General features: G+C 42.0%; 4 protein-coding genes across 21 annotated transcripts; 2 read left to right on the plus strand and 2 right to left on the minus strand.

The window, feature by feature from the left end:
- Positions 1–1,479: 1,479 nt before the first annotated feature.
- On the minus strand, positions 1,480–126,192 carry LOC138634831 (voltage-gated potassium channel KCNC1-like). Of its 13 annotated transcripts, none has more exons than XM_069721999.1 (7): positions 125,515–126,192; positions 63,940–64,071; positions 51,847–52,708; positions 47,468–47,680; positions 46,596–46,658; positions 26,795–26,847; positions 17,012–17,193 (listed from the first exon to the last, which is right to left on the minus strand). In XM_069721999.1, the coding sequence occupies exons 1-6, from the start codon at positions 126,055–126,057 to the stop codon at positions 26,801–26,803; spliced, it is 1,860 nt and encodes a 619-aa protein (XP_069578100.1). In that variant the 5' UTR covers positions 126,058–126,192; the 3' UTR covers positions 17,012–17,193; positions 26,795–26,800. The 13 variants fall into 13 exon arrangements, with proteins under 13 accessions (XP_069578107.1, XP_069578100.1, XP_069578097.1 ...); XM_069721996.1 differs by lacking the exon at positions 26,795–26,847 and adding an exon at positions 41,842–41,970; XM_069722000.1 differs by lacking the exon at positions 17,012–17,193 and adding an exon at positions 20,674–20,707.
- Positions 126,193–196,805: 70,613 nt separating this feature from the next.
- aoc2 (amine oxidase copper containing 2) lies at positions 196,806–239,484 on the plus strand. 2 transcript variants are annotated; one of them, XR_011312034.1, is made up of 6 exons: positions 196,806–198,394; positions 199,679–199,797; positions 201,210–201,376; positions 209,169–209,301; positions 209,397–211,339; positions 239,472–239,484. XR_011312034.1 is itself a non-coding variant. In XM_069721992.1 (5 exons), exons 1-5 carry the CDS (start codon positions 196,822–196,824, stop codon positions 209,685–209,687), a joined length of 2,283 nt encoding a protein of 760 aa, XP_069578093.1. In that variant the 5' UTR covers positions 196,806–196,821; the 3' UTR covers positions 209,688–211,812. The 2 variants fall into 2 exon arrangements, 1 of the variants encoding a protein (XP_069578093.1); XM_069721992.1 differs by lacking the exon at positions 239,472–239,484 and having other exon boundaries at positions 209,397–211,812.
- On the plus strand, positions 214,396–249,233 carry LOC138634833 (TANK-binding kinase 1-binding protein 1-like). Of its 5 annotated transcripts, none has more exons than XR_011312035.1 (13): positions 214,396–214,495; positions 226,565–226,805; positions 226,935–227,066; positions 233,584–233,688; positions 233,807–233,957; positions 235,408–235,601; positions 236,164–236,231; positions 236,332–236,438; positions 237,092–237,282; positions 237,415–237,696; positions 240,471–240,551; positions 240,756–240,867; positions 246,399–246,486. XR_011312035.1 is itself a non-coding variant. In XM_069722007.1 (13 exons), exons 2-13 carry the CDS (start codon positions 226,575–226,577, stop codon positions 246,525–246,527), a joined length of 1,899 nt encoding a protein of 632 aa, XP_069578108.1. In that variant the 5' UTR covers positions 214,396–214,495; positions 226,565–226,574; the 3' UTR covers positions 246,528–249,233. The 5 variants fall into 5 exon arrangements, 4 of the variants coding, with proteins under 4 accessions (XP_069578108.1, XP_069578110.1, XP_069578109.1 ...); XM_069722007.1 differs by having other exon boundaries at positions 240,640–240,867; positions 246,399–249,233; XM_069722009.1 differs by having other exon boundaries at positions 235,408–235,571; positions 240,640–240,867; positions 246,399–249,233.
- Positions 249,234–256,500: 7,267 nt separating this feature from the next.
- On the minus strand, positions 256,501–282,165 carry LOC138634828 (oxysterol-binding protein-related protein 7-like). Its single transcript, XM_069721989.1, has 23 exons — positions 282,118–282,165; positions 274,749–274,944; positions 274,458–274,601; positions 273,503–273,556; positions 273,274–273,387; positions 272,901–273,068; positions 272,184–272,325; positions 271,432–271,550; positions 271,103–271,192; positions 270,823–270,979; positions 270,379–270,512; positions 266,363–266,455; positions 265,526–265,706; positions 265,163–265,237; positions 263,398–263,612; positions 263,158–263,295; positions 263,011–263,074; positions 262,839–262,917; positions 261,027–261,171; positions 260,729–260,879; positions 260,331–260,457; positions 260,096–260,218; positions 256,501–257,636 (listed from the first exon to the last, which is right to left on the minus strand). The coding sequence occupies exons 2-23, from the start codon at positions 274,896–274,898 to the stop codon at positions 257,528–257,530; spliced, it is 2,772 nt and encodes a 923-aa protein (XP_069578090.1). The 5' UTR covers positions 274,899–274,944; positions 282,118–282,165; the 3' UTR covers positions 256,501–257,527.
- Positions 282,166–288,358: the final 6,193 nt, after the last annotated feature.

Genomic DNA, 288,358 nt, shown 5'->3' on the forward strand with positions numbered 1-288,358 from the left:
TGGTGAATGAGATCAACACCAGTGGACGAAGTCAGCGATGACCTCCCTGTACTCCAGATCGTTCCCTTCTGATACCCGTCCAACGATGGCTGTATCAGAGAACTTCTGGATGTGGCAAAAGTCAGTGTTGTACCTGAAGTCTGAGGTGTACAGGGAGAACAGGAAGAGGGAGGTGTTCAGGGAGAACAGGAAGATGGAGGAACAGTAAGGGGGAGGTGTTCAGGGAGAACAGGAAGAGTGAGGTGTTCAGGGAGAACAGGAAGATGGAGGAACAGTAAGGGGGAGGTGTTCAGGGAGAACAGAAAGATGGAGGAACAGGAAGGGGGGGGGTGTTCAGGGAGAACAGAAAGGGGGAGGTGTACAGGGAGAACAGGAAGGGTGAGGTGCCCTTCAGGGCCCCCGTGCTGCAGACCACCACATCAGACACACAGTCGTGAAGTCTGTTGGTGAGGTAGTTAATGGTCCATGCAGTCAGGCGGCCATCCACTCCAGGTCCCTCCACCTCCTTCCAGCTTCCCGCCCAGAAGTGATGGCTTAATGGTGTTGAACGCGCTGGAGAAGTCAGAGAACATGACCCTCACCGTGTTGCCAGTGTTCTCCAGGTGAGAGATGGATCGGTACAGCAGGTAGATCACCGTGTCCTCCATACCAACACTGCTCTGGAGACGAACTGCAGGGGGTTGGTGTTGGCTAATTAGTTAATGAGGAGGCTTTAAGAACCAGCTGACCCTATCCCATCCCCCTAATTTCTCTTTCCAACAATGGAGAATAGACCTTAGAGTGGTTCATGTTCAGTATTTGTGATTAGTGTTTATGGAATTGAATTGAGAGATAGTAGAAAAGTCTGTTCAGTAACTTTGGGGAATAATTGTATACTGTCAATATTAGGATAGAGAGGCCCTTTTGTGGAAAATAATTTTTCTGATGTTTATAATTTAGGAATTAGGTCTGAGCCTTGTCCTTGTATTTTTCCAGGTAGGTTTTGGATAGGATTAGTGTTGTTGTTGTTGCTTTTTGCACATTGCTCAACACTGAAATTGTGGAAAATAAACTGCTAACATGAGAACTTTGATTGCTGTTCAGCGGATCTTTTCTGGGAATGGGAATAGTGGGGACTCTACTCATGTTGTGTTCAGGTTTTCCTTCGATCAGGGACACAAAAGATGACTTTTCTTCAGCTTGCATCCATCCTACACCATATTCTCCATGTTCCTGTCAGCTCTACAATGTGCTCACTACATAAATATGAGCATTGCTTTCATTGCTGATTTTTGTGATTTTCAGGACACATTACTGAACTCTTGGGCTTACTTTCTCAACACTGCGTTCAGCCAGTCTGTTGCACCCTTCAATTAATTTTTGTGTGTGTCCAGTATCGGGTGCTGTAATTAAGGGATATTAGTCTTTAGTCTAAACTATGGAATGAGTATGTGTGTATGAAAAATAAGCAAACTATTAAAAAGGCACAGGACAATAACATAACATTTTTACAAGATTTTAATGTTTTTATTACGTTTTTGACTTTTTTTCTCTCCAAACTGAAATTGCTTTTTTTTTTCAGTAGTTTTCGATTTTTTTTTTTTTTTAAGCACTATTCATCTGATTTTTATTTCCTATCAGTAAAGGAGGAGTTACTTAGGTAAATCAGCATTCACATTCAAACCTTCATATGTTTTAACAGCAGAACTGGGATTTTTTTTAAGTCTCTTTTTCACAAATGCTGTTGAATTATTACAGTTTCACCTTTTTTGTTCTTTTACATGTTTCAAAAATAGAAAAAGTAAATAACAAACATTCCATTGACATATAATTTATACAGGTCTTGATTGTTTTTTCCCCATTTCTAAACGTTTCTCTCTCTAGTGTAGTGATAATAAAATCAGATCCAGCATCAGTCTCTATCAAAACCCAATAATTAAGGGAAGCCTCTCGTCGTTTTGCTTGTCTACCTTTTTTTCTCTACCTTCTTACCATGGCTGTAAACCAGCTATTTATATCCAAGGTGAGACCATGAGATAATAAACTTTTCAAACAGTCATTTGAACCCCGCAAAAGAAGTCAAGTAAAAATGAGTACAGGATGAGAAGAAACCAGTCAAACCAGTGAAAATAACTTACAAACAGGCAAGTAAAGTAGAGAAGCAAAAGAAAAATGTTTTCTGTGACATAAGCATTCAGGATTCTGTGAAAGATAAGCTAAGAATATGTTTGGTTCTGAAATGATAACATGGAAAAACAACCAATTACTCTGGTTGATTACCCAAACAAACATCAAAGTTTTTAGCAAACCATAGCAGTACTCGTGAAACTGAGCCTTGCTTTGTGTCTAGACAGGACTGCTACTCTTTGAGAAAAGTCCACTCTTGAACTATAGTATGAAAAGAAACAAAAAAGTTGTCAAGTTCCACAGTTCTTGTCTAACTTGACAGAAAAGATGAAGGGAAGATTGCATTTGGTCGACAGGAGAGGCTTCCCTTCATGAGGTCATTCACAATAAAGTTAAAGTCATCATTATTTTAAGTTTTCAACCCATGCATTTTGGATTCATCTTGACAAAATAGGGTACAAAACACAAGAACAAGGGATGCAAAAAGAAACTCTTCCTCAGAGTAACTGAAGGAGAAGGTGGGGGGGATAGGTGAGAAAGAGAGGTTGCTGCAGGAAATGCAGACTTGAGTTCAGGAGCCTAACATGCAAGCTACAAACTGACACAAAACATTGTCGAGGCTGAGCAAGTTCATTCATTCACCAAAATAATCTTATGACAAAATACACTTACACAGTGGATTTTTGACCGTATCCAAGTCAGTGATGTCACACTAGTTGCTCCTCTTTTGCTGTTAAAGGAAAACACCCACTGACTTCCTGAATTGCCTTTATACAGACTTCCAAGTAGCATTAAAGAACTGCGGGGATGTGACAGTGGGCAGTCCAGGCTGCTTCACTGCATCATGTCTTAATTTGTTTGCTCATTGTTTGGGTTTGAAGTAGATATAGCTGTATTGGGTAGCTCAGCTGTCTCACAGGGTTGTGGATTTGGTCAGTCTGCACAGCATGCTTCCTCTCTTACATATGTCATTTATACAAACACACATTCTTATACACATGCTTATGCACACATAACCGAAACCCTAGAAAAAGAGCTTGTACAATTATTGTTCTGCTCACCCCGCACCCTGCACTGAAGTGGAGTAACAAAGGTTTCTGTTTATTTCTAGAACTGTGCAGCCATCATGAGTCTTTTGAAGTAACATGTGTGATGAAATTGGATGGAGAGGAGCAAAATGATGTAAAACTTAGGATGATCCAAAGGTCATCTTTGCAGGATACTAGAGGATTGAATATGTTACTTCATTGTGAAGAATTTATGTTTATAAATGATTTTGTAATTTGTTTTGGACTTGCACATTTTTTGGTACAAAATGAACATTTGCAGCCTCTGGACACAGCAATATGGCCTCCTCTCCAGACTTATGTAATTGTACACTTGTTGCATGCATTTGTTTCATGAGGAGTCCCTCATTAAGGGGACAGCAAAGACCCAAAATAGTTTCTGGTTAGACCATTAGGTTTTCTGTTACAGTAGCCTACACACCAAAATGTTTAAGAATGACAGAGCAAAATAATTGCAAATGGGCACATCCAATTTACACTAAAAAAAAAAAAAAAAAAAAAAAAAAAAAAATCACATTACTTGTCAAGGGTATTCTGATGCCTTAGAAGAGATCACGAATGACAAAGAACTGTAGCTTCAGCAGTTTTGGAGTTTGGCCTGTTTTAGTGATTATAAGTCTGGATATCTGGATATCAAAAAACTCTCTTTGACAAATCTCAACTTTTTGGATGTCCAGTAGGCTACACTGAAACAACAGGGTTCCCGTTCAATACTGCATTGCATTTGAGATGTTCAGTTGTTGTGGTAAAATCCTTTACCTGCATGAACTACAGCTAACAATAAACACAAGAACTTCATGGGTTATACAAATTTTGGCAATATTCTTACAGATGTTGATAGAGAGTATATTCTAAATTCTATATCATTTTAATGGTCAAATGTTTACATCCACAGAGAGGGGTGAGGCCATTGTAGTATGCATTGTATGCATTCATTATGCAATAAATCATTGTGTTTGCCTCCCTAACCCTAACCCAATAAACCCCACAAGACACAAAATCAATTGATTCCAACAGCACAATGATAAGCCTGTCTCCCAATTTGGTGTGTTCATCAGCTCTCTTTGTGTTTATAGCATGCTTGTGTACAAATGCATGGATGCATTGTTATAATCTTCACAATGACAGTTCATTGTAACATGCATTGCATGTTTGAAAATATTATCTATCATAATTGAAAATGCCTATATAAAGGCATATATGCCTATATATATACACAACAAAATTAATGACACTGACAGAAGTAGTGTTTACCTTGGAATAGCTACAATACAGTTCATGATAGACTGTTACTATTTTTGACATTTCTGAAGCTGCACTATATACCTTCAGGAGGTGATATGAAATATCCAAAACCGATACCTCCTATACATTACTGCTTAAAAATGTCCACACTCTTGCATAGTGTGGAAAGACAACTGCATTTTAAACAGAAAAATCTACCTCCAGACTTCAAGTAAAGTTGTACAGATTCAGGTGTACTTATTGAAAGGATCAGAATGTTCATTTAAATTAGCATTTGAACTTTCTTAAAAATACATCCTGCAACACTATTATATCTTGCAATTCCACTTCCTTTAAAACATTCCTGAGATAGGCCCTGTTTTCAATTTGATTTCTGTCTCCCTGCCATTTGTTAAGACTCCCCCCAGAATTATACAGAAAAAAAAATCACAGAAAGAAACAGCAAAAAACACATGGTAAAACTTCCCGCTGTAGAGCAAGACCCTGTAAACTAATTTTGTGGATGCCAAATAATAAATGTAGTGCAAATCAAACTTAATATGTTGCCAGTAGGGGGATGTATTCTGTGTTTTAGCCTTGGCCCTTTAAGTTATTGGATTCAGTTGTCATGGCTGCATACACTGTAAATGCTACACTACTATTACTACACTATAATGTACATTAATCTTCAAATACGAGTGCAGTGTTTGCAAAGAAATAAGATGGACATTTCAGTTGTCTGCTGGACCTTGCCTGAATCCAAATCTCCAAACTTGGGTTCAGCCAAGGTCTGGTAGCTTGGCTGAAGTTAACCATCATGTTGTCTTTGGATGCCTAGAACTATCCAAATCCAAAATTCACCAAGTGCACAAAGGGTGTCAAGCACACTCTCAGAGTCCTCAATAATGCAAAGAAAATCAAATCTATGGAATTGAGTTGGATTAGAATTGATATCAAGAGAAAGAGTGTCGGTCTAAACTTTATCAGACCTACATGTGATGGGCTGTGGCTCCAATAGCAGAACAGATTGCCCACCATTCCTAACATTAGTGGTTCAAACTGCCAAAATTGTCCTTGGGAAAGACATTGAACCCAAAGTTGCTCCCGATGGCGGGCAAGCACTTCACATGGCAGCTCTGCTGTAATTAGTGTGTAAATGTGTGTTTGAGGCGGTGACTGGGAGGAAAACTGTAAACACGCTTTGAAACTACTAAGGTCTTAAAGCAAGACACCATTTACCATTCTCACAACAACTTAAAAAAAAAGAAGAAGTAATGGCTTGCTAGAGACAGCTTATTTAGCTCAATAGCCCTTATTTAAAAGCATGAAGGAGAGTTTGGCAAAAACTGTGTCAACGGGCGTACAGACCTGTCTCCAAATACTAGCTGTGCAATTTTTGTCTCTTGGGTCCAAATGTTTGTTTGTTTTTTCTTTCATTTGTCAGAATTTTGACCTTTTTCTTGTAAGGTTTTAGGCCACCCAAACTGCTTTTACCAACTTTAAAGACATTCATCTATTTGTATATTTCCCCTTGTTTATGTAGTTTATCTAAATCTGTCCACAGATTGTGTGAAAAAACATTTCCCCGCAGCCCTCCTGTTGCTTCTGCTTATCCACGTTATTTGGGCACAGCCAAGATGGCTGACTGTCACCCTGGGGGAACCACCACCACATCACACACGTTGTTTGGCGATATAGTATATTATTGTATAAACCAAGGGCTTTACAGTCAGGTCACTTATATAGTAGTTACTTGATTTTTTAGCACAGCAAATCATTTATTGTTCTGACAACAAGTTTGGCAAATAAAAATGGCATCAATTGACATGCCATCATGAATATGGCTTCGCTGCTAACTAGGCCAGGCATTTGGTAATAAGTAGTTTTTCTAACATTTTCCAAGGACATGAAATATAATACAATCACTTGAGGGTCTATGTTGTGCCAAATGGACTCATTAATTTAAGATGGTATTATAAGGGAATACGATTTTAATTTGGTGATGACTTATTGCCAAATTGAATTCAGTAAATTAACCTTTAAACTAAGCTACACTGTTATGCATCATGAAAAACAACATGAAGATGTGATTTCCCTTTTTCTGAGCCATTTTGAAAATAAAAGTAAAATTAAGAAGAAATGACTCATTAGTAAGAAATATTACAGGAACTGTCATTCAATATTGGATTCTTTGATCCTCCGACAGAGTCAAAGGATAGATTTGGTGAAGCTACACCATGAAAAAGCCTCTTGACCAAGCATTTGCAGATGAAATCCTTCAATTTCTGTCTAAATCTCGTGAGTAGCATATTTTTTTCCTTTATGTTTTTTGAGCTAGCGTTGTTTTTTTCTTTTTACCCAATTTTCTTAGCTAACACTGAGAACACTGAGGTCATGTCGGTATTTCACAAGAAATCAGGCTTTGAGAAATTTGCAGAATTTTTTGTGGTCTTCAAATTTTCTTAGGTGGTTAGCTAGCACATTTTGGTATTTTTAAAACCCTGGCTAGAAATCTGTTTGTTCACACGAGGGACATTTACAGCATGATATGAATTTAACTCTAACCTCATAAGAAATTAATTGACCCTTACCCAAACCCCATACACGATGAATTAATTATTGCCCCAACTCTGACAAAAAAATAATTAAAGAAATGATCAAAAAAGTTAATCGTTGCTCGGGGAAAGAAATAGACATAAATCTGAGCTAGCTGTACAACATTCCTGGATGATGAGGCTTCCCTTTTCCGGATGAAATAAAAATACAGAATCCCTCTGTGAGTAAAAAAATACATTGTACCTTCTTTTGTCTTGATCTTGACCCCAGACCCCAGATGACCTTATTATCCATGGTGTGGTGATGCCTTGGCTATCAGGGTCAAGAAGAAAGTTCAGAAGAAAGGGTCCATAGACATTTTCAATTCAAACATCCAGAATGAGTGACATCTTGAAGTGGACAGCACAGTTGAGTTAAACATCATTTTGATAGTCCTGGGTCCAGATAGTGATACAGACACATACAGCTGCCAAGGGAGGGAATTACATATAAGGGTTATTGGAAGGGTTTCAAGAGGAAGAGGAAAGAGAAGAAAAGGAGAAAAAGACTAGCAGCCACATAAGAAGTTTAAGTAGTAGTAGCAGTAGACAAATTTGTAGTAGCAGAATAAATACTTGCGGAAGCTGTGAGATTTTAGAGAGTTCAGTAGGGAGGGGTAGGTTCTCCTAAGATTTTTTGAAGAAAACAAATGAGGATAGGTGCTGAAACCCTTTTTTTCTGGATTATATGCATTTTATCAATACAAATAAATGGAGAAAAACTTTTTCAAACAATCCTACATTTTTTACTGTTGCATATTAACATTTTGTTAAATGTTTACATTTAAATTCTCAATTTCTAGCCCTGTAATTCATGGGGAGATCAGAGTGGCTTGCAGAAGTCATGCAGAATATTCATGCTGATAAACAATGGCATAAAAATGCATTTCCAATTTGCAATCAGTCTATTTTTTTTTCATCCCTTGAATAGTTTCTCAAGCATGTTCCTTCTCTAGTACTGAATACCTGCTTCCTTTAAAAAGCCTCTGTCTTCTCCTACATCCCCAGAGGTATAGAGTGTATGGTCTGCAGAATCCCTTTCCCTCCATCTTTCTCTCAAAGGAGAAGTTTCTCCTCATTCATCATGCCTTCACAGAGAGTAGTATGCTGCTGGAAATGCTCTTTTGTACATAATAGCAGCCACTTGGGGGTTTAAAAAGTACCTTGAAGGATGATGATGGATTTGCATTGTCATTGCTGGGTGAAACAAATCGAAATCTAAGAAATATATGCCTCTCCCCCTTGCATGGACTCCTTCCCTTCTGTCTGTCCCACTTTTTTTTATTTTTTATATCAATCCATTATGTCTTTATTCTGGTTTAAATTGATTTTATTCATGCGATGCAGATTTGCCGAAGAGGAGGAGTAGTAGCAATGCTGAGATGCAGGGAAGGGGTGGGGGTGGTGAAGCAATATACCGTAAAGACTTAAGAGGGAAAGATAGAGTGAAAAAGAGAGAAAGAGGGTCAGTCACAGCTTCGTCTTTAGTGACACCTGCTTTATTCCAGCAGATGTTATTGCCAGTTTTGTGTCTTTGAGAGTGTTTGTTCATCCTAACAGGTGCATCCATCCTCTTGTCTGACTTTGGGTGAAATTCCATCTCAGGGTGGATTAAAGCTGGCTCTTATACATCTGTGGAGATCTCAGTATTTAAAATGATCAGCTGAACATGAAGTCCCAAGATGTTCAGTCAACACTTTCCTGGAAGATTTGGATGATTAAATAGACAGGATCATATACGTGTGATATGGCTGGCGTTTTCTGATATGTATGAGTCGATTTTAGCCTGCTGTTCCAAGTCCTGTAGCTCTGTAGAGATTAGCAGGTCAGCCCAGCAGCAACACTTGATCAGACACTATTGGAGCAGTTAGACATCACGATGGAACATCCGCCACCTTGCATAGTGCTTTGCATGTCGAAATATTTGAACATTCACTGGAAACAGCAGTAGATACAGCTTTTTGAAATTAGAGTAGCCACATGAAAAATGATCACACACTGTTGTTGAAAATAGAGGACATCTTTTTCACATGGTTTCCAGATCCAAGTCTGTCAAAACAGGTGGAAACATTTGGTCTCCCATGTTAAATGGCTTACATGTGATCACAAGCATTTTCTTCATCGGGTTGAATATGATTGAAATGTTCACGTCGGAGAGTCAGTGACACTTTGTTCTTTTTCTCTTTCCCTCTATTTCCCTCACAATTTCCACAGTGAAATCCCATTGCAGGAGATGGAGGAACAGCAGTTTAGAGTTTAGAGTTTTCCTCTTCTTGTAGAGAAAGTGATGGGTGGATTAGAAACTAAGCACTGAAAGACAAAAAGAAATGAAAGTTTAGTGATTTGAACTGAATAAGTAACGACTATTGATCTCTGACACCAGACAATGGCATCAAGTGTAAACGCCTCCTGAAGGGTGTATGAAAAGTTTACAATCCATAAATAGATCATTATAATTTAAGAGCTAAAACTAGAAAAGATGATAAAGGATTTATGTATTGGGATTGGGATTTTACATGGATTGATCAATAAACAAATCTAGTGAAGATCAAACTAGAAGTCCACTATGCGCACGCTGTCAATCAGTGAAATGATGCTGGTGGGTAAAATAATGTTTGCTTTCATTGGTATGGCATGTTATATTCCTGGCACTGGCATCACTAGCTGTTCCTAAATTAAAATTTAGTCCTATTGTAAGTCTTTAATGAGTCTTTACAAAGTTCAGTGCTCAATTACAACCTGTAACTGCTGTGTAACTAACTGTACCAATTTACAAAGCCAATGTTAGCATGCTAATATGTGGCCTATCCATTGTGAAAAGACTAACTTGGATTACTGTCAACATGTTTGACCGGCCACTTGATGAATGCTGATTAGTAACTATGTCAATTTAAAATTGTTAAATGTTATCCTAATGAGAAGTTTCCATAATCTGACATTCCCATCAATGAAACAATATTAACACTATTAACTTTAAAATACATATATGTAGACCAAAATAAAATAAATACCTCAAAAAAGAGCCATATTTTGCAGCTCTTACATTTTTTGAATTAAGTTTTTTTGGAAGTAGTCATTTGTAATGCCACACTGACTTCCTGTCTTATTTGACTGAAAGGCACTATAGTGGGTTTCCAGTAAAGTCATTATAAACTAAGACACTTGTTAGGTTTTAATGATGCAACCTATTTGGTAAACCTATAATTTAAAACATAGTTTCTATGAACTTTAGAAATACTTATTCTCTGCATGTTACTTGAGGATTTCACCAGAGGGCACACCAGAGAACTAAGCATACAATTAGAATAATTACATGATTTGCATGGTGTAAACAAGAATATTGCAACATTTAAGTAGGTTCCAAATAATTATGAGATCTGTGACAATTATTTTACCCACCATCACACTGCTCAAAATGACATGCTATCTTTCTGAAATCTAGTGTAGACCACATCACATGTGGGCCTGTTTGCCAAAAGCATCAATACGGGCTACAAGCATTTTTTTTGTTGGTATACATCTTACATTTTGGCCTTACATGCAATTGAGGACAAAATATTTTTGAGAAGTTTTACAAATTCTGTTTACTTTTTTTTCTGGAGCTTTTAACCACTTGTCGTGGTCATAGTCCTCATCAACAGGTGGAGCTGTCCATAAAGACATTTCTGCCACGTCAATAGGGAGGAGTGGTGATAAATAATTAATGCATTACATATATTTACCAAAGTGCTGTATATAAAGAGAAATTTGCTTTTGCCTAATAATAAACTGATTTCCAAAAGTGTTGTCCACAGTACTCAGATTTAAAAATAAATGTTTCCCTTTAACAAATATTTTGAGGCATTTTTACTTTAAAATTAGCTTTTCATGGAACCTCATGAGTTTTATAAAACTGAAGAGGTAAGATTTTAAGAGGTCATATTGTCTTTTTTAGTACATTACATTTTGTAGCTTCACTAGGTTAAGATTTTACATAAACTGTGTAGGACAAGTTCAGAAATTACACATTTACCCTCTTAAAACTGTAGATTTTAAATCATTATTAAGGTAAAAAAAACAATGTCAAAAAAAGAATACATATATGTATATTCTTTTTTGACATATATATATATATATATATATATATGTGTGTGTGTGCGTGTGTGTGTGTGTGTGTGTGTGTGTGTGTCAGTCAAGGACTGTTTATCTTATATCTTGTAAGTATTTTTTTAAATTGTTGGATTGCTATTTTTTTACTATCTAAAACATCTCATGATATCGTCTAACCACAGAAAGGTCATTCCCATGACAAATGAGCAAACTCACATCTGCTGATGAGGAAGGTGATGTGGTTGACAGGTCCAGAAAAAGCTAACAACTGGAACTGCACTATTGTGCTTAATCATTAATTGGCTGTAGCCAAGGGTGAAAGTACTCGTCAGAAGGCACATGACCCCTGCACTTTTCAAATCCTATATTTATTACCTTCTATTTTAGCTTCAGTTACGTTTTCACTCATTAGGATATCACTAAACCATATCCTGTCATTATTCAACCACACAAAATCCAGTTAAGAAAAGAACAGAGTTGACCAAACTGCATCTGAGCAGCTTTTGGTTATTACTGTGCCCTTGCAATAAGCTTTGGAAACAGCAGCTGCACTACCTTCTTGGTCCAAGTCGTTGGGGTTGTACAATGGTTGTAAAGAAGATTAAACATGTTAATTGCAGTTTACTGTAACATGCCATAACTGATGGTCAGTGAGTCAAATTATTCAGTAAAGATACATAGTAACATGTATCAAATATTTGATTGGTTGAATGCTTTGTAAGGCAGCAATTTATTTGGCTTTTGGGGTAAACTTGAAAAAGTCAAGCACAACTTACGATATATTTCATATACTCCATTATGCCCAGTAACAAGGACAAACTTACACCCTCGTCTGTAGCATTTATTTGTGTGTTCATCACACGAAATATAAAATACAATGCAATAACTGCAATCACTGGCAAAATTAATGCCCATAATGTTGACAGTTGGTTGCCTACTGCTATAACATCATAACATTAAATCCCAAAAATGCTGCTGGCAAAGAGGTGGAATGAATTCCTGTAATGTTATAAATAAGATTTATAGTGTTAGCCATTATAGAAAGCCTTCTGTCTTTACTACAGTTGCACAATCTGTCAAACAAAATTCTCTTAAATTGAAGGAAGAATGTAAAAGCTGAAAGACTTCTACAATGGCAGACTGAGAGTTCCTTAATAAATTTGTAGTTTCCAGTTATACTTAATATGAAATAGTGAAACACAAAGGCAAAGGAATGGATAGAAGTAACACAGCACTAAAGCCCAAAGAAACAACAACAAAAAATAACTACAAAGCTTGCCTAACCGAGCCAACATGCAAATACATGGAGAACACCAAGCTTGAATGTGATACACAAAAAAAGGTTTCCTGCTTGTAACCCATACATACAGGATACACATCTGCAGGAGTCCTTGGGAGGCTGTTAAGTCGTCTGATAAAACAAATAGTTGAATAGGAATTACACTGATGAGACACAGCGATCAAAAACTTGGTGAAATCAAAAAGATTTCAGTTTTCAGAGGACTGCAGCCACCAAGGACTGGGCTGCAATCTAGACCAGGAGCTTAGAAGATCTAAATTTGTGTGTCCTCCAAATATACAGACCAGACCTTGGCCAAATAAACAAAATGTTTAGCTTTTGCTTCATCCCACTTTAATATCAAACAGGCAGGGTTTACTGCATCAGATTAGGTCATTTTTAAAAATTATTTTCTGGGTTTTCTGCAGTTTGTGTTTGCTCAAATGACAAGCTACAATTGACCTGCACCTGTGGGGGACAGAACAGACATTGGCTGGTAGGCAGTTTGACCAAGGTGTGGTGAACACAAAGCTACAGAAAAAAAAAGGTAGGGAAACAATGCAGCACACAACACGAAAACACACAGAACATAAAACAAAATGTAACACTGACACATAACCACACACTGGAAGTGACGAAATACAACGCAAGAAGCGAACAATGCGCAGGAACAGTGAGATACACATTCTTACATGTAGAAGCGATTTTTGCTTCTTTCTTTCTTTCTTTCCTCCATCATCATCACCACATTTTCTTGTCTTGCCCAAACTATTCCTTCTCCATCTCCTCCCTCTGATGCTGCTTGGCAGACAATCCACTCAGAACACATCATTTCACGGCACATTTGTTCCATCCCTCCCCATCTACAACATCACTCCAGTCTTTTTCATTCATTTTAATGTCTGTTCCTGTCTTTGTCCTTGGTGCAGTCCACTGTTCGGCCAATCTTTATTTTTCAGGTGTGAATGTGCTCCAATTTTTCCTCTATTTCTTTTTGGTTTTGCTGAGAAGCTCCTGGGCAGGGCAACGGATGGTGTCTCACAGAGTAGATACAGTTATTGGGAAATGGCAGAAAGACGAGGGGATAACACAAGGAGAAGACAGGAAGCACAGTTTGACAATAAAAGCAAAACTGCATTTTTGAGGGAGGAGCCATAAGACAGAGCTCATGGCATTCACAGGAACAGAGAAAAGTGGAAAGCTCATATTTTTTCTAGGTTCTCTGTTTGTACATCTTTGAGGAAACATGGGTGAACAGGAATAAAATAGCACATAAGGAGACATTGATAAAGAGATACCTGAGTTGTGAATACATTGAAAGGAGAGAAACGTGGGCAACAAGAGGCAGATACTACAGAACATTGAGTAAGAACCAGTTATAATTCGCATTCAAATCCTCAAACTTTGACTTTTGAATGTTGCCTCTGCAGTGCAGTTTCTCTGTGGGAATTCAATGCAACTTCTATGAAGATCTCAAAGCATTTGATATGATCATATAGCATCCAACTGGTCTAAGACTCATTTCTAAGGGAAAATATTTGAATTCCAATCCTCTGCACATTGCAACATATTACATATAACTTGCCCTTAACAGATGTACATCTCCATCCATTTAAAAATGTCATTTTGGCCAACTTCGAGAAATATGTATGTTTCTGTGCTCCTTACATGCCTCAATCATGAATTAGAACCTTCCTGACCCAAAAGTCTCTTCGTTCAATGGTCTGTCACATGTTTTTGGATGATTTGATTAATGGCTGAAAAAAACATTGATAGCCCATTATCAAGCTAAACATTGGACTACATAGCACATTTCACATTGGACACTAGCACTAGATATAAATAAAAATGTGCTAATTCATAAGATTGCAAAGGCTGGTGTAATATCTTTTCCTGCCATATAGAAAACATATTTTCTATAAATTCAATACAGATTCATCACAAGTGAAAATGAGTTGAAACGGAAACCCAATGTCTGCTGAAACCAACCATTGCTATCATGAATGAGGAGATCTAGAGTGGCAGGGTATGTGACTAATTGACATACGTATGTGGGGTTTACGTTTTGTTTTAATGGAAGTATTTCATGTTTACGATAGGACTGGCTTCAAGGATGAAACCATTTTTCACACCCAGTCTGACTGGAAAACATTCCTTAACCAGAAAAAAAAGCAAGTGTTTTGTACCCTTAAAAAAAGAAAATAATGTGTCAGAAAATGGATTGTTGTGTCATTTTTAGGTTCACCTGATATTTTGGCCAATATAGCTTGCCTAATGACTGTTCGTATATAAAGCTGGATTCAATAAAATTACAACTAAATGAACAAGGAAACTTGGCGTGGTATAAAGGTACTGTAAAGGGGCTCAGCTCAGTTTCGCCTGTCATCTAGCGGGTTCATTCCCATCCTTTGTTTTGAGGTTGAATTGAATCGTTGGATTCTTGCATTGCAGAGGCATACATCTTTTTAAAGTAAGTGCAGTTCAAATGCAAGTGTAGAGAACAGGACAGGACATGTGGAAATGACACATGACAAAGATAGATAATGAAAAAGCAGACTAAAGAAAATGATGGACAAGGACATTTTGGTAAGGAGGTATCTTGGGAAAAGAAGGGTCTTTCCTCTCTCTTGCAGAAGAGGAGTCAAGACAATGATGGAAGAAGCTGGATTTTCTTTCATTTCTTAACATTAATTCACAGTTACTGCTTCTTTTTGCATATATCTGATAAGCACTAGGCTCTCAGAATAGTTCTCTGTGAAATAAAAAGCAAATACAAGAGGAAATGTAATCTTAATCTACGATTGTTAATGTTACTCATAAATCTCAATAGATTGATAAGAAAGCAGCAATACTAGACCTACTAGAAACATAACCTCTCCTTATCCTGCAAAAATAAACTTTCCCACCCTCCCCCAAACCCTTTACAGTACCTAACTTGGTCTTTTTTTTTTCTTTTTTTTTTTTGACCAATAGTATAGCATTTTGGCATGCATAATGTCAGCTCATCCCACCTCTTCTTGCATTCAGAGAGGTTAGGAAGATTTTTTTGTCCTGCATGCTTTTGTTAGTGCATATGCATGTGTATAAACACATACATCCATACACACTTATACAGTCGTCTAAATGTTCTACACACATTCATGTAAGCTTGAGAGTAAATCTTATTAAACCTCCCCACATTATTAGTTGTATCAGTATCCTTATTGCTTGTGATGGAAACCCATGCAGATTCTTTTACAACAGAAACTTTACATATGTACATTGATAAGACAAAAGCAACATGTCAGCAGTGGCCTCTGAGAAAGTGACAAACACACTCACAAGTGGACGTAGGGAAGGGAGAAGAGGATAAGGAGAAGATGAAATGATGAGAAGCGTGACACATTCACTTGTGTGTCTGCATGATGTAAAGTGAGTGTATAGTCACGAATCAAATCCTTAAATTCCAGTTGATTAAAACCTCCAAATTATTCACACAAATTTCTGAGCAAAATTGAAAATTGATGCCCTGCTTCAACTCCAGGCTCAACAGAAAAATTCTGCCTTGCCTCAAACCAGGGTCACATTGTTAAAAGAATAGCTTAACATTTAAAAAAAAAAAACCTCTTCTCTTCTTTGTACAGAGCAGGATGAGAACTTGATGAGAATTTCTTGCCTGTGAAGTACAGAGCTAGAGCCAGGGGGTGATAACTTCCGTTATGTTAGCACCCCCCCCCCCCATCTCTTGCCTCTGCAAGAGAGTCTTACAATCATATTTACTATTAGATTGCTCATTTTTATGTTGATTAGGGGTTAGTGTAGTATTCCTGCACTTTGGAAAGACCCACCACAGCTTTACCCCCTCCTCTGTTTTCTAGCTCTAGCTCCAAACCTCACACTCAGACATGAAAGTGATGTCTAAATTTCAGGAAGGAAGTGAATAAGCATTTTCCTAAAAATGCTAATTTATATATATATATATATATATATATATATATATATATAGTCATCTTCTCAATCAGAGTTCTCACCTTCCAACACTCCCAGTTGAATGTAAAATTCAAATAAACAAAGGAGATGCCTGATTTATTTCCTATTTTTTGATGAGATTTATAACCCTTTCTCTGGACTTTTACGCAGATCTAAAATGACAAAAAGGAGTGTTTGTTCAGATTTGAATGATTTCTCTTGAGTCAATCTCTCACAAATCAAAAGGAATGTCTTCCAACTTGTTGAAAGCTCTGTTTCTGCTGGGAGAGAAACAAGGTGAGAGCAAAAGTTGAGGACAATGTTTAAACAGATATAAAACCTAAAGACATGTAATTACCATCTACTACAATAAATGTGTGCCACTGTAACTCTAATATCAAATACATTTCTGCAAATAAATCAAGTTTAAATTTTTTTTTAACATTTAACTTCAAATAAGACCAATAAATCCAAAAGTACATTCTTTGACAGAAAGATGAACACAACGATTAATGAGAAGTGTCGAAACTTAACTTAAATAATTGTTGTCTTTTCTTTCTTCCAGAAGCAAAAGTAAAGGAAGTCTTCTCCCAAATTGACATTTGTGCATCTCAGTACAGAGGTAGATGCAGGTGTAGGCATACACACGCATACACAAGCATCCACGTGCATACATGTGTGCATACATGTGTGACATGCAGTCATGTGTGACTGTAGGCCTAAAATCTCAACACACAGATCCAATTCTTGCTGTGCCTTTTATCTACATTGCACATTTCTATGTTCATCCCTCTTGTTGCATTCTCTTTCTTCTTCCCATGTGGCGTTTGATGTCTGCTCTTCTACCATGGACTGTCGCTCCAATAGCCATTCACCGTGCCTCCAACTGAGAAGCCACATCCGAAAACAAAGAAGAAATGGACAGACAGAAGAGGGAGAACCGGGGAGGGGGAGGGGGTGTGTGTAAAGGAGTGGCAAAAACAGGGAAAGAAAGAGAAGCCAAAAAGGGAGAAAACTAAAAAATATTGCCACTGGCTGCTGAGTCACTCTGGAGTTTAGTGCAAGTACTATTGTTGTTGGTGGCGGTGAAGGTGGGATGAACTAAGACCTGAGAAAAAAAACAAAGCTTCTCACCCTCAGGCTGAACTGCAATATCTAAAAACTTTGCAGATATAGAAAAAGTAAATTCCCCTGTCAAGTTACTTTGGAAATAGACTTATTTGATTTATTTCTGCCAACATGTCTGTGTGGTATGTACAGAGCTGTAGTCAGGATGTATCTACCTTAGCTTAGCCTAGATCTAGTAGCATGGGGTAAACAGCTAGCCCGTCTCTGTTCAAAATGAACTCCTACTAACTAAAACTGTTTGAACTTTTTATTTGTTCAATACATAATAACAATGTTTAACAGTGTTAAATAAAAAAAAAAAACACTTTCTGATTTCAAAGTGAGTTATGTGTTGCAACTACATAAGTGTGGATCAACAACAGTTCACCCACCAGCCCAGTGTAATGCTTTTGGGTAATGAGTAGATTGCTAAACATGGTCAGTTTTCCATGCCCAGTGCACTGGTATAATGGTAGATGGTAGCCAAATTGGTAAACTCACTGTGACAACAACAAAAAATCTAGAAAAAGTGCAGTCACTACATCTGGCTGTTGTAAACCATCTAAAACCACAAATTGTACTTCATCTTCACATATCAGTTAGTCTACAGATTGCAAAAAACAGGATAAATCAAGTAAATTAGTCCGTTTTACTGACTTATTTTGGACGGACGCAGGTTCACTGTTTCCCCTTGCTTCCAGACTTTACACTAAACTAGGCCAATCACAGTCTGATTTCAGCTATGTACTGAATACAAAGACGAGACAGTGGTATTATTCTTATCATCTTACTCTTAAGAGTAATACCAAATAAGCTTCCTTCATATTGGTACTTTAAACCTTAGTTAGTGTCTTTATGAAAGAGACCACCAATTTCTTTTGGCTTTGCAGATCAGCCTTTTGCTGAGAGCCCAGGTGAGAGGACAGCAGGTGACGGGGAATGAAGTGGTAAAGATCTGACCCTACTTGCACAGCTTCCACGACAATGTCTACACTGGAGACCCTGGTGGGGATATTCATCATGTAAGTTGGATATTTGCTATCACCTACTTTTTTCAGTTTATCAATATAAACTAAATAACTGAAATGTGTTTCATGCAGTGGCTCTGTATTGACAGTGATTCCCACCCGTTTTGCTTGTGATACCTTTAAAAAGAAGCCATAAAAATTGTCATATCAGGGTGGTTTTGATTCCAGTATTTTATTAAAGCAGAGTCTTGAAATGTCACTATTTTTAGGCCCATAAAAATGTATGACTAAAGGATTCAGTGTTCACCACAAACATTTTCTTCATAGCAAAAATGAAGAAGGTTATGTTCTCACCTTTACCCCCTGTCTCCAATAACAGCAAGGTATGTGAGACACATAAAATGAAAGCCTGCCCCTAATTAAGGGTCAAAGTCACTAAAAGTTTGTTTCCATCCACCTGTCTTTATGCATATGTTCAATATCCACATGAAAAAATGTAGAAAAGTGCTGAAAAAAAGTCTGAATATTGCCAAGAAATTGTATGTGAATAAATATTTAGACTGTAATCTTCATTACAATAATTGAAGAAATAAGATGATAGATTTTGTTTTGTTTGGGGATTGTAACAGTAGTATATGGAAACGCATTAAAGCACATTTTCTCTTGCGTTTTTATTTTTCATTTTGTAAAATGTTCTCTACATCTGGAAGAAAAGTTGTCTTGGGGTGAGGTTATTACTAGCTTTACTGTACAATAGTGGTTTACAGAGTTAAGTCAGTATAATTACAATTCCACAGTGGAAGTGAACATTCAATGTGCTATGGGACATTATCCATATTGCGAGGGATTTTGAATTCATAGCTAATAGCATCATCATAGTGGTGAGATAAAACAGAAAGATCAAGGGGTAGTTAGAACTAAAAGTATGCATTTGATATTAACCTGATTCACATGACGGCCTGGTGCTATCTACAGTTGAGAGGAAAATATAAAAGGGAGCTTTTTACTTCTTTGACTGTTTTACTTGGGGGGGAAAAGCAGAAGTATGTTTAACCTAAATAATCATCTAACTGCACACTTCTCAATGCTTATCCACTGTCCACTGAATAAGAAATAATGTTTCAATAAGTCCCCCTGCAGAGGGAAGGAGGAATTAGAAGAAAAAAGAGGGATGGTTGCTGTTGCTTTTTTAGGGCTTGTTTTGGAGGTGATGTGAAATCCTATGGAACTATCCTCTCCCCTCTCTCCCTGAAATAAAGGGTTGCACAGAAAACAAACTATGTGCCTGTAACAAAGAACTGAACATTTACTGCCTATATGCCTTCTTTTTTTTTTTTTTTTCTTTTTTTAAGGTACAGAAGTGCTACAGTTTAAGGGACTTGTGTACAAACTGTTTTTTTGTGGGTTTTTTTTTTTAATCTACTTGTGTACGTTCTTATTCTGGAGATTCTCAAGTAAAAACATTCATGCTGCAGTAAGATGTTAGTGTCTATGTATGTGTGAATGTGTGCTTTCAGAGGCTTCATATTAGAAAAAGTCTCTTATTGACAGCTACTCCTAAATATCAGCATTAAAATATTGAAGTGCAAGTGCAATTGAAGTACAGGCAAGAAGTAGCACAGGGAAAGCTCGAGATAAACTATCTATCATATTATTCTAAACTAACCTAGACTCTATCCCTGTTAGTAAGGCAGGTGTGTTAGTGTGTGTTCATGTATTTTAAGTGTGTGTTTATGTGTTTTAAAATTTGCACAAGCATCTATCGCAGCATAATTGGTAGGGTTCAGCTAATCTGTGGTTCTAAAATTGTTATTTTGGCCCCCTAGTGGCTCCAATAACTGCAATTCATTGTTGTTTCTATCAAGAGGAAAACATGAGAGATGAATGAGGAATGAAAGAGTAGTTGGAATGAATTGGCACTCCGTCAGTGTTGATGCTTTTTTTTCTTTCGTATGTTCTCCGGAAAAAAAAAGAAAAGAAAAGAATATTTTATTGTTTCTGTTATTCAAGTTTTGTTGTCCTCTGCAGGCTAACGTGGGAGAAGTTTGTCTTGAGGTCTTTCTGCCAAAAAGCCTTTCAAACACAAATCCCACCCCTTTTCTCTTCTCCTAACCCTAACCCTTTCTGTTAGAAAGCTCTGAAGGCAAACTTCTCCCAAAACCTGAGGTCTATGTTACAAGATGGAGGGGATCGGTGAGTGGCATCGTCTGAGGCCAGGTGGCTCAAAGGGCTCAAAGGTGGAGTTGGTAATAGGGGTGAGGCGCAGCGGGGCGCCCGTTATCCCGGAGATGTTATTGAGACTGCGCGACTTCTCATAACCTGTGGCTACATGAAAATGACATGCACAGGTCAAAGGGCAAGGGTTAGAGGTTATGAAAGGTCATTCACAGCAGTCAGAGCAGATGAGCATTTTCATGATATGACAAATAATTGAAATGGAAAGCCATATGTTCATGACAGAAAATATTGTCATGATATATTCATTGATGTTAAGTTATGACAGCATTGCACATCAGATTTAGCAAATTTAAAACATTTGTTACAGTTACAAGCATTTGTAAATGAAACAAAGTTGAAAAAAGGTAAATAATTTAAAACAAAACCAGCCCAAACCAGGTAAAATATTACAGACCAAAGGAGGAAATTGGAAATAGACAAACAGACAAATGGACAGAAGGACAAACAGATGGACAGACAGACAGAGATAGACAGAGACAGGACAAAAGTATGGGTTACGAAAATCAGCTATCAGTTGCCAAAATAGCTTTTAGACACCAAGAAGTGGTGCTCTCCAGCACCAACATGAACAGTGTAGCGGAGGGAGGGTGCACTAGTCCAGTGGACGGACAAAAAAGCCCTTTGATCTGAAGACATCGCAGAAGATACTTGTCCATCCACTGCACTCCCAGCTCTGAGATTCCCAAAAGCACAAGTAGTGCCACACTATTCAGGAACAGACTTGGTGGTTTCATAGATTTTGGAAAACTCAGAGCAACTACAGTGGGTAAATCATCTGGAACTGAGCACAGTTAGAATTACACACAATCCTCTATTATCATGGAAAGACATTTGAATTTCAGATGCCAGGTGTTTTAGCCAGTCCATTGGTAGGAACAACAGGCTGCTATTAACAGGAAAATAGTGAGAAAGAAAGAAAGACAGACAGATTGACTAAAAACAATACTCTCTCCAAGGTCAGGGTCAAGTATGTGTCTCTTCTTTCAAGGGACCAAATTAAAACATTTTTAGAGCCAAAAGCCATGGTAGCAGCTCTGTGAGGCTGTATTTAAATACTAACATTGGCATGCTAATATACTACAAATAACAAGGCTAACATGCAGATGTTTAGCAGATATATTGTTCACACTGTTTACCACTTTATGTTAGCATTAGCATGCTAAAATTAGCAAATTAGATCTAAGACAAAGTACAGCTCATGCTAATAGTATTTTTTGTGGTCTTAAGTAGCAAGAAGTGGCAGTGACCTTCAAATGGATTTTTTTTCTTCAAAAAAGTGGCTGAACGTTGAGCATTCCGGTCCAACATAAATTTGTTTTGTTTTCACAACAACTTTCATAAAAGTGTCTATGAGGGACATTTCACAATCCCTTTTCAGAAAAAGTTGGGATGCTATGTAGACTGTAAATTCAGCTCAGAAATTCAATTTTTTTTAATGAAAAATATATACTCATTTTGAGTTTGATGCCACCAACATCTAAAAAACAGTTGGTACAGGGGTATGTTTACCACTGTGCTGCATCAAGTCTTCTTTTGACAACCCTCTGGGAACTGAGGGGACCAGTTGCTAGAGTTTTAAAAGAAAAATGTTCTCCCATTTGTGCCTGATATAGGATTTCAGCTGGTCAACAGTCTGGGTTTCCTTTGTCGTAATTTCTGTTTCATAATGCACCAAATCTTTTAAATGATTGACAGGTCTGGACTGCAGGAGGCCAGTTCACCACCCGGACTCCTCTACTATGGAGCCATGCAGTTGTAGCCCGTGTAGAATGTGGTTTGGCATTGTTTTGTTGAAATAAGCAAAGCTTTCCCTGAGACGCTGTCTGCATGGCACTATATGTTGTTCCAAAAACTGAATATATCATTCAGCATTACTAGTGCCTTCCAAGAAGTGCAAGCTACCCATACCATGTGCACTAATTTACCCCATACCATCAAGGATGCTGGCCTTTGCACAGTGCACTGATAACAAGCTGAATGGTCCCTCTCCTCTTCTTTACAACACCTCAGCCTGTGGCTGTGGCTCATGACCTGGACTGTTTCTTTCTATCTATCCATCCATCCACCCATCCATGTAAGTATCTGTCTGTCTGTTTGTCTGTTTATCTATCTTAAATGAGCTCAGGCCGAGAGAAGGCAGCAGCATTTCTTTATTATGTTTACATTTGGATTCTTCTTTTCATGGTAGAGTTTTAACCTGCATTTGTCGATGTGGTTTGTTTTTAATGCAGTACCATCTGGGAGATAACGGCCATCCAATATTGGTTTACAGTCTTGTCCCTTGTGTACAGAAATTTTATGATATTATTTACTATGATAAAATCCCCAAATTCTTTGCAATTTTACATTAAGGAACATTATTCTTAATTTTTGCACTATTTGCCCACGCTGTCTTTTACAAAGTGGTGAACCTCTCCCCATCTTCCCTGTTAAGAGACTCTGCCTCTCTGGTATGCTCTTTTTATACTGAATCATGTTACTGATCTGTTGCTATTCAACCTGTTTCTTTAAGCTTTACATAACTTTTCCAGTTTTATGTTGCCCCCGTCCAAAATTTTTTGAAATGTGTTGCTGGCATAAAATAAAAAACTGAGCACATTTTTTTTTCATAAAACAATAACATTTCTCAGTTTCATAATTTGATTTGTTGTCTTAGTTCTATTTTCAATTAAATCTGGGTTTACCTGATTTTCTATTCATGGCATTCTGTTTTAATTTTCAAATTTTACAGAGTGTCCCAACAGTCCCAAAATTTGTACTAAATTACCACATACAGTACAATATTGCCATAACATATCTGTGAAGACCTAAAATATAAATATATAAAGCCAACAGGTTTACTGATCTTAGAGACAACTAAGTAAACTGAAATTACTGCCTTCCGTTCCGCCACATGCCTCTGGTTGTACATTTACAGAGATATAAAGTCACCAGTGAATGCAACTCATAAGTAGTTAGTCACTCAGTCCAGATATCAATGCTGGATTTCCTGAAAAAACACCAGCATTGAGATATTTTTGATTATCAGACAGATTTACGATTTAATGCTTGTATAGAACAAAATAAAGACTCAACAATGACACAGGGTTCAGCGCTGGTTATGATACTTTTCGCATCATACATGCTTACAGTAGGCGATATTATGAGGAAACACTGCATTCATTTTTCCATTATTATACACATGACACTTAGTTATATCCATCTATGAAACTGGACAAAATTAATCAGTTAGTGAAACTTCAAGAATGTCTTAAATTCAAACAAAACTAAAGTTAATATATTTGGCCCTAATAGCTTGGCCTCCAAAACCACTGAGGAATCCTGTGGGTTGCCCGCTTACAGTGGTATTTTGGTTGAAATTCTATGTAGTGTATATATTGTGTGTGTAGATTATATTTTATGGACAATCTCACAAACTGGGTAAGGTCTGACAAAACTTATGGATTTGTGCGTGACAATTGTTCTTACTAAAGTTTGAGGGCCATGCCCATTTTCTTGTGAGACGCAACAAAATGGCAGGGTTCATGTAAGATTAATGTAACACAGCTACATTTTAACATCATCCCTTTACGAAGGATTTTGCTATTCCATTTAAAATGCTTCTCCATATTATTTTTCAGTCGGTCTAGTTAAATTATTAACACTTCTAGCAATTTTTATTTCCTCATCGACTCATCTAGACTTTAAAAGTGAAAGCCCCTTTGGATAATCTTGATTTTTTTTAAATATGTTAAACCCCTGTGCAATGTTTTGGCACCTAGTAAACCATCAAAGACATGGACCTGGTACTAAACTGGCCTCCTTGTTTGGTATTTTATCATCATCTGCACTTAATCTTCTATTAGCCTCTTTGATTGTCTAATTCAGTACAAACAGCTCTCGTCTTTTTTCTTTAACTGAAACATGGGTTTAGAGACCCTTATGCTGGTCTGGAATCTGATGGTTCACCTTGACAAGACTCCACACTGATGGGTAACTCACTCAGTGGAGGGTTGTGTCTCTCTGTTAGAAAAAAAACCTGGTGTTTGACAAGGTGGTCATTAGGGAGAAACTATGCACACCTGATATTGAACTCATGTTTAACACCAACACCACTAAATTGACTTGTTGCCTTCCCTACTATAGATGATTAGCTGGAAGAGCATACTTAGGTGGGACCAAGACCACCTGAAACCCTAAATATTTACATAAATAGATATTCCTTTGAATCATTCAATAATGCATAGGCTCCACATAATTACACAAATCAGAAATGCCCCCATCACTACTCCATTGCTGCTCTGGTGCAGGTGCTTGGGCCTTTCTCCTATTTTGCCCCTACGCCCTGATGAGTAGATGACTAGAAAACGGTCAGTCATGCTATTATTTAAACTAGTGGAGCATATATATGATGTTCAATTTTGGTGAAACTGCAGAATAAATACTACAAAATAATAATGAACAGTACTCTTTAGGGTTTCTCTCTACACAGGCAGGATGGCCAGTCCCCAGCTCCCTTCTGCTTCCTCAATCACCCTCTGCAAACTGTTACGTTGAAAATATACTCCAAAATGTGTTCCTAACTCAATACTGAATCAAACATCAACACGTGGATAAATATTAATTTGGCTTAAAATGCTCTGTGCTACTCTTGTATGAGTTAATACCGCTGCACTATATAAAGTACTGAAACCTTGGGTTTTTATTACAGAACTCACTTACAAAATATCAATCATGTTTAGTCATCCTGTGTCTTCGGGACTGTTACAGTTGTACAGACTAGGAATGAAAATGTCTTTGTTGACTTAGACAAACTCACAGAATGTGTCATCATACTGGGTACTACCTTTTTTGAGAATGTAGTCATCAACCCCCTAAATACATTATTAGTTTATATATATATATTTATATAGTTGTTGAAAATAGTCAGTAGATTATACAAAATAGTCAGTAGATTATTACAAAATGAAAATAATCCAAAATGCAATGGAAGTCACACATTAATTAATTAGAAATATTAATCAGGGATAAACAGGGATAATTTCCTGCATTGAAAACCTTTAATTTTCACATTTTAAGTACTTCAGTATTGTACAGTGTGGTATTAAAATCAGGATTTGATATTTCCTTCACTATTGTACTGATTGCATTGGACTACAGGAATTGATGCGATACATTTTGGTGGGTAAGAAAATCTTATATAAACAAACGATGAGGGACCACACTATGACTTCTTGCATTGTGGGTTGCCATTGGTAAAACCATGGCAAAGACTGGACCAACCATGTGAAGCGGCAAATAAATGCAACAGCCCTTATGACTACAGGAGCCTGCAGGTCTTCAGGACAAGGGTGACATCCCAGCTAGAAATGATGCAATGATTTAAGGATGTTTTTAGTGGGACGTTTTTTAGTTCCCAGAATTTACTGCTTAAAGTCAGATAACGTTCAACTACAACATTGCATAATATATTGAGAATCTTTTTAAAACAAAAACAAAAATCGATCTGGGACCTCTTCATGTCTGGAAATGTATAACACACTATCTGTGGCCAAGCACAAGGGAGTTCAGAGCTGGGATGGCACTCATCTACACTTTTTTTGGACTCTCATTAATCAAGTGTGTAAATAAATATTTCCGCCCAAGACATCAGATGGTCTGTTGAGGCCTCTACATGTAGAGTGGGCCACCTTTACTACTTCCATCACAGTAATACTCAGATATAATCTAAGTGTTGGTTATCTCAGGAGGAAAGTGGACATGAGGGTTAATATGAATCTTCTTGGTTTTGGATGCATCAGTTTAGCATAACATCCAGTCTCTGCCAAAAGAACAGTTGCTTTATTTACATATTGTGTGCTCGTAATTGGGCAACTGGCCACTATTCAAGCTATAATCCCCTTTATTAAAGTAGGCTAATTGTTTGATGCGTGTTCCTAATCATAACTAAGGCCTGCATGCCTGTAAATATTAAACTATGCTAGCTTCACTGTGTCTTGGCCATGGCTGAGTGAAAATGTGAATAATAGCAAAGGTTCCTCTTATTCTCTACACAACTTGTGAGATTATGTATTACCGTTCTATCTTCTAAAAATTTCTGACTGGTTACCTTCAAAGGAAGCCAGATGCTGAGTGTTTGCTCAGTACAGCTGCATATTGTTTAGCGGTGCTGTGATGGCGACTTGTTGTACATACCTTCATTTAGACTTTAGTAACACAACGCAGGGGGAGAGACTGAAAAGGGTAGCCTGAGGATGGAATTGATACACCAGTGTTAGAATTGGATGGGGAGACATTAGCAAGGAGGGTAAAGAAAGGGAAAAGAGGAAGGAATATTGGATGATAGGAATAGGAGATAGGCGAAGGGAGAATGGGGGAAAGTGATTGGGATGTGCTTATTGTTGCGTTGACACCACACGCAGCTTGTGAAACTAGCTGTTTGTTTTTCCATGTCTGCATAGGAAGACCAACAAGTAATACAAATACTGGGACTGGGACTGAATCTGTATTAATCTTAAAATGTTTGGTAGATGTTTAGTTTGGTATGGGACTTCAGTTGGGCACACCTTCTGAAAATTGCAGAGCAACTGCAAGAAATGTATCCACACCATAGACGGTATATAAAAGTGAATGTAGCTATAAAAAATGTATGCAAAATTAGTCCAATGCAGAAATGTCTAAAACTGCAATGCCAGCGAGGGCCGTTAGGGGTTGGTACCAACAGGGCTTCGGCTTCACTGACTCCCATTCCACTTCTTCCATAATTGCAAAGCCTTTTTTAAATTTATTTTCACAAGTCATTATGGTGTCATAGTCACTCCTTATTTGTTTGATCTGCTTGATTTGATTGTTCATTACTTTAGAAATAAAAAAACTCAGATTGCGCCATAAAGTATAGCTGACATTTTTACCATATATCTCTGTTATTCATTTTTACTGCAACAGATCAGGAACTCAAAAGCTGCATATTATTAACAAGACAACATAAAGGCCAATTAGGCACTGAAATGTTTTCATTTTTAGAAAATAAGTAAAATAAAAAAGTGATGTATGTATTTCTTTTGTTTCCTCTTCTGTACCAAAGGATCAAACTTCTCGATAAGTTCAAATGAAGGAATTATATAATTTAACAAATTTAAAGAGAGAGAGAGGGAGATAAGCCGAATTAAAGTTGTGAAAACATCTTGAATAAGTTTACAATGTCAGCACTGGAATTTGAGTAATTGCCCTTGAATGTGCAAACTGAATTTTGGAGGAGTCCGTATAGCCGCTAATGATATATAAACTTCTCACATTTGTGGTGCCCTTTAGAAGAAAAATAGCCTCCAAACATGTGTTCCAAGTCTGGTTACATTTGGTTAAGCCATTTTTGATTTCAGAGCATTTATGGAAAATTTAACTTAAAGAAAAAATATTTAAAACTTTTTTGAATGGTGTTGCCTAAAACTGATTGACATATCGATCATAACCCTGTTTCTCTTTATTTGGTGTGATTTCTGTACAAGTGCCTTTCTGCTATGTTGTTGCAGATATTGTATTTTAGCTTATTATTACCATTTTTCCAGGTTTTTTGATGCTTAACTTGTCCTGCACTGTCTGTCGTAGAAACCTCATTGAGCAATATCCACAATTTCTTTACCAAAACATAAGCTTGCACTCTCCCACTGACCACAATACAATCTCAGACCAAAGGAAAGAATAAATGAGCCTATTTTGTAATTTGTTGCAGTTTAAATATTTTTGACACTATGGAAATAAAAACTGCACAGGTCTCTACACCAAAGGCATGCATATTAACATATTGTCTGTTTGTGGCTGTAAAATTCAGCTGTTCTACTTTACAAACCTTTTCACCCTAGCCCTTATAAGTCTCAAAGGTTTCACTTCCATGTACTTTTTAACCTGTAATATGTCAGTCATTTCTGAATGGTGGATTACTATTAAGGTGGTAGGCCCTATTTCCTCCCATTTTAATGGTTCATAAGTTCAAGCCTTCAGTTGTTTAAGGTTTCAACACATCTGATTTGAATCCTTATGAGCCTGAGGCGATTTTCAGGGTTATTTCACGACCTTCACTTTTAAGCTCATAACTTGCTGATTATGGGGGCTAGCCATTCATGCTAAATCTTGTTTTTTTCAGGTAAGTCTAGGCTATGCAAATCTTTCGTCATTTGATCTGATTATACTTAGAGATTTTTCATATTAGCCTTTATATCAAGGGAAAAAAATTATTACAAAATTGTTATATTTTTACATAGATCTTACCATAAAATATTGTCAGTAGAGACATCTTTTTATAATTGTATAGAGGAGATTGTCTGGAATCGGGCAATATCTGAACCATGTGTTTCAGGACACTGTATACCTTAGCAATTAAAATAAAAACAAGCTTAGTGCCTGACAGAAAATAAATGTTCTGAATTATGTGGGAATTGTTGAATTGTTCTTGGGTTTCTCTGTATAATGCTGTAAATTTCTGCTGTAAGGACTTTAATGTGTTAAGTGCCATGAAATAACCTGTGTTGTGATTTGGCGCTACATAAATAAAATCAAATTGAATTGAATTGAATGCCAGAGGAGTATCACTAAAAAGGGTAAGTTCTGCTGTTTATTTTGATATATGGTATGTTGGGAAGTGATCGGACTTTGGATATTAATCAATCAAGCATAGCGGGTGTGGAGGTGCACACAGCGCTTCATGCAGCATGTGTAATAACAATTAAATTTGTACTGACATTGTTGGAAAGCTCAAGCCGTGCAGCTCCATAGAATATCTCATTCATCCATTTTTGATAAATACTTGCTGTGCAATTAAACAGAGAAAAAGGGATGGGAATTTGGAAGCAATTTATGTCCAACGCAATTGCCGTTTTCGAACTAAACAGCTCTAAGGACTTTCTTGAGAAAAAACTAACAGCCAGAGAGTTTCCCCCAGAACTAGATAGGTTTTAAGCTTTTGCAGTTTGCATTCGCACCGCCAATAGGAACTCTGAAATGACGTAGCATGGGTGTAGTGTATATAGCGTATAATATGCGTATATAATAAAGGTTTCATTGCAATACTTCCAAAGAGGATGAGAGCCTCAATGTATGAAATCTTAAGCCACTGTCCACAAAATTTCGGGGGCAATTATTTGCTTGTTTGTAAATGAAAAAGAATACGACTTTTACAGTGTGTTTCTTTATTTATTACTATTATTATATGAAGGTAACACATTACTAACACAAGTAAGTGGTTTTAGTGTATCTTTATTTAAATTTGTATTATTTTTTTTAAGTGTTTCTAAGATTGTAAGCAGTGTTCAGGCTGTGTGTGTCAGTCTTTGGGCAAATTGATCCTGGATGTCCACGAATCAGAACCACATCTGAGATCAGATGTGGGGCAGTTGAACAAGTTCTCTGTGCATGTATGGAGGTACTGCTGCAGAAGATCACACCTGCGAGCTGTCGGTTCTATTTACATTATTGGTTTTGTGCCGTTGTCCTAATACAACATATAATTGAACAAGCAATTGCATTACATGCATCTTCTTTGTACTTAATTTTATTTTTTTTAATTTTTTAAATTTTTTATTAATTTATATTTGAATTTGAATTGCTGATCTTGAATACTTAAAACATTTGAGTAGCTCGACTTGAATAATTGCTTTAAAAATGTTAATTTGAATATCAGTATAGCAATATCATTTGAAATTTAATTTTTGGTTTGAAGCTGAATTTCAATAAACTTGAAATTGAATATTCAAGTCCAATTTTTGAATACATTTTTTTAAGTTAATTAATTCAAATTGAAATATAACTGATTCAAATTTAAATATAACTGATTCAAATGCAGTTTCTACTGACATATTCCTGCCCACATTTTACATCCAGTAGTTATGCTGCGCTATTAAACATGGCAAAGCTTTTGCTTTTCAATTCCCGAATCTCTGCTTCAGAACTATTGAAGTGTTTCTTCCTCTTGTATGATACATGTAAGTGAGCATAGCTGGGCCAGCAATGGGTGAGTTTCCCTGTGACAGAGCCTCAGAGCTTTATGTTTTTCTTTTTTAAATGCAAACCTCTCCACTGAGGCTAATACACTTTGAAGTGCCCTGTCTGAGTGGTGAGTCAAAGAGACATTAAATATGAATAAATATGTGTATATGAATATGTCCTAAGGTTTTTCAGTCACAAGTCACTTTATCTAAGATGATTCAGTTATCTATTGGTATTAATTCTGACCACCAATGTACTGCCAGGTAAAACAAAACTTCTTACTCCGCTGCTGAAACAAATTCTCACTGCATGTTCTCAAAATTAACAACTAACTTTAATGTAATAGCAGTTAATGTAATAGCAGTGTGAACACAGCAAAGCACAGCAGAACGACATTTCCAAAAATACCAATACTGACTGAGGAGAATTTGTCTAATTTTCAATTTAAAGTATAATTTGAGTTTTGTCTGTGATCTGTGATGGTTGTGATTGATTTTTAAGATTCCTGCAGGGAATGGGAAAACAGGGATATGAGAAAATGGAGGGTGATAGTAGAAAGGAAGATAGTAAATGAAAAAGGGGAGGGCAGGGAGGGATTGGGGAAGGAAAAGGCTTGGGGGTAAGGAAGTGTACCCTGAAGGGAATAACTAGGGCAAATATTATTTCAACAACAATCTGGATGCCATAAAAAAGTACCAACATGTGTTTCTGGCAAAATACTAATTATCTTGCAACTATTTGGACATAATTCCAAAAGATTTTATGTTAAACTTACATTGTTGAGATATAATATTTGCTTCAAATACAGACAGAACATGCAATATGACATCACCAACATAATTAGCTACAGGTTCAAAGGAACATTCATACATACATATCATATGTATGTATGGTAAAATAAAATATATAGTATTATGTATATGCTCTGTCATATGAATGCAAAGATACATATTAAAGATAACTATAAAATCACAGATGAATAGACAAACCATGAATAACATTACAATAACAAGTAACAAGCAATGCAAAGAAAAATCCACATGCAAACTTAGTGTGTGGACTTCACTGAATGAAAAATAGCGCAAAGTCATGACATTTATAAGATGTGGGGGTGAAGCACAGAAATTAATACAACTATAGAAATATTAAACTAAATAGAAACTAACCATTTATCTACCCATTTAATTACAAACCAAAATGGATGACTTATCAATTAAAGATTAAAAAAGATGTCCTGCTTGCCTTTCAATTTCTACCATCATCTTATCAGTAGCTAAATCAGTCACTGGCCTCGACATAGTCACAAGTTTACTGATTTACTGTTAAATTTGGGTGTTTCAAACATAAATATGAGGAATTGTACAGTCTACATTACTATTGTAGAGCAGGTGGAAGGTTAGTGTCATATACAGTACTAGAGCAAGAGTGATGTATAGTGATTTACTTTATTAAAATTGTTAGTCAAGATATTCCTCAGATTTCTCTGGTTACTTTTGACTAAGCTATATTCCTATTTTCTTTTATAATTGACATAATTGATAAGTTTGCTTTGATATGTTTACGCTCAATTTCCTTGATCAACATGATTCTCCTAAAATCTTGTGGCTCAATTCTTGCAGCAAAGCATAGGAAATCAAACAATGTTAATACAATCCAATTGACCACAGGGGATTCTGACCACCAATTATGGAGAAATACTAACCTAGAGGCAATTGATCATTGGTTAGAGGAAAGGGAAAGCGAAAGAAACAAAGATGGTATGCCTGGCTGGGCCCACCCACCTTTTGGCTAAATCTGTTCTTATCAAAATGACTTAATGTGTGGTTTGCATTCCTTATATCTTTCTCTCGGCCCATTTCAAGATCATTTTCATTTCATATTGTTGCAAAACAAATGGGGGCGGAGGATATCATTTTGGTACTGATTGGAATGAACAATTTGTCGAATAATAATTTTCAGCAATAAAAAGTCTTTGGAGCTTAAATCATGTGTGATGTGTGCTACAATTGGCTTGTTGCTATGAATGGCGTTGCCAATTGAAATCTGCAGACCGTGTACCAAACTCCACAACAGATTTGCCATCTACCGACACTGTAAGCAGCTCAGGGCCTTTGCCTGGAGAATATGAGCCAGCAGAGGTGTCAAGGACTCCACCACCAGATCTGTCTGCAATCAATGAACTGGAGATTCAACTGAGAATGACAAGTTTTCCTGGAACTGTCATATCAGAACAATCACATTGCTTCTCTACAAGTTGCTACAATTACTTTTTGTGGATTGAAAATAGATCAATGGATGCTGTCTTTTGGAAGTGCTGTAGACATTTTCCTGGGTCGTACAGAATATTCATTTGTCAGAGATAGATTTGAAGATTGGAAGCACCTCAGACAGAATAATTATAAACATGAAGACAGTAAGCCGCATGCTCTTGCACTTGGTAAACTGCCGGCATATAGAGAAAGCCATGTGCCGAATACCCGTGAGACTGTGCTAAACCAAATGCACGAAGATGCTAGTAACATTACATTTGTGGAGAAAAACCATTAACATGTAAATGTAGCATGAGATATTTTCATGAGGAAAATAAAGTGCCAAACAAGACTTTCCTCTCAGAGGGCACAGAGCAACAGAGGATGCTCCGAATACAGGAAACCTTTTTGGAAATATTCAATTTAATTTCAAAGTATGACCCCAAAATTTAAAACAGGCTCTATCAGGTTCCAGGCAATGCTACACTGATGAGCCCCAACATTCAGAATGAGCTAATGGACAATGCAGCTTCATTATTACTATGAAAAATCAAGGAAGAATTATGCGAGTCTACACATTTTGCCATATTAGCAGATGAGTACAAAGACCAATTCAAACATCAACCAAAAGCTTCCTGTCTCAGCTTCATTTTTGACAATGCTGCCCTTCTGAAAAATAATAAAAGAGGAGGCCATCCCCTTGGTACAATTCACAAACACGGTAGACATCGGAAAAATGGGAAAAGAAGTGGCGTTCCACTAATTTAGAAAATATGTTGTATTTCAATTGGCCTGAAAGGATAGCCTAACAACATGTGAGAAAGTCAGAGGGGGGCGCCTCAGTTTTTGCTCATATGGGAATTGGTGAATTATTGGATTCTTCTTTGTATCATGTTCGTAAGAACTTCTGTCGTAACAACTTTATGTTAAATACCCTGAAATAACTTGTGTTGTGATTTGATGCTATATAAATAAAACTGAAGTGAAATGAGAACCATAACTTCAGGGTTGTGTCTCGTTGACATTCATTTTGGAAATCGGAGCAAGGCAAACTGGCCTCATTAGAAAAGCGTATGTCTTGACAAATTACTTTTTCTTTTTTATGTAAATCATGAAGTTGTTATAATGCCACAAAACCTCATCAGTTTTGATGTGATGGATTTGTTAGCCATACTTTCTCACTGTTTCCAGAGCAAGTTAGTTTCTCTTAATTAAGACCATCTTGACAGTCACTGAAATGCAGCCTGTTGTATCAGTATGAATCAATAATGCAATCAAACAGAGCTTTGATGAAAAATGCTTTACAGCAGCAATTGCAGGGCGGTAAGGAGAAACTGAGACAGTGAGAAGAAATGATAGATAGATAGATAGATAGATAGATAGATAGATAGATAGATAGATAGATAGATAGATAGATAGATAGATAGATAGATAGATAGATAGATAGATAGATAGATAGATAGATAGATAGATAGATAGATAGATAGATAGATAGATAGATAGATAGATAGATAGATCGATGACAAAGAGCGTTAAAGATCCTTTCAATTGTTTGACCTCCGGTGACTTGTGACCTTAAGCCAGAATCATCAAACAGTCATAATATTGCTTTTCATAAAATAAAACAATGACCAACCTACAAATCACAGGAACCTCTCTGGCAGGGTGTAGAAAAGGTGAATGAGATTTGCATCAACAGAGATTTTTATTACAGTACTATAATTTTTCACTTTTATCTCTTTCTTAACCAGAAGCAGTAGCTTGCACCCATGCCCGTTTGCTAGCTTATGCTAAGGAAAAGGAGGCAAAGAAATAGGCAAAAGAATAAACAAAATAAAATTTAAAAAAAGAAGTTAAAAGGAGCATCACAATGTGATTAAAAATGTATTTACATCTTCTAGCCCCTGGCAACCACCTCAGATCTGATAGTATTAGATTATAGTGAGACTGGTGACATTAACCTCTGTAATTAATCTCCAACGAGTACAGAACAGTCTGTAATAATGTCAGCAAGAGAGAGGCAAGGGAGGAAAGAGGAATGTACGGGGATTGTAAGAGAATTCTGGTGGCACTTTAAAAGCAAAAGCCTGGTGAAGCCTGGTGATCATTTTGAAATGTGTGTGACTGTGAATTATTCATGTGTGTAGAAACTAAACAAAGAACAAATGTAAGAAGGTAATTTAAGTAAAGATAAATAAAGCGCTTAAAATAAAACACATTTTTCCACAGGGATAGCTCGCAATTATTTTTCAAGTGGATTTAAAGCTTTTAGAGTGTGGAAAATAGAAAGCTAAAAGGCCATCACAGCACAGCAAACAGTGGCACTACTGTGAGACAACACAGCCCTTTGAAGTTGAGTCTAATGCTGACCTGAATGTGCATGTGTGTGTCTTTTTAGAATTCAAGTTATGTCTGTCTCTTTGTCTCCCTACTTGATCATCTATCTGTAGATTGGTAGATCTTTTATATTCTGAAATAAAAACATTAGCTGCCTTGTTAGCTAACGTAGACCTTCGAAGTACTACAGTAGTCAGTGTTCCAGCCCAACTTGAGAGAGTCAGAATGACTCAACTACAAAAGATACTGTTTCCATTAGAAGAGCAATGGAGACTTTCAAAAAAACCTTTTTGTAAATGAAATGTGTAAAATTATCTCCAAGGGGATCAAATCAGCTGTAGAAACAAAACATTTTTCTCTGTGGGCTGTGCTGTAAAGACTGACCAGAGCTCAGTTCCAGATGTTCTAACCAACCATTCAGCAGCCAGCTCTCACTGGCCAGGCATGGCAGAAGCCGACCAGTGCACAGCAGCCACTCTCACTCTGGCATTCGGCCAAAACAAAGATGTTTAAGTGAACTCACATCCCTTCTTTTATTATCCTTCTGTTTTTTTACATGTACATTTCCTGTCCAAAACTCACTCAGCCCTTCCTAACAAAATCTTCAGTTTGGTATCAATTTCCAATTATGTTATATTTGATTACTTTTAACAATGTAGAATCTGCAAACCAAATCATTTGTATCATAAACCTTTGTCAACATAAATCAGGAAAAATTGTCATTGAGCATTTGGTTGTGGCACCCTTCCTCCTATCTGTAAGTACCAGAGTGAGAAGAGACTGGGTGAGAGGAGGAGAAAGAGGAGGAGGAGGAGGAGCAGGAGGAGGGAAAGACAGCTACACACAAAATACAGACACACACAGAAAAGGACGGACATACGGACAGAAAAAAACAGAACAAATAGAGAAACAGAAAGACAAACAGACAGATGGATAGTGTAACACAGACAACAACTGGCAACGTACAAATGCATGACCTGACACAACCTGGGGAAGGAGACAGTAACACAACAACAACAACAACAACAACAACAACAACAACAACAACAACAGAATAGAACAGCAACAGCACACATCAGACATGAACCGCACTGTGAACCTTAACCTTAAGACCAACCCGAACCTGTTCTCCCTGGTACAACTTAGTGTAGGTGTACAGGGAAGATGTATCTCTTTCACACAAACACAATTAGGCCAGTAAAAAGTATGTAGAGGCATGCATTTGGTCTCAGTCATGCTCCCAGACTCATGCAGTGTGTTCACTTAGGGTGTTTTCACACTTAGACAAACTCAGAGCGATTTTGTCAGCATTTTTTGTGCCTATGTGAACACTCCAAATAAACTCCTTCGAACTCTTAATCACATTGAACTCTGTTCGCTTTTCAGTCCATGTTGAAATTCACATAACCTGTATATTGTGAACACAAAGTGCTAGAGATTCACTTCCCTTTTTGTCATCGTATTTTATCCCTCTAAGCTTGCATAGAAAGATCACATGCATTTGCACAGTGATGCTCGAAAAGCAAACACGGAACTATGGCTGCTGGTGGCAAGACGAGTGGATAACGTTAAAACCACTGACAGGTGTAATACAACAGCCCAGTTATAAACCCTCAATGTATTTGGTTTATAAAGTTCAGTTTTTATTCAGTCTGATTGAGAGGGGTTGAGTTATTTTAATACTCCTTTTGAAGACTTTAATTAGTACGACGGAACAGTTGTGGACTTTACTGACAGGTAATCCTGATATTTTGTCAATCGAATACGGGACAAAACCTCTCAGTATATCAGTATAACCCAGTGCAGTTCAACAGCAACACAACATCTCAAATATGATGAATTCAATACATCAACACGTTGTATCATACTTTATGTTTCACCTGTCAGTGTTTTTATGTTATCCCAGCTGGAAATGATGCAATGTTGTAGTAATGTTTTTAGCATTGTTTTACCAGAATATTTTTTCTAAAGTTAGAATAATATTATCTAAAAACATTTCTACACATATGTATTAGCACAAAATATTTTTGTATTGTTTTTAACTACTGAAAACATTATATGAATTAGGGCATAACATTACCTATGTTCTGACATTGTTATGACAAATGTTTTCGGAATGTTTACACAAAACATTTTCAGAATGTTCTTAAACAACATTGTTGAAGATTTTGGGAACAACAACAAAAATGCTGATAACATAACGAGGACATAATATTCTTAGAATGTTTTTAGAGCGATGGCTGATCAGTGTGGTGTGAACATAAAGGCGACTGAGGCCCATCGGAGCAGAAGTGAGTGCTCTTTCACATGACCTCACAATGTAAGTTCACAACATTTAAAGTAAAAAGAACTGAATCCATTTTCTGTTGGTCCACTTTCTGGTTCACTTTAAGGTGACTGAGTTTGACCATATGTGGAAACACCCTTAGTTAAGTGGTTCTAGAATTGTGTGTGCGTAAAACTGCTGATTCTGTCCTCCTACATTAGATCAGCCGACACTGTTCCTACAGTATGTTAGGTGCGTATATTAAATATGATATCTAGCTATGGCATTATAATTGTGTCATAAGCCTGTGTATGGGATGGAATATTTTTTGCAAGTTTATAAGTTACATTTTTGTGGAGATATTATTGAGCAAACAACCATTTAATAAAAAAACAAAAACATGTCCCTTCTGTGAAACTTGATTAATTAACAATTATCAATAGTCTCTCATAAGTCTGCTCGCACACTTGTTCAAGCTCATGAAGTATTTTGAATGCCACAAATGCAGCCGATCATAGAATTACAGTCCACAATCAAATCAGTTCCACTAATATCAGGATATAAGGATTTGATTATGTGGAAGGCATGGTGGAAATTATAATGCAAAATTCTGGTTGTAGAAGCTTGATGATGACAGCCCGGGCTATTAAGTAAAGTGCTGCTAGTAAACTATGCTGAGCTGTTTTGTTCTGGTTTTGGTCCACAAAAACTAAACATATTTTTGTCTAGTTATTCTCAGTGACATTTAGTCAAATGTTTATATTTTGCTGTTGGTCCTGCTTAACTATAATTAGCATTAGCCTTGCCAGAATAACCTGTTCTCTCCATTGAAGAGCAGAAACTCCTTCAGAATAAAATTCGGAAAGGATAGAGATACTTATAATTATAGCAGCAATGATGTAGAGTTGTTTTTGTAATAGGCATGGATTTTTGATGCTTTATTAACTTTTCTTTTTTGAACCAAGCTGGATTAGTGTCATTTGTCCAACTGTACAATAATCAGTGAGAGGTAATAGTTGAAGAAATGTAGGACTCCAAATCCACAGTGTTATTTAAGTTTTTGGATGAAAGATAGTTTTATTTATGATTTTAGGTTTTTCCAGTAAAAGTTATCGAATAGTAATAATGTTGCCTGACAACTAGCCTCTCTTCTTATGCTGAACCCAAACAATGTTTTAGTGGTTAAGAGATATTTCTTTGGGGAACAAAACAGGACAATTAGAAGCAGTACCATCCACCCGAAAAATATCCAAACGAAAACAAAAACAAAATCAACATTACATCCACATCACCTGATAATGTAAAATTAGCTTACCTTTTTAAAAATGTCTGTATGTTTGTAGTTTATCTTAGCTGCTTTGCTGTTGCTTCTTGTCTAATTCTCATTTTATTTTGTGGATGAGTTTAGTTTATACATTTATTCGTCCATTTTAAACGCTTCTGGTATGAATTCCCAAAAATGTAAGACATTTCGTTACAGTACTTATTTTAGAATATTATTTTTTAAATTTTTAAATTTTGTTTTCAGTTTGTTTTTATAATAAAACAAATAGGTTGTCAATTAATATTCTTCATGTTTTTTTGTTGTTGTTGTTTTTTTTTTTACAAAATATACACTACCACTTATACCCAGTAGCTAACCAGTGCATACTTCTGCAAATCAGTCATACCTCTCGAAGCTTCTTTCTGTGTCATACTGTAAAAATGACTCCCTCCTGGCATTTTGTTCTTAGGATCATTTTAGTTAAGAATATGTTTTGTTCCTGAGGGTAAAAAAAAGGTTCTCTAACCTAATCACCCCAAAAACTGCTTACCAGCTGTTAGCATTCTTGTCAACTTAGTTGCCCATTGGACATTAAGTTCACTCAGTTTACTCAAAACATGAACAGTATTTTTTTTACTATTTACTGCCGTCTCATAACTGTCAGCAAACCATCTGTTAATACTCTGACACAGGTTAAATTCAAATGTATCTAGCCAATAAGGTGCGAAAGCTTTTTCTCCATCTGCTTAAACATCGACAGTGAAAAGTTTGCATTGGTAACCAAAAGGAAATTGGTCAACTACACAAAGTTGCTGTTCATCAAAATTAGACTCGTCACAAAAAATAAGTGCAGATTTTTACCTCAACCCCCAAGTGACATTACTTGCCGCAATTGCAATAGACTGAATCACTTTCAGGGCAAAACGTTGCCATTTCAAATTCTATGACCAGGCACACCACAGCCAAACATAGGCAGGTCATATGGATTTGGTCAGATGCATTGTCAAAAGTAAAACCTTTTCTACAAAACGCAACTTGTGTGCTTGCAAAAAATGCTGAGGCACAAAATACAACTCCATATACATTATATGTGTAAGAATATTCAAGTAATTTGTACTGTGTGCCGTCATTGTTGAGTAGGCTGTTAAATTATGAACAGGATGTAGCAAGTGAGCTAAAACAAGGTTGATGAACACAGCTGATAAAAAATAAACAGTAAAAATATGGGCAAGAGACAGTGAAGCAGATGTAAATGTTATCATGCACATCATGTAAGTTATCGTTGTAGTTTCTTGACAAAACAGAATGAATTACTGTTATTAACAAAATGAAATGCACAGTAAATGCAAGCCTTTTGTAGTACATGGACAAAAGGCCTGCACATACACCATGAATACCCACCCGCCTCCCCGCCCTCACACACACAGACACACACCGCCCAGTAAAACCAGTAACAAGCAAATTGCATGCACCTCAGTGTGTGTGTGTGTGTGTGTGTGTGTGTGTGTGTGTGTGTGTGTGTGTGTGTGTGTGTGTGTGTGTGTGTGTGTGTGTGTGTGTGTGTAAATTGAATTTTGTGTGTTAGTGTACCGAACTTGAAAAGGGTAAGAGCTCCAAACTTTTGTTATCTGCACTGTTCTCTAATGTTCTCCACTTAACTGTCATCTGAATATTCTGTGTATGTGCTGTTTGCGCTTTTCCCTTCCGTCAAATTCAACTTTTGTTCTTGTCTACCTATTTGGCAGTCGTCTGATAACTACAAATTGTCATACTGAATTTAGTAAAAATGATTTAATCCATAAAGCCATGATGTAATGTAATATACTTTGGTCTAGACCTATGTAATTTGTTGTACTATAATCTAATCTGGTCTAATCCCACCTAATTACTCTTAATTTAATCTAATCAAGTCTTTTTCAATGTATTCTAGGATCATTCATAAATTTGAGTCTAGTCAAATTCAATCTAATCTAATCTACTCTATTTAAGTATACTGTAATATCATTGCTTCTAATTTACTCTAACGTAATTGTGTTTGATAAAATCTAATGTATTTTAGTACAATGTATCTAGTTTATTCTAGTGCAGTAGTCTATTCTAATTTACTGTAGCTCATTCTAATCTAATTATTTATCAATTTTGAATCTAATAAAGTCCCATGAAGTCTAATGTAATCCAAGAAAAATTAAATCCATGGTTTAATTTAAATTCACCTAATTTAGTAAATTCAAATCTATGCTTTCTGACCAAATTATATATCTAATCCAGTTTGGTTTACCTATTCTATTCTATTCTATTCTATTCTATTCTATTCTATTCTATTCTATTCTATTCTATTCTATTCTATTCTATTCTATTCAACTCTATTCTATTCTATTCTATTCTACTGCAGTTTAGTTTGAACTCAACTTTCAATATTTTAGTGCCGTTGTTCTAGCCTAGCCAATTGTAGCCTATTTTAATATTTTTCAAATTTATTCTGAACTATCATGTATTGTTATCAAATCTAACATAATATACAGACCTGTGATCTGATCTAGTTTCATCTAGCCTAGCCTAATATGATCTAGTTTAATTTAAACTTGTCAAATCTATTCTATTCAAAGATGTGCTTACTTTTAACTCCACATTTGCGTGCACATGATGGTTGCCTTATGTATCCTGTGTCCATCCATCTCCTCCAGGTTTTATCTGGAACTTTACCAAGAACAGGCGGTTTTGATACTGTGTCTTTAAGGTGTACTAATGTCAAGTACCATCTCTCTTTCTGGCTTATCACAGGTTTTTTTGGGGGGTCTAGTAGCTTGCTAGCTGTGCAACGAAATGATTGCTCTGTTTTTTGGGGGGTTTTTTTCAGATAAAAGGTTGGTCGTTGGGTTGTGTTGAGGGTAGACATGCTCACTAACATCAGAAACTCATGAACGTCTATGCGCATTTCTCTGTGGACTATTTTGATACTTTCACAGTATTTATGCAGCATCTAGACCTGCTTTACAATCAAAAAAATGTGAGAAATATTTGAATTCAAACAATATTTGAAGTTAAATTCATTCTAATCCAATCTTTTGTTTACACAGACAGTTACCCAATCCAGTAAAGTTGAGGTTGTATTATTGATTGTACTTTGTGGGCTGTGTAAAAGTATTACCTCTGTGTTTTTATGGTTTGATCCAGGAGGAGATGGAATGAACACAGAGGTCCTGCTGTAGCAGAGGCCCCTCCACCGTAAACCACTCCTTCCCCAGGGAGGTTGTCACACTGCTGGACTCTGAGCACTCTGCGTTTGTGTGTGTGTGTGTGTGTGTGTGTGTGTGTGTGTGTGTGTGTGTGTGTGTGTGTGTGTGTGTGTGTGTGTGTGTGTGTGTGTGTGTGTGTGTGTGTGTGTGTGTGTTTAGGGTGTGTTTGTGTGTGTGAATCAGGGAAAAGAGGATGAAGGTGAAAGGTTAAGGGATGGATTTGAAAATGGAGTTATTTTAGTATTGGCAGGTCATGGTGGCAATAGGCAAGACGGCAACAAGAAAATTGAGAGCAAAATGAATGGATGAAAAAGGAAAAAACACAAGAGGAGACAGATGGACACCGGGGCAATGAGCATTGAATGGTAAAGGACAAGAGAGGGAGGTGAAGCAGTAGGGGAAGAGGACAAAGTCAAAATGGAAGATTAGTGGAGAGGAATGAAAACGATGAGAAATGATGAAAAGATGAGAGGAGTTAAGGAGTGCAGGTAGGAAAGAAAGAGGAAAAAGAACAAAAAATGTATGAGTGGTGAATTAAGCAAAATTAACTATACAGTGAGATAGGGTGACAGAGTGAGGAAAAGACAGCAGAGCAACAAAGAAATGATGTGATGACCAAATGACACATCTGATCCATCTGTTCGGACAGATCAGATTAAAGAAACTGCAAATTTACACATGAAAAGTTTCATTTCAAGACAAGATAACCAGACTGTTTTTTTTTTTTAGATATTTATGACATTACAATTCTGTGTGACGGAATATTTTTCTTACTGTCAACAAATCCCATAAAGGACAGAAAACAACAATAAACTGCAAAGGCTTCATGCTGGTTAAAAAAAATGGCATGGTCTTTCATTAAAATCAGCACACGCATTGCAGTTAACTCCCTCATACACCATCTTGCTGACATCTTGCTGAAATTAGAGCACCAAATATGGATTAATCCACCACCAAAAATAGTCCCCCAAAAAAACCACCATTTACTGCAGTTTGAGAAAAGTCTTAAAAAGTAGTGTCCCCCTGTTTTAGAAAAAAAAAAATGCTGTTGACTGTTGCAAGTCAAAAGGAAGCTTGCATTGATGAAGAAATCAGGGTCTGGGTTAACAGTTATCTGTGCAAAAACATGAAAAAAAAGGTTGTACTTGTGTCTTTCCCAAGTTTTCTTTGATTCCATAAGGCCATGTTTTAACGTCTGGAATTATGGTATGCGTGGCATAATTTAAATGAATGGAGTTATGTCGTAACATAAAGTGTTAATGTACTTGTTGAAGAAATCAAGGTGTAAAATATGACTCACTAATGGTCCAGAAAAAGAGTTAGGTTTACACAGTGACTGCTGGGAAGAGGACAAAAGACGCTAACATTATCTGAGTGCTCAAGTTCGGTTCTTTCCTATTGAAAACAGGAAAAGAATGAAGGTAAGGTTTGTTGCATATAGAATAAATAGTTAATTTATTATCACATTTACAGAGTAGCCTATTTAGCAGGAAAACAGCTGTTTCAACATCAGGACTTTGAAAATGAAACTGAGAAATAGATTGTATTATTGAAGGTGCTGCCCCTAGTGTAATATAGCTATTTATTGTGACGAATATATTTCAATACAGACTTCATAACCATATACCGTAACCACATTATTTATTTAGCTGCATTTATTTGTGTCAGTCTGAATGAAAGGGAATCCCGGGGTTGGAAAATTGCGGGGACTTCCCGTAGTTTGAACAGTGACACGCTTGAAGTAAAGCGAACGGGCCGGCCCGATCAGCAGCAGTGATTAACAACAGTCTCTCTGTACCTGGATGTTTCCTGCCACTGACCGGGCTCTGTGAGGGAAGTCTGTCTCACCAGCAGCACCTTTGTCCTCTTCTTCAGACCACCTCATTATATCCTGTGTTGGGACGAATTTATGGATGTTTAGCAACTTTGTGGTGCCACCTCACACCTCACAGTCATCGCACAAACATCACACACTCCTTACGGGACTGTTTTATTCTCATTAATGTCAACACTCTGTTCAGAGGAGCGCCATACTGCGCATATGCCTACGGCAGGCGGAAAGAAAAGTAGTTCCTGCAGGTTTTAAGATTAATTCTGGTTATTATATAGTTTCTTTTCGTTGATAGTAAAATACACATTTACTCCAAATTACTAACTCAAATATTGATATTTTAATAAGAAAATCAATACTAGAAGAGAAACATTTGGAATCGGAAGTATCAATATTTTCATACCGATCTGCACACAACTACTCGAAATGAACATTGATAATAAGGTGCAAGCATTCATGTTCAAGCCTTTTTTTTTCTTTTTTAAGCCTTGGCCACAGTGCTTGCACTCGCCAGACGAGTAACCGGCATTTGAGAATCCCAAAGGAGCCGATACAGAATGCCTGACTCTATTACTTGCAGGCGAAAGAAACTGGGTCATCGTGTCTTCACGAAAAATGAAGGATAGTCCCTTTTTTACCCACAGTCGACTTTGCTGTTTCCCAGGCCAGCTGCCGTTCAAATTGCCACCAAGCGACATAACAGCCGAGCACTGAAGAGGAACTGCAAATGCCTGAAATAGACTTTCACACACATTGCACCAAAGTGATCTCAAGAGACCTTTTTTGTCGAGGCAAAGACAGGTTATTGGTTGTTTTTATTAGGTTTCATGGTCAAATGAACTGGTTGTATGACAGCACAGACTAGAGGGCTGTTGGATTGTGTTTGTTACAGTGTCAAAGTTCAGCGATTGCTCAAAGTTCGGCTTGTTTATGTGATTCTCCGCCACTGCATTAAAGCCAGTGGTGCCAAATGAATGCTTGTATATATTGCTTGCATATAGTTGTTGTCGACTGTAGATTAGATGTGTTTATTTATTTAAAGTATTGATTCACGATAAATATTTCCACTATGACCAAATATTTGTTGAGAGTAGTATTCATTCTGAATTTGTTAACTAAAAATAACGTTGATCATTAATCAATATTGCAAATGTTAATACATTCTGTTAACGTCAAGCAGTCAATGTTTGATTTATTGTAATAACAGCTGGATTGCACACCTTCAGTGTTATTAAGTGTGTCAATGCCTCTTAGATATTGGTGATTATGAGTGAACATGCTTCTTGAGACTGAAATGACACTTTAGTTGTTGGTTCAGATTTCCAGGGTGGTACCCCATTAATATTAATCAGTATTATTATTTGTATAACTATACTAATTGAGTGAGTGACTCTGTAACAGTTTTCCACACTGAAGAAGAAATTCTATCACTGCGTTTCAATCAACCCGGATGGCAGCCATGCTGCCACTCACATTTTTGCTTACAGGTAGCCAGTGAGCCATTAGCCTGCAAAAAGCTAAAACACTAGTGGTGCTTTAAACTGTGAAGACCACCTAAATGGCAAGTCCCTGTTTATAGCCTTAATGTTGGAAGGCTAGCAAGTGTTTCCAGTCCATTTACAGTGTCAGTCAGTCATTTAAGAGTCAGTCAGCCCATAAAGTGTTTGGAAATTAAAAAATTTCCCCTCGGGGATTAATAAAGTATATACCTACCTACCTACCTACCTACCTTAACTCAGTTTGATCTGCAGGAGTTTCTGAAGGCTTCTCTTACATATTTTGCTGCCACGTAAGAACTAAATCTAGGATGATGAAAATGAGTACATTGAGTCTTCCTACATCTTTACTACAGAAATTGAGTGGGGAGATGATCTTTCAAACAGCCAAGAATTACAACTGTCATGGATTATCAAAAAGACAATAAAAAAAAAATGCTAATCAGTAGGGAACAGATTCAAGCACTTCAAGAGCCTGGCAGGAAAGTACAATGTATATTTAACAAACTAATTAAATGTGGGTTTCAAACATCACTGAATTTCCTGTTTCACTTATATGAAATAAAAAGCTTCAACTCTTCAACTCTTTCGTCAATCAGAAAATGCTATGTTAACTTCTTGTACTGGTTTGTTCTGTGACATGACACATGACATATTATCTCCCTCCATCCCTGTGGTCATAATAGCATCTTCACAACATGTAATGCTCATGATAATAAATTACATAAAGATGGATGAAGTGTCACCACTGGCTTCAACTGTAATCCCCTCCATTTTTAAATACAGTTTATGCTCATGACAGGCAAAATTCACAACACACTGCCACTAGTTTCCATGTCAGGTAAAGATACAGCCATAACGCCATTTGAATAGCTGATGCTAGTCTACTTTTGTTTTTCATGGGATTTGTTGACAATAAAAGAAATAAAACCGCACAAATTTTGTATGTATCCTCATACCTCTCTGTCTCAAAAATTACAGTTGACATTATAATGCCCAAAAAGGACAGTGTTTTGAAATGAATCAGTTTAGCTTTGTGAGGACAGTTTACCACAGGGATATCCAACCTTTTTTCCTCTGAGAGCTATTTTGACAAATGAAAGTATTCAAGAGCTACTCATGTAGCTCTCAGACACTGTAACACTTATTCTCATAGCTGAGCTTTACCAAACCAGCTGAATAAGGTTCTTTTAAGTGAAAAGTAACAAATTGATACTCAACACACACAAACTGAAACAGTAGCTCACGAGCTACAGGTTGGAGACCCCTGGTTTAACACAAAGAACTGTATCAGCTGTGATGAACACAGTGTGAAGTATTCACAGAAGACCAGTGTTACCCTTCAAGTAGTGTTGCCGAGTGACTGTTGATCCCCCGCAGTGCAGAATCTGAATATTGCATTCTTTGACAACAATTAACACACATAAAAAACTGCTATGAATACTTTTGTGTTTCAGCACAGTAAATCCAGTCACTTCAACATCAATGCAGACGGTAATGCTGCAGCAGCCTCTGCAGTACAGATGGAGGATAAATGCATGAAGGAGACATCTTCTAGTACAGCTACGTAGTTTGAAGGTATGAATGACCAGAAACATTGGATTAAATATCAATACCATTGAGCGCATATGGATAAATTGTAGGTTTTACACAATTAAGCCTGTTATGGTGAACAGTGTCAGGGGATTGAGACTAATGTTGCTAAGCTGTCATTAAAATGATAGATGGGAGTGAGGAGGGGATGTCATTTGTTGTGTTCGTGTAAGTAATTTAGTCCTCTTTAGTTTTATTTCAAAATATAACCATATGTTACATACTTTTACTGTTCTCAGTGTGGTGTGTGTGTGTGTGTGTGTGTGTGTGTGTGTGTGTGTGTGTGTGGGGTGCTTTTGTGCCCATATATGTTAGTCATTCATTATGTGCAATGGGGTAGAGACAAAACCATGAACACCTTCAAAATGCATGCACATTGTTAGGTGTTTCTTTTAGTTTGTCCACCTCTTTTGTGTATGTATGTAAATGGCAATGTGTGTGCTTGGAACACGTTACATGTATGTTGATGTTATGTTACACTACACACAGGGTCAGTACATATTAATCAAAACCATGCATCGAGCAACAGCCCACTGGTATCACTCAAGTACTCCATTTTCCTAAATCCTCCTCTTCCTTCCACTGTAAACCGCTGCTTTCCCTCCTCTATCCTCTTACCTTTCCGAACGTTCCCGTCCGTTGTGCGTTGGAACTCCCCTGCACTCAGCAGGAAACAGGCCCGGTCATGTGGGTAGCGCTCTCGGCTGGCGGTGGAACCGTGACCCCCAGTGGCTGGGCTCCGCTCATCTCCAAGAACCTGGTCAATGGTGGGGCAGTCCTCGTTGGCCAGAGCTGCTGCATTGGCCGCTGCATCACCATTCTGCTTGGAGTCTGGGATAGGGCATACAAACAGGGTAGGTGTGTGTCGCAGCAGTGGAGAAAAGAAATGAAAGACACAATTATTAAGAGTGATTATTCAGAGTGAGGACAGCAAAGAAGGAGGGAAATGTAAAATAGTGCAGGGGAAAAAGATAGGAAAGATAATAAAGGGAAAAGAAAACAGAAAACAAAAAGAATGGGACAGGGATGAATGCAAAGATACAAGAAGAAGACAGGAAGGAAGTTAAGAAAGAGTGATGGGCAGGTCCTTCAACTTTCCTCCCACACTAGTAGATTCATGTTTATTGGAGCGAAACAAGAACTACCCGATGCTTCTTTCAAATGAGGTAACTAAAGTTATACTGTTACTACAGTCTTACTATAACCTCATCTGACTCTCTGTTTTAGCGCTGTGTGGGGATTTAATGGTTCTCTCAGACGGCGGTCAGCTGGAGTCGAGTCGCGGGCATTTACTCTCGCATTCAAAATTAAAAACTGTGTGACCAAATCTTGACTCGGTATACCACTGCAGACAGTTAGTCTGTGATGGTGTAAGGGCCTGACCAGCGGGAAAGAACTTACGAGTCAGCTTCCTTGTGTTTGAGTCAGCTTTTCCAGTTGGTTGGACAAAAATATACTACCACACTTTGTCCCCCATTTGGAGTTCACGTTGGGATGCTTTTTGGTCGTAGGCTTTGCGACTCTCAGCTGCTTTTGTCCAGGAGTTTCTGGGCAAAAGAGAAAGTAGTTTTGAGATGTTGGCTGAGATCGGTCATATACTGGTGTGTTGTATATGCCGTCACGATGCTAGCTTTGCGTGGTTGATAGAGGAGGTGGAGAGGGAGAATCATTTGTCTCCCTGTCATCATTTCAAAAGGTGAGAAACCCGTGGCTCCGTGTGAGGTTGCTCTGATGGCCATCAAGACGAGGGGTAGTTTGACATCCCGGTCTCGATGGTTGGTTGCAATGTACTTTTTCAGCATACTTGAGCTGAAGCACGAGGGTAGTAGCTGATGTGGAATTTTGCTTTCACTCCCAGTATTTTCCACAGGTGTTGGATGGCATCAGCTGTGTAATGTGTTCCTCGGTCTGAATTGACACGAGTGGGGAGACCGAACCTTGAAAAGATGTGGTTCATCAGCAGGTATGTGATCATTTCGGCGGTCTCATTGGGGACTGGTAAGCATTCCAACCATTTAGTGAACGCACAAGTCGACTGTGAGGAAGTATTTGCTTCCTCTGGCTGACTTAGTGAGGGGTCCAACCCAGTCGATTTGGAGGTCTGACCAAGGGAAGGAGATTCCTCTTTGTTGTAAAGGAGCTCTATGTAGTGGATTTGCTGGTTGGAATTGACAGTATACCAGGCACCCTTTAATGTAGTCTGCCACATCTTTGCGCATATGTGGCCGTAGGCTACTTGTTTAAATTCCGGTTATGTTGCTTTAGTTCCTCTGTAGCCTGCGCATGAAAAGGTCCTTATGTTTGACTGTTTTTCAGCTCGACGTCGTGAAACCATTTCTTTTCCAAGAATCCAGATGACAAGTGAAGCTGAGGTGTGCGTAGTTGGAGTCTGTGCAGATAACAAGTGTTGTGATGTTTTATGCTATTGCTAGCTGCAGCTTGATCAAGATGGCATCGATTTCAGCATATTGTGAAGACTGAGGGTCAAGGGTAAACTTCTTGGGCCGATATGACATATCGTCCACCCACACAACTCCAGCGCCTGCACAGACGTTGGTTTTATGGTGGTTTACAGTTACCCACATACGCTGTGATTGTGCCTTCGCAGGCGTTTTGATCAAAGTATTGGTGGTGTGAAGATTCAAGTGGGGGGCAATACAAATGAATACTATTTATTAGTTAATCTCATTTAAATCTCTTCGTAAATGATTTGATAACCGATTATCCAATTGATTAATTTTGTCTTAGAAACCTGGTTTCAGCAGGAAGACTTTGGCAGTCTTAATGAAGCAACTCCTTCTTGTCATATTAATCATCACATTCCTCAAGTTTCTGGAGGAGTAAGAATATCAGCAATTCATTATCAATCGAAGGTACAAATCAAAAGCTCATCAATCAACCCAAGACCTAAACTTAGTTGTAATGCATTTAAATTATTAATTGTGGTGTCTCGCACCCAAAGTGGAATACACACAAAAAAATATATGTTTGGTTGTTTATCGCCCACCTGCCCCTTACTCAGAGTTTCCAACCAAAGTGATTACAGCGGGTGACTTTAACAGTCATGTTAATGTGGACAATGACAGCCTCAGTTCTGTCTTCATTTTATTATTAGACTCTGGCTTTTCTCAAAATGTCAATAAACACACTCACTGTTATAATCACACCCTCGATCTTGTTCTGACATATGGCATAGCAACTAATTTAATAGAATATCCTCAAAACCCTCTTTAGTCTGACATGTTTTAATTATGTTTGAATTTAAAAAGTTGGAATACACAGCATGTGGGGAAAACCTCTATTTTTGTAGATGTCTGTCTGATACTGATGTGGAAAATTTGATGTAGCGATTACATTTTTATCTACTTTAATGCCATCTGCCAATACAGTGGAAGGCAGCTACCTCAACTTTACTCCCACACAAGTGGATCAGCTCATTGGCAACGCTGCAGCCTCTTTGCGAATGACATTCGACAATGTTGCCCCTCCGAAAAAGAGAGTAACGAACCAGAGGAGGTCATTCCCTCGGTACAGTTCGCAAGTTTGTAAACTTCGTTACTAATATAAATGTCACAATGAGGGAAACAATTCAGTATACTATTCCTACCACTTTTACTAATGTGTCGTTAAGCCGAGGGGCCTTAGAAACGCCCGTGAGACGAGATTTATATTTAGACCACTTCTCTCCCTTTGATTTCTATGAGCTAACTTCAATAACTACTTCAACTGAATCATCAACCTGTCTCTTAGACCCCATCCCAACAAGACTGCTCAAGGATGTTTTTCCCCTAATTTGCATTTCCATATTAGATCAGATCAATTTAGGGCGGCACGGTGGTGCAGTGGTTAGCATTGTCGCCTCACAGCAAAAAGGTTCCGGGTTCAAATATGGTCCTGGGCCTTTCTGTGCGGAGTTTGCATGTTCTCCCTGTGCTTGCGTGGGTTCTCTCCGGGTTCTCCGGCTTCCTCCCATCATCCAAAAACATGCACCTCAGGTCAGGTTACCTGGCGCCGCGCTAGTGGCAGCCTGCTGCAGCATCTCCCCCCTGAGAGCCCCCCTGCTGTAGTGAAGAAATTTCCCCTCGGGGATTAATAAAGTGTATAAAATAAAAAATAAAAAAAAATGTATATTCGTCAAAAGTCTATGTATCACAGGCTTCTATTTTGTAGAACGAAATAAACTTTAACAGTTATATATAATTACATTTGTTAGGGTCACTTCAATGATTAACTTTAGTATTTGGACTTGTGTACTATAAGTAGTAAACAATGAGAGATATCTGATAGAAAAACAACCATGTCAAAAATCAAACCTTCAACCCCATACATACAAATACACAAACATGACCTTTACTGCTCCCCCACAACCACATTCTGATACTCCAATTTAAAGTCCTGTTTAGTGACTGTCACAAAGAAATTCAAAAAGGTTTGTTTTCAACTTGTATTTTCAAGGATGATGGTTAAAAATGAGAAACATTAGAAACATTAATCTGAGGCCATATTTAATTTGAACTGAATTAGGGTTTAAACATTTAGCCAATCAACTGATAAGTAGTTGGAACTATCTTGATGAGCAATTATTCCTTTAAATGACCGAGCCAATTCTGTTTACAGCTTCTCAAATGTTGAGTATTTGCTGCTTTTCTCTGTTTTATCATCATTAGTCAGTTTTCACTATTTTTATAACAAATTATCCACTTAATACAAAAAGAAGCAATAGACATATACTTGAGGTTATCAAAGATAACATTGAGATGAAAGATTTGAACAGATTTGGTTTGGTCCCATGAGTAAATGATTTTCTCATCTGCTATGTTGTTAAAAAATAGTTTGATTTAGCTTCAGAATTTTCCTATTCATAATGCTTGTGTAAGTCATTACTTTTGTGTTCATAAAAAATTTTTTTCACTCACATTCACATATGTCACAAGTTTTTAAGAACTTTTGAAATGTTTTAACATCCATGCCAGATCTCATTTTGTTTAGTCACTCACCTGCCCTGTTGATCTCAATGATCTCCTCCTGTGCCAGTGGGCAGTCCCCGGTACCCATCATGCTGCCAGATCCGACCATGCCTGGCCCAAGCACATTGCCCATCAGCCTGTGCGGGGAAGCTGTTGCCATGGCCAGGGCATCTGGCTTGCAGTAGTTGGGGCTGCCCGGCTGCGGCGCTCTTGGGATGTGCTTATTCCTCTTCTTGGGGAGCTTTTGCTTGGCCATGGCAAGGGAGTAGTACATGCCGAAGTTGTTGACAATTACGGGCACAGGCATGGCGATGGTCAGCACGCCTGCCAAGGCGCAGAGGGCTCCCACCAACATCCCTGACCAAGTCTCTGGGTACATATCCCCATATCCCAGTGTGGTCATGGTCACCACAGCCCACCAAAAACCAATGGGGATGTTTTTGAAGTTGGTGTGGGCGGCAGCCGTTGGATCATCTGGGTCGGCACCGATGCGTTCAGCGTAGTAGATCATGGTAGCAAAGATGAGGACACCCAGTGCCAGGAAAATGATGAGCAGCAGGAACTCATTGGTGCTTGCCCGCAAGGTGTGGCCTAGGACCCGTAAACCCACAAAATGGCGAGTCAGCTTGAATATACGCAGGATGCGGACGAAACGCACAACACGAAGGAAGCTCAGCACGTCTTTGGCGGTTTTGGAGGACAGGCCACTCAGCGCCACCTCCAGATAAAAGGGCACAATGGCCACAAAGTCTATGATGTTAAGGGCGCTCCGGAAGAACTCTGCCTTGTCAGGACAGAAGATGACACGCAGAATCACCTCAATAGTGAACCAGATGACACAGACGCCCTCCACATATGTCAGCCAGCCATCTGTGACCACCTCATACACTATCTGCAAAGTGAGAGAAAAAAAAAAGGATTGATTGGTTTTATCAAAGCCATACTTATGTACTTATACTTTTATTACAAGGTACAGGTCCACAATATCATGATCCACCAGGACCATATTGTTCCATCATGACACTGGTATATGCAGTTCCCCTCGGATTTATTCAATGCAGTTTTTTTTATGCAGTTCCTCCTTAATCATGCATCTGGGTGAAGAGTTCAGTATAATTACATAGCTCATATAAGTATGATACTAACATCTATCTAAACCCCTTCCAACCAAGATAATCCTCAGCAACCTTTGAATGGAACTAAATAATAATAGCAGCTGTAACAATTCTGTTTATGGCCAGAAATTGTAGCCCTAGAATCCTTATGACAAAAGGTAACTCAGACCTTGTTCCCATGGCCTTCAATGTAGGGTTTATAGTTTAAAAGATTCACCCTGGACAGTTTTACTGACTGGGTAAATGCTTAGCTAGACACCTTAACCCCCTACTCATTTATATACTCTGGATGACATTGGCCTTCAGCACCACTGTGAGGAAATGTGTCGTAATCTTTGATGAGGATTTGTCCTTTAACTCACAAACAAAGCAAGTCTCTCTCTATGCTTTCTTTCATGTTCTCTCTTTTTAATTATTCATTGATAAAATCAGAAATATCCTGTGTGATGCAGAAAAGCTTATCCCTGCCTTTGTTACTTCCAGGCTTTACTATTGCAATTCTTTGTTCAAAAATGCTACACTGAAAGTACTGAGAGGATGTAGCAAGAGTGACCTTATTTTTCATATTTTAGCTTCTCTTTATTGGCTTTCAAAATCAAGAATAAAATTTAAAATTGTACACCTAAATCATAAAGCTCTTCATGGTAAAGCTCTGTCTTATCTGAGAGAGCTTATGGAACCGCATCTTTCTACCAGAGTGCATTCTCCAGGATTCTGGCCTGCTTGTGGTTCTGAGAGTCTCCAAAAGTAGAATGGATGGCAGAGCCTTCAGCTTTCAGGCCCCTTCTGTGGAACCATCTCCCTGTTTTAGTTCATGCAGACACTTTCTCTACTTATAAGGTTTGGCTCAAAACTTTCCTATTTGACAAAGCTCAAAGGTAGGGATGGCTCAGGTTACTCTGCACCATCCCTTAGTTATGCATTTATTGGCCTCCCATGATGCACTGAGCTCATCTCCAGTCCTATCTCTTTCATCCTATTTGCATTTTTATGGCACCATTACATCTCATTATCTTCATGCCTTTTCTCTCCCACGGTTTTGTTTATGTTTGTTGTTTCTTCATGCAGTTCCCCTCGCTTATGTAGTTCTGTGTTTTATTTTGCAGATATACCTGGCCCTGATTATATTCAGCATTTTGTTTATCACACACTAAGAATCAAGGTATCTTGGCCCCTTCAACTTCAGAATTTGTTTATCTGTCAACGTCACGGCCCTTTATTGGCCACATAATGGGCCTGTTGTGTTCTTGGGGTTTAACTGGAGGATCACACTAAATATCCTCATGCCGTGCCCCTTGGTCTGCAGTCTGCAGCCAGACCCTTCTTCACCCTTTCACTGCTCTGCTGCACCCCAGTGGAGGACAATCTTTCTTTAGGTGGGGGTACCCTGAGGAAATTCATTAATTTTTTTTTTCCATTTAAGAAGAAATGTTTTGCTCAGTTTATAGTTTAAGCAATTCAAAATAAGCTTTAAGTTTTGTTCTGAAAACGCCTGTAAACCAGGAAATAATGCTCGAAAATTGCCGGCAATTAAATATTTGTGGCTGGATTTGTATGATCACAACAAAGGTGGACTGTATTGCAATATACGTCATGAACATTTAACTTTTTATTCAGTGAAAGTCAGGAAATTTGACTTGGGAACCTGAAATACATGATATAGACATACTAAATATTGAAACTGAGAAATGTTTCTGTTTTATGAAAAATATTTGCTTATTTTGAATTTGATTCCAGCAACACGTTTCAAAAAAGTTCAGACATGATGTGTTGCATCACCTCTTCTTTTTAAAACACTGTACATTTTTGGGGACTGCGGAGACCAGTTGGTGGACTTTGAAGTGAAGTGAAACATTGTCCCATTCCTGCCTGAAATAGGATTTCAGCTGCTCAATAGTTCAGAGTCTCTTTTGTCCTTTTTTTTTGTTTCATGATGAGGCAAATTTTGTAAATGGGTGACAGGTCGGTGACAGTTTAGCACCCAGGCTCTTATACTATAGAGCTATTATTACGCAATTATAACATGTGCAGAATGTAGTTTGGCATTGTTTTGTTGTAATGAGAAAGGCCTCCCCTGAAAAATATGTCTGGGTAGCAGCATCGGCTGCTCCAAACCTGTATATATGGTTCAGCGTGAATGTTGTCTTCCAGATGTGCAAGCTACCCATGCCATGTGCACTAATGCATCCCTATAACATAATATATATAACATATATATATAATATATAATCCCTATATCCCTATAAGAAATTTCCCCTCGGGGATTAATAAAGTGTATAAAATCAACAAAAAAAAAAAATCAAAAAATCTATACTGTCATGGATGCTGGCTTTTGAAATGTGTGTTGATAAAAAAGCTGGGTGGTCCCTCTCCTCTTTAGCCCAGTAGTCTGTCTCCCCTTTAGCCTGAAGGATGCAGCATCCATGATTTCCAAAAATAATTTCAAATTTGTATTTGTCAGACCGCAGGACAGTTTTCCACATCGCCTCAGTCTGACTTAAATTTGCCCAGGCCAAGAGAAAGTGGTGGCACTTCAACAAAGTTTGAACCAGCATTTGTGGATGTAGCGATTAGGGATGAGCACCCGCACAGAATTATCTGCATCTGTATCTGTTAAACCAACTAAATTATCTGTATCTATATCCGTACTCTGATGGGGCGGGACTTAGTCTGGAAGTGGGCGGTGGTTGGGCTGGAAGTGGGTTGGAAGTAACCAGAAGTTGTTCATTTTAAGCCTGAGATTCACATCAAACAGTCCACATCGAAATATGCATTCAGACGTGCACTACATTCTCACTGAAAGCAGTCAGCTCCGTGAAGATATCTTAACGAGGTAGGAGCGAGTTATTGGGGAAAAAAGTAAAACAAACCGGCAGAAGCAGAGTCATGAGCTGTAACTTGCGACTCATCTGGGAAGAGCAAAGTTCTCCGAGTAAGATATTATACTCAAGATATTTTATACAAACCTGACTGAAACGAGCCAATGGCAGAAATTAACCAGGAGAGTCGCGAGTGGTTGTTTATTTCTGTAGACGCTGGACACTGACAGAGTGTCTCAGCACACATGCAACAGTAAGTGTGTATCTGGCCTTGGTGTGTGCACACAGCTCTAGTGTCTGTTAGAAGCCTTCATCAGCACGGATATTGACACAATCACTCAGTTGATACTCGTACTCATCAAAAGTTCATTACCCATACCGGATACTCATTTTTGCCAAGTACGCATCTCGGGAAGTGTTTCTTAGTCCAAACAATGATTTCCACTTCAGAATTGTATCTATTTTTAATGCAGTGCCGCCTGAGTGCCCAAAGATCACAGGTATTGGTTTTTGGTCTTCTCCCTTGCGTACAGAGATATTTCCAGATTTGCCAAATTTGTTTTATGATATTATGTACCATAGATAGTAAAATCTCTGCTGAGAGGCTCTCTGCAATGCTCTTTTTATACCCAATAATGTGAGATGCATTCTGTTTTTATTTATATGTTTACACAGTGTCCTCACTTTTTGGGAAATGGGATTGTATCAATACCGTACTATATATTTTACTAGTTTTTAATCACATCATGTAAATAGGTTATATTACTGTAACACCTGAATTTCTTCTCAGGGAATCAATAAAGTACTTGTCTTGTCAATAAAGTTGTATTTTTTTATTTTTTTTTATTTCAGTATTTCTAAGTGAATGAGCTGTATTCTGACCTGGAGTAGGGAAAAAGTTAAAATAATGGGGAATTAAAAAAAAAAAAAAACTATTTCTACAAACGTCCTGCACATTTATTTCACATTAAATTATATAGGTACATCTCCCCAACTATTAACCAAGGAATTTAAACCAAACCTATGCTTTACAATATAAGTTTTTAAAATTCCTTCGACAATGAATGAGTTGAGATTTTAGCCCAAACTCTCAAGATTCTAAGTTACTGGAGAGAAAACTTAAATTTCAACTCCACATAGACGATCAGCCCTGTAATATAAATACAACACATTGAAATATGTTGACGCGTACGGTTCTTACCTTACTCAGATAATTGATTGTTTTATACCGACGCAAAGCCGAGCTGCAAGCTACAGATCATGTGAAGCAGTTCATCCAGTTCTGAGATCTGCAAGCAGAACTTCAAGCCCATGAGGTGAAAGCAGTAGCTGGACAACCAGCAAACTATTTCTGCCAGCCCAGAGACCCGTGAAAGTAGCCAAACAGCCTAACGTGGTGTGGTCACTAACCTTATCACCATATAAAGTTACCTAGCAACTTCACTAGCCCGCTTGGTGGATATGGGTGCCAACCAATGTCCGTGAACAGCGCTACGTTCTCAGTCTATCCACAGTTGTGCCACCTTGTCTTTTGGCAGGACAATGATCCCACCCCAAAGGGAGGCACGGTATGTCTAAGCCTTTCACCATGCAAGTGGCCTGAGCCGCCCTCTTACTTCCTTTCGAACTGACTCTGTCCCCACCGCGATGGACAGTGAAGACTCGGAAGATTCGGATAGGGTAGGTCCTCCTTGAGTACATAGGCTGCACACACAGCATCTCAAGATCTTTGCCAAAGACATTGAACATTTCGAACTGAGCAATCGAGACTCAAATATTGACAACGCGATTCAGGAAGTCGATCGCTGCTTGCTCGATCGCCTTGGCACGCGAGATGCCTAAGATGTTGTGGAAGACCACGGCGAGGAGTGTGGTGTTTTCATGAAAACACTCCCAGCTGGAATCAGAGACCACAACTCAACCTTTGCCAGGCTTTGCAGAAGGACTACTCCCCATAAATAGGCCCAGCCAACCTTACTCCACCAGTATTCATGAACATCTTATACCATTTCTAGTTCTTTATAAATGACCAAAATCCAGTTTATTTGAGAATGAGTCTCTTTTGGATCCTTGGCGTTCTCCTTAACAAGTTGCCCGACCTATTGACGTGGTCCAACCAAGTCAGCCGACTGGTACTATTCTTCAAGTTATTTTAGTACGTGTTGCGGCCTCTACACTTAGCGAGTCTACGTACGCCTAGATAAATGGAACATGTAACGCAAACACATCCGTTTTTCCCCACAATTGACTGAGGGAAGGCTGAGTGGAGTCCCAACCCACAACACAGTTGAACATGCCAAGCAAACAACTGTCCATGTCCTCAAACAATTAGAAAAGTGTCATCTCCTGGCTCAACCTGGTCTGCAGGATCCTTTTCAGCAACTCAACTGTCTGCCTTACAGGTGAGCTAGCTCCCTACCTAGGGCGTTGCTACAAGGCTTGTTCCTGCATTGCACTTTTTTAGCTTGCTAACTAGATGCATTTCCAGATGACCATTCAGCTCAGCTAACAGAAAGTTGTTTAGCTTAGCTAACTGCTCGCCTGTTTAAGCCGAACGCTTCTGCAAGTAAACCCACGCTGCCCTACAAGCAGTGCTGCTTCTCAGCTTCCCAGCTTGAAGGAATTTACTGTGCGAAAGGACTTGCCATATGGGCATTTAACACGGTGTCGATGCTGCATGCTTAAAAAAGTGGAGAAGCTACAGGAGCTGTATGAGGCGCTCAAAAATAAAGAGAACCCCGCCAGGTTAGCGGATGATGGCAGGTTCATACGTTCACAATGTTCAGGTGTCTTTGTGAATAAAGGGCACTTTTTGCCCCGTTACAGAGCCCCAAACAATGAAAAAGAGTGCGGAGAAATCTCAGCTAACATGTCAGGCACAGGGGGCTCAGGGCCATGGCTGTCCAACAGGGGGAGCTCATGCCCCACAGATGGCAATACTCGCTGCACAGGCACTATTGAGGCACATATGCACAGTGTTGCAGAGGGTATATGAAATTTACTTCACGGACACAGGCTTCAATTCAAGAGATTCCACAATGACGGCATCACAATGTCTGCAGTGCACTCAGATCTCGCTCCACTGCTAAGAGAGGAAATCCACACTCTCTTAAAAAATGAGGCAATAGGAGTTGTTCACACACGAAGTCCACAGCAGATTTTACAGCCGTTATTTTCGTAATTTGAAAGAGGGACAGAGGCTTCCCTCTCATTTTGGATCTCAGTGTTTAACGTGGACTTAAGAAAATTCATGTTCGGAATTCTTATTTTACGCCAAGTGATGCAATCAGCGCAGTCAGGGGACTGTTTCAAGCACAGGTAATTTGAAAGATGTATATTTTCACATCTTGATGATACCAAAACAGAGATGGCGTATGAATATCAAGTTCTGCCATTCAGCTTGTATCTTGCCCCTCAGGTGTTTCCCAAATGCCCCTCAGGTGTCAAGGCATCCGGACCCTGGGTTACCTGGACAATCTGTTGATTGGCTCATCACATGGCTCATCACACCAGCGCCCATCCAGCCCTGTTGAGGTCACATTTACAGTCTCTAGGATTTGTCACAAACCGAGAAAAGTCAGCCCACTCCCAGCCAGAATATCTGTTTCCTCCAGTTGGAGCAGCATTCCATGAGATATTGTGTGCGGTTATCCCCTCGGAGGATTTTTGCCTTCAATCAGTGCCTGTCACTATTCCGGCTGAATAACATAGTCTCTCTCCGTCAGTGCCAGTGCCTACAAGGTTTTATAGCCTCTATGATACCAGCAGTTCCCCTGGGTCTGCTGATGATGAGACAGTTACAGCGTCGGTTTCACCTCAAACAAAAGCTCTCCCGGCAGGTAGTGAGGCCAACGTGTGTCTCTGCATCCTGTCTCTGCGCTCTGCTTCCTTGGAGAGACGCACTCCAGCACATCACCAAGAGAGCGTACTGGTCACAACAGATGCGTCAAAGCGAGGCTTCGGCAGACTTTGCAAGACCATATACGTTTGGCAGGAGAGACAAAAAACAGTGCCATATCAACCTGCTTGAGCTGTATTTAGTCTTTATTGATATTAGTATTAGTTGAGGCAATGAGAATATTATTGGTTACTTTTACTATTGCTGTTTCCGTGCTATTATGATCTCTAAATCCTGTCTGAAAATCTTCACATTGTGAGAACTTTTTTCAAAGATTTTAGAAATAAAGGGGAGATTGGGTATAGCTCTATGGTTGGCTTAAAAGAAATTGGATCAAGAGCAGGCTTTTTAAACAGAGGTTTAATTATAGAAACCGTAAAAGCCTCTGGTACGGCTAATAAAGATTGCTCAAATCTAATATAAAAGTGTTAATTAAAGGTAAAACATCCTTGAACAGCCTGGTTGGGTGTAGTCTTTGTTGAAGCTAACTAAGGGAGCTTAATATAAGAGACGTAGTCTAATCAGGTCTTACAGACATTTCCAACCTCTCTGTACTTGACGATACATCCATGACAGATGGTGCTTGGATTTGATAAATTGTTACCCTAATGGTAACAATTTTATTTGTAAAAAGTGCATAAAGTCCACACTACTGTGAGCCAAAGACATACAAGGCTCAACCGAGCGATGACTCTGTCAGCCTGGCTACTGTGACAAAAAGAAGCCTCTGGTTGTTCTTATTTTCCTCAATTAATCATGAATAATATACAGTTCTGTTATAATGGAGGTGTTTTTTGTGGCGAGGTGAAATTCCTCTAAATTGGTGGAATGCCACTTTCTGTCTAGCTTTTGTGATTTCTGCTTTAAACAGCACATTTGCGAATTGTACTAAGGAGCTTGCCCCCTCTGTTTCATTTCTTTGTTTATCTGAGAAGCAATATTGTTGAGTGTCGTATGTAGTGAGCACAATGAACAAGCCATTCCACTTGTGTGGGACTAAAGTTGAGGCAGCTGCCCTCCATTGTATTGGAACAAGGCATTTAAGTAAATGATATCGGAAACACTTAAATTTGGTGACAGTATTATCAGAAAGACATCTACAGCATTTACAGAGATCTTTGCTTATGAAGAATTGTTACATTAACAAGGCCAGTTAGGGAACACAATGCAGAAGGAAAGGCAGAGTCTAAAGTCCAGGCAAGATACGAAGCACACAAGATATTGGCAAGAAATAGAACTCTTGGAAACTCAGGCTTAGCTTTGAGCAATGAGAACTTGTGATCCATGAACTTTTTGTGGCATTCTGGGAGTAGATACACTGACTGGGATGATTGGCAGAATGGCAACAGATGAGCAGATTGGGGAACTGAGAGCAAGTGAGGTGGGTGATTGAGGCCAATGTGTAAGTGCAAAACCACTGGGTGCCACAAGAGATTGACTCCAACAAGCCTCAGACTAAAAGACTCCTATAGAACTTCTCATGAAATACAACATCAATAAAAAAAATGTCAACAAGTTATTATGGTGTTGTTAGCTGAAGTCCCTCCTTATTTGTTTTCTGGTGACCCATCTGAAAAGAATGCCATCATTCATTAAAAAATTAGGCCTCAAAAAGCCCTGTTTTCCATTATAGGTGTCCGAGGCGTAGTGTCCTCAGATTTTCAATCAGATTGAGTCAGAAACACCGCTCACTACAAATAGAGATTTAGATGAGAGACATTAAAATAAAATACAAAATACATTTTTATTTTAATACATCTGGGCCTTTCTGTTTGGAGTCTGCATGTTCTCCTTGTGTTTCTGTAAACATTGAGAAGCAGCGTTCAGTTTTTCTGCTCCACATATCTGGAACAAACTCCCAGAAAGCTGCAGGTCTGCTGAGACTCTGAGCTGCTTCAAATCAAGATTGAAGACAAGATTCAAGGATGTTGATCAATTTCCTGCATTTTACTACTGTATTTTATTTCTTAAACGGCACTGCAACTTTTTTCTATTTTTAGCTTGTTTAATGTTTCAATGACTGTTTTTAATGTTTCAATCAATGTTCTTAATTGTCTTTAAATTTTCCTTTTTCTTTTGCCCTATGTTTTGATATTTTTAATGGTTTTATGTGAAGCACTTTGAATTGCCTTGTTGTTGAAATGTGCTATACAAATAAACATGCCTTGCCTTGCCTTGCCTTGTGCCTGCGTGGGTTCTCTCGGTTCTCCAGCTTCCTCCCACCATCCAGAAACATGAACCTCAGGTTAACTGGTGGTTCTACAAATGTCCCTGAGATGTGAATGAGAGCGTGAATGGTCTTTGTTTCCATCTGTCTCTATGTCCTGTGATGGACTGGTGATCTGTCCAGGTGAACCCTGCCTTTGCCCAAAGTGAGCAAGGATAGCCCCTCCCTCCCCCGTGACCCTGTTCAGAATATAGCGGGTATAGATGATGGATGCATGGATGAAAAAATACATTAAATTGTCTTGTTTTATTTTGTTTAAGTAGAAGCATAGGTTCTTAGCAATAACTCGTGTTATTGCCATTTTCTAGATATGAGACTGAACCACCCTAAGAGGGTTAGATAACATCAGACCAGGTTTTTCCTAATTAGTTTTCCAATAGTCAAAGAAGTCCACATTGTTTGCTGGACACCACCTCGACAGCCAGTGGCTAAATGACAACACGTGGCTCAACATGTCATCACTGGTCAGATTATGCCGGGATCATAAGAAAACTACGAACTAAAACAATATTTTAAAGTTCAAAGTTACAAACCGATTTCACATACATTTATGCAACTGTGTGTGTGTGTGTGTGTGTGTGTGTGTGTGTGTGTGTGTGTGTGTGTGTGTGTGTGTGTGTGTGTGTATCTCGCAGGTCCTCCGGTGGGTGGAGCTGAGATTGGGAATAACTGGCCAGTGTTCCACCAGCTATTTAATCCCGCCAAACAGATGCCAAAGTGTGCTGGTCACTCGTACACCACGACACGGCCTTTCTGTTCCGTTGCTTCCTTTTGCTATTTTTGCAACTGCAACATGTGCTACACTTTGGCCCTAACATTCATGCACCGACATGCACAACTGATCTTGACTGCCACACCTCATCTTTAAATCTAATTTGTAAATGTATCTAATATACCCAAGTTGTTTGAAGCAAATCCTTGTGTGCATCTCCCACCTTTCTTGCGGCCTACTAGGCATTCGTAATGTGATGACCACCAACATTAATACCAATTTGAATTTATTTATGTTTATATGTAGCCAGCACCTCTACCTTTGTATTGTTTTCCGCTCTGGCTACTGGGGCCATATTAACTGATGCAGCTAATGGGTTGTTTTCCACAGTGTGGAGCAGCGATTCCAATTCATTAAGCCCCGCCTCCAATGCTGCAAAAGGACTACATTAATTGCAGATAATATTATCACTAAAAGAGGCCAGAACTAAACATGGCATGGTGAGCAGGAGAAAAAGTGGGCAAGACAGAAGCTATTGCTAACTGCTAAACCAGGGAACCTGAAAGAGCATAGTAAGTTTAAGGTGAGGTAGAACTTTCGAAACACAGGTGCTTGACTTGAGCAAATGTGTGATAATTTGAAAGGAGACACTGTATAGAGAGATTTTGTGTCGGTGAGGAAAGAAAGACGAGTTAATAAAGCTAGGATTAATCCATCAATAGCAGCAAATCCCTGTGACTTTACAGGGAATGTCACAATATGCTTACCGCATTGGCAAACTCAGTCAGTCCACCAGTAAGGAACAGAGATGAACCCCATTGTGGAATGCCCAAGTCAAGGTCCTGATCTTAATCCAATAGAAATTTTGTGGAAGGACGTGAAGCAGGCAGATCATGTGAGGACACCCACTATATCTCAGAGTTGCAGCTTTTCTATATGTAAGGATGGCTAACATTCTTCTGAGCCGGAAGGTACCGGAAATGTTTATTTGCAGTTATTGGTGCACAAGGCAGTCACACCGGTTAAAATACTTTTGCACATATTCATTATTGAATCATTTACCTTAATAAATAAGCGACCAAGTATCTGACAATGTTTTAGGTCATGCTTATACTGAAATATAGAAAATTTGAAAGGGTTCAAAACGTTTCTTACATCACTGTTTAAGACCTCTGCAAGTTTGGTAGCAAAAGCTCATTATAATATTATTATTATTATTATTATAAACATTCTGGATGGCATTAAAATCACTCATCGGGGCTAGTCATATTAAGATCATCTCACCTCCCTGAGTGAAATACATCTTGTTTGAATAGGGTTAAAAGAAACATGTTACTAGAACTTCACTGTACCTCCTCATGCGTCACATTGCCGATGGTGACATTCTCTGTTTTGTTGTAGATGGTGTTGAAGGCTTCATGGGTCTCCAGGCAGAAGGTAGAGATGGAAAGGAGGATAAAGAAGAGTGAGGAAAGTGCCACATACTGCAGAGAGAGAAACAGAGATGTGGAAGAGAAAGGTGTTACAGTTTGTGCCTCATACATTATATTCACTTCTTTTTAGTTATTTAGCACAACAGAAAATTGACACACCTGCACAACCACATTTTCCTGGCTTTGTCATCAGTGTTTTGGTTTTCAATTGATTTCAGGTGCAGAAGTACAGGTTTGAGCCACTGCAGTATGTGGAATGCAGTGGTCATGCCACAACGCTGCCGAAAGGGGGAGCCAAATACATACTAAGGAGAGTGTAGGAATGCTGTTAAATTCAGTGCAAATATTCTGACTGCTGCAATCCCATTGCTAAAGACACAGTCAGAGCGATAGAGGGAGGGAGAGAGGGATGGATAATGAATGGAGAGTGTACAATCAGGTACATGGGGTACTCACATCTGTGTATGTGTATTTGGGGGAGGGGGTGTATGATAGGTATTGCTAATGTTGTGGCAACTTGAATTTGTTAATAAAGTCATGTTTAGGGAACTTTTCTTCCTTATGGATACAACAAGCAAGTCTCCATAATGGACATAATTACATTTTAAGTTGAAGACATGTTTTATGGTTTGGATAAAATTAGCTTTAGGTTAAGGTTAGGGTTTGGCAAATAGCAGTTATGGTTTCAGTTGTATTAGTGTGTGTGTGTGTGTGTGTGTGTGTGTGTGTGTGTGTGTGTGTGTGTGTGTGTGTGTGTGTGTGTGTGTGTGTGTGTGTGTCAGGTCAGTGACGAAGACAGACAGATGAAGTCGTCTAATCCACAGGGAGCGCATCAAGTCCCACAGCTTATTATCATGGTCTAATTTAACGCTGCTATCTGGAGCTGCCCTGGATACACACACACACACACACACACACACACACACACACACACACACACACACACACACACACACACACACACACACACACACACACACACACACACACACACAATTAGTGGTGCTGGTACAGTCATGGATTAATTTGTTGGTACCCTTGACAGCTCATTCCTTCTAAAAAGGAATGACATTAAAAGCAATCTTCTCATGTATACCAGCAGGCCTTTGGTATGTCATACAGTAAATCAAAGTGAGTGTGAAAAAAATATAGAGTATTGCTTCTTCTACAAAGACTATTCTAAAAATAACCTCAACAGATGTGTTAGCACACTCAGGAAAGAAATTGAAATAATTGTGCTATAGTGATATTTCAAACTGTTTTATTTAATTAGAAACACACATGTCCTGATGTTTGGTATAATTGTGTGCACCACACGCAATCACAGAAAGCAAAGCAGAGAGTGGTATAAGAAAGAAAACTTGAATCAAGCATGTTAAAGGTAAAGACCATCTTCGAGTAGCTTCATGTTCCTACTACAGCTGCTAATATTATCAAAAAGTTGAAGGTCCATGGGACTGTGGTCAAACTGTGTGAATGCAGTGGCAAGAGGAAAATCTAGCCCAGATTGAACAAAAGTATGGTGCATGATAGACAAATAAACTATGGAAAACTTCCCGGTAGAGTAGGGGTAAGAGCTGAAATTTTTTCAAAGAATGCAATTACAATTGCTGAGCTTAATGCCCTTCAAAACAAATTAAAAATACTGCTTGAAGAAAGTAACAGGGCATATCTTACTGCCCCTTAAATGTGTCAACATAACAAAACCTGACAAACACAAACATATTAATTTCCTGTTTTATATTGGTATCATATTCCCCCTCATCTCAGAGTCTTTTGCTGTGTTCCAAATGACATTCTTGTGTACAAACACTCACTATTTTGAGTGCATCTGTGCGTTCACACTGTCAAGTACAGAAACATGAAGTACCAGGATGATGCACCCAAAACGGTCCAAAAAAGAAGTGTGAAACTCTGGACACTTATCACCCTAACCGGTTGCCACATAAGGCATTAGTAGGTTTATTGTGTGGATAAAAGAGAGAGCACCCCCTACAGGATGGGTTTAGTAGTATTAGTGGTTTAAGTCCCATAGCGTGTGCAAGTGCATGTGCATGAGCGCACACAGAGGTGGAGACAGCTCATTTCTAAGGTGTAACCACAGTTCCTACGTTCGCAAGTCAATAATGCATATTTCTATTGCTTTGATTTCATAAAGTCATCATGAGAATCGTGCTAGGTCCAGGATTTAGGCCTACATGTAGCCTAAAACAGCGCTACAATAGCCAACATGTTGCCTCTCAAGGTCAGCGTTAGGAGGGCTCTTCAGTCTCAGTCATTCTTTGGATTTCCTTTTTGTGTGCCACTGTTCACTTGTCAGTTCAGGAAATCTTTGTTTTAATTAGAAGTTGACCTTTTCTTTTCGGTTTACCAGTATTGTCCCATGGTACTTATCCCTGCGAAAATATGTATCCACGGCCACTGGAGCACGCCTGCATTTTGTAAAGGGGGAGCTAATTACAGCAAGGAACAATACAATATTCAAGAACACTTGCAGGTTAATCAAAGCCTTTATTTTTGATAGATGAGCCGTGCTCCCCCCACAAAACAGTCTGTAAAATGTATCGTTCAGCGGCTTTGGGTCTGAAACCTTTTTGAACTAAAAGGAAATCACATTTTACTTTTGAATCATGTGACTGAAAAATTATATGTAAATATAAAATATATATATATATATGTGTAGCCAGGTGAATTAGGGGCAGGAAAGTTTTTGGTATTGTCCTTGATAGATGTGATCTACGTACAGGGTTAGTGACGGTGACAGCTGCTTCGTTTATTTTGGTCGTACTGTCACTTTAAGAACAGTGAAGCGTGAGATACACCAGAGCATGGAGCTCAGGTGAGATGTAGAGATACAGAGCCAACTGGGAATTAGAGGCTGCTGAGGACCGAGCATTAGCATTTAGCATCCAGACTGCGCTGAAGGGAAAGACTCGAACGACGGGTCAGCGTAAGTAGCGGGAGAAGTCGCTAATAAATACTGAATCACCTTGTAATTGAGTTTGTTAACTGTTTTGAGACCTTGTGTTAAGTTGTATGCGTCTGCCCTGTTTAGAAGGGAGACAGAAGCTGCCTGAGTTCCAGGTGTGTTGGTCCGAGCACGCAGGCCGCACTGGTATACGAATGAGTTCATTATTTTCTTTGAAAATGTTTGTGTTCCTGTAGAAGTTTATGTTATCTACATATCTCAGAGAGTTGAACAGCATGAGACAGATGCAGAGGTTCTTTGTTCCTGCTTGACAGGAGGAAGCCACTACTGTTGTTTTCTAGGTAGCGTTCTAATATAGTGTTGTTTCCAGTGGTCATTCCTGTTATATTGTAATCATAATTGAGTGAAAAGCAATTGTTTCATTTTGCTGTCACAGACATTGTTCTGTACTTTCAAAATTAAAAAATGTATTTTGGTGTCTGATCTCATCCTATTAACCAGGCCACATATATATAAATTAGAATTGAATCTCGATCTTTGGTCACAGTAACATTATAATACATTTTAATTTACAAATTTATTTTTCAGAAAATGCTTGGGTTCACAATTCACGTTTTTATTTGCCTTTATAGTTAGATCAAGATAGAAATAAAAATGAACAAAACACTGCCAAATTTTTCATAGAAAGTGGGATGTAACCTAGTGTAATGTCAGCCCAAATGGAGACATTGCAAACATTTGTTGTAATTTCAAAACCATTGAAAACTATTGGTCTCACAGAGAAGCAACCTGTATCATCTGACAGGGTATACCAACATGCTTAGTTTTTATATTAGCAGGCAACTTCAACCAAGCAAATACTCCCAAAATGCCATCAACATGTACAGTGCAGCATAAGGGGAAAAACACACTTGACCATGTGTACAGCAACATAAACAGCACGTCTCCCTCACGTGGGCCAATCTGCCCACCTCTCTCTGTTTTTAACCCCAGCTAATGGACCTCTTGTCGACATGGTCAAACGAGCAGCTGTACAAGTACAATAATGGCCTGAGGGAGCCTCAGAGCAGCTACAGAATTGTTTTAGCTGCACAAATTGGGATTCATTTGTGAATGAGGACAACAACACTACTGTATGCTGTTCTACTTAAAAAGCTGTATAGACAATGTCACCACCTCAAAACACATGTGTTTAACCCAACAATAAACAAAAACGTATTTTTCACGAGCAAGGACTACCACCTCAATAAAGTGTGAATAGTGTTTATTCATTATCATCTGGTAAATGGCGATGGAGCTTGATTGAGAATCCACTGCTGCTCTCAGGCCTCACAGGTCCCCCTGGTACCTATGAGAATGACAGGAGGGGGTGGGTGGGGCACGGAAAATGAGAGCAGACAGATGGGTGTGTTGGGCAGGTATTTATAGTGTTTATTGATTACGATATGGTAAAAAGCGATTGAGCTGGGTTTGGGGAAGAGCTTGATTGAGAATCCACTGTGGCTCTCGGGCCTTGCAGAATCCCCCAAAAACCTTCCTAGAGAGAAATGACTGAGTGTTGCGCATGTCTTGGAGGTAGTGATGGGTATAGAGTAGCTTCAGAGCCCATCAGACCATTACCTTGATAATGTGATCTGGGAATCCTCTGCCTGGACCGGATGTGGCTGCCTCAATGTGGAAGAAGTGGCCGGTAAAAGAAGTTGGGAAAAGATTGTGACCTGATCAAAGTGGAAGCAGGATCAAGTTGAGGCGTTGGCGGATTTCAAGGCAATCTAAGCGTGGTGGTATTTTTGGAACTGCAGGTTATGCTTTGTTGCTCATAAGGGTTTAGGTGTGAATATATTTGAAATTGAATATGGTAACTGGATTGCCGATTTGGTATGTTTTGCTTGTTTGAGTGAGGCAAGGCAGTCCTTTGAAATGAGATAAAGATTGGATAAGCAGAGGGGGTAATGTGGAACAAATTGATTGACTACGCAGCACTTCGCAGGAAATGGAAGAAAGCAGTAAAATCGCTGGTTCCAGGGTGCATGCCAAGCATTTGGGCAAGTAATTTGAGCCAAGGATGATGATGTAGCGGGAGAAGAGATCAGAGGACACACTCAGCTCAGGTATTTCTTCTTTCTTTTTTTTCTTTTTTTTTTCTTTTGTTTTTTGACAGGAGACCTGACTGGACTGTGAAACGAGGACCATGGCTTGAACACGGTGTGGAGGTGAACAGCTGTTCCCAGAGACTCCACTTTCTTCGAGTGCTCACGTGAGTGGGTAGAGAAGGAAGGATGGGGTCCTACTTTTGTACCGGTGGCTTCTACAGGTGGATGACCTTCCTCGAGTGGAATCTCAGATGTAGGATGGCGGACTTTTAGCCGGTATGCTCCCGAAGGCGATTGGCCTGATCTATTGACGTGGTGTTTGGTGAAAGCGGAGTTTGTGGGTTGGCTGGACGATGTTATGGGCATCAGCCTGCCGAAGACGATGTCATTGGATGGTTTGAGGCAGAGCTTCATAATGGAACCAATTTTTGAGAAAAGATGAACAAGTGATGTGGAATTCTGTGGGTCTGAATGGAAAACAAGAGCAGACAGATGTGCAGGATAGGCAGGTGGGGTAATGTTTAAGGTGTGGTCCTGCTCCTGAAGTACAGATAAAAGTATCTCCAACAAAAGACTGCAACATGGCTCTCGGGTCTGGCAACAAAGAACTGTGCAGCCAGGTCCAACCCTGAAGACAGGTATCAGAGATGCCAAAGCAGCGTTCAAACAAAGAATTGAGTCACTTGACCAAATCCGGTCCACGCTGTACAGGGGCAAGAACCTCACCAACTGTAAAGACAACTCAAACCAGCACTTGCAGAGAATCAAAATAACTTATTTGTCTCCCATGAGGTAAAAGAGAAAAGAGACTGTTGTGCCCACTACTCCAGCTCCGGCATCCAACAGCCACTCATCATACCAACTGTTATGGACCTTGGGACACTCCGTTATGTCAACATTTGGAAACCAGAGGGTTCAGGTGGCGTTACAGGTCACTGTCCCCACATGCTTTTATATTCTCAGTAATAGTTCCTGTCCCAAAGCAGTCAGCCATAGCCTCAATGCAGGCTAGTTGCACTAACACCAATAATCACAATGTTCCTGCAGAAGCTGGTCCTTAAATACACAAATTTGCTCTCCCACCCACCCTTGACCACACCAGTACACTTACAAAGAAAACAGATCAAGAAAAGATGCCTTTACTAATGCCCTGCACACTGCACTGCATCGCTAAGAACAATAGGAAAAATATGCACAGCTTTTGTTTGTAGACTAGATCGCTGCATTTTACACCACCATCCCCCGCAGAATGGCCTCCAAGCTGTCTGACTTAGGCTTCGATCACAACATCTGCCTTTGGTTGATGAGCTGTAACAGAGTGCCACATTCAGTATGGACGGCCCCCACCAATCCTCAACTCTGCTGCAAAGCTGTGTGATGAGCCCCCTCCTCTACTGCCTGTATACCTATGACTGCTTACCAACCCACAACAAAATAATCAAATTTGCATATGACACCACAGTGGAGGGATTGATCACCAAAGGAGATGAGTCAGCTTACAGGGAGGAGGTAGAGAGGGTAACGCACTGGTGCTTATAAAACAACTTTGCGCTCCACTCCTAAAAAACAAAGCATCTCATAATTGACTTTAGGAAGAAATAAGGTGACCACTGACCCCGTTTCTATTTGGCTACATCAATCCGGACATATGAGACCTGGCCATGATCGGAGCACAAGTGGCCAGCATAAGTTCATGTGGAAACACACTCAGGAAGTATTGAGCTCTGATCTGCTCAGGCCACTTCCAAATGTGGCCAGGTCGCATATGTCCGGTTTGAAATAGCCAAATGGCAACAGCCTCTCTGTCTATTCTACATAAATGTAGAAAGAGTAGATAGAGTCTCTAATATCAGTTCCCTCGGCAGCCACATCTCTGAGGATCTATTGTGGTCAATCAATGTCAACTCTATGGTCTCTGGCACAACAGCAGCTGTACTTCCAAAGGACACTGACGAAAGTCAACCTAAGACAACATCTGCTTGTGATCTTTTGACGCTGCTTTATTGAGTGTTCTGGCACATGGGCTCCTTGTGGGATGGCTGACAAGAAGGGTCTGCAGAGGGCCATCATCAAAGCCTAGAAGATCACCAACACACATCTGCCTACCCCGGGTAGACATCTACAGCATTATGACGGTTGCATATTGTAGCAATGAGTGTGTGTGATTGTATGACGTTTTGCACCTCATACTTTGCTGACTTTTGTTTATATCTATTTTTTATACATTACATTACATTTCATTTAGCTGACGCTTTTATCCAAAGTGACTTACAATAAGTGCATTTCAACCATGAGGGCACAAAACCCAGAACAACGTTTATACAGTCATTTTTGTTTGTTTCATGGGAGATATGTTCAGATGTTGTATGTATGAAATTCCTTTGTATGCCAACAAAACCGTTTCCAAAATAGTTGGGACACTGTGTAAAATATAAACAGATGTGATGAAAGCACATCAAATGTTGAAACTGAGAAATTCCATTGTTTTACAAAAAATATATGCTCGCTTTGAAAATGATTCTAGCAACACGTTTCAGAAAGTTGGGGCAAAGGCATGTTGAATAATCATCGACTGTCCAAAAAGGTAAAAATGATGATATTGATAGTAATACAAATAGCATATGAAGATTGTGTCGCGGATGGCATGTTGGTACATATTGCTTTGTATTGTTTTGTTAGTAACCTCAGTGTTCTGCTACAGGTCTCGGAGCTCTTTCACTAGAGAAGATGTCATGAGCGGCATTTATTTATTTAACTTTTTTATCCCATCTGTGGAATTACTGGACATTTTGGTCAATAATGCGTTGACCTTTGTCCATGCAGTGAAACGCTGGAGAAGGGGACTTGGGGCCTCTGCAGGCAAGGACTATGCACTCTGTTACTGGCAATGTTTCTCACTGACGTTTGTTCATTGTGCAACAAACATGAACTTCAGTTACTGGTGAGGTAGAAGAGGCCTTTCTTCATCCTGTTTCTTGCTTCAAAAACTTGGCTGTGTGGCTCAATAACAGACTACAGACTGCAGCTGGCATGACTCCAGCTGTTCAGAGCAGATTGCGACACAGAGCTCTCCAAAAAAGTAAAGGGTGAAGGTATCTGTTTTCATACCAACAGTGGCTGGTGTCAAATGTAACAGTGATTCTGCAGAGTGGTTCTCCTGCTCTGCAAACTTTCATTTCAATTGTAAACCCTTCTACTCTCCCAGTGAGCTGACTTTATTAATTCTGGTCAGTCTTCACATTCCGTCGCAGGCCAACTTGCAAGAGACAGCGCATGCTCACTGACCAGATACTGTGTGTGGAGCGAAATAACCCAGACGATGTCCCCCTTGCTGCATTTGGACACTCTGACCATGTCATGGTCCACCTGGTTCCTGCACTCAGGCAGAACTTAAAACGTTTTAAGCATGTTATGAAGGCATCTAAGACCACTGGAGATCTTTGTGCTTGTACTGTGCTGACTGGAAGGTTTTTAGGACTGCTATCAACAGTATAAATAAATACACCAAGGCTGTGACCTCATACATCAGCTTCTGTGAGGACTGCTGTGTATGATCGCACACCAGGGTGAAGGATGTGTCCTGTTCTTCTCCCTGTACACAAACAGTTACACCTCAAATCAAGCTCAGGTGGGAGATTGATCATCTGTTGTCCTCACGTGGCCAAAACAACTTTGAGATGTTGGTTCTAAAGAATGTGGAGATGGTTGTGGACTTTACACAGCACCACCAGCCCTCATCACCACATCACCTACTGATCCCTGTGCACCATCATCACCCAGGACCTCCAGTGGAAGCAGAACATCAGCTCATTCACAGAAAAGGCATAGCAGGAGCTGAAGAAGTTCAAGCTGCCCAAGGCAACGATGGTGCACTTCTATGCTGCCGTAACTGACTTCATGCTCACCTCCTGCATCACCATCTGATACGCTGCTGCCACTGCCAAGGACAAGGGCAGACTGTGGAGCATCATTTGCTTTGCTGAGAGGGTGATTGGCTGCAATCTGTTCCTCCAGGAGAGGCAAGCAGGATAGGTCATGGTCAAACCCTCCCACCCCAAACATAACGTTTTTCACTCTCTGCTGGCAAGAGGCTGAGATCTTGATAAGAAAAAAAAAAAAAAAGCTCATGCCAGTTGCTTCCTAACTGCAGCTGGCCTAATCAACAAGGTCAGGGAACCCCAGTGACATAAACCCTGCCCCACTCAAAGGGCCCTATTTTCATTCCTGGTGCAACGCAGGCCCGGCGTCTTTCATTCTCGGACCGAGGCAAACCTGGCTGCAACCAGATGGGTGGAACGGAGCAATAGAGGGTGTGTTGTTGAAGATGTGTTGGTGCAGTGCTATTTTGGTGGGATCTGACTTAATCCAATTGGAAACCCAGCGATACAACGTCCAGCCCCACGATAGCCAAAAGCTGACTTTACCTCAGGCCTGTCAATCAAACAGACACGCCCCCAAAAACACAGCTTTTTGAAGTTTATTTTCTAATTAATGAGGGATTATTTTCAGAAGGACAGCCAGAAAACTGGCTGGAGTGACTTTAGCTCACAAAATCAAGATAACTAGTGGAGAAATTTTATTGACTGATAATTTTATGAGACTAGTTGAATGGGAGTCTATGGAATCAGTGGTATCACAGCTTAACACATTTCCACATCGGCCTCATTTTTTAGAGCTGGAAGCTATGTCCACTTTAGATGTACAGTCTATGGTCATGACGCAGCAGCCAATCTTGGCCATCAAAAATAAACTTCATCTCTGACTACCTCTTCTCCATCATGTCTCAGCTATTTTTTCCTCTAGTTCTGTCGCTCTTTTTATACCTTTCTGTTTCTTTTGTGTTCTCCATTTTGCCATATTTTGGTATCCTTAGATCTCTTCTTGCTAATCTTTTTTGGGTTTTTTTTGTTGCTCAAGTCTTTGTTTCTTTCTTTGTGCATGTCACCAGCTTCACAAGGCAGCTATTTTCAGAAAAAAGTTGTATAACACCAAAGACAAAGTTAGCAATTAGCTGGTGAGCATAAGCAGCTAAAAATATACTGTTTGGAAGAGAATAGTGTAAATGGAAAACTGTTTACAAATACAGGGGTCTATTAGGAAATAATGTATCTGAGGTATGTGTTTCAGTAGCCTATATGAGGTGGGTAAGACAGCTAAAGAAACAGCAATTTATATTCTCAGGAGTTGGGAGAGATCACCATAAAGCAGATCTCTCCATGATCTCTTTTTTTTTCTGCTGAGGTAGTTAGGGAGGTGGTGTGGGTGGTGTGGGAGGGTGGTGATACTCTGCGCACATCATGGCGCTGCGTATTGTTCACATGCAACACAACTTTTTGAACCACCCTCTTAACACTGTATGCGTGCACACCTGCAAGCAATGGTCCCTTTATAAGTAACAGTCCATCTGGAAATGTGCGCTCATAGATCCGCCTCACATCCCACCCTCTACCAGCCCACATCAGAAAGCATCTTATGATGCCTCACAAACGACCCGGTTCTTTATGGTGAATCGTGGCAACAATTGAGATGAAAACCAGGAAAAGGAATATGTAAGGCAGAAATCAAACTGCTTGTGGGTGAAGTGGAGGATAGAGAGCACATAACTGTTTGTGACTCCAGCAGAGGTCACAAATAAAAGAAAATGCAGTGATAGCAAAATGTTGCTGCTGCAGTGAATGCAGTGAGTTCATCACAGAGCAATGCCTTGAAGCGATCGCTGGAAACTCAGATGGGCTCTATACTCAGGGAAACAAGTGTGTGTGTGTGTGACAGTCACCACAGTGTCTCCTGTGTGCTGCACTGTTTGCCTGATGGCAGACTCATGTTCATTGTAGTGGTTATGGGGGTTTTCCCTGCAATTATAACACTTAATGAGCAGCGCCAAATTGTTTTTTCACAGCGCCTAAGCTGAATGAACACAAAAAAAAAAAAAGAATTTATGCGATGCAGGCCCCCGAAGTATAGAGGGTGACTGTGACGGTGAGGGTGATGAGCGGACAGCAGAGTGGGAAGCAGCTGTGTGAATGATGCAGTGCAGTTTTAGCGGTTTGTCAGTGAAAAAGATGCTGCAACTCCTTAAGGCTAAGTTCCTGTGTCCATCTAACCACTTGCTGATCAAATTAAAGGGAAGTTAGCAAAAAAGTATTTGCCTGATCAGGCTCTATTAAGGTAGACCTGCTGGCTGAGGCTGAGACTGCAACCCTCCCCTCCCGCAGGCTGATACTGGCTGATGGTCTGTGGTCTTCAGCCTTTCAAACTTTACTCAATACATTTGATGTAATGACTATTAGTCATTCATATTCAATTCAATTCATATTCTTTTTTTTAAAAAATTTTTTTTTACAATTTTTGTTTAGATATTGAGGTTATAGCGACTTTGTCATTGGAAACATTACTGTTGCTGCTGTAGAAACACTATTTTGTCATTTATATATAAGTAACTTTCTGAATGTATTATTTTCCAAAAAATGACAATTTAACAAAATCATTTATTTAGTAATTAAGATGACGAGAAAGGAGAACAAAGGAATGGAGACAAAGAACCGGACTGAGAAGAGTGTGGATAACATAAAAATATAACTTGAACAATACCTGTCCCTCATTTGTTGTGATACAGATTGACTACAGGAGGATGAGAAAATTCCAATTTAAATCTCCTCACAATTAGCCTTGCTTTACCAATGTCTTTTGATTATTATTTTTTGGCACAAAATATATTTTTTTCAATAAATATTGTCACGATAAGAGTCTGCATAGTTTTTAGTCAAATTTCCTCCATCCACCGCCAGCAACCACAGCACCTGGGCAGGGAGGAATATAGGGACAAGCCTGACTTAGTATACTAAGAGATATATACATAGTATTTTCCAATTAGAAAAAAATAAGTTTTGCAGTGTCATACAATTCTTTGCATTTTCTTTTTAGAGCTGTCATGGAAAATTCCAATATAGTAGATGTCTGATATTGTTGTGGTAAAGCAATTCCATTATTATCTACATCAATGCCATATGCCAATACGGTGGAAGGCAGCAACCTAAACTTTACTACCACACAAGTGGATTATCTTTTTCATAACGTTGCAGCCTATCTGTGTACGACACTCAACAACGTTGCCCCTCTGAAAAAGACAACAATGAACCAGAGTAGGCCATCCCATTGGTCCAATTTGCAAATGTGCTTTTTAAAGGAGACAACACCATTGGTAGTGCTGTTCAACTAAATTAGAAGAATGTCCCTTGGCATGGTGGGATAGTTTAATAACATAAGAAACCTTGTAATGCCAGAACTGCATATTATTCATCATTAATGGAGGAACACAAGAACAACCCCAGGTTTCTCTTCAGCACTTCAGCCAGGCTGACAAAGAGCCACAGCTCTGTTGAGTCCTCTATTCCTTCAGCTCTCAGCAGTAATGACTTCATGAAGTTCTTGCAAATAAAATTGTCACTATTAAGGAAGATAATTGGGCATACCCTTCAAACCACTGTCATGTCTTAGAAATGTCTGAGACCTGATTTGTATTTGAGATCTCGGAGCTAACTGAAATAATGACTTCATCTAAATCAACCCATCTCTTAGACCTCATCCCCATAAGACGGCTCAAGGATGTTTTTCCCCTAATTAGCACTTTCATATTAGATCAGATCAATTAATCTCTTTCAACAATGTACCACAGGCTTTTAAAGTTGTTGTAAATAAACCATTACTTAAAAAGCCTACTCTTGATCCAGCTGTTTTAGCTGTCTATTGAATGATATCTAACCTGACTTTTGTTTTTCCAAAATCCTTGAAGAAGTAATTGCAAATCATGTGACCATATTCGGAGGATTGGTCTGTTTTAAGATTGTAGTACATCCTAGGACAGAGATAGCACTGGTGAAAGTTAAAATTATTTTTTGATAGCCTCAGACAATATACTTGTCTCTATACCTACCTTAGACCTCAGTGCTGCATTTGATACGATGGATCACATGATTTTATTATAGAGATTAGAGCATTTTATTAGGATCAAAGGAACTGCATTAGGTTGATTCAAATTATATGTATCAAATATATTTCAGTATGTTCATATCAACAATGACTCTTCCAGGCTAACAGAAGTTGATGATGGAGAGCCACAAGGTTCAGTGGAGATCCAATACTTTTTACCCAATGCATGCTTCCCTCAGGCAAAATTGTAAGAAAACACTGCATAAACTTCCATTGCTATGCGGATGACACCCTGCTTTATCTTCCTATGAAATCAGATGAGACAGTTTGTGAAACTTCAAGAATGTCTTGACATAAAGGACTGGATGACCTACGATTTTTTTTACTTCTAAACTTGGACAAAACTGAAGTTATTGTATTTGACCCGAGACACCTCAGAAATTATTTCTCCAATCACCAAGTTACTCTGAATGACATTGCCTTGGCCTTCAGGACCGCTGTGAGGACCCTTAGCGTTATCTCTGATGGGGATATGTCCTTTAACTCACACAAAGCAACTCTCAAAGACTGCTTTCTTTCCTCTATGTAATATTAATAAAATCAGCAACATGCTGCCTCAGCAAAAAATTGCTATTTTAGCTCCTCTTCATTGGCTTTTGGTCAAATCAAGAATATAATTTAAAAAAAAAATTCTGCTGACTTGCAAAGTTCTTCATGGCAAATCCTTATTTTATCTGAGAGAGTTTATAAAACCATATCATCCTAATGGAGTGCTTCACTCTCAGAAAGCTGGCCTGCTAGTGGTTCCCAGAGTTTCCAAAAGTAGAATGGGAGGCGGATCCTTCAGGTTTTCTGGCTCCTCTCATGTGGAACCAACTCCCTGTTTTCGTCCATGAGGCAGACAGCCTTTCTATTTTCAAGGTTAAGCCCAAAACATTACTTTTGGATAAAAATATATAGTAAGGGTACGCTCAGGTTACCCGGAATTATTCATTAGTTAAGCTGTTATCGGCATAGGCTGCTGGGGGACCTCCCATGATGCACTGAGCTCCTCCCCTCTCTCACTTTTACTTCTTGTGCATTTATATGGCACCAATACATCTCATTAACTTCATGCCTTCTCTCTCCCATAGTTTGGTTTATTGTTGTCTCTCTGCAGTTTTCTGTTGCTCGTGTAGCTTGGTGCTTTTCTTGGCAAGTGTCCCATAATTAAAACTTTCCTTATTTATCTTACACTGGCCCTTCATGCAGCTTTTGTCTGAAAGAGGAATTCAAGCCCTGTTTTGATCTGCCAGAATCAAAGCTGGAAGCTGGCTCCTGAGGATACAAAAAAGTAGTCTGCTTTCAATTTCACAAAATGTTGACTTTGAAAATACATCCTGACATGTTTGAGCCGATATTCGGTCAAGATTTGCGAATGAAAAATGCCAGCAACCCACTGAACCACCTTAGGAACCACCTTAGGAACAACCTTAGCAACAATAGACATAGAACAGACAGCTGTTTGTTGGTGTGTGCGGCTGCTGTGGCTTAGATGGTAGAGTGGGTTTCCCACCAATCATAAGATTTCCGGTTCCTCCTGCTCACGTCACAGTGACCTTGGCCAAGATACTGAACCCGTAGGCGTGTGAAAGTGTATATGGATGGGTGAATGGGAAACAGTGTAAAGCGCTTTGAGACCGCTAAGGGGATAAAGCACTATAGAATTCAGACCGTTTCCCATTTCCATACATAACAGAATTCTGAAGTACATAACAGCACAGTAGAAATCACAAAAAACACATGTCCACTTTAATTTGGGGGATCTGGATCTTTTAGTGGATCACCTAATACATTACAAGAAATACAAATAAATCTCATTTATTATTTTTACCCTAAGTGGACTCACTCAGAACACAGTTTCTGCTTTAAAAGGTGACTGCAGCTTTAAGGCTTTACAAACTGATATGGATAAATGACATCACATTTTCTCTACTCTAGCGAATGGAATGTCCTCTCTGACGCTGCAGAAAAGACACAAATACACAGAACACAGTGTCCCTTGCAAAGGTGACTTCGCCACAAATAGCTCGGTTAAAGATTTGCATAGTGTTTACTCCCCATGAGGAGGAGGGTACAGCAATATGTTGGCTGCAATCCCTTTGTGCGCACGCACGCACAAGAGTGTCAGTGGTCTGGCTGTGTTAATGTGTGTAAATGTAAGCGAGTTCAAGAAGATAGAAGGACATCACGATTGAGAGACATGTAGTCTTGTAACTGTTCTGAAGGCTGCAGTGCTTTACATCTCAAGCTGGGACGTCTCAGCTCGCCTCACTCGATGGGTTCCTTCTCTTCCCCTCTTGCTCCACTTCTTTTTCCCTTTTTAAACTCTTTCATCTCTATCTCTTTATCTTATCATCTGTCTGTCTGCATCTTCTTTGCAGCTCATGTTTTCCCATCCCACAGCCTGTCTAATTTTTGCTGTTGACAGACGGCAACATGTAGGAGGTGTCAAACATCAGCACAAAGGATCACAAAGTCTTGACAATGTTTTCATGACATTAAAGGTGCTTTGAGATCAGTAGTGGTCTTTTTAGGACATACCAGTTTCAGCATGATTTGAGCAACTGTAATGCTCTTTATTTTTTAATTCATCATAACTACAGCCCCTCAGTCAGCAACACTAGGACTGTCAGGAAAAGAACGTCCATGAGACCAAATAAGCAAAAGATAGTTATTGCTGGCATCAAATTCAAAATAAGCACATACTTTTCGTAAAACAATTACATGTCTCAGTTTCAACATTTGGTACGTTGTCTTTGGTCTACTTTCAATTAAATATGGGTTTACATTGATTTTAAAATTGACGCTTTTTGTTTTTATTGATATTTTGCACAGTGTTCTAACTTTTTTGGAAATGGGGTTCTATCTCTGTCTGTCTGTCTGCCTGCCTGCCTGCCTGTCTGCCTGCCTGTCTGTCTGTCTGTCTGTTTAACCTACAGGAGGACAGAAATGAAAATGTTTTCTGTTTCTTGACAAACAACAGCTGGGCACATTGTTGTCTCTATGAAGTTGTCAAGTGTGCTACCATCTAGCCTTCATAGATACTGACACCAAAACGTCTCACTACACACAATTCTGGGCAGATGGATAAACCTTAGTCCATGAAGAAACAAGAAACATGTCAACTTTTGTAAATCGGCTAAAGTCAACAGCAAAGCTTGCTACTTTTCCCTGCTTCCCATCTCTATCTGTCTTGAAGCTAATCACATCCTGACTCAAATGCTGTGTTTCAAGTGGAGCTTTTTGACTTTTTGAATTCTTGATGTCAGTGGCCTTCCTCTACGTAACTAAGGAAGGCCACTGACGTCAAGAATTTTGTTCAGGTGGAGGCGAACCGCCAGCTCCTGGGCGCGTTGCAGGTCCAAGCCGAGCGACAGACCTGCACCTGGGAACAGCTAGCGGCCTGGCCAGCAGCGGCCCCACCAGCGCCAGGACCGGCGTCCTTCACCGGGGTGGCCATGCACAAGATGACGCCGGCGGATGACGTACAGGCCTTTATGGACATGTTCGAGTCGATGGCGGAGGCGTGTGCTTGGCCGGCGGCAGAATGGGCGGTGCGACTCCTGCCTCTCCTGACAGGGGAGGCGCAGACAGCGGCTCTGGGGCTGCCTCCCCGGTCCAGACGACAGTACACGGACGTGAAGAGGGTCATTATGGACCGGCTGTGCCTGTCCCCGGAGGACAACAGGAGGAGCTTCCGGGAGGCTACGCTGGGGACCGGGGACCGGCCATTCGCCTTCGCTCAGCGACTGAGGGACTTGGCGACCAGATGGCTGCAGCCGGAGAGCGCCGGCGATGGTGGACAAGATCGTGGGGGAGCAGTTCACGGAGGGACTGCCAGCCAGGAGAGCAGCATGGGTCCGCTGCCACCGTCCGGCGACGCTGGAGGCCGCCATCACCCTTGCCGAGGACCACCTCGTGGTTTATCCCAGCGGGCAGGGGGGGATGGCAGTCGGCCGCCAGCTGCAGCTCGACCGATTCCTGCGCCGCGGAGGAGGATTCAGCAACCGGGGGTGGCTCGGGCCCTGCCAGCTCCGCGGGCACTAACAACCCCCAGGTTCACCGATCCCACGGGTCCGGCCGGGCACCCTTCCCAACCTGCAGGGGGTTCCTCAACTGCCAGGGCAGGAGTGTTGGAGGTGTGGGCAGCCCGGACACTGCCGGAAGGGAAAGTCCGTTAATGGAGGCGGGACAGACGGTTCGGGTGGCCGGCCCTCCAACACCCTCCCCTGGTCCAGGAGCGACATATCACGTTCCAGTAAGGGGGTACACATCAGGCGATGGTGGATTCGGGCTGTATGCAGTCGCTGATCCACCAGAGCATGGTTCGGCCCGCGGCATTGGTGGAGGCATCATGGGTGAGAATTAAGTGTGTGCATGGGGATGTTCACGATTATCTGGTGGTGGCTGTAGAAATTAGATATGGGGGAAAAAAACATAAAGTGAAGGCTGCGGTTAGCTCCCGCCTTACGCACCCCCTAATCTTGGGGAAAGATTGGCCCGGGTTTAATAAATTAATGGGGCAGTGTACGGGGGTGCGTTCACGACCGGCAGGGATATGCGGGATGTGCGCTGTGCTCAGCGGTGACGCGAGGTTGTCCGACGCTGCAGAGAGGGAGGGGGAACCAGCGGAGACTCCTGTGGAGACTCCACCGGTTCCTGAATTACGCTCCATGGAGGATTTTCCGCTTGAGCAGTCTCGGGACGATACTCTACGCTTCGCCTTTGACCATGTGATAAGAATTGATGGTCAGCTGGTGCGCCCTGACGCAGCGCTGTCATATCCGCACTTCTCACTGATTAGGGACAGACTGTATAGAGTGAGTTGTGACACTCAAACAGGTCAAGAAAACACCCAGTTGTTGGTGCCGAAAAGCCGTCGGGAAATGATTTTCCAGGCGGCTCACTATAACCCGATGGCTGGCCACATGGGATATGATAAAACTCTGGACCGGATAGTGGCCCGGTTTTACTGGCCGGGCATCCGGGGGGATGTGCGCCGTTGGTGTGCATCTTGGCCGGAGTGTCAGCTGGTAAACCAGCCGGCCATTCCAAGGGCGCCTTTACATCCTCTACCCTTGGTGGAGGTCCCATTTGAATGTATTGGCATAGACCTCATCGGGCCATTTCACCAGAGTGCACGCAGATATCGCTTTGTGTTAGTTCTGGTGGATTACGCAACACAATATCCCGAGGCAGTGCCATTGCGCAGCATTTCAGCAAAGAGTGTTGCGCAGGCTCTGTTTCAGGTCATCTCCCGAGTCAGAATCCCGAAAGAGATTCTGACTGACCAGGGCATCCAGTTTATGTCACGAACACTGAGAGAACTTTATGGATTACTGGGCATTAAGTCTATTCGGACCAGTGTTTATCACCCACAGACTGACGGTCTTGTGGAGCGTCTGAATAAGACTTTAAAGTCCATGATTCGTAAATTTATACATGACGATGAACGTAATTGGGATAAATGGCTTGATCCTCTGTTGTTTGCAGTGCAGGAGGTCCCCCAGGCCTCGACGGGATTTTCTCCCTTCGAGCTGCTGTTTGGCAGGAAACCACAAGGGGTGCTCGACCTGCTTAAGGAAAACTGGGAGGAGGGTCCAAGCTCCAGCAAAAGTGAAATTCAATACGTCCTGGACCTGCGAGCAAAACTCCACACACTGGGTCAGCTGTCACGTGAGATTTTGCTCCAGGCCCAGGAGCATCAACAACGGCTGTTCAACAGAGGGGCCAAGCTGAGGCAATTCACACCGGGAGAAAAGGTACTTATATTGCTTCTTTCTTCCAGCTTGAAACTCTTCGCCAAGTGGCAAGGGCCCTTTGTGGTCACACGGCGAGTAGGGGACGTCGACTATGAGGTGGTGCGGTCTGACAGGGGTGGAGCTACACAGCTCTACCACCTCAACCTCTTAAAAGCAAGAGAGAGGCGGAATCTGTTTCTCTGGTGTCTGCGGTATCTGAGAGAGAGGAGCTGGGGCCAGAGGTTCCAAAGTCCACCAATCCTGCCTCGCTCCCTTTCGACGCCTATCTCTCCGGGACTCAGAGAACAGACGTTGCCAAGTTGCAGGAGCAGTTTGCTGATGTGTTCTCCCTCCTGCCAGGACGCACGAACCTCATAGTGCACAACATTGAGACGTCTCCGGGCGTGACGGTGCGGTCGCAACCCTACAGGTTACCTGAACACAAGAGAAAAATTGTTCAGAGAGAATTGGCGGCTATGCTGAAGATGGGAGTAATAGAAGAGTCCAACAGTGCCTGGTGTAGCCCCATTGTTCTTGTTGTCAAGAAGGATGGATATATTTGGTTCTGTGTGGACTATCGCAGGGTGAATGACGTGTCACGATTTGATGCGTACCCAATGCCCCGGGTCGACGAACTCCTGGATCGGGTGGGCACTGCGCGTTTCTTCACGACACTGGATTTAACCAAGGGCTACTGGCAGATTCCTCTCTCGCCAGAGTCCAAGGAAAAAATGGCCTTCTCCACTGCATTTGGATTATACCAATTCACCACACTTCCCTTTGGGTTGTTCGGTGCCCCGACCACTTTCCAACGCCTCATGGACTGGGTGCTGCGTCCGCATGCTGCATATGCTGCCACCTACCTGGATGATGTCATCATCCACAGCACCACCTGGGCGGAGCATGTGCAGCGGGTGGGCGCAGTGCTGGAGTCCCTGAGGCAGGCTGGGCTCACCGCCAACCCAGGGAAATGTGCAGTTGGGCGGAGGGAGGTACCGTATCTGGGGTACCACTTGGGCGGCGGGCAGGTGCACCCTCAGGTGGACAAGACGGCGGCTATCGCGGCCTGTCCGCGGCTCAAGACAAAAATAGAGGTGAGGCGGTTTTTGGGGCTGGCGGGGTATCACAGACGGTTTATCCCGGGCTTCGCAGAACTGACCAGCCCCTTGACCGACCTGACCCGGAAAGGTGCCTCAGATCTGGTCCAGTGGACAGAGCAGTGCCAGCGGGCGGTTGAGAAGGTAAAACAGGCTCTCTGTGGAGAACCACTTCTCCACACCCCGAAATTCTCTCTCCCCTTTACTCTGCAGACTGATGCGTCGAACAGAGGGCTGGAGGCTGTTTTGTCCCAGGAGGTGCGGGGGGTGGACCGCTCTGTTCTTTACATCAGCTGGAAGTTATCGGAGAGGGAGGCCAGGTACAGCACAGTGGCGAAGGAGTGCCTGCCATCCGGTGGGCGGTCAACTCCCTGCGGTACTACCTGCTGGGATGTTCATTCACCCTCTGTTCGGACCACGCTCTGCTGCAGTGGCTCCACCGCATGAAGGATACCAATGCCCGGATCACTCGGTGGTATCTGGCGTTACAGCCTTTTAACTTCAAGGTGATCCATAGGCCGGGGGCGCAGATGACTGTGGCCGACTTCCTCTCCCGCTCTCTGGGGGGGAGGGGGAGTAGGTTAGGCCGGATGGCTCCCCGGCCTAAGTCGGGCGGTGGGGGTATGTGGTGGCGGGGTGTGGTTAGCTCAGCTGCAGGGGGTAGAGAGTGGGAGGAGTGGTTCAGGGAACGGTGCTGGGCAGGTGTAATGAGCGCAGCTGAGCCGAATACGAACTGATGAGCACAGCTGAGCTGGATGTGGACTGATGAGCTCTCCCCTAATAAAGGGGAGCAGGGAGAAGGAGGAAGAGGTGAAGCGGTTGCACAAAGACATTGGTGTATGGACAGGGCAAATAAAGGCATTTTACACCTGAACGTACGACTGAGCATGTCATCTGTGTCCAGGAGAGACCCCGGTAGCATCAACCTTGCTACATGGAGAAATGAAAGAAATGTGCAGGCCTAGACTTCATGCCTCGGTGGGTCCGAACTGATTGGGCTGAACAAGACTGACCAACAGCAAATCATGCTGGCAATAATGAATTGGCCCACCAATGTATGTTCAAGTGGACCATGCTGCATTTGCAATAGATACCACCGTTGTATCTCCCTCGTTCTTGTTTTCCTTCCAAAACAAAAGGTCCCTCATGTCTTTCAATTTTCTTCCACACTCTCTCTCCTTTTCTCCCTGGCAGAAGAAGCCTGCCCCTCTGCTCTTCAAATACTTTCCAAAGCACTCTGAATAGTAATTGCTGTCTGGCCTTCACCAGACGTATGCATAAGCAACACTGCTCTGTACAGAATCACCAAATGGATCGATGAGAATCTTAGCAATTAAAAACAAAAGGTCCCTGATGTCTTTCAATTCCAAATTGATAGATTAAATTCCAGCAATCACAATGCATCTCCAGAAATCACAGATACAAACAGTCACGTGGTAGTTTGGAATTTTGTTTCTACTGCGTCGCAAAGTTTTCAGGTCGTGCAAACTGAGAGAATAATTAGCCAGCGCCAGAGCTCTTTTAAGGGAAATGGCATATTACCCCGGCTAATTTAATCTGTTTAGCAAGGTAAGATGGCGCCGCGCAAGCGGCAGCCTGTTACAGCAGCTCCCCCCGAGTGTGTTTTGTTTTAAGTATTTTTAAGCCTTTCTCCTCTCTTCGGAGTTGTTGTTTTCTTCTCTTCACGTGTGTTAAGCTAACGGTCAGACAATGGACCGTAATTTTTCCACTTTTCTGGTTGGGGGCATTGTTATTGTTTACTCTCCTGATCAGTTGATCGCGCTGAGTAGACCTCTACTGCTGCTGCCCGGAGCGAGGCCTGAGATCCCCGTCGAACTTCGGAGAAGACGTCGGGGATGCATCTCTGGAGCTAAGCTGAAGGCGAAAAGGAGGAAATATAAACCAGCGGTGCCGGCGATCTTAATGGGGAACGTGAGGTTGTCGGCCAACAAGACGGACGAGCTCGGCGCGCTGGTAAAGACCCAGCGGGAATACCGGGAGTGCAGCATCATGTGTTTCACCGAGACATGGCTGCACTCACATTTCCCGGACCACAGCGCGGCCGTACCGGCTTCAGGACTGTTCGGGGGTACGGAGACGTTGTTTGGAGCGGTAAGAAGAAAGGTGGAGGGATTGCAGTCTATGTGAACGAGAGGTGGTGCAATCCCGACCATGTATGTGAAGGAACGTTTCTGCAGCCCGGACTTTGAACTGCTAGCCGTGGGGATGCGTCCGTATTATTTACCGAGGGAGTTCTCGTCCGCCATTGTTATCACTGTGTACATTCCTCCATCAGCTGACGCAGAGACAGCAGTGGACACCATCTACTCCACTATGTCCAAACTGCAGACTCAGCATCCCGGTGCATTTTTGGCAGTTACTGGAGACTTTAACCAGTCTGGATAAAGTACTGCCAACTTTGCACCAGTATGTTAACTGCCCCACCCGGAACAATAAAACTCTGGACCTACTGTATGCTAATGCCATGGATGCATACAGTACTACTGCCCCCCCCCCCCTTGGTAGATCAGATCACAACCTGGTCCTGCTGACTCCCAAGTATGTTCCCCTGGTGCAGAGGCAGCCTGTGACCACCAGGACTGTGAGGAGGTGGACACAGGAGGCTAAAGACGCCCTGCAGGACTGCTTTGAGTCCACGGACTGGGATGTGCTGTGTGGACCACATGGGGAGGACATCAACAGCATGACGGACTGTATCACAGAATACATTAAATTCTGTGAACACACCACCGTACCATCCCAGACTGTACACTGCTTCCCCAACAACAAGCCGTGGATCACCAGTGACCTGAAGGTGCTTCTTGATAAGAAGAAAGCAGCCTTCAGGTCTGGGGACAGGGAGGAGCTCAGGAGAGTGCAGCACCACCTGAAGGAGAAGATGAGAGAGTGCAAGGACTCCTACAGGAGGAAGCTGGAGGCAAAACTCCAGCAGAACAACTTGAGGGAGGTGTGGACCGGCATGAAGGAGATTACTGGGTTCAAGGGGAGAGAGAGACAACCAGGGGGAACCTGGAGAGGTCCAATGAGCTAAACTGTTTCTTCAACAGGTTTAGTTCACCACTCTCATCTGTCTCCTCCACACCTCACACCTCCCAGACACCTCGATTCCCCCCCCCCCGATTCCCCTCCCCCCCACACACACACACCCCTCTCTGTGACGACTGGCCAGGTTAGGAGACAGCTGGAGAGACTCCACCAGCACAAGGCTGCAGGGCCTGACAGCATCAGCCCCGGGGTCCTGAAGACCTGCGCCGTCCAGCTGGCTGAGGTCCTACAACACCTCTTCAACCTGAGCCTGAAGCAGGAGGAAGTCCCGGTGCTGTGGAAGACGTCCTGCCTGGTTCCAGTCCCCAAGACGATGACTCCATCTGGCCTCAACGACTACCAACCAGTTGCCCTCACATCTCACGTGATGAAGGTGCTGGAGAGGCTGGTCTTGGCCCACCTCAGGCCGCTGGTGAAATTTTCACTGGACCCTCTGCAATTTGTGTACCAGCCTCATGTGGGAGTGGACGATGCCATCATCTAACTGCTGCAACAAGCTCAGTCTCACCTGGATGGAACCGGTGACTCTGAGAGAATCACTTTCTTTGATTTCTCCAGTGCATTCAACACCATCCAACCACTGCTACTGAGTGACAAGCTGCGGGTGGTGGGGGTGGACACGTCCACCATCTCCTGGATCACTGACTACCTGACAGGCAGACCACAGTTTGTCCGTCTGGGCAGTGTGCTGTCTGATACGGTGGTCAGTGGTATTGGAGCTCCTCAGGGAACTGTTCTGTCTCCTTCCTGTTCACCTTCTACACCACTGACTTCCAGAACAACTCAGAGTCAAGACATCTGCAGAAGTTCTCTGATGACTCTGCAGTGGTCGGATGTATAAGGGATGGACGGGAGGATGAGTACAGGGCAGTAGTGGAGGACCTTGTGGAGTGGGCGGGAAGAAATCACCTGCTCCTGAACGTGGCCAAGACCAGAGAGATGGTGGTCGACTTCAGGAGGAAGACGACGGCTCCACAACCGCTGAGAGTTCTGGGAGAGGAGGTGGACATGGTTGAGGAGTACAAGTACCTGGTGTCTCCATGACAACAGACTGAACTGGAAGACCAACATCAACGCTGTCTACAAGAAGGGGATGAGTCGACTCTTTTTCTTGAGGAAACTTCGATCCTTCAATGTGTGCAGCAAGATGTTGGAGATGTTCTACCAGTCTGTTGTGGCCAGTGCATTGTACTTTGCTGTGGTCTGCTGGGGGAGCAGCATTGGAGCCGGAGACACCAACAGACTTAACAAACTGGTTAAGAAGGCCGGCTCCATCATTGGCTACAATCTGGATAGTCTGGAAAAGGTGGTGGAGAGGAGGACGCTGAACAAACTATTATCCATATTGGATAATCCTGACCACCCTCTCCACCACCTGCTGCAGGGACAGAGGAGGACGTTCTCTAAAAGATTCCTCCAGCTCCGCTGTCACAAGGACAGATACAGGAGATTATTCCAGATACAGGAGATCATTCCAGATACAGGAGATTATTCCTGATACAGGAGATCATTACTGCCGACCGCAATACGACTGTACAATAAATCACCTCTGGCAAAATCCATCACATAACAATAACACTGTTGACTGTGTTTCTTGGTTGTTTGTATATAATATATATATATATATATATATATACTGTGCTGTATATACTGTATATACTGTGCATGTTATGTTATATTTTATATTTTTTACTGCTATTTTATTGCTTTTCTATTGTTCTATTATTATCTTATTGCTTCTGTATGCTGCTGTAGCGAAACAATTTCCCCTCAGGGATTAATAAAGTAACTACCTAACCTAACTTAAGGTAGCTTGTGCTTGAAAAGATTGTGCTCAGATTGAATTTTTTTTTTTTTTTTTGGGGTGGGGGGAGTGCGGGTGGAGGGAGAGCAGACAAGTTATGAGCTAATATGCATTGTAATGATGCAGACCAACAGATACCCAGGGTAGCACAATAACACAGGAAGGCAGTAGGAGTACAAAGCGTGGCACTGAACACTTCCTGTTAACAAGTGGCCATGATGCGGAGCTCACCACCATCAGTAGTTTACAATTCTCGATTATTGCTTCACCATCTCTAAAAACAGGGTTCTATTTTTGTTTCCGGTTGCATTTGTTTTTTTTAATATGCAACCTTCCGATTCAGTCAATCATATAAAAATCAAGCTAACTCTTGCCTATTGAAGTGGATGTGAATCAGGCAGCTGTGCGCGTTATGATGCCGTAGCCAATATCAGCTATAAAATATAAAAGGCACTCAGGTTATCTACGAATGAATTGCACTTAAATGACACATAATGGGGTAACAATTCAAAAGCATTTTCATCCACTCATCAGTTTGTTAGCAATCTTGCCAGCCATGCAAGTACACGGAGAGTGAGATTATGCCATTTACCCACAAAAGTTCACAGTATGCACAGCATCTTAGGCCATTTAATGAATGATTGGAAAGTAAATTAGGCACACTGAAAGGACTGGAAGCTTTAAGAGTGCATAATCTACATGTGTTCACTCCTTAACATCGTTCTTGATTTTAGCATATTGGATGAGGGCTCTTTGATCACTTTGCCATTTAATTAATGCAAGTGTTTGGCATAAACAAATCATAAACAGCTGTCATTCAATCGCTTCCTATGCATCTGCGCCTGTCAGCGGTCGACAATAGGGCCATCGATGTCATTTTCAATCAAAATGCTGTGCGTCTTTTTAAAGATTTTAAAGTTTTTAAAATTGAACATTTTCAATGATCAGTTTACATGGTTTCCAGTGTTGGGGGTGTAAGGCGATACTTCAATGGAATTCACCTAATGCACAGTCCTAAATGCTGATGATATGCAAAAAAAATTGTAATATAATATTATTAAGTCACTTTAATGATAGCATTAGCAGCCGGTTGCCTGCTTAAACACTGTGTTAAAACAGAGCAATATTAGCATTCATTTGGAGTGACTTGGAGTTTGTACCCAACAGGTGAATACAAGTCCAGTGCAAAATTATTTTCACCTCAGTGTACCAAAGTGGAGGCATTTCACTGAAAACCGCAATGTCAGTGTCATAGTGGCGCAAGAGGAAAAGTTCTGGGAATGTCTTTGCTGAGTGTCTCAAGAATCCATTCAGTTCTTGTTGAGTCTATTGGGAGGATGTATTGTATTTATGGTGGACTCTTGTAAGCAGACTATCAATCCACATTTGGTAATGTGAGATTGAGACAAAATTAAATACAGTGTGTGTTTTTATAGTAACTAAAGAACGAAAAAAACAGTGTGGCTCACTGATGTGTTGAGAAAAACTGGGAGAGAAGACCGAGAGTTCCTCTGCTGCTTTTTTGGCTGTTGTCCATAACCTGGAATTTCATTTGTTTAGGGGCTTTATGTTGCACTTTTCATAGTTGGCTTTATTACTTAAGAACAGACAGATAGATGCATGAGAGGAGGCTGTATGATGACTGTACATGAATCCTCTGACAGTCCACTATCATGATTGACAGCTTGGCCCTACCTGCCAGCCCTAAATTGATGTTTTAACTGGCTGGTTAGATGAGATCATCAACTGAAGAGGACACTCTGCTAAGGTTATATATTGATCTTTCTCTGTGTGTGTGTGTGTGTGTGTGTGTGTGTGTGTGTGTGTGTGTGTGTGTGTGTGTGTGTGTGTGTGTGTGTGTGTGTGTGTGTGTGTGTGTGTGTTAGTAAATCATATGGGTCTTCCTAGTTTGTGAAAAACAGAAGCAGTCCAATTACCAGGACAGCAAGTGACATGAGTAATATGAACAAAAATACAGTAATTGTATTCATGTATGTGACTGATGATGAAATAATTGCAAGTGTAATTCTAAAAGTGAAGAAGTATTTATTTTACCTTTGTCTTAAAAGTCCACAACATGAATGAAAGAACTGGAGCTTGAACAACACTGTGGGCATTTCTCAAACATCATTCCACTGACTTCAGAAAAATTAAAGCATTTGTTGTTTGCTGACAAGGAACTCTTGTAGTTGTGTTAATAATGAATGTTGTGAGTCAGAAGTCACGGCAAAAATTAATTTGAAAATAAAACACCACTGTTGGTTGCCACTCTGTCCCCCTGTTAATAGAGAAGAATTTCTTTATTTTAAACATGGCAATGTGTTTTATGTGAAGTAATTATTCTGTGTGACAGCAATCTTTACCAAAAGCTGTTCTTCCTTAGTGTCAACAAAATATTTTCTTGAGTAGGTTTCCTTTACTTTCAATGCAATCTTTACCTAAAGTAGTTCTCCTTCATCATGATCAAAGCTTCTACTGTACTGTAGGAGTTTGTCTCTACCTTGACTGTATTATTTACCAAAAGCCGTCTTTTGGTACCATGTATTGTGCACAATATTTAATGAAGGAGTTTTGTCTTTACATGACCCCAATTTACATAAAATAGGTCCCCTTTAGACCAAAGTCTCTTCTTAAAGTACTTCTTCTTTAGCATAACTACAATCTTCACATGAAGCAGTTTTTCTTCACCATGACCAGTCTTTACCAAACCTTTACATTAATTAACATTTAAGGTGTCTAAAGATTTAAGAAAATTAGTGACCTTCTACATTCATTTTGGATTTTTTTTTTTTGGTCTGTCATTTATTTTCCCAGTTTTTCATTCTGAACTGTCCTTTTCTCCAGAATTAATTTGCATCACTTCAGATCAATCAATCTCCTTTTATATTATACCACAATGCATTGTTTGGAAAAAATACACTTTGGCATATAAGCTTTTGAGGAATGTATTACTTGGATATAAACAACAGGAGTCTGTTTATATGTGAAGTGATTTGGGTGACACTACATTGAAAAATGTTTTATTGAATGTTTGTCCAGATAAAAATTCTTAAAATTATGCAAAAGCACACTTTTATAAACTGTGTTGTAGAATAACCAACAGGAGATCATTGATCATTGAGATGATTTTAGTGATAGTACACTGAAGTTATTGAATAGTTTATTTTTGTAGCATGTCTTTTTTGTGCTGCACTTTTTAGATGGTCCCTGCTGATTTGTCTCAAAGCTAGTTGCACATAAGGACCAGCGTTATCCTTCAGGATGACACCTTGTTTTTGTGCTTTACCAATGTTTACATAGTGTTCCTGCCAATATCGTGCAAAATTTACCAAATTTGTCTTTTTTTGCATGTTCCTACCAAATGAGTGGGTTTGTTGCAACATTACTGTGCAACACTTGCTCTGAGGTTGCAGGACTGTTTCCCTTTTGGTAAATGATAATTCTGAAAATGTGATTACCTTTCCTTGCTTCATTGCTGACATATGTACTACAAAGTTGTTTCAACATACCCAGGATATCTTTCCGTTATCTGACTTAACAAACCCTGGCATACAAGATGACGCTAAACGGTCACAGGAAGCTGGTTAAAAACTCGCTATGTCAACCCAGGGTTTCTAAATCCAGCTATACGAGCGCGTTCGCATTAAAGAGGAGGTGTTTGCAGCATATGACCACAAGCATGGGACTTCAACCTACGTCATGCCCTCGCAGTGCCCGACCAAAACAAGATGAGGGCAAAAGGATAGCTTGAGCGTTACACATGGATCATGTTTCAGTATCTCTGACCATCCCTGGATATTTGATGATGTGATTGTAACCATGACAATGACTCAAAGGGAGATTCTGGTTCAAAAGAGGCTCCTTGATGAAAGAGCTGAAGCTAAATTCTCTGAGATGATGAGATCAGTGGAGCCATCTAATCATGAGTGCTCCTTAAATGACATGGTTGAACACTTCAATAACACTCTGTGGTCTGTTTTAAATACTGTTGCTCCTCTAAAGGTTAGAAAGAAGTCAATTAGTCGAATCTCCCCATTGTTCAACAATAACAGAGTGAAAGAGAACAAGAAAAGAATGTGGAGGAAAACTTGACTCAGTTCACTGTGATGTGTACAAGGAGGCCATGACTTCCTATAACAAAGCAACACGTCTAGCAAGAAAGGATTACTGTTCTAAGATTATTACAGAGAATGCTGGAAACTCAAGAATATTGTTGTCCACTATTGAGCAGCTACTCAACACTAGCCCCGCCCCCCTGCAGGTCTCAGCATCACAATGTGAAGAACTAGCACTGTTCTCCAGAGACAAAGCCACTTCAATCAGAGCCAGTGTTGCTGCTGATGTTAACACAGATGAACTCCAAAAATATTGTAACACAGATGCAATCATGGAAACATTCACCTCCATCACATAAACTGAGCTTTGTAAGACTGTCACTGGGTGTAACTCCTCCCCTTCCTGTATTGACCTGATACCAACAGCATTTTTTAAGCAGCTATTCAGCATTTAAAGTCATACAAGTCGTTATAAACACATCCCTTCAAACAGGCATTTTCCCAGATGCCTTCAAAACAGCTGTTATAAAACCGTTACTATAGAAACCCAACCTCGACGTCAACACATTGACCAGCTACAGGCCAAATATCCAACTTCCATTTATTAGTAAGATACTTAAAAAGATAGTTTCAGTGCAAATAATCTTCTTTCTTAAAGAAAAGAACATCTTGGAGGAGGTTCAGGCTTTAGAGCACTGAAACAGAACTTCCTAAAATAATCAGCGACCTCTGACTGCAGTCTGATGACACTACGGCCTCAGTTCTGATCCTGTTGGACCTGAGCACAGCCTTTGATACGATGGACCGTGATGTCCTGATCTACTGTCTGGAGGAGTTGGTTGGTCTGTCCGACAGTCTTAAACTGGTTCAAAACATACATCAGAGAGAGGAAGTTTTATGTCTCCATTAGAGATCAAGAGTCAGAGAAACATGACTCCTGTGGGATTCCTCAGGGCAGCTGCCTCGGTCCTCTACTGTTCTACTCTACATGCTGCCACTGAGGAACATCATCAGAGCACAAAGTCTGTTTTCATAGTTATGCAGATGATACACAACTGTACATCATCGCTGAACCAAACGATGATGTAGCTATGCGCTCCGTCACTGAATGTCTTTTAGCAATAGATAAATGGATGAGCAATAATTTTCTAAAATGAAAGGAGGATAAAACAGAAATCCTGCTCGTCGGCCCCAAAACCAAAAGAGAAATCGTAGAAAAAGATCTGGGGTAACTAACTCGGTGGGTATGATCAGAGGTGACTAGTCTGGGTCTAATTTTAGACTCTGATCTAAGTTTCAAGGGAAACATTAACAAAGTGACCAAAACTTCTTTTTTCCACCTTAGAAACATCATCAAGGTTTATAAATCAGACAGATGCTGAAAGGTTGATTGATGCCTTCATTTCTAGCCGACTGGACGACTGTGATGAACTTTTTACTGGCCGACCAAAGAAAACAAGAGAGAGACTTCAGCTCATCTAAAACTCTGCAGCTGGATTATCAACCAGAACCAAGAGGAGAGAACATCAGTCCAGTTCTGGCTGCTCTGCACAGTTTACCTGTAACACACAGGACTGGCTTTAAGCTCCGCCTCCTCACATACAAAGCTCGTAATGGTCTCAGACAGAGTTCCATCTCTAACTGTCTGGTGAACTATGAGCCTTCAGGAACACTGAGATCATCTGCTGCTGGTTTATTGGAGGTTCAGCAGCTTCTGTCAGTGACACGCAACATGTTAAAAAAGATAATAGAATAACATAGAAACTAAAAATGGGGTATAGAGTATTCTACTTCTAAATTTCTGAGTGCGTGTGTGTTCATGTGTGTGTTTGTGCACAGCTACTGTATAAGACTCTTGAGTGATTTAAGAATAGCACAAGACCTAAGGGACGACAGGAATGAGAGCAGGATAATGGAATATGTTACTGTCCAGAGAATTGTGGGAAAGAAAGACTAAGATTATGAATCCATTATTGCCACAGATATTATTTTCTTAAAATATAGTCATTATAAAAAATAAAAAAAATCTGAATGTTGTGTTCACTCTATTGCCATCATATTAAGTACACAGCTGCCACGTTAAGTGTTTAGACGTACTATACCACTTTGTTTTATGACTCAGCCCTTCCTCCTGTTTCTGACCCTTTTCATTTGTAAAGCCGCACCACTGTTTGCATCTCTCCTCTCTCACGCTCTCTGTGCAGTCTCTTGGAGCTGGTTGGTGGTGAATCATGCGCTAAAGGCCATGCTTCCTTCAAACAGTCACTTAGCCACCCCAGCTTCCCGACTGCTCGGGAGCTGCTGGGAAGAGAGGAAGAGCTGCGCTGTTTGCACCTGCTACTGGGAGCTGGCTAACAATAGCACCTCCTGATTGTGTGTACAAAGTTCACTCATCCAATGTACTGACATCAGGTGCCACAACAATGTTGAGGAGTGAGCATAAGTAAATTATGCTAATTTATTAACAACACTGATAAAAAAGCAATGTGCTCCAAACGTCACTGAAGTCATGCTGTCAATAAATAAACTGCATCAGGAGCATTGAGTATGCCTAATTTACTTTACAATCATTATATAAATGGCTTAAACTGCAGTGCAAAAATAATCCTAATCTTTTGTGAGTAAATGACATTGTGCCACACTTTGCACGGCTGGCTACAATAGTAAACTAGGTGAGCAGATGAAAAGGTTTTTCAATTGTTACCATCAATTTCCATTTCAATTTAAATTTTATTTATATAGCGCCAAATCACAACACAGGTTATTTCATGGCACTTAACACGTTAAAGTCTTTACAGCAAGACTTTAGCAGACATTAACAATGGTAACAATTGCTGAAACAATAATGAAAACCCAACTAACTTCCAAGCTTTACAGTTCTGGCATACTTTAATTCTGTGTTTTAATATCCATTGCTGTTTTTACTAATTCAGTTTTACGAATTATTTGGACCATTTCCATTTTACAATGGGTGTGTATCGGATGGAATGGTCAGTGCCAAAGTGAGTCACATGATTTGACAGAGTGGGAGAGGCAGTACAATTCCTCAGAGATTTGTATATTTAACCTGCTGCTGTGCCGAGTTTTAACTTTGTAGGGATAATTTTTTTGCCATGTAAACATTTTTGAGATGTAAGAGGCAAAACAATTTCAGACATATTGTCTGTCCAGCGATGACATTTTTGAGTTATTGAATGAACTGAATGACGATTTACAGCCAACACCAAGGAGGAGCCACGAAATACCAGTAATTACAAAACTTCTTACGACTGCATTTTCTTGCCTCTGCTTCATTTTCAGCATATCGCTGCTGGGTTATCCCTATCCTGTTTTTCAGGTCCTGAATGCTATGTCTCGCAGAATTTACAGGTAGGCTACATAAGGTTTCCGAGCACTGGCGACAAATTGAATGAAACCAAGTCACCTGCTCATCACAGAAATACAGCTCTGTATAAAATGCAGAGCCCATTCTAAATATTTGTTAAATCAGCATCTCTATGTGTACAGCAGCCGTTCCATTCAAGTCTGTTGAATTCCAATACAGAAACACCTGATTCTACTTAATGAGGTAGAATCAGGTGATCACCTGAACCAAAACTTATTTAATGAAGAAAAGTATAACAACCAGTGCTGTGGTCATCACTGTCCTCTTACAATAGGACCAGCTGGATGGCAGAAACGGTGCTCGTAGTACCTTCAAAGTAATTCAAATTTAAAAAAGTGACTGTTGACCAAAAGAGTTCAAAAGAAAAGTTTTGAGTGAGAAAAGAAGAGTTCAACTCTGGTTTTACTGGCAGAGGACTACAGTGAGCATCAGGCTGCTTCCATCCTTCAAATGTCAAAGACGACGGTTCATAAGAACGAGGTCAAGCAGCAGACATTAGGGACAACAAAGCTACAGACATTAGGGACAACAAAGCTACAGACATTAGGGACAACAAAGCTACAGGCATTAGGGACAACAAAGCTACAGACATTAGGGACAACAAAGCTACAAGCATTAGGGACAACAAAGCTACAGACATTAGGGACAATAAAGCTACAGACATTAGGGACAACAAAGCGACAGACATTAGGGACAACAAAGCTACAGACCAGCAGAGGACCAAAACAACTCTCCGCTCACCGGGATGACCACCAACTCATTCGAATGTCACTCAACAAACGTAGGATGACATTAAGTGACCTCCAAAAAGAACGTCAGACAGCAGCTGGGGTGAAGAGGATGGTGAGGATGGTGAGGACAGTGAGAAACAGGCTCCTGGCGGCTGAAGTTGGGCAAAGATAGAAAAAAAGCCCTTCATCATGAGAAGCAAAGAAGAGCCAGGCTGAGGTTTGAAGAAGACCAGAAGGATTGGACCATAGAGGACTGGAGGAAGGTCATCTTCTCTGAGGAGTCCAATGTTCAGCTTTGTCCAACACCTGGTGGTCTAATGGTTAGACAGAGACCTGGAGAGGTCGACGAGCCACAGAGTCTCCACCTGTGAAATGTGGTGGAGGATCAGTGAAGATCTGAGGGGCTTCAGCAAGGCTGGAGTCAGACAGATTTGTCTTTGTGAAGGACGCATGAATCGAGCCGAGGACAAAGTTGTCCTGGAAGAAAACGTGCTTCCTTCTGCTCTGACGATGTTCCCCAACTCTGAGGAGGGTTCTTCCAGCAGGACGATGCTCCATGAAACACAGCCAGGTCAGTGAAGGTGTGGATGATGGAACTTTTGCACCAGGAGTGGCATTGGAACTCAACAGACACTGGAATGGAACTGCTGCCGTACACGTAGAGATGCTGATTTAAGAAAAATTTGCAGTGGTCTCTTAATTTTTTCCAGAGCTGTATTTCTGTGATGAAGAGGTGACTTGGTTTCATTTTTCCTGAGCTGTATATTCTCACTTAAACAAACCAAAACAATCAACCAAGAGCTGTGACAGACTAGAATCCAACAAACATACAGTGAAGCATTATGGAAATCTTTACATTTTCAACACAGGTCATGAGGACTGAAGGACAACTTTATGGCATGACTATGTGTGTGTGTGCATTTGTGCGTGAGCAGGAGCATAGTTGAGAAACAGTAGACTCTGCCATCAATTCAATAGAGGAGAGGTGAAACAGACTTTGTCTCTCTTGCCTTCCTTTCCCATCGCTTTTCTTCTTTTTTCAGGGGAAAATGTATTTTAATGATCAAGTGATCAGGGACCAAATCAGACAGCTTCACGTTTCAATTTCTGAGCCCCTAAAGGACAGTTCTGGCTTGGAAAAAAAAACACTGACTGATATCGCTCTCATACTTAAGATGGCTCAAGAGTGCAAATCTGCAGAGTGTGTCTATACACATTTTCATTGGTCCCACCAGGGTGCCTGAAATTTAGCAGTTTACACATTTGCTTTTAAACAAATGGAAAAATAACTTCTGACGTTCCCTGAAAGCTGTATTATTTGTTTTGAAGTGCCTCAATTTTGCTTAGCATCCACTACTACTACTACTACTACTACTACTACTACTACTACTATTTCTGAACCCCCAAAATTGACACTTTTGAAAGTGCCCCTTAACCCACTTTAATTTAAAAACTACGGGATTGCAACTTTAAAGCACAGGCTATTTATACAAGAGACCCAATAGAAACAAAATAAAGATAACATTTTCATATTCACATTTAAGATGCATTCAGTGATTCACAACCTTGTCCTGGTCAGTTTCCTGTCTTTCAATTTTAAAGCCCTCTAGTGCTTCAGTAGAAAGAAACCATTCTTTTCTTATAAAGCCTGAGACTAATCATAAGTGATGTGGGGGCTGCAGGCAAACCACTGCACAGTAAACACTGTCAAAGAGAAAGTCCCATTTAAAATAATTTGCTACTCAAAAATTTAAATTTATAGACAGAACATGATGTAGTGTTTATTTCACTTAAATAATAATAATAATAATAATAATAATAATAATCAAACAATTAGAGTATTATTAGAGTATTGGATCAATAAGCAGTACACGTAAGAAAAGCAGTATCGATAAAATCTTATTAATACCCATCCCTGTTCCTTCCTCACTGTATACACAGGACCAAATTATGGAGAGTAGTATCTAACAATACCCATGTTTAGTTGGAAGTAGTTGTAAAGATTGCTAGAAATGAATACAAAATGTATTTAACAAGTTTTATGTTAATAAATCCATTTCACTTTTAAACCAATCTGTCAAGTAGAGAGAAGAGCTTGTCCATTCTTTCTCCTTTATTCTTTTCCCATTGGCTGGGCTTTCTTCCTCCCGTCTGCTCTTTGCTCTCCGAAACAAAATTGCTTCACGCCACCTTCAAGTTCAGGTCACCTGCCTAATTTATCACTTCATCAGTACCTGACTGAGAGTGATAAACTCAGTGCAGGAGTTCACAACCTGGCTAAAGCAGCATCTCCGTTGGTGCTACTGGCTCTGTTCTACTTGACTCTACTGGTTTTTGGTATCAGCTACTTTTCTGGATTTTCTTTTCAAAAGGCAGATAGTACTTCCTCAAGACGTCAGCATTATTATAGCGATGCTACATGAAGCTTCTTTGATGTAATTTTCAAAATTGCCTCAACAAAATCGCTTTTCACTTCTACAATATAACATTTCACAGACAGAAATTGCCAATAAAGTTCAATGTGGGCCTTATGTTTCTCTACAGGGCTTAAGTTGTGTGGACACAACAGTTCAAGGGCGAGCTCTGAACACACAAGCTCTGAACATGCATCGTCTTCCTTGTTTTCAGATGGGCGAGGCTTGTGGGAACACATCAGTGGAGGAACAGGGAGTTCATCATTTACAGTATCTGCGTAATATGAAATTTTGGCTAATTCATCAATCCAAGCACCAACCTTAGAACTCCTTAGGTTTGAAAATGAGGCTTTACTTTTAGAGGCTGTTATATCTCTCGGATGGCCAACTGAGCTACAGAAAGTATAGTGGCTTCAAGTACCTCGCAAACTAGCATGACCAGGATCACATATCTACACATTTTTAAAGAACTTTGAGGTTTTTTTTAAAATATATTGTTAGATAGCCTTTTCATTACAAGAAAAATGTAGGTTTAAAAGCGTATTCCTCTGCCCCCTGTCTTTTCCCCTGTGTTTGCAGAGTGGTCTCTGAAATCTGATTCACCACGGACACGCAATGATGCTTGGGATAGGTTGGACTAGAAAGATCCATGTGGTGTATCCTTTATTGCCAAGGAAAAAAAGGACGCGTTTGTCGGCCACATTTAAAAGGAGCCTTCAAAATGGAAAGCCTAGTTGTACTATTGTGACCCAATCTGTCTTCAAAATGCAGTCTCTAAATTGGGACAAAGCTATGACTCACATGCCCATATTTGTTCTCTGATTGGGTCTTTCTGTCACATTGTGTACTTCCATGATTCACATGACCCTTTTCTAGAAGAAAATGAACTACCTGAGTCTTGACTCCCAGTGGTTAATTCAACACAGATAGCATTTTGTAATGCTAATACTGTAATCTGCAGTGACAATATTCTGTGACTTGCCCCGAGATATTTACTCTCACCCTAACCGTTTTACTTCTCATGCCTGACCCTAACCAGTCTAAACAACATTGGAAGTGATGGGTCACTGAATATGATGTAACACTGATTTTTGATGGTATGTCCAGTAAATGTGAATGGTCATGATATATGTTTTCAGGCATGTTAGTATTGACAGATTAGGTCTGAAACCATGAGACGGGTACTTGGCTGAATTGAGTATCCGGACTGGATAATGTACTTTTGATGAGCACGAGTATCATCCCAGTAATTGTGTCAATATCTGTATTTGGTAACTACTGGCTTTGGTTTTAATAGACACTAGCTGTGTTCAGACATGGAGGCCAGGTACACACAAAGCCTCGTCCCCCCCCCCACTTACAAAGACTGCTGCAGCTCTAGGCACAGGCACACACACCCTGTCAGTATCCACAGTACATTTTCTGTATATTATGAACCACATTTTGAGATGAAACTCACTAACTTATGCAGTTCTGAGAGCAAAGCAGAGTCCTCAATTTTCAGTAAATAGATTTAGCTGATTATAGTTACGAAAAAAGAGCAGTGATTTACTCCATTTTGGGTGCATCTAAATTTTGTGCTGGTCCACCTAATTAAAAAATGAATGTAAAATTTAGTTTTAGAGCCCAGCTTAGCATAAAGACGAGGTGGGAGCGGGGCAGCTAATGTGGATTCTGACTTGTGCAAAACCGAAAGTCATCTCTCCTGCTGTGGGTTAATCTTATCAACAAACAGAAAATCTGTTTGTAAAGGTAACTTTTTTTGTGAAAAGAGCCAAACAGTTGTCATTTCAGTGGATCTCCCTGCAGGCTGCATTTGGCAGACCAGAGTAAAACCAGAGAGGACTTCAGGTGGCTGTACCTTAGATAGGAGAGCAGATCACCCTGTAATTGTAATGTTGGCAGTTTAGTCCCTGGTTCCTCCTGTCTGCAATTCTGTTGCCATTGATGTGTATGTGTGTTACTGGGTAAATGGGAGGCAAAAATTCAAGTGCTTTGTAAACAGGTATGGTAAAATGGTGCTATACAAGTGTGGATCATACACTTACAGAAGGGGAAGCTTGTACTCTGTACAAAGGCCTGTCTGCTGGTGCTCTACTTAAATGGTCCTTCTTGGTCCTTAAATGGTCCTTCTTATGCAAGAAGGACCATGCAAGAATGAGCAAATGGGCAGTTTTACACAAATTGTAATTTTTGTATGTGGTGATTTCATAATGTTTGCCATGTTAAGGATCGAGGTTTACAATGTTAGCTTGATAACATTTGCTTGTAGTATTAAACACAAGGTGCAGTCGAGGCTAATAGGAATGGGATTAGTTTTGCAGATATTTAGCTTCTCAAAAGTGCAGCTGACAGGACTGTTTTTCACCTCACATACTGACATCAGGTCAATTTAACTCCATATTGCCTTTTTGTTTACAGACCAGGAGTCTTTAAAGCTTTTCGCCATGAAACTTGTCAATTAGAGACAAGACAGTGAAGGAGCACTCTCTGATGATCAGACCTGTCCCATGGTGTCACACCAGGGAATCATGACTACATTTCTTTGTTCCAGGCACCTCTTATACCACCACCAAAATTTCAATTTAAATAAAAAGAAACTCTCTTATTTTCCCAAAAATGTTGTTAAAAATAAACTTTTATTAACGTAGAGGTGTAAAAAAAAACTCGATCTTCAAGAAGCTCACTACTATCTAGGATATGCTTCGTGTCAAGGTTGAGCATGACTCATGACTCAGAGACACAAGGATATATATATAAAAAAAACAACGTACTTACAAGAATGTAAAACAAAAAGGCAAGGAAAGACAGGAGGGCAGTGATGAGTCCGAAACACAGGGAAGAAGGATTGATCAATTAAAGCACGAGGAAACTGACACAGGTGCAGACACAGTTTCACATGGAGGTTCTTAACTTGCTGACTTACAATCAAGCAATTCATTATTTTAAATAGGAATCATATACTGGCTGAGTTTATGGCCAAGTGACTGCACCTGAAGCAGATTAAGGGACTGAGTGCAGGTGAGGTGGGCGTGGCAGAGAGAAGAGTTGACTTGAGAAGGATGGATAGGATGAGACACATAGGCGACCTCTGGTGGGCAGGGTTAGAGACACAGGGAACAACCTTAACTTACAATAAGCACACAGACCAAAAGCACTTCTGAACCCTGCTGTGTTTCTCTCTGAACATTAGAAAAGAGACTAACCGGAAAAATTGCTGGAAAAAAAGAACAGGTTCTCATAAATATATATATTTTTTAAATGGGACCACAATGCCATCTTGGGTTCAGAATCAGTACTGCAGCTCTATAATTACAAACCTCATGCCCCAAGTTTAAAATAAAATTATGGTGTAATTTTAACTCATCCATTAAAGGTTTTCATCACGTATTGAGTATTGTATCAACTTCAATTATAATAATCCAGACTTTTATAGAAAATAATTTTCTCCAAAAGATAAAAGACCAAAGAATGGTGGAGGTGAGGGGTGAATTTGACATTTCAAAATACGCATCTAGCCTCCAGTTTAAAATAATATATCTTTGCGTACGTGTGCTTGTAATGTTTTTTGGCTCTTTGCTCTTCAATTGTCTTATATTCTCATTCCATCCTTTCACTGTGAATAACATTTTAATGTAGTTGTATTGCCAGCCAGTGCCATTGTCCTTCTAAAAAGTACTCTAGACAAAAAAAAGTTTAGTTACTCTTTCATCAACTTTAAAACTGAGTAACTCCCAGAAGATTTTTACTAAAACTTGTTCACCTCGTGCACAAACCCTGCTCGGTACCAGCCGATCAGCAAAGAGAAGACCTTTGCAGGATCCTGCTGTGACCTGACACGTGAACCTGAGAAAAGAACACTTGAAGTCCAGGATAGTCACAGCTAGTGGTGGGCGATATGGCCATAAAATAATATTGTGATATATTTGGGTATTTTGCGATAACCATATTCCTGACGATATGGCAAAATACAGAACAATGTGATTATAAATTTTAATTACATACAATTTCAACAAAAGTTTTATAGATTTATGTTAACACGAACGTAACATTATACCTTCAAATATTAATTAAACACTAAACAAAAATCATCTCTCAGTTCTTCAGTTTGTAAAAAAGCATTGAGGGGGGAGTTGGAGGTGCAGTGCTGCAGGACGACCATGATCAGCTGCAGAGCTTTTAATCACCTGTTGGCTGATTCGGCCATGTTCAGGTTTTGATTTTGTGAAGTTTAGCGTCGACGTTGTCCATTAATAACGTAGTTTTGTGCTTTTGTTGAACTTTTATTTTGTAACGACTCGACTCGTTCACCTGAGCATCTGTAAAAAAATTCATATTTTTGGTAACACTTTACAGTAAGGGTACACTTATATCATCAATTAATTAATTAAAAAATTTCCCCTCGGGGATTAATAAAGTATATACCTACCTACCTACCTAATGCATGATGTAAGCATTATGTTTTCATTAATACTTCACGAATCATCAGGAATAACATGATTTCAAAGTCTTTTAGTCGTGATCTCATGTATGAACAACTCGTTAATGAAAGCATTAACTGAGGTGATTTTATCATCAATGATAGTGGTTTATTAAGTATGATAATGATGAATTCTAAGCAAAGATTTTGGGCCACTGAACCAAACTCTGCAGCACACAGTCCATTATTAAATAAGCATTAGTAACTCATGAGTCTATCATGTTTGTGGCCCCTAAAGTGAAGTGCTGAACCATTTGATCTTTACTATTTATTGTGGGTAAAAGCCAATGGGGCTAGAAAAGTGACATTACAGTTAGGCACTGATAATAGGATTTTCCATTAAAAAGAAATGTTTAAATTTAGATTTATTTATTTTTTTTCAACATGAATCTTTTCGATTTTTATTTTTACACATTTGTCTTCTTTTAGTAATTTTCAATTCCAATCTTTAGTTTTTCACTTTCAACTTTCGATCACCGTTTTGGCATAGAGAGGCGGTTTAAGGGGAGCACAGGACTGCCACATAATTCGCATAAAATTTTGCAAACATATAAAACGCATCACTCCTCCTCAACCTGCCTTGACTACCAAAACGCAAATATGTCTGTGGCTTTTCTCTTGTTTTTTCACTAACAACTGGGTTGGGTTAACATTTAACGTTTAATGGACGGTTTGCTGGTTAGAAAAAAAGTTTTTAAAAAAGTGGAAACGTCTGCTAATGTCAGCTACTGTAAGCTACCTAACTTGTCATTAAGGGTAGATCTCCCGCCTTCTGAGGTCTTTTGTTTTCTAGGAGTTTGAGGATGATAATAACTAGCTGACATATTAGCTGACGTTAGCACTTGTTGAACCACCATCCATTCAAAGACAATTTTAGCACAGATCGGTTTCTATGTCAAAAAAACGACGGCATAAAGACACAAACTTACTTGCAGTTTAGGAGCTGCAGGTGAACTGGAAGCCATGTGCGAGATACCTTGCCATTGCCATGACAGTCTTGTTCTCACGGTGTGATGCTCTTCATTAACATGTAAATTACTGTATATTGCCCCCCCCCACTACTTCAGAGTTGCTGAAAATCCTGTGGATTTTTTCATAGACGAAACCTTGTTTACATTTCACAAACATATGTAATCCATTGTGAATATCGCATCCTTGAGCCGAGAAAAAAATTCCTGAGAGCTTAATATTGTGTTTTGAAATGAGATCTACCATTGCAGTGGCCGTTGAAACCAACCTGTTGGGCAGTAGATTGTTGGTATTGCTGTTGAAACCAGCCTGTTGGGCAGTAGATGTCAGGATTCCTGTCTTTTCTTCTGTTTTACCCCCAATCACCTCTCCCCGTGTGCCTGCATTTGGGTCATGTTACACCGCACCTCATAACAGAACGCACCGACCAAATATGGACCCAGTGGCCACAGACTCTGGTCCGAAATACAGGACTTTATTTCAGTATTTTACCAGTCAGGCCCACTGGAACGAGCCTGTTCCTGTTGAACCCAGGACAGGGTTTGAGGGAACCCGCCTGGCCTTCTGGGACCCCCCCCAGGAGGAGGCGACGCCAGAGTCACCAGTCCTCCGGTCCTGCTACGCCCCTGGTCTCTGGACTTGTAGCCGTCAGCCGCCGTGAGCGAGCCTATAGCCCCGTCAGTCGCCACGACAGACTCTCTGGCCACTACTGGCTCTCTCACTCCCGCAGCTCTGGCAAGCGATCCAGACGCTATTCGGGCCAGGGAGTTGGCCCACTGGGTCCTGCAGTGTGGCCTACTCGGCGGTAGCGGCATTCCTCCGTTTCCTGTTGCTGGACAGGTCAGCGACGCCCCGTCTCCAGCTCCTGCCTCCGGGTGGGTCGACGCCCTGCCTCCAGCTCCAGCCTCTGACTGGGTCGACTCACCACCTCCCGTTCAGGTCTCCGGCGCGGTCGACGCCCCGCCACCAGCTCCAGCGTCCAGCTCCGGCCTCCAGCTCCAGCCTCCGGCGCGGTCGATGTCCTGCCTCCAGCTCTGGCCTCCGGCGCGGTCGACACTCCGGCCTCCGGCTGGATCGACACCACGCCTCCAGCTCGGGGTCTGGAGGGATTTCGCCGTCGCCACTGCCGGTCTCCGGCAATGCGTCCGGACAGGTCACCCGAGCCCGTCCTGCCCCGTGGGCGTCCTCCGTCCACCTTGGTTTCCCTACTCGTGTCTTGTGTTGTTGTGGTCCTCCATCCCTCCTCCGGGGTACTGTCAGGATTCCTGTCTTTTCCTCTGTTTTACTCCCGATCACCTCTCCTCCTGTGTGCCTGCATTTGGGTCCTGTTACACCGCACCTCATAACAGTAGATTGCTGGTATTGCCTTGTAACTTTCTTGAAAACAGCGGTGACATAAGTGAAGACACGCTCAAGTATATCGCCACAAATTTGCATTTTATGTAACTGTATCATTTAATTGATGAGATGAAGAGGCCACTGCGTGATGTATCTCAGGCAGGTAGCATAAGTTTATGAACCTGTGTACCAGCCCAGACCGCTAGTTATTTAATAAAAAATATGCATTTTCACTGAATTGTGAACTTCAGCAGCCAGCTGTACGGATAGGTATGATTGAAATATGCATTTTTATCAAATCCATTCTTATCCATACTCTTATCAGTTTGGTTCTTTATCAGTCCTGTTATTGGTTCTTCTTAGACCATATTTTTAAATATGACAAAATATTATTTTTACAGCAGCAACAAAAATGTTTACAACAGAAAAGTCACTATAAGCTCAATAATATCACACTCATATTCTTCCAAATACTGAGTAAAGTTCAGACAGATTGAAGAACAGACATCAGTCATCATTATCAGTCACAAAAGAGTTGATGGTCACTCTGTCTACGCAGCAGAGGAAGGAAGGCAGGAAGAGCCACCATCAACACTGCCCAGTCTTTGTGCTCGAGCTTTGTGTTCCAAAATGAGGAAATGAATGAAGAATGTAGAATGGAGGGGAAGGAGGAGGGATGGGAAGGCCAAGCGGATGCTCTCATGGGTTATTGGCTACTTGAGAGGGAAGATGCAGATGGAAGTGTTGGTACATCTCTGTTTGTTGCACTCAAGATTGTGCATCCATGTAGCACAAGAGCCTGTAGCCCCACTGCTTCCCCTAATCCCCCGAGGGAGGAATTGTTTGTTTTTGTAAAATCCTAAGATTACACCAAGCTTACATACAGGGGGGCTTGAAAGTTTGTACTCTGTACATTTCTGCAAAAGTATCACCAAAAACACAATTTGATTTTTACAGAAGTCCTAAAAGTAGAAAAAGAGAACCGAATTAAACAAATGAAACCAAAATAGTATACTTGGTCATTTATGAATTGATGAAATGATTAAATATTACATTTCTGTGTGTGAACCTTTGCTTTCAGTATTTGACCCCTGGTAAAGCAATAATAGCTAAACTAAACATTTCCGTTAAGTATTGATCAATCCTGCCAATATTCCTCCAAACAGAACAGCTTCAGCTCTGGAATGGTGGTCGCTTCCTCAAATGAACTGCTTCAGGTTCTTCCAAAGTATTTCTATTGGATTATGGTGTTAAGGTGATGGTGTTTGTGTCGGTGCATTTATTTGTTTAGAAGTTAGTCTGGATTCCTATGTGAGCTTGTTGACTTGCTCTTGGATATATCTTTGTTGGTCAAAGACTTTTGGGGAGAGTAAGAGTGGTCTTGAAATGTCCTTCCTATCTCCAATCTGTAGGTGAAGTCCAAACTCCTTAATGTTGTAATGTTTTGGCTCGTCGGTCTATAAGTGTTGATCAAAAAGTTCAGAGACTGCTCCTGTTGTGCATGAACAGTGCACAACACAATGACATGCACAGAGCAGGAGGAAGCTATAACATTTGTCAATGAATATTCAAAGTTTTGTCGCTTCATCAAAGTCAGCACTCAAGTTATGTATGTTTTTGTGAGTGCTGGTCCGTGCCCGCAGCAATTTCTCCATGGACATGACCACAAGGCACACATCACATTTAGTGTCAAACTTGGGAAATTCCTGACATGACTCCTGAAATGCTTCAGAAATCTGATGACAATGAAGCTATGAGCCTGGCAAGGTGTTTTGAGCGAAAGCTCCATTTCAAGAGGGGCAGAACGTTCCGAACCGAAAAAGGTGCATCAGGTTAAAGGCGCAACTACGTTTTCTTTGACATTCGCAGGTTGTGAACCACGAAGTTGTCCGCCAGCGTCAGACGGTCAATGCCGAGTTCAACTGTGATGTTTGTGGGCATATGAGGGAAAACATTGAGTGCAAACAACCTGAACTGTGGTGTAATAGCACTGGTTGTCCAACATGATAACGACTGGCTCTCATCGCATTGAAAATGGGTACGTTTCTCACACAATTGTTACTTCAAATGGTGCATTGAGAAAACGGCAGGGACACGGACTACCGCCCACAAAAACGTGCATCTCAGGAGCTGCTGTTGATCAAGTGATGGAATTTGTAACACTTACACAGGAGCGTTAAAGCTTCCTCCTGTTCTGTGCACGTCACAGCTCTGTGCTACTTTCAACAAGCTGATTAAATTACAGAAGGATCTCAAAAGTAAACTGAAATAACTGTTATTACACTTGTTTAGTACTTAAGCATGAGACATCGACTTCCTCAGAAGATGCTTTACCACCTGAAAGTGCTGACAAACAATTGTCAGTAAAACAAGCATTCCCACATTAAAATTGCATTTTGGGGTTGATTCAGCACTTCCTCACTTGCAACAGTGTCTACGTGGTGCCAGTGACCCACTAACCATTTCAATGCAGGAGAGCAACAAAGGGGAACAAACAGCACATGTAAAGCATTTCATTTTTCATAGGACAGCTCTGTTAGCTTAGGCCAACACTCCATATCAGCTCTCTCTGCAGTGGGCAGCTCAGTGGCTGAGCACATTTATAGGATTCATGCACTGGGACCACTCTAAACATTCAGCATTCACCCAGAATGACAGGTTAAGGCGATCAAACACCACCACAAACAATAAACCACAACCAGAGGGTAGGCCTATTTTAAATTTCATGTCAGAAAATTATAATCAGATGTAAATAAATTTGAATCATTTGTTCCTATAAGATCAACATTAAAGTATTCCAAGTTCTTTCAAGACACTTTCTCGGATCTACATCCTGGAGTTCCACCTGGAAAGTTGTTTATCAGCTGCAGCATGCTAGCAGGGTTAACAATTAAAGCTGTATAGGTACTGATTGATCTTTTAAAAAAAAAATTAATTACTGGTGATTTTTATTCAATTGAATCATGCGTTCAATTTAGTTTTAGTCGGTATGCACAGGTTACTGCACAGGTATGGGTTCACTGACTGGCCACTTCATGGTGCTTACACGGAATGTCTATCTTTACCATCAGGCTATGTAACACAGGCCTTTAAGGTTGCAGTAATTAAATCTCTCCTTAAAAAGCCTTCTTGTAATCCAAGACCAATAGCCAACCTCCCCTTTAATTCTAAAACATTGTAAAAAAGCACAAATCAATTCAACAGAATTAGTTTGTTCAAAGATTTTCTGTCTGGTTTGGAGAAAAGCTACAAATGTAATGCTAGTTGCTTCAGACAACTGACTTATATCAAAGGCGGTGCTGAGATCATGCAGGACTAGTACACTGATGCCATTTTTTAAAGAGACTGGAAAATGTCATTCGGATCAAATGAACTGCACCAGGCTGGTTTATTGCATATCTATCAGATAGATTTCAGTTTGTTCATGTCAATAATAACCCTCCCTCCTACACAAAAGTTAGTTATAGAGTGCCATGAGGTTTCGTGCTATGTCCAATACTTTTCACATTTGACATGCTTCCGTTGGATGATTATGTAAGGAAACTGCATACGTTTTCATTATTATGCACATGACACAATCATATCAATCTATGAAACCAAATGAAACAAATCAGTTGATGAAATTTTAAGTATGTCCAAAAAAATAAAGGCGTGGATGGCCAATAAGTTTCTACTTCTAAATGCACTCAAAACTGAAGTTATTGGTTTTGGCCCAAAACCTCTTACAAATTATTTTTTCAACCAAATAGTTACTCTCGGTGACATTGCATTGGCCTCCAGCACCACCAAGAATCAAGAAGTCATCTTTGATGAGGATGTTTTTAAATCACACATAAAGCAAGTCTCTGGGACTGCTGTCTTTAATCTGTGCAATACTGAAATAAGAAACATCCTGACTCAGCAATACTGCAGAAAATGTGATCCATGCATTTCTTACTTCAATGCTTGAATTGTAATTCCTTGTTGTCAGGATGTTCCAGCTGATCCAAAATGCTGCAGTGAGAGTACTGACAGGATTTAGTGAGAGAGCCCATATTTCTCCCATATTAGCTCCTCTTTGTTGGCTTTCCATAAAATTAAGAAGAGAATTAAAAATTCTTCTGCTCACTTACAAATGTCTCAATTGTCCAAGCTCTATCTTATCTCAAATATCTTATTCTAACAGAGCACTTCACTCTAAGAAGCCTGCTTATGGTTCCTAGAGTTTTCAAAAGCAGAATGGGAGGCAAAGCCTTCAGCTTTCAGGCACTTCTCCTGTGGAACCAACTCCCAGTTTGGGTTTGAGATGCAGACACCCTCACTGTGTTTAACATTAGGTTTACAACTGTCCTATTCGATAAAGCTTACAGTTAGGGGATGGTTCAGGTGACTATGAGCCATCCGTTAGTTGTGCTGCTTCAAGAAACATTTAACCTCATAGCACCACAGTGTCAAAAGGTGGCAGTAATGCATTACGGCTTTTGATAACCTCCATATAACAAAAGGAGAGGAACCACCACTCTTCAGAAAAACAGGTGTGAGATTAGATACTCCTGTACCAAAAGGGGAAACATGCAAAGACGGCTATAGCAGTCCAAAAGTCCTGGAGCTCCTTCAAAGAAAACAAAAATGAGTTGCACTACAAACTCTACCAGGTAAAGCTACAATATCATAAGTCAACCAAAACTATGCACATTTTAAAGCAAGTCTTTTTAACCAATGTTTTGTGATTATAATTTTTATGGCAGCTTTTAAATACACACAATAGCACCGACTCCCTCTAGAAACCCAGAGAGTACTCTTGTCTTTACATGACAAATCACCTCCAGTAATTATGTGAATAATGAGCATGACTTTATCTACGTGTTTTTATGTTATTATACAACCACAAGAACTCGAAGGATTTCGTTGTACATGGGGTCTGACTGACCCCAGAAAAAACTGTTTGCATTCTAAAGAGCCATAAGTACACAATCTGGTATGTGTTAACTCCCCTTTAGTGGATTGTCACAACAACGCAGAAAGTAGAGGTCCCTTTTTCTACCAAATTCAACATGACTGCCTCAGTGTTGTGGTTCCCTTGAGCCTAACATTTGTAATGATCAAATAAAACCAACTAAAAAGTAAACTTATATCGAGAGAACATTTAGGGTGAAATTCTGGGTGTTTATATATAGTTTGAAAACGGTGTCTGCCATATTTTGTGCAACAGCTGAAGTACTGAACTTGCAGCAAAGTAAAACAAAATGAAGGTGGAGAAAAGTTTATTTAGATTTCTTCTTTTTATGGAAGACAGCAAGAACTTAATCATAACTGATGATGAGCTGCTAATCGTACTTAGAAACCTACATGCAGATACAATGAAGGGAAGAGAGCAAAGAATAAGGAGTGCAATGCCCAAGGCCAGTGTTCACAAAAGTTATTTTAAAAGAATGCATTAGTGTAACATTTGTACAAAAAAAAAAAACAGACAGTAAAATAGTCGTGCAGTTACATATGCCTAAGCAAAGTATGGAGGTATGTAACACTATATACAACATATTGCAATATGCGTCAGTGGACCAGCAACTTGTCCAGGTTATACCCTGCCTTCGTCAAAAGTCAGATGGTATAGGCTCAAAATGTCACATTTTATAAAAATTACAATGCCACGCTGTTTTAGGAAATTCCTTATACTTTTAAGTACATTAAAAAGTCGTCAGATGAAAGGGGTCAGAATTGCATAGTAAGAAATAAAAGAAAAAACAGAATTATCCCTTAAGGAGAGGCAAACTTGGATAATGTTAATGTCACTAGGAGATAATAGAATACTTGAGAAATGGTTTCAGAAAACTTTCTTGTTGCAATATGAGCATGTCTTTGTTGTTTTCTTAAAGCTATATCTGTTCTTCATTTGAGGGCTGTTAGGGAATGGCTCCAAAAAAACCTCTGGAAACCTCTTTTTTCTACAACTCATTCGAGTGTCATTTGCTGAAATCACGCCTTATGATTTGTGTTCAGGTGGTCCTTCTGAAAATAATTACATAATGCATTATATTTTAAACCTTAAAAAGAGATACTTTTGGGGGAGTGCCTGGCTTGATTAACTGGTTTCTGGTATAGGTGGGCAGCCATGCTGTCCTCGGGTTGTCCTTCATATCAAGTCAAATTCACCCCTTGCTCCTCCCCTGTTCATCTAAATATGGTCACTTCTGGCTCCAAAAATGGAGATGGTGACAGCTAGAGTGCTTCAAAATGGCAGTTCACAAACCAATGGGTGACATCACAGTGGTTTGCCACTTGGTGTAAACATAGGCACTCAAAAGGTGAGGAAGTAAGGGTGTTCAAATTCAGCCAATATGGTAAAAGGAGAACAGCTGCATTTCTCACCTCTCGCTCACACACACACACACACACACACACACACACACACACACACACACACACACACACACACACACACACACACACACACACACACACACACACACACACACACACACACACACACTGCAAAGCACGTCACAGCAGATAATTCTGCAGTAATCTGTTGCAAGTGTGAGTGTACTGTATGTATCAAGGCTCGGGGCTTACTGCACACAGTTTTCAACACTTCATTTCCAGTCTTAGCTAATGTACAGTAAATGTCTCTGCATTTAGCAAAGTGTGTCTGTGTTCATTGACTGTGTTATTGACGCTCCGCGAGGCAAAAGGACAGTGGAGATCACTCGGAGGTTAAACGCTTTATTTCGTGACATGTCATCAAATATAGTATGGTGTCCCTGTTTTCCTCTCTGCATCCTCTCCTGCATCCTCCTCTACATCTAACCCTCTCTCTCTGTCTCTCTCTCTTGCGGCACAGAGCGAAAGAAAGCTCTGTCGCAGCATTATCCTGAAAAGCACAGAGGGGGAAGGGGGACCCTGGTGGATATATTGCCTATGGCGCAACGAAAGCACCAGAGAGGGAGGGGGAGAGAGAGGAGAGCTAAAGGTTTAAAAAAAAATAAATAAATAAAAAAAAAAAAACAGGAGGAAAGACGCTGAAAAATGTCAGCAGATGAAAAGAAAAACGAGAGATTTTGAAAACAGTGGAAGTGTGAGTGTGGTTGAATATCATCATCTGGTTGTCAGTGATTTGCTGCAGAGGGACTGAGATCCTGTACACATTTCTGTCTAGCGTTGTGCTTCATACTGACGGTTGGAAGCAATGCACCTTATCCATAAATAAAACGGATTCAGTCATTATTTTCAGATGAATCAGTTAATAGATAGGACCAGTTTTACCCACTGACCACCGTATCTCACTTGTACTCTGAAAAGACAAAACAGCTTTTTGTGTAATAGACTTAGATGAAAAAAAGATGAAAATATGAGTACCACTTTCATGGCTGTGTGTTAAGCACATGACCAGTCAGAACATGTTTAGACCACCTTAACATTTAGACAGGTATACCTTCTTCATCATCAATCATACTCCAAAAGTGTTCATTTAAAAAAAAAAAAAAAAAAAATTAAATGGATGATATTTAACATGATTTAGCAATTCTTTCTGATCAGTGAGGATAAGTTTGCATATGTAAAACTACAACTTTAAATGGGTGAACCTGGATATCGAGGCAAAAGCTATTTATCCATTAGTAGTTTTTTTGATCCATTACCTTATATTTTAATTGTTTAACTATGACTTTAAGTTTATATTTTCTGTTTATAAATATTTGTTTTCTATCACCCATACTTGCTACAATACGATATATAGTATAATTTACTAAATCCTACATATATCATTATTAGTTTGTTCTCTGGATCGGAACAGGACCGAGACAGACAACAGCAGACCGTCAGGACTGCAGGGAAAATCATCAGTGCCAACCTGCCCGGGACAAAGACGTGTACGTATCCACACTCAGGAAACCGATCCATCCCACCCTGGACACCCTCTGTTCCAAGTTCTCCTCTCTGGGAGGCGCTACTGAGCACTGAGCGCCAAAACAACCACACACAAGAATAGTTTGTACCCGCAGGCCATCACTCTGTTGAACAATTAACACCAGACGTGGTGTCAACCCCTGTGCAATAACACTATGCCAATTGCACCATTGTTTCAGCTGCATATACAGTGCTGTAAAAAAGTGTTTGCCCCTTCCTGATTTCTTATTTTTTTGCATGTTTGTCACACTTAAATGTTTCAGATCATCAAACAAATTTAAATATTAGTCAAAGTCAACACAAGTAAACACAAAATGCAGTTTTTAAATGAATGTTTTTATTATTAAGGGAGAAAAACAATCCAAACCCACATGGCCCTGTGTGAAAAAGTGTTTCCCCCTAAACCTAATAACTGGTTGGACCACCCTCAGCAGCAACAACTGCAATCAAGCGTTTGTGATAACTTGCAATGAGTCTTTTCCAGCTGTGGAGGAATGTTGGCCCACTCATCTTTACAGAGTTGTTGTAATTCAGCCACATTGGAGGGTTTTCCAGCACCAACCTCCTTTTTAAGGTCATGCCACAGCATCTCAATAGGATTCAGGTCAGGACTTTGACGAGGCCACTCCAAAGTCTTCATTTTGTTTTTCTTCATCCATTCAGAGGTGGACTTGCTGGTGTGTTTTGGATCATCGTCCTGCTGCAGAACCCAAGTTGGCTTCAGCTTGAGGTCACGAACAGACGGCCGGACGTTCTCCTTCAGGATGTTTTGGTAGACGGTAGAATTCATGGTTCTATTTATCACAGCAAGTCTTCCAGGTCCTGAAGCAGTAAAACAGCCCCAGACCATCACACTACCACCACCATATTTTACTGTTGGTATGAGGTTCTTGTTCTGAAATGCGGTGTTACTTTTACGCCAGATGTAACGGGACACACACCTTCCAAAAAGTTCAACTTTGGTTTCGTCAGTCCACAGAGTATTTTCCCAAAAGTCTCGGGGATCATCAAGATGTTTTCTGGCAAAAATGAGATGAGCCTTAATGTTCTTTTTGCTCAGCGGTGGTTTTGGTCTTGGAACTCTGCCATGCAGCCATTTCTGCCGAGTCTCTTTCTTCTGGTGGAGTCATGAACACCGACCTTAACTGAGGCAAGTGAGGCCTGCAGTTCTTTGGATGTTGTTGTGGGGTCTTTTGTGACCTCGGATGAGTCGTCTCTGCTCTCTCGGGATAATTTTGGTCGGCCGGCCGCTCCTGGGAAGGTTCACCACTGTTCCGTGTTTTCTCCATTTGTGGATAATGGTTCTCACTGTGGTTCTCTGGAGTCCCAAAGCTTTAGAAATGGCTTTAGAACCTTTTCCAGGCTGATAGATCTCAATTACTTTCTTTCTCATTTGTTCCTGAATTTCTTTGGATCTCGGCATGATGTCTATCTTTTGAGGATCTTTTGGTCTCCTTCACTTTGTAAGGCAAGTCCTGTTGAAATGATTTATTGATTGAGAACAGATGTGTCAGTAATCAGGCCTGGGTGTGGGAAATTGAACTCAGGTGTGATAAACCACAGTTAAGTTATGTTTTAACAGGAGGGGGCAAACACTTTTTCACACAGGGCCATGTGGGTTTGGATTGTTTTTCTCCCTTAATAATAAAAACCTTCATTTAAAAACTGTATTTTGTGTTTACTTGTGTTATCTTTGACTAATATTTAAATTTGTTTGATGATCTGAAACATTTAAGTGTGACAGACATGCAAAAAAAATTGGAAATCAGGAAGGGGTAAACACTTTTTCACACCACTGTATGTTGTATGTGTAAACATACCTGGCCAATAAAGCTGATTCTGAATCTGATTTATCACTTACCTTGACCAAACTACTTCAAGCAAATTACTTTGAGCTAACTATTTAAATCCTTTCATCAGTTAAGCTTTTTCACATGTTTATACATTTATTTTAGTCATTTAGCCAGCTGGTACTGCATACTTTTCATTTCTATTTCATCAATTCACGAATTAACCTTTTTTTCTCCATTTTTTACTTATTTAAAAATAAAATATATATATTTCAAATATTTATATAATTACTTTAGCTAAGTATCTCAACCCTTTAATCACTAACCTTTAGTTAAGTATTTCAGCTATTAATTAAAAACATCTTAATCAACAATTTATCACTTACATTAATCTAACTATGTCAAGTACTTATGAACTGACTTCCAGCTGGCTACTTTCACTGTTTTATCACTTTAAGCAATTTCACTTTTTACAACTCAATTTCTCACAAAGCTATGTGAAATTACTTTTATTTCAGCAATGTATTACAAACTTTCCACCTGTTTAAAAAGTACTTTTAGCCAGGGTTTGAAATGTGGCAAATGTCTTGGGGGTGGGGGGGTCCCCTGATGTAGGGTCAGACTATATGGTGGCCAATAGCAATGGTGTCAAACGTTTTGTATTTGTTAAACAATTAAAACAACAGGTGTTGCAAACAGGTTACCAAATACCCTTTTTCTATAAATATTGATGGCTTGATAAATAGTGTCACAGCTGCATTTCTTATGCAATAGCATTAAATTCTTATTGAACCAGATAATGTGTCTGTGGCCACTGACTAGTGTAAACACATACATAATGCTGCACTGTTTCAATAAAAGTGCAAATGCACAAAATGAGTCTACTATCTCAGTCGGGTCTGGGTCAGCCTTTTATACGAATTTTAAGATAGGGAATGCAGTGGCAGAAATTGCCATGGAGGAATAAAGTTTTACAACTCATACGTGGCTCCCACAGGAAAACAAAAAATTAAAAATATGAAAACAAACACAAAAATTATATAATGGACGATTAATAAAAAAAATACATGTTTAGTAGTTTTTACTTGCATCTATAGCATTGTCTCAACCATGGTTTATCCTCCAAATCTATTAGTTATTTAAAATCATCATGTCTTTACATTCTGTTGCCTAATATCAAATGACACAAGTATTTATAAATAGTTATACCTACTACCTATTGTTAGTACTTAGTACATTTCTAGCAGCCTAATAGACTGTTCCAGCAACATTTAGAGACGAGCTTAAAGTTTGTGTTTTTCTTAACTTAAAAATGTAATAAAGTTATCTGGCTGCTAGTTTCATACTTTAAAATGTTGTGTTTAAGCTAGAGCCATATAAAGCAAAGCTAACTGACCTGAACAAAACAGAAATGGCTATGTGCTTGTTGGGAGTAAAGCTGTATCAGCAGAAGAGCTGCTGGTGCTGTAGTCAAGACAACTAGCAGGATCAGCAGCAGAGCTAATGTTAGCATTCTTGTCACGGTTACCACATGTAGGTTGGGCATGTTTAAAATTAATTTTAGCCTGTGCTTCAGACGTTTTATTGCACTTACAGTAATGTAAAGTCTAAAACCCTGTTTCCAAAAAAATTGGGATCCTGTGTAAAATGTAAATTAAAACAGAATGCAATGATTTGCAAATCATGTAAACCAATATTTAATTGAAAATAGAACAAAGATCATATCAAATGTTGAAAGTAAAAAACTAATTTTGTTTTATCAAAACAATATGCTCTTTTTGAATTTGATGCCAGTAACACATTTCCAAAAAGTTGGGACAGGGGAAAAAGTTTTATAATGCTAAAAAAAGAAATACCTGATGTAACATCTCACAACTAATTGTGTTCATTGATAACAGATCAGCAACATGAATAAATTAAAGTCTTCTGAATGCTAAGTACATAATATGAAAGGATTTGGAGAAATCTCTGAACACAAGGGACAAGGCTGGAAACCAATATTGGATGGTGGTGATCTTCGGGCCCTCAGGCAGCACTGCATTAAAAACACACTATTCTGGAGTGGAAATCACTGCCTGGGCTCAGGAACACTTGTGAAAACCATCGTCTGTGAACACAGCTCATCGCTGCGTCCACAAATGCTGTTAAAACTCTCCAAAGAAGAAGCCAGATAGAAACATGATCCAGAAACACCGCCGCCTTCTCTGATCATTGAAGATGGACTGAGGTGAAGTGGAAAACTGTCCTGAGGTCTGATGGATCACAATCTGAGATTCTGTTTGGAAATCATGGACGCTGCATCCTCCAGGTTAAAGAGGAGAGGGACCATCCAGCTTGTTATCAGCTCAGTTCTAAAGCCAGCATCTGTGATGGTACAAGGATGCATTAGTGCACATGGCATGGTTAGCTTGAACATCTGGAAGGAAGCGTTAATGCTGAATGATATATTCAGGTTTTGGAGCAACATATGCTGCCATCCAGACAACGTCTCTTTCAGGGAAGGTCTTGTTTATTTCAGCAGAACAACGTCCAACCACATTCTGCACGTATTCCAACAGCATGGCTCTCTAGTAGAAGAGTCCGCTGATAAACTGGCCTCCTGCAGTCCAGACCTGTCAATCATTGAAAACATCTGGAGCATCAGGACATGAAAAGTACAACAAAGGAGACCCTAAACTGTTGAGCAGCTGAAATCCTCTATCAGGCAAGAAAGGAATGTAAAAAGAATAAGTGATGCAACAAAGTGGTCAATATGACCCTGTCCCAACTTATTTGAAACGTGTTACTGGCATCAAATTCAAAATGAACTTATATTTTCCAAAAAACAATAAAGTTTCAAAGTTTAATTTAATATATTGTCTTTGTTTTATTTTCAAATTCATATCAGTTTGCAAGATTTGCAAATCATCCCCATCTGTTTTCATTTACATATTACACAACGTCCCAACTTTTTTGGAAAGAGGGTTGGGTTAGGGAGCCAGTAAATTCCTGGCTGTAAAAGCCAAATTCATAGATACACCAACCTTAGCAATTCTTGCTGGAGCTTCGGTGTTACACCACTTTGAATATGCTGCTACCTTTTGCTCTCAAGCTCTCAACAACAAAACAAATTAGAGGCTGTGCAAAATAAGCTAATAAGAGCTGTTTTAAAGCTGACCCCTAGTACACATCTGAACTTCATTTTAAAAGAATTGAACCTTCTCCCCATAGATAAAAGGTTGTTGCAAATTAAGTTGGGTATGTCCCACAGGATTGTCTACAAATCTCCACCTCCCTATTAATCCAGTTATAATAATGTACTGAAAAACTAGAGGACGTCTAACAAATATTATCCCTATGTGACTTAAAACATGTTTTGGGAAAAATAATTTTCCCAAAACCAAGACTCAAACTAAACCAAGTTGAGAGGATCTTAGGAAATGGTTGTTAAATAACTTGTAGATGTACATATATCTTATGTCTGTTTGGTTTTGTCACTCTTGCTTGACACTTTCTTACATAATTGGCCATCTTGTCCTGGAACAGAGAGCTATAATAGAAATGAGCCATAACATTTTATTGTGTATTTTTATCCTCTGCAATTTTTTTTTAAATTTGATATGAAGTCTTTCATTTCTGATCGGGCATGTCGTGTACATTGTGTTTTCAATTTTGTCACAAAAAAAAATAAAAAAAAATCAATCTATCTAATGCTTCATCTACCTTATAGACCTTATCTGTCAATTAAGGCATAAGTTCTGGCACTTTACAAGTAGAAGGGAGGAGGGACTTCAGCAAAAGTCACAAATACCGTTATTTTTCTATTTCTTAAGTTAGTTAAATAAAAAGTAATTGAGGACAACACAACATACAGTAAAAGAAAAGCTCATTTTCACCTATCTCTGCTTCTGGGTTTATATTTAGTTATTCCTTAAAAAAAAAAAAAAAAAAAAAAAAAATCTTCTTTTGCCAGCGGTTCACCAAACCTTTCTATACAACTGTGTGTATCTAGCTTCATTGAAATTTACTGTGATCTTACATTAAACCACTGGTCAGTCTGAAAAATGTACCAAAGGTTTGTGTATTTTTTTTGCCTGCTAGTTTGGTGGCTCTTAGAGGCTGTGGGCTGCAGGGGCTCAATTATTACACTCAGGATGTCACAGTATAATACTGATGAACCTATCTAACTCACATGTGCAACCACGCATCTGAGATTAGGTCAAAATGACACAACAGTGCCACAGTGGACTTTGTGTGTGGTGATACAGTAGGTGTGTTTGAGTGTAGATGTGTGTTTGCCGTTTTGTTAGTATTTGTTTCTCTTCTTGAGGGACTGAGAATTGCCATCACACCCTGCTGCATGAAAAGGAAGGAGGGAGTCAGAAAGAAAGGAAGGAAGGAGGAGTGTGTGTGGGAAGGTTTTGCTTACAAAGGAACACCATTCAGCTGAGACATCTGCCTGAATGAGGCGAGCTGAGACATACGACCAGATCAATACACAGATACGGGCATCCCAGCCCGTCTAGCTCAGCAGGAAAGAATAAGGAAAAAAAAGGGACAGCAGCAACAAAAATGAGGGGTTGCAGAAAGTGACCCCCATCCTGCTCTCCTTCATTTTCTGCTGCCTCTTACTCTGAATTCACCCCCACCCAACCAAAAACACCTCCCATCCTTTCACTCCCTCCCCTCTCTGTGTCTCTCCCTCCTTCTCTGCAGCAGACTAGAGCGCAGTCAGCTACTACAAGGACTGCAGTGTTACGCTATAGCACAAGCAGAGAGCTGGGGGGGGGGGGGAGGCAGGGAGAGCACATGGGGTGGGGATACTGAATAGCGATAATAAGCAATCCAGCACTCAGCTCTGAAATCGTGGTAATAAAGTAGCATGAGCTGTCAGTGGTGATGATGGGGGAGGAGGGGAACAGGGGGAAGACTGAACCGACTGTGGAAGAGAAGAGAAGAGAAGAGAAGAGAAGAGAAGAGAAGAGAAGAGAAGAGAAGAGAAGAGAAGAGAAGAGAAGAGAAGAGAAGAGAAGAGAAGAGAAGAGGACGGAAATAAATGGAAGACCCAGATACCTTTGCAAGGATGCTTTGTTACGTATTGATGGAGAGATGCGTGAATGACTGAGCATGTTCTCTGACACCGAATATTTCCAGACAAGACGTGTGCAACTTTGCCCTCAAAGTTCGCCAACCGAGCTAATCAGCTAAAAGCATGCCAGCGTGACCTCCACCTACCTGAGCGCTGCTGCTGACCGTCCACCCTCCACCCCTTCCAACCAAATCTTTATTTTACCGCATTGGCACCAAAACTATTGACTGCAACACTTTCAAAGTCACCTCAGCTGTCATACATTGATGCTGCCCATCCCCCCTTCCCCCCAACCCCATGACATCCATTTGTCTTTTTTTACTGTCGCTCATTTACCTGCCATTTACCTTTCCTTTGATGCATAAGAAAGCTGCATTATCCATGAGTTAGCCATCATCTAAAACATCGTACACCTTTTAATTCTCATATTCATTTATGTACAAAAACCAGAGCTTGTCAACCTTTTTTGAGCATGCAACCCCTCAGAAACCTACTAAAAACTCTTGGTATCAACTGCAGCACATTTGTGACTCCTGTACCCTCGAGCACATTAACATGCATCTTGGTGATCTGATCACAAACCGTCAACTGAAGGTACAGGTATGAACTCACCCAGGATGCATTGAAGACACATTGAGATCTAATCTGGTCAACTGGTTTGAGATGCATATGACCACATTCTTTGAACACTGTATCTGTTTCTCAGTTGTCCATCTAAGGGCTTGCCTGCCTATCATTAAATAGTCAACAACATAGACAATAGATTCTGCAAGACCCTGGAATACATTCCTTCAGTGCAAAGAGGTTTAATATTCTCATTTCCACAATATCTACACATGGCCACTACAGTATATTTAAGGTTGTAGAGATATCTTGGTTATTTTATTAAAAAAAACTTGGTCCCAAGATGTAAACTGGGTTCCACTGTATGGAAGTTATACATATTACACACTCATCCACAGCCTGACTTTCTGCTTCACAACATAAATGACACAACAGAACATAAATTACTTTCTCATGGCTATGCAAACAGAGTTCACATCATTTCCTCATTTTACTGTTTGCCTGTGAAGGGTCCTCGTAGTAAGCACAATATGGGAACTACTTTAAGTCATCAGGGACAAAAGATGAAGAGGGCCCACAGAAAACCTTTATGTAAATGGCATTAAATCTGTAAGGAATCCACCCAACCTGTCTGTGGGATATTGGATGGGTCTGTTCATGTGCGTTCTTGCCCACGGAGGACCTGGTCTGAGCTGGCACAAGTTCAACTCAAAATTGACACCAAAATTGCACCGCACCGGCGCATCTTCAATGACACATGCTCTGTGGCGCTGTTCCACCCTTCTCAGCCGGCTGGGCTTATCTTGGTCTACAAAAAAATTGCAAATCTGCGCAAGTGTGCAAAAAAGCTCTTTGCACTGCACCAAAATGCCACTGCACCAAAATGCCACTGCACCAATGACTTGTGCTGCACCCGGTGCAAAATTGGAGCCATGAAAAGTGTCAATCCTGGTTTAGTTGCAAATGCTGATTTCTACAATGGCATATGCTCGTATATGGTGTGGATCATGTATTGATTATGTCATCAACACAAACCGCTTTCCACTAAGAGAGACACACCACTGTCAAGCATCACCTGCCTTTGGAAAGGGTTTTGTGTCGATATAGCAGATACATACCATCCAAGCATGGTGGCATTTACAACTGAGGAATCATTGCATGCCACTGAACCAGGAGTGGCATGCCATTGGCCAGTTTTCCATCTCGGCGTCATTCGTAATTACCGTCTACCTTAAATATTCGTCTGAAATGTGCCAATATTTCAGACTGCACCTCTGTACATTTACTGATTATCAGATGAATAGAGTTAGATATGTTTCTATAATTAAAGTTTATGTATGTACAGTACAACTACGGCTTTGCTTGTACATTCACGTGCATTTTCTGGTATCTGCATACATTTTTTTTATATGTGCTTGTGTGTTTGTGTCATTATTCTAAGTCACTACGTCAATATGTTGTCTCTGTGCACAAAGCAAAGTCCACAAAAAATACACCTCAACCCACAATGATCCAGGTCAGCAATGACCTCTGGCTCTACAAATGCCCATGGATTTTTAGAGAAAATTAAGCAGAGGGAAGCATTGAGTGAGAGGTGGAGGACTGACAACACAAGGAGAGGACATAGACGAAAATGAGGAGGAAAAACATGTATGTGTTTATCGGATATGAGAGAAACAATGTGGAGGGAAAATATTTAAAAAAAACATAAAGAGAGAAAACGAGAACTGGAGAAAGGTGGTGAAGGAGTTGAATCACTAGGTAGAAATATATTGTAAATAGGAAATTTAATTCTTAAGAACCATTGGAATTCTTAATTTTCTTCCTTTTGAGTGCCAAGAACTGACTATATAGTTTCTTTGAGCAACAGCGATTAATACCATCAAAACACAATCATGAATTCAAACTTAACCATCTTCTTGCTGCACAAAAGAAATGGAGAAGCTAATTTCTCCTGCATTATATCCCCATCCAACCGCCCCAGCTCCTCACCTTAACTTGCCACTAGATGTTTTTACTGGCAGGACTTCTACTGATGCGCTTTGTATTTTAAAGGAGAGATGTTTCCTATGATGCAGTGCCTGCAGTAGCCATTTGCTGCTAGCATTGTCATACCAAAGCCTGGTGTACCCAGACCCAAATATACTGTGTGGATACATGGGTCTGGGTAGCTCCACAGGGAATAGTTGTTGCATCCTCCTGGGCGTAGACCTCGGGTTAATTTTGAAACTATTGGAGCACCCTTTAACCAATCAGCATGCGCCAAAACCAGCTGACACTCTGCCACTGCTTCAACTACCTAGGGCCCATGTCCACCAAAGCATTCATCCCTGAGCGCAGCGTGTTTTCTAAATTGGTTTTAATGGGAGCGCTGCGTTTTTTCAAACATCAGCAGCATGTTGAGCCTCTGAGCGCTTATTCTGTGCTGAACACTGAACTCGTTTTTTTTTTCAGTCGCTAAGAGTTGTAAATGTTCGACTTTCTGTAAAACGCTGCAATCATGTGTCACTTTTTACCCAGCCATCCAATCATAGTGAAGGAGGGGCGGGATAAATTCCACAAACGCATAGGAAAAAAAAAACTATACCGGTCACTGATTGGTCCGCCCTTCAGAGTGGCTCAGCAACCTTAATACATGCTGAAGCTGTGAGCAATATTCCGGCAGTAACAGGCTAGTCATGACAGCAAGGAACAAAACTCATGTTGTCTCATTTGTGCTTGGAATTCATAAACAGGATCAGAATTAGTTGAGTCTGGCTTTTTTATTCAGTTCAAGAAAAGTCTGCCTGTACATTTATTTAAAGATAGATAAACACTTTTATTTCATACTGTTCCATTTAGATTCTTAAAACCTAATGAGCTTTTTTTTTATTTAAACTTGTTTGGAAAGCACATGTATATTTATTTTCAAAGGATTTTTGGCTGTAGTGGCGATTTTATATATGTATATATATAATGTTTTAACAGTGTATGAAGGCATTGTGTATTATTGCAATATGTTTTGTGAAGTAAATATTAGCGGCTCAATTTTTTTTTATTTTTTTTTTTTTATTGGATTGTCACTCAATGAATCTATGAAGAAAAAAAAATGAGGGTCCTGAGGCTAGTTTAAGAACCGCTGCTCTGGTCGAATATGGAAGCATGAACGTTAACCAGTAAAAAACGGACTCTGATGGACACTGGAGAAAGAGCAGTGTTTCCTCCATTATCATCATCACACACACACACACACACACACACACACACACACACACACACACACACACACACACACACACACACACACACACACACACACACACACACACACACACACACACACACGCAGTTTCAAAACCACACATACATTTTCCATCACCTGCCTGCACATTCAACCCATATACGCTTGGGATGAAGTGTGAGGACGCTGTTGGTTACAGGATAAAGACATCAGATTAATAGATGCGGGGTCACCTGCAACCTTTGGATTTCCACTTTCACTGATTTTGTGTACAAGTTTATTTTAAGACAGTAAAACTTTAAACCCAAAATATGGACTGATAGTGCAGAGAATTGGAACCCGCATTGAGGTAAGACCTTGGCGCACAATGACGCAGAGCGAGTGGCCGAAAGTGGAGGAAACTGAGTGCATATCAGTATATGCACTTACGAATGGGTACCAGCAGTGGCCAAATCCTCAACATATCAGTGGGAAAGATGAAAGGGAAAGAACAGTGGCGTGATAAAATAACGCCTGTGAACGAGGAAAAATTAAAAAAAAAAAAATTAAAAAGCGCATACACATCTATCTATCTATCTATCTATCTATCTATCTATCTATCTATCTATCTATCTATCTATCTATCTATCTATCTATCTATCTATCTATCTATCTATCTATCTATCTATCTATCTATCTATCTAACTTTTAAAAATATCCAACAATAAAGTCAACACCCGTCCATTGCGCCAACAATTAGTAAATTTGAATAATTTTAAGCTTAATGTGCATCGGCGAAAACTGCAAAATGTTGTGTTATAGCGCACATGCAAGAGAAAGAAACACGAAAGGAAAGAAACAAACAAAAACAGGCTGTAGATTCTATAACAGACGAAACACTTGTCCGGCCACTCACCCGGGCGTATTTGGATGAGTAGGGGTCCTCGAACAGTGCCCACATGAATGGCTGCGACACCTGCCACCACGTCTTCCTGCGGCCGTCCTCCTGCATGCACAACCGTTTCAGGTCGCCGTCCGCCCCGCCGGTGAGTGCCGGGTCATCCTCGGGTGCGTCCGGCTCAGGAGTTTCAAAGCTGTCCAAGGCTTCTTCGGCGTCGCGATGCTGCCGATAGTTCATCCAGCAGCACGCCTCCACGTCCGTCTCATCGATGCCCCAGAAGGCGAGCTCCTCCTCGAAGAGCGGCCCGCACACATCATTGGGGCAGTGGAGCTTACCCGTTCGGTAGTAATTTAGGATGAAGGCGAAGGTGGCCGGATGGCGGTCAAAGAAGAACTCGTCGGACTTGGGGTCGTAGTCAAAGTTGCTGAATGCGTCGGGCTCGGTCAGCCAAGACAAGCGCGTTCCCGGCAGCGTCTTCAGGGTGCTCCGGTAGGTCTCGTGTCGGATCCCGCCGCAGTTGATCACGATCTTTTCGCTATCTGACGCCGAGCAAGTCATGGCTGCGCTGGAACATGCTTCGGTCGGTGCGCCCGACTGCTGCTGCGGATACTGCTCTTCCCCATTCACGGCCGGTCCCCGCTCCGTAAGCTGCTGTTATACCGTCCCGGCAGGGAGTCACAGGGCCAACTGACATGAGGATGGAGGAGAGGAAGGAGGAGTCTGTCTGTGAGTGTGTGAGAGAGGGGGGTGTCCGCAGAGTGTGTGTATAACAGACTGAGAATGTGTGGGATGCGGATTTTTATGAATCAATAGGTTTTGCCCACTGAATGACTGGCTGATTGACTGGCTGATTGAACTGATATTATTGCATCGTTTGATGATATTTAGGTCTAAAAATGGTCATTTCTGTTGAAAAACACTCTTGTTTTTTTCCCTCTCTGCATCCCTGGATAGAACTGCAAAGCAATGAGATGCAGCTATTGCGCAGAGAAGCAGAGAGAGAGATAGAGAGAATGTTCTGTTCAATTTTATTTTCACTGAAAATGCTCAAATACAGATATAACAGCAAACTACATGGCCAAAGGTATGGACTTAATCATGCTCATAATGTGCTGCTCCAACAGCCTCGACTCCTCTGGCTCAGACTTTTCACCAGAAGCTGAACCTGGTTTAAGGGACTCGCTTCCAATCTGATGTTTCTATACTTTGAGCAGGCCATATCTGTTATTAAAACGTCCAGGCCATTTTTGGAAGGTTGCCAAATGTGGTACTTTAAGTGAAGAGACTGCTTAACACTACTGGAACTGAAATGGATGTTGCAATGTTGTTCCTCATTTCTGTTGCACCAAATTTGCTGAAGCTGCACTTGCAAGAATGTCTGTAACAGGTTATCTTACTGCTTCCTACATAATATTATAATAAAACTGTTGTTTCCTCTCATTGCATTTACTAAATGATCGTTACAGGTGACAAATTTCTGCATTTGCTCTGGGTCGGAAAATAAACATGAAATGATTAAAATGACTTAACTATTTTAAAAGTTGCAGCGAGCTCACTCCGATACACGCCATCCATTCACTTTAAGCAGCTCCTCCTGCAACAGAGATGCTGATAAAACACAATTATCCTTTAATGACATACGGAAAATATAAATTGTGGAGTGTGATGCTCAAGGGAATTTACTGATCATCCATGGGGGGGTTATTTTAGATCTGATGGGCTGTAATTTGATCAGCAGTTCTATTTGTGACCACTATGCCGAAGTTACTTTTGAGTCTAGAGCCCCAATTTCTCTATGACGATCAATCTTAGAACTTTAGAGTTTTCTCATAAAATTTTCAATAACTAAGTCTCTGAAATGTTTTATATGTCTTTTTCAAAGCAGTAGTCACAGCAAGTGCAGTTCACGCTTGTTCGGCTGTCTGGTGCAGAAGATGATGCAGAGTGCTCTTTAACTGGATGGATGAGTCAACCAAACTCCCAATTTAAACAGTGGCAACAATATATATTTCCTCTCAGATAAATAATGTCTTCCTGCTGATGGTGGTGTCAAATCAGACATCATGTCTTGTTTTTGGAGGGCTTGGTCAAACAACATAGTTTGGCTTTAATTTTGGGGGGACCTGTTGAGGATATTGCTCTGTCATCATTTCTATATTAATGAGTATGTGTGCTCGGGGTCAAGCGGTACAAACCATCTTCAATTTCAAGACGGTCTGCATACTTGTTTTTCGGGATAAACCAGCATTGAAAAGCTGCCTCAGAGAGACAGGTTGGTGTGAATGGGAAGATGTTTTTTCAATGCTATATTACACAGTCCTTGTTCTTCATCAGCAGTGTTCAAATTTACAGCCAGTGTTTTCTCCAATACAGTTGTCTAATTTTCAGCAAAATGTCCATCAAACTTCTCTCCAGGTTCTCCAGCTTCCTCCCACCATCCAAAGACATGTGTCTCAGGTTAACTGGTGGCTCTTCAAATGTCCCTGAGGTGTGAATGAGAGTGTGAATGGTCTTTGTTTCCGTCTGTCTCTATGTGTTGTCCCTGTGATGGACTGGTGATCTGTCCAGGTGAACCCTGCCCTCACCCAATGTGAGCTGGGATAGCCCCCACCCACCCCACCCCCACCCCCCATGAGCCTGTTCAGGATAAAGCGGGTATAGATAATGGATGGATGGATGTCCATCAAACATCATTTACATTCCCTGTGAAGAGCCCTAACAACAACTACACTTGTGAAATCATCCAATTGTTAAAAAGCAGTGTTTGTCCTCTGGAGGTCCAGTGGACTTCTCTGTGGTACAGCAGCTGATTGTGTTCCTGGATCCCAACTGTCCAGTATCTGGGGATTTCATGTTCTTACTATAGCTTATATAATATATTGTAAAATTTCATAACATATTCACTTACAAAACACCGTTCCCACAAACCAATGTGACCTCCGACAAAGAGCGTCAGTGGTCCTGATAAAAGATGCTGTTAGCAGGGTAAAGAACCTGTTCTTTTTTTCCACGATCATTTCTAACAGTGTCTTCCTGCATTGCTTTTAAGCTTATGTTGGTTGTAAGATATATTTTCTTATCAAGTAAGCCTTAAAATGCTTTTAGGACATGCAGAGGCAGGACTCCATACATTTTACTTGACATATTTCCATCAAAGCTGGTCATTCTGTCAAATTGTTAAATTATCAATTTAGTTATGCGTTATTGTAGGTGATAAAACCATAAATGTAGTTGAGTAAACATAAGCGTGAAGGTAAAAGATCCAGTACAGTGTGATTAGATTGGGTTTGGTGTTCTGCATGAAAATGAGTTTCCTCTACTGGAGCTCTCATCTGTCCTCTCTCTCTCTGCTGCATCACAGCCTTTCTCCACACTGTCTTTCAATCTACTTAAACACTTGGCTAAATTAGAGCAGAGCGGGAGGGATATGATAGAGTGTTTCATGCCCATCGTTCTCTCTCGCTCTCTCGCTCTCACCCTCCCTCCCCTCCAATAAGAAAAGGAGGGGGAGGGGCAAAACCAGAAGGAGTATTTGCTGAGCTCCACAAAAAAGGGAAAATGACTGCAGACCATCAGATCATTAGTGCTTTTGCATTTTTACTCTCTTTCTTTCCTTCTGATTCACTCCATTTCTGTCTCCACCCCTCTTTATCATCTTCACTGTTTCCCCTCCTCCCCCTCCCCCCGCTCCCTAGTGCAGAGCTAATGTGCTGTGTTGTTCTGTTGAGGACAGTCTGCAGCACTGTGCTTTGCTGTGCAGACTCGACTCAGACGTCACTGGAACACACACACACACACACACACACACACACACACACACACACACACAGTGCATAGGCCTCAGTCAGCAAAATACCGTGAACCACCCACATACACCCAAACCTTGGCATGGTCTGGGTGAGAGCTCTCCTTGGACTGAAGGCCTCCAAAACCTAACCTGTTTTAAGGCTTTTATCAGTGCAGGATGTAGAAAGAAAACAATTCCTACGCCGTGTCTACGCAGGAGGCGTACAGCTCATTGTTTAGCTGCGGGTCATCTGCATTTTGGAAGTGCTCAAAGCCCAGAATGCATTTGGTCACTTTAACAGGTGTAATAACTCTGTAAAGATGAATATTGTTTCCAGCAGATTTTACAAAAAGCTAAAACTGTAGTGCTGAGGGGAAATTAAGAGTTGGTCATAATTCTCTGTGGATTTGTCCATTGAAAAAGACACATTACAAATGTTAATTTAATTCAATATTGTCCCTGTCCACCCTGGAGGTCCTCATAACAGGAGCCTGTATTTCGTATAAAGTTGCTTTGGATGAAGATTCAAAGAAGAGGCCGTCTAGTAGTTCAATGATTCAAATGGATGTACAATTTGTTTTGCTTTATTTCATTGCATTACATTGGGGAGATTGCAGATGAGAATTTATCAAACAGGTTCAATAACATTAGCGCTAAAGTTTGACATTATGGTGAGCGTATTGTGTCACTTCCTGTTCAAAAAACCTGCTGACTCCTGCTATTTTTACAAACATGTGATAGGTTGTCTTTGTACTATTTTCATTTAAATATGGGTGTACATGATTTGCAAACATCGCATTCTGTTTTTATTTTACATTTTACATAGTGTCCCAAGTTTTTTGTAAATGGGGTTGTAATTCCCTGTTGTCCAAGTTACTCACTAAAAAGCCTGCAGTTGATCCAAAATGCTACAGTGAGAGAATTGACAGGATTTAGCAAGAAAGATCATATTCTCCTATTTTAGCTTCTTTTCATTGTATTTCTGTAAAAATCAAGAATAGAATTAAAAATTCTTCTGCTGACTAACAAAGTTCTTCATAGCCAAGGCCCATCTGATCTAAAGGAGCTTATAGAAGCATGTCATCCTTATGGCATGGTTTGCTCTCAGAATGCTGTTTTTGATTTCTAGCATTTCCAAAAGTAAAATGGGACACAGAGGCTTCATCGTTCAGGCAAACACCCTCTCTACATTTAGGATTAGGTTTAAAACTTATTTTTGATAGAGCTGATAGCTATAGCTAATATGACCCTGAGCCATCTCTTAGTTATGCTGCTTTAGGCCGAGGCTGCTGGGGGACCTCCCATCATGCATTTAGCTACTCTCCTCTCTCTCTCTTTCACTTCATGCATTTATATGACACCATCATGGCTTATTAATGTCATAACTTCTCTTTCCTATGGTTTTGTTCATTGTATGAGGTCTCTCTTTGCAGTTTCTCATGCTCTCATAGTTTTGTGCCTTTTTTTTTGGCAGGTACTCACTAGCCCTAGAATTGCATATCTCTGCAATTACTGGCTCCGCCAGCGGTTCATTGTCTTGCTATGCTGTTCTTTTCTCTCTTTGTCACCCCTCACCCCAGCATGTCAATGCAGACAGCTGCCCATCAATGAACCTGGTTCTGTCATAGTTTTTTTTCCCCTGTAAAAGGGGAGTTTTTTTCTCCCAGCTGTTGCTCACATTGGAATTGTTGAATTGTTGGGTTCCTTTCTATTATGTTTTAAGGTTCTTGTTGTAACAACTTTACTAGCTTAAGTGCTTTGAAATAACTTGTGTTGTGATCTGGGGCTATATAAATTAAATGTATTGAATTGAAAAATTGAATTGAATTGAAAAATTCTTCCAAGTGTCTTTTATCTAGAAACAAATTGCATTCACCTAATTATCACACAATAGTGTCTTGCTATCTCATAATTATGTGACCAAGCTCTTAGTATCTTGTAATTACACTATGTTTTGCTTCAGTATTTCATGCATGGAGGCTGGTTTGTAAATATGAGTCAACATAAGGCTTTTAATGACATTCACTTTACTGTAAAACTGCTGTGTGGGCAATATTTGTCCATCAATTTACTTGAACTGGAAAGCAAATAGAAAGTGAGTAGGGGGAAATGGGCCTCACTGGATGAATGTCCTCCAGATAAATTAAGGTTTTTGTTAGTTTTATGGCTGTCTGTCCAGACTCATAATATTTCAATATCATATTACATTATATTAAAGTTATATTATATTATATATATATATATACTATGTTATGGAGGACTTAAGGAACCCTTGTATATGTTTGCATGCTTGGCAAATAAAGCAGACAATTCTTCAAATATAGTTTTTGATGCAAAGAAGCTACAAATAGTAAAACATGAATCCTTCACACAAGTCTTCAGACTATCTATACAATCACCACAGTTTCATAGGGGAGAAGTAATTTTAATTTGGTTGTACGTAGTAACTCCTTTCAGTAAAACATGCAGTCAGAACCCAAATAACTTAGATATAAGTTTGAACTTACAAACAGCTTGTACTAATGGCTTGGCTGTGCTCTTCAGTGGCTTTACTTTTATTTAGCTTGTAACTTGTATCTGTCAGCAGACACAAAGTTTTTGTTTGCTGGCTACCTGGACTCTAACTTGATTGGTTCATCTCGTCTGACGTCACGGTGAGCGTATTGCATCACTTCCTGTCTACAAACATTGTGATTAGTGTTACTTCTCTGTTATTTCAGCTTCTTTTCCTGAATTATACGTATTTAAATCTCCCCACACGTCTTCTAATCTCAAGTTAAAACTCAAGTTTGATCTTCTTGAACAATTCTACTGTTAAATCTTTGACCAACGTTCACTAACTTGGTGTTTTGGTACTGCTAGCTTAGCAGTTAGCAATAGCTTCCCTCTCTCCCTCCTCCTCTTCTGGTTTTTCCTGCTGTGTGACATGTTTAGTTACAACCCTGCTTCCTTTATGATAATGTTACCTGTAATAAATGTAGTGTAGTTAGGGCTCTGGAGGCCAGGGTCACCGAGGAGGAGGAGAAGGAGGAGGAGGGGGAGAAGTAGTGTAGTTAGGGCTCTGGAGGCCAGGGTCACCGAGGAGGAGGAGGAGGAGTAGCGTAGTTAGGGCTCTGGAGGCCAGGGTCACCGAGGAGGAGGAGGAGGAGTAGTGTAGTTAGGGCTCTGGAGGCCAGGGTCACCGAGGAGGAGGAGGAGGAGGAGTAGCGTAGTTAGGGCTCTGGAGGCCAGGGTCACCGAGGAGGAGGAGGAGGAGGAGGAGTAGTGTAGTTAGGGCTCTGGAGGCCAGGGTCACCGAGGAGGAGGAGGAGGAGGAGTGTAGTTAGGGCTCTGGAGGGTCACAGAATTAGAATCACTGCTGTGCACCATGCTACACAACCAGCTAGCAGTAGGAGCTCCTCAGGGAGGGGGGGGGGTGTACAGCTGTCCAGGATACAGGTTTAGTTAGCCGGTCCCCTGCAGCACCCGAACAGCCGGGTGGCTGGGTGACAGTACGAAGGAGGCATAGTCCCAAGAAGAAGCCCACGGTTCACCACCGACCTTCACGTCTCCAACAGATTTTCCCCACTCGGCGAAACACCTGCTGAGAAACCAACTCTAGTTATTGGAGACTCTGTTTAACAGAATGTGAAGTTAGCGAAACCAGCGGCCAGAGACAGATGTCTTCCCGGGGCCAGAGTCAGATGTTTTCCCGGGGCCGCAAATTAAAAGCCTCACCTTTCGACTCAGCTCCCTTTTCACCAAAAAGACCCGGTGCAGAACCTGTTTTACTGTTGCAGCCGCACCGATAAGCCTGTCGATCTCCTGCTCCATCCTACCCTCACTTATGAACAAGACCAGGGCAGGCACTCCGACCGCACCCAGGGAAGTAGTCCACCTGTTTCTGGCAGAGCACCATCAGCTCAGATTTGGGTGTACTGACTTTTATACCCGCCGCTTCACACTCATCTGCAAACCGCCCCAGTAAATTCTGGAGGTCACGGTCTGATGAGACCAAAAGGACCACATCATCTGCAAACAGCAGAGGGAGGGACACACTTGAAGGCCTTCTCCAGGTCCACAAACATGTGCAGACTGCAGTCATGCAGTCCGGGCAAACTCCCAGGACCCCTCAACTAGGTAAAGAGTTGGTCGACTGTTCCATGACCAGGACGGAACCCACATTGCTCCTCTTGAATCTGAGGTTCGACAATTGGTTGGAGCCTCCTTTTTAGCACCCTGGCATGAGCTTTCCCTGAGTAGTGTGATACACAAATAGTTGGAGCATATTCTCCTTTCCCTTTCAGAAAATGGGAACCACCACCGCGGTCTGCTAGTCCATAGGTACTGAGCCCAACCCCAATGCTCCATTGAAGAGGCATGTCAACCAAGGCAGCCCAACAATGTCCAGAGCTTTCAGCATCTCGGGGGATCTCATCTTCCCCCAGTGCCTTGCCACTGAGGAGCTTTTTGACTACCTCAGAGACCTACACCAGAGATATGAGTGAGACAGGCACCAATGACCTTACAACCACAAGTCCTAGTGGCCATGTCCACAATGGAGGGTTTGAACATGGTCCACTTGGTTTCTATATCCCCAACCTCCCCTGGGATGCATGAGAAGCTCTTCCGAAATTGGGAGTTGAAGACCTAAATTGATATGTTTCAAATTCAGTTGCTTTCTTTAATCTTGGCTAGTGTGGACAGCAGTAAGTATCTCGGGGTCTTGTTCACAGTGAGAGAAGAATGGAGGGCAGAGGGTGGAGGATGGAGGATGGAGCAGGAGATCGACAGGCGGATCGATGTGGGTGCAGCAATAAAACAGGCACTGCACTAGACTGTGTTGGTGAAGACGAGCCGAGCCGGAAGGCGAAGCTATCGATTTACCGATCGATCTACGTTCCGACCCTCACCGATGGTCACCAACTCTCGGTCATGACCAAAAGATGGAGATCGTGGCTACAAGCGGCTGAAATGAGTTTCCTCCGTAGGGTGGCCGTGCTAAGCCTTAGAGATCAAAGAAGGAGCTCAGACATCACGAGGGATCTCGGAGTAGAGCCTTGCATCGAAAGGAGTCAGTTGAGGTGGTTCAGCATCTGATCAGGATCCTCTTGGGCGCCTCGCACTGGAGGTTTTCCGGGCATGCCCAACTGGCAGGAGACCCCGGGGAAGACCCAGAACACGCTGGAAGGATTATATATCCCAGCTGGCCTGGAAACACCTCGGGATCTTTCAGGATGAGCTGGAAAATGTTGCAGGGGAAGGAAGTCTGGGCCAACTTGCTTGACCTGCTGCCATCACGATCCGATCCCAGATGAGTGGAAGACGATGGATGGATGGAACACTGAAACAGCTAAATGTAGCACTTTATCTCAAGAAGTATTTACGTCTTTTATATCCAGTATACAAATCATGCTTTTGAAATACATGTCAAAAAGCTGTGCTTTGTTTTGGAAATATGATTAATGATAGATAGATAGATAGATAGATAGATAGATAGATAGATAGATAGATAGATAGATAGATAGATACTTTATTAATCCCCAAGGGGAAATTCTTTCGCTACAGCAGAATTTATAGATACAGGAAAGAAATAAAATAACAGTAAAAATATTAAATATAAAATGCATAGTATATACAATGAAATAGAATAAAATAAAATAGAATAATTCAATTAAAACTAACTAAACAATAGTGCAACGGGTTTTTAAAAAAAAATTTTTTTAATATATTTAAACAACCAAGAAAAACAGACAACAGAAACAGTGTTATTGTTGTGTGATGGGTTTTGCCACAGGTGAGTTATTGTACAGTCTTATTGCAGTGGGCAGGAATGATCTCCTGTATCTATCGTTGTGACAGTGGAGGGAAGAGGGTGGTCAGGATTATCCAATATGGATAATAGTTTCCTCAGCGTCCTCCTCTCCACCACCTTTTCCAGGCTGTCCAGTTTGTAGCCAATGATGTAGCCGGCCTTCTTAACCAATTTGTTAAGTCTGTTGGTGTCACCGGCTCCAATGCTGCTCCCCCAGCAGACCACAGCGAAGTACAATGCACTGGCCACAACAGACGGGTAGAACATCTTTTTTTTTCACCACTCTTGAATATGTGAACTGCCCCACACGGAACAATAAAACCCTGGATCTTCTGTATGCTAAGGCCATGGATGCATACAGTGCTACTGCTCTTCCCCCCTTTGGCAGATCAGATCACAACCTGGTCCCGCTGACTGCTCTTCCCCCCCTTGGCAGATCAGATCACAACCTGGTCCCGCTGACTCCCAAGTATGCTCCCCTGGTGCAGAGACAGCCTGTAACCACCAGGACTGTGAGGAGGTGGACACAAGAGGCTAAAGACGCCCTGCAGGACTGCTTTGAGTCCACGGACTGGGATGTGCTGTGTGGACCACATGGGGAGGACATCAACAGCATGACGGACTGTATCACAGAATACATTAAATTCTGTGAACACACCACCGTACCATCCCGGACTGTACACTGCTTCTCCAACAACAAGCCGTGGATCACCAGGGACCTGAAAGTGCTTCTTAATAAGAAGAACGCAGTCTTCAGGTCTGGGGACAGGGAGGAGATCAGGAGAGTGCAGCACAACCTGAAGGAGAAGATGAGAGAGTGCAAGGACTCCTACAAGAGGAAGCTGGAGGCCTAACTCCAGCAGAACAACGTGAGGGAGGCGATAAACGGTATGAAGGAGGGAGACAACCTGGAGAGGGCCAATGAGCTAAACTGTTTCTTCAACAAGTTTAGTTCACAGCCCTCATCTGTCTCCTCCACACACCACACCTCCCAAACACCTCTGCTGCCTCCCTCCTCTGTCTCCCCTGGTGAGCTACATGGACACAGAACCCTCAACATCAAAGCCCACTCTATTTTATTGTATATATTGTGCATTTTTATATATTTAATATTTTTACTCTGTTGTTTTATTACTTTTCCTGTATCTATAATGCTGCTGTAACGAAAACATATTCCATTAATAAAGTGTCTGTCTGTCTGTCTGTCTGTCTGTCTGTCTGTCTGTCTATCTATCTATCTATCTATCTATCTATCTATCTATCTATCTATCTATACATCAAATCGTGAGATAGTCACATCGTCCCAGCCCTAACCATAACGTCAAACCATGTCTCCATTCAGGTACACTCTATGCTGATTTGTGAGTCAAGATAAAAACATCAATAGGAATGGTTACTGGGGTTTTTTTGACAATTTTTTTTTTAAAACCTCTTCTTATCTGCCAAATGATTAACCTCATTTGCAAAGTTGCTGCAAGAGAGGTGGTACAAATTCACACAAGAGAATCAATAAGAAATAAACAGTGATTTCGGTGGCAGTAGCAGAACAGTGGTAGAGGCAGCTTTGCATTTTCAAGCATTTAAGAATTTAGAAGTAATGTCCCGCATGGTGTCCCTGGCAGTGGACCTGACATATAGCAATTTTTTCATCTCTCCCTTTTTGTGAGGCACAGTAGTGCAGAGAACCTTTCCTTCTCTGATTGGAGGAATTTCATCTGACATTATGTTGAGGGCATTGCGTCACTTCCTGTCTACAGACATTGTGACTAGTGTTACTTCTCTCTGCTATTTCAGCTTCTTTTGGTGAATTAAATGTATCTTAAATCTCTCTACACTTCTTCTTGTCAGGAGTCCTGTTTTCCTCCGTTTTGCCCCCGATCCCCTCTCCTCCTGTGTCCTCCTCTCCTCCTGTGTCCCATCAGTCCCCTGTCTGCTTGTGTCCTGTGTCCTCCTTTCCTCACCTCCCGTAGCCACGCCCCTCACCGGTCCCAGCAGCTGCAGCCACTCACCCCGGATGACCACCTGCAGGTGTGCTGCATCTCCCTGATCACCTCCCTGGACTATATGTACCCTGCCCCTGCACTTCTCTGGTTGTCGGTGCATTAGTTAGTACTCTGTCCGTCCTCCGTCTGTCCTCCGTCCGTCCCGTTCCCGTTCTCCGTCCGTCCCGTTCTCCGTCCGTCCCGTTCCCGTTCCTCCGGCTCCTGTTCCACCTGCAGAGCTACCTGTCGGAGTCACCAGTCGGTGGAGTTGCCCTCCCGACTCGGAGGATATAGACTCTGTTTTTTCCAGTGGTCCTGTCTGCTGGTCTGCCGGCTGCCCTGCCAGCTGTGTCTCCCCGGATCAGTCGGTTGAGTTGCCCTCCCGACTTGGAAGCAAGTGGACACTGTAGGTGCCACCTTTTGGTTTGTTTGTTTGTTTGTTTTGTTTATGGAAATAAAGCCTGTATTTTGGAACTAAAACCCAAGTCTGTGAGCCTGCATTTGGGTCCTGGTAAAACACCACCACACAACACTTCTAATCTCAAGTTAAAACTCACGCTTGCTCTTTTTGAGCAATTCTACTGTTAAATCTTTGACCAACATTCACTTAACTTGGCGTTTTGGTACTGCTGGCTTAGCAGTTAGCAATGTCTTCCCTCTCTCCCTCCACGTTTTCTTGTTTTTCCTGCTGTGTGACATGTTTAGTTACGACCCTGCCTCCTTTAATGATAATGCTACCTGTAATAAATGTAGTGTAGTGTAGTTAGGGCTCTGGAGGTCAGGGTCATAGAATTAGAATCACAGCTGTGCACCATGCTAAACAACCAGCTAGCCGTAGGAGCTAATCAGGGAGGGGGTGTGCAGCTGCCCAGGGCTACAGGCTTAGTTAGCCGGTCCCCCGCAGTACCCGAACAGCCGGGACCGCTGGGTGGCAGTACGAAGGAGGCATAGTCCCAAGCAAAAGCACAGTTCACCACCGACCACTTCACGTCTCCAACCGATTTTCCCTACTCAGCGAAACACCCGCTGAGAAACCAACTCTGGTTATTGGAGACTCTATTTTGCGGAACGTGAAGTTAGTGAAACCAGCGGCCAGAGTCAGATGCCTTCCCGGGGCCAGAGTCAGATGCCTTCCCAGGGCCAGAGTCAGATGCCTTCCCGGGGCCAGAGTCAGATGCCTTCCCGGGGCCAGAGTCAGATGTCTTCCCGGGGCCATAGCGGGTGACATTGAATCAAACCTGAAACTGCTGACTAAGGCTAATCGTAAATACAGTCAGATTGTTATTAACATCAGCAGTAATGACACCCGGTTACACCAATCAGAGGTCACTAAAGTTAATGTTGAATCGGTGTGCAACTTTTCAAAAACTATGTTGGACTCCGTAGTTTTCTCTGGACTCCTTCCTAACCGGACCAGTGATGACATGTTTAGCCGTACGTCTTCACTTCACCACTGGTTGTCGAGGTGATGTCCCGCTAACAACGTGGGCTTCATTAACAACTGGAATACTTTCTGGGGGAAACCTGGTCTGATCCGGAGGGACGGCATCCATCCTACTTTGGATGGTGCAGCTCTTCTTTCTAGAAATATGGCCATGTCTCTTAACAGCCCAAAACCTGACATCCAGGGTTGAGGCCAGAACGCAGAGCTGCAGTCTTACAGCTCCTCTGCAGCTTCTTTAGAGCTGTCACTCACCCAAAACCTTCAACATCCTATAGAGGTTGTGTCTGTACCCAGACCACCTATATTTAAAAAAAACTCAAGAAAAGATCTATCAATAAAAATGGATCCTACCAAATTCATGGATCAAAAAAAAAAAATACTATTAAATATCAGATCTCTGTGGTCTAAATCTCCGTTAGTAAATGACTTGATAACTGGTCATCAGATTGATTTACTCTGTCTCACAGAGACCTGGCTGCAACAGGAAGAATATGTTAGAATTAATGAAGCAACTCCTCCCAGTCATATTAATTATCATATTCCTAGAGATTCAGGAGGAGGAGGAGGAAGAAGAGGAGGAGGAGTAGGAGGGGCAGCAATCTTCCACTCAAGTTTATCAATTAATCCAAAGCCTAAACTTAGTTATAAATCATTTGAGAGTCTGACTCTTAGTCTCTCACCCAAACTGGAAAGCAGAGAAACAGATTGTATTGTTGTTTATCTCCCACCTGGTCCTTATTTCAGAGTTTCTAACTGAATTCTGACTTTTGATCAGATTTAGTGCTGAGTTCAGATAAAGTGATGATAGTGGGAGACTTTAACATTCATGTTGACGTGGACAACGACAGCCTCAGTTCTACTTTCAGCTCACTATTAGATTCTATAGGCTTTTATCAGGATGTAAATAAACCCCGTCACCGTGGTAACCACACCCTCCATCTGGTTCTGTCGTATGGGATGGAAACTGACAATGTAATTGTATTTCCTCCAAACCCTGTTTTGTCGGACCACTCCTTATTAACATCTGAAGTTACAATAATGGACTACACAGCATGTGGGAATAAATCCCACTACAGTAGATGTCTGTCAGATGATGCCGTGGCCAAGTTTAAGGAAGCAGTTACATGTTTATCCTCTTCGATGCCGCGTGTTAAAGCAGTGGAAGACATCTACGTTGATCTTAGTCCCACACAAGTGGATCATCTGGTAGAAAACACTGCAGTATCTCTGCTACAACTCTAGATGATGTCGCCCCTCTGAAGAAGAGAGTCATGAACCAGAGGAAGTTGTCTCCGTGGTACAACTCAGAACTACGCTCTGCTAGGCAGCGACTAGAAAGATGGAAAGGAAATGGAGTTCCACTAATTTAGAAGAATTTCACCTGCCTGGAAGGATAGTTTAATATTTTTTTTAACTCACTTTTTATTTCGTTTTCAACAACATAACAGCATGCATTTACAGACAGTTACTTTCTTTGTCCATTTTTCAACTGTATGTAGTCTTGCTACACATGATATTCAGGTACAGTGTACAACGCATAGAGAGAACAACAAACATAAAATGGTACTCACTCCAAGAGAAAAAAAGAAGGGGAAATAAGAATTAGAATAAATAACTGATTACATACATAAATAATTAAATTAAGAAAGAAATATTTAAAAACAAATTAAGTAAAATAAATTCAAATAAAATAAAACAAGGGATGAAAAAGTAGTAATTGTCCACTCTTGAATGTAGTATCGTAGGTGCTATATATGATTTTCAGAGAGTGTGTGTATTTACAGAGTGTGTTTATAGAGAGAGTTAACAGATAATAGTTCAGCCCGAGGCCGAGCAACATATAGTGATAACCCTCATTATATTAATAATGCTGCAACAGGACCCCATCGTTTAGTAAAGATAGGCATTTGGAGCCTTAATGAATATGTGATTCGCTCCACTTGATAGATGTCCCTTACTTTTTGGATCCATATATTGTACGTGGGGGGATCCGGTTTTAACCATCTGATAGTTATGCACTTCAGTGATGCTATAAATTGTATGTTTAGAAGCAATTGTTTTGCCCTCCCATCCAGGCCTTCAGGTATCGCTTCCAATAGTGCTACTGTGGGGTCTTGTTTGATGTCCTGTTGGAATATCTCTTTGGGGGCATCAAATACAGTATTCATTTAACTTGGGGAAGAGCCAGAATATATGTGTGTGATTGGCAGCACGTGTTCCACAGTTCCTCCAACACAAGTTGGGATGTGTTGGGTCCATCTTGGCTACTATTTCTGGTGTTCTGAAGAATCTGGTGATTATTTTCCATTTAAATTCCCTCCAGGTGTTCGAGTTTGTAGCTAGGTGTGCCCCTGTGCATATTTCCTCCCAGGTATTCTGTGGTATGACCTTGTTCATTTCCGCTTCCCATCTCTGCTTTATCTGTAGGGAATTATGTAGATTCATAGATAGGAATATTATATCATTTACTTGTTGTTTTCTTATTTGTTCCCCATCTGTATTTCTATTAAAAATCTTTCTATAGGCGTATGTTTCACAAGCTTTCCCCACTGTTTGTGTGTTGTTGGGAAAGTTCTCAATTGTAGATTTTTTTTGCCAGATAAATTTGGAAATTATTTTATCCAGGTTATCAAAAATTGATTTTGGAATTTCTACAGGTAGCATCTGAAATAAGTAGAGAAGTCTGGGCAGAACATTCATACGAATACTTTCAACATGACTGAGCAGGGACAGAGGGAGCGTAGACCATCGTTCAAGGTCACTATCAATGCACTGAGTTACTTTACTATAATTGGCCTCGTACAGATTCTGTAAGGATGGGGGGGGGATGTATATGCCAAGGTATTTTATACCGTCTTTTGGCCATTTAAATCCACTTTGGAGTTTTACACTGCTTGAGATGTTACTGTTGACATCCATAGCCTGTTTTTTCCACATTTACCTTGTATCCTGAGTAGTATCCATACTGGGAGATGAGGTCCTTTAGATGCAGGTTGCGTCAGATATAATAATACATCATCAGCGTAAAGAGATATTTTATGCTCTTCTTTATGTATTACAGTTCCTTTTATTTTGTTGTCATCTCAGATGAGCTGGGCGAAGGGTTCGATGCTAATTGCGAATAGCAGGGGTGATAAAGGGCAGCCTTGTCTGCAGCCGCGTTCCAATGTGAATCTTTGTGATCTATATCCATCAACTTTAACAGCTCCTGCGGTGATGAATATAATGTTTGTATCCAATTTAAAAAGTTGGGGCCAAATTTGAACCGTTTTAGTGTTTGGAATAAATATTGCCATGATACCCGACCAAATGCTTTTTGAGTATCTAGGGACATAATCATTGCTTCTGATTTCTCTTCTTTTTGATGGGATATTATATTTAGTAAGCGTCGTAAGTTATCGCCATAGTATATTCCAGTGATGAATCCTGTCTGATCAGGATGGATGATTTCAGTGATGATATAATTAACTCTTCTCGTTAAGATTGCTGGTAGAATGCGCAGATCCCCGTTCAGCAGTGATATCGGTCTATAGGATTGACACTCTGTGGGGTCTTTACCTTCTTCATGAATTACCACTATAATTGCCTCAGTCCAAGACAGTGCCATAGTTTTAGATTCTAGTGCATGGTGGTATGCTTTTAGCAACAGTGGTGATAACATATCCTTGAAAGTTTTATCAAATTCATTAATATATCCATCTGGTCGTGGACTTTTATTATTTTTGAGCGTTGAGATCACCTGCTTGATCTCCCATTCCTCAATGGGCTCATCTAATTTCTTAGCTGCTGATTCTGTCAGTTCAGTTAATTTTATAGGATTTTGTTATGAGGTGAAGTGGAAATGGACCCAAACGCAGGCACACAGACTTGGGTAACAGGCAGGATGAAGTTCAAAAATGTCTTTATTGTTCGTACAAGGTCAGGTACTTAGAGTCTTGGACGGACGGTCGGAGGGACTGGTGACAGATTGTGGGAGACTGGCAGAGACAACCTCTCACTGGCAGTCACTAGCAGTATGGACCGACACCTCATGACTGCAGGGGCAGGGCAGGTGATTAAGGGAATGAGCCACCTGCAGGTGGTGATTGGGGAGAGTGGTGGCAGCTGCTCCGACCGGTGAGGGGTGTGGCCATGGGAGGTGACAGGAGGTGGGGAGAGGAGAACACAGAACACATGGGGACACAATAACAAACAGACAAGGGACTGACAGCACACACAAGGAGAAGCGACTGGGGACAAAACAGAGGGAGACACGCCAGGGTCAGACAGGGATCCTGACAGATTTAGGAACTCTAAGTTTTGCATCATTAGGGCAGGTATCCGTATTTTTGTATAAAGATTCGTAAAACTCTGCAAAGGATTCTGCTATTTCATCTGGTTTTGTAACAAGTTTCTTTTGATTTGATTTTCTGTACTGTATTAGATGATTGCCGTTTTCTTAATCTAAATGCTAGTAACCTGCTTGCCTTGTTCATAGTATCTTTGGTTTGTGAATCTTAAACTTCCCTCAGTTTGATCTGATAGTAGGCTGTTGAGTTCTCGCCGAGTTGCGTTTAGGTCGTTTAGGAGACTGGTCAACGCCAGTCCACCAGGAGACGTGGAGGGGGCCGTAGGAGGACAACAATCCAGCAGCGGGACCACTATCTGCTCCTTTGTGCAAGGAGGAACAGGAGGAGCGCTGCCAGAGCCCTACAAAATTACCTCCAGCAGGCCACTAATGTGCATGTTTCTGCTCAAACTGTCAGAAACAGACTCCATGAGGGCGGTACGAGGGCCCGACGTCCACAAGTGGGGTCTGTGCTCACAGCCCGACACCGTGCGGGGCGATCGGACTTTGCCGGAGAACACCGAGATCGGCAGCTTCTCCGTCAGCGCCCTGCGGTCTTCACGGATGAGAGCAGGTTCACACTGAGCACATGTGACAGACATGACGGAGTCTGGAGACGCCGTGGAGAACGTTCTGCTGCCTGCAACATCCTCCAGCGGGACCGGTTCGGCGGCGGGTCAGCGACGGTCTGGGGAGGCGTTTCTTTGGAGGGCAGCGCAGCCCCTCCGTGTGCTAGCCAGAGGTACCCTGACTGCCATTAGGTCCCCAGATGAGATCCTCAGACCCGTTGAAGACCATATGCTGGTGCAGTGGGCCCTGGGTTCTTCTGATGCAGGACAATGCCCGGCCTCATGTGGCTGGAGTGTGTCAGCAGTTCCTGCACAATGAAGGCATCGACGCTACGGACCGGCCCGCCCGTTCCCCAGACCTGAATCCAATCCAGCACATCTGGAACATCGTGTCTCGTTCCGTCCGCCGACGCCACGTCCACTGCAGACTGTCCGGGAGTGGACCGATGCTTTGATCCAGGTCTGGGAGGAGATCCCTCAGGAGAACATCCGTGGTCTCATCAGGAGCATGCCCAGGCGTTGTAGGGAGTGATACAGGCACGTGGAGGACACACACACTACTGAGACTCATTTGGACTTGTCTTCAGGAATCTCCACAGAAGTTGGATCAGCCTGTGATCTGATTTTTACACTTTTATTTGGAGTATGATTCTGAATCCAGACCTCCATGGATAATGATTTTGATTTCCATTGATCATTCTGATGTTATTTTGTTCTCAACACATTCCACTATGTAATGAATCAAGATTTTAACTGGAATATTTCATTCATTGAGATCTAGGATGTGTTGTTTAAGTGTTCCCTTTATTTTTTGGAGCAGTGTATCTACACACATACATACATACGTATATGTACCCTTATTGTGAAGTGTTACCAAATAATTGTGAACACGGAAAGTAATCAAAGCTCTACAATCACATTTCTCCCTTTTAAACTATCAGAGCATGAAACATAGAAACACTTGACATGAACCATAAACCCTGCAAAAGAAGAGTAAGTGAAATAGCATCATAAACAAAAACAAAGAGGAAAAGGTGACAGAAATACAGCATATATGTTGTATACAGTGTAATAATATCAGGAAGGTTACTGTCATCACTTTAAATAAAGCAAATGAGATATTAGAGATGTAAATAAATGAGCTTGTTTTTAGGAGGTGGAGCCAAGCACCTGTTGTCCCCACTTTCACTATGCTAAGCAAAGCTAATCGAGTCCTGACTCCAGCTCTGTATTTAACTTAGACAGGAAATTGATAATTGTCTTCTTATTTTACTCATTAAAAATGGCTGCATTGTACAAAATGCTGAACCATTAGTGTAACAAAACCAGAGAAAGACAACAGTGACAGAGTGATGAACAAGAATGTGAAACTGTACTTTTGCTATAGAAAAAAGAACAAGTGTGTTCTTGTATGTCTCCTTTGCCCTCTGTCTTTCACACACCCTTTCTGTGCAGTGCAATTTCTGGATCTGAACTTGAACCTGTTTTATTGCAGTTTGGTGCACAGAGACACCTATGGGCCAAACGAAAGAACTGCAAGGAACCAAACCACTGCAGTCTTCTCTCCCCCCTCCCAATTTGTCACCTCTTCTCTCTCTCTCTACCTTTAGCAGTCTTTGTGCCCTCACTGACGTCCTTGCTTCTTTCATTATTTTTTCCTAAGCATGTCATTAAAGATAATAATTGAGGATGTGCCCTTTGGTTTATCAGATAAGTAGAAGAGAACAGAGAAGAGGTTTTCATAGTTTTTATTTATTTTTTTATTTTTAATTTTTTTTAATTTTTTTTTAACCATTTCAGGGAAACAGATCACTGTGAAATATCGATTAAAAGCAACTTTTCCAAAACTAAAAAAAAAACCAATCACTGGTAAATGGTCTGCACTTTTAAAGCGCTTTTTCACCTTCAGGGTCTCAATGGGCTTACACTCACACACCAATAATGACAGAAATGCCATGCAAGGTGCTCATCTGCCATCGGAAGCAACATTTTGTTTCTTAGGCAACTCACTCCACCATCACAATGAAGGGTGTGTTTCTCATTCACAATGGATGATGTTCAGAGATAATCTCCATCCCTCCCCACCAAACATAAAACACCCCAAAAGTCCATCTGCAGCTGAAGCCTTGCATATTGTCCACCAACTGAAAATAGAAGTGCTCCACCCAGAGTTGGGCCTTCAACGTTCCCTCCAAAACCAGCACAGACACCAGAGCCAACAGTTTTCCTGCATGTCAGCCAAATGGCCGGTTCAGCAAAACCTGACAAAAAGTTCATGAGTGTATGTGCAGCCTTCAGTATTTAGGACCAAATATAAACAAACAAAAAGTAAACCCTCTCCAAGACCTTGAAACCATCTTTTAAAAGCTCGAAGAGTAATGATAGCTGGGGACACTGACCAAATGAATGTGCTCGGGTTTCAGCCTGAGAGCAGAACAAACACTCCTCCCCAAGGTTTGGCTCGAGGTGTAATCTGTATCTGTTGTAGCTTTTGCCACATGTGCATCCTTCCACATACAGTTCACTTTTCAATGGGGAGCTTGTACATACATTGCCAGCTGCCATTTGGGAAAACATCTTGTCAGTTTCAGTGTGTTCTCATTGTTTTGTTGTCTTTCTGTTTTCCTTGCCAGTCGGTTATGTCTCTCTTTATTTTGACGTTTTCATGTTCATTTCCTGTTTCATTTTGGTAACTCACCTTGTGTCTTGTTTCTGTTATATTTACTTCCTGCTCTTGTATCTTTCCTCCTTTGTGATTTTCTTCCCTGCCCTGATTGTTTCAACCTGTGTCTAATTATCTCCCTGCCGTCCTGTGTATATAAAGTCTGCGTGGTCCCTTCCTCCTTTGTCAGATTGTTGTTTCATCGGCACTGCTGGCTCCAGCTCATCAAGCCAGTTCGCAACTACTATTCTACCAGTATCCTTTAAGTTTTGGTGTGCGCATGCACCTGCCTTTTGGACCCTGGACTGCCTTTTGACTGAGTGTTTTTGAAATTTCCCCTGAATTGATTTAGTTTTGTTTTCTGCACCACCTTCATTGGAAGAGTTTTCTTTGTGTTTTGTGCATTTGGGTCCCAAATTCTGACAATGTGACACATCTGGACCAAATAACTCTTTGACTCCATTCCTGCCAACTACCATAAATTTAAAACTTTCACACACATTTAATAAACTGCTTTTTTCCCCTACAACTGAAATTTGTCCAGGTGAAGGGTTGTAAATGACAGCAGTTGACCTCCCTCCTGCCACTCCCCTACAGATGGGGTGATGGACAGAAGGGGGAAGCCGTATTTACACTCTTCATCCCAATGGTCAGAGAGCGTAATGTTCTCTGTAACCACTTGGGTGTTGTGGCATGACAGCTCGGACGTCTTCCACAGCTTGTTGCTGTTTATTAGCCTGACAGATGTGGTGTTGGTGTTCTGTCTCAAGGCATCCATGTATACCGTGCTGACATCTTCATCAACTGGCCCAGTTTGGTACACCTTGCCTCTGAGTTTAGTTCACAGGCTGGGATACTTCAATGTTTGAGTCCTTATAAAGCTGGCAGAGAAAAAGCTGCTTGTTGTAGCCCAATCAATCAGCTCTCCTCAACAGCAGTCGCACAGTGTCCACCCAGCTAGGGCTACAGCCATAGAGTATCCTCTGTGCAGTCGGGAGTCCACAGGCAGATGAAGTGCTGCAGCCCAAACCTAGTGCTGGCCAGACCAGAAAAAAGACCACAATGGTCCTCTGTATTTCATCTACCAGGCCTCCTGGTGGCATCAGACCAATGAGTCTGTGCCATAGAGTCAAGGCAACCAAGTTATTGGCAACCAGAACTCTTCCCACCTATGGCAAAATTTCCATTTCAACATCCGAGCACACAACTTCTTCTTAACTCCCTCAGTTATTTTTGTCAAAGTCCTCAGAGCCTTAAAACACCCCCAACAATTTGAATCCCATTTTGCCCAACTGGCTAGATCCCTTCTGATCTTTTCACTGCCCCACTAATAAGGCTTCAGCTGCGCAACAAAGGATCAATAGCTAGGCTGTATAGTTGCCCCAACATAGGACAACCCTGTCTTATCCCGTGTGTTATTGCCACCACCGTTAGCCACACAATTATTTTCTTGATTGCATTAATTGCCCTGTGTTGTGTCATTTCATATGTAAATTAGGCTGTGTGGTTCCTGGCCGGTAATTGGCCCCGCTACCCTTCCTGATTGCTTGATTGGTGTGCACCCAGTCTGGCGCGGCAGCTGGGGAAGATGACAGGAGGACGGGGAGCTGATTAAACACCGAGCCAACTCGATGTCCCTGGCAGCTGACAATGCAGCTCGCCCACAATTTTCCTTAAACTGTTAACTTTTGTTAACTCATAAACATGTGTATATGTAGTGCTTGGAATGTCTGGGGACAGGGTTAGACCCTAACTGCACACATACTAGTTCTACCCCTGTCTAGTGCCACTTGGAATAGGAGGTGCTGCTCCTTGTACTTTTGGTTTTAAGTCCTATAATAGCGTAGAAAGTATTTGTTTCACTCTTTTTGTTCTCTCTGGGCAAGCTTGAAAGCTCTATTCTTTTTTAGTCTTCTTTTGTAAGGATTTAGGTTTTTTTTAACAGCACCCATTTTGTCCTGTTCCCTCTTTTACATTTTCTTATTCTGTAAAAACATTGAGCACCTTTTTAACAATAAATAACCTTTCCCTTAAAGATCTGCGTTGTAACATAAATGGGGGCTTGTCCGGGATTTTATTTATTTATTCCCAGGGCCAATGTTATTAGTAGCTCAAGGTTTGTGCATAATTTCAGCAATTGGGCATATGAAATTGAAAATGTATCAGTTTGATCTGGATCTATTTATACCCAGTCCCTCATTGTGTGCAAATGAATCAGTGCCAAAAAGATGAATTGGCCCAAATAGTGAATTACTTTAGCATCCCGTTCCCTGAACAATTAGTTAAGAAAGAGCATAAAACTCTGGTTGTTGATGAAGCTGAAGCTTATATTGTTGCCAGAGGCAGTGCAATCAGAGCCTGCTGTGCTTGAGAAAGGGCACATTGATTGAGGAGGCTAGTCCAAAGCGTGAATCTCCTCCTGTTTCTGCTGGTAATGTTGGAGGATCAGCTGGTGAGACAGATAGACAGACAAAAAGCAGTTTACTCCGCTCCGCTATAATCTTCTCTTTTCGGCAAGTACTGGTTCTAGAGACAAGGCTCGACTGAAAGTCTGCCTTGCTTGTCTTCAAATGGAAGCCCAGGAAAAAGGCCAAAACAGACCAGCACAATTACAGCTTTGAATCAAGCGGCACAAAATTGAAGCTGAAAAGGCAGTCAGGCTGCTTCATCTGCAGCTTGATATCAGAAGGAGGTTCATGTGCCAGGTGCTGATGCTGAAAATACAACAGGTATGTCTCCCTCCTCAGTACATTACATATTTGACATTAATAAGCACATTGCTTTAGTACCTTTTTTCTGGGAGGCTAAAGTTAATTTATATTTTGGAGCACTTCACCGCCTTGCTTCTGCGCTATAGTGAGCTGGTCCCGGAAGCATACTGACAAAGATTTAAGGATGTTGAAGAAACCCCCGGTCAAACATACACAGAGTTTTCTAGAGAAATGGGAACACTTTTTGATAAGCAGAGCTCCTGATGCTATGCTACCGACTCTAATTCTCTGAGAATTCATCTTGTGGGAAAAATTTAAAAGATGTCTGCTTGATCGCATTTCCCTGCACTTAAATTAACAAACAGTAACGTATCTTTCCTCTGCTGCTGTTCTGGCTGACGAATGTCTCAAGTACAAGGCTGTGTTTTTATCAGACCCTGTAGAAAAACTCAACCTACTCCTGTAATAAACCCAGACACGTTATTGCTAATTGCTTGTCCTTAAAGACCAACAGCCTTCTCATAGTGGGCCACAGCCAAAGGGCATAGGACTAATCAAAGCAGAAAACATAAACACACCTTATGACAATGACCTCATTGATGCCTCTTTCAAGCCATTTGTTTTGGATGGCTTAGTATCATTAACAGAAGAAATTGCCGATCAGTGCCCATGAGCATTTTGAGAGACATGGGAAGCTCTCAATCTGTAATCCTCATCTCTACCTTTCCATTTTCAGAGCAGTCAGCATGTGGCTGCAAGTCTGTATTGCGTGGCATTGAGCTGGGTTCTACTCCTAAATCAGTGCACATAAAGTATATACTTGTCACAGTTTTTTCCCCTGTTGCTATGTGTCCCACGCCTCAAATTAAGAGTTGTTCTTTTAATGGGAAATTATATCACTGGCGATAAAGTAGTGCCAGCATTAAAGCTTCTGGATTCTTAGCAGCACACTGAGGACACCCTGCGCCTCTGGGAGATATGCGATTACACCTGTCAAACTTTTTCCTTCATCCTGAATCAGTCGCACCCAGGCGTGTAAAAATGTGTTTAACTTGTCTTACACTGTGCTAATGTCAGCCTTTTCAGAAGAGCCTGAGAAAGATAACCCGATGGAGACTATTGCTGAATCTTCCAGAGGAAGCACTGCGGAGCCAGTGTGCTCTGTCACTCCCGACCTGCTTCCCTTCCATGTGACAGTACTAAGATGGCGCCGCGCTAGTGGCAGCCTGTTACAGCAGCTCCCCCGAGTGTGTTTTGTTTTAAGTATTTTTCTTTCTTTCTCCTCTCTTCTGAGTTTTTTGTTGTTGTTGTTGTTGTTGTTTTTTTCTTCACGTGTGTTAAGTGAACGGTCAGACAATGGACCGTAATTTTTCCACTTTTCTGGTTGGGGGCAATTGTTATTGTTTACTCTCGTGATCAGCTGATCATGCTGAGTAGACCTCTACTGCTGCTGCCCGGAGCGAGGCCTGAGATCCCCGTCGAACTTCAGAGAAGATGTCGGGGTTGCAGAGCTGGAGCTAAGCTAAAGGCGAAGAGGAGGAAATATAAACCAGCGGTACCGGCGATTTTAATGGGGAACATGAGGTCCTTGGCCAACAAGACGGACGAGCTCGGCGCGCTGGTAAAGACCCAGCGGGAATACCGGGAGTGCAGCATCATGTGTTTCACCGAGACATGGCTGAACTCACATTTCCCGGACCACAGCGCAGCCATACCCGGCTTCAGGACTGTTCGGGGGGACGGAGACGTTGTTCGGAGAGGCAAGAAGAAGGTGGAGGGATTGCAGTCTATGTGAACAAGAGGTGGTGCAATCCCGACCATGTGTGTGAAGGAACGTTTCTGTAGCCCGGACATTGAACTTCTAGCCGTGGGGATGCGCCCTTATTATTTGCCGAGGGAGTTCTCGTCCGCCATTGTTATCGCTGTGTACGTTCCTCCATCAGCTGACGCAGAGACAGCAGTGGACACCATCTACTCCACTGTGTCTAAACTTCAGACTCAGCATCCCGGTGCATTTTTGGCAGTTACTGAAGACTTTAACTAGTCTGGATAAAGTACTGCCAACTTTGCACCAGTATGTTAACTGCCCCACCCGGAACAATAAAACTCTGGACCTACTGTATGCTAATGCCATGGATGCATACAGTGCTACTGCCCTTTCCCCCCCCTTGGTAGATCAGATCACAACCTGGTCCTGCTGACTCCCAAGTATGTTCCTCTGGTACAGAGGCAGCCTGTAACCACCAGGACTGTGAGGAGGTGGACACAGGAGGCTAAAGACGCCCTGCAGGACTGCTTTGAGTCCACGGACTGGGATGTGCTGTGTGGACCACATGGGGAGGACATCAACAGCAGGACGGACTGTATCACAGACTACATCAAATTCTGTGAACACACCACCGTACCATCCCGGACTGTACACTGCTTCCCCAACAACAAGCCGTGGATCACCAGTGACCTGAAGGTGCTTCTTCATCAGAAGAACGCAGCCTTCAGGTCTGGGGACAGGGACGAACTCAGGAGAGTGCAGCGCCACCTGAAGGAGAAGATGAGAGCGTGCAAGGACTCCTACAGGAGGAAGCTGGAGGCCAAACTCCAGCAGAACAACGTGAGGGAGGTGTGGCAGGTATGAAGGAGATTACTGGGTTCAACGGGAGAGAGAGACAACCAGGGGGAACATGGAGAGGAACAACCAGGGGGCTCCCTGGAGAGGTCCAATGAGCTAAACTGTTTCTTCAACAGGTTTCGTTCACCACCCTCATCTGTCTCCGCCCAAACACCTCTGCTGCCTCCCTCCCTCTGCCCCCCTGGTGAGCTGCATAGAGCCCTCAATCTCAAAGGGCTCTTTCTCCGTCGACATCATGACCCACCCCCCCTCTCTGTGACGACTGGCCAGGTTAGGAGACAGCTGGAGAGAATCCACCAGAGCAAGGCTGCAGGGCCTGACAGCATCAGCCCCGGGGTCCTGAAGACCTGCGCCGTCCAGCTGGCTGAGGTCCTACAACACCTCTTCAACCTGAGCCTGAAGCAGGAGGAAGTCCCGGTGCTGTGGAAGACGTCCTGCCTGGTTCCAGTCCCCAAGAAGACGACTCCATCCGGCCTCAACGACTACCGACCGGTTGCCCTCACATCTCATGTGATGAAGGTGCTGGAGAGGCTGGTCTTGGCACACCTCAGGCCGCTGGTGAAATCTTCACTGGACCCTCTGCAATTTGTGTACCAGCCTCATATGAGAGTGGACGATGCCATCATTTACCTGCTGCAACAAGCTCAGTCTCACCTGGATGGAACCGGTGACTCTGAGAATCACTTTCTTTGATTTCTCCAGTGCATTTAACACCATCCAACCACTGCTGCTGAGTGAGAAGCTGCGGGTGGTGGGGGGGGTGGACACGTCCACCGTCTCCTGGATCACTGACTACCTGACAGACAGACCACAGTTTGTCCGTCTGGGCAGTGTGCTGTCTGATACGGTGGTCAGTGGTATTGGAGCTCCACAGGGAACTGTTCTGTCTCCTTCCTGTTCACCTTCTACACCACTGACTTCCAGTACAACTCGGAGTCAAGACATCTGCAGAAGTTCTCTGATGACTGCAGTGGATGGTGTATAAGGGGTGGACGGGAGGAGGAGTCAGTGGACGGTGTATAAAGGATGGATGGGAGGAGGAGTACAGGGCAGTAGTGGAGGACTTTGTGGAGTGGGCGGGAAGAAATCACCTGCTCCTGAACGTGGCCAAGACCAGAGAGATGGTGGTCGACTTCAGGAGGAAGACGACGGCTCCACAACCGCTGAGAGTTCTGGGAGAGGAGGTGGACATGGTTGAGGAGTACAAGTACCTGGTGTCTCCATGACAACAGACTGAACTGGAAGACCAACATCAATGCTGCCTACAAGAAGGGGATGAGTCGACTCTTTTTCTTGAGGAAACTTCGACCCTTCAATGTGTGCAGCAAGATGTTGGAGATGTTCTACCAGTCTGTTGTGGCCAGTGCACTGTACTTCTCTGTGGTCTGCTGGGGGAGCAGCATTGGAGCCGTTGACACCAACAGACTTAACATACTGGTTAAGAAGGCCGGCTCCATCATCGGCTACAAACTGGACAGCCTAGAAAAGGTGGTGGAGAGGAGGACGCTGAACAAACTATTATCCATATTGGATAATCCTGACCACCCTCTCCACCACCTGCTGCAGGGACAGAGGAGCACTTTCTCCAAAAGATTCCTCCAGCTCCGCTGTCACAAGGACAGATACAGGAGATCATTCCTGATACAGGAGATCATTCCTGCTGACCGCAATAAGACTGTACAATAACTCACCTCTGGCAAAATCCACCACACAACAATAACACTGTTGTCTGTGTTTCTTGGTTGTTTGTATATAATATATATAGATATATACTATACTGTATATACTGTGCATTTTATATTTAATATTTTTTACTGCTATCTTACTGCTATTTTATTGCTTTTCTATTGTTCTATTACTATCTATTGCTTCTGTATGCTGCTGTAGCGAAAAAATTTCCCCTCTGGGATTAATAAAGTAACTATCTAACCTAACCTAATAGATCATCTGTGGGATGCGCGAACTGTTAGGATTCCTGTCTGTTCCCAGTGTGTTTTCCCCTGTTTAACCCCCGAATACCTTCCCTCCTGTGTCCTGTCATTCCCCTGTCTGTTTTTTCTCCCTCAGCAGTACCCTCCTCCAAGCACCACCCACTACCGCACCTCTCCGGCAGCACAGCTGAGCGGCATTCCAAGTGATTACGCCGGCCGCTACCTATTCCCTAGTCTCCTGCCCATCCGGTGTCAGTTCGTCCGTTGCCTACCCGTCCAGTAAGTCCGTTCCGTCTCCCGTTGTTGAGATTACGATTCTGACCGGTTTCCTGTTTCCTGCCGTTCAGTGTCGGGCCGTGGGCATCCACCTGAACGAAGAAGATTCCAGATTGTTCCTCGGAGATCATCTGCTGCAATCTGGCAATCCTGTGTCGAGCTACGAGAGTCACACAGTCGACCCTGCCAGTTCCGTCCAGTGTCGAGCCACGGGCATCACATGTACGAAGAGACCCTCCAGTGTGTTCCTCGGAGATCCGCTGTCGAGGGTTTGGGCGATCCTGTGTCGAGTCGTGGATGTCACACAGTCGATCCAGCCAATCAGCTCGCTGAGGAGAGATCTGGGGATTCCCCCCAGCGGAGCATCGCCGTTCGGCTACGTCACCCGGCCACATGTCAAGGAGAACCCCGGGATTCCCTCGGGTGGCGAAGCGCAGATTGACACAGACTCTTGGCGTGCATTTCCTGTTTGCTCTCACTGCCCGGTGAATAAAAGACCTGATTCCTAAGAGATTTTGCCGTGTGTCTGCATTTGGGTTCGTTTATCCCCTCACCACATAACACAAAGGACTGTTTAGACAAAGTGCTTCTCAAATGTAATGAGTGTCAATAAAGCAAATGGTGAAAGGGTTGCACATTTCCTGAATAAAGACATTCTGGTGCATAATTGCTCTCCTTTTGTACCTGCAGACCCTGGTTAGGATACCGTGTACCAGGTTGTTATTTGATCAGTGTACCGTATATGTAACAGCATATTCTGTCTAGTACATGAAAGCCAGTCAGGACATATTCAAAAATCAGTGTATCCTAAGATATTTTTGGGGCCAAGTTTAAAGTCTGATGTCTCGGAAGTTCTGCCGGAGCTGTCATGTTTGTCAGCTGGCTGGAAAACCAAATCAGAAAATCCCTCTAGCTCCACTGCATCCCATTGCTGCAATAGGAGAACCATTTCAATGAGTCATAGTTGACCGTGTTGGTCCACTGCCCTGTACAAAAAGAGGCAATCAGTATCTGCTCACCATCATGTGTGCTTCCACTCAGTTTCCCAAGGCTGTGGCGATGCGTAAAATTAATGCCAGATCAGTTGTAAAAGCTTTGTTGAAGTTCTTCTCCACTCTTGGTTTCCCTCGCAAAATCCAAGTTAGAGCGGTGGCATCAAACATTAAAATCCATGCTCTGCAAATACTGCCTGGAAACCAATAAAAATTGGGATGATGGTATTCCGTGTGGTTTGCAGCTTGGGAAGCAGTCCAGGAATCCCTTGGATTCAGTCCCGTGCAGCTTGTCTTTGGCCATACGGGAGTCTGCTGAAGTCTTGAACAGAAACATTTCTCTCTTCTGGATCATCTCCTGAGACGAGTATTTTGGATCATGTCAGTCAATTCCGTGAGCATTTGTATCATGCCGAAAATCTTGCACATGAAACATTAAGCCAATCACAGACAATGAAGAAACAACATTATGATCGTGATTCCTGGCTTTGTGTTGTTTGCCAAATTTTCTTGTCCCTATAGAGTCTCCGATCACTTAAGTGACTACACGTGAGAGAAGGCACAAAACCTGCATGATTTTGACAGAGACTTCTCCAAATGTGCCCCTGTGGAGTCCAACTCTCCAAAGCTGCCTGTCACTCACTGGCTCAGTGCTTATTGTGACTGAGGCATCAAGCACGTCAGATGCTGATGACGGTTTAAAGTGCCAATTCTCACAACAAAGCGCCTGACTGCCAAAAATGGAAATGATCAAAATATTACTGTCACAACTAACTCATCTAGCAGACAAGCAATTGAAGAACATAATTGAATTAATTGACTGCATTGCATGTATTTTTTGTGATGTCCCATCCATAATAAACGTACTTTTACATGATATTGACATAAAAAATGCTCAGCCCATTAAGCAGCATCCATACTGCATTAACCTGGTGAAACGTGCGTTAATGAAGAAACAGGGAGAACACCTGCTAGAACATTGGTTAGTGACGCCCAGCACCAGCACTTGGAGTTCCCCATGTCTGCTAAGTCTGATGTTTCACCTTGCTTTATTACAGACTGACCTCATTGTGTACACCACCAACTGGGAAGCACACCTGCAGGTTCTAAATCCAGTGTTCACTCACGTATGCTCAAACCTCGCTCACTCTAAACTTGGCCTCCAGTAAGTAAGCCACTGTGATTTATGTAGGGCAAGAGGTGGGTCAAGGGCAGGTGTGCCCTCAAAAATGTCCACCATTACTGACTGTCTTATCCCTACGAGTAGGAAGGAACTGATTGTGATTCAACTTTATTGTCATTGCACAGAGTACAAGTACCAGGACAACGAAAGCAGTTTTAGCATCTGACCAGAAGTGCAAAAGAAAGCAGTAAAAGTGCAGTGCAGTGTGTTAGATAAATAAAGTATAAAAAGTATAAACAGTACGGACAGATATATACACAGTCATATATGCAGATATATACAGTGTGTATACATATGGTATAAACAGTAAGTGTGTATAGTCAATGGAGGAAGGTGTCTGGTGTGTGTGGGAAGGGGGCGGGGATGGTGGTGAGGGGGGCGGGCTATCACCGTGGTGCAGAGTTAAGAGTGTTGACTGTTGAGGGGAAGAAACTGTTCCTGAGCCTGCTGGTCCTGGAACAGAGATTCCTATAGCGCAGGGGTGGGCAAACTACGGCCCGCGGGCCACATCCGGCCCGTTGGTCTTTTTAATCCGGCCCGCCGAAGATTGGTACGGAATTGCCCAAATCAAATCATATCATAATTATGACTGCATTCATTTGACCTTGTCCTGTAATACCTGGTGGTCCACCAGGTGGCGCACTAGGCGCAGTGATACATTGACTTGATTTTGCGGAGGCCGGGCTGCTCTCTGTTGTTACTCTGCTGCTGCTCTGAACCCATCTGCAACAATGAACGGGCCAAAGAAAAGAAAAGTCAACAGCGAGCCCCGAGTGTTTAATAAGGAACGGACGACTAAATACTTTTTCACTGAAGTCCGGTCGAAGGCCGTGTGTCTGATTTACCAAGAAACCGTTGCGGTTTTAAAGGAATACAACATCAGCTGTCACTTTTCCACCAAACATGCTAATTGCGCTAACAACCAGTCAACGCTGGAACGGACTGCAACCGCTCAGAGGTCGGCAGATAGTTTGCAGGATCAGCAAAACACCTTTATCTGACAAACTGCCATCCAAGAATCAAGCACGAAGGCAAGCTATTTGCTGGCATTCAAATTAGCAAAGACCAGCAAGCCTTTCTCCGAAGGGGAGTTTCTCAAAGAGTGCGTGGTAGAGACAGCAGGTATCTGGTGTCCTGAGAGCAAGAACAAATTAGAAAACATGAGCTCATCACGCAGGACAGCGACTCGCCATGTTGAGATGATTGACGAAGACTTGGCTAGCAAGCCAAACAAAAAAGCGGAGTCATTTACATTATATTCCTTGGCACTGGATGAAAGTAATGACATAAAGGACACCGCTCAACTTTTAATGTTTATCAGAGGGATTAATGACAAGTTTGAGATAACGGAGGAGTTTTTGGCCGTGGAATCCCTGAAGGGGAAAACGCGGGGAGAGGACTTGTATGACGACGTGTCGGGGGTCATCGAGAGGCTCCAGCTACCTCGGAGTAGTTCGCCAACGTTACCACAGACGGATCGCCAAATCTGACTGGAAAAAACGACGGGTTGCTCAAAAGAATCCAGGAGAGGGTGAAAGAGGACAACCCTGAGCAGGAGGACATTTTCTTACACTGTGTAAATCCGTCCTGCAGCTCGACCACGTAGTGAAGCCGGTTGTAGAAGTGGTTAACTTTATTGGAGCGAGGGGACTTCACCATCAGGTTATTAAGTTTCTTGAAGAAACTGACTCTGATCACCAGGACTTGCTTCACCACTCCAACGTCCGCTGGTTAAGTTTGGGGAAAGTATGTCAACGAGTGTTGGAGCTCAAACAGGAGATTATCTCATTTTTGGAGCTACTTCAGAAAGCTGACGATGTTCCTGACCTGAGTGACACAGATTGTCTTTGTGATTTATCTTTTGCTGAGGACGTACTGACACACATGAATGAGCTGAACGTGAAGCTATGAGGGAAAGACCAGTTTGTGCATGAAATGTACACAAACGTCAGAACCTTCAAAACCAAGCTAGCTTTATTCTCAAAGCAAATGTCAAACAAGTCATTTGCTCTTTTCCCCACGCTGGCTACGCTGAAAGACGTCCTCGACATGAAGACATACAGGAAATCACTGGACGACCTGCACGGAGAATTCTGCCATCGGTTCTCTGATTTTGGAAAAATTGACAAGCCACTTCAGCTGGTGTTGTGTCCCTTCAGCTGGTGTCCCTTCAGCTGGTGTCTTGTCCCTTCAGCTGGTGTCTTGTCCCTCCAGCTGATGTCCTGTCCCTTCACGCAAGACCCTGAAACGGCGCCACAGGAGTTGCAGTTGGAACTGATTGATCTCCAATGTGACACCGTCTTCAAGGAGAAGTTCAACTCTCTTAAACTGGATGAGTTTTATGCTTCATTAAGCGCAGCCAAATTTCCAAACATCCAGAAGATGTCCCAGAAGATGCTGGTGTTGTTTGTCTCTACTGTGTGTGAACAGACTTTTAGTGTGATGAACACCAACAAAGCACCTCACAAATCCCAGTTGAGTGATGAACACCTCAGATCTGTTCTGAGAACACACAACAAAACTAACACCAGACTTCGATGCTCTGACAGAGAAGGTGATCAACAACACTGTTCCCACTAAAAGTGAATGTACGTATTAACACTGTAACGCCTTTTTTATGTTTATGTTTAATATGTATGCATCTGGTGCTGGCCCGGCCCGTCTGTCAAATTTTAAAAGTCAATGTGGCCCCTGAGCCAAAAAGTTTGCCCACCCCTGCTATAGTGCCTCCCAGAGGGAAGGAGGGCAAACAGTCTATGGCTGGGGTGTGGTGTCCCTGACGATGCTGCATGCCCTCCGCAGGCAGCGCTTGAGGTGGATGGTCTCGATGGCAGGGAGGGGTGTACCGGTGATGCGCTGGGCAGTTTTTACAACCCTCTGCAGTGCTTTGCGGTCTGAGACAGAGCAGTTGCCATACCAAACTGGTTTGGTTTGTAAGGATGCTCTCGATGGTGCAGCGGTAGAAGTTTACCAGGATCGGAGGAGACATGAATTTTCTTCAGTCTTCTCAGGAAGAAAAGACGCTGGTGTGCCTTCTTGACCAGGGTTGAGGTGTTGAAGGTCCAAGAGAGGTCCTCTGAGATGTGGACACCCAGAAACTGCGTAGTTTCTTAGGGATGGTAGGATATTACAGGAACTTCTATCGCAATTTCTCTGCAGTCGATCTGCTTAATCCAAAGGCATATTACACACGTACAGCAATCAGTCGGCTCAGCCCAGCTACCATTTTCCCCATACACTAAGCACCATTGTAAAACAGACTCACCCAAGTGAATAAACTTTCACCAACTTCAAAAGCCTAGCAGAAAACTAATAAGAGTGATCCACCCTGTCAAAAACCTTCTCCTGTCAACATTTATATCATAGAATTTACACTAATCAAACACATCTCCAATAAAAAAAATGTTGTCCATAATTGTCCTGTCAGGTCCACAATAAGTTTGATCACTATTTACAAGTATTTACAGGTAGTCTTTAAATCTGTTGTATTATGCTGTGAAAAGCACCTTATAGTCTGTACCAAGAAGGGTCACTGGTCTCAAGTTCTTAAGCAGGGGCAGGTCTCCCTTATTTGGCAGCAGGGAGAGTATTGCCAGCTGACTTGAAACTGGAAATAATCCTGTTTTGAAATATTCCAATAATACACAATGCAAGTCAGAACCAATGAGAACCACTTAAAGAAATCCAATGAAAGGCCGTCAATTCCTGGTGCCTGTCCTGAAGCCATCTGGTTCACAGCAACTGTCCAGTCCTCTAGCATCAGCTCGCAGTCCAGCGTAGCCCCTCCGCTGGACGGAGCTGGAGAAGACCCTCCAGGAGGTCCTCCCGGCCTCCTATGCAACATTGTTCTGCCCCAAAAAGAGCAGAGAAGAAGTCCATGGCATGGCTCCTCATCTCCCTCTAGTCGGTGGTTATCCTGCCTCGTGGGAGCTTCAGGCAGGTCATCCACTTTCTCTGCGCCACCGACCTCTCCATGTTGAGAAAGAAGGAACTTGGGGAATCCATGTCTTTTAACTGGAGGAAGCGAGACCTGACAAGAGCTCCCTTCAACTCCAACCTCCTCTTATGGCCCACAGTGGAATCTGAGTCTCTCTGAAAACCCTCCTTAATAGTTTTGATGTTAGCTTCAAGATCTCTCACAGCGGCATTGATTTTAGCAGTAGAATTTAAGGTGTACTGCTGGCAGAAGACACCGATCTGGACTTTTCCAAATTCCCAACACTGTTTTTATGGAACTTGTTCTGCCCTGAATATGTTTACAGCGGGTAAAATAAGTATTGAACATGTCACCATTTTTCTCAGTAAATATATTTCCAAAGGTGCTATTCACATGAAATTTTCACCAGATGTTGGTAACAACCCAAGTAATCCAAACATAGAAAGAAACCAAAACAAATAAGTTCAGAAATTAAGTTATGTGTAATAATGTGAAATGACACAGGGAAAAAGTATTGAACACGCTTACTGTCCGACAGAGGGAGGTACGGTATCTGGGGTACCACTTGGGCGGCGGCCAGGTGCGCCCTCAGGTGGACAAGACGGCAGCTATTGCGGCCTGTCCGCGCCCCAAGACAAAAATAGAGGTGAGGCGGTTTTTGGGGCTGGCGGGGTATTACAGACGGTTTATCCCGGGCTTCGTGGAACTGACCAGCCCCTTGACCGACCTGACCCGGAAAGGTGCCTCAGATCTGGTCCAGTGGACGGAGCAGTGCCAGCGGGCGGTTGAGAAGGTAAAACAGGCTCTCTGTGGGGAACCACTTCTCCACACCCCGAACTTCTCTCTCCCCTTTACTCTGCAGACTGATGCGTCGAACAGAGGGCTGGGGGCTGTTTTGTCCCAGCAGGTGCGAGGGTTGGACCGCCCTGTTCTTTACATCAGCCGGAAGTTATCGGAGAGGGAGGCCAGGTACAGCACAGTGGAGAAGGAGTGCCTGGCCATCCGGTGGGCGGTCGACTCCCTGCGGTACTACCTGCTGGGACGCTCATTCACCCTCTGTTCGGACCACGCTCCACTCCAGTGGCTCCACCGCATGAAGGATACCAACGCCCGGGTCACTCGGTGGTATCTGGCGTTACAGCCTTTTAACTTCAAGGTGGTCCATAGGCCGGGGGCGCAGATGACTGTGGCCGACTTCCTCTCCCGCTCTCAGTGGGGGGAGGGGGAGTAGGTTAGGCCGGATGGCTCCCCGGCCTAAGTCAGGCGGTGGGGGTATGTGATGGTGGGGTGTGGTTAGCTCAGCTACAGGGGTAGAAAGTGGGAGGAGTGGTTCAGGGAATGGTGCTGGGCAGGTGTAATGAGCGCAGCTGAGCCGAATACGAACTGATGAGCACAGCTGAGCCAAATATGAACTGATGAGCTCTCCCCTATAAAGGGAGCAGGGAGAAGGAGGCTGGGAAGGAAGCGGTTGCACGAGTACATTGGTGTATGGGCCGGGCAAATAAAAAGCATTTTACACCTGAGCGTACGGCTGAGCGTGTCATCTGTGTCCAGGAGAGACCCCGGTAGCACCAACCTTGCTACAGCCCCCTTCCTGATTTCTTATTTTTTTGCATGTTTATCACACTTAAATGTTTCAGATCATCAAACAAATTTAAATATTAATCAAAGATAACAAGTAAACACAAAATGCAGTTTTTAAAATGAAGGTTTTTATTATTAAGGGAGAAAAACAATCCAAACCCACATGGCCCTGTGTGAAAAAGTGTTTGCCCCCTAAACCTAATAACTGGTTGGGCCACCCTTAACAGCAACAACTGCAATCAAGCGTTTGCAATAACTTGCAATGAGTCTTTTCCAGCTGTGGAGGAATGTTGGCCCACTCATCTTTACAGAGTTGTTGTTGTAATTCAGCCACATTGGAGGGTTTTCCAGCACCAACCTCCTTTTTAAGGTCATGCCACAGCATCTCAATAGGATTCAGGTCAGGACTTTGACTAGGCCACTCCAAAGTCTTCATTTTGTTTTTCTTCATCCATTCAGAGGTGGACTTGCTGGTGTGTTTTGGATCATTGTCCTGCTGCAGAACCCAAGTTGGCTTCAGCTTGAGGTCACGAACAGATGGCCGGACATTCTCCTTCAGGATTTTTTTGATAGACAGTAGAATTCACGGTTCCATTTATCACAGCAAGTCTTCCAGGTCCTGAAGCAGCAAAACAGCCCCAGACCATCACACTACCACCACCATATTTTACTGTTGGTTTGATGTTCTTGTTCTGAAATGTGGTGTTACTTTAACGCCAGATGTAATGGGACACACACCTTCCAAAAAGTTCAACTTTGGTCTCGTCAGTCCACAGAGTATTTTCCCAAAAGTCTCGGGGATCATCAAGATGTTTTCTGGCAAAAATGAGACAAGCCTTAATGTTCTTTTTGCTCAGCGGTGGTTTTGGTCTTGGAACTCTGCCATGCAGCCATTTCTGCCCAGTCTCTTTCTTATGGTGGAGTCATGAACACTGACCTTAACTGAGGCAAGTGAGGCCTGTAGTTCTTTGGATGTTGTTGTGGGGTCTTTTGTGACCTCTTGGATGAGTCGTCTCTGCTCTCTTGGGGTAATTTTGGTCAGCCGGCCACTCCTGGGAATAGCCCATCATTTGCGGGGGTGGCCCTGCATGAAATGATGCCAGCATACGAGGTCCAATCCTTTCTGGAGATGTTCGAGGCGATGACAGGGGCGTGTGGCTGGCCGGCGGCAGAGTGGGCGGTGCGGCTCTTGCCTCTCCTGGCTGTGGAGGCACAGACGGCACCCCTGAGGCTGCCCCCAGGGGCCAGACATGTGTACGCCGACATGAAGAGGGCCATCATGGACCGGCTGGGCCTGACCCCGGAGGACCACCGGAGGAACTTCCGGGAGGCCAGGCTGGGGTCCGGAGACCGGCACTTCACGTACATGCAGCGGTTGAAGGACACAGCGACCAGGTGGCTGCAGCTGGTGAGTGCAGGAGGTGTGCAGGCGGTGATCGGAAAAGTGGTCGTCGAGCAGTTCGTGGAGGGTCTGCTGGCCAGGACGTCAGCGTGGGTCCGCTGTCACCGCCCTTCAACGCTGGAGGCCGCCATCACTCTCGCAGAGGACCACCTCGCTGTCCTTCCCAGAGGTCAGGGGGACGGCAGTCGGCCGCTGGCTTTAGCCCGACCGACTCCCACTCCTCGGAGGAAGATACGGCAGCAGTTCCTGGCTCTACTCCTGGCAGATTAATGGGTACAGTTGTTGATTTAATATTTGTAAAAAAAAAAAAAAAAAAAAAAAAAGTTGTTAGGTCAATATGAGGGCACAGAATATTGTGCTACAACTCTGGATATACTTATTGGTTGCTGGAGCAGCGGCTGGTGTCGGAAGAGCATGAGCCAGCACCGGTGCTGCCAGTCGTGTAGGCGTCGAAGCTGCGGCTAGCAACAGGAGTGGATACTCGTTTGTGGAGAAAATGGAGCTCTGCGTTTTGTGAAGTTGAGTCTTGAACAGAAAGATTATACAATTGATTTCTTAATAGATATCGTAATAGATAATGCCATGTCCAAGTTTAAGGAAGCAATTACATGCTTATTTTCTTCGATGCCGTGTGTTAAAGCAGTGGAAGGCATCTACGTTGACTTTAGTCCCTCACAAGTGGATCATCTTGTAGAAAACACTGCAGTATCTCTGCTGCAACTCTAGATGATGTCACCGCCCTGAAGAAGAGAGTCATGAACCAGAGGAAGTTGACTCCATGGTACAACTCAGAACTACGCTCTGCTAGGCAGCGACTAGAAAGATGGAAAGGAAATGGAGTTCCACTAATTTAGAAGAATTTCACCTGCCTGGAAGGATAGTCTAATATTATATAAGAAAGCTCTTTCTAAGGCCAGAACTTTATATTATTCATCATGTTGTTATTCCTTCAGCTCTCAGGTAATGACTTCATTAACTTCTTTACTAATAAAATTCTTACTATCAGGGGAGAATCGGGCAGACCCTTCCTGACACCATCACTGATGTGATGCAGACAACTGTAGGACCAGATGCTTGGAAAATCTGAGTTAACTAGAATTTGTTATGTGGTGAGGGGGAACCCAAATGCAGACACACGGTCTTTTATTCCCCAGGCAGTGAGGCAAACAGGAAATGCACGCCAAGAGTCTGTGTCAATTTGCGCTTCGCCAAACGAGGGAATCCCCGGGGTTCCCCTTGACACGTGGCCGGGTGACGTAGCCGAACGGCGATGCTCCGCTGGGGGAATCCCCAGATCTCTCCTCAGCGAGCTGATTGGCTGGATCGACTGTGTGACGTCCGCGACTCGACACAGGATCGCCCCAAACCTCGACAGCGGATCTCCGAGGAACGCACTGGAGGGTCTCTTCGTGCAGGTGATGCCCGTGGCTCGACACTGGACGGAACCGGCAGGGTCGACTGTGTGACACTCGTAGCTCGACACAGGATTGCCAAGATTGCAGCAGATGATCTCCGAGGAACGATCTGGAATCTTCTTCGTTCAGGTGGATGCCCGTGGCCCGACACTGAACGGCAGGAAACAGGAAACAGGTCAGAATCGTAATCTCAACAACGGGAGACGGAACGGACTTACTGGACGGGTTGACGGGTAGGCAACGGACGAACTGACACCGGATGGGCAGGAGACTAGGGTATAAGTAGCAGCCGGCGTAATCAATTGGAATGCCGCTCAGCTGTGCTGCCGGAGAGGTGCGGTAGTGGGCGGTGCTTGGAGGAGGGTACTGCTGAGAGAGAAAAACAGACAGGGAAATGACAGGACACAGGAGGAAAGGTATTCGGGGGTTAAACAGGGGAAAACACAGGAATCCTAACAGTACCCCCCTCTCAACGGGAGCCTCCTGGCGAACCGCCAGGCTTGTCAGGGTTCTGTCGATGGTAGGTGTGAACCATCTCAGGATCCAAGATCCGGGAGCGTGGTACCCAGCACCGCTCCTCAGGCCCATAACCCTCCCAATCTACCAGATACTGGAACCCCCTACCTCTGCGGCGGACATCGAGGAGGCGATTGACCGTATAGACGGGCCCTCCATCGATAATTCGGGGTGGTGGAGGGGGTGTGGCCGGAGGATTCAATGGGCTGGTGACCACGGGTTTCAGGAGAGAGACATGGAAGACAGGGTGAATTCTCATGGAGGCAGGTAACTGTAGTTTGACTGTGACGGGGTTGATTATAGCGGTGATCGGGAAGGGCCCAATGAATCTCGGGGACAGCTTTCTTGACTCGGTACGAAGGGGAATATCCTTCGTTGAGAGCCAAACCTGCTGTCCGAGCTGGTACACGGGAGCGGGAACTCGGCGACGATCTGCCACCCTCTTGTTCTGTTCTGCAGTGCGCAGTAGGGCGGCCCGAGTCTCCCTCCACACCCGCCTACAGCGACGGGCATGGACCTGGACTGATGGGACTGCTACCTCGACCTCTTGGCTAGGGAACAGGGGAGGTTGATAGCCCAGGGAGGCCTCGAAGGGGGACAGTCCAGTGGCAGCGGAGGTGTGCGAGTTGTGAGCGTATTCTACCCACGGAAGGTGACGGCTCCAGGATGCGGGATTGGCGGTGGTCACACACCGAAGAACGGCCTCCAACTCCTGATTCAGCCTCTCAGTCTGTCCATTTGTCTGGGGGTGGAACCCTGAGGAGAGGCTGGGCGTGGCCCCGATGGTCCGGCAAAACGCCTTCCAGACCTGAGAGGCGAACTGCGGACCCCGATCAGACACAATGTCCACAGGGATGCCATGGAGTCGGACGACATGCAGGGTCAGCAGGTCGGCGGTCTCCTGGGCAGACGGAAGCTTGAGGAGTGGAATGAAGTGGGCCGCCTTTGAGAACCGATCCACTATGGTGAGGATGACCGTATTCCGGTCAGATGGAGTGAAACCCGTGACAAAGTCCATGGCAATATGAGACCATGGGCGCTGGGGGGTGGGGAGTGGTCGTAGTAGTCCCACAGGGGGTCGGTGCGAAGCCTTATTGCGGGCGCATGTGGTGCAGGCCAAGACGTAGGCTCGCGAGTCCTCCTCGAGGGATGGCCACCAGAAGGTGCGGCGAAGCCAGTGTATGGTTCGGCGGATACCTGGGTGGCCGGAGAGCCGGGAGTCATGAGCCCACCGCAGGACCTGGGAACGGACGGACGGAGGAACGAACAGCCGGTCAGGGGGACCTCCTCCAGGGTCAGGCTGGGTCCGCTGAGCCTCACGCACCGCCATCTCGACCTCCCAAGTCAGTGCTCCCAGCACGCAGGAGGGAGGCACAATGGTATCCGGGGTTGGCTCCTCTTCATCCGGGGAAAACTGACGGGACAGGGCATCGGGCTTAGTGTTCTTGTGCCCTGGACGAAAAGTGATGGTGAAATTAAAGCGGGAGAAAAATAATGCCCAGCGGGCCTGACGGGGGTTTAGTCTTCTGGCTGTGTGTATATATTCTAGGTTCTTATGATCGGTGAGGACGACAAAAGGATGCGCTGATCCCTCCAGCCAGTGCCTCCACTCCTCCAGAGCTAATTTCACAGCCAGCAGCTCTCGGTTACCCACGTCGTAATTCCGCTGGGCTGGGGAGAGTCTTCGGGAGAAGAACGCACAGGGTCGGAGTCTGGAATCAGCAACTGAACGTTGGGACAATACTGCCCCGACCCCGGTATCAGAGGCGTCCACCTCGACTACGAACTGGCGTTTCTCGTCCGGATGTGCGAGGATAGGAGCCGAGACAAACAGTTCTTTGAGGGCCAAAAAAGCCTTGTTGGCCTCGGGCGTCCAGCTGAAATCCACCTTGGTGGATGTGAGTCGAGTAAGGGGAAGAGCGGCCTGGCTGTAACCCCGGATGAATCGCCGGTAAAAATTGGCAAACCCTAGGAACTGCTGAAGTCTCTTTCGGGAGGAGGGCACAGGCCATTCCGTCACAGCTCTAACCTTCTCCGGGTCCTTACGGACCTGCCCCTCCTCTATGATAAAGCCCAAAAACTGGACTGAATGGACGTGGAACTCGCACTTCTCCGCCTTAATGAAGAGCCGATTCTCCAGGAGTCTTTGAAGGACCTGACGGACATGATGGTGGTGTTCCTTGGGGGTAGCTGAGTAAATCAATATGTCGTCCAAGTAGACGAACACGAACCGGTTCAGGAAGTCCCGAAGAACGTCGTTCACCAGGGCCTGGAAAACAGCAGGGGCATTGGTCAGACCGAAAGGCATGACCAAATATTCGAAATGGCCAAGGGGGGTGTTAAACGCCGTCTTCCACTCATCTCCCTCTCGGATTCGGACCAGGTGGTAGGCGTTACGGAGGTCCAATTTAGAGAACACGGTGGCCCCAGCGAGAGACTCGAAAACGGAGTCTAGCAGTGGTAGAGGGTATTTATTTTTGGTGGTAATCTGGTTGAGGCCACGATAGTCAATGCAGGGACGCAGGGTCTTGTCTTTCTTGGTTACAAAAAAAAACCCCGCTCCCAGAGGGGAGGATGAGGGACGGATAATTCCTGCGGCTAGAGAGTCTGTGATGTATTGTTCCATCGCCTCTCGCTCGGGTCGGGACAGATTGTAGAGGCGGCTGGAGGGAAACGATGCGCCAGAGAGCAACTCGATGGCGCAGTCGTACGGTCGATGAGGTGGTAGGGAGAGGGCTTGTTCCTTACTAAAAACCTCCCCCAGGTCTGCGTACTCCCGGGGAACGGAGGATAGATCGGGTCCGGCCGTAGAACTGCAGGGGATGTTCTCAGGCTGGGGAACGGCGGACAAGAGGCAGCGTGAGTGACAGGCCGGGCTCCAACCCAAGACTCTCTCTCCTACCCAGTCGATCCGGGGGTTGTGGTCCCGGAGCCAAGGATGACCCAGGACCAGGGGCGTCAGAGGAGACGGGAACACGTACAATCGAATCTTGTGGCGATGATTGCCTGACACGAGCAGAGGAATGGGCAGAGTTCGGTGTGTAATAGTCGCCAGCGGACTACCATCCAGGGCACGCACCGACAGCGGCCGCTCCAGAGCCTCCACCGGAATCCCGTGCCTGGAGACGAACGTGGAGTCTAAAAAGTTCTGTTCGGCTCCAGAGTCAATAATGGCCGAGATGTGAAGAGGACCTGATGGCAAAACCAGGCTCGCGGGCAACGTCAGGCGGGACTTGGGATGGGGGAAACGCGTGGATTCGCTCGCCAGTATCCCAACCACTACTGGCGAGCCCCCTCTTTTGGGCGAACTGGACAGGAGGCGATGCGATGCCCTGGCTCCCCGCAGTAGAGGCAAACTCCCGACCTGAAGCGCTGCTCCCTCTGCTGCAGAGTGAGATGCGACCTCCCCAGCTGCATGGGCTCCTCGTCCGCTGGCGGCGTCGTAGCGGTGTGGTCCGACTGATCGGGAGTGGGTCGACGTGTGGGTGCCTGGAGCGGGAAACAGGAATAGGAGTTAGGCTGACGGCCCGGCCGGGCGGTCCGGCGGGTTCTCTCGCGCCTTCTCTCCCGCATCCGGTTATCCAGCCGAATGGAGAGAGAGATGAGTTCATCTAAAGAGTCAGCCTCCTCCCGAACTGCGAGCTCATCCTTAAGCTCCTCAGACAAACTGTTCTGGTACACCCCTCGCAGGGCCCTCTCGTCCCAGCCGGACTCGGCGGCTAGGATCCGGAACTCCACTGAAAACTCAGCGGCGCTAGTAGAGCCCTGGCGTAGGTGAAGCAGCCGCTGTACCGCATCACTGGAGTACTCCGGGTGATCAAACACCTTCTCAAACTCCTCCCTCAGCCGTGCGAACGAGGTAGAGTCTACTGGGTTCCGAGTCTGCCATGCCTCAGCCCAGATCAAGGCCCGTCCTCGCAGCAACCCTATAAGATAGGAGGTCTTCGAACTGTCCGAGGCATAGGAGATAGGCTGCTGTCGGAACACTAACATCACTTGTAATAAGAATCCTCGGCAACCCCGTGTAGCCCCGTGAAAGGGCTCCGGGGGCGGAACAAATGACTCACGGGGAGGAGGTGAAGCCGCGACGGGTAGTCCAGCGACGGGTAGTCCAGCGACGGGTAGTCCAGCGACGGGCGGACCAGCGACGGGCGGACCAGCGACGGGCGGACCAGCGACGGCCTGGAGAGCGAGAGTGAGATCCCGCATCATAGCCCCGAGCTCGGCCACCTGGGAGCCGAGAGTCTGCTGAGCCTCAGTCAGTCCCTGGATCAGCTGATGGTGCTGCCCGACGAGAATCCCCTGGGTCGTAAGAGCCCTCTGCAGTTGGTCCGCAGAGGTGGATTCTGCTGCGGTTGCTGGGTCCATGTCTGGTCAGTTCGTTCTGTTATGTGGTGAGGGGATCAACGAACCCAAATGCAGACACACGGCAAAATCTCTTAGGAAGCAGGTCTTTTATTCCCCAGGCAGTGAGGCAAACAGGAAATGCACGCCAAGAGTCTGTGTCAATTTGCGCTTCGCCAAACGAGGGAATCCCCGGGGTTCCCCTTGACACGTGGCCGGGTGACGTAGCCGAACGGCGATGCTCCGCTGGGGGAATCCCCAGATCTCTCCTCAGCGAGCTGATTGGCTGGATCGACTGTGTGACGTCCGCGACTCGACACAGGATCGCCCCAAACCTCGACAGCGGATCTCCGAGGAACGCACTGGAGGGTCTCTTCGTGCAGGTGATGCCCGTGGCTCGACACTGGACGGAACCGGCAGGGTCGACTGTGTGACACTCGTAGCTCGACACAGGATTGCCAAGATTGCAGCAGATGATCTCCGAGGAACGATCTGGAATCTTCTTCGTTCAGGTGGATGCCCGTGGCCCGACACTGAACGGCAGGAAACAGGAAACAGGTCAGAATCGTAATCTCAACAACGGGAGACGGAACGGACTTACTGGACGGGTTGACGGGTAGGCAACGGACGAACTGACACCGGATGGGCAGGAGACTAGGGTATAAGTAGCAGACGGCGTAATCAATTGGAATGCCGCTCAGCTGTGCTGCCGGAGAGGTGCGGTAGTGGGCGGTGCTTGGAGGAGGGTACTGCTGAGAGAGAAAAACAGACAGGGAAATGACAGGACACAGGAGGAAAGGTATTCGGGGGTTAAACAGGGGAAAACACAGGAATCCTAACAGAATTATTTCTTCATCTGGATCCTCTAGCTGTCTGTTAGATCTCATTCCAACTAAACTTTTTAAGGAAGTCTTCCCTTTAATTAATACTTCCATATTAGATCAGATCAACCTATCTATTGTAACCGGCTATGTCCCGCAGGCTTTTAAAGTGGCTGTAATTAAACCTTTACTTAAAAAGACGACTCTTGATCAGTTGTTTTAGGAAACTACAGACCAATTTACAACCTGACGTTTATTTCTAAAATACTTTAGTTGTTGCAAATCAACTTTGTGATTATTTACAAAGGAATGATCTGTTTGATTTTCAGTCAGTCTTTAGAGTTCATCATAGCACAGAAACAGCTCTGGTGAAAGTTACTAACGACCTTTTATTAGCCTCAGATAATGGACTTGTCTCTGGACTTGTTCTTCTGGATCTCAGTGCTGCTTTTGATACGATTGATCATACGATCTTATTACAGAGATTAGAAGACGTTACGAGGATTAAAGGAACTGCATTAGACTGGTTCAAATCCTGCTTTCAGATTCCAGTTTGTCCATGTCAACAATGAATCTTCCAGACAAACAAGAGTTAGTTATGGAGTTCCACAATACTCAGTGTTAGGCCCAATACTTTTTACTTTGTACATGCTTCCATTAGGAGATGTCATCAGGAAGCACTGCATCAACTTCCATTGTTATGCAGATGACACTCAGCTATATCTTTCTATAAAACAAGATGAAACTAATCAGTTAGTAAAACTTGAAGCCTGTCTAAAAGACATAAAGGCCTGGATGACCAAAAACTTCCTGCTTCTAAATTCAGACAAAACAGAAGTTCTTGTACTTCCTCAGCGTGATGCAGAAAAACTCATTCATGCCTTTGTTACTTCTAGACTAGATTGTTGTAATTCCTTGTTGTTAGGATGTCCAAATTACTCATTAAAAACCCTGCAGCTGATCCAAAATGCTGCAGCAAGAGTACTGACAGGATTTATCAAGCGAGATCATAGTTCTCCAGTTTTAGCTTCTCTTCACTGGCTTCCTGTGAAATCAAGAATATAATTTAAAATTCTGTTGATGGCTTACAAAGCTCTACATGACTAGGCTCCATCATATCTTAGAGATTTTATAGAACCATATAATCCTAGCAGAGCACTTTGCTCTCAGTACGCTGGTCTACTTGTGGTTCCTAGAGTTTCCAGAAGTAGAATGGGAGGCGGAGCTTCAGTTTTCAGGCTCCTCCCCTGTGGAACCAGCTCCCAGTTTGTGTTGGAGGGACAGAAACCCTCTCTAGCTTTAAGATTAGACTCGAAACATTCCTTTTTGATAAAGCCTATAGTTAGGGCTGGCTCAGGTAGACCTGAACCAACCCTTAGTTATGCTGTTATAGGCCGAGGCTGCTGGAGGACCTCGTTACATGCTGAGCTTCTTTTCTTTCCTCCTCCTCTTTAACTGACTCATACCTCACCATCTTTTTCTCTCCCATAGTTTCTTATTATTATCTGTTGTCTCCATTAAGTTCCTTCGCTCGTGTAGTTTCTGTTCTTTCTTTTCCAGATGTCCCGTCATGGAGCTGCATGTCTCTGCTCTGCACTTGTCGTCTCCACCAACAGTTCTTCTCTTCTATCTCTATTCTGTCCTTTTCTCTCTCTCTGCTCTCCTCTCACCCCAACCGGTCGAGGCAGATGGCCGCCCACCTCTGAGCCTGGTTCTGTTAACAGATGCTTCGCCCACCTCTGAGCCTGGTTCTGTTAACAGATGCTCCGCCCAACTCTGATCCTGGTTCTGTTAACAGATGCTCCGCCCACCTCTGAGCCTGGTTCTGTTAACAGATGCTCTGCCCACCTCTGATCCTGGTTCTGTTAACAGATGCTCCGCCCACCTCTGAGCCTGGTTCTGTTAACAGATGCTCCGCCCACCTCTGAGCCTGGTTCTGTCAGAGGTTTCCTCCTGTTAAAGGGAGTTTTCCTTCTCTCTGTTCGAGGTTTTTCTTCCTTAGAGGAGTTTTTTCCCTCCTAGCTTATGTTGGAATTGTTGAATTGTTGGGTTTCTGCTGTAAGGACTTTGATGTGTTAAGTGCCATGAAATAACCTCTGTTGTGATTTTGCGCTATATAGATCAAATTGAATTGAATTGAATAGATCTCTGTAATAAAATCATGTGATCAATCTTATCAAAAGCAGCATTGAGATCCAGAAGAGCAAGTCCAGAGACGAGTCCATTAGCTGAGGCTATTAGAAGATCGTTATTAACTTTCACCAGTGCTGTTTCTGTGCTGATATATGCTTTAATTGGGGGAAGGCGTCCCGTTCTGCTGCCCCTCCCCCCCTTACAACCCACTGGGATGCCCTGTTCACTACCTCCATAGTTTTTACTGTTAGAATTACAACAGGTGGGGAATCCAAAAGCAGTGTCAGGTCACAGTCCACAATGAAACCATTTAAAGAGAGAAACAGACAGAGGCAAAATTTAAGAAAAACTCACAGACTTCAGGAAAGGAAGGTTGATATTAGGCGCTGTAACTGAAAGCTTGACAGCCTCGATCTGACACAGGAGGTAAGGAGTAGGCAGACTTTATACACGAGTGCCTGGTACAGAGGAGCCGAACTGGAAGAGGCAGTGACTGATGATGTTGCAGGTGATATGACTCTGAAGCAGAGACTCTGGCAGATGCCACTGACTGAATATTGTGAAACTGCTTTTCATCTCCCCTGAACCTGAACTTGAGGATAATTTCCACCTCCCCCTCAAACGTTATACATTATCATTACAAGAATTAGTTCAGATTGGCTTCCCTCATCAGGATTTCCTTCTATGTAATATTTCAAATTTAAACCATTGTCAATTTTGTTTTGTTTTGTTACAGTTAATGTATTTGCCACTGGGTGGCAGTACTTCCCTACTCCACAGCAGAAAGCAGTGCAGTGAGTGGTGTGTGCAGTGGTTTGAATTAAAATATCTGTTGTTAGAGAAGGAGAATGCTTCCAAGCTGCCCCTCTTTCAGTCAGTATCTGCTTGTGTGACCGTCTGTCCTTTCTGCCAATGCAAAAAGCAAATACTGTTACTGCTTCAAGGACTCACAGAGTATAAACTTCACAATAAAGGAATCAATACAACAACCCAGAGTTACTATAACAAATGTTATGAGCCACTGAGTGGCTGATAGTGCTCTGTAGTGCCTACCAGAAGGGAGGAGCTGAAACAGAGGGTGTCCAGGGTGGGATGCATCTGCAGAGATGTTACCTGCCTGGTTTCCTGAGTCTGGATGTGAATAAGTCCTGAATGGAGGACAGGTCGGCACTGATGATTTCTCATGAACAACAATACAGAGTGACACAGGGACTCGACAAAGAAAAAGACTGTGGTAGATGTAAAGAGAAACACACAGAAAACCTCTGGTGGGTAGAGAGATAGAGACATGGAACAAAAGAAGCAGAATCGTTGTAAAAGCATAAAATAATTGTCTTTGTGTTCTTTGCATTCAGCCATTATTTGCTCTTAGTTTGTGTTTTTCATGTTGGACCTGTATTGCCTTTTGCCTAATCAATGCTTATATTGTTTGCAACGTTTTCTGCTTTTATGTGTAAGACCTACGACTGAAGGTAAAGACTAAATACATTCCTACTCTCCTGTATGACCTCTGCATTTGAGTCAGTGCTCAGGTACAATTGTTACATTTGTACAGTCCATGCCTCAGTGGGTTTAAGCTATTTGGGTGGCAGGCAACGTACCAACATCTTATCAGCATGGACTGACATCACATAGGCCTCCAGTTAAACAAAAGATAAGATAAGATTTACTTTATTAATCCCACAGTGGGGAAATTAAGTCATCACAGCAGCAAGAAAAAAACAAAAAGTGCACACAATATGAAAACATTTACAACTACGTATAAGATATAAGAAATAATTATTTTAGAATAAATACACACACACAGACTATATACACAAAAAACAAACAAATAAAATAAAATAAATAAATACAGTTTGGGATGAAAGGAATTAAGTGCTATGAAATGAAATGAACAGTGCAACATAATTTATTGTGGTGTTGAACAGTTTAACAGCCGTCAGAACAAACGACCTGCAGGTGGCACTCTTTCCTGCTCTGAGGGTGCAGCAGTCGCTGGCAGAGTTGCTTAGAGCTCCTAGTTTCATGGAGGATGAGAGGTGGTGTCCATGATCTATGTCAACTTGGATAACACCCTCCTCTCCCCCACCTCCTCTATGGAGTCCAGAGGACTGTCCAGGACAGAGCTGAACTTTGACCTCCTGGTCCTCTCTGTTCCTGCACAGCTCCAGCAGACCGCTGCATACAAGATGGTCTGACGCCACCGCACAGTCTTGAAATGCCCTCAGCAGAGTCCTGCAGACTCTGAAGGACCTCAGTCTTCTCAGCAGACGGAGTCAACTCTGGTCCTTCTTGAAGAGAACATCCGTGTTGTCCGACCGGTCCAGTTTATTGTTGAGGTGAACAGCCAGGAATTCATAAGTGTTCACAATGTCCATGTCCATGTCCATGTCCATGTCCAATCCCTGGATGTTCACCGGTGGAGGTGGTGTTTCCTTCCTGTGGAAATCAATCAGCATCCCCTTCTTCTTCCTGGCGTTAATGCGGTGGTGAATGAGATCAACACCAGTGGACGAAGTCAGCGATGACCTCCCTGTACTCCAGATCGTTCCCTTCTGATACCCGTCCAACGATGGCTGTATCGTCAGAGAACTTCTGGATGTGGCAGAAGTCAGAAGTCTGAGGTGTACAGGGAGAACAGGAAGGGGGAGGTGTTCAGGGAGAACAGGAAGATGGAGGAACAGGAAGGGGGAGGTGTTCAGGGAGAACAGGAAGGGGGAGTGTTCAGGGAGAGCAGGGGGGGTGAGGTGCCCTTCAGGGCCCCTGTGCTGCAGACCATCACAGCAGACACAGTTGTGAAGTCTGTTGGTCCATGCAGTCAGGTGGCCATCCACTCCAGGTCCCTCCACCTCCTTCCAGCTTCCCGCCCAGAAGTGATGGCTTAATGGTGTTGAATGCGCTGGAGAAGTCAGAGAACATGACCCTCACTGTGCTGCCAGTGTTCTCCAGGTGAGAGATGGATCTGTACAGCAGGTAGATCACCGTGTCCTCCATACCAACACTGCTCTGGAGATGAACTGCAGGGGGTCCAGTGAGGTGCTCACCAGGGGGTACCAGTGAGGTGCTCACCAGGGGGTCCAGTGAAGAATGATCCTCTCCATCATCATCAGGTGGGAGGTTAAGGCTACAGGTCTGAAATGATTTAGCTCCTTGGGGTGTTCAGACTTTGGAACTGGAACCACACATTACATTTCATTTCATTTCATTTAGCTGACGCTTTTATCCAAAGCGTCTTACAACACACCGATGGTACACCATCGGGAGCAATTTTAGGGTTCAGTGTCCTGCTCAAGGACACTTAGGCATCCCAAATAGGCCTATTGGTTGGTGTTTAACTGACTGTCAAAAACATTTTAAAATTCCTAAATGTTTCACTCAAAGCAAGTGCTGGTAGAATTTAGGATTAAGAAAAAACTCATCCATCCATTTTAAGATACAAGTTCGTGGCTCCGGATGGGATTTAAATTACAAGAGGAACGGCAAGGTCACTGAAAAAAAAATAGGTAATTTTGATTTTTTTTATTACTGAGGAGGGGGTTGAACAATGACATCTTATTTGCTCTGGATTATATTAAAATCACTGATCAGGGTGGGCAATATTAACATTGCAGCCTTACACATGGTGTTTTGGAGTTATCTTGATTAAATAAATGTTACCATACTAATTGATGTGTGGAATATAGTTTTATAATAATATGAAAAAAATTTTTTTTTCAGTTACAAGCCCTTTTGCAGTTACTACTATGACTACTTACCTTCACACTCAAGACTTTTCACAAGATTTGCTTTTCTCAAACACTTTTCACAAAACATCCCTTTGGTCAAACCAACTAATGTAAACGGTGAGTTTTGTAACAAACCTTAGTTTGTTGTAGTTTTAGTTATAGATTTAATTTATAAGAAATAAGCTTCTTGTACTTGCGCAGTTTGAAGATGAAGGGTGCCTGTTTGTTGTAGTGGTCTGTCTTTGTACATGGCCTGCTCTTAAACCTTCTGTTCCCTATTGTTTCTGACTGAAAAAGAAATGTTAACGCTGCTGTGTGCCTTTACTGTAGTTTGTTTTCATGCTAAATGCTATCAGCAGCTGGAAAAACTATTTGCAGCAATGCACGTACACACACATATTAGGTGTAACGGAGTGCAAAAGCAAAACTCAAGTCCCTCAGGAACACTTGGCTAAAGTTTATCCTCAGATGGTCTCTGAAACCTTTTGGTCAAATCCTGTCATTTGACTGAAAACTTGACTGGAGCATGGTGATAACGTGTTTTGTAATTTGTAGCCTAGTTTCTCCTGCAGGATTCTTGGCTGGTTTGTCTTTTTCTGTATGTTTTGGTCTGGTGCAACAGTTTAGCTTGATTTGACACAAAAGAATGTTTTGATAAAAATAATAAAATAAAAGATACAATATAAGTGATGATATCTCCACATGTGTAATCTAAATAATAATAATCTTTATACTGAATTGAACATAATTTGTGTTTTAGCAGTCCTTCTTGTTTACATATAGCTTTTACATCTTTGAAAATGCATTGCTTGTTAGTTTTCTGATTTGATTCTGTTATGTTAGATTCTTGGAGAAAAATGTATTGAAAAAATACATAGTTTATAGTTTTGACCTGATAATGTGAGCATATAAGCCCAACTACCTGTCAGGATCCCTGTGTTTTTCCCTTTCTGTGTCCCCCCTCCTTTCCCGGCTCATTGTCCTCCTGTCTGTCTGTGTCTGTATGGGCGTGGATAGGGTGTCACCATCTGCAGGCTCCTGGGTAGCCTTGACCAGGACCTGGACTGTTCAGACATTCTGTCCATCCATCCCTGGACATTAACCACACTACAACCCGTTTTTCAATAAACCTGGTTTTATCCTTCAACTCTGTGTTCTGCTGTTGGGTCTGTTTCCTGATCTACCCCTAACACTACCAGAGTTAAAACCAAGCTGTTCAGCCTGGCTTCTCAGAAGACATTTCTTTGGCCATTGTTTTGTTTTATTAAAATCACTGTTTTAAATTGTTTTATTAGTTGTATTTGTTGAGTTTTATCTGATTTAGGAAGTTTTATTTTTACATATACTATTAATGTTCTGATTTCATTACTCAAACGATACAGACATGGAGACCCAATAGCACTACTGAGAGACAGATGGGAGTTTAGTCTCTTTACTCAGAAAATGTGCAAGAAACGAGCAAAAGCATTCACGGATTATCAAAAAAAATACAGTCAGGTACAGTGCAAAGTCCAATAACCAAGTAATCTAAGGTTAGGCAAATGTAGCACTAGGTGAGGCAAAAAGACGAGGAAGTTAAGGTGTCTAAAATGAGATGACATACTGAGTATCAAAATAAAACGGGAAACTGTCAGGAGTTCAGTTTTGTCCTCCATTTTGCCCCCGATCACCTCTCCTCCTGTGTCCCCTGTCTTTGTCTGTGGCCACGCCACTCACCTCCCGTGGCCACGCCCCCTCACCAGTCCCAGCAGATGCAGCCACTCATCCCTGATCACCACCTGCAGGTGTGCTGCATCTCCCTGATCACCTCCCCAGACTATATGTAACCTGCCCCTGCACAACTCTGGTTGTCGGTTCATTGTGTTTTTGTTAGCCACCCGTCCGTCTTCCGTCTGCTCCCCGTCAGCTCCCTGTCAGTCCTGTTCCCGTTCCTCCGGCCTTTGTGTCTCCTGCGGATATCCCGGTCAAAATCACTAGTCGGTGGAGTTGCCCTCCCGGCTAGGAGGATTGTTGACGCCGTCCCTTCCGCTGGTCTGCCGGCTGCCCTGTCCGTGTCCCCCTGGAGCTGTCGGTTGAGTTGCCCTCCCGACTGGACGTAAAGTGGACACGCTCGGTGCCACCCTTTTGGTTTGTAGTTTTTGTTTGTTTATTTTTTGGACAATAAAGACAGTATTTTTGGAACTGATACCTCGAGTCTGTGTGCTTGCATTTGGGTCCTGGAAAAATACTCCACCTCATAACAGAAACAGGGTTAGGGTTAGAAGAACTGAGAAAGACAACAAACATAACTCCAGGGAAGGGCGGCATCAATTAGTAATTTTCTACAATTCCTTTTTCCAGTATGCTGCGGTCTCACCTTTTACATCTGAAAAAGTCTAATTATCAGCTTGTTGTTTATTTATAGAGTACTTAGAATTACTGAAGCCTGAATGAAAGTTGCTGTATAAATTAAATTTTACTCGATGAATTGATTGCACAAGGAACTACATTGATTTGATCTAAAAACAAAAGTTTATTAGACAATTTAAAGGGCACCTTAACATTTTATATATAATTCTAGGAATTATCCAAGTTGTCTGTATAATAGGATCTCTCTGTACACTCAAATTCAAACAACAGACTATTCTTCCTTGGTTATTTCAAAAGCCCGTTCCACAGTAGCCAAGGGCAGGTCTTTCCAATTAGCAGCAGCCTGGAAACGGGAAAAACATGGTGGTTGTTAGAGTGTTTTACCCATCTGAACAATGGAGACTAATGCAGCCCCTTCTCTTGTTTTTTTTTCTGTTTGTAGATATAGACATAGATGATCTAGTTTTATGACATAATTTGCTTTTACATGGTGATATTCCCCTGGAATCCTTTTCTAACTTTTAAAGCTATACACAGTAAATAAAGACTAATAGTCACTTGTGTTAATTACAATACATTTTTTGCCAGTTCTTATCAGTATTTCTGTACATGATGTTTATGGTTTTGGGATTATACTGTATTGTGTATATATATATATATATATATATATATATATATATAATGGAGTTAGACAAAAGTTCAATTGAAACCCATTGACTTTTACTGAAGGATGAATTGATAACATTTTGGTGGTCAAAGATTAAGGTGACTGTGAGTTCACATCCATTTATCACTGCTAACATGATATCTCGGGAACGCCTTCAGGAAATCTCTTCAAATGTGACAAATATTTACTAGGATTCAAAGATAAATTGATTCGATTTCAAGGTCATTTCCACCTCACTGACCGATGGTCGTGACCAAGATATCTGGGAAACACCTCGAAGGAATGTCACAGACTGCGATTACTGTGACCTCACATCTTTCTCATTCTTGTGAATGCAATATCTCAGGAAAACCTTGAAGCCCTTCTTCACATTTGGCACAAACATTCATTTAAACTCGAGGAAGTCAGTAGATTCATAAAAATATTAGTCTGGACTCAATGATGAACTGATTAGAATTGTGATTTAAATGCAATTGTGACTGACACTAAAATTATATTTCAAAAAAATATTAAATAGGATAGAATTCTGTTTTTTATACATTATTCAACACAAGAACTGAAGTACAGTTCATTTATAGCTTCATTTAGAGCAGCAACATTTGTTTCAAACTACAACTTGAGTGGTTAGTGGAGGTATACAACTGCGAGGGGGTTATTTTACATTTTTGTCAGAATGAAGTGTATGAATGTATTTACTGAACTGAATAGCAGTGCTTCTCAAACAGTATTTTGAAGGACCATTTTGAGTAGGTTGTGGATGTGCGTGTGAAAAGAAAGTTGAGAAAAAAGCAGCTCTATTTTGAGAAAGGTGAACTTAGCAACTCTAGCAACCACAGTCATATACACTGCTCCAAAAAATAAAGGGACCACTTAAACAACTCAATGTAACTCCAATCAATCCCACTTCTGTGAAATCAAGCTGTCCAGTTCGGATCAACACTGATTGAGGATCAGTTTCACCTGCTGTTGTACAAATGGAAAAGACAACAGGTGGAAATGAGGCAATTATCAAGACAACCCTATAAAGGAACGGTTCTGCAGGTGGTGACCACAGACCGTTTCTCTGTCCTCGTCCTTTCTGGATGATTGTTGGTCCCTTTTGCATTTTGCCAGTGTCCTCACCACTAGAGGGAGCATGAGGTGTCTCCAACCCACAGAAGTTGTTCAGGTAGTGCAGCTCATCCAGGAGGGCACATCAATGTACACTGTGGCAAGAAGGTTTGCTGTGTCTGTCAGCACAGTGTCAAGAGCACGGAGGACATACCGGGAGACGGGCCGGTCCACCAGGAGACGTGGAGGGGGCCGTAGGAGGACCGCTATCTGCTCCTTTGTGCAAGGATATTTATGTCTATTTGAATATTTCATTCATTGAGATCTAGGATGTGTTGTTTAAGTGTTCCCTTTATTTTGTTGAGCAGTGTATTTGATTTGGGGTAATTAGGTTTATAAAGCTGGGGTAATCTTATATTCAAGGAATAAACAATTACAAAAGACCAGTGCTACATCATGGGTTGTTTGAAGCATTAATGTTTCTCGGCTAGCATTAGTTTTTAATGCATTCATAGTGAATTGGTCCTAAAATGGTTTTAAAACCCAGTTTTACTTGCAGAAAGATAAAAAATTAATTCAGTCAACATTTTCACTTCAGAAATGAAAGAGGGAGAAAACTAATCAGTCAAGAATTACAGCTGTCACAGGTGATGACAGTAGAGAGCATAAGTAACATACTCAAAATGGATTTTTAATATTTAAAATGTTTACAGTGTTTGGTAGATAATTTGGACAAGAATAATGACTTAAGTGATGATGATCCCATTCATCTTCTCAGATGAATCGGATCTCAGGGAAAGAGGAAGAGTGTCAATGTGTTTCCTGTCCTTAAAAGTCTTCTTAAAAACAAATGTTTGATAAGGTCGGTCACCTTTTCAATCAATCAGGGTCCTCATTTATTCGGGCCAATGGTTAGTCAATAAAATAGCAAACGTATAAAGTTTACATGTGACAAAAGAGAAAAGAAACACAGGGTCTTGTAAGTTTTGTCTCTCAGAGGGAACAGCAGTCCATCTCAACATTGCCTAACATCTCTGAGTGCAGGTCAGAGGAAGTGAACCATGTACAGTGGTGTGAAAAAGTGTTTTCCCCCTTCCTGATTTCTTATTTTTTGCATGTTTGTCACACTTAAATGTTTCAGATCATCAAACAAATGTAAATATTAGTCAAAGATAACACAAGTAAACACAAAATGCAGTTTTTAAATTAAGGTTTTTATTATTAGGGGAGAAAAACAATCCAAACCCACATGGCCCTGTGTGAAAAAGTGTTCACCCCTAAACCTAATAACTGGTTGGGCCACCCTCAGCAGCAACAACTGCAATCAAGCGTTTGCAATAACTTGCAATGAGTCTTTTCCAGCTGTGGAGGAATGTTGGCCCACTCATCTTTACAGAGTTGTTGTAATTCAGCCACATTGGAGGGTTTTCCAGCACCAACCTCCTTTTTAAGGTCATGCCACAGCATCTCAATAGGATTCAGGTCAGGACTTTGACTAGGCCACTCCAAAGTCTTCATTTTGTTTTTCTTCATCCATTCAGAGGTGGACTTGCTGGTGTGTTTTGGATCATTGTCCTGCTGCAGAACCCAAGTTGGCTTCAGCTTGAGGTCACGAACAGATGGCCGGACATTCTCCTTCAGGATGTTTTGGTAGACGGTAGAATTCATGGTTCCATTTATCACAGCAAGTCTTCCAGGTCCTGAAGCAGCAAAACAGCCCCAGACCATCACACTACCACCACCACCATATTTTACTGTTGGTATGATGTTCTTCTTCTGAAATGAAGTGTTACTTTTACGCCAGATGTAACGGGACACACACCTTCCAAAAAGTTCAACTTTGGTCTCGTCAGTCCACAGAGTATTTTCCCAAAAGTCTCGGGGATCATCAAGATGTTTTCTGGCAAAAATGAGACGAGCCTTAATGTTCTTTTTGCTCAGCGGTGGTTTTGGTCTTGGAACTCTGCCATGCAGCCATTTCTGCCCAGTCTCTTTCTTCTGGTGGAGTCATGAACACCGACCTTAACTGAGGCAAGTGAGGCCTGCAGTTCTTTGGATGTTGTTGTGGGGTCTTTTGTGACCTCGGATGAGTCGTCGCTGCTATCTTGGGGTAATTTTGGTTGGCCGGCCACTCCTGGGAACACGCCTCGGTCAACGGCAGAATTAATGACTGATTTAGCTGCTGATTCACTGGTTGTGGATCTGTGGGTCGTAGCAGCAGTTAGTGGGTGAGCCGATGAACTGGAGGGTGTCTTCAAAGGTGCTGACAGCCAAAGCTGAGGGTGCAATGACTCTGGTGGTTGCAACCAGTGCTAGTTTTCTGTTATACATGTATCATAATACACCCATTTTTTTTTTTTATTGGGCCAGAAGAAATGTAAACGTTTAGGTGTTTGAGAAAAAAATCTGAATATTTTGAGAAACGGGTAAACATGAGTTTTGCACACACAAAAAGAATCCCTCTACGCTTTAATTTGATGTGTAACACTTTGTTTTATGCCGTTAATACCAAAAATAAACTTTACATCTAAAGCGCCTTTCAAAAGTAAAAACGTGCTTCACCAAATAAAACATATCCTAACTATTAATATTATGACTAATAATGTATTAATAGTTTGATCTATTCAGTTAGTGTTTTGGCATGTCCATGTATTGTGTTGGATTCAGCCTATGTTATGTATTGGCAGTTTTATGATGGAATAAAACCAAATCAACACATTTTATTTTAGTGTCTGCAGTGTCAACAAATCCACTGTACACACTTGAAAAATTTAGTATCATTCAATATTTATTTTTTTTGTCAATCAGAAGCAATAATTAACAGTATAATCATATTCTCAGATGTGTTAAATATTACTTTTTTTTAAAACAGTTTCTCTTTTGGTTCTCTTCTTTAGTTTGCTCGGTGTCAGAGAACAGAAGTGACCACAAACTGAACTCTGATATTTTCCTGTTATGGAGGAGGCTGAATGATGAATGACTCAAAGTAGCTGTCCAGTGGTTCATTCTTGGGATTCCAAACTCCCACATGACGTGATAAGCAAATCACCTCCTATTGGACCCCCAGTTTATCTTTTCCATTACTACCTCTCTCCCACCCCCTTACTATTTCCCCTCTGCATCCCTGTTTGCTCATATCAATTTATTTTAGCAACTTTTTACAACATAACATGCTGGAACTTAATGCAGCTAAACTACTCTAACTTTTGATATACTCAATACATTTAAACAGTAAAACCTCCACTTTGGGCTTACCATAGCTGTTAATAGGAGCTGGATGACTCGACTGATGCTGATATAATCAGCGCAGCATAATTGCTCCCATACTCATGGCCTGTGAGACCGCCACTACATGCATAACACATCTGACTGTAATGTTTATCCCAAATGTTCCTCCTCACAGCTGCACTGTAAACATGAATCAGTTTACAGTAAATGTTATATTTGTCACAAATTGACAATGGCATACAGAAAATCTAAATGTGTGACTTTAAAGTTATCTGTACAATATTCCAGTCAACATTTGTGCTTTTAAGTGGACAGTTAGAGTACACCAAACAAATCTTCAGTAAAACTAACCTCATGGCAAAAAAATTACAAACATTTGAGCTCATTTTAAATGTAATTTTAATTACAATTCTACCCATGCCTCAGACTGGCCCGATAGTGTTTCATTTATTTTGTGAGCATCCCAGTCACAACTAGAACTAAAAGAAATGACAGTTGCAGCTACCATTAGAAAATATTAAACCCCGACACTTTTGGTTGGGGTTTATTTAGTTGTAGATTTAATTTCAAATAGATACAAAAGCTGAAATATTTTGTTTACAAAAGTGTTTGCCCTTTCCTCTGGCTCCAAATTGTTTTCAGGTGCATTCTGTTTGGTTTAAAAATATGTCAGGTGTATCTAAAATTAGACTGAATTGAATGGATTGGTCATTGTTTAGAAAAGCTCACACTTATATAAATATAAACTATATATGAAGGTTTCACAACAATTTCACAATAGGATCAAACTAAGCCATAAAGTCCAAGAAACCCTTTGATGGACCTCCATGATAAATTGTTGCAAGGCATAGATCAAAGTCAGAGCATAAAACTATTTCTAAATTGTTCTATGCTCCCAACACGGTGGCCTCAATAACGGGAATGGAAAAACTTTGCAATGCCTCGATTCTTCCTCAAGTTGACTGTCCAACCAAACTATGTAACCAAACAAATAGATTCTCAGTCAGGAACCTAACAGTCACTTGAATAGAGCTTTATAAGTGTTCAGCAGAAATGGAAGAACCTGCTGCAAGGACCACCATCTCAGAAGCACTTCATCCGTCAGTTTTTATGGTACCTTAATATTCTGCATATATGCCACGTAAAAGCCTGCTCGAAGTTTGCCAAAGGACAATTGAAAGACTCTGTGAGCACATGGAAAAAGATTCTCTACTTTGATGAAACAAAAAACGATGTATTTGGGCAGAACTCCAAGCACTGCCGTTGTAACACCAGGCACTGCTCATCACCTGCTAATACTATATTTATGGAGCATGGTGGTGGCAGTATCATACTATGGGGAGCATCTCAGCAGCAGCAATTAGGAGACTGTTCAGAAGTGAGAAAAGGATGAATGCAATGGAAAAATACTGGGGTCCTTGAAAAAAAATCTACTCCAGAGTGCAAGTGATCAGGGCTGTATTACTGATATGTTTCTTACTAAATGTTGGCTCTGAATACTTTAGGTTATTATTTTAAATTAAATTAAATTTTTCACTGTCAATATGAGTTATTGTCAGGATGTCAGGATCCCTGTCTGACCCTGGTGTGTCTCCCTCGGTTTTGTCCCCAGTCGCTTCTCCTCGTGTGTGCTGTCATTCCCCTGTCTATTTGTTATTGTGTCCCCATGTGTTCTGTCACCTCCCATGGCCACACCCCTCACTGGTCGGAGCAGCTGCCGCCACTCGTCCTGATCACCACCTGCTGGTGGCTGATTCCACTGATCACCTCACCAGACTATATCTGCCCTGCCCCTGCAGTCATGGAGTGTCGGTCCATACATTGAGTTACTGTCAGATTCTGTCTAGTTTCGACCAGATGCTGCCTGTTACTGCCAGTCTCCCACCATATGTCACCAGTGAGTCCGTCCCTGCTCCAGTTCCTGCTCCAGCTCCAGTACCGGTATCTGTTCTTGCTACCAGCCAGCGCTATCAGCCAGCGCTACCGGACAGCGCTCCCACCAGCTGTCCCGCCAGCTGTCCCACCAGCTGTCCGTCCAGCGGTCCTGCCAGCTTCGCCGCCCCCCCGGTGCGAGTCGGTTGAGTTGCCCTCCCGACTCGGGAGGAATAAGAAGACTAAGACTGTAGGTACCACCCCTGTGTTCATTTAAAGACTGTTTTGAACTTGTACCCGAGTCCGTGTGCCTGCGTTTGGGTCCTGTTACACCTCACCACATAACACAGGATCCCTGTCTAACCTTGAGTATTCACCTTTTGATCCCGCAACCTCCTCTCCTGATGTGTTCTGTCATTCCCCTGTTTGTTGTTGTTTGCCATGTGCTTGGTGTTTTGGTCTGCATCCTCCTCTGCCCACCTCCAGACTCCTCCCATGGCTACTCCCTGATCAGCCTGCACAGCTGGGGACAATCGAGCTGGTCACCACCTGCCAGTATATCAGCCCTGGTCCTTCAGTCCTGGGTTGTTGGTCCAGAATATCTGCTATGTCCACTCAACCGCAACCTGTCGTCGACCCTGCGGTCCATCCGCCCTGTTCCAATGTCTCGCCTTGGATTGACCTCATGCCCTTCCTGCTGCTCTGTGTCGGACCTTGGGAAACCCCACAGTGATCCAGCCCCTACTCTGCCTGGGTCTTCCATGACCCCTTGCCAACCTGCCTCGGTCTCATCCACGGGAAAATAAAGTTTGTTTATTACCTGATCTCGATTCTGTGTCTGCGTTTGGGTCCTATCCAGTCCCATATCATAATAGTTATTGAGTGAAGACTGATGAGGAAAAATGCAAATTGTATTTATTTAAAATAAAATATACATATTAAAGTGTGCAAACTTTAAAGGGGTCTGAATACCTTTTGAAGTGCAACACACATTTTAGGGTTAACTTGAACAGCATTAGCAGTAACATAATCCAGCTCTGATAAAGCTCCAAGAGTGTGAGCAGTAACCTCCGAATGTGGCCTGAACACATCACAGCTCGATGCTTCCTCAGTGTGTTTCCACCTGGACTTTTGGTGGCCACTTGTGGTCACATCATGGCCAGGTCGCATATGTCCGGATTGAAGTAGCCAAATGGAAATAGGGTCAATGTAATGAGAAAAAAACGACTGGCCCTACAATCTTATGTAACCTGTGACATTCATCAAAAAGCCCCATGAGCTTTGGGAAAAGCAATCCGGTTCACAGATGTGCACAAAGCACCACCTGGGGGCTTCAGCATCCTGTCTACTGACTGCTCATGTTCTTACATGGAATTCTCACATGGAAAAACAAGTCAGTTGGGACTTTTAAGTATTTCTGAGGGAAGTCAACACTTACTGCAGCTCAAGCTAAATGAAACTATACAAATTTAAAGGAATAATAAGAGGACAAGATATCAAATTAAACATGCTGCATCCCCATCAGGGAGAGTGAGTTCTCTGATGACTTAACCAGCTGGAGCTGAGACCGGGACTGGCAGTCTATTTCATAGAAAGCTAGAATATACAGTATGGATCACAAAGTCAGTCTAAACAGCCATTTATAAAGTTTAAAAGGGAACAGACGTGCATGTGTTATTGTGTGGAAGAGTGCGTGCCTGAAGGTTTATTCATTTGAGCTGTACACTGTAAAATATACTGGAACTTGTTACAGTTTTAACTGCCATTTATGTATAAGTCAAAAATACCAATTTCTTCTTCAACTGTTACCTTGAGTAAATCTCATGTTGCGTGGAAACGCTTCTCTTGGTTTGATTGATACATTTTTCTTGTTTAACGTCTTGGTTTTTGGTGGTTGCTTAAACTTGCAAATCTGTTTCAGTATCACTAGCAGTTGTGGTAGGAAGAGTTTAGTAGAGGCTGATTGGCCACTTCCTGTGTTTAACAGCTCTACTTCCTGGAGCACGTCTTTTAGTCAGGCCTTGCAAGATGTCCTCCAGCAGCGGCAAGCCCAGTGCAAGGCAGGGTTCACCTGGACAGGTCGCCAGTCCATCACATGGCCACATAGAGACAGATGGAAACAAAGACCATTCACGCTCTCATTCACACCTCAGGGACATTTGTAGAACCACCAATTAACCTGAGACACATGTATTTGGATGGTACGAGGAAGCCGGAGTACCCGTAGAGAACCCATGCAGGCACATGAAGAACATGCAAACTCCACCCAGAAAGGCCCAGGCCTGGATTTGAACCTGGACCTTTTTGCTGTGAGGTGACCATGCTAACCACTGTACCACTGTGCCGTCCCCAATGGTAACTAAAAACAGAATGAAAATTAGAACTTAAGAAAACTTAACAAAAGATAAATATGTTGACTGTACAAAACTGCTAAATAAATTGTAGGTTGGATGAAATCCTTAAAAAAAAAAGTTAATTTGTGCAATGTGCAATGAGTTTTGAAACTAAATAAGGTAAACTAGACAAAGACAAATGTAAATAAAAGACTGTAAGGTGTGAGTTTCTGTGACTGTGAGGTGTGGCTGTGAGTGCAGCCATCACAATCTTTTAAATATACTTTTTGTACAGCAATCATACTGTTTTGCTTGTGTAAGCTTCAATTCAATTTTATTTATATTGCGCCAAATCACAACACAGGTTATTTCATGGCACTTAACACATTAAAGTCCTTACAGCAAGACTTTACAATATTATACAGAGAAACCAACAATTCAACAATTCCCACATAAACTAGGAGGGAAAAAACTTCTCTTTAAGGGAGAAAAACCTCCAACAGAGGGAAGAAAAACTCCCTTTAACAGGAAGAACCCTCCAACAGAACCAGGATCAGAGGTGGGCAGAGCTTCTGTTAACAGAAGCAGGATCAGAGGTGAGCGGAGCATCTGTTAACAGAAGCAGGATCAGAGGTGAGCAGAGCATCTGTTAACAGAAGCAGGATCAGAGGTGGGCGGAGCATCTGTTAACAGAACCAGGATCAGGGGTGGGTGGAGCATCTGTTAACAGAATCAGGCTCAGAGGTGAGCGGAGCATCTGTTAACAGAACCAGACTCAGAGGTGGGAGGAGCATCTGTTAACAGAACCAGGAACAGAGGTGGGCGGCCATCTGCCTCGACCAGTTGAGGTGAGAGGAGAGCAGAGAGAGAAAATGACAGCATAGAGATACAAGAGAAGAACTGTTGGTGGAGACGACAAGTGCAGAGCAGAGACATGCAGCTCCATGACGGGACATCTGGAAAAGAAAGAACAGAAACTACGTGAGCGAAGGAACTGAATGGCGACAACAGACAATAAGAAGAAACTATGGGAGAGAAAAAGATGGTGAGGTCAGTTAAAGAGTAGGAGGAAAGAAAAGAAGCTCAGCATGTAACGAGGTCCCCCAGCAGCCTCGGCCTATAACAGCATAACTAAGGGTTGGTTCAGGTCTACCTGAGCCAGCCCTAACTATAGGCTTTATCAAAAAGGAACGTTTTGAGTCTAATCTTAAAGCTAGAGAGGGTTTCTGCCCCTCCAACACAAACTGGGAGCTGGTTCCACAGGGGAGGAGCCTGAACACTGAAGCTCCGCCTCCCATTCTACTTCTGGAAACTAGGAACCACAAGTACACCAGCGTACTGAGAGCAAAGTGCTCTGCTAGGATTATATGGTTCTATAAAATCTCTAAGATATGATGGAGCCTGGTCATGTAGAGCTTTGTAAGTCATCAACAGAATTTTAAATTCTATTCTTGATTTCACAGGAAGCCAGTGAAGAGAAGCTAAAACTGGAGAAATATGATCTCGCTTGATAAATCCTGTCAGTACTCTTGCTGCAGCATTTTGGATCAGCTGCAGGTTTTTAATGAGTAATGTGGACATCCTAACAACAAGGAATTACAATAATCTAGTCTAGAAGTAACAAACGCATGAATGAGTTTTTCTGCATCACGCTGAGGAAGGATTTTCCTGATTTTATTAATATTACGTAGATGAAAGAAGGCAGTTCTGGAGATTTGATTTATATGATGTCTAAAGGACAAATCCTCATCAAAAATGTTATCCTCTATTAATGATGAATAATATAAAGTTCTGGCCTTACGAAGAGCTTTCTTATATAATATTAGACTATCCTTCCAGGCAGGTGAAATTCTTCTAAATTAGTGGAACGTCATTTCCTTTCCATCTTTCTATTCGCTGCCTAGCAGAGTGTAGTTCTGACTTGTACCATGGAGACAACTTCCTCTGGTTCATGACTCTCTTCTTCAGAGGGGCGACATCATCTAGAGTTGTAGCAGAGATACTGCAGTGTTTTCTAGCAGATGATCCACTTGTGTGGGACTAAGATCAACGTAGATGTCTTCCACTGCTTTAACACACGGCATCGAAGAGGATAAGCATGTAACTGCTTCCTTAAACTTGGCCACGGCATCATCTGACAGACATCTACTGTAGTGGGATTTATTCCCACATGCTGTGTAGGTAGGTAGGTAGGTAGGTATATACTTTATTAATCCCCGAGGGGAAATTTTTTCGCCACAACAGCATACATACAGGAGCAATAATAGAAACAATAGAATAAAATAATAATAGAATAGAATAATATAATAGAAAAGCAATAAAATAAAAAATATAAATATAAAATATAAAATGCACAGTACATACAGTATATATACAGTACATTAAATATCTATATATATTATATACAACAAACCAATAAACACAGTCAACATATATATATATATATATACATACGGTACAGTATATATCTATATATATAATATACATATAATATACAAGCAAGAAACACAGTCAACAGTGTTATTGTACTGTGATGGATTTTGCCAGAGGTGAGTTATTGTAAAGTCTTATGGCAGTGGGCAGGAATGATCTCCTGTATCTGTCCTTGTGACAGCGGAGCTGGAGGAATCTTTTAGAGAAAGTGCTCCGCTGTCCCTGCAGCAGGTGGTTGAGAGGGTGGACAGGATTATCCAAGATGGACAATAGTTTGATCAGCGTCCTCCTCTCCACCACCTTTTCCAGACTATCTAGTTTGTAGCCGATGATGGAGCGCCTTCTTAGTCCATTATTGTAACTTCAGATGTTAATAAGAAGTGGTCCGACAAAACAGGGTTTGGAGGAAATACTATTACATTTTCAGTTTCCATCCCATACGACAGAACCAGATGGAGGGTGTGGTTACCACGGTGACGGGGTTTATTTACATTCTGAGAAAAGCCTATAGAATCTAATAGTGAGCTGAAAGTAGAACTGAGGCTGTCGTTGTCCACGTCAACATGAATGTTAAAGTCTCCCACTATCATCACTTTATCTGAACTCAGCACTAAATCTGATCAAAAGTCAGAATTCAGTTAGAAACTCTGAATAAGGACCAGGTGGGAGATAAACAACAACAATACAATCCGTTTCTCTGCTTTCCAGTTTGGGTGAGAGACTAAGAGTCAGACTCTCAAATGATTTATAACTAAGTTTAGGCTTTGGATTAATTGATAAACTTCAGTGGAAGATTTCTGCCACTCCTCCTCCTCCTCCTCCTCCTCCTCCTCTTCCTCCTCCCCTCCTTCTCCCCCTCCTCATCCTCCTCCTCTTCTTCCTTCTCGGCCTGAATCTCTAGGAATATGATAATTAATATGACTGGGAGGAGTTGCTTCATTAATACTAACATATTAGCTTGACTGGATGTGTCTGTGTCCTTTTGTTTTGTCCTTTATGTCTGGAAAAAAATTAATAAAACTACACGAGGACTCTGTTGGGACAACATAGTTCTATACATTATTTTAGATAAGATGGAGTTTATCTGACCTTGAAATTAATGAATTTCTATAATAAGCTAGCTTTGATTGAAGAGGTGTAAAAATGAAATGTTTTAAGTTGAATTAACTTGAGAAAAGATGAGTTGATTCCACTAAATTCCTTTATAATGTTTTACAGTGTGCAGTATGTGCAAAATCCAAAGATCGCTGCGTGTGTGTAGCAAGCGAATGTGCATGTGTCTGCTACTTCAGCAGAGTAGTTGTAGGTTTAACATTCCCAAATATGTATGTGTGTATACATATGGGAGTTGGACAAAAAGCTTGCAGTCCTTTTAGCTTAATTTATATATATATATATACTGTATATATATGACAGCCAACAAGAGAAGGTTGATCTTAGGTCAGTTGCTGCTACTAGCCAATCAAAAACTCAGAGCCCTTCCAAGAGGAGTTACACAAGCAGCTGGGTTTTGGTGGGAAAGACAGATAGACACACTCCCATCATGTTCTGATTAGTCACAGCTAAAAGCTGTGAAAGTCTGAGATTTTAAATAACACAACAACCATCAGAAAGTAACAGATGTAGAGCAGTTCAGAGCTAAATGTTGTAGAAAACAAGTTGTTTCTCTAATAAGTAACTTCCTGAATGTAAGTATAACTACATGGAAAAATGAAGCACAAAAGCATGTAATAGAACCCTTTTTTCAGGGGATTAAATGGTGACATCCAGAAAACTTTTGGTGCGACAACAAAGTGTGAGGAAACAACAAAGACATGCAGAAAAGTATGATATCTTACACTGCTTTATTATTTTGTTTTGAAAGAAGAAAAAGGTTCATTGAATGGTTTTAGCAGAGAGTAGTCAACAAAGAGGCAGGGAACACCAAGAACATGCACAAAGGGCCGTCACCTGATACCATTTCATTTAAACAAAAAGACAGGAGAATATGATAGGATGGTGGCATATTTTACACATGTAGTGGCCAGACCAGATGTGTTTGGGTCTTTAACTGAGGTACACTGCCATGTTAACCTATTTAGCACAGATAACCTGTTCCACTGCAATTATTGTTACTATTAAAACCTGGGAAACTATGAACTCAATTCAATTCAATTTTATTTATATAGCGCCAAATCACAACACAGGTTATTTCATGGCACTTAACACATTGAAGTCGTTGCAGCAGAACGTTACAACATTATATAGAGAAACCCAACAATTGAACAATTCCCACATACTGTGGACAATGTGGATCGTATAAATCAATCTCTCTTCTTAATAAAGAGCTTAAAGCTTCGATGTAAAGCACGCGCTAAAAGGGTTGGAGCTAATTTGACCTACAATAGTTCAGCCTGATCAGAACGGATTTGGATAGGGAAGGCAGAGGTTTCACAACATAAGAAGGAGTCTTAACATACTCTTTTAGAAATCTGGTAGCCTGGATAATGTGATCCTGTTGCTAGATGCAGAGACGGCTCTGACAGGATGGAATTACCTGTTTTAAATTTTGGAGACATTTGGTATCGGAAGGACATTTCTTTAATGGGTGCAGCTTCCATACTTTAACCCACAAGTTGAAATTTTAACTAATAGGCTTGTGTTGATTTCCTTTAAGCTTAACCAAGGGTTAAAAACAGGAGATAAAGAGCAACTCCTAAAAGAGTTAATATAAGATAGAGAGATAATATAATTCTGCTTTGCTCCAGTTTGGAACAAACGTTGCCTACGTTGGTTGATCTGACGGGTGTATTTGGTGTCTTATCAGGCTACAAAATAAATAACAACAAATCCGTAATAATGTTTGTGCCAAAAAATGAGAGCAACAAGTGACCAAGACTTAGACTTTCTTTGCTATATTTGCCGTATGACAGAGGTGGACTACAATTACCAACTCTCATATGGTATTTTTTTGGGCAGCTCAAATTAGAACAGGTATGTTATACTTGGTTAAAGACCATCGCCCAGTGTGGGTCACAACAGAATCCTAGTCAATTACAATCCCTATTAACTTGTATATGTATTCATCTGATAAGAAAAAAATAATTAAACAGACAAAAAAAAACAAAAAAACAAAACACAACAATGGTTTGAGATAGTGCTCTCACCACATCTGGATTAAACACAACAACTATCTCAATTTTCGCCAGTTTTTGTCAGTGATAAGTTTTGGCAGGATGCGCAGACCCCAGTTTAAAATCTTGGTCTACGAAAAGAATATTTAAAGTGTCTGAACCTTAATAATGGTAATAAATCGATATCATTCACATGAACTTTAGACCGGGTAGGAAATCCACAGAGCACTCTTAGCTCTAAAGTTTCATCATGTCCGGGTAGTGCAACAGTTTAGAGCTTCCCTGTTTATCTACCCTGGAAGGCATCACTTTGGAGTGCTTGAAAGCCAAAGGACAGGTTCCCTTGCTGTAAACTAGTGCAAAGAATCCTCAAAAATATCCTGCCGGCATGGAAAACATACTTTAAGTAGAATATAACTGTGAAGGAATGGTCAGAGGCTTGGTGCTTAGTGCAAACCCAAATAGAAAACACACACTTCAAATTATTACAATATGAATGGCCAAGCAGACATTTTATCACTCAAGCTAGGCTACAATACTTCAACCCTAATAATCCCGACACATGCATTAAATGTAGTCACCAGAGGAAGTCTCTATTTCATGGTATGTGGGAGTGCTGGACCTGAGACATTTAAAGTGAACAATTTCTAGTTGCACAAGAACACATCATCATATTGCAGAACTCTATTCAAACACGCTTCAATCCATGTAAAATCTTTGGCTATCACCTTGCATCAACACGTTGGAGGGAAGTCTAAAACCCCCATTGCTATCAAACACATCAAAAGAAAATTCTGGCTGCATGCCTATTCTGAAACAGACATTTCCCACTGGGCTAACAGGAAGCAAGGCGGGTCACAAGCAGGCCAATTAGTATCAATGTCCTTTTTCTATGTGACCTGACACAACCTGGAAAAAACAACAACAGGGATCATGCTATTCATGGTCCTGCAGTCTGCACGTCCACCTTCATTGATAGGAGAGGGCAACTCAGCAAGGGGAGTTAAAAAGATACACAAAAAATATTCACGTATCTTGTAGTCAGGAAGTTGAATACAAGCTCTTCTCTTGGATTTTAACTTTATCAGTGCTGGCAGAAGAAGTATGTCTCAATGTCAGGTCCTGATCATACTCTATAGTGGCCACGCTGACCAACGCTTGCATAGAAAGAGTTCTACATTTCACTAAGAAGGTTAGGTTAGGTTAGGTTAGGTTAGGTTAGGTAGTTACTTTATTCATCCCCGAGGGGACATTTTTTTCGCTACAGCAGCATACAGAAGCAATAAGATAATAAAAAATAATAGAATAAAATAATAGAATAGAATAGAATAATAGAAAAGCAATAAAATAGCAGTAAATAGCAGTAAAAAATATAAAATGCACAGTATATACAGTACATTATATATCTATATATATTATATACAAACAAACCAAGAAACACAGACAACAGTGTTATTGTTGTGTGATGGATTTTGCCAGAGGTGAGTTATTGTACAGTCTTATTGCAGTGGGCAGGAATGATCTCCTGCATCAGGAATGATCTCCTGTATCTGGAATGATCTCCTGCATCAGGAATGATCTCCTGTATCTGGAATGATCTCCTGTATCTGGAATGATCTCCTGTATCTGTCCTTGTGACAGCGGAGCTGGAGGAATCTTTTAGAGAAAGTGCTCCTCTGTCCCTGCAGCAGGTGGAGAGGGTGGTCAGGATTATCCAATATGGATAATAGTTTGTTCAGCGTCCTCCTCTCCACCACCTTTTCCAGACTGTCCAGTTTGTAGCCGATGATGGAGCCGGCCTTCTTCACCAGTTTGTTAAGTCTGTTGGTGTCACCGGCTCCAATGCTGCTCCCCAGCAGACCCCAGCTAGGTTAGGTTAGGTTAGGTTAGGTTAGGTTAGGTTAGGTTAGGTTAGGTTAGGTTGGGTAGTTACTTTATTCATCCCCGAGGGGGAATTTTTTCGCTACAGCAGCATACAGAAGCAATAAAATAATAATAGAACAATAGAAAAGCAATAAAATAGCAGTAAAAATATAAAATATAAATATAAAATGCACAGTATATACAGTATCTACAGTACAGTATATATCTATATATATTATACTGTATACAAACAACCAAGAAACACAGTCAACAGTATTATTGTTATGTGATGGATTTTGCCAGAGGTGAGTTATTGTACAGTCTTATTGCGGTCGGCAGGAATGATCTCCTGTATCAGGAATGATCTCCTGTATCAGGAACGATCTCCTGTATCTGGAATGATCTCCTGTATCTGGAATGATCGCCTGTATCAGGAATGATCTCCTGTATCAGGAACGATCTCCTGTATCTGGAATGATCTCCTGTATCTGGAATGATCTCCTGTATCAGGAACGATCTCCTGTATCTGGAATGATCTCCTGTATCAGGAATGATCTCCTGTATCTGGAACGATCTCCTGTATCTGGAATGATCTCCTGTATCAGGAACGATCTCCTGTATCTGGAATGATCTCCTGTATCTGGAATGATCTCCTGTATCAGGAATGTTCTCCTGTATCATCTGGAATGATCTCCTGTATCAGGAATGATCTCCTGTATCATCTGGAATGATCTCATGTATCAGGAATGATCTCCTGTATCTGGAATGATCTCCTGTATCAGGAATGATCTCCTGTATCTGGAATGATCTCCTGTATCAGGAATGATCTCCTGTATCTGTCCTTGTGACAGCGGAGCTGGAGGAGTCTTTTGGAGAACGTCCTCCTCTGTCCCTGCAGCAGGTGGAGAGGGTGGTCAGGATTATCCAATATGGATAATAGTTTGTTCAGCGTCCTCCTCTCCACCACCTTTTCCACACTATCCAGATTGTAGCCGATGATGTGGAACTGTGGATACACAAAGGAAAATTGGTATTCATCACATGCGTATGCACAGTTTGTGCACAGTTTTGTGCCATTAGCAATTATATAACCTTTAAATTTTGTATGGCTGTGTTTATGCACAAGAAAGCTATTTCAGATAAATACACAACCCTAATCAATAATATACGGAAACAACCTTCCTTTAAATGCCTCAGGGGGCACTCTTGTTACCACCAACATGAACCAGTAAATAATACTAAAATAAGAAAATGTCCTTCTGTGATCATCAAAGTGAGTTTCCTGTATGGTTCTCCAGGGGAGTATCTAGAAAGGGTCCTAGGGTCATATTGTCATGGTAACAGAGTCAGGGGAGCAGAACAAATCCACTATTTGTGAATTATTGGTCTCCTTTGAATTCCAACCTGAGAGGTGTCCATATTTATAATTTGGCAACCAGATATCAGCTAAAGGCGGGAAGGGTGTCTATTCTGTCTGACTTGGTGGTTTTTAAAGTTTTAAAGCTGGTGAAGAAACTTCCATATGTAAACAAATACTGTCCTGTTTGTAGTTGACCAGAAAACCTTCTGTGAGTCTTCAGTAAACCGGCATTGGACTGATGTCTGGTATGTGGTGAAGGGTTTGCCTACAGAAAGCCAGCTGAGTTAGTTGACCAGGCCAAAAAATAAAAATGAAAGTTAAACGACTCCTCTTCAAAAACAGTAAATAGATATGAACTACTATTGTAAATCAGTATCTAATTCTCCTCTGTCATTAAATACTGGAATGACGTCTGTAGGTTATGAAAGCACAATGTTCCACAGCAGTAAAGAGAGGTAGGTAATGGTCATTACTGTCCGCCACCTGTTTCACAACAGTTTCTGACGTAATTTCACAATACTTGGTATCCTTGCGTCTACTCAGAGGTTGAAATAGTATTTCAGTTTGTAAGCTTCACTCTGTAAGCAAGAATGCTCACATCACACCTCTTGTCTTTTCCCCCGAAAGCATGTAATTGTGATGATGAATAAACTATTAAATGCCGTGCGTAAAATATCTAAACAGCGCGTAAAATAGCTTAGTCGACCCGAGAAGCCGTTACATATCTCTGAGGACTCCGTGAAATCAAAGGCAGGATTTTATGGGACCCCTGTAGAGGGGGGCGGGAAGACGGCACCCGTTGAAGGGTGCGCCTCTCCTTTCCAGATTTGTCTGGCCGCTCCCTCCTGCCTGTAGCGCATTCCTCTCCCCGACTTTCTTTGAGCGTGTGTGAAATGGTAGATCGCAGGATGAATTCTTTGGTAAAATGGATGCTCATCTTTTTTGTCTTTGTCTCCATCATTCTAAACATCATCTTGATTGGCATCCACTCTAACAGGACGCCCAAATGTTCTGCTAAAAGTGTCCCTCCGCTGCGGGGCAAACACGACGAGCGCAGCCTTCTGTTCGCTGATCTCACACGAGAGGAGTACTTGCAGGTCCAGCAGTACATGCTCAAGCAGCAAAGTTTGGACATATCTACCAACCAGATCACCAAACCATCGCAAAATTTCTTGTTTTTAATAGACCTGTCCCTCCCAAAGAAAGCGGATGCGCTGGCTTATTTGGACGGGAACGGTGCCAAGCCGATGAGACAGGCGACGGCAGTGGTCTTCCACGGTGCCAAAGGCTACGTTAAGGAGTATGTAGTGGGCCCTCTACCAAACCCGACAGACCACACAGATGTCACCAAAGAGAGGTACAAAATAGATCTGCCTATCAGTGCTCGTCCGGTCACTGTCGGAGAATACGCCTTGATGTTCAAGTTTTTGGAGACTAAGGTTTTTTCCAAGTTGGAGAAGCTCCTGAAAGAGAGCTTCGGTGTGGGTCTGGAGAAGAACCTTAACTCGTTCGAGCAGATGCCTCGCGGAGTCCGATCCGGAGACAGAAAGACTTGGATATCTTTCTTCAGGGATATGAGCGGCATGTACATCCACCCGGTGGGCTTCGAAGTGCTTCTCAACCACGAGAGCTTGAACGCGTCCCAATGGAGAGTGGAGAGATTGCTCTATAACGGCAAATACTTCGACACTGTGGAAGAACTTCAACAGAAATATGAAAAGGGATCAGTTAAGAAAATAGTTTACAAGGAGTCGCCTGATTACGGCTCTCTGAAACCCAGAAATAAACCTCTGCAGATCGGACCACAGCAGTTTTACGCAGAGGGGAAGCGCTACAGCGTGAGCAAAAACCACGTCCTGTACCTGGACTGGAGCTTCGCCTTCGGGCTGAGCTCTCTAACGGGCATGAGGGTGTTTGATGTGCGGTTCAAGGGTGAGCGGATCGCCTACGAGCTGAGCGTGCAGGAGGCCATGTCGGTGTACGGTTCAGTTACACCGGGGATGATTCTTACCAAGTTTCTGGATTCGAGCATCGGGATAGGGCGCTTCGCTCACGAACTAGTCCGTGGTGTGGATTGCCCCTACGAGGCCACCTTTGTGGACACATATCGCTACATAGACGTCCCAGCCCCGCATAGATTCCGTAATTCAATCTGCATCTTTGAGCACAACATGGGTCAGCCCCTGCGGAGGCATTTCTCTGACTTCTTCCACAACAATTATGGGGGGGTGGTGAACAGCGCCTTGGTGTTCAGGACCATCACGGCTATAGGGAATTATGACTACATGTGGGATTTCATTTTCTACCAGAGTGGGTCAGTGGAGGCCAAGGTGCACGCCACCGGCTACATCTCTTCTTCATACCTGGTGGAAGGTAGTCTGAAACACGGACACCAGGTGGCGGAAAACGTACTTGGGAACATCCACACCCACTTCATTCATTTCAAGGTTGACCTGGATGTGTTCGGTAAGGCAGTACAGCATTTAGTATACAACAGTTCTTTGCACATGATTTATACACACTCTGAACATAAGTACACACACTCTAAGTGGGACCCTTTTAGTTACAGTAGGATATGGCACCTGGGAGGGGCCCAACTTATGGGGGTTTGGGGCAGCAACGGTGGACTGTAAAGTGTCTTTATGGGGCGTTAAAGAGGATTTTTGGTTGCCATTGTAAAATATGCAATGAGGGTGGGGTGAGGTGTGTGTGTGTGTGTGTGTGTGTGTGTGTGTGTGTGTGTGTGTGTGTGTGTGTGTGTGTGTGTGTGTGTGTGTGTGTGTGTGTGTGTGTGTGTTTACATCTACTGAGAGAATGCCCCTACTGATAGTGCAGCTGGGCAGCAAACTAAATTTTGAGCACACCAACAAGTCAAACCACTTCAAATGCGCCACTGGTGCTTTAAATACATTTTATTCAAAATGTCCGTGGTAGCCTGGACAACTCAACACAATGCAGCCTGAGAAAGCATGTAAATAGACAAAACATAAGTGAATTAAGAAAACATCTTAACCATCTTTAAAACTTACAGCATTTAGGAAAAAGTCTTGCAAATACAGAAAGCACAACCAAACAGGCTATAGAATAGTGATGGACATGGTTTGTTGTAACACTTATTGACTCATGAAGTTACTGTGAGTTGTGTTAGAAAAAGAGCCGGGATGCACGTTTTCTGTTTGCTTCATTTACATTCACTTCATTTAATTCTCAACTCTGCCCATCATTTCTATAATGGTCTGTTATTTGCTGCCCGTTCAGCATTTTGTTTTGTTTTGTTTTTGCATTTGCAGTTAAGGTGAGTATTATGGTCCTAAAATGTAATAATGACAATATCACAGACTATTTTTGCAATAAAGATATTCTTAATGATATGACAAAATACTAAACATATTTCATTATTAATTTCAAGAACATACAATTGCAACAAATATAATATGATGTTTTATGTGATGTAACAGTTTTCCTTCAAATATTCAGAACAACCAATCTCTCAGCGGTTTGTTGAACATTTGATCTTTGTTAACTTCCACACTGCTGAAGTCATCCCCCTCCCCCTTTTTGGAACCAACTCCTCCACTGAAAAGCTGCTTTTAATCATGCTTGTTGTTGTTTTGCGTAAAGTTATGTGCTTAATGCCTGTCATACCATGCGTTGTGTTGTGTAATGGTATCAATCAACAGAAACACCAACGTGATAAAAAAAAAAAAAAGGCCTATTGTGACAAAAAAATGTGCCCCCTTCCCTTTGCAGGTTTGAAGAATGTATTCCAAACCAAAGACATGGAGTATGTTAATGTGTCACTGCCGTGGATGCCTCATCACTATGCTATGGTCCCTCAGCTGGTGGAGAAGCAGCTCAAAACAGAACAGGTATGCTTTGACCTTCAGTAGCTATTTAAAGCCTTCACTTGTATTATGTCTCTCTTTCTTTTTTTTTTATTAAGGTTTCTTTTTATAACTTGTAAAGGAAAGTAACAGGAATGAGTTACACTCTGAACCAAAGTTAAACTTTGCATGAACTCAAACTTTGACATTGTTGAGACAGCGTGAAGTGTCTGACCCCACAATAGCAGTTTACAGTTTTGTAACGCCGCATATATATACGCAACAATAATACTGGATAATGACCAGTATGTTCAAAAAAAGAGGTTGCAGAATACACATTTATTTTAACTTTAAACTTAGTTGTTATAGGTGATGATTGCATGAATATATGCCGCCAAACTACAGAACTTCACTCTCATCATGATTATTTCCAGCAGAATTAAGTGACGAAGCTGTGATAAATCTGCTTTCAATATCTAACACAGAAACTATCTACTGAACAAGGGTGATTTTTTTTTTAAATTAAGGGTATGACTTATTGTGTTTTCATTCATCTATTGTAATTGTTTTTGTGTTATTGTGGTAATATCGCAGGAAATCAGTTGGCTCAAAGGGCTGTTGTTTGAAACATGAAACTTGTCAAATAACCCATTAATCATTTGTTTATGGTAACCCACAATTCGCTTATACGTACTGTTTCTTAGAATTTTCAATTTATAAATCCACTAATGTTACAGCTATCAAAATAATGCTTTGACAATCTAGTTCTAAAGTCCTACACTAACATTAAGTACGCCTCTAACAGAAAAATTTACATTTGCATGATCAAAATATTTTACAAATTATATCCTTTGTATCTTCAAAGAACTTGGTAATCGTAATTCATGCTTTAATTACATCCTAGTTATATTACTGTAACTCTCTATTGCTGTTTTAGTCCACACTGAGGGGCCGACCAATCAGCAACCAATGAGGTGATGTCGAGGTCAAGCAAATGTAGTGTCTAAATGTAGTTGATGAAGCAATATTAACAGTTGTGGCAACTACAGCAAATATTAAGGCTTGAGGCTGGAGTCGGTAGAGTCTGCAGTCATAATTTAACAACATAGCATTGCACTCTGCTCACATCGGGGGAGGGTCTCGGTTATTCATATCTTGGCAAATTTTGTCAAACAACATTCACCATGTGGCGGTTAATGCTGATTCAAAATTAACCTGAGATCTATACCTATTACGATGCAATGACTGGAAACAATCCCCAATGAAGCATGGGCAGACCCTATCCATTCACGTAGTATATTTTGGTCTGATAATACCAGAATTTTACTCCATTTAGAAGAACACTCAATCATTTCTGATACCACTCCTCTCCCAGTCAGTAAGCAGATCACCGGCTGCCAATTGTTACATCTTGAATCTTGACTGTGCCACTAATGTCTTCTGTGACGTCTCCACAGGAGGCTGCCCTGCGTTACGATACCAAGACTCCTCGCTACCTCCACATCGCCAGCAATGCGACCAATCGTTGGGGCCACCAGCGCTCCTACAGGCTACAGGTGTTCAGCTTTGCAGGGGACCACCTCCCGGAGAGCCAGGCAGAGGAGAGGGCTATGTCCTGGGCCAGGTAGGATTGGACTGCTGCAAAATCAACACATTCTCTAAGTTTGAAATCCCTCTCCTTTTCCAAGGTGTGAAGTTACATATAATTTAACAACTTTGCTATCATTCAGTACTTGTGGATCAATGAATATGCAGATAGTCCCTGCTTCTAAGGGGGTTGACAGGGATTTGTTTCCTTAGGTTTGTGAATCCATGTTCTGAATCTATGTTTTTGAGATTGCCAAATAGTAACTGCACTTCCAAAAAAGAAATGCAAAACAATGGCATTTTCTGCTTCTTCTGCTCATGATGTCTTCAAGCAGATAAAACAAAACAGTTTTACTGTTTATCACTTAGTGATTGCGAGCATTTTCTCTGCCTTGATGACAAGTGTTTTACAGATACTTTTTGGACCATGAAATATGATCTCCCACTGGCTTGATTCAGGTGAAATGTATTTAGAACTATTCCAGTCAAAATCGTAGTCAATACTTATGCAGTATGGCTGGTAAGGCCTCCTTTGGACAAGGAAGTTGAAGAAATACACTGTATGTATGTGTTTGTGTGTAAAGGTTTTTTTCTCCAGTCATGTTTTTATTGTTATGTTCTACCTGGGCCACATACTGTATATCACAAATATGATGTTACATTAATGAATCAAAACATTCTGATCACTCACTAATGATGTTAAGATGGCGGTGGCCATGAAGAGTTTGTAAGTCAGTGGGAGCATCTTAAATTCTATTCTTGATTTTATAGGAAGCCAATGAAAGCCAGAATGAGAAATATGATCTCTCTTGCTAAATCCTGTCAGTACTTACGCTGCAGCATTTTTGATTAATTGCAGGCTACTTAATGAGTAATATGGATATCCGGACAACAAGAAATTACAATAATCTAACCTTGAAGTAACAAATGCATTGATTACCTTTTCTGCGTCGCATTTGCGCAGGATATGACCAGATAGGTAATACTAGGCAGATGAAAGAAAGCAGTGCTAGAGACCTGCTTCATGTGTGAGTTAAAGGAATAATCCTCATCAAAGATGACTCCAAGGTTCCTCACAGTGCTGCTGGAGGCCAAAGCAACATCATCCAGAGTAACTAAGTGATTGGAGAAAGGTGTTTCAGGCCAAATACAATAACTTCAGTTTTGTCCATGTTTAGAAGTATAAAAGTGTAGGTCATCCAGTCGTTTATGTATTTTAGACATTCTTGAAGTTCTACCGATTTGTATCATCTGGTTCCATAGATAGATATAGCTCGGTGTCATCTGCATAACAATGGAAGTTTATGCAGTGGTTCCTGATGATATCGCTGACAGGAAGCATGTTTACTGTGACAAGTATTTGCCCTAGCACCGTACCTTGTGGTACTCCAGAACTAACTTTTGTTTGCCTGGAAGAGTCATTGTTGACTTGAACAAATTAAAATCGATCTAATAGATACGATTTGAACCAACATAATGCAGTTTCTTTGATCCTAATAACATGCTCTAATCTCTGTAAAAAAAAAAAACATATTTCAGTCAATCGTGTCAAAAGCGGCACCAAGGTCTAGCTGGACAAGTATAGAGACAAGTCCATTGTCTGAGGCTATTCAAATATTATTTGTCACTTTCACCAGTGCTGTATTTGTGTTATGATGTATTCTAATGCCCGACTGAAAATCTTTAAACAGACCATTCCTCTGTAAATGATTGCATAACTGATTTTCAACAATCATTTTAAAGGATTTTAGAAATAACGGGCAGGTCGGATATTGGGCTATAGTTACCTGAAACAGCTGGATCAAGAGTAGGCTTTTTAAGTAAATGTACAATTACAGCAACTTTAAAAGCCTGTGGTCCATAACCTGTTGAGTGAGATGAATTGATCTGATCTAATATGGAAGTGCTAATTAGAGAAAAGTAATCTCTGTCACACAGGGACTACTTGTTATCTACTCCAGACAGGAGGAAGAAAGTTCAGTGGTGTCATGTAACTTATTAAACCCTTCTGTTCTTCTGATGTAAAAAGGCAATGCATTTCCCACAGACAATTCTACATTAGCATCCATACGATCAGTCACCACATAGTCTTGTGTTCAGAGAATTTTCCATCCGAATCCATTCTTTAATAGAGTCTGAGAAATTCAGAGTGATCAGTTCCATTATCTGTCAGAGATGCAGCGGGCGCACCAGTGAGGCTGTTTAATTTTCACTTGACTCATTTTGTACCATTATTCACCAACCTAATTGAGCACAATATAGATATGGGGGCTGCTCAACCAATAAAGCACCTTTCCTATAGAATGCATGGGGCAAAAGATAGGAGGATGGAAAAAGAGGTAGCGTAGATGTTGGAAGATGGGATAGCTGAGCCCGCTCGCTGGGCCTCTCCATGTTTGGCAGATAAGTTTGGTTGGTTTAACATTTCATGCTGTCCCCAAAACTGTTATCATTTGCCTTGTATTGAGGACTGCCCTGAGAGTCTGGTGGTCAACGTGGTAGATGGTTGGTTGACACATCGGACTTTCATGTAGGAAAAATTAAGACATTTTCATTCGCAAACCTGCATTTAATATTGGACTTTTCATTAACCACAAAGGAGGACATCAATAATTTTAATTCAATGAAGAGAAGCTAAAACAGGAGAAATATGATTTCTCTTGATAAATCACATCAGTACTCTTGCTGCAGCATTTTGGATCAGCTGCAGGTTTTTAATGAGTAATTTGGACATCCTAACCACAAGGAATTACAATAATCTAGTCTAGAAGTAACAAATGCATGAATGAGTTTTTCTGCATCACGCTGAGGAAGGATTTTCCTGATTTTATTAATATTACGTAGATGAAAGAAGACAGTTCTGGAGATTTGCTTTATATGGTGTCTAAAGGACAAATCCTCATCAAAGATGACCCCAAGGTTCCTCACAGTTTTGCTGGAGGCCAAGACAACGTCATCTAGAGTAACTAAGTGATTACAGAAAGAGTTTCTGAGGTGTTTAGGACCAAGTACAAGAACTTCTGTTTTGTCTGAATTTAGAAGCAGGAAGTTTTCGGTCATCCAGGCCTTTATGTCTTTTAGACAGGCTTCAAGTTTTACTAACTGATTAGTTTCATCTGATTTTATAGAAAGATATAGCTGAGTGTCATCTACATAACAATGGAAGTTGATGCAGTGCTTCCTGATGACATCTCCTAATGGAAGCATGTAGAAAGTAAAAAGTATTGGGCCTAACACTGAGCCTTGTGGAACTCCATAACTAACTCTTGTTTGTCTGGAAGACTCATTGTTGACATGGACAAACTGGAATCTATCTGATAAGTAGGATTTGAACCAGTCTAATGCAGTTCCTTTAATCCTCGTAACGTCTTCTAATCTCTGTAATAAGATCGTATGATCAATCGTATCAAAAGCAGCACTGAGGTCCAGAAGAACAAGTCCAGAGATGAGTCCATTATCTGAGGCTAATAAAAGGTCGTTAGTAACTGTCACCAGAGCTGTTTCTGTGCTATGATGAACTCTAAAGACTGAACATCTTCAAACAGATCATTCCTTTGTAAATAATCACAAAGTTGATTTGCAACAACTTTTTCAAGGATTTTAGAAATAAACATCAGGTTGTAAATTGGTCTGTAGTTTCCTAAAACAGCTGATCAAGAGTCGTCTTTTTAAGTAAAGGTTTAATTACAGCCACTTTAAAAGCCTGCGGTACATAGCTGGTTACAATAGATAGGTTGATCTGATCTAATATGGAAGTATTAATTAAAGGGAAGACTTCCTTAAAAAGTTTAGTTGGGATGAGATCTAACAGACAGCTAGAGGATCCAGATGAAGAAATAATTCTAGTTAACTCAGAGAGCTCAACAGGAGAGAAATGTTCCAAGTTTACATCTGGTCCTACAGTTGCTTTCAGGGCTGCTGTTGCTTAGCAACACATCAGTGATGGTGTCAGGAAGGGTCGGCCCGATTCTCTCCCTGATAGTAAGAATTTTATTAGTAAAGAAGTTAATGAAGTCATTACTGCTGAGAGCTGAAGAAATAGAGGGCTCAACAGAACTGGGACTCTTTGTCAGCCTGCGACAGTGATGAAAAGAAACCTGGGGTTGTTCTTGTTGTCCTCTATTAATGATGAATAATATAAAGTTCTGGCCTTACGAAGAGCTTTCTTATATAATATTAGACTATCCTTCCAGGCAGGTGAAATTCTTCTAAATTAGTGGAACTCCATTTCCTTTCCATCTTTCTAGTTGCTGCCTAGCAGAGCGTAGTTCTGAGTTGTACCACGGAGACAACTTCCTCTGGTTCATGACTCTCTTCTTCAGAGGGGCGACATCATCTAGAGTTGTAGCAGAGATACTGCAGTGTTTTCTAGCAGATGATCCACTTGTGTGGGACTAAGATCAACGTAGATGTCTTCCACTGCTTTAACACACGGCATCGAAGAGGATAAGCATGTAACTGCTTCCTTAAACTTGGCCACGACATCATCTGACAGACATCTACTGTAGTGGGATTTATTCCCACATGCTGTGTCGTCCATTATTGTAACTTCAGATGTTAATAAGAAGTGGTCCGACAAAACAGGGTTTGGAGGAAATACTATCACATTTTCAGTTTCCATCCCATACGACAGAACCAGATGGAGGGTGTGGTTACCACGGTGACGGGGTTTATTTACATTCTGAGAAAAGCCAAAAGAATCTAATAATGATCTGAAAGTAGAACTGAGGCTGTCGTTGTCCACGTCAACATGAATGTTAAAGTCTCCCACTATCATCACTTTATCTGAACTCAGCACTAAATCTGATCAAAAGTCAGAATTCAGTTAGAAACTCTGAATAAGGACCAGGTGGGAGATAAACAACAACAATACAATCCGTTTCTCTGCTTTCCAGTTTGGGTTTAAAGACTAAGAGTCAGACTCTCAAATGATTTATAACTAAGTTTAGGCTTTGGATTAATTGATAAACTTGAGTGGAAGATTGCTGCCAGTCTTCCTCCTCCTCCTCCTCCTCCTCCTCAGCCTGAATCTCTAGGAATATGATCATTAATATGACTGGGAGGAGTTGCTTCATTAATCCTACCATATTCTTCCTGTTGCAGCCAGGTCTCTGTCAGACAGAGTAAATCAATCTGATGATCAGTTATCAAGTCATTTACTAATAGAGATTTAGACCAGAGAGATCTCATATTTAATTGTCAGATTTTTTTTGATCCATTAATTTGGTAGGATCCATTTTTATTCCATTTTTATTGACAGATCTTTTGTTGAGTTTTTTTTTTAAATATAGGTGGTCTGGGTACAGACACAACCTCTACAGGATGTTGAAGGTTTTGGGTGAGTGACAGCTCTAAAGAAGCTGCAGAGGAGCTGTAAGACTGCAGCTCTGCGTCCTGGCCTCAACCCTGGATGTCAGGTTTTAGGGCTGTTAAGAGACGTGGCCATGTTTCTAGAAAGAAGAGCTGCACCATCTAAAGTAGGATGGATGCCGTCTCTCCGGATCAGACCAGGTTTCCCCCAGAAAGTGTCAATGAAGCCCACGTTGTTAGCGGGACACCACCTCGACAACCAGCGGTGAAGTGAAGACGTACGGCTAAACATGTCATCACTGGTCCGGTTAGGAAGGGGTCCAGAGAAAACTGGCGAGTCCAACATAGTTTTTGAAAAGTTGGACACCGATTCCACATTAACTTTAGTGACCTCTGATTGGTGTAACCGGGTGTCGTTACTGCCGATGTTAATAACAATCTGACTGTATTTACGATTAGCCTTAGTCAGCAGTTTCAGGTTTGATTCAATGTCACCCGATCTGTCCCCGGGAAGACATCTGTCTCTGTCCCCTGGAAGACATCTGACTCTGGCCCCGGGAAGACATCTGACTCTGGCCCCTGCAAGACATCTGACTCTGGCCCCTGGAAGACATCTGTCTCTGGGCCCGGGAAGACATCTGACTCTGGCCCCGGGAAGACATCTGACTCTGTCCCCTGGAAGACATCTGACTCTGGACCCTGGAAGACATCTGACTCTGGCCCCGGGAAGACATCTGACTCTGGCCCCGTGAAGACATCTGACTCTGGCCCCGGGAAGACATCTGACTCTGGTCCCGGGAAGACATCTGACTCTGTCCCCTGGAAGACATCTGACTCTGGTCCCGGGAAGACATCTGACTCTGGCCGCTGGAAGACATCTGACTCTGTCCCCTGAAAGACATCTGACTCTGGCCTCGGGAAGACATCTGACTCTGGTCCCGGGAAGACATCTGACTCTGGCCTCGGGAAGACATCTGACTCTGGTCCCGGGAAGACATCTGACTCTGTCCCCTGGAAGACATCTGACTCTGGACCCTGGAAGACATCTGACTCTGGCCCCTGGAAGACATCTGACTCTGGTCCCGGGAAGACATCTGACTCTCGCCCCGGGAAGACATCTGACTCTGTCCCCTGGAAGACATCTGACTCTGGACCCTGGAAGACATCTAACTCTGGCCCCGGGAAGACATCTGACTCTGGCCCCGGGAAGGCATCTGACTCTGGTCCCGGGTAGACATCTGACTCTGTCCCCTGAAAGACATCTGACTCTGGTCCCGGGAAGACATTTGACTCTGGTCCCAGGAAGACATCTGACTCTGTCCCCTGGAAGACATCTGACTCTGTCCCCTGGAAGACATCTGACTCTGGTCCTGGGAAGATGGAAAATCTGTTGGAGACGTGAAGATCGGTGGTGAACCGTGGGCTTCTTCTTGGGACGATGTCTCCTTCGTACTGTCACCCAGCCGCCCTCCTCCTCCTCCTCTTCCTCCTCTTCCTCCTCCTCCTCCCCCTCCTCCTCCTCATTAAGGGAAGCAGGGTTGTAACTAAACATGTCACACTGAGCAGGAAAAACCAGAAGAGGAGGAGGGAGAGGGAAGACATTGCTAACTGCTAAGCTAACAGCACCAAAACACCAAGTTAGTGAACGTTGGTCAAAGATTTAGAATTGTTCAAGCAGAGCAAACGTGAGTTTTAACTTGAGCTGAGAAGAAGTGTGGAGAGATTTAAGATGCGTATAATTCAGGAAAAGAAGCTGAAATAACAGAGAAGTAACACTAGTCACAATGTTTGTAGACAGGAAGTGATGCAATACGCTCACCGTGACGTCAGACGAGAGACGAGAGACAGACCTGTGTGGAGGATCAGATCTGACTGTGTTCAGTGTGGATCTTTTCATTCATTTCATTACATCATTTTAGAAATGTTGATAATAATAATCTCGTTTTTTTGCAGAATCAGCAGTAGCAACGTCCTCGTCTAGTGTCTGGGTGTGTTTCCTCTCCCCGGAGTACAACCGTGCTCACCAGCTGCCAGTCCTATCAATCATAGAGTTTCCCTTTGATAATGGCCATCAGTATTTCGAGGTCAGACAAAAGTGATGAGTTGCAACCAATAAAGCAGGTACTGGAATTTAGTTTACCCTCGTTCAGAGCAAGAAGTTTAGAGAGAGGGACAGAGCAGCGGGGAAACGTGGCCCTTCACCGGGTTAACTATCGACATGATGGAAATAGAGCCGATACTGGGTTTCTACTACAATGATAGAGTGCACATTTCATCATAGATCCTTTTACCTGCCTATTTTTGTGTGTTTGCCTGGCAACACTTGTGTGAAATGTGCGTCTCACTGCCTGTGTGAGTATGGCTGCTCTAATTTGTTATCATGGACATCAAAATGAAAACAGTAACAATAAGTAATGCACACGCCACACATGGACTGTGTCCCAGGCCTCAGATCTTTAACCATAGCTCTGTTCGCATCCAAAGGCGTCTTTCTCTGCATCTCATTTCCCTATCTTCAGGTATAAAATTGCCATTACCAGGCATAAGGACTTAGAGCAGACCAGCAGCAGCCTGTACAATCAAAATGACATCTGGACTCCAGCTGTCGACTTCAGCAAGTATGTTGAAGACAACGAAAACATTGAAGATGAGGTATGTAGAGAATTTCCATGATAAAATAATACATGTAATATTTCAGCCTTAAATTGAAATACTTGGCTAAAAGAACTTAAATGTTGTGTTTGCAGGACCTGGTTGCCTGGGTGACCACAGGTTTTCTCCACATCCCTCATTCCGAAGACATTCCCAACACGGTAACCGTGGGCAATGGGGGTGGGGTCCTGCTGCGACCCCACAACTACTTTGACGAGGACCCGTCCATCCATTCTGCAGATGGGGTGTACATTGGCCCCGGTGGCGAAGAGAGCTGTGAGAACAACAGGATGGCCTGCCTTGCTCAAGAGACTTGCAGCCCAGTCCTGGAGCACTTCAGCTACCACGGCTTCGAGGGAGTAATGAAGTTTGAGGACTGGCTGTGATTTATTGCATTGCTGGGTAATAGCCTTCAAGTCCTAAAAAAAAACCCCTCAGAGATGTGATATGGCTTATTTAACAATCTATCAAGAAACATTTTTGACTGGCTCGCTTTCATTAAGTGTCTCTTTAAGCTACGACACTGCACCAGCATGCACATCATTACTGCACCTGTGCTTTTCCTGTTTAGACATGTCATTAAGGTGTGATGCGGAGAAGGGCCATATGCAGGTACACTTGCTTACATGCTGTTTAATGTGTTTCAATGGCACTCTATTGAATTAGGGTATAAGGATCGAAAGTTCAAAGACTTATCCATCTGGACCAGGGGGAAGTTATAACCTTCGTAAGGAATTATTCAAAATTTGGTAGCTTGATCAGCCTCAGCACGTAAGTTACAGACATGTTTGTGAACACTAGTCCAGGCGAACAATGATTTTCCATGCACCTGAAACTTGAGCTGAGAAACTTGCCCTTTTTTTAATGTGCTCTGAACCGGCACGTTGTCATGTTGGGATCCCAGGGGCCATTGTGCCACAGTTTAGATTGTTTTCCATCAGATGCCTGAGAACATCAACATTGACAGTCTGACACTGAGGAACAGATTCATGATGCACAACCTCACAAATGTCACAAGAAACCCATCTAGATGTTCTCTTGACCTAATCACTCAAAACACCTCGCCTGGCTCTTTATTTCATGGCCAGAGGCTTTCTGAAGCACTTCAGTACTCTCCATTGCAAATTTCCAGAGTTCGACACAAAAGTGAATTTGCGCCCTCTGCTCATGATGAAATCACCCGAACATGCCCTCACAAAAGCGTGTGTAACTCAGATGCTGATGAAAGTTGGACTACCTCACAAAGTTCATGGCTTCCCCCTGCTCTGTGCATGTTACTTACTTACTGCTCACAGTAAGCAGGAGCAGTCATGGAACTTATTGATCTAACCTCCTAAAACAAGGGATGCCATGTTGACAGCAAATATATTTGATATACATTTCTCTCTTTTGGTTTCAGATTTTTTTTCCCTTAAAGACTCAAGACAAGTGATTTGCAGAGCATATATGCATTTCTGTTTAACTTTTAAGTAGAGGGCCCTCATTTTTAAAACATTGTATAGAATCCATACTAAAGGTGTAGTTGGCATAGAAGCAGAAATGGCGTGCTCAAAAAATATTCAGATTCAGTGCTGTGACAAAGAGCACTACATCCCAGATTCCATTCCATTTCTGCATGTAGATTCCCTTAAATTCTGCACACTTACCCTTTAATACATCCATGGTGTCCACACAGAAGCTGTAGTGTAAGCTGAGCAGCAGCTTCAGTACTGTCTCCATCTACACAACAGACATAAAGGGACTGTTTGAGCTTTAGGTCCTGCGGTGGTTTGGCAGCCTTCAGTTAGTTATTTCTATATGTAAGATGCTCACTACACAGCCTGTGTGGATGGCTGGACTGATCAATATAAGAGTGTATTTGTTCTGTTAGATGTGAATAAGATAAGTGAGCCACAACAAAGGTGGTATCACCAAAAAGCTACCACATATACAGATTATTTTCTTAATTCGTTTTGTTTTTCAGCTTTTACTCACTAGATTTATTAGTAAATTATAAACACCAAAGTGGCAGTTACAGTACAAAAGGTTATGTATAGGTGTGTATGTCTATGACCAGAAAACTATCAATTAAAAGACTACAAGCTTGGATTCACTTCTTCTTTTTTTTTCAAACTCATGTAATTTACAGTTTAAGAAAAGTGAGCCAGAGTTTTAACCTGTCGTTTGTAATTTGCTTTTATGTCCGCAATCACTTTTTAGCTAAAAGTCAAAGTGAAGTGTGATTGGGAAAGACACTTTTCTTTGTTTTCTATTTGGGTTTCTTACTAATGAAGCACTGTTCTATAAACCGTGATTTAAAGAATGTGAACTGACTGCACAGTCATGAGTGCACTGACAAATGTGACCATACAGTCTAAAGTGGGATCGCTCTCTGATGTGGTTTGACGCTGACACTACTGAATAACTTGTTGATGTTTGCTTCATTTCTTATATTGTTTTTTACCAGTGCAACATTCTGAAGAATGTTTTGGTGTTGTTGTTTTCACAGCTATTAAAAAAATATTAACTGTATTAAGCATTGCTTTGAAAATAATTAAGGCCACTGAAAGGTTACACAGAACAAACAGAAGTCGTCCATATGGTTGCTGCAGGTGGGAGGAGATTGAAACCAGACCAGTACAGTGAGGGTCAACCAACTCTACATGCTTCATGAGAACAGACTCAGAGGATGAGTGCATATATATGACCTTTATTTAACCAGGTAGAATCAATTGAGAACCAATTCTCATTTACAATGATGACCTGTCATTTGATTTTGTTAGACCTGAAGTGCATGTTTTTGGATGATGGGAGGAAGCCGGAGAACCCGGAGAGAACCCACGCAAGCACAGGGAGAACATGCAAACTCCGCACAGAAAGGCCCAGGACCAGATTCGAACCCAGAACCTTTTTTTGCTGTGAGGCGACAGTGCTAACCACTGCACCACCGTGCCGCCCAACATGTAAGGTTCAGTGATTGCATTTGCATCTGCTGTGGTAAAGTTGTATACAGTGTTGTGAAAAAGTGTTTGCCCCCTTCCTGATTTCCAATTTTTTTGCATGTTTGTCACTTAAATGTTTCAGATCATCAAACAAATTTAAATATTAGTCAAAGATAACACAAGTAAACACAAAATGCAGTTTTTAAATGAAGGTTTTTATTATTAAGGGAGAAAAACAATCTAAACCCACATGGCCCTGTGTGAAAAAGTGTTTCCCCCTAAACCTAATAACTGGTTGGACCACCCTCAGCAGCAACAACTGCAATCAAGCGTTTGTGATAACTTCCAATGAGTCTTTTCCAGCTGTGGAGGAATGTTGGCCCACTCATCTTTACAGAGTTGTTGTAATTCAGCCACATTGGAGGGTTTTCCAGCACCAACCTCCTTTTTAAGGTCATGCCACAGCATCTCAATAGGATTCAGGTCAGGACTTTGACGAGGCCACTCCAAAGTCTTCATTTTGTTTTTCTTCATCCATTCAGAGGTGGACTTGCTGGTGTGTTTTGGATCATTGTCCTGCTGCAGAACCCAAGTTGGCTTCAGCTTGAGGTCACGAACAGACGGCCGGACGTTCTCCTTCAGGGTGTTTTGGTAGACGGTAGAATTCATGGTTCCATTTATCACAGCAAGTCTTCCAGGTCCTGAAGCAGTAAAACAGCCCCAGACCATCACACCACCACCACCACATTTTACTGTTGGTATGAGGTTCTTGTTCTGAAATGCGGTGTTACTTTAACACCAGATGTAACGGGACACACACCTTCCAAAAAGTTCAACTTTGGTCTCGTCAGTCCACAGAGTATTTTCCCAAAAGTCTTGAGGATCATCAAGATGTTTTCTGGCAAAAATGAGACGAGCCTTAATGTTCTTTTTGCTCAGCGGTGGTTTTGGTCTTGGAACTCTGCCATGCAGCCATTTCTGCCGAGTCTCTTTCTTCTGGTGGAGTCATGAACACCGACCTTAACTGAGGCAAGTGAGGCCTGCAGTTCTTTGGATGTTGTCGTGGGGTCTTTTGTGACCTCTTGGATGAGTCATCTCTGCTCTCTCGGGGTAATTTTGGTCGGCCGGCCGCTCCTGGGAAGGTTCACCACTGTTCCATGTTTTCTCCATTTGTGGATAATGGTTCTCACTGTGGTTCTCTGGAGTCCCAAAGCTTTAGAAATGGCTTTAGAACCTTTTCCAGACTGATAGATCTCAATTACTTTCTTTCTCATTTGTTCCTGAATTTCTTTGGATCTCAGCATGATGTCTATCTTTTGAGGATCTTTTGGTCTACTTCACTTTGTCAGGCAGGTCCTATTGAAGTGATTTCTTGATTGAGAACAGGTGTGTCAGTAATCAGGCCTGGGTGTGGCTCGAGAAATTGAACTCAGGTGTGATAAACCACAGTTAAGTTGTGTTTTAACAGGAGGGGGCAAACACTTTTCCACACAGGGCCATGTGGGTTTGGATTGTTTTTCTCCCTTAATAATAAAAACCTTCATTTAAAAACTGCATTTTGTGTTTACTTGTGTTATCTTTGACTAATATTTAAATTTATTTGATGATCTGAAACATTTAAGTGTGACAGACATGCAAAAAAATTGGAAATCAGGAAGGGGCAAACACTTTTTCACACCACTGTATATTCTATTTAGGAAATGTAGTGAAGTCAAAGTTGACAATAGTACAGAACTCAAGTACAGATACTCCCCCAAATTGGTTTAAGTACTGTAACAGAGTATCATTACTACGTTACATTAAACCAAAGACCAATTGTAAGCTTGCATGTTATTAAGTCCATGTGGCGTTCAATAATTATGTTATTATTGTGTTTGAATATACTTGTAACTGAGGTGAATATCAGATTACACCATTTAATACAAAAAAACAGAAAATCTTTAAATGGTTCACATACCTACCTTTTCTATCCACTTCATGTGTAGCTTATATTTTCCTTTATTAATATCAAAAGAAAGGTTGAGTAAATAGAATGACAGCAATGTGACCTGCTTTGTGTAGCCTATTTTCTTACCCTTCCCTTTTTATTGTATGGTCAGAGGGGGAGGTGGAAACACACACACACACACACACACACACACACACACACACACACACACACACACACACACACACACACACACACACCGAGGCATCCACTGCTGATGTCACTCCAGTCATGTCGACCCTCCTCAACACCATCCGCACCATCTTCATGGCTTCTCTTCAGAGTCGTAAGTAAACCAGCTTTTATATTCATTTAGAATTTGTCACCGTGTGTCTGCCGCTGCAATCTGCCGTCATCTTGATTCTTTACCGGTGGAAAGATTTCCGTATTTCCTGTCATGTTATGGCTGCGCAGCGGTGAATGCTGTCGGGAAACTGGCTCAGCAGCGACGCTGTAATGAAACCTTCGGACACTATCATCTCCTCCACACGTCAAAGAAGAGAAAATCCGTCCAGGCTCGACAAGGTTGATTAAAACTCTCTGTCCGTCAGATGCGTTGTGATGTGGACACTACCGAATGATGGAGGACAAATATGAACATGTAGTTAGCAGCGCCAGTGTCTGTGATTATATGCGGTCCTGCCACAGGGAACGTGTTAAGCTATATTATTGCGTTTTAATAAAGCTGACTTCGAGTGTTTTCCGTTTTCTGGATCATACTGGCAACACAGGAGCTTAATTGCTTCAAGGGGAGGAGAGACATGACCCCTTCTCAGAGTCCCGATGTTGTCCTCCTCACTTCAGCATCAGGACCAGCTTTTATTGTGCAATGAACAGGAGTCATAGTTGTACTCATCTTTAGATATTCATCCCTCCACCTTTAGACTCAACGTCCATAAATGAAGAGAGTATACTGTCACCACTCTCCCTAGAAAATGAACAGTCAACGTGATTTTAAGTAAGGTGAATGAGAATGTATAAAACTGCAATACTAAATTGCATATAATTAGCATATATTTTTGAAAACTGGAACATTTTTGAAGAAACTTAAAGTGTGCTTGCACTTCCATACTGACCAACACCTCCTTGCACTCCCATTAGTTGGTAGTTCATGTCAAGATGCATGATATGAAGTTTCACTTTTGTAATACTGATAGAAATACAGTAAACAAAATGTTTATTTTTGCTCATATTGCCAAGAAATCTCATAAAGCAAGATTAGCACTAAATCAGATTTACATCTGTAAATTCAATTTATTTTTATAAATGTTATTGCCACTAATTATTTTTTAAACAGGTCTAACCTAAGGTACCATGGAAACTCAGCACTTTAGTTCTTGCCTGCTCCTACAGCTGCACAATTAATCATATTGAAAATGCGATCTTGATTTATGCAATCTCATTTCTAAATGACAACAATTCTGCCACATTTAATTCAGGACATTAACTGCATCAAACATTCCCACTTTCTCCCTCAACAAATGACAACACGATGTCACAGCACCTGATCCAGCAGCACAAACCGGCAGAAAGGAAAATGAATCCAGTAAGACTGAGTGAATGAAAAGAAAGAGAAAATGCACAAAAAGACTTGTTTAAAGGTGGTGTAAGTAGAAGACACTGGACGTACTTGTTTTGATGTTCAGTGTCAGACTCGTGAACTTGTTTTATTTAAAAACGTCTAAAAACAGGAGCGCTCACTCTCTGTTGTAAAGTTGATGTGCAGGTCCTATATCAGGCACCGTCAACTTTTGTGTTACGTTTCTTTCTGCATCACGTAAATGAGTGCAACAAAAATGTATCTAAAAAAAAAAAATAACAAGAAAATTGTAATATCATTTGAAAGCAAGACAAATCCAGATTTTGCTGATCCTGCAGCCCTAACAGCTCCTCTAAAATGGGATGACTTTTCGTATTAGTATTAATACTGTGTTTTATTTTGATGCACTTGCAATTGTTGACAGTTGTTGTCTTTGGCAGAGAATTACAATTCATGCACTAGCATGGACATATTTTCCCACCCAGCTGTAAACAATTTGATGTAAATTCTGCATTAGCTTCACTTCAGGCTGACCCAGTGTAACAATCAATCTGTTCTACTAAAAAGGCTTTTCAGCTCGGCGTCCCAACACTTCCTCCTCTTTACTGTGGCTTTGTGAACACCTTTTAGCTCACACATTGAATTAATCACATCATCAGCCTTAAATCTGTACAGAGGTTGTAAATATTGTACAGCAAGTGGCATTTTTTACATTTTCTCTCTTTTTAAATGTCACTTAATTTGAACGTGTGCAAGCAGCATAACCAAACTAATGGAGGAATGTGGTTTTCCATAAAATGCTAATTCATGTATTTTCATTATTTTACCTGATTAAGATCCTATTTGTTACTGTCAAAGGTTTTAAAGTTCTGTGTCATTTTTTAAATCTCATATGTAGTGCTTACCGTGCAATGATAAACCCTCCTTGATTACAAGGAAGTGCTACAATCAACTGACCTAGCTGCAGGCTTGCACTTTTTTTTTAGTAACTGTAACTTAAGGACAGAGGAGTTGTGACGAAGATAAAAGACTTTACCATTTAAAAAGTCCTTTAAATTTTAGGTACCACGAGTGTTTTTAGCTGTGGTGTGTATAGCTGGTTATCAAACTTTGATACTTTATGGCACCCACCAAACTGTTTCGTTAGTATCTTGCCTTGAAAAAGGCCTTGGGTTTCGTACCAAATTTCTATAATGATGCTACATCTACACCAAAAAGTTTCAGTTCTGATACGCTCATCTCTTGCTACGTTTACACAGGAGTAAATGTCATTGGTGTCTGTGAGCCACAGCAGTTAACAAATGCAGCCTCTACTCAGGCAGCCCGTCCACGTAGATCAAGTCAGTCCGTTTTTTTAACTTGTGTGGCTTAAATCTTTAATTAGAACACTTTATTTCACCCTGTTCAAACTAATTTTTGGTCGTCTTCCTGCCGGACTTGCATGTGCTACAGTAATAGGAGAATTTTATGTATGACAGCTTAGGCCATTTAATTGCATTGGAGGCTTTGAGTGCGCGCAATTTGCCTTCAACATCGTTCAGTATAGTTAAGGAGTGTTATTTAATCTCTTTGATGTTCAATTAATGCCCGTGCTTTTGGTTTGCCATTTGAATTAAACCGCTTTGCTTCCTACACTGGACAGTGGTTCTCATAATACCAGGGAAAGAGTTAATTCTAATATTATGTATCTATTCCAAGGCAATGGAGACCTACTCGTAGTAATACATTTGCTGACTACAAGCCTGAAACTACTGGACAAGTATTTCCATTTCTACTTGCATAAAGTTTGACTGGTGATGCAGGTCTGCTCCGTTTTCAGTCATTACATATCTGACAATACCACCACGGTTTTAAAGATGATAAGAGGCACTGATTTGATTGGCCATAACTGAAGTCAGCTTCTAATTATTTATTCCTTTTACTCCTTTGCGCTAATCCAACTGCATTTGTGTTCACCAAATTATCAAAAACGTTGGCCATAACTACATCTGCTCAGAGCTGACAGAACTTAGACCTGTGTTCATGCTCTGAAAAAGTCACGAAAATGGAGCTGCTAATGTCAACAGTTTTAGATTTGATATCATTTGTTTGATAAGAGTTTGGGTTTGGTTATTTCTAAATGAAGTAGATCGTCAACTGATAAGGCATAAAATACAGGTTTTAGTTTTGCCTTGTGGTCTGTCTCAAAATTGTCAGTAGCTGTCATCTTAAATTGGGTTGTGTTTGTTTTAAATCCTTTCAGAAATCTAGTAGCAAGTAGAACCAGTTAGCAGTGGCTCGTAGTCACATTTCAAATGTTCCTACAAGTTTAGTAGTTGCCCCAGTGAAATGGAAATAAATTTAGGGGACTTACAGTTAAACAAGATTGAGGTTAATTGGAAGAATGTAATGCAGCTGCAGAACTGGCACGCACACATTTTATTTTTTTTTACACATGAACACATTCATCTTTAAACTACTTTTAAACTACAATTATCAGCACAGGGCTCACTACTCTTTAAAAACATTTTATAAATGAAACTTGTTTGTAAAACTGTATCAGATTCGTAAAAGGCTTGGCTTTCTGTTATCACCCAAATCCTGCATTTGCATAACTCCTTCTTTTAAATGAGAAACTGAAACATGTTTGGTCTTACCTTTATTTCTCTTAACTGAACTTTCCTCCATCTGAAATAACTAAAACTAACTGGAGGTGGGCGGTCATTCTCAGTCAATACAAAAGCTGGATAAATTCCAGCAGGGCCAGAAGTAGTAGAAAACTTTGCTTTTGGCTGCAACAGCAGTTTGTTTTAGAGGAGGTTTTCAAAGTACATGTTAAGTTTGTATGTACATGTGTGGGAGGAGAGGGCAGAGCATTATCTACAACACTACAGAATATGTACCCAAGACCTGACTTCATTAAAGGAAAGTACAATCAAGAAAAAAACATGTCTCAATTGGCCAAAAATCCTCTGAGTGATGAAACAAGTGTGTGAAATCATTCACTAACTACATTTGACCACTTTCACCAGTGTTAATGAAAACTCCCAACTACTGTATAATTTCACACAGTAGAGTTTTGTAGAAGCCCCTTCAGAAGCAATTACAGTTTTGAATCTTTTTGGGAAAGACTCAAGCTCTGGACACCAGGACTTTGGCAGTGAATCCCATTCCTCCTGTTGATCCTCCTAATGAGAAGCATCTGTGAACTCTCATTTTCAGGTCTCTCCACAGAGCCAGATTGGACAGTCAGAGACTTAAAGCCAATCCAATGTTGTCTTGGCAGTATGTTTCAAGTCATTGTGATGCTGGGCGGTAAAACATTCTTCCAGTCTCAGGTCATTGCACTTTGGAGCTGGTTTTCTTCGATTTGACTGATTTCCCTCAGCTCTGACCAGTTAGTGCCTGCTACTCAGAAGAACCCCAATAGGTTGCTACAACCACACTGCTTCACTGTAGGAATGGTACTAGCATGTGATAAGCAGTGTCTGGAGCTGAAAAGACATAATGCTTAAAGTTCTGCCCACATAGTTAAAGTTCAGAAGACATGTAAAAACAGTTTGCACAGGGACATGTTCACCCGTGTTTTGCATCACCTCTTCTTTTCAAAATACTCTGTAAAGATTTGGGGACTGAGGAGACCAGTTGCTGGTATTTTGAAAATGAAATGTTGTCTCAGTCTTGAGGTTTCAAGACTTGAGGTTTCAGCCACTCAACAGTTCAGGGTGACCTTTATTGTTTGTTTTTTCATGATGTTTTTTTTTTTTTAATGGGACACAGGTCTAGACTGCAAGCATGCCAAGTTTAGGATCTGGACTCTCCCACTACAGAGCCACGCTGTTGTGATATGTGCAGAATGCCATTTGGCGTTGTTTTGCTGAAATTAAGCAATGCATTCTCAAAAAAGACATTCCTGGATGGCAGCTTATGTTGCTCCAAAACCTGTATTATCATGTATATCGTTCTGCATCAGATGTGCAAGCTACTCATACCATGAGCACCGCTGCATCCCTGTACCGTCACGGCTGCTGAGCCCATGCAGTGATTTCCACTCCAGAATAGTGTGTTTTTAATGCAGTGCTGCTTGAGGGCCCGAAGATCACCACCATCCAATATTGGTTTCCAGCCTTGTCCCTTGTGTTCAGAGATTTCTCCAGATTCTCTGAATCGTTTTATGATATTCAGTACGATTGTCCATAAAATAATACATTTTCTCACTTTCAACATTTGATATGTTGTCTTTGTTGAACTATTTTCAATTATGTGTAGGTTTACATGATTTGCAAATCATTGCAGTCTGTTTTAATTAAATTTTTTACAGTGCCCCAACTTTTTTAGAAACGGTGCACGTGTCTTCCTTCCTTCCTTTCATTCAATTTGCCATAGTCTTACTTCAATCAAGCTCTAGACACATCTCAAGAAGATAAACCTATCCACAATTTAGAGTTATTATAAGTGGTCTGATTTTTTTTTTTTTTTTTTTTTTTGTGACTGAATGGCTCTTTTCATATATAGAATACTTTTTTTTTTTATTTAAATAAACTTCAATGTAAAATTTTATTTAATTTTATTCACATATTTATATCACCTTTTTTTGTGTTAGTTGTAATCTTATTCTTGCTTCGTGGATATACAAGTTTTTCTCTTATTTCTTGATTGTCATCCCACCACATGAAGGCAACTTCCTTGTACATGCAAACTTATTTGGCAACAAACCAGAGTATGATTTGGACTGTAAGTGGAATATTTGAGTTTGCGATAATTTATGAAAACAAGTTTTAATGTAGTTATTAGCGATTACTGAAATCAGATTAGTGAGGGAAAATGCCAGTTTTAATTTAGAATTAAATCAACAAAACATTAAAGTGAGCAAAAAGTGAAGGGGTCTAATTACTTTCTGAAGCCACACTATAATGTTTCTGAAGGATTTGGGATGATATGGGAAGTTGTTCTAACATGGGTGTTATGTAAAAAAGGTCACATGACTACAGGAGCAGGCCACCGACCCCATTTCCATTCCCTCCTTTCTTCTGCCTGTCTTTCTCTCAGCCCTCAGCTGTGCTCACAGATATGGTGCCATGTCCTCCAGGATCTTCCCCTCTATTTCTCATCCTTGTCTTTTTTTTTTTTATAGTGATTGAGCAGCTCTTTCTTTCTTTCTTTCTTTCTTTCTTTCTTTCTTTCTTTCTTTCTTTCTTTGGGTTTATATAAATTCAGCTATCCTTCTGTTACTAATAGTTTTAAACCCTTAGTGTAAAACGATCCATTTTTTTCTCACAAAGGCCAAAGGCTTTGCCCTGTTTACTCTCAGTGAGTTGTAAAGTTGTTGAGCGCAACATTTACAGCTTTTTTTTTTTAACCTGACTAAGACATGCACTGAACAGGACATTATGCAGCTGAAAAGTCAACATATTAAAAAACAGTAACATGTATGTTACAATGACTAACTTTAACATTGTTTTTCACGTTATCTGTTATGTTGCAGTGAACTGATACAGTGACCAGTAGTGAACAAAAGAGAGTCTGAAACCTTCACTGTTATTTACTCCATGTGCACACGTGCAGTATATTTACAGTAGACGGGTGTTTTGAAATGTAAGTGTTGGACATTAGCTTGTGGTTTTGTGTTCATTCTGAAAAGGCACTGTGGGTCAGCTTTAAACTTTGGTGACAGCTGGCCTACTGATAGAATATTTGTATTTCCAACGCACCAACTATAGGTTGTAGTGACATGGATAAATGTACCATGACCTCATTCAGGCACAATGAGTGTACTGCTTTGTATTAACAGCTCATTAGCTGTCTTCCACTGTGAAGCCGTGACATTGCCTAGTTCATGACTAACTAATTGAATAACAGATCTACTGCAAGCAGGTGTTTTATATAGCTGTCAACGCTACACTGACGAGAAGGAAAATGATTTGCTCATTTACTCTCTACATTTGTCTGTTTCAAAGGGAAAATCTAACTTGTGGGTGATTACAGAAGGAGAAATGAGGGGGTGCATGATTCATACACATTTAAGTAATGTATTACACATGAAAATGAGCTTTTAAGTCAGGAACCCACAAATGCAGACTCCCCTCTGAGCTGTGATACATTTGTCTCCGAAAGCATTTTTCTTTTCGTCCCTGTCAAATGTTTCTTCCTTCTGAACACCTACTGAATGTGCACCATTGCAAACGTGACGGCACAGATTTTTTTATTGTTCCGCCTTGAAGAACATTATTTCCGCATCACTCGCCTTAGCCAGCAGTGTCAAATTCATTTGAATGTTGCTTGCTCTGGCTCCAGAAATACATTTGACTGTGGTTGCTGAAATTGCTAACTTCAAGTTTCTCAAAGAGATGTCAATTTCCAGAGCTCTCTATCAAGGAATGACCTAAAATTCCTTTTGGCCAATGTGCAGGATCAATCAACAGTTATCATACACGTTTTGTTGCAGTAAGTAATGTACAAGGGTCTCATCAGATACTGACAGCAAAGGTTCACATACCTTTCCCACTCACATTTATTGTAATATTGGATCATTTCCATAAACGGTTGATGACCAAGTTACAACCCCATTTCTGAAGGAGTTGGTATGCTGTGTAGAATGTAAATAAAAACAAAATAACTCACAAACCCATATTAAATTGCAAATAGACCAAAGACAACATATCAACTGTTGATATGGAGAAATGTTGTTGTTTTATAAAAAAGAAAAAAATATGCTCTTTTTGAATTTGATGGCAGCAACAGGTCTCAACAAAGTTGGAACGGTCAACAAAAGACTGAAAAATGTGTGTAAAGTTAAAAAAAAAAAAAAAAAACACCTGGTGAAACATCTCACTATTAATTAAGATAATAATGATTTCAGAGAGGCAGAGTCTCTCAGCAGTGAAGATGGGGAGAGGTTCACCACTCTGTGAAAGACTGTTTGGGAAAATAGTGTGACAATTAAGAAAAATGTTTTTTCAAAGTAAAACTACAAAGAATTAGTGGATTTCATCGTCTACGGTTCATAATATCATTAAAAGATTCAGAGAATCTGGAGAAATCTCTGAACACAAGGGACAAGGTTGGAAACCAATATTGGATGGTGGTGATCTTTGGGCCCTCAGGCAGCACTGCATTAAAAACACACTATTCTGGAGTGGAAATCACTGCATGGGCTCAGGAACACTTGTGAAAACCATCGTCTGTGAACACAGTTCATTGCTGCGTCCACAAATGCTGTTAAAACTCTCCAAAGAAACCAGATAGAAACATGATCCAGAAACACCGCCGCCTTCTCTGGACCGAGATCATTGAAGATGGACTGAGGTGAAGTGGAAAACTGTCCTGAGGTCTGATGGATCACAATCTGAGATTCTGTTTGGAAATCATGGACGCTGCATCCTCCAGGTTAAAGAGGAGGGGGACCATCCAGCTTGTTATCAGCTCAGTTCTAAAGCCAGCATCTGTGATGGTACAGGGATGCATTAGTGCACATGGCATGGGTAGCTTTTACACTTTTACAGAGTGTTATTAAAAGAAGAGGTGATGCAACACAGTGAACATGATCCTGCAACAACTTTTTGCAGACATGTTGCTGACATCAAATTCAAAATAAGCAAAAAAAATTCACAAAACAATACAATTTCTCCCTTTCAACATTTGATTTGTTATCTTTGATCTATTTGCAATTAAATATGGGTTTATGAGATTTACAAATCACTGCATTTTGTTTTTATTTACATTTTATACAGCGTCCCAACTTTTTCAAAGTCGGGGTTGTAGATACTTCTGTCTCATTTGTTTAATTATGTTCTGACATCTACTTTTAGGAATCAGACGATGTTTTTGGAGACGTTAATGCAGAAATATAGTAAATGAAGGGTTTTCAAACTTTCATGCACCATTGATTGTGGTGACACTTGTTCCAAAAAATCAAATCAGGTGGTCTACTTTTTCGCGGAATTTTTCCATAGTTCATTTGATAATTCTGCAAATAGAAGAACAAGTAAAGTTGTTTGAGTCAATTATGTCTACAACTAGAAACTGAACAGTTTGAACACTTTTCCATTGGATAGCACTGTTCAGTTGTTTCTATACATTTTCTAAACAATACTGTATTTTCTTTAATTTTGTATTCCCTTTGTTAAATGCACAAAAATGTTCTTGCATAACAAACAATGTAAATGAAATGAAACTGTGATGGTTTCAGGATCAGTGCAGCCACTGAATGTGGTCAACATGGATGCACACAGAGGATGTGCAAGTCCACGGTTTTGGGTTTGACTTTAGGGAGTTGTGGGAAACGCAGACTGTTAGTCCATTAATAAATTAAACAACCATGCAATGAAGACATATGGGCCTGCTCTGATAAGCCCTTGGCTGACACTGCGTGTGTGTGCGTGTGTGTGTGTGTGTGTGCGTGTGCGTGTGCGTGTGCGCGTGTTTGCGTGTGCGTGTGCGCGTGTTTGCGCGTGCGTGTGTGTGTGTGTGTGTGTGTGTGTGTGTGTGCGCGTGCGTGTGTGTGTGTGTATGTGTGTTGCAAAAAAAGGCAAAAACACACTAAATAGAGTGAATTGAGTTCAAAATTGTAGAGTGAGATGTAGAGGTGGAACAGATAGATGATATACGCAGGCAGTGTGTGGGCTGAATGTGTGAGTGGGAGGCGGAGTCTGGGGGCTGTGAGAGTGGGAGTTATCGGTAGAGATGTTTGACCTCCCTTCCACCTCCGTGTTACTGCAGTTGTCCTCAGGCTTTAACACACACACACACACATACACACTGAACAACATAGATTCGTGGTGTATTTGTGAAGGAGAGTTGGAGTTGCTTCAGTTAACATGATCAGTGTGTTTAATCCACAGCAGCCAAATTTGGGGCCTGCAAGCCATTTTGACCGGCCTTGGCATTTGACAAGCTTGTGCTTATTCTGCTTATTCTTAAGTGCTGTAAAACTCCAAACATGATGGCAAATCATAAATTTGGTGCAGCTAAAAAGTACATAATATGAGTGTTTACGGCATTGTAAAGCATAGTGGTGCTAAGCTTTCCTTTTAAATTCCATTGGTCTGCTTCTTATCAATGAAGAATGATCTTATCCTCTCTTTGACCTTCTGATGCTAATGTTGTACATCACTGACTATTTATTGGCTGCCAGTCAAGATTAGAAATCGAGGCAGTGACCCACTGACACGAATGATTCAAATTAAAATTCTATTCTTTTCAAATTACTATAGCACAAAATAAAGATTTGAGTTTTAATTATAAGACCATTTCATTTCACAAATCTCCATCTTTCTTCCAGAATTGCACGGTGGGGATCTGTGTGTGTTCAGTTAGTGTGTGCGGCCGGTTGCTGTTGAAGCTGCAGTGCATCCTGTGTAAGATGTTCATGTATGAAATGTTAATGTACTGCAGACTTGCATGCGTCTCCTCTGGTCAGCAGCTGAAGACTTGTTGAGAAAAGGTTTTGTAGAAATGAATAAATGTAGCTCTAATGTTACGTAGCGAAACCGCTGACTCATCCATAAAAACCAGGGGTCTTCAACCTGCAACCCACTTCTGAGTAGATTGTGGAAGGTTCGAACAATATGTATATAAAGTTGATAATGTACAGTCTCTCGGTAAATCTGTCGATATTTCCTCGCTGCTGTCAAGTTCAATTACAGCAGCGACGTAGTAACATCAGGGATACTTGGAGGTGAACAAAAATGCAAAGGATTTGACAATGAGCAGGGATAGTATGCAGGCAAAATAAAAGGCAAAAAGTATACTATCTTCATGAAAAATGGGAAACTTCTTTTACAACTGTAAACGACAAGTGTGTTTGTCTAATTTGCATTGCGAGCGTGTCAGTAAAATATCTAATGTCAAGCACCACTTTACCAAAGTTTACAGCAGTTGTTTACGTGACTTTGTGGCTGGAAGCGCTCTACGAACAGAGAAAGTAAAAAAGCTGAAAATAAGACCGTCGCTGTTTACCAAACCACTTGGCTGCAGGTTTTGTATTTTCAAAACTATTTGGGTGCTCTTTGAGTGAATGCTCTTTGAGCAAATAGGTCATTTGTGGAACTGCATCTTAATGCATTTCAACATTGGTTCAACATTAGGTGATGATGGTGTCTGCTTTGTCTCTTCAAACAAACACAGATGTGGCAAAAATGTCATCAAAAATCTCTGTTGTCTTATTTTACCAGATTAAAATGTATTGACAGTCAAGTATATTGTCAAGAATTTGTAGTTCAATTTTACCTCAAAAAAGGGTCTGTTTCCTTTGTAATCAGGGGTTTAAACAAACCGCTCTTGTCTTTGTTCCGATTCTTCTTCTTCTTCTTTTTGTCTGTGGAAACTAATTGTGCAGCAAAAACCGTAAGACTAAAATACATCAAAAAAGACAAATAGGTTACAAGTTCCTCCAACTACTAAGGCACAAAATAATAATGCTCATTGATCTCAAGGTGGAGCCGTTACAATAAATTTTACATTTATGTAATTATCTCAAAAAACAGCTTGGACTGCACAAAAAATTCTACAACCATTTTAATCTCTTAATTGGTCTTCTGTTTTAAAAATGTCAAAATTCTTAACTTCAAATTTTTTTGTCCCTATTTTTGCAAACTTGTTGGAGAACGTCGAGCCAATCGTCCAGAAAGTTTAAAAACACACAAACACACAGTTTTGCTTTGATTGTCACATCTGGGACTTTGGGTTTGTTAGATAGATTGTCATTGGTGCTCTCGCTGTGTGAGTTGAAGAATGCAAAGTGACATGCTGAGGTGACATTTCTGTCCACTTTTTTGCACTACATTTCCCACAGATCAGCTGCTGTACAAATCTTTTTTTATTTCCTTTTTCCGCCAGTTAACTGACGATGGATCTGTTTGGCCGAGAAGAGCTGGGCCTGCTGGGAGGAGGAGAGGGACTTAGAGATGACATAGGCGTACCCAGGATCAGCTGGTCAGCAAATCGGCTGCCAGAGGAAATATACCCAGCTTCCGGACTGGCCCTAGCCGCAGCCTATCATGACATCAAGACTCGGCTGGCCAGTCTGGAGAGGGAGAACAGCAGCATCAAGAGGAAGCTCAAACACTATGAAGTCAAGGTGGAGAGTAGCACTTTATCTCTCACACAGACACACACACCAAAAATGATGTGTTAGTATGGAGACGTTCATGAATTGCATCACAGCTTCCTCTCGTCTTCTCTCCCCTCCATGTTTCCTCTCCTTTAGTTTCCTATGATCAGTGAATTTGGAGAGGAAAGGATACTGTGTTGTTCCTGTGAGCCTATCATCAAAGATACCAGTGTAATCCAGTCAGAGACCACCAACCTCCAACAAAGGATCAACTCCCTCACTCAGGAGGTATATATTAATATTATTCCTGCTACAAGTACTAGTAATTTATACCATGAGCTGAGTATTTCAATTGGTTTTCTCACTCCAATTCCAAGATTTATCGTGTCCATCCATAAATTTAACCTGCAACACTTGTTTATTGGGTTTGTCGACACTGCTGTAAAAAGGTCAATTGCACCACTTCCAACTTTGCAACTGTATCTGCAGTTATTTGCAAATCGTCTCAACTGTGTCTGTGCAGACAGTAAATTTTACCAAAACCTGAGAGGCATTACATTATGAAATTAACTGTGAAGGTGTGAATCTGAGCACTCACCATCCATTCAGCTGATACAAATTATACTTAGTTCAACTAGAAGAGACTTCACCGCATGAATACGAGATGTAACAATTTATTTAAAAAATGTGACAAATGATTGGAGAGATTTTGGTGCAGACTCTGTCGATGGCACTTGTGGCCGCTGCAGATCCTACCAGCGCTGAGGGAGGGCGTCTGAGCCTGAGGGAGTCCTGAGTCCCCTGTTGGTAGGCGAAGCTTGGATGGCGGTGTGTGCCTGCGAGACAAGCAAGAGGGACAATAAAGAAAGGGCGCCTTATTTGAACGGTATGACCCATGATAGAAGGCCTGACGCATGCTGCGATTGGATAAATGGGATTAGTGGGAGTCAGGAGGACAGAAGAGGTGCGATGAGGTGGGCGGAGTATCTGTTAACAGAACCAGGATCAGAGGTGGGCGGAGCATCTGTTAACAGAATCAGGCTCAGAAGTGGGCGGAGCATCTGTAATCAGAACCGGGCTCAGGGGTGGGCGGAGCATCTGTTAACAGAACTGGGCTCAGAGGTGGGCGGAGCATCTGTTAACAGAACCGGACTCAGAAGTGGGCGGAGCATCTGTAATCAGAACCGGGCTCAGAGGTGGGCGGAGCATCTGTTAACAGAACTGGGCTCAGAGGTGGGCGGAGCATTTGTTAACAGAACCAGGCTCAGAAGTGGGCAGAGCATCTGTTAACAGAATCAGGCTCAGAAGTGGGCGGAGCATCTGTAATCAGAACCGGGCTCAGAGGTGGGCGGAGCATCTGTTAACAGAACCGGGCTCAGAGGTGGGCGGAGCATCTGTTAACAGAACCAGGCTCAGAGGTGGGCGGAGCATTTGTTAACAAAACCAGGCTCAGAAGTGGGCGGAGCATCTGTTAACAGAACCGGGCTCAGAGGTGGGCGCAGCATCTGTTAACATAACCAGGCTCAGAGGTGGGCGGGGCATCTGTAATCAGAACCGGGCTCAGAGGTGGGCAGAGCATCTGTTAACATAACCGGGCTCAGAGGTGGGCAGAGCATTTGTTAACAAAACCAGGCTCAGAAGTGGGCGGGGCATCTGTAATCAGAACTGGGATCAGAAGTGGGCGGAGCATCTGTTATAAGAACCGGGCTCAGAGGTGGGCCTCGACCGGTTGGGGTGAGAGGAGAGCAGAGAGAGAAAAGGACAGCATAGAGATAGAAGAGAAGAACTGTTGGTGGAGACGACAAGTGCAGAGCAGAGACATGCAGCTCCATGACGGGACATCTGGAAAAGAAAGAACAGAACTAAATGGAGACAACAGATAATAAGAAGAAACTATGGGAGAGAAAAAGATGAAGTTATATATGAGTTATCGAGAATGACAGAGTGAGAGGAAAGAAGCCCAGTGCATCACCAGCCTCGGTCTATAACAGCAGAACTGCAAGATGGTTCAGGTTCACCAGAGCAGCTCAACTATAAATTTTATCAAAAAGGAACGTTTTGAGTGGAACCTTGAAGCTCGAGAGGGTTTCTGCTCCTGAACACAAACTGGGAGCCTGAAAACTGAAACTCTGATTTACATACTGCTGGTGAAAACTCTGGAAACCACAAGCAGGCTGAGAGAGATCTCTGTCAGGATCATGTGGTTCTATAAGATCTATCAGGGTGATGTGGTTCTATTAGATCTATCAGGATGATATGGTTCTATAAGATCTATCAGGATGATGTGGTTCTATTAGATCTGTCAGGATGATGTGGTTCTGTAAGATCTGTTAGGATGATGTGGTTCTATAAGACCTGTCAGGATGATGTGGTTCTATAACATCTGTCAGTATGATGTGGTTCTATTAGATCTGTTAGGATGATGTGGTTCTATAAGATCTATCAGGATGATATGGTTCTATAAGATCTATCAGGATGATAGGTAGGTAGGTAGGTAGGTATTTACTTTATTAATCCCCGAGGGGGAAAATTGTTCGCTACAGCAGCATACATACAGAAGCAATAAGACAATAATAGAATAAAATAATAGAATAGAATAATATAATAATAGAAAAGCAATAAAATAAAATAGCAGTAAATAGCAGTAAAAAATATAAATATAAAATGCACAGTATATACAGTACATTATATATCTATATATATTATATACAACAAACCAAGAAACACAGTCAACATATATATACAGTACAGTATATATCTATATATATAATATACAAACAAACCAAGAAACACAGTCAACAGTGTTATTGTACTGTGATGGATTTTGCCAGAGGTGAGTTATTGTACAGTCTTATTGCAGTGGGCAGGAATGATCTCCTGTATCTGTCCTTGTGACAGCGGAGCTGGAGGAATCTTTTAGAGAAAGTGCTCCGCTGTCCCTGCAGCAGGTGGAGAGGGTGGACAGGATTATCCAATATGGACAATAGTTTGATCAGCGTCCTCCTCTCCACCACCTTTTCCAGACTGTCCAGTTTGCAGCCAATGATGGAGCCGGCCTTCTTAACCAGTTTGTTAAGTCTGTTGGTGTCACCGGCTCCAATGCTGCTCCCCCAGCAGACCCCAGCGAAGTACAAAGCACTGGCCACAACAGACTGGTAGAACATCTCCAACATCTCGCTGCACACACTGAAGGATCGAAGTTTCCTCAAGAAAAAGAGTCGACTCATCACCTTCTTGTAGACAGCATTGATGTTGGTCTTCCAGTTCAGTATGTTGTCGATGGACACACCCAGGTACTTGTACTCCTCAACCATGTCCACCTCCTCTCCCAGAACTCTCAGCGGTTGTGGAGCCGTCGCCTTCCTCCTGAAGTCAACCACCATCTCTCTGGTCTTGGCCACGTTCAGGAGCAGGTGATTTCGACCCGCCCACTCCACAAAGTCCTCCACTACTGCCCTGTACTCATCCTCCCGTCCATCCCTTATACGCCGTCCACTGACTCCTCCTCCCGTCCATCCCTTATACATCCTACCACTGCAGAGTCATCAGAGAACTTCTGCAGATGGCAGGACTCTGAGTTGTACTGGAAGTCAGTTGTGTATAAGGTGAACAGAAAGGGAGACAGAACAGTCCCCTGTAGAGCTCCAGTACCACTGACCACCGTATCAGACAGCACACTGCCCAGACGGACAAACTGTGGTCTGCCTGTCAGGTAGTCAGTGATCCAGGAGACGGTGGGCACATCCACCCCCACCACCCGCAGCTTCTCACTCAGTAGCAGTGGTTGGATGGTGTTGAATGCACTGGAGAAATCAAAGAAAGTGATTCTCACAGAGTCACCGGTTCCATCCAGGCGAGACTGAGCTCGTTGCAGCAGGTAGATGATGGCGTCGTCCACTCCCACATGAGGCTGGTACGCAAATTGCAGAGGGTCCAGAGAAGATTTCACCAGCGGCCTGAGGTGGGCCAAGACCAGCCTCTCCAGCACCTTCATCACATGAGATGTGAGGGCAACCGGTCGGTAGTCATTGAGGGCAGATGGAGTCTTCTTCTTCGGGACAGGAACCAGACAGGACGTCTTCCACAGCACTGGGACCTCCTCCTGCTTCAGGCTTAGGTTGAAGAGGTGCTGTAGGACCTCAGCCAGCTGGACGGCGCAGGTCTTCAGGACCACGGAGCTGATGCCGTCAGGTCCTGCAGCCTTGCGCTGGTGGATTCTCTCCAGCTGTCTCCTAACCTGGCCAGTCGTCACAGAAAGGGGGGGAGAGGGGTCATGGCATCGATGGTGGAAGAGCCCTTTGAAGTTGAGGGCTCTGTGTCTATGCAGTTCACCATGGGGCGCAGAGGGGGGAGGGAGGGAGGCAGCAGAGGTGTTTGGGAGGTGTGAGGTGTGGAGGAGACAGATGAGAGTGGTGAACTAAACCTGTTGAAGAAACAGTTTAGTTCATTTGACCTCTCCAGGTTCCCCCTGGTTGTTCCTCTCCAGGTTCCCCTTGGTTGTCTCTCTCTCCCCTTGAACCCAGTAATCTCCTTCATACCGGTCCACACCTCCCTCACGTTGTTCTGCTGGAGTTTGGCCTCCAGCTTCCTCCTGTAGGAGTCCTTGCACTCCTTGAGCTTCTCCTTCAGGTGGCGCTGCACTCTCCTGAGCTCCTCCCTGTCCCCAGACCTGAAAGCTGCTTTCTTATTATTAAGAAGCACCTTCAGGTCACTGGTGATCCAGGGCTTATTGTTGGGGAAGCATTTTACAGTCCTGGATGGTACGGTGGTGTGTTCACAGAATTTAATGTATTCTGTGATACAGTCCGTCATGCTGTTGATGTCCTCCCCATGTGGTCCAAACAGCACATCCCAGTCCGTGGACTCAAAGCAGTCCTGCAGGGCGTCTTTAGCCTCCTGTGTCCACCTCCTCACAGTCCTGGTGGACACAGGCTGCCTCTGCACCAGAGGAACATACCTGGGAGTCAGCAGGACCAGGTTGTGGTCTGATCTACCAAGGGGGGGAGGGCAGTAGTACTGTATGCATCCATGGCATTAGCATACAGTAAGTCCAGAGTTTTATTGTTCCTTGTGGGGCAGTTCACATACTGGTGCAAAGTTGGCAGCACTTTATCCAGACTGGTTAAAGTCTCCAGTAACTGCCAAAAATGCACCGGGATGCTTAGTCTGTAGTTTAGCCACAGTGGAGTGGATGGTGTCCACTGCTGCCTCTGCGTCAGCTGATGGAGGAATGTAAACAGCGATAACAATGGCGGACGTGAACTCCCTCGGCAAATAATAAGGGCGCATCCCCACGGCTAGAAGTTCAATGTCCGGGCTACAAAAACGTTCCTTCACACACACGTGGTCAGGATTACACCACCTCTCGTTCATATAGACTGCAATCCCTCCACCTTCTTCTTACCGCTCTGCACAACGTCTCCATCCCCCCGAACAGTCCTGAAGCCGGGTACGGCCGCGCTGTGGTCCGGGAAATGTGAGTGCAGCCATGTCTCGGTGAAACACATGATGCTGCACTCCCGGTATTCCCGCTGGGTCTTTACCAGCGCGCCGAGCTCGTCCGTCTTGTTAGCCAACGACCTCACGTTCCCCATTAAGATCGCCGGTACCGCTGGTTTATATTTCCTCCTTTCCGCCTTCAGCTTAGCTCCAGCTCTGCAGCCCCGCCGTCTTCTCTGAAGTTCAACGGGGATCTCAGGCCTCGCTCTGGGCAGCAGCAGTAGAGGGCTACTCAGCGCGATCAGCTGATCACGCAAGTAAACAATAACAATGCCCCCAGCCAGAAACGCGGAAAAATTACGGTCCATTACGGACCGTTAACTTAACACACGAGAGAAAGAAAAAAACAACAACTCCGAAGAGAGGAGAAAGGCTTAAAAATACTAATAATACTAATAACAAGGGGAGGGGAGCTGCTGCAACAGGCTGCCGCTAGCGTGGCGCCATCGGCAAATGATGTGGTTCTATAAGACCTGTCAGGATGATGTGGTTCTATAACATCTGTCAGGATGATGTGGTTCTATAAGACCTGTCAGGATGATGTGGTTCTATAAGATCTGTCAGGATGATGTGGTTCTATAAGATCTGTTAGGATGATGTGGTTCTATAAGACCTGTCAGGATGATGTGGTTCTATAAGATCTGTCAGGATGATGTGGTTTTATAAGATCTTTCAAGATGATGTGGTTCTATAAGACCTGTCAGGATGATTTGGTTCTATAAGATCTTTCAGGATGATTTGGTTCTATAAGATCTGTCGAGATGATGTGGTTCTATAAGATCTGTGTAGATGATGTGGTTCTATAAGATCTGTTGGGATGATGTGGTTCTATAAGATCTGTTGGGATGATGTGGTTCCATAAGATCTCTGAGATAAGAGGGAGCCTGGTTTAAATTCCATTCTTGATTTTACAGAAAGCCAATAAAGAGAAGCTAAAATAGGAGAAATTTCAGGCTTTTTAACGAGTAATTGGACATCCTGACAACAAGGAATTACAATAATAATAATTGAAGCGCAAACTTGCAGCAAATGATTAGCAGGCACAACATAAAGGCTAATTTTGGTTGTCTTAAAACTTTTTCATATTTTTACAGTTTTATCCATCATTCATATTGTCATGGTTACATTGTTTAGTAACAGCTTACATTTCGTCATATTCTAGGCAGAAAGTAGGTTTTTTTAACCAATTATTAAATTTAAAACAGACAGTTTGGGAAATCACTTCACAATCATCTTTTTTGTTCATTGCTGTGTTGATATTGAATGTAGTAATGGTTGTTACAAAGAGTCCTCCTGTTTGTTTCAGCTCCAGAAGAGTAAGGAGAGAGAGGAGCGGCTGGAGGAAGTCATCCAGGCTTACGAGAAAATTCACCTGGAGAAAAACAACGTCCAGAGAGACCTAGACAAGATGGTAAATGTACATATAAGCAAGGTTTTTTTTAGTTGTTTTCTTTTGTAAATATTTGAATCCATAGTGTTTGGTGTCAGTTTACGGTTCAGTTCCAAGTCCTTGTGTTTGTGTGTGTCAGACGACTCTGGCGGAGCAGCATGTGGAGAGGATCTGCAGCCTGGAGACGGCTCTCAGGCACAGAGAAAGTTCCTTTCACAAACTCAGAGCTCAACTCCACAGCAAAGACACGCATCAGTCTCAACCCCACGCCAGCCTGGACGTACCCAGAGGTCAGCATTATTTGGATCACAAATTAGATCAATGGAGTATTAGTGGCCGAGGAGTAGGACTAGTATTACAACCATCAAAGGAGCCATTTAAGTCAGCCATGTATCAGAGGCTTATACATGGTGGATCTTTGAAAATTCTTAAACATATGCATGTAGAACTAAGGCAATAATTGTCTTCTAAAATGAAGTCCATGAATCCATCTATCAAAAGGTCTTAAAAAGTCAACAGACACAGCAAACCAATCTTCTGCCATTTACTTGCAGTTTTAAAGTCTTTGTAACGAATACATGTCTGTAAGATGATGGACCTCAACCATGGTGTGGATTTGTAATGGTTTTCACATTATTTACTGCAGCGGTAGAACAATAGAGAGTGTCACCTCAAGTCACTGGGAGAAAAGACAGATCTGAAGACATTTAGCAGCCAAGACGTTGCAAAAATACTGAATAAAATGGTTTCCAATGGAAATGAGTGTCATCGTTAAACAAGACCCAAAACAATCCTGTACAATTCACTTATATTCAACCATACACCTGTCAATCAAACCGACATGCCACCCAAATATGCTTCGCGGGATATAGTGTCGGTGATTAGTAAGATAAATTAAACATAACTTTAAACATGCTTCAATTGAATGTAAAGAAGTATAGCCTGTTCAGTTCTTAAAAAACTGATTTTGTCGATATGCCTTTGTGCCAGTAATAGCTGTGGCCAGATGCTTTATGTTTTCGGGCTGACCATCAATTCCACTCTTGTGAACGCAAATCTAAGCAAAGCCTTGAAGAAATTTCTTTAAATTTAGCACAAACCCTTGACATTCTTGTAAAGTTTATATTTAAAGAAAGCCTTCAGATCATTTCTTTTCATTATCAAACGTTCAATCGGACTCATTGATAAACGGATTTGATTTTGGTGGTCAAATGCTAAAGTCACTATGACTGTGAATTCTAGTCCCAACAATTACAAATAAGTATTTTCCTCATTAAATCTTATATTAGAATGCTTTGACAGTTTTCAGACCAGTTTGGCCACACGAGTTGCACACATTGCAGTAGGCAGAGAGCATCTGTGTTACTTTATATAGAGAAAATACTGTGTGGGGGTTATTCACAATAAACTGAACTAAACATGGTGGTGCAATTGAGGTCATTTTTTTACATACTGAGGGGAATCTCCAACTGTAATATTATTTGCTATTTGATTTTTTTTTTAAATATTGCAAATAAACAAAAACAACTTTATTTTCAAGCCATTTAGTTGCTACTTTTTCCCATTTTTTACAGAAACAATACACAGGATCTCTCAGAAACGTCACAGCACAACAATCCCACCACATACTTGAATTTGGTGCATGTCATCCCAAAGCTGTAGGAGTCATTATTCTGTGAAATTTTACCAGCAGAAAATAGATGAAGTTGAGTGAAGCTGTTAATTGTCCTGTTTTGTCAGAAGGTCGTGTGCCAACTCTGCAGAGCTCCCGCAGTCTCGACGCCCTGTCGGATCTCCAGCTGCAGCGACTGGAGGCCGAGCTGGAAGGCGCGCGGCAGCAGGCCGAGGGAGCCTGTCAGAGGGAGAAGGACCTGAGGGCCAAGCTTCAGAGGCTTCAGCAGGAGGTAACACAGCTACAGGAAGCACAAAGACAGGTAGGCCTGGGGATTAAACAGGAACTTAACACCCCTTGAAAATCTTATTTTTGCTGAGCTCCAGTGGTTTAACTTTTCACATGGTTGGGGTCCTGCAAGTGGACTGCATGACCCTATGATATCGTTGTGTTACAGGATGTGGTTACAGGTTCAAAGGTGACCTGAGCAAAGCACTGTTTGGAGGTCTGAAAGGCAGGATGACAAAATTACACTGATATTTAAAGAACAGGGATGAGAAATTATTTGGCTAAAAATGGGGCCAGAAAGATGAAAGGGCAAGAAAATCATTGTCTTCATGGGTTGTCATGAAAATTGAGTGGTGGTGGTGGGATGTGGGCTCAAAAGTGCTAAATGTTGCTCTAACATCCAACCTAAGCATGTGTGTAGGGTTCAGAGGACTGTTAATTGCCACACATGGATAAAATCCACAGGTAAGAAAATGACAACAATTTCAGGACTAAGGAGAATATGCAAAAAAATCTTGTGTAGAAAAGAAAGAGAAAGAATTGGCTTGGATAATGTGTGAGTTGCTCCAGCCCTAACAGCTCTGTCTGTCGGCCAGTCCCAGGATTTGTCTCCACACTGTGAACACTGTGACGTAGAATGGATAAAGAAAGCCGGGGACGAACAGTGAGTCCTTTTTTACAGAGGAAAATATTGTGAAACAAGTCTATGGAGTGTGTCCAACATGTTACTTATATTTGTTTTTTGTTCTCTGTGTGTGCTGCAGGGTGAACCTAGCGTTAGCCTACACTGAGCTGACAGAGGAGCTGAGTCGTGTTCGTAGCCTGGCGGCTAAACAGAGCGACCTCCTGCAGCATGTCTCACAGGAGCCGGGTAGGTTACCTGACCAGGTTACTGCTTTATGGGCGTACCAGCTTCAGAATTCTGGAAAAAAAAAACGTGTGTCAGCATCCTTTTTAGTGCATAAATCCACTTATTACACGTATTGTATCAAAACATAGTTTAATGTTGTTGCCAGTTTGCCAGAGAACACAGAAATGTTCTAGTGAGGGGAAACGTCTGCAAATACAATAGAAACAGTAACAGTAATAAGAATTTGCACGCTTTCATTTTAGTTGACAAGTGATTTAGAACAACACTTGATTTGATAAATTAAGGGCTGAAAACCAAATCACATCATATTCTTCAAAAGGGCTGAAGTGTGACTGTACAGCAACAGTATGAGTTTCTGCAGGTCTGACAGGACGATCAGCTGCTGGCTCGGCAGCTTTGATTTAGTGGGACACCTGAAAAACTCTAATCTAAACACCATTATGTATGACATGTATACATACTTTTATACCTTGGCCACTAAAAATTCTAACGTTTGATTGGTTGTACATTGTAGATTAATGTCCTGAGTTAATGCGTCAGTTTTCAACTTGTGTAACCAGCTTTGGGTTGATAACTGTATATTGTGTAATGACTGAATGATTGACAGCCTAAATCTATTTACCAGTTTCTCGTTTTCTCTCTTTGTCCTTCAGTCTGTCATCCTCCTACGGCTCCACAGTTCAACTCTCCCACCTCTCCCCAACACCCCTCGCTCTCACCCGACAGGCTCCTCCCCACTCCCTCACCTCCTCTGTCCGCAAGTGATGGCCCCGCCTCCTACTCACATCAGTCAACCAGCAACCGTTTACGAGCAAAGTTCCAGGGTCGCCGTAGTTACTCAGAGGTGAGGCTACACATGTTTTGGTGGGAATTAGTGGGACAGGTGGACCATCTCTTTTGTGTCACTTTACAGTGAAATCGACTACTGCGCAGAGATGTCACTTGACCTTTGGACCTCCTCCTCTCCTTTCCCAAGGTGTCTGAGCCGTCAGCTATCCAGAGGCCCACAGCTCGCATGATGAGAGACCCAGTGTCCACTCTCCCCAAGCCTCGGCCTCTCCTCGGGGACACAAACGCCTACAGCCAAGCCAAACTTCAGCTACGCACTTCCTTGGTGGGCGTGGTCAGACCTGCGTCAGCTCATGGAGCTGGAGGAGAGCGAGGGGGAGGACGGGGAAGAGAGAGGGGGGGGGGCAGTAGTCTGAGCAGCAGTCCTCATCACTGTGCTCTGGACCGGGCCTTCCCTCTGGCTGCTGAGGTGAGACGGCGCTTTTATTCGGTCAGTGACTTTCCTCATTGTTAACAGTCTTACTTGCCTCATGCTTGTAGGAAATGACTTTGATTATCTGATATTTTCTCAGGGTTTATTTATCTGATTCATACTAGTACTGGTGAATCAGGTGGGTTCAAAGGTAATTAGCAAATGTTTGTGTGCTAACATGCTATAGTAAGAATACCTCCTAAACACCACAAGAATATGGAAATGTAAACATTACAACCATATGTACATGCGCATGTACATGCACATTTTCAAATGTGAAGTATGCCTTAAATTTCTGATTGTCAGCACATTGAAATAAGGCTTAAGTGAGCAAGGATATCTGATTTTGTTAACTACCAGTTGCTCGGACACTAAAATGCTTTAAAACTCTGCTAAAATGTGCTAAATGTCACTCTAACAGCCAACTTAGACACATGTAGAGTTCAGAGGACAGTTAAGTGCTACTGTTACGATCCTGGCTTTAGGGCAGCAACATTAAGAAAGAAGAAAAACTTATTAAACAAATATTATATTCAGTAATTCAATTAAATTCAAAGAACAAATTATGTCCTAAAAGGAATGAATTAACTAGGCATCCAATTTTTCAGCAACAAAGTTGCAGTAACACCATCTTGGTCCTGGAGGAGGCATCTGCTCACACATTGTTGTTCCAATGAATAATGATGGTTCCCATGTTGCATTTTAAGAGAAACAGACATAAAATGTACTTTACTTTCACAGACATACCAACATACAAGTATGTTACATATTGTCTCAACCAGGAGCTTTCTTAAAGGCACGGGGACCACAAACACTGAAATGACAATTTCTACATTATCGTGTGCTGATACACACCACAAAGTGTCTGAACAAAGTAGTAAAACTATACACGTAATGACAAGACAAAGCTCTCTCCATGCAAACACTTTAGCTATCAGAAGACAACTTAAATTACCACAATAGCACTTCACTCCACAAGTAACACACAAATTCAGATAGGCAGCTTAATTGCCTGGTGGCTAGGGTTAGGGTGCATGTGTTATGATACATGCAACAAAATGGACAACTGTGCTCTAACACAAAGTTCGTACTCAAAACTATTCAAGTAACAAAGTAACAGGTACCTAAACTGCTAAGTTGCACACAGTCAACACAACAGCTTGAACCAGCACTTTTCCTCTCCTGACCACAAAAGCACAGTGAACACTGTCATCTTAGGCCAGAGATATACAAGTACCTGCTGTTGTTTGCGTTGTGAACGTATTTGTTCATATACCTGACTACGTACTATGTGTGTTACTGGAGGACTCCACCAGAGGGCACACCGGTGAAACAATAATACCATTAGAACATCCTGATCTGCCTGCTGTAAACAATAACCACGGTGACAATGGAGAGGGTCACTACTTTGGTGATTCTGGTATGACAAGGGGACAAAACATGTCGTCGGCTCCGTCCCCACTCTGTTTTTCAGCATTTTCCGCTGTGCATGGATGTAACAGTCTCAGACTTGTTTCCATTTTGTTTCTTGGGTCCTTGACCCCGTCACATCTTCATACTGCCCCAACACCGCCCTTATCGGTCATGTGTATGTTGGATCTTGTGGATGCGTTGGGTTAATTTCTTAGGACGTGCAAAACCAATCATCCAAACAGACGCAGTATACGCGAGACAGCCATCATGTGCACGCAAACACGTAATTTAAAGAAAGTACTGCATATCTCCATTATTACAAACAAAGCGCTTTCAAAAAGTAAATCCCAGCCTCACAGGTGACCAGAAAACAATTCTATGCCTAACCCTCTTCAGTGAGGCGTACCAGGCTCGAGGCAAAGTATTGCACTACACCACCAGCCAAACTAGACTATAAACACTGTACAGCATACCAGCAACAGGGACTAGTGTCCCCACCCAGGATTACCTCAAAACAAAAGAGGCAAAATTATAAAATAGTGAGCTGAGGGAAGAACTGAGAGATCAGTTCAACTGTTCAGTCAGCACCTAACTTACCAGGGTTTACCCCTAAAGTCAACAATAACTTGCTCTACTCTGTAGTAAACAAAAAAGTGACAGGCTACATGCCACCACACCACATTAGGGAGGTGACCTCAATTAAAAAAGTTAACAAAATCTAGGAAAATAGCCCAAAATATGTAACTGTGTGCCAAAAGTCTATCCCGGACAAGCCCCTAAATGTTGCCACCCCGGCACAAGGGCAGCAACATATAGCAAGAAGGAAAATTGGGTAAACCAAATATTACATTTATTAAGATAAGATTACAAATAATGCGGTGTGGGTAGACTCTGCTCCTCCCTCCCTGGCCGAGTGAGAGGGAGGGAGTTGGAGGAGGGACCTCATTAGCCTCGTCAGGTGCCACTGATTTGTCAGGAGCAGTTGATTGTTGCTTAGACTTCCTGAAAGCAAACAGTCAGAGGAAGAAGGTAGACAGACACACCAGTGTTTCAAGGCTTGGAAGAATATGTAATACCTTGTGTAGAAAAGGAATGTAATGCTGCAAAACTCTGGACAATGCGTGCTTCACCTCAAACACCTCAAGTCAAATAATGCTGTGTTCAGGGGAGGCCTAAAAATATGTTTATAGAGTTTTTTCATTGACACCTGCACAGTTTTTGGGTGGACATGACATCATCCTTCACCCACTTAATAAAAGGAAGAGATCAAAGTTGTTGGAGTGGCTGTTTAGCAACAGCTGCTACTCTATAATTCTTTAAACTGCACTATTTCCTCTGTCCTGCCACTCGTTCACCAGGTTCACCACTTTTGTCACCTTGCTGACTCACCTGAGCCCACCCCACTGGTGACACCACCACAGTCCTCCGAAGATGAAGAGGTGATGACAGTGATGCTGATATTTGTGACTCTTCGTTTGGATTTAAAGCAATTTCTTAATATTTGAAGACAATTTTCTAAATTTACAGGATGTATGCACGTATCTGTCGCCGTCTGCCAGCCCGCCTCGGACACTTGGTGCAATTGGAATAGGCTCGTTGTCACCGAGGGCACAACCTCTACACCCCTCTTTTCCATCTCCTAGGAAACAGCCCCAGCATCCATCTTTCTCCACCCCTGAGGGCCCTGCCACCCTCTCTTGCCATCTGCCTCCCTTCATAAACACTGAGCATGCTCAGTCATGGCCATCTATTAATGTGAGTGGAAAACAATGATGGAAATTACATAAAGATACTAAAATATTCTCTGCAGTGCTGGTGGGTAAATAGGCTCACTGTAGGAGCACAAAACCACACACAACAGACAACCAAACACCACTTTGCACTGGAAATAGAAATGTATAAGCAAATTTAAGATTGTGTATGTTAAAAAGTAGTCGCCAAATTACATCCACACCAGACATGGAGCTACCTTAGTCGTTTTTTTCTTAATCTTTTATGAATTTATAGGTGGGTAAGTAGGTAGGTAGTTACTTTATTAATCCCCAAGGGGAAATTCTTTCGCTACAGCAGCATTTATAGATACAGAAAAGCAATAAAATAACAGTAATAAACTATTAAATATAAAAATGCACAGTATATACAGTACAGTATATATGTATTTTTTTTAAATATTAAAACAAACAAGAAACACAGTCAACAGTGTTATTGTTGTGTGATGGATTTTGCCAGGGGTGAGTTATTGTACAGTCTTATTGCAGTGGACAGGAATGATCTCCTGTATCAGGAATGATCTCCTGTATCTGGAATGATCTCCTGTATCTGGAATGAGCTCCTGTATTAGGAATGATCTCCTGTATCTGGAATGATCTCTTGTATCTGGAATGATCTCCTGTATCTGGAATGATCTCCTGTATCAGGAATGATCTCCTATATCAGGAATAATCTCCTGTATCAGGAATGATCTCCTATATCTGGAATGATCTCCTGTATCAGGAATGATCTCCTGTATTAGGAATGATCTCCTGTATCAGGAATGAGCTCCTGTATCAGGAATGAGATCCTGTATTAGGAATGATCTCCTGTATCTGGAATGATCTCCTATATCTGTCCTTGTGACAGCGGAGCTGGAGGAGTCTATTGGAGAACGTCCTCCTCTGTCCCTGCAGCAGGTGGAGAGGGTGGTCAGGATTATCCAGTATGGATAATAGTTTCCTCAGCGTCCTCCTCTCCACCACCTTTTCCAGGCTGTCCAGATTGCAGCCAATGATGGAGCCGGCCTTCTTAACCAGTTTGTTAAGTCTGTTGGTGTCGCTGGCTCCAATGCTGCCCCCCCCCCCCCAGCAGACCACAGAGAAGTACAATGCACTGGCCACAACAGATGGTAGAACATCTCAAACATCTCGCTGTACACATTGAAAGATCGGAGTTTCTTCAAGAAAAAGAGTCGACTCATCCCCTTCTTATAGACAGCGTTGATGTTGGTCTTCCAGTTCAGTCTGTTGTCATGGAGACATCAGGTGCTTGTACTCCTCAACCATGTCCACCTCCTCTCCCAGAACACTCAGCGGTTGTGGAGCCGTCGTCTTCCTCCTGAAGTCGACCACCATCTCTCTGGTCTTGGCCACGTTCAGAAGCAGGTGATTTCTACCAGCCCACTCCACAAAGTCCTCCACTACTGCCCTGTACTCATCCTCCCGCCCATCCCTTATACACCGACCACTGACTCCTCCTCCCGTCCATCCCTTATACATCCTACCACTGCAGAGTCATCAGAGAACTTGTGCAGATGTCTTGACTCTGAGTTGTACTGGAAGTCAGTGGTGTAGAAGGTGAACAGGAAGGGAGACAGAACAGTTCCCTGAGGAGCTCCAGTACCACTGACCACCGTATCAGACAGCACACCGCCCAGATGGACAAACTGGTCTGCCTGTCAGGTAGTCAGTGATCCAGGAGACGGTGGACGTGTCCATCCCACCACCCGCAGCTTCTCACTCAGCAGCAGTGGTTGGATGGTGTTAAATGCACTGAAGAAATTAAAGAAAGTGATTCTCACAGAGTCACCGGTTCCATCCAGGTGAGACTGAGCTCATTGCAGCAGATAGATGATGGCGTTGTCCACTCCCACATGAGGCTGGTACGCAAATTGCAGAGGGTCCAGTGAAGATTTCACCAGCGGCCTGAGGTGGGCCAAGACCAGCCTCTCCAGCACCTTCATCACATGAGATGTGAGGGCAACCGGTCGGTAGTCGTTGAGGCCAGATGGAGTCGTCTTCTTGGGGACAGGAACCAGGCAGGACGTCTTCCACAGCACCGGGACTTCCTCCTGCTTCAGGCTTAGGTTGAAGAGGTGTTGTAGGACCTCAGCCAGCTGGACGGCACAGGTCTTCAGGACCCCGGGGCCGATGCCATCAAGTCCTGCAGCCTTGCACTGGTGGAGTTCCTCCAGCTGTCTCCTAACCTGGCCAGTCGTCACAGAAAGGGGGGGAGAGGGGTCATGGCATCGATGGTGGAAGAGCCCTTTGAAGTTGAGGGCTCTGTGTCTATGCAGCTCACCAGGGGGGGGGCAGAGGGGAGGAGGGGGAGGCAGCAGAGGTGTTTGGGAGGTGTAAGGTGTGGAGGAGACAGATGAGAGTGGTGAACTAAACCTGTTGAAGAAACAGTTTAGCTCATTGGCCCTCTCCAGGTTCCCCCTGGTTGTTCCTCTCCAGGTTCCCCCTGATTGTTCCTCCCCAGGTTCCCCCTGGTTGTTCCTCTCCAGGTTCCCCCTGGTTGTCTCTCTCTCCCCTTGAACCCAGTAAAACATGCACCTCAGGTCAGGTTACCTGGCGCCGCGCTAGTGGCAGCCTGCTGCAGCAGCTCCCCCTTGACAGCCCCCCTGCTGTAGCAAAGAAATTTCCCCTCGGGGATTAATAAAGTGAATAAAAAAATTTAAAAAATTTAAAAATTTAATCTCCTTCATACCGGTCCACACCTCCCTCACGTTGTTCTGCTGGAGTTTGGCCTCCAGCTTCCTCCTGTAGGAGTCCTTGACCTCCCTGAGCTTCTCCTTCAGGTTGTGCTGCACTCTCCTGATCTCCTCCCTGTCCCCAGACCTGAAGGCTGCTTTATTCTTATTAAGAAGCACCTTCAGGTCACTGGTGATCCACGGCTTATTGTTGGGGAAGCAGTGTACAGTCCGGGATGGTACGGTGGTGTGTTCACAGAATTTAATGTATTCTGTGATACAGTCCGTCCTGCTGTTGATGTCCTCCCCATGTGGTCCACACAGCACGTCCCAGTCCGTGGACTCAAAGCAGTCCTGCAGGACGTCTTTAGCCTCCTGTGTCCACCTCCTCACAGTCCTGGTGGTTACAGGCTGCCTCTGTACCAGAGGAACATACTTTGGTGTCAGCAGGACCAGGTTGTGATCCGACCTACCAAGGGGGGGAAGGGCAGTAGCACTGTATGCATCCATGGCATTAGCATACAGTAGGTCCAGAGTTTTATTGTTCCGGGTGGGGCAGTTAACATACTGGTGCAAAGTTGGCAGTACTTTATCCCGACTGGTTAAAGTATCCAGTAACTAACAAAAATGCACCGGGATGCTGAGTCTGAAGTTTGGACACAGTGGAGTAGATGGTGTCCACTGCTGCCTCTACGTCAGCTGATGGAGGAATGTACACAGTGATAACAATGGCGGACGAGAACTCCCTCGGCAAATAATAAGGGCGCATCCCCACGGCTAGAAGTTCAATGTCCGGGCTACAGAAACGTTCCTTCACACACACATGGTCGGGATTACACCACCTCTCGTTCACATAGACTGCAATCCCACCACCTTCTTCTTACCGCTCTGCACAACGTCTCTGTCCACCCGAACTGTCCTGAAGCAGGGAACACTACTGAAGCCGGGAATGGTCCTGAAGCAGGGAATGCTACTGAAGCAGGGAACGGTCCTGAAGCCAGGAACTGTCCTGAAGCCAGGTACAGTCCTGAAGCAGGGAACGGTCCTGAAGCCGGGAACAGTCCTGAAGCCGGGAACGGTCCGGAAGCCGGGAACTGGCCTGAAGCCGTGAACGGTCCTGAAGCAGGGAACGCTACTGAAGCAGGGAACGGTCCTGAAGCCAGGAACTGTCCTGAAGCCGGGAACGGTCCTGAAGCCGGGAACGGTCCTGAAGCCAGGAACTGTCCTGAAGCCGGGAACGGTCCTGAAGCCGGGAACGGTCCTGAAGCCGGGTACAGTCCTGAAGCAGGGAACGGTCCTGAAGCCGGGAACTGTCCTGAAGCCGGGAACAGTCCTAAAGCCGGGTACGGCCGTGCTGTGGTCTGGGAAATGTGAGTGCAGCCATGTCTCAGTGAAACACATGATGCTGCACTCCCGGTATTCCCTCTGGGCCTTTACCAGCGCGCCGATCTCATCCGTCTTATTGGCCAACGATCTCACGTTCCCCATTAAGATCGCTGGTACCGCTGGTTTATATTTCCTCCTCTTCGCCTTCAGTTTATACTTGATTTAAGGGAATTTAAATTATTCCAATGACGGCAGCAGTGATAGAGTTTTGGTGCTCAACATCAATGGTCAAAGGCTGCTCCAATAGATTTAAAAATTCACCCGAGGTCTACAGCAGGATGCAACAAATGCGATGCAAGCGTTTCACCCCTTCAAGCTCCTGCCTTTGGAGTCCAGTGGCTGCAGGGTCCAAAGATACAAGTCATATCCATGACACTAAGGCAGGTTGAAGCAAACAGAGGTTCTTCCTCACACCAAATTGTTAAATTAACAAAGGCTTGGCAGGTGTACACAATACCAAGGGAACAGGAGAAACAAGAGTCCAAAGGGTGGGCAGGATACAATGATGACATATTCTGATGAGGAAAAGGCACTCAACTAAGGTTAAGTTCCAAGAGATAAAGAGTTATGATCCAGAAACTAGTGTTGGCAGACTGGGAGTAGATAAACTCCCCAGTATATGGGCTGATTGCAGGTGAGGTGGGCATCACAATATAGAGAGAAAGAAAGCTTGAGGAGAGTGGTCCAAGTGATAAACTGAATAATTGAAGGGAAGAAAGTCTAAAACCATAACACTGCGCACAGTTTTCAGACAGGCAGCTGACTGAATGGTCTACAGTCATAAAGGTGATTGTCAAAAATACTTTTACACCAATCTTGTTGGGAATACCATTAATCCAAGAAGAGAGTCCTCATTACTGAAGTCTGTTCTCTCCAATAAGTAAAACCTTAAATATAGCAAGGCGTAAAACACAAATTTGAGTAATTTGTACGCTCTCTCTTGTCAAGCTTTTAAAACACTTTGAATCCTTTTCCCTAACAGGTAGCATTTGTTCTTTATGGGCGCATATGGTTAATTTCTGCAATAAAGTTGTATACATGCAGCATGCTTATTTTCTCTGTGGCAGCAAAACACGTAACCAGACCCTGCAGAAACTCTGAAGGACTCTCCGTAAACCTACTGAAAGCAGTTGCTAGCCTAGCAACAGTAAATCTAGAAACAAGCCATTATGTAACACTGATTTTAGAGAGTCATGTTGGTACAGTGGTTCTCGTAAACATAACACAATCAAGTCTGTAGACGAAAGATGATCCCCATTTTTTTTAAACTAATTTCTAGAAGACCATGTTGTACATTCAGATCATATATATCTGTATATATCAGATCCATCTCGGGCATCCTCTAATAGAGAGAACGACAAAGCTTGTTCACGTTTTGGTCATTACAGTGGCTTGTGGGATGTTGCTGTAATGGGAAGTTCATCCATTTGAAACTTTTGTTTTCCTCTGTCTGTAGTTGTGGATGGAGTCAGACGAAAGTGCTGTTCGAAGCTGTCCTCTGTGTCAGCTCACCTTCCCAACTGGTTACCCTGACGACGCCCTCATCAAACACATCGACTCCCACTTGGAAAACAGCAAGATTTGACTTTTTTTTTTACCAAGCATTTTTAGCTGATATGGGAACCAAGCTTATCTTGATGGGTTTCTATTTAAAGTCTTATTCAGGAATGGTTTGATGAAGCTGCATGCATCTTTCAGCGCTGCTCACGGAACTCATTCGATTCTACTATTGCCTTCTAGTATGGGGGTTAACATGCCTTGCTCAAGGAGTACTATTTTGTTCCATTCCAACCAGACTGTGAAATTAAACCAGCCACTTTGCATTTACAGAACAAGTCTTTCTTTTATCCTCCAGGTGTGTTTTTCATTTCCTGGTAAACCTCATAATTTTTTTTCACCAACGACACACTAGATATATTGCCAGATATTTTCTCACACCATATCCACAATTCTGTATCAAGTGCGGTTTCCTCTTTTCTCAACCAAACTAGCCATTTGTACATAGAACAAATGGTAAATGTTGACACGACAACAGTGCCGTATCTGTGTGAAATCCAAACATAGACAGGAGCACATATGCTGGTCTGACATCAGCCCTGGAGACAGAAGAAACCCTGGAATCATCCGACGCACACTGCCTGAAGCACTTGTGTTGTTTTCACGTCTCAACATGCATAAAACCACATGTCACTGCTCTCATGCTGTGGAGGATTAAAATGACAATATTCAAAGTTCTGAGTCTGAGACAAACACTTCACTATTCTGAGGCAAAATTAAAAAAAACAGCAGAAATAAATATATACTTGTTCTTGGCTACAGTTGCAATAGCTCGTATTAAAATATGTAAACCACTCAGTTGACCAAGCCAGGAAAGAGTTGAAAGGATACAGGAAATATACCAGAGCATTGACGAGTAAATGGGACTAATCTACTGCTGGTGTAGTTACATTGAACTCAAACGTGTCCAATTCTTCCAAAATGTGATAAATGAGAAAGTGCTGCTACTGCCATCTTCTGGTGTAGAAATGTAAGTGTCTGGTTTGAACCACTACCTTTGCTTTGAGTAAAACAGTTACCAGTGGATCCCCATCTAGCCAACTTGGTTTTTCAGATTATGACTTCTTTTTTTTCTCATACTTACTTACCATAATATAATTATAGCCCAGTATTTAATGGTTATGGAAACATTAGTATCTCATGATTATAAATTAAAAGATTTTTAATAATTATTTTGTCCTGTTGTAATAATGACAAACTATATTATATAGGTTTTTTTTTATAGTTTTGAACAACTTTAAGATGGAGTCATGGCATCTCTAAATGTATGATTATACTGAAAGCTATGTCACAATTGTGATTTTATATCTTAAATTGTGGACATTGCTTTTATTATTATGCTACAATCTCATAATAAAAAGTTATCCCAAATTCATCTATTTACCTACTTCTTTATAATACCTTTCTTATAATCAAAGATATTTCAAACTTTACGATGCAATTCTTTGCATTTCTCAGTTAAATGTTATCACATAGGGAGGCTGTGGCTCAGATGGTAGAGTGGGTTGCACACTAATCAGAAGGTTGGTGGTTCAATCCCCAGCTCCTCCTGTCCACATGTCTAAGTGTCCTTGAGCAAGACACTGAACCCTAAGTTGCTCCCGATGTTGTACCATCGTGAATGTTCTCCTGATGGCAGCACCTTGCATGGTGATCTGTCTCATTAATGTGTGAATGGGTGAATGGAAAACATGTTAAAGAGCTTTGAGACCGAAAGGTGATAAAACTATACAAGCACAGACCATTTACATAATGTATATCATTAAACATGTTCTCACTTTTGCTCTCATGATTAAGGGAGTATTTGCAACGCTGTAATTTTAAGACTTGATGATTAATCTGATTTTCATGACTATCATAATCGCATAATCGTGGAAAAGTTTCTCACAAAACGTTATGACAGTTGTTTGAAAGTTATAAATAAGAGAGAGCATATGATAATGCTAGATACTGTAGAATCTGCAAATTCTGACTATGTATCTATAATCATGGCCTGACATCTTATGATTATAGCAGAAGTTCTAATTATTATGGGATAGTTATAATTTTTCATTGAAGTGTTTTGAGATTACCTAATAATAATACCTAATCATAGGATAATAGGATAGTAGGAATACTCACAAGTAACTCATAAGTAATAATCACTCTTACAATTATGAAATTGGGACACATGAGGCTTGAAAACAACCTTTTTTTTGAAAGGCTGACTGACAGTGTTGTAAAGACTCGGAGAAACGACAGGTCGTAAAAAACAGATGAGGACTGCAAAGCTAGTATTACACGTAGCGCCACAATATACACATTAATGGGAAATGCACTGGAATGATCCTTTCAATCAACACATATTTTACTCTTTCATTTCACAACATTTTTAAACTTGAAACATTCCACACTCGAGTTTACATGGAAACGTGTCCCTTGTTGTATTGAAACTACAGTAAAAAGTCATAATCAGCCACCACAACATTCTGAACTTACATCGTGTCTGTGATCACGTGGTGGAAAGACATGAACTCATTTTGAGAAACTAGACAGAGATTGTGACTCTCAGTTGCTGGTGTTTTACAAATGAAAGCCAAACTAAGTCTGAAAGCCTCAGAAATATTTCAGCAAGCAAAGTCCTTCTGAAGTTCGCCTTTTAGGGTGGAAACACTGGTCACAGTTTGTCCCCTTTGAGTGTCTAATGTCGTTTGTGTACACACACTTGTGTAAGGTAGGTAGGTAGGTAGGTAGGTAGGTAGGTAGGTAGGTAGTTACTTTATTCATCCCCGAGGGGACATTTTTTCGCTACAGCAGCATACAGAAGCAATAAGATAATAATAGAAATAATAGAATAAAATAATAGAATAGAATAGAATAATAGAAAAGCAATAAAATAGCAGTAAAAAATATAAAATATAAAATGCACAGTATATATATATCTATATATTATATACAAACAAACCAAGACACACAGTCAACAGTGTTATTGTACTGTGATGGATTTTGCCAGAGGTGAGTTATTGTACAGACTTATTGCGGTCGGCAGGAATGATCTCCTGTATCAGGAATGATCTCCTGTATCAGGAATGATCTCCTGTATCTGGAATGATCTGCTGTATCTGGAATGATCTCCTGTATCTGGAATGATCTCCTGTATCAGGAATGATCTCCTGTATCTGGAATGATCTCCTGTATCTGGAATGATCTCCTGTATCAGGAATGATCTCCTGTATCTGGAATGATCTCCTGTATCTGGAATGATCTCCTATATCTGGAATGATCTCCTGTATCAGGAATGATCTCTTGTATCAGGAATGATCTCCTGTATCAGGAATGATCTCCTGTATCTGGAATGATCTCCTGTATCAGGAATGATCTCCTGTATCTGGAATGATCTCCTATATCTGGAATGATCTGCTGTATCAGGAATGATCTCCTGTATCTGGAATGATCTCCTGTATCTGGAATGATCTGCTGTATCTGGAATGATCTCCTGTATCTGGAATGATCTCCTGTATCTGGAATGATCTGCTGTATCAGGAATGATCTCCTGTATCTGGAATGATCTCCTATATCTGGAATGATCTGCTGTATCAGGAATGATCTCCTGTATCTGGAATGATCTCCTGTATCTGGAATGATCTGCTGTATCTGGAATGATCTGCTGTATCAGGAATGATCTCCTGTATCTGGAATGATCTCCTGTATCTGGAATGATCTCCTATATCTGGAATGATCTGCTGTATCAGGAATGATCTCCTGTATCTGGAATGATCTCCTGTATCTGGAATGATCTGTATCTGGAATGATCTGTATCAGGAATGATCTGCTGTATCAGGAATGATCTCCTGTATCTGGAATGATCTCCTGTATCTGGAATGATCTCCTATATCTGGAATGATCTGCTGTATCAGGAATGATCTGCTGTATCAGGAATGATCTCCTGTATCTGGAATGATCTCCTGTATCAGGAATGATCTCCTGTATCTGGAATGATCTGCTGTATCAGGAATGATCTCCTGTATCTGGAATGATCTCCTGTATCTGTCCTTGTGACAGCGGAGCTGGAGGAATCTTTTGGAGAATGTCCTCCTCTGTCCCTGCAGCAGGTGGAGAGGGTGGACAGGATTATCCAATATGGATAATAGTTTGTTCAGCGTCCTCCTCTCCACCACCTTTTCCAGGCTGTCCAGTTTGTAGCCGATGATGGAGCCGGCCTTCTTCACCAGTTTGTTAAGTCTGTTGGTGTCTCCGGCTCCAATGCTGCTCCCCCCTCCCACCTCTCCCCCCCAGCAGACTACTAGAAGTACAGTTCACTGGCCACAACAGATGGTAGAACATCTCCAACATCTCGCTGCACACACTGAAGGATCGAAGTTTCCTCAAGAAAAAGAGTCGACTCATCACCTTCTTGTAGACAACGTTGATGTTGGTTTTCCAGTTCAGTCTGTTGTCATGGAGACACCAGGTACTTGTACTCCTCCACCATGTCCACCTCCTCTCCCAGAACAGTTAGATACCAGTGGAGCATTAGCTGCGACACACATCACATATGCTCTGGTTTATCTCTAGTGCTGTTTAGCGATGCGCATCATTTTTGTTTAATCTGAAAAAACAATCCAAACTGAAGGGTTTTTTTCAAGCTTGTTCCCGTGCTTTTGATCATTTCATCTGATGTTCAAATGTGTAATATGATGGCTAGATGATACGGTTCAACGATTTTGATGAAGCTTGTAAGTGGACCTTGGTATTTTTTTGTCTAACTACTATCTATAAAGAATGACTCAAAAATTCAATTTGGTTTCAGTTTTGTTGGTTTGTGTGAGATTTTGATATTAACGGAGTTTCTTCAGTTTAGTATCACATCAACAAAAAATGACATTGAAAAAAATTAAGCATTAACTTTTCTTCATAAAACCAGTGTTGCTTTGGGTTAGCAGACATTACTGTGCGCAGTTTGTATTGGCATTACTTTCTACCGAGGATTCGTCTCAAGCCCCACACAGGTCAGAAGGAGAAAAATGTCGATCTGAGCAAACACATTGCTAAAGTAAGCAAATGTAAAATGTACAGGGGAGATATATATGAAAGGCAGCTTAGTTGGGTTGTGATATGGACTTGGGACCCTAAGAATAAAAATGTGGGGGTCTTGGATAAAAAAGGTACTGTGATTTGTTACCTTTACCCACTAAATTAAAGCATAAATCAAATAATCTGTGTGAGTACAAGAGGAAAACTCTCTCTCCAGCTAGCATGCTGATGTTTTGTAAGTACAATGTTTACTATATTAATTCAGCATGTTAATAAGCACCAAACACCAAGAAAAACAGCTGAGGCTAATGAGCTAGATATTACTTTTGCAGGTATTAAGTTATAAAGCAAAATATTAAATAAACTTAAATTGTGATCTAATGATCACGCAAGGGAAAAATTTATCAGATCTTTTTAAGTCATTAAAATTATAATATTTCATAGTGACAATGAGAATTAATGTAAATAAGCAACATTTTACCTGTGGGCAGTGTGGCAGAGAAGCTCAGGACAGCACCAACGTGCTTATTCATCTTCTGGGCACCATCGATGTATGAATGAAATCTTAATAGCAAGTCTTCTAATAGTTGTTGAGATGTTTCTGACACGTTGCACATAACAAAATGACAACAAGTTCAGATGTGCATAAAATGCACATTAGATTGGTGAAATAAAAAACTGTCACTCGTCACTAAACAACAGCGGCTGAGTTTTCCTTACTCTACAACTCTTTAAAGTTTTCACAGCTGCTAGAGCAACTTTTAGTAAGAACTGAGACAACACCTAACATACGATAAGGATGAGGATGAGGAAAATGATGAGGAAGAGTAAAATGATGAGGATTAGGATGAGGATGAGGATAAGGAAAAGGATTAGGATGAGGATGAGGATGAGGATGAGGATTAGGATGAGAATAAGGAAAAGGATTAGGATTAGGATGAGAATAAGGAAAAGGATTAGGATTAGGATTAGGATGAGAATAAGCATGAGGAAAAGGAAGAGGAAGAGGATGAAGATGAGGATGAGGAAAAGGATTAGGATTCGGATGAGGATGAGAATAAGCATGAGAAAAAGGAAGAGAAAGGGGATGAAGATGAGGATAAGGACGAGGAGGAGGAGGAAGAGGCTCAGGATAAGGAGGAGGTAGAGGAAGAGGATGAGGATAAAGGGAAGAGGAAGAGGATGAGGATGAGTATAAGGATGAGGAAGAGGATGAGGAAAAGGATGAGGATGAGGATAAAGGGAAGAGGATGAGGATAAGGATGAGGATAAGGATGAGGATAAGGATGAGGATAAGGATGAGGAAGAGAATGAGGAAAAGGATGAGGGTAAACGGAAGAGGATGAGGATAAGGATGAGTATAAGGATGAGGAAGAGAATGAGGAAAAGGATGAGGATGAGGATAAAGGGAAGAGGATGAGGATAAGGATGAGAAAAAGGATCAAGGTAAGGATGAGGATGAGGATAAGGATGTCTGGCTGAAGACACCACAATGGCCACAAACACAGGTCGTGTTGGGGTGGAGGCAGAAATCTCAGAGACAGCAAGAACAGATCAGAAACCATTATGATACTTTAATTCAGATATTCTGCGCTTGTTTGAATGTCGGCCACTCGATTCAGAAGAAGGAATTGACATCATCTGCAAAAACAAACACTGCTGGATGGAAAGCTGTCCCCACCGCCCCTGGAAACACCTTCGACTCTAACTTGTTCTGTCCAGATCACATCTTCTCAACACTGCAGTCAGAAAATTAATTAATACAAACACAGTGGAGTACTTTTCATTTCAAGTTTTGTCTTGTCCCAAACTAAAAATATAAAACATTGATTTGAAGTGCAGGTGCACCAGTGTACATCGACAACGTACATGTTCAATGTCACCAATTGAACTGCTATATCGTACAAACAATAGACATAATAGGTTATAGGGCTATAACATGAGAAACCATTTTATGCATGAAAATGGTAGAATTTTTTACACCATAACCTCTCCAGGAAAACCTCTTGGGAAGAAGGTGATGCGTTTTCTTTTCTTTTTTAAATTCTAATGTTGAACGTAATATAAATAGAGTTTTTGGGGTTTTTTTTACTCGATGCTGAGTAGCTGCTTTTCTTCAGTTATTACAGTTCAGCAGCAGTAGCTCAGATGGTAGAGGGGATTGCCCATCAACCAAAGGGTTGGCGGTTTGATTCCTAGTTCCTCCTGTCCACATGCCAGTGTCTTTGGGCAAGACACTGAACCTGGAGCACCTAGCATGTCATTGCTGCACCGTTAGTGTGTGAATGGGAAACAGTGTAAAGTGCTTTGAGACTGCTGAGGTGATAAAGTGTTATATAAAATTCAGACCATTAAACATTTACTCCATCAACACAGCTGCTGAACTGGGATGAGCTTGTTTTTTTTCTCCCATGTGATTTCAAATCTGCATTGATATATATTTTCAGAAATCTTGTCTTTGCACACTTGTGTTGTATTGATAAAATTTCCATTTTCTGCATCGATCTACACTATAAACCACAATGGTAAAGTGAAAACGTTTTTTATATTTTTTTTGCAAATTTATTATATAAATTATATAAATTTATTATATATATATATATTTATTATATATATATATATATAAACCTTTAATTCAGTATGTTGTAGGAGGCCCTTTGGCATTAGGGAGAGCTTCGGTTCTTCTTGGGTAAACCTTTACAGACTTTGTACATCTGGATTTTGGTCTTTCCTATTCGTCCTACAGATTCTCTCAAGCTTCACCAGGTTATATCTGTGAATTGCCATCTTCAGGTCTTTCCAGAGATGTTATGTGGGGTTCACAAGTCTAATTTTAGCTGAAGCCATTCCAGCATTGTCCTATCTGTCTGTGTGCACCCCCAAAAATCCAATGTCCCGACCCACCCACTAATTCTGCTTGTCGGATATTGAATGTTTTAGGAAAATAGTAAAAAATAAAAAATGGATCGAAGGTAATGATTTCAGGAATGTCACATTAAACGCTTCACAACTGCAGTTTCATGTTCAGTAACATCAGGAGTCTGCATAAAAAGCACAAAATACGACCGGATGTAGTAGGTCATCCTGGTTCTTTTGGCATCCTACGTTTAACATAGTAAGTACTGGGACATACTAACTATTTTTTCTGGTGTACTGAATAGTATGTTAGTATGGCTGTTGGAACGCAGGGTAAGTACCAGAACTGCTGTTGGACAGACGCCATCAGTATTCCCGTGTTCCAAATGGCGTTCTTGTGTACGAACACTCACTGTTTTGAGTCCATCAGTGTGTTCACACTGTCAGCACAGAAACATGCAGAACACTACCAGTACCAGCATGATGAACTCAAAACGGTCCAAAAAAGAAGTGTGAAACGCTGGACACTTTCCAACCTAAACGGTCGCCATCTTGGCTCCGTACGTAGAGAATTTTCAAATTAAGGCATCTGAAGAAGCTGCAGCTGCTCCTGAACATAAAAGTGTTTCTTTTCCACTGCTGCTGCTGGACAGAAGAATCAGTGTGTTTATTAATTGTCTTAAACAGAGGACACAAAAACACACTGATTTCGGGGTAAAATAATTAAAGCTGTAGATATTTTAAAGGGGGATGTGTTCACATGCTGAAGGTATTTCCTGTAAGTGCAGAACAGCAGTGTGCGTTTTGAAACAACACTGCTCTTACATGTCAGGACTCTTACTTGTATAGTCCATGAATTTTAACACTGTTTATTAGTGTACTATGGGAAGTACCTCATTTGGAACAAAGCATATATTTATTTGGTGCATTTCTAGGTCAAATAACTGAAGCTGGTGGTTGTTGGTGGGTGATGCAGTCAAATGTCAGTTATTTCCAGTAAGTGCAGAACAGAAATGTGTGATTTCAGACAATACTTCACCATCAAAATTCAAGAACACCAGTAAGTGTACTAACATATATATGTATATACTGTATGTGACTGTACCAAGTACAAGATTCAAGTATTTATAATGTACACAGGGATATGCAGAAGCAGATTTCTCTGTTCATATCACATCTCATATTCCCACGATGATCACTATGGGGCGCTGTAAACAAAGCCCAGAAGCTCTACCTATTGATTGCATTTAAAGGAGCAGTGTGTAGGATTTAGTGCATCTAGTGGTGAGGCTGCAGATTGTAACCATCAGACATCCCTGGTCTCACCCTCCCCTTCCAAGCGAGTAGGACTCCTGCAGTGTGTTGAGATTTGTCTCGAGACCTAATTGAACTGCAATTTGAACCTCAGGAACAAGAGAAAGCTAATAAATTTGGTTTAAATTTCTTTAAACCACATATGCAAATAAAAATCCAAGCAATCGCTACAATATTACGGGAGCTTTCAATTTTGCAAAATTCCCACAATTCTTCCACAAAAAGTTTCCTCTGCAGAAGCTCTGCTACAAGTCTTGAGGCATAAAGTAGTCTTTCCAAACAAAAATCACTTTTGAAAAAGAAACAACCTCATTTAGAATGAGCATGGCTCTACTCCCTCGCCTTTCATCAGCAAAACAAACTCCGTGCTAGCTACCCGCAAAACAACAGAAGTGACCAGCATTGTCGGAAATGTGGTCTTATTATTGGAATGAGGAATACTGCATGTTAAATTAGGTTTATACACACTTCCAATTGTAGGAGACTGCCCTTTGTTTTCATGCATACATGCGGCCTGTGTTAAATTAATATTAATTAAACGGCATGTAAAGCTCGTATTTTGACAGCTTATAGAAAAAAAAGATTTTAACTAAAATATGTCTGATGTACATAGAGTATTTATTTCAAAGAAAATGTTTACATATTACTCTTTATAAAGGTAGTTTAAGAAAATATATATATATTTTATTTATTTATTTTTTTAAATCACAATTTCATGTACTCTGCTTGCAATTTTTTCAAATTTCAACACTTTTACTGCAAAAAACTCCCTTAAAACTCCAGATGAGTAATGAAGAAAAGTTAAACAGGAGGCAAAAGAGTGCCAAGTATCGAACCTTTATTTGATAAAAGAAAAAACAAGAAAAAAAAACATTTGACAAGGATTCAACAGAAGTTTCTTTTTCTTTTAAAAATTAATTGTTGAAACATCAATAAAAAAATAGTTCATTGCCTCAACAGAGAAGATGGCTTGTCTAACAGGAGAGCTCTATTTTTCCTGTGTGCAGAAAAACAGCATCTGCAGTGTGCAAAAACAAACCAAAAAGGAAATAGGAAAACAAAATGCATACCAACTTGACCAAGTTTACACAGTAACACCCTGAGAAAGAAACCTCCAATTGGTTGTTTTACACAGTAACACCCTGAGAAAGAAAGCAGGACAGCACCAGTTGACCTGTAATAAACCCAACAAGCACCAGAATTAGGCCCCCGTGTGTTCAAGATTCCTTTAGAGGCAGCAAGCTTCTGACACAATGACTTCCTGAATACATCACAACTGCTATGAAGCAGTCAACAATGACACTGAATAAAAATAATCAGACATGTTAAAACTAAAAGCATAATATATAATCTGACATTCATCCCACAAGTATGATATAAGTTGTTTTACATGTAGCCAGAGGCCTCACTTGTTTAGATTTTTACCCACAATTTTCTAAAGGGCAGCAATAAAGGCTTTAAAAAGAAAAATTCCAGTTCATATTTGTTGCTGAATTGTGAATAATAATATTTAAGGTTTCCATTATGGGTAGAGGTAGGCAGAAAACACATCCGCCTTCATCTAAATCAGTCCGTGTTTTTTCCATAGTGGCACCTCACCTCTACATGGCACAAAACAACCAATTGGAGGTTCATTTATGCTTCTGAGAGCACTTCTGCACTACATCCCCCACAGTAACAGTAGCAGCACACTTCTGGGACTATTTATGCACAAGGAATTGATCTAAAATGGTTGCAATTTATAATTTTTTACTAAGAGAAGGGTAAACTTTTCCTCTTCCATCATGCCACCAAGCGCTTAGCAGCTGGCTGCTGTCATTTAGCCTCAGCAATACGATTAGTGTTCTACCACAGGTCCAGGTTTTCCATCTTGGAGAAGCCAGGGTCTTTGCGGAGCTTCCAGTAGGTTCCGTTGAACAGCCACACATCTCTGCCGGCCTCATCTACTGCTTTTCTGTGAAAACAGACACGCACACAAAATTGTGACGCAATCATCTTGAAAATGCTTTTTCTGCCAATATTTAAAAATAAATAAATAAAATAAACATTTAAAGGAATAATTTGACATTTTGGGAAATTTGTTTCTTGCTGAAAGTATAAAGATTGATAGCCCTCAAGTGTGCAATAAATATAAAGCCACCACCAGAGGATGGGTAGTTTAACTTTTCCCAGTTCAGGGCGGTTTTATTCAGTGTGGGGGAACCAGGCCGGCGTGGTTCCCCAGAGATGCTCACGGAAGCAGCAGAGCAGCAGCGGTGGGCAGACATTTTCTATTGTGACATAAAGCATAAATCTCACTTGTCCAAGTTTTCTTTGAGTATTGAATATTGTCATTTGTGTCTCTTGTGGCCATGAAGCTGGTTAGTCTGGCAAATGTAAGTTGAATAAACTAACACCTCTGGTAAAGAGTAAAACATACACCTTAGGCCAAGTGTCTCCAACCAATAGCTACCCTGTAGCTCACGAGCAACTGTGTGTTGAGTATATATTTTTTATTGTTCACATAACAGAAGTTTTTTCAGCTGGTTTAGTGGAGCTCAGCTATGTGAATAAATGGGGCAGTGTAAAAAAAAAAAAGGTTCGATGATTCCTGCCTCAGGCAGACCTGGCAATAAAATGTGATCGGATTCATCCCGGGGTTTTTTGGATCACAAGTGGTCCTCTTAAAATACAGGTGTGAATGCACCGAGGAACCATTGGATCTGATCTGCCCTGACCACATTCTGAGGTGGTGTGGTACTAAGAGACATCTTTTCTTCACCGAAGCCTCATATTTATGCCCCATCTATTAGTAGTTTGTGACATTTATCACATTTTTAAAATATCTGAACGTGATCGGTCAGATTACCAAATTGTTCCCTGCATGTTGGGCTCTGCTGCTGTGGATAAATGAACTGAGCGAAGGGGCTACTGGTCACATTCTTTTAGCAGTGTCTAAACTATGAGTCCTGGGCCACGTAAACATTTTTTTTTAAAAAAAAACGCTTATTCAGCTGATGTCCTCTGAATAAGAAACAAAAATAAATGCAGCTCTCGGTGCCACGTTCCCGTGTTTGTATCTGACCCTGTATAGTGACTAAAAACAGACTGTAACGTGGCGCTTGTTTCACCAAAGCCTCCTCTGAGTTCATCATTTTTTTATTTCAGTTCATCTTGTTTAATTTCTGACACGTATCAGACCAGTAACCCCTTCGCTCAGTTCATTTATCCACAGCAGCAGAGCCCAACCTGCAGGGAACCATTTGACAGATCAGGTTCTAACGGTTCAGGTTATAAATAACAAATATACTAAACTTTGTTCAGACATTTAAAAATGTGATAAACATCACAAACTACTACTAGATGGCACTTAAATGTGAACCTACAGTGAAGAGAAGACATCTCGGTATTAGGTACCTATTGCTTTGACAATTTGTACACATTTCTACATGTTTCTTTGCATAATTGTTGGTTTCTCTGTATAATATTGTAAGTATTTTAATGTGTTAAGTGCCATGAAATAACCTCTGTTGTGATTTGGCCCTATATAAATAAAGTTGAATTGAATATAGAGTAAGGAGGTGAGATCCGACCACAATTGGTCACTCAAGATGCATTTGTGTCACATGATAGTACAAGGTGTGAACTGCCATACTGAGAGCTGGCCACTTGTGATCGGATCATCTACGACCATCTGTTAATAGCAGGTGAGCCTTCTCCTACAGCTGCTTCATGAACGTTTGCATGGGACCAACTGCGACAGTCTCCCTCACTGGATAAGCCCCAAAAGTCACGTTTGCCCTGGCTATCAATATATGTAACTTACTGATGAGCATGTTACACCTTGTTTGGCCAAAGTCTACAAATTATAAGTGATTTTAATAGTCAGTTGTGAGCTGTACTATTTGTCTTAAAGTTAAAGTTAGTCTATTATTATTTTATTCTATTGTTTCTATTATTGCTCCTGTATGTATGCTGTTGTGGCGAAAAAATTTCCCCTCGGGGATTAATAAAGTATATACCTACCTACCTACCTACCTAAACTTCCTGAAATCGTGTCTTTGTGAGAAAAGAAAAAGCTGTACCCCAAATCAATAATGCAAACAATTCATATATATTTACAATATGTTAGAAACCAAATGTAGCACAAATTTTAACTGAATTAAGAAAATGTGCAAAAGAAAATGAGAGTTATTCGTTTGTTGGAAAGTTCGTTGAAATAAAAGCTGGCGGTGCAAATTCTCTAGTCAGGTGCCACTAAACCACCACAGAAGAAGACGCACAAGATGCTCTGCTGCTTTAGTTGTGACAAATTTTGTATCTGTCTCTTGCGAGTCTCCTATTACAGGAATACTATTCTTAAGTATTGCTGATGTGAGTGCCGAGGGAATACCAAACCTTCCTTCCTAAACATTCCAAAGCGTAACATCTCACCTGAAAAACCTGGGGACATGCTCCTCCCCTCTTTTTGCCATCTCCTTCCTCCTCTCCCTCTGCTTCTCCTCCACCTCATCTTTCTTTTTATCCGCCTCCGTGACTTTCCCCTCCTCCAGAAGCCTGATTGAGAAAAGAGGGACAGGAATCGACAACCGGGACACAAAGAAAATGGTGCAGTAAACAGGGTAAAAATCGAGCTTAAATTAAATGAAACACAAAAGCTTGTTTGTACCTCTGGTCGGGCCTGAAACGAGTGTCCGTAGGTGGAAGAACGGCCCGCAGGTCCGGAGTCAGCTCGTTCAGTTCTCGGGCGTATTGTGAGAAGCCGTAGAACTGGAAGTGGTCATCAGGCTGCACATCTGAATCAAAAATTACATTATATATATTAAGAATGGGAACATTACACAATGTGGAAAAAATTTATCGAATTTATGGGGGATAAGTTTCCCCATTTGCAAAAAAAGTATGGATTGTCAAGATTCATTTGTTTTTGTGAAAAAGAATACATCAATAGTTTAGTCAGTTCCAAGAATGATGAAAGTCCGACCAGTTGGCGGAGGTCAACAGTAATCTTCAGACAGTATTGTGTGATGGATTTTAAGCACTTGGACGTGAGGCCATGTTACTTACTGGGCTTCCAGATGCACTTTGGTGTCGGCAGAGTGTCACAGAAGATGCCTTCATGCCAGAGGCCTCCGAAACGATGGATCACCTCTCCAGCCTGGTCCAGAACCACACCTTGCACCTCGTTTTTACTGCTGTCAGAGCTCCAGTAGCGAGACTGCAAAATCAGCAGGAAAGTCATGGTGGTCGAAAGAGGAGGTTAGGACAAGAAAAGTCCTCATGTCTATGTAGACGTCCCGCAAGTCAGACGTCGATCTGTACAACAGTGAAAAATGGCGGTGCGTGTGAACAAGTGTGTGCTGACCTTGACAAATGTGATCTTGCAGGTGCAGACATCGCTCTTTGTGTTTCTGATGACCACCTCGCCGTAGTGCTCCAAACAGCGCTGTTGACTCAGCACGTTGTGGATACACGTCACTACCTTGTTCCATTCATAGTGGTCGCCGTAACTACGCACACATACAAACAAATGATGCAATTAGATTTTATTTCAATTCAAATTTGATGAACTTCTGCAGCTTTTAATGTCCCTCGATACGACTATAATGCAAGTGACACAGTTTATATATATATATAAACATATGTTTACAATAAATGGAATATTGTTACAGGAGAAATATGACATATGATTATAGTATAAAAAGCTCCAGGTTTGTGTCATCTGTCCAAAGGAAGTTCTCCCAGAAGCATTTCAGCTTGTGAATATTTTTCTCTCAACAGTGGAGTCCTCCTGCGTCTTCTTCCTGCATCAGTTTGTGGAAAACTTCCAAACACATCATTGTATCCATGGAGATTGGCTGCAGTCCTATGAATCTAAAGCTTCTTCACAATATTTCCAGCTGTAGTCAAAGAGACATAAAGCCTCTTTACTCAGCGACCCTCAAACATTCATAACTGATTGCCATTATCGAAGGGAAATTCAATGCCTCAGTAACAGGATAATCAGAGGACTGGCAGTAGCAGCGCAAGGTTAACTCGCATTTATTTATTGAGCAAAATTATTAGCAGTTAATTTAATAGTGAAATTAGACTAATTTTTCTTTCAGTCAATTGGATGATTATCAAGTGGAAGTGGGTGCCCCGTTTTATCTGAAGAACAGGGTTCTGTCAAAGTCTGATCTTCACAAAACTTTTGTTCTTGCTAGCTCAGAGCAGGACGTGACCATATTTGGACGAACTGGGGGAGGAGCCAGCGGTGGATCTGACTGGAAACCTGACAATACTATGTCCCACCCACCGATAGCTGTAACCTGACTGCACCACAGGCCTGTCAATCAAACAGACACGCCCCCAAAAACAGGTCTTCTTGAATCTTCTTTTCTAATGAATGAGGGATTATTTTCAGATGGACCTCCAGAAAACTAATAAGAAGGAGTGACTTTAGCCAACAACACCGAGATAACTGATGGACACATTTTATTCACTTTGGATTTGATGAGAGAAGTTGAATGGGAGTCTATGGAGCCGGAGGCTTTTTGGAGCCGACCTCTAGTGGCACTCGCTGGTATTGCAGCTGAAGACACTGCTGGATCGGCCTCATTTTTCAGACCTGAAGCTACGAACACTTTTATATTCATTAATGTGAACAACAATGGTGTGCACAGCAGGATTGCAAGAGAAATAGCATTGCTCTCCAAAAAATGCTGCTGATCTGCAATTTGCCAAGGGTCATATGGACAAGCCAGAAGATTATTGGAAAAATGTTTTGTGGATGAATGAGACCAAAATAGAACTTATTGGTTCAGAAGTGTTATGATTGGAGAAAAGAAGAAACTGCATTCCAGCATAAGAGCCGTATCCCTTTGTAGAAACATGGAGGTAGTACTATCATGGTTTGGGCCCGTTCTGCTGCATCTGAACCAGGACAGCTTGCCAGCGACACAGCTGCCATAAAAACGTGCTCGCCCGCCATCGGGAGAAACTTGGGGTTCAGTTTTTTGCCCAAAAACATTTGGGCATGTACACTGGAGGAAATGGGGTTTGAACCGCCAAACTATAGTGTGAGCCACAGCTGCCCCTTATTGAAACTAAATATTAGTAGTTTATACTACTATTTCCAGACCCACTATGATCTGCATTATTGTGTGACTGGTATGATTAAAAGTAAGTGACTTACTTGGGGAGGGTAACATTGACCAGTCCACTGGAGATGATCTCCATTGACTTTCCCCAAAACTTGTTCTTCCATCTCTGATCTGAGGGCAGACAGACCGATGAGACATTAGTACAGTCCGGTCCGGTAAGGTCCAGGTGGATCATGCACTGATCAGTAAACATGCTGTGCCTACCCTGCCAGAATGTGAAGTTTTCCGAGTCTGCGTGGCAAGCAGAGATGGGTGGGTGATGGCAGACCTGAACGACATACAACACAGCATTATAGCGTGTTATAAAACAGATGTTGATGTTTAGTCAGCAGGTCGGTCTCTGCTGGTTACCTGCTCGCTGACGTAGTAGAATCCTCGGTCTTCTCTGTGATTCTCATACGTTTCTCCCAGGACGGGGTTAAAGGGTTTGTTGCGATACCTCCAGGAAGCCCAGGCATAACCCGAGATGGAGAATGTTGCCACGTAAACCTAGAAAGATACATGTTTATTCTCAGTTATTCATAAACCTTCCACTGGGCTCAATTTGCTCTGAGCTCCAGCTGGTTAGGACTCTATGTAAACCCGACTTACCATTCTCTCAAATGGATCGTCAATGTGGTTGGCGATGTCCAGCAGCTCAGAGTACTCCAGCTCTTCACTGACTCTCTGCAGCAAGGACAGCGGCTCATTCAGAGCAACAGGCATGGAGATTCTGGACAGGTCCTTGCCAATATTGTTGTAAAGCATGTTCATAATGCCAATGTGGCTGTTGTCTGCTCCTGGGGCTGGGAGGACTGTGCGACGACCTAAATCGTAGCAACATAAAACAATGCAAGGTATTCAAGGAAACTCAAACTCTTTTTATAAGCATGAATATATGCATATTTCAAATTTGATGCCAGCAGCATGTCTCAAAAGAGTTGGGACGGGATCATGTTCACCAGTGTGTTGCATCATCTCTTCTTTTAACAACACTCTGTAAACGTTTGGGAACTGAGGAGACCTGTTTCTGGAGTTTTAGAAGTGAAATGTGGTCCTATTCTTTCCCGATACAGGATCTGAACAGTTCAGGGTCTCATTCGACGTATTTTTTATTTCATGATGCACCAAACTATTTCAATGATTGACAGGTCTGGACTGCAGGAGGCCAGTTTATCAGCGGACTCTTCTACTAGAGAACCATGCTGTTGGAATACGTGCAGAATGTGGTTCGACGTTCTAAACAAGACCTTCCCTGAAAGAGACATTGTCTGGATGGCAGCATATGTTGCTCCAAAACCTGAATATATCATTCAGCATTAATGCTTCCTTCCAGATGTTCAAGATACCCATGCCATGTGCACTCATGCATCCCTGTACCATCACAGATGCTGGCTTTAGAACTGAGCTGATAACAAGCTGGATGGTCCCTCTCCTCTTTAACCTGGAGGATGCAGCGTCCATGATTTCCAAACAGAATATCAGATTGTGATCCATCAGACCTCAGGACAGTTTTCCACTTCACCTCAGTCCATCTTCAATGATCTCGGTCCAGAGAAGGCGGTGGTGTTTCTGGATCATGTTTCTATCTGGTTTCTTCTTTGGAGGGTTTTAACAGCATTTGTGGACGCAGCGATGAACTGTGTTCACAGACGATGGTTTTCACAAGTGTTCCTGAGCCCATGCAGTGATTTCCACTCCAGAATAGTGTGTTTTTAATGCAGTGCTGCCTGAGGGCCCGAAGATCACCACATCCAATATTGGTTTCCAGCCTTGTCCCTTGTGTTCAGAGATTTTGCCAGATTCTCTGAATCTTTTAATGATATTATGAACCGTAGACGATGAAATCCACTAATTCTTTGGAGTTTTACTTTGAACATTTTTTTTTTCTTAATTGTCGCACTATTTGCCCACACAGCAGTGAAGATGGAGAGGGGTTCACCATTCTCTGATAGACAGAAACTCTGCCCCTCTAGGGTGTTCTTTTTATACTTAATAAGGTTAATGATCTGTTGCCAATTAACTTAATTAGTTGCGAGATGTTCCACCCAACACCTTTGTGTTCAACTTTTCAGTATTTCGTTGCCCTTGTCCAAGTTTTTTTTTGATGTGTTGCGGGCATCAAATTCAAAATAAGAATATATCTTTCATAAAACAAAACAAATTCTCTGTTTCAACATTAGATATGTTGTCTTTGGTCTATTTAATTAAATATGGGTTTATGACATTTGCAAAGCATTTGTTTTTCTATTTAGGCTATATTTTACTCAGCGTCCCAACTTATTTGGAAACAGGGTTGTACAATCATCATTCTTCCTGCCTATAAGACACGTTTACAGTTCCAATGTGTACTCTGTATATACTAGATTGATGTTACCAGTATTTGTAGGCACGGAGCTGGGTTTATCAGTCGCGCTGTTCAAACTGGCTCTGTAGTTTAGAGTGGCTGTGGCTGAAGAGAAGAGAAGAGAAGAGAAGAGAAGAGAAGAGAAGAGAAGAGAAGAGAAGAGAAGAGAAGAGAAGAGACGAGACGAGACGAGACGAGACGAGACGAGAAGAGACGAGAAGAGAAGAGAAGAGAAGAGAAGAGAAGAGAAGAGAAGAGAAGAGAAGAGAAGAGAAGAGAAGAGACGAGACGAGACATTATTTTTTCATCTTCAGAGTTGCTGGTCAGTAAATGTTGGTGTGGTTTGGCAGGACGATTTGACTGATGCTGGTAACAAGTTAGGTAAACACTCACAGTGTCCTTCCTCAGGCTCCGAGTTGCTGGTGGTGGTGATGTCACTCAGGCCTGACTCATCTGAAGCCTCTGCCTCAGATGAAGTCTCACACATTATAACCTCACTGGCGTCAAAATACTCTACCATGGATTCTGCCACGGAGGGTGCACGATGAATGTGACGACCCATGGATGGTGTCCTCTGTGATGAGTACAAATAAGGGGAAAAAAGGATTTGTGTTTCAAACTGTATTTTACCGTTCTACAGGAAAAATCAGCCATTAAAGTGTAGAAAATAAGAGGGAGTTTTAGACCATCAGCCAACAGGGACGTAAAGTGACAGACAAGAAGCGTACAACAAACAGGCGGAAAAAGATGCAGTCCACTCACAGACACATTCAGATGAGGGTCAATACGAACTGGTGCGACCCACAAAATATCACCAAGCGTCGGTCCGTCAGCCGTGTTCATCAATCTAACCATCATCAACCGCAGGACAAAACTTAGTCTAAGATGCTGTCATTATTTCTGGAAAAACTATTTCTCAACGATCTTGAGACAAAATTTCAAAATAAAAATGGATGCAAATGACTGACAGGACGATTAAAAAAACACACGCACACACACAACGTAGTAGTACACACACACACACACACACACACACACACACACACACACACACACACACACACACACACACACACACACAACGCAGTACTAATGCACCGCGGTACGTGCGCACACAGTACTCGCGCACGCAGTACACAAGGCAGTACACACACAAGGCAGTACACGCGCACGCACACAACGCAGTACACACGCGCGCTCACGCGCACACACACACAATGCAGTACACACCTGGTAAGGACGGACGGTGCAGAAGGATTCTTCAGTAGAGTCAGAGGACAGGGAAAGCGAGTGGACTTTGGTCAGATGGGACTGCATGTCAAACTACACACACATACAACACGTGTGGACATACACAGACCAGCCATGCAGGAGAAATGCAGAGGAAACACAGATGATCAAAAATAAATGCATCGACTGCCATGCAGACTCCAGAGCACTTCCATGCAGCATTAATGCATCAGGTTTTCACCTCGCTCTGCGCTGACATGAAATATGTAATGCTTTAGCAGCACAATTCAATTCAATTGAATTAATGTCAAGTTCCAAAACATTTAAGTGATTTATGGATTTCAATGGGTGTTTTTCTTTCTTTCTTTTATAAAATAGCAGATTAACTTAGTTAACCATCAATTATCTTCTACTGATGGAAAATCCTTCATAAAAGAGTGAAACGGGTCACTCTTGAAACTCAGTAAATCACTTATGAAGTCAGGGTTGCAAAAGATTATTACAAAAATCTATTGGGAAAAATCAATGAAACGAAGGAGAAGAAATCCTGACTTTGCATCCCTTTTGGGGGAGAAGCTCTAAAAATACTGGGGCAACACAACTTGATCATACGATCTTATAACAGAGATTAGAAGACGTTACGAGGATTAAAGGAACTGCATTAGACTGGTTCAAATCCTACTTATCAGATAGATTCCAGTTTGTCCATGTCAACAATGAGTCTTCCAGACAAACAAGAGTTAGTTATGGAGTTCCACAAGGCTCAGTGTTAGGCCCAATACTTTTTACTTTGTACATGCTTCCATTAGGAGATGTCATCAGGAAGCACTGCATCAACTTCCATTGTTATGCAGATGACACTCAGCTATATCTTTCTATAAAACCAGATGAAACTAATCAGTTAGTAAAACTTGAAGCCTGTCTAAAAGACATAAAGGCCTGGATGACCAAAAACGTCCTGCTTCTAAATTCAGACAAAACAGAAGTTATTGTACTTGGTCCGAAACACCTCAGAAACTCTTTCTGTAATCACTTAAGTTACTCTAGGTGACGTTGTCTTGGCCTCCAGCAAAACTGTGAGGAACCTTGGAGTCATTTTTGATGAGGATTTGTCCTTTAGACACCATATAAAGCAAATCTCCAGAACTGCCTTCTTTCATCTACGTAATATTAATAAAATCAGGAAAATCCTTCCTCAGCGTGACGCAGAAAAACTCATTCATGTGTTTGTTACTTCTAGACTAGATTGTTGTAATTCCTTGTTGTTAGGATGTCCAAATTACTCATTAAAAACCTGCAGCTGATCCAAAATGCTGCAGCAAGAGTACTGACGGGATTTAACAAGAGAGATCATATTTCTCCAGTTTTAGCTTCTCTTCACTGGCTTCCTGTGAAATCAAGAATAGAATTTAAAATTCTCTTGATGACTTACAAAGCTCTACATGACCAGGCTCCATTATATCTTAGAGAGCTTATATAACCACATAATCCCAGCAGAGCACTTCTCTCTCAGTACGCTGGTCTACTTGTGGTTCCTAGAGTTTCCAGAAGTAGAATTGGAGGCGGAGCTTCAGTTTTCAGGCTCCTCCCCTGTGGAACCAGCTCCCAGTTTGTGTTGGAGGGTCAGAAACCCTCTCTAGCTTTAAGATTAGACTCAAAATGTTCCTTCTTGATAAAGCCTATATTTAGGGCTGGCTCCGGTAGACCTGAACCAACCCTTAGTTATGCTGTTATAGGCTGAGGCTGCTGGAGGACGTTGTTACATGCTGAGCTTCTTTTCTTTCCTCCTACTCTTTAACTGACTCATACCTCACCATCTTTTTCTCTCCCATAGTTTCTTATTATTATTATCTGTTGTCTCCATTCAGTTCCTTCACTCGTGTAGTTTCTGTTCTTTCTTTTCCAGATGTCCCGTCATGGAGCTGCATGTCTCTGCTCTGTGATTGTCGTCTCCACCAACAGTTCTTCTCTTCTATCTCTATTCTGTCCTTTTCTCTCTCTGCTCTCCTCTCACCCCAACCAGTCGAGGCAGATGGCCGCCCACCTCTGATCCTGGTTCTGTTAACAGATGCTCCGCCCACATCTGATCCTGGTTCTGTTGGAGGTTTCTTCCTGTTAAAGGGAGTTTTTCTTCCCTCTGTTGGAGGTTTTTCTCCCTTAAAGAGGAGTTTTTTCATCCAGGCAAAATTCTAAGAAAATTCTTAGAGGTTTCCTTAGAATTTCCCCTTAAAGTTCGGAGAAGATCCTTGTAAAGATAAAAGATATTCATGAAGCATCTTAACCCTTAAAAAAGCTGGTAGGAGGACTTTTAAAAGGCTCAAGAATTTCTTAAAAACAGGAGAAAATTGCAGCAGTACAGCAAGGTCAGAGAAATGTTCTTCAGACATGGAATGAAACGCTACAAATGATCCGGTGCAGGGAGGAAGTTTGTGGTCGATCTCACTTCTCCAGCTTAATGAAAGAACGGCAGAAATGAAAGAGGTCGCAGCGTGAAGATATTTGGTGACTTGAAAAATTACGCAAGTCTGTTACAACCTTCATCTGTAGTGAGCACACAAACAGAAAGCCTTTCAGTAGCACGCAGTTCAATTTATTGCCACTGGATGTCACTGTCCATTCTGTGCCCTTTCTCACCAAGAGTGTTTTTTTTTTGTTTTTTTTTTAAATCAACCAATTACATCTTTTAAAAGGATGAGTCATACCTAGCAATGGGGTCAACTACACCTAGCAACGGGGTCAACCACACCTCCTCAGAAAGATCAGGCTTTCCTTTCCTTGCTCCGAGAAGTTTCCTGAATCACTCCTAAACTCAGACTCCTTGCTAAATCTTTTTCGTCTAAGATAGGAGATCTTTGAGAGAATTCTTAGAATCTTTGTGAATACGGCACCTAATGGACAAAAGAATTTACAAGAACCGTTTCTATAGCCCGAGTAGTACCAACCACAAGCAGGAAATGGATCTGCATATAAAACTCCTTTAAAAAAAAAAAAAATCAGTCAACAGGTAAGATTTCACAGGTGTCATCGAACCGACATGTTGCTCAGAATGAACACAGGGTGACAGTCGGCTGCCAGGCAACCAAGAACTAAAGAAAGCTGAAAGTCTCAGCAGCTGAGGATGCTCACCAACACAGACACATGCAGCCAACAAACCAGCAGCAAAGAAAAAACCTTGTGGTGACCGAGTGAGTGTGGAAGCAGCAACAAACAGCTCTCCTGACTGGACTCCTGCTTTTCAGTGTGTACCAACAGTTCCTTTGACTTGTGTCTTTGTGTTACATGAGGAGAGAAAGACTCGAGGTGTGTTCCTTCAGGTCACACCTGTGATAACTTGTGCCTATCCTGCTGAGAAACAGCCCAAACCTGCTTTACAGTTTCACACAGCACCTCACAAAACAGACAGTGAAGGCCTGGCCTCCATTGTTTTGTTTTTTTCAGGTCGATACTAATATTTTGAAGCAATGATCAGTATTAAGGCTGGAGCTTGTGGAGGAAACAGTGAAGAAGCAACGAAGGAGTAACGAAGGAGTAACGAAGGAGTAACAAAGTCTGTGTGTGTGTGTGTGTGTGTGTGTGTGTGTGTGTGTGTGTGTGTGTGTGTGTGTGTGTGTGTGTGTGTGTGTGTGTGTGAGAGAGTCTCTGAGTGTGTGTGTGTGTGTCTCTGAGTGTGTGTGAGTCTGTGTGTGTGTGTCTCTGAGTGAGTCTGTGTGTCTCTGAGTGAGTCTGTGTGTGTGTGCGTGTCTGTGAGTGTGCGTGTGAGTCTGTGTGTGAGAGAGAGAGAGTGTGTGTGTGTGTGTGTGTCTCTGAGTGTGTGTGTGTGTGTGTGTGTGTGTGTGTGTGTGTGTGTGTGTGTGTGTGTGTGTGTGTGTGTGTGTGTGTGTGTGTGAGTCTGTCTGTGTGCGAGTGTGTGTGTGTGTGTGTCTGTGAGCGAGTGAGAGTGCGAGTGTGCAAGAGAGAGAGAGAGAGAGAGAGAGAGAGAGAGAGAGAGAGAGAGAGAGAGAGAGAGAGAGAGTTACCTCAGACAGAGTGCTGCAGAGTGTAGCCAGCTGCTGTGAGGTGTTGTTCCTGAGGTCTGGGCCGGTCCAGGCCTGCCTCAGTCTCTCTCTCTCCAAGGTCAGAACCTCATGAACGGACCTGAGAGAAGTGTGAACTGCAACACGACATACACAAACTTTATGAATCACATTAACTGATTTCAGTTAATTAACTGATGCCAATCAGTAGACTAAAGTCAAATCAACGGTAATCACAGTATCAGAGGGATTTAGAAATTGCTTCATTTTATTTTGCATATATATCAAAGGACGTGAATCTTAACACTAAGTTTTGGAATATTGCATAAATTACTTCATTATAAACTGCAAAGTTGTATTTTCAGCCTTGTCTGGAAAATAAACACTTCTTATAAAGAATAAGTTGAATCTAGTGAGAGCCACTTTCAAACAGACTGATGGCCGTACCCCTCTGAGACATCGTGCAGATGTCCTGGTGCAGCTTCTTGGCTTCGGGTGAGGTGACCTGAGGGTTGGACAGCTGAGTGTAGACGTAGTCAGGGATGGACTGAACGGACGCCCCCAAACCAGAACTGCAATTAGTACTCAGGTGGCTGGAAGTGAACTAAAATAAAAAGACAAAAAGAAAGAAGAGGAACAGTGCTCCGAGGTTAAACCTTTCATAGGATTTAGGATTCTCTGTGGAAAGCCAAATGATGTTGCTATGATGAAAGTATTAGGTTCTCACCATTCCTCCCATTGCTTCAACACGGGACAACGTCCTGGAGTGACCGATCGCTTTCCCCGTCTTCTTCTTGGGTTTTTCCAGAGAGAGATTCTAAAAAAAGATCAAAAGAGTTAAGGACGTTCCTCTCGAAACAACATTTTTTTTTTCGTGTTGCTGAATGTATTTCTGTTGCCTCCATACTGCTATCTATACTTCCCCACAAAGGAATGAAAGCATTACAATACATTTGCTTGAGTTAAAAATAGGATGAAGGATGTCAGCCCACTGTTATTTCTCCTGTAAGATGCGACCTGAGCAACGACACAGTCCGTTGTGAAAAGAGTCCTCACCTGCATGTTGATTCGCATCTCCAGGTCGGTGTTTGTGATTGGCAGGCCTCCTTCCAGCCAGTTGAGTCTCTGGATGAGCTGAGCCAGTTCCGTCAGCTCTGCTTGACATCGACTAAGGTCTGAAAGACAGGCAGTCAAAGGTTACAGTTCAGACACACAGAAAAGGTTTCTGGCTTTTGTGTGGACACTAAGGATCACATCAGGAAGTTTATTATCATTATTATAATATATTATTATAGTGGAGGGTTACACTTTGGGTCTTCTTTCAGACCGTGGTAAGAGGCTGCACCTCCCAACAACCTTGTACTTAAGTACAGATGTTTGAACTGATGATCTTGGAATCAGCAGGTGATCAGAAAGAGACATTCCTGAGGAATGTAAATCTACAGTTTTCTTTCTTAGATCTTCCCTGAACTCTGGACTTCCCGTTTGCCTCCAAGTTCAGGAGCGCGCTGCCTGAGGAAACGAGGTCAATAAATCTCTTCTCATAACAAACTTGTATTGGAAAGCCTTTTCTGATTTTAGTAATACACTTTTATTTCTTTTATTCTGAAATGGTTTATTTTTTTAATCCTATTACTGTGTTGCTGGATTTGAAGGCTTGTTTAAACCCATGGGTTCTTTTGATTTGATGGGCTTGTTTTATGTGAAGTACTTTGTACTGTAAGTTCAGAAAAGTGCTGTATAAATAAAGATGATTAATATGGTCAGACTGATCAATCAGTCTGGCTCCGATGTCAGATGGTTCTCACCGGTGGATGTAGCATCGATGTCGTGGGTCTGCTGCAGCCATGCCGACACCTTGCTGGTCACCCCTGGATGAGAAGCAACGGCCGGGGCAGGGCCAGCCATCTCTGGGTTGTATACTGATGCTGAGCTGGCATAGTGAGGAGGCTGGAGGACCAAACACAGTTAAAGTCACACAGATTGCTGCCCCCCCCCCCCAAAAAAAAAAAAAATTCTTATTTTACTTGTTTTTTTTTCCATCAGGCAACTGTCATTCCAGGAAATAATATAATACTGTTTTGATTGTTTTCAAATCCATTGTCAAATTATTCCTTAGGTTAAGATAGGCAAACATTTGTTGGTCACATTTAAGAATGGAACTATTATTCCACAATCACCAGATCGCAAATTATTTAGCATAATCTTTAGAAATATGATATTTCCATCACTATTTCCATAGTTTTCTGCCTTTTAAGGCATGATTGAAGCTCTTTTAATGACGTCATCTTGTGGCACCCCCAACTGCTGTAGTTTAATGGCACATGAGAATTAGCACCACCAACAGTTTTTCTTTATCTTCTGATGTTTGACCGACCAAATTTTGATGAACATCATGGATTTAGTTGCGAAACCAAACACCACTGAGGACCAGTAACTTGTTGCTATGATTTACAGTAGAATATCAGGAATTACATTTTCTGTTGGCCTGGTGACGCTTTACTTGAGCAGGAATCTCTACTGACCGTTGCTCTGCTTTGCTGGGAAAGTGAGGTCATAGCTGGCAGAGTGCTCTGTCCCAAGGAGAGAGCATGAAGGACGCCACGATGGACGCTCATCGCCTCATTTTTCCTAAACACACGGTGGGCGCACAGCTTGGTCAACCAAATGTAGTAGATGTCATGGCTCTTTGCCTAGCATGCCGGAAGGAAAGGAAAAAAAGAAAAGAGGACTCATTAAAACTGAGAAACACAAAAAGGTCAATTTTACTGCAGACTAAAGAATATCCAGAAATGTGTTTTAAATGTTTTTGCTTTGCCGAGAGTGATCTGATGAACAACATGCTGTCGCTGGTTCCATTCATTCATTCTGCACCAACAACAGGAATATATTTTTTACCTTGAGGTGGTAGAGGTTGTCTCCAGCATCCAGATCTATGCGTTTGGACTTCTTGTTCACAGACATGACAGCCAGGCTGACGTCCAGAGAGCCGTGGAGCTTCCCTCTCTGAATCTAAAATAATAAGAGTGTTCTTACCATTTCCTTCTACTATACGCTCAAAATCAAAGAGAGCAGCTGAATCCAAACAACTGAAGCAAGCTTATGGCTGTGTGTGTTAATGACTTACATCTTGTTGTGTTTTTGAGTACTTGAGAATTCCTTTCTCCAACAGGAAGTATCTCTGAAAAGAACCAATCACAGTGAAGTGTTAGAAAGAAAACTAAAGTCACTGCCAACCAGTCAAGTAGCAGTTGATACGCATGTCTTTTCAGACTCATATAATATATGTAGGGAAGACTTTAAAGGAATTTGACCAATAAAGACAATAAATAGATAGTGTGGTGCAATCTCTGTGATCTTGACCTTCGAGCCCTAAAATCGAATCAGTTCGTCCACGTGACCTTTGACGACCGATCACAAGAGAATAGGAACATGCGTCGTCTGCACAGACGTATAAACACACAACCCAGATCATGAGGCCTAAAGCCACGGCAAACATTTTCAAGCAACAATAATTCAGTAAATAAATTATAAGAAATTATCTGGTTTCAGCCTCTTACATTAAAGTATGACAGAAAAATGCATTAGCAACTCTCACACTGAGCTGAAATTAAACGGCTGCACAGAAATAAAGTAAATAAATAGTCAGTGGACGTCACTGCAGTTCTACGAGTACGTTTGTAATGCGTTTCTGGTACTGAACGAAGTGACTTGTTGGAAGATGCTGCCTCAGTGAGTTGGTGCAGCGTCTCTGTATTGTGCCGTTTTACGGTGTTTAACTCTCTTCTCCCTGAAGCGTTGTGTTCAACAACTGGGCTTCAAGTGATCGCAGACATTTTAAAGCAGCTAACTGGTGAAATGTCACCGACCAACCTCATTCAAATCTGACAGATTCTGACTTTAGAGATTTGCCCAAGACATCTTTATTATTCTGTGATGTTTTATTGACCAAACTATGAATCCCAAAAAAATCTGAACAGATTAATTTAATGACAATAATCATGGCATAGTATTTAAGTTGCATTGAGGAAATGTGAAAGCAGAGTAGTTGAGATGCTGTGTTGAAGTTGTGTTGAGCTCACCTTGTGCCAGCCTTTCAGTGGGTACTTCCTCCTCTTCATCAGGTAGCCCTCACAGATCCCAGGGATACTGAGGTCCATAGAGGAGCCAGGAATTGAACACACATCCAAACTCTGCAAGTCATCCATAACCTCCCAGTGACGAGACTGACAGAGACACAATAAAACACTTTAATATGTAAAAAAGATGTAAATCTACAGATGTATATACAATGTGTGCACACACACAAACACAGCTAATTATTCTTTATATTTTCTCATTTTCATGCTTTGCAGCTGGATATTTGGTCTCACCTGTTTTGACTGTTTGGATGAGCCCGTGCTGCTGCTCCGCGAATGTCCAGGTTTGAATGTGCTGGCCGGGGATTTGTCGAGGCTGCTGCTCATCGGGGGGGGGCACACCTGAGGGTCCATCGGTGCTATGTGATGAGGAAATCGGTGCATGGAGGACCTTCAGGGAAAGTTAGGTCTCATGGCAAAGCGCACTGCACTGCGGAGAATGAAAAAAAAAAGAAAAAAGGATGAAGTCATGACTGAAGACAGAATCAAGCATGGCTGACATTTTGCAGTGTAAACTGGAGGCAAGCTGGGATGAGAGTTTTATTGAGAGTCTCACACGGGGCTAGTGCTAATGCTACAAGCTAACGTTACACAGGCAGAGGGGACAGTGAAAACCTGGGATGATTAGAAATGCATTCAGTTCTATACATTCTGACCTTCCACTGCCTGGAGATGCACTTCCACATTACTACTACTTGGCTGTGGCCTTGTGGGTTTGATGAAGCCATCCCGTGAGCCGGCTCTCATTGGCTAATGTGGGTTCCTGCCCAATATTCATTTACTTTCGTTCACACTACAGGATTACGTAAAAAAAACTCAAACATATTTGATATGGCAATATATGTCTCCAGGATTGCCCTCTCAAACCTGCGCAATATTTTCTAAGATTTCTGCAATACTAAAAAACGAGTCGATGTATTCGTTACCTCTAGGTCGGAATATTGTAATTGTTTCTTATCAATTATGTCTGAACACTCTGAAATAGCTCTAGTTGATTAAATATGCTGCAGCAACAGTACTGACATGATTTTGCAAGATAGATCATATTTTTCCATTTGAACTTCTCTTCATTGGTTCCCTGTAAAATCAACAAATTCACAGAGAATCCTATCAGCATATGAAACCATATCAAGTAACAGCACTTTGTTATTCCAAAAGGCTTATTTGTGGTTTCTAGAGTTTTTAAAGTAGAATAGCAGGCAGCGTAATTAGCTTTTAGGCCCGTCTCTTGTGGATCCAGCTCCCAGTTTGGGTTCAGGAGGCAGACATGCACTCTACTTTTAAGATGAGGCTTATAACTCTTCATTTTCACAAGTTTAGTTTGAAGCTTAGCCAGCGCATCCTTCTGTGCAGCACGAAAAAAAAAAAAAACTGTTCCCCATAGTGGCATTTCCTTTTTTTCCATTCAGCTGTTGAAAGAGGAAGTGTTCGTTGTTGAAATTCCAGTCTCCAGTTTCAAGAAGTTTAACCAGATTCCAGCAGCTAATTGTTGCTGATGGCATGCATCCATTATCATATGCTCAAAAAAATAATACACAAATCGGGATATTTTCCTCTTCAGGTTATTTGGGATGGATAGTTACACCTGAACTGGTCTACACATGCACACGCACACACACACAACACACAGGAACGGCAGGCTTCAATCAGGTTTTTAAAGTCATCCAGAAACACTGTTTTTTCTACGCAGATAGAAACCAACCTGGTGGCCTGATTTACATATTGATGACAGTAAATGCAATGATGTAAAGTATATATTGATATACCATTTTGTATGTAATTTCATAGGAGGGTGGGGGGAGCAAGTAAAAAAAAAAAAAGAAGTGCAAAACCATAGTACGAGTGATACTGATGCCAGTGTAGACATACAGAACGTACATAAAACTACATGTCAAAGAAATAGAATGCAACTCTTAAAAATCCAGAGATTTGGATCCAATAACAAAAGATATGATATCTACCAAGCTGCTCCTCAGATGTCACCGGGGAGTTCCTTAAACTTTCTCAGAGTAATTGTAGATTTGCAAAAATTATTCTCTTAGTTACACTCCAAAACAATGTTTGACCACAAAAAAAAGGAAACTAGGAACCCCGGAACGTTCCTTCAGCATGTGAAAAAGGTATCGTGTTGTCCTGAGACTTGCAGAGCTGAGCCACACCTGAGTGATGAGGTGCTTGTCAGACTGGTGCATGTCAAAGCCAGCAGGTATCTAGGCGGGGCTGAGCGACTCTACCTGACCCAACAAGTCTGCCAGCTATGAAGCTACAAGAATGACAAGCTCTGTCACAGATCTGCTGTCAGTTGATACGCAGTCGAAAATCTAAGAGTTGTATTCAATAGTTCAGACCTACAAAAGACAAACAATAGCAACTTTGAGAAGAGAAATGTTAGGGTCAAATGACAAAATGCAGGTTGGATGGTCTGCCCTCTTTACAATTAGCCTCTCATCTACCAAACGTACACACACATGATGCTAGCTGTCATCAGGAGTAACTGGGCTTCAGTGTTGCCCAAAGACTTTGGCAAGTGGGAAAGAGGACACGGGAAACCTTCTGATTACCAACTCCACCACAGCTGTCCCTGGCTTACAGTTCAGAAAACAATGTATTTTTGCAGTAGAGGTACTCTTGATCAGACTGGTTCATCTCATATTTTATGTGTGTATATATATATATATATATATATATATATATATGTGTGTGTGTGTGTGTGTGTGTGTACATACATACATACATACATACTCGTATTTTGCAGTATGCAGGTAGGCATTCTACTCTGGCTGTTCTGACCCACATTCCTTTGCACAGCCGAAAATACTTCGCATCAACTGAGCCAGTTGGTGGCGTTAATACTCCCCCCGCAAATGGAAGGAGGAGGAGAAGAAAAAGAAGAAGAGGCGTTACAAGGAAGCGTACTCGTTCTAAACCTCATCCTTTTTCTTCTCACTTCAAACTACAGATGGCGATGGAGACGACAAAGTGGGTCAAAGTTCAAGATACATTTTTATGATGACGTAGTTTTTCTTAATTGTAAACATAGTACATGAAACTGCAGTTCATTTTAAAGGGAGCTGCAGTCCGTACTAAAAGTAAAAAGAAATAGTGTGCGATTGTAAAAGCAGGTCAAGTGTCACATTTCTAAATGTCATCATCAACATGTCCACCTCTGGATGCTGTAACAGGAATCTTCGCCACTTCACATTGGCTATTTGTAATGTAGGTTACGTCTGCTCTTGTGTTGACTTTTAAACCATCGGACCATATAGGATTTACAAAAATAAATAAAAAAGTGAAACATCTGAACTTACTTTCTTCTTGCTACAAATTCAGAAAACTCAGAAGGAGACAGAAACTTGAATGGAGGCCAAAACATTCCCAGCATACTTTACACTACACATCATCATAATAAATGAATATCTTGGTTATAGACTCCTCATAAAAACATTCTTAACATGCAAAGATGAGTTATTGTATTGACATTGTTAAGAAAGGCTAAAAGAACAGTCAATTTCCAGCTCCCAGCATGTGTTTACATCTCCAATAGTGTTACATTGCATCTTCTCACTGATCATTTTATCTTTACTCTTTCCTATTCTTCTGTTGTGAAGAAATGTTATTTAGATTCAGTCATTGATTGAATTTATCTTATTCGTATTCATATATGTACTTATCATTCATCTTATGTTGATTGTTACTGATATGCACTCATGTCTTGATTTAGTACTCTTAGTAAAATTAATAATTTAACCTTTATTTACTTGCGTTCTGTACCTTTCTATTCCATCCTCAATAATTGCACTCGCGGCTCTACTAGACACTTTGGAGGAAACAGCAGCATCATGATGATGTCATTATTTTGAATCCTAATAAGAGTCCGACAGGAGGAGCTGGACTATTTTTGACATGTAATATGTTGTGAAGCCATCAGAAGTAAGGGAATTATTTAACCATGCTCGTTGTAAAATCAGTGAGGAAATTCTAAATATTATACTGCAGGTGTTTCACCCGTCTTTATTACGTGAAAAATTCAGTATACTTATATGTTGACAGTCGTCATTACAAAGCTCTGTTCCTAGGCTGTTGTGACATGCGTTTCATATTTAAGCAATGACGAGTTCGTGTGTCATTCGATCAAGAGTAGTGGGCGTGGAGCTGCACACAAAGTCCAACAATGTTTAAATTGGATCAAATTTCTAAATCCATTTTTTTCTTCAAAGCTTCATCATACAGACGAGACATAGGCAGTTTCATAGGATATGCATCGTAATGCATATCCTTTTAACGGCACACTGGAGAGGATCAAAACAAAGCTTTGAGTTGAGGTGGTGACTCGATACACCTTCAGACAGTAGGACAACTTTCACCATTTCATTTGCTTCTATTGGCCCTGGATCTTTAAGCACTTCAAAAATGTAAATCAATTTCAGCCAGATCAAGAGAACTGTGAACATGTTTTTTCCTCATTTGGAGAAATAAACGTGTGTTTGTGGTGCAGCATTACGTCTGTGCTGAGAGCTGGACAGACTGGTTCTTCCTCCCCTCCTCTTTCCAAGAATGTGCCGGAGTAACATGCGAGGTTCGGCCCGACGGGACTGATAGGATCTCTTACACAAGTGCTCACAAAACACGTTCAAGTCCAATACAAGGAATCGTGTGACCTGCAGTCTTTCACACTCAAGACAGGCTTCTTTATTAGAAGAAGAAGAAGAAGAAGAAGAAGAAGATTTTAGCTGATGGTGGCAACACTGTAAATGAGACAGAAGCGCTCTTTAGTATCATTCACTTCATTTCTGGTGTTTGTGACAGCATTTAAAGAGGTTTTTAAGGTTTCTTTCGAGTGAGATGTTAAGTTTATAAAGACTTTGCTGTTGAAAACAACACATTTAAAAATAAAAACATTTAAAATCTAAATTCATTCTAATCCTGTTGTGAAGGTATTCTTCTTCTTTTTTTAATGAGGACAAGAGTGAACCCAATCCTTTAGTAATAAAACAGACCTAATAAGGGTTTTGATACAGAACCAGACCAGAAGAGTATGAATGAGATGAAAAAGTAAATTGCAGTTCAAATCTATTCAATATGAGTCTTATTTTGTGATTATTATTTTTTATGGCACACAGTAGGAAAAGAATGTGATGGCCTTTTGACTGCTGAGTACTTCAGGGTGGATCAGAAGCTCCCGCTGTGTGAACACAACGTGCTCCAGTACTTCAGGTTCACCCGCTGGATACTTGACTTCCATGTGTTTTGTGACCAACGGCACGTGCACATTTGCAATGTCACTGTAGACTTGAGCAGAGAGCGCACAACAAATTATTTTGTCAAACTGAAAACGGGGAAAAGAGCCATGAGATGCTTCAGAAAGCCTTCAGCACTGAAGCAGTGAGGTGTCCTGAGTGACGTTCTCATGTCAACAGGCAGAACATCGCTGTCCAAGATTGTTGGGCTTCTTTTAACATTCGCAGGGTCGTGTGCTGTGACTTTGTCCGATAGCAGAGTTTCCCGTCGGTGGAGAATATACTTGTTGACACTCTTATCGAAACTACTCTCCATAATTTGGCACAACAAATAAAGACATAACATAAAGATGAGATCAAGTTCCCTGTATATACAGTAAATGAGGAACAGGGATGGATATTGTTTGATACTGCTGCTCTTAACTGTACTGTACCAATTGGTCCTTTTAAAAAGGAAAAAAAACAACCCATCATGTACTTTATATAAATCAACATCACCGAGTAGCAAACTGCAGCAGCATTATTACAAACAGGACTTTTTCTTTGACAGTATTTTGACTGCGCAGTAGTCGACCTGCAGCTCCAACACCACCAATGATCCGCCTGCTTCCACTGATATGCAACTGAGATTTTCTGACCGTCAGCGTTCTTCAAGATGACGACGACCAACTCATCGCAGTTGAAAACCATTGTTACTAAAGGTGAAAGCATGTAAAGCAATAGAAGACACAGCGAGCAGGACTAAGAGGGAGAGAAGCCATCGCTTTCTGCTAAGCTAAGGTTATTAAAAGAAGGAGAGCGATATGTGCGTTAGCAGAAATAGTGTAATATTTTGGAGCAGCTGGGTTTGTTAATATGAGAATAGATGGTCCACCTGAAGTGGACCTGGTCGGGCTTGAACAACACGTTGGTGCCAACGGTGGGGATAGCACCTTCACTTTTATCAGCAGGTGGGAAGCAGAACACAGTACTGACTTTTTAAATACAGAAATTGTATTCACTTACAAATCGATTAAACACACAAAGTCCAGGCTCTGCTCACCAGACTGAGCATCACCATCTCTCAGACACAACCTGGGATCAGCAGTTTTATTCTGTTCATTGGTCTTGGAGGCTGTAAAATAACACCCGGGTGCTGCTCTTCAATGTTCTGCTGGTTATTCTGGGAAAACCCTGATGATCACATGCATGTTCTCCACCTGCAGCAGCTGACTGCAGAACTTTCTCCCCGTCAGTGTTTGACCACAGACAGCAGAGAGGCAGTGAACCAGCTGAAGTCAGGTTCACGTTGAAGGCCGGCCCTGTAACACCTTAATTCTACTTTACAAAATTTGAATAAATGGGATATTTCACTGCTGGTTTTTGCATCTAAACTGCAGTAGATGTTAAACCACTACACTTAAGACAGGTCAAACCCGGACTAGACTTGTAGAGAGGCTAGAGATTGTTCAAGATCTTAATTGCAAACTTTTACACTATTTGTGAAATCACACAAAAAACGACATTTTGCTGCATTTGACTGTGGGCTACTAGTCCACATCTCCATGGGGGAGGGGGGGCATTAAAATGTCCCTCTGCTGCATTTTTACATAATGAATAAATGTTTCATAAATCATAAACTGTGTTTGACAAAATGTTCAACCTCTCTAGGATAGTCTGTCTAAATACAGATCTGAACCAGATATAACTTTGTCTAGATGTCTGAAAAAAAAAAGCAGTGAAATGTCAATTCACTGCATTTTCACAAATAGAATCCAGATTTCACAAGTCAAAAAATTTTTGGACAATCTTTAGTCTCTATTATGAGCGAGTACAGGTTTGATCCAAGTATACTGGTTTTAAATCTGGACCAGGTCTAATGGGGTCTTGCTGTGAAAAAAGCAGGGAAAGTTTGTTTTTTACATTTTCACAAATAGAATTAAGGTTTCGCACATTTAAAAGTAGGTTCAAAATGTATACACTACAAGTACAAAACTTCATAACAACATGAAAAGAAGAAACAACGTAGTCATCCCTCAATCCGCGAACAAATTCAGTGGCAATTTACTCGGCAAACCAACATACAGCTGACTTCTGTTGAAGAGAGGCACGAGGTTTAATAAACCAGAGTCCTATTAAAGCTCCACGGCGACAGAAACACTGGCATCCAGCCAAAGACCTGCTGGATACTTCACATATGTTTAGTGAAGCAGGTTTAATGCGCCAAACTGCCGTCAGAGCGACGTTTCATTCAAATATCAACTTTAAAAAAATAAAAAATTCCGAAGACGTAACAAAAACTTTCATTGCGCTTAAACGCGGAAACAACAGCAGACATTGAATTTAGCGAAAAGGTACAGTTGAACATTTCCAAGGCAAGAACTCACCAACGAAGTTTCCCATGTGAAGTTTCGTCCTGCCCGGCTGAAGTTCGCCAACCGCACTGAACTAAACCTGCTGAGTGCCGCGCGCGCTTGTAGCCGCCGCCGCGCGCGCTTGTAGCCTCCCCGCTGCCAGCGCGTGGCCAGGGTTGGAGTGACGCAGGTGCACACCGATAGGACAGGTGCATTTCTTTTTGTTTATTGGCGGATTGCAAACCAATTTTATAGGTGCATACCGTCACCTACCGTCTCGGGGTGTGTAGAGTTAGTCTGGAACCTCCACCCTATTTCCAAATCCTGCCTGTGTTAAACCCCCTTCTGATTTCCTGAAGTCCTGTTCTGTGCGAAGTCTTCCTTTTCCAGTCCATACCTATCCTGTCTTATAATAAAATATAATCAGGGCCCGAGCGCCGAACATCGGAGCGAAAGCCCTGTTGTTGTTTTTCGTAAAAATGTTCTTCTTCTCGTTCTTGGATGTTTTTATTCTTACGAAAAGTGATTTTCCTTTTTGGAATCTTCATCGTATTCAAAAACTCATGAAAGTGGAAACACATTTGTCTCCCGGTGAAAAATTTCGTATTCTAGTGGAGTCGCGAGTGGGCGTGGCCAAACGTCTCGAGAGCGCCCCCTACAGAGATGCCCCAGCTTACCTAAATTCACCAAATCCGGTGGACACGTGTATCACACCTAGACGCACAAAACAGTTACATTGCACCGTTACGTCAACTCGACAGGAAGTCCACCATTTTGAATTTAGTCTCCATTTTGGGCGACTCTGACACGTTGTAGTTTGTCGAACTCCTCCAAGGGATTTTGTCGGACCGACTTGAATTTAGGTTCTCTGGATAGAAAACATGTTTGGGATTAAAAGTTATCAAAATAATTTGTTTTCATCGATGTGTGTGCCCGTAGCGTGGTGGCCATTTTGAGCGTCTCGCCATGAAACTAGGAGTTGCTTTAAATCTTATGTACATGGACCGACCTTCTCCAAACATCACAGGTATGATAACAGCCCCGCCCTGAAGACCCCTGTGGGGTAATATTTGCTCATAGTCATAGCGCCCCCTGTTGGCCACCGGAAATGACACTTTTCATACTTTCACATTCTACATCGAGCTGGTTGATCATATGAACCTAAAGTCGGGTCACAATAACCTAAACATGTAGTTGATGATATATTGAGACATTCGTTCGACTTTGTCAATGGGCGTCGCTGTGACGATGCGGCAAAGTTGGATGTCTCGCCGTGACACAGGAAGTTGATGTTTAAGGTCAAAGGATGCTTGAAACCTCACGAAACGTGTCATATACATCTGGCGTGATGAGACGATACATCTGATATGTGTTTTGTGAGTGGGCGTGGCCAAACGCTTCGCCAGCGCCCCCTGCTGGAGACAGGAAATGAGACAAAAATAGCAACTTTAAGCGGGTATACGCGGTCCCCTCGCGTGCTGCACGTCGAGGAGACGGCTTCGGGGAGACGGCGCGCCAGAGTGCGAGGGCCCATACATCACTGCTTGCAGTTTTAATTTAATATTCCTTTTTTATCTCGCTCTCTAAATTATTTTACGACAGTACATAATAACATGTTCAACATCCTCAATTCCACGATTCACAATCCCGAACCCTAACTCTCACTCTACTTATGCTTGCGGTGCTGTAAAATCCCAGCTGTAAAGACTATGAACATTACATTTTGTGCAGCTACAAAGTAGGCCTACATAATATGAGTTTTACAGCACCTTATAGCATAGTGCTGTTAAGGCTCCCCATTAAATTACTTTGGACTGTCGTATAATTATGACATTCTCTTCTCTCTCACTGTTCATGCTCATGACCTAATAGCACATTAAAATTTTTGATAAGAATGGTGGGACGACAATGTTTTTGGCAATAATTTCTGCTAAGTAATAAACATTACTAACACACAGATTAAAGAGTATTGTTTTTATTATTCTGAAATGTAATTTTAAATGTCTCTGGACTTCCTTGGTCTCACTGAGACCTGGATCACACCAGACAACACATCCACCCTGCTGCTCTCTCCTCTGTCTTCTCCTTCAGCCACACCACCAGACCCTCTGGTAGGGGGGTAGGGGAGTACAGGTCTACTCATCTCCCTAAATGGAGGTTTTCTCTTTACCCACTTCCACTTCCTACCTCACTGTCTCTTGAGTTTCATGCTGTGACAGTTACTCATCCGGTACAATTAAACATTGTCCTCTACCGTCCTCCAGGTCCTTTGGGAGATTTATTGGACGAATTAGACGTCCTCCTGTCAAACGTCCCAGAAGATGGTCCTCCACTTGTCCTTCTGGGTGACTTTAACATCCAGACTGAGAAGTCATCTGACCTTGTGCTCTTCCTGTCTTCCTTTGCTGTCTCCCTCAGTCCTTCCCCTCTTACTCACAAAGGTTGGAACCACCTGGACTATATTTCACCAGAAACTGCTCCACATCTAACCTCACTGTAACCCCACTTCATGTCTCCGACCACTTCTTTATCTCTTACTCTCTCAAACTGACAACCTGACCACATCAACAGACTCTGGACCTGTCCGTCACAACATTCACTCCATGAACTCTCTGAAGGAGAGTGAACCCTCTCCTGAAGAAACCCCCCCTCAACCCGTCTGAAGTAAACAACTACAGACCGTCTCTCTTCTTCCATTTCTTTCTAAAACTCTGGAGCGAGCTATCTTTAACCAACTCTCCTCCTATCTCCACCATAATAACCTTCTTGACCACCAGTCTGGTTTCAACAGACCACTCAACAGAGACGGTCCTCCTTCTGTCTCTGAGCAGCTTCACACTGCTAGAGCAGCCTCTCTGTCCTCTGTCCTGATCCTTCTAGACCTTCTGCTGCATTTGACACAGTGAACCACCAGATCCTTCTTTCCTCCTTCAGGACCTCGGTGTCTCAGGCTCTGCTCTCTCCCTGTTCTCATCCTACCTCGACGACCTCACCTACCGGGTAACTTGGAGAGGATCTGTGTCTGAACCTTGTCCTCTCACTACTGGTGTCCCTCAAGGCTCCGTCCCGGGTCCCCTCCTCTTCTCTCTGTACACCGACTCTCTCGGCTCTGTCGTTCACTCGCATGTCTTTTCCTACCACAGCTATGCTGATGACACCCAACTGATCCTCTCTTTTCCCCGATCTGAAACACAGGTAGCAGCATGAATCTCTGCCTGTCTGACTGACATCTCTCAGTGGATGTCCTCACACCACCTGAAAATCAACCTCCACAAGACCGAACTGCTCTTCCTTCCAGGGAAAGACTCCCACCCTCGACCTGACTACTACCTTCAACAACTCTGTGTTATCCTGCTGCACAACATCAGGAGAATACGTCCTCTTCTCACTCAGAAGGTGGCGCAGGTTCTGGTCCAGGTTCTGGTCCAGGTTCTGGTCATCTCACGTCTGGACTACTGTAACTCCCTCCTGGCAGGTCTACCTGTTAGTACCATCCGACCTCTGCAGCTCATCCAGAATGCCACAGCTCGACTGGTCTTTAACCTCCTAAATTCACTCACACTACTCCGCTCCTCCTCCTCCTCCTCCTCCTCCTCCTCCTCCTCCTCCTCTTTCACTGGTTTCCAGTAGCTGCCCGCATCTGTTTCCAAACATTGGTACTTGCGTACCGTGCTGTGAACAGATTGGGTCCAGTCTACATCCAGGACATGGTCCAACCTTACATCCCAGCCCACTCTCTCCGCTCCTCCTCCTCCTCTTCCTCCTCCTCCTCTACATCCAGGACATGGTCCAACCTTACATCCCACCCTGTTCACTCCGCTCCTCCTCCTCCTCCTCTTCCTCCTCCTCCTCCTCCTTCTCCTCATCCTCCTCCTCCTGCTCCTCCTCATCCTCCTCTACATCCAGGACATGGTCCAACCTTACATCCCACCCCGTTCACTCCGCTCCTCCTCCTCCTCCTCTTCCTCCTCCTCCTCCACATCCAGGACATGGTCCAACCCTACATCCCACCCCGCTCCGTCCACTCTGCTTCTACTAATCAGCTTGTTGCTCCTCACTGAGCTAAACACTCTACAAAATCACGACTGTTTGCTGTCCTGGCTCCTAAATGGTAGAATGAGCTCCCCAACAACATCAGGACAGCAGAAACTCTGAACATCTTCCACCACAAACTAAAAACACACCTCCTCCTCCTTTACCTTGAACAGTAGAACTTTAGTATCTTAAAATGGAACTTACTGATAGAACTTTGTAGTTTGGCTTTCTGAAAGAAATTGTATTTTCTTGATTCTTGTTGTTCTGGGTTTTGTACCCTCATGGTTGAAATGCACTTATTGTAAGTCGCTTTGGATAAAAGAGTCAGCTACATGTAATGTAATGTAATGTAATGAAAGGGAGCGAGGCAGGATTGGTGGACTTTAGAACCTCTGGCCCCAGCTCCTCTCTCTCAGATACCGCAGACACCAGAGAAACAGGCTCCACCTCTCTCCATGCTTTTAAGAGGTTGATAGATGGATGGATGGATGGATGGATGGATGGATGGATGGATGGATGGATGGATGGATGGATGGATGGATGGATGGTTACTTTATTAATCCCACAAGGGGAAATGTTTTCACTACAGTAGCATTAGAGGTACAGGAAAGCAATAAAACAACAGTAAAACATATTAAATATAAAAATGCACGGTATATACAATAAAATAGAATAAAATAAAATAAAATAGAATAGTTAAATTAAATTAAAACTAACTAAGCAATAGTGCAAAGATTTAAACAAACAAGAAAACAGACAACCAACGGTGTTATTGTTGTGTGATGGATTTTGCCAGAGGTGAGTTATTGTACAGTCTCATTGCAGTGGGCAGGAATGATCTCCTGTATCTGAGGTGGTAGATCTGCCCCTGTCAGATCGCACCACTTCATAGTCAACGTCCCCTACTTGCCGTGTGACCACAAAGGGCCCTTGCCACTTGGCAAGGAGTTTCGAGCTGGAAGAAGGAAGCAATACAAGTACCTTTTCTCCCGGTGTGAATTGCCTCAGCTTGGCCCCTCTGTTGTACAACCGTTGTTGACGTTCCTGGGCCTGGAGCAAATTCTCACGTGACATCTGACCCAGTGTGTGGACTTTTGCTCGCAGGTCCAGGGCGGATTGAATTTAATTTCTGCAGGGGCTCGGACCCTCCTCCCAGTTTTCCTTAAGCAGGTCGAGCACCCCTCGTGGTTTCCTGCCAAACAGCAGCTCGAAGGGAGAAAATCCCGTCGAGGCCTGGGGGACCTCCTGCACTGCAAACAACAGAGGATCAAGCCATTTATCCCAATTACGTTCATCGTCATGTACAAAATTTACGAATCATGGACTTTAAAGTCTTATTCAGACGCTCCACAAGACCGTCTGTCTGTGGGTGATAAACACTGGTCCGAATAGACTTAATGCCCAGTAATCTGTAAAGTTCCCTCAGTGTTCGTGACATGAACGAGGTGCCCTGGTCAGTCAGAATCTCTTTTGGGATTCCGACTCGGGAGATGACCTGAAACAGAGCATGCATGACACTCTTTGCAGAAATGCTGCGCAATGGTGCTGCCTCGGGATATCGTGTTGCATAGTCCACCAGAACTAACACAAAGCGATATCTGCGTGCACTCCGGTGAAATGGCCTGATGAGGTCCATGCCAATACGTTCAAATGGGACCTCCATCAAAGGTAGAGGACGTAAAGGCGCCCTCGGAATGGCCGGCTGGTTTACCAGCTGACACTCCAGTAAAATTGGGCCATTATCTGGTCCAGAGTTTTATCATATCCCATGTGGCCAGCCATCGGGTTATAGTGAGCCGCCTGGAAAATTATTTCCCGACGGCTTTTTGGCACCAACAACTGGGTGTTTGTGAGTGTCACGACTCACTCTATACAGTCTGTCCCTAATCAATGAAAAGTGCGGATATGATGGCGCTGCGTCAGGGCGCACCAGCTGACCATCAATTCTTATCACTTGGTCAAAGGCGACGCGTAGACTATCGTCCCGAGACTGCTCAAGTGGAAAGAGACTCCACCGGAGTCTCCGCCGGTTCCCCCTCCCTGTCTGCAGTGTCGAACAATCTCACGTCACCGCTGAGTGCAGCACACATCCCGCATGTCCCTGCCAGTCGTGAATGCACCCCCGTACACTGCCCCATTAATTTATTAAACCCGGCCAATCTGTCCCCAAGATTAGGGGGTGCGCAAGGCGGGAGCTAACCGTAACCTTTACTTTATGTTTTTTTTCCCCCATATCTAA

The sequence above is a fragment of the Brachyistius frenatus genome, unplaced genomic scaffold, assembly GCF_029030835.1.
Source record: "Brachyistius frenatus isolate BFR_SWC_R1_liver_20210118 unplaced genomic scaffold, ASM2903083v1 Contig_280, whole genome shotgun sequence".
Taxonomy (NCBI): domain Eukaryota; kingdom Metazoa; phylum Chordata; class Actinopteri; family Embiotocidae; genus Brachyistius; species Brachyistius frenatus.

Excerpts from the sequence above, each read along its gene's own strand:
- LOC138634831 (XM_069721993.1), bottom strand. The coding sequence starts at position 126,057 with ATGACTTGCTCGGCGTCAGATAGCGAAAAGATCGTGATCAACTGCGGC. Across the intron at positions 52,709-63,939 it reads GCAATGTGACGCATGAGGAG|ATAGTGTATGAGGTGGTCAC; the intron begins GTACAGTGAAGT and ends CTCACTTTGCAG. Across the intron at positions 20,708-35,928 it reads CCCAGTCTCTTCTCACTCTG|CCACAGGTTATGAGAAGTCG; the intron begins GTACTTACAGAT and ends ATTTTCATGTAG.
- aoc2 (XM_069721992.1), top strand. The coding sequence starts at position 196,822 with ATGGTAGATCGCAGGATGAATTCTTTGGTAAAATGGATGCTCATCTTT. Across the intron at positions 201,377-209,168 it reads AGGGCTATGTCCTGGGCCAG|GTATAAAATTGCCATTACCA; the intron begins GTAGGATTGGAC and ends CCCTATCTTCAG. Across the intron at positions 209,302-209,396 it reads ACGAAAACATTGAAGATGAG|GACCTGGTTGCCTGGGTGAC; the intron begins GTATGTAGAGAA and ends TTGTGTTTGCAG.
- LOC138634833 (XM_069722007.1), top strand. The coding sequence starts at position 226,575 with ATGGATCTGTTTGGCCGAGAAGAGCTGGGCCTGCTGGGAGGAGGAGAG. Across the intron at positions 227,067-233,583 it reads TCAACTCCCTCACTCAGGAG|CTCCAGAAGAGTAAGGAGAG; the intron begins GTATATATTAAT and ends TGTTTGTTTCAG. Across the intron at positions 240,552-240,639 it reads AGTCCTCCGAAGATGAAGAG|GATGTATGCACGTATCTGTC; the intron begins GTGATGACAGTG and ends CTAAATTTACAG.
- LOC138634828 (XM_069721989.1), bottom strand. The coding sequence starts at position 274,898 with ATGCACCGATTTCCTCATCACATAGCACCGATGGACCCTCAGGTGTGC. Across the intron at positions 274,602-274,748 it reads CATCCAAACAGTCAAAACAG|TCTCGTCACTGGGAGGTTAT; the intron begins GTGAGACCAAAT and ends TGTCTCTGTCAG. Across the intron at positions 260,219-260,330 it reads CGTTTCAGGCCCGACCAGAG|GCTTCTGGAGGAGGGGAAAG; the intron begins GTACAAACAAGC and ends TTTCTCAATCAG.